Source organism: Cydia splendana, chromosome 20, assembly GCF_910591565.1.
Source record: "Cydia splendana chromosome 20, ilCydSple1.2, whole genome shotgun sequence".
NCBI classification, from domain to species: Eukaryota; Metazoa; Arthropoda; class Insecta; order Lepidoptera; family Tortricidae; genus Cydia; species Cydia splendana.
Window position 1 is genome coordinate 11,913,337 of NC_085979.1, and position 271,529 is coordinate 12,184,865.

General features: G+C 38.3%; 8 protein-coding genes and 1 non-coding gene across 12 annotated transcripts; 4 read left to right on the forward strand and 5 right to left on the reverse strand.

The window, feature by feature from the left end:
* The first annotated feature begins 10,459 nt into the window (after positions 1 to 10,459).
* LOC134800749 (uncharacterized) lies at positions 10,460 to 39,747 on the forward strand. Of its 2 annotated transcripts, none has more exons than XM_063773289.1 (9): positions 10,460 to 10,625; positions 11,021 to 11,235; positions 12,031 to 12,207; positions 13,718 to 13,816; positions 15,214 to 15,318; positions 18,215 to 18,353; positions 24,855 to 25,011; positions 37,876 to 38,009; positions 39,586 to 39,747. In XM_063773289.1, the coding sequence occupies exons 1-9, from the start codon at positions 10,490 to 10,492 to the stop codon at positions 39,723 to 39,725; spliced, it is 1,302 nt and encodes a 433-aa protein (XP_063629359.1). In that variant the 5' UTR covers positions 10,460 to 10,489; the 3' UTR covers positions 39,726 to 39,747. The 2 variants fall into 2 exon arrangements, with proteins under 2 accessions (XP_063629359.1, XP_063629358.1); XM_063773288.1 differs by lacking the exon at positions 39,586 to 39,747 and adding an exon at positions 39,427 to 39,566.
* Positions 39,748 to 41,662: 1,915 nt separating this feature from the next.
* On the reverse strand, positions 41,663 to 86,575 carry LOC134800793 (putative divalent cation/proton antiporter TMEM165). Of its 2 annotated transcripts, none has more exons than XM_063773345.1 (6): positions 72,482 to 72,717; positions 53,277 to 53,630; positions 49,024 to 49,104; positions 48,309 to 48,501; positions 45,832 to 45,917; positions 41,663 to 43,670 (listed from the first exon to the last, which is right to left on the reverse strand). In XM_063773345.1, exons 1-5 carry the CDS (start codon positions 72,593 to 72,595, stop codon positions 45,850 to 45,852), a joined length of 810 nt encoding a protein of 269 aa, XP_063629415.1. In that variant the 5' UTR covers positions 72,596 to 72,717; the 3' UTR covers positions 41,663 to 43,670; positions 45,832 to 45,849. The 2 variants fall into 2 exon arrangements, with proteins under 2 accessions (XP_063629415.1, XP_063629416.1); XM_063773346.1 differs by lacking the exons at positions 41,663 to 43,670; positions 72,482 to 72,717 and adding exons at positions 84,680 to 84,795; positions 86,399 to 86,575 and having other exon boundaries at positions 44,331 to 45,917.
* A 409-nt stretch (positions 86,576 to 86,984) lies between these two features.
* On the forward strand, positions 86,985 to 88,995 carry LOC134800494 (exosome complex component MTR3-like). Of its 2 annotated transcripts, none has more exons than XM_063772960.1 (4): positions 86,985 to 87,216; positions 87,293 to 87,410; positions 88,000 to 88,159; positions 88,507 to 88,995. In XM_063772960.1, the coding sequence occupies exons 1-4, from the start codon at positions 87,045 to 87,047 to the stop codon at positions 88,987 to 88,989; spliced, it is 933 nt and encodes a 310-aa protein (XP_063629030.1). In that variant the 5' UTR covers positions 86,985 to 87,044; the 3' UTR covers positions 88,990 to 88,995. The 2 variants fall into 2 exon arrangements, with proteins under 2 accessions (XP_063629030.1, XP_063629031.1); XM_063772961.1 differs by having other exon boundaries at positions 86,985 to 87,207.
* A 978-nt stretch (positions 88,996 to 89,973) lies between these two features.
* LOC134800936 (splicing factor 3B subunit 5) lies at positions 89,974 to 90,528 on the reverse strand. The gene has a single exon (XM_063773467.1). It carries the CDS (start codon positions 90,350 to 90,352, stop codon positions 90,095 to 90,097), a length of 258 nt encoding a protein of 85 aa, XP_063629537.1. The 5' UTR covers positions 90,353 to 90,528; the 3' UTR covers positions 89,974 to 90,094.
* A 133-nt stretch (positions 90,529 to 90,661) lies between these two features.
* LOC134800495 (uncharacterized) lies at positions 90,662 to 97,965 on the forward strand. The gene is made up of 10 exons (XM_063772962.1): positions 90,662 to 90,875; positions 91,210 to 91,515; positions 91,839 to 91,955; positions 92,098 to 92,215; positions 92,302 to 92,514; positions 92,814 to 92,903; positions 94,226 to 94,367; positions 95,863 to 96,029; positions 96,640 to 96,831; positions 97,742 to 97,965. Exons 1-10 carry the CDS (start codon positions 90,723 to 90,725, stop codon positions 97,957 to 97,959), a joined length of 1,716 nt encoding a protein of 571 aa, XP_063629032.1. The 5' UTR covers positions 90,662 to 90,722; the 3' UTR covers positions 97,960 to 97,965.
* A 1,518-nt stretch (positions 97,966 to 99,483) lies between these two features.
* Positions 99,484 to 128,296, reverse strand: LOC134800640 (disintegrin and metalloproteinase domain-containing protein 10-like). The gene is made up of 13 exons (XM_063773125.1): positions 128,078 to 128,296; positions 127,335 to 127,520; positions 118,186 to 118,298; positions 117,421 to 117,576; positions 116,231 to 116,306; positions 115,090 to 115,282; positions 114,347 to 114,510; positions 104,841 to 105,038; positions 102,645 to 102,753; positions 101,710 to 101,821; positions 100,538 to 100,687; positions 100,005 to 100,146; positions 99,484 to 99,659 (listed from the first exon to the last, which is right to left on the reverse strand). Exons 1-13 carry the CDS (start codon positions 128,235 to 128,237, stop codon positions 99,484 to 99,486), a joined length of 1,935 nt encoding a protein of 644 aa, XP_063629195.1. The 5' UTR covers positions 128,238 to 128,296.
* Positions 128,297 to 130,706: 2,410 nt separating this feature from the next.
* On the reverse strand, positions 130,707 to 135,434 carry LOC134800937 (uncharacterized). Its single transcript, XM_063773468.1, has 4 exons — positions 134,769 to 135,434; positions 134,570 to 134,650; positions 133,817 to 133,961; positions 130,707 to 131,541 (listed from the first exon to the last, which is right to left on the reverse strand). The coding sequence occupies exons 1-4, from the start codon at positions 135,399 to 135,401 to the stop codon at positions 131,375 to 131,377; spliced, it is 1,026 nt and encodes a 341-aa protein (XP_063629538.1). The 5' UTR covers positions 135,402 to 135,434; the 3' UTR covers positions 130,707 to 131,374.
* A 37,402-nt stretch (positions 135,435 to 172,836) lies between these two features.
* LOC134800792 (CCAAT/enhancer-binding protein-like) lies at positions 172,837 to 200,598 on the forward strand. Its single transcript, XM_063773344.1, has 2 exons — positions 172,837 to 173,891; positions 200,420 to 200,598. The coding sequence occupies exon 1, from the start codon at positions 173,049 to 173,051 to the stop codon at positions 173,883 to 173,885; it is 837 nt and encodes a 278-aa protein (XP_063629414.1). The 5' UTR covers positions 172,837 to 173,048; the 3' UTR covers positions 173,886 to 173,891; positions 200,420 to 200,598.
* Positions 200,599 to 260,408: 59,810 nt separating this feature from the next.
* On the reverse strand, positions 260,409 to 260,481 carry Trnav-aac (transfer RNA valine (anticodon AAC)). The gene has a single exon. It is a non-coding gene; the product is annotated as a tRNA-Val (tRNA).
* Positions 260,482 to 271,529: the final 11,048 nt, after the last annotated feature.

The window sequence follows — 271,529 nt, forward strand, 5'->3', positions numbered from 1 at the left end:
TATCTACTTCTAAAACATCATACCGTAAATGTGTCTCCTCTACTTTGCTCCAAAATAAAAATAAGTGTACCGCGAATAAAGTTTTGTGCGGTACACTAAAAATAATTTACCTAAATTCGAAAATTATTATATTAAAAAAAAGGTATCAATAGGTACCTAATATATATGTTCATGTAACCAATTCTATGTAGACCATCACTACTAGGGTGTGATATTTCGGCGATTCCCTGGGAATCTACCGAATCCTACACCACAGCAAGTGACGCCGCAACAGAAAACTGCGTCACGAAATAGTACATTTCGATGCTAGTGCGGAAGGTATGTCATTACTTCACGAGTACCGAGATATTTTGCCACGAGCCGCAGGCGAGTGGCAAGACTCGGGACGAGTGAAGAATGACATTTCCGCACGTGTATCGAACGACGTTTTTTAATACAGTTGCGAAAAAATAAGTAAAACATTGTTAATCGTACACTAAACAAAAGTGGTAACAGTGACAGCTCGCTTAGATATATCTATATCTATGGGCGTTTGGCAGCTATTCCGTTCCATTCAGACAACTTATTAAGAACGGAATTTTCAATATTCAATATTAAAAAATAAACGTGTTATAATGATGAAGAGGTAAGTATTAAATATGAAATATGTATATTTTTCACATTCTTACATTAACAGTAGGTTTTTATGCTGATTACGACGTTTAAAGGAAACGAATATTAACACTCATCAATAAGTAGTCGTGAATTGGAACAAGTATAAATTTAAAAAAATTGGAAAAGTAAAAAGCACTAGTTCGAGATAACCAACTTTCCGCACGCTAAACAGCTACGTAAAGAAGCACTTTTTGAGCAACTGTATTAAAAATGTTTTTTTAGTATTTAAGATTTTTATTATTGTATATATATGTTAGTTTGTAAGGTATGTAGGGCCTTAGTAGCCTGAAAATAAATGCTTTTCGTTTTCAATTACTACCTAGTTACTGTGATGATGTAACACTTAATTAATGGCGTTAATTGAAATATAGTTTTCATATTTTAAAAATGTTGGAGCACAAATTATTTAGGTATCCAGTGTACCAAAGTAGGCATATTTTATTATTATTCAGTCAATTTGCTTCGAAACTACCGGACCGATTGAGACAATATTTGGTACATATGTAAGTCGGTGACCTAAAGATTGACGAGTAACGTTAGTATATAAATGAATTTGATACTTTGCGGAACTTTGTCGGGAAAATTAAAAAAGAAAGTTTTGTAAACTATATCGCTCTTGACATAAAATGAAATGAAAAGGCTTGTTCTGATGATATCAAACATATTTTACCTCATAGTTATTTAGATAGGTTCGTACAATAGGCAAATAGCAAGCAAAGCAGTAAGTAAAATAACGATATTAGGTTCGGTTTTTATAATTTCTTTTTTTTGTCATTACTTGCACCTAAAGCTGCTTTGTTTTACGGTATTAAAGTATAAAAGGTAAAAGTTCACGTCGAACCTGTGGCAATAAGAAAACGACCGCCGACAAAAAACGAGACGAAATTAATGGAACGGCAAAAACTGGCGACAGATGCCGCCCACACAATCGCGCGCAAAAGTGCCTAGGTTTACATTTCTTGCGTCGAATCATGGTCCCTATCACAGTTCCTTCAAGTCAGTGAATGAAAAAACCATGAAATAGATGCCTCAACCTCACTGTCCAAGGCCCTAGATCACGCGGCCGCGGTAGGCCTAAGAAGCGCTGGCTGGACGTTCTGACAGCGGACATGGAAGAGAACAATCTCATACCTGAGCATGCCCAAGACCGGGCAAAGTGGAGAAGATTGAGCAGGAAAGCGGACCCTGGCGCTAGGCCGGGAAAACGCTAGGTTGAAGAAGAAGTAGAACCATGAAATACTATTTCGTGGCTTATATTGAAATGTGACGTGAACGTGTTGATGTTTTCTTCTTTTATTTTGCCACGAATAAACGCTCTTTATTTTCTATTTTATTCTATTCTAAAATCACTTATTGGCTCTACGTCTTAACGTGGTAATCTCACCATACACAGGCCCGAATACGTCAAATTTATTCTGAAAATCAGTATTTTCCCACAGTACGCTCAAGTTGTTGTGTTTTACACTACACTGTTGTGTTGTGAGTAATAATTGACCGAAGCGAAGCGAAGGTCTACGTTTTGACTCGGGCATTTTGCTTTCGTATGTCCGGATGTTCTCCTCTACAGGTCGCAATTCTTAACCGATTCTCGTGAAATTTTGTGACCGAATTTTATGACTAAATAAAAATTTTTTGTCAATCCGGTTTTTGGAATTTTTTAAAAATGGCGGAGTCGTGATACCTGGCGCCTAAACAAATAGTCGTATCGATATCATAAGACTTTTTTCTTATTGAAACATGTTTACAGAGTTAATAGCAAAAAATGCAGAAAAAAATTATCGCTGGTTTAGGCGGTATTTAGATATTTAATTTTAACTAATTTTAATTTGAGAAGGAGTAGCTAAATTTCGTCAACCCATCTAAGAACTATTTGGCTCAGTTTGTAAACGTTCGCTTTTTCTGTTTGCACAGAGGATCTGGGTTCGATCCCCAGTAATTGTATGCTGGGATATTATAACTTTTTGTATTTTTTTACACATAAATTTCGTATTGTTTTTCTTTAATTTACTATACACCGTGTTTTTATTGAATTCCGTTAACTTCGGGGTATAGTTAAGTACGTTTATAAGAACTAAATGGCATAGTTAATTTTCAAAAAAACATTTTTTTTCGTTTTCTTTTTTGTTTTTTTTTTTTGTTTAAAAAGTAATTAAATGTAGCATATAGCGTTGTTGTAACACGGGCATTACATTTAACTCAACCAAACAATTGAAATCTGTGACATATCAATGTCATTTCGTACATCAATCGACCGAGATTGTACTTAAGTTTAGTAGCAAATGTATGAACTCATTCTAAACACTAATCACGTATGTAAGCCGGCCCTAAGGCAAGTGTACACGCTTGTAGAGGCCTTATAGTAAAAAAATAAATTATGGATTATCTCCGAAATGGACTTAATTAGAACATCAGTGTCTTTGAGAAAGTTACTTGATTTAAGCTCAGGAATGCACCCTTGAAATTAACGGAAATCAAAAAAAACACGGTGTATTTAAAGCTCTTAGCACCATGTTATTTCAAGCTCTGCTCGCGAGGTCTACAGCTCACAGAGCCACTAGTTAAGTAGGTACGTTTCCCACCGAAAGGGCGGAGTCAGCACGCATTTGACATTTGTAATGCCGATGCCGCAAGCCGGTCGGCTGCTCGCGGACGGCTCCGGTCGGATTTCATCGCTTTTGCCATACATGATGTATAGAGTCACACCAAGAAGGTTTGCAACGATTTTGATAGCACACGCAGTGCTAGTGCTATTTATACGTCATAATTTCATAGAAGTTTGACGTTTAAAATAACACTTGCACTGCGTATGCTATCAAAATCGTTGCAGACTTTTCTTGGTCTAACTTTAGGCACATTGAAAATGCGCTCCTGCGCGGCCCGGATCCCTTTCTGTCATTTTGACATTCGTGTTGGTTGGAAAAGGACAAAATTTAACAGAGGTTTGCTAAGTTTTATGAAAAAGGGTATAAGACTAAATAGATTCAGATTCAGATTTATTTATTTCTCAATAGCGATACAAAATTTTCATTAATACAAACAAAAATATGCACACATAGTTAGATCGTCAAGGTAGGTACGCTAGGTACACATTTTAAACTAATATTTACATTATTTTACAAACAAAGAAAGATGAATAAACATTAAAAATATAATTCAATTTCAATTACACATACAATTCACCGAATACCTATAATAAAAAAAGTGTTACATACAAAATATCATAATTTGCCCTATTTTGGAAAACCACCAACTTTCAGATACCATGAATTTCAAGTTTTCCCATGCACATTTTGTAATTTTGGACCCTACCATCGTTGCACTTTGGGCCCCGAGTGTACCGGAAGGTGTCGGCACGAGCTATAGACCGGTACAACCGATTGTCTCCGCCGGCCGACGAACTGGGTGCCAACGGTGGACAGGTTTCACTAAGAATTTGTACTCGACTGTAACTTCTCTTCTGTCTCGGGATTTAATTTTAAATAAAAAAAACCGGGCAAGTGCGAGTCGGACTCGCGCACGAAGGGTTCCGTACCATAATGCAAAATAAACGAAAAAAAAAGCATAAAAAAAACGGTCACCCATCCAAGTACTGACCACTCCCGACGTTGCTTAACTTTGGTCAAAAATCACGTTTGTTGTATGGGGGAATTTTTTATTTATAAGTTTTTAGTGATTAAAAAAAAGTCCTTTCTTATTGGGGCTCTACAGCAGGGATGTTGACTGTATGTATTTAAAATTAATTATTTCACACCATCCCTGAGTTAAAACACCAGAACAGAACATTAATTAGGGAAACTTAGACAGCAGCTATTCTTAGATACAGTTTCTATTTTATAAATCCTATAGAATAGAACTATGTATAAAGAGTAGATAACTTGACCGTGACGTAATTTGCTAGATTTTCATATTTGAGGAGATTTTCAAAAGGGCTTATTTCTCTATGAACACTATACAGAAATAAGCCCTTTTGAAAATCATTTTGGCAGTTCGAAAAAAAATTGATTTGACTAGTATGTCTTCTATACGGACGAAGCCGAGGGTAGATACTAATTTTATGTAGAAGCTTGTAGAGGTAAATACTTGTGTAGTTACCTAACTAGTGGCTCTGTGAGCTGTAGACCTCGCGAGCAGAGCTTGAAATAACATGGTGCTAAGAGCTTTAAATACACCGTGTTTTTTTTGATTTCCGTTAATTTCAAGGGTGCATTCCTGAGCTTAAATCAAGTAACTTTCTCAAAGACACTGATGTTCTAATTAAGTCCATTTCGGAGATAATCCATAATTTATTTTTTTACTATAAGGCCTCTACAAGCGTGTACACTTGCCTTAGGGCCGGCTTACATACGTGATTAGTGTTTAGAATGAGTTCATACATTTGCTACTAAACTTAAGTACAATCTCGGTCGATTGATGTACGAAATGACATTGATATGTCACAGATTTCAATTGTTTGGTTGAGTTAAATGTAATGCCCGTGTTACAACAACGCTATATGCTACATTTAATTACTTTTTAAACAAAAAAAAAAAACAAAAAAGAAAACGAAAAAAAATGTTTTTTTGAAAATTAACTATGCCATTTAGTTCTTATAAACGTACTTAACTATACCCCGAAGTTAACGGAATTCAATAAAAACACGGTGTATAGTAAATTAAAGAAAAACAATACGAAATTTATGTGTAAAAAAATACAAAAAGTTATAATATCCCAGCATACAATTACTGGGGATCGAACCCAGATCCTCTGTGCAAACAGAAAAAGCGAACGTTTACAAACTGAGCCAAATAGTTCTTAGATGGGTTGACGAAATTTAGCTACTCCTTCTCAAATTAAAATTAGTTAAAATTAAATATCTAAATACCGCCTAAACCAGCGATAATTTTTTTCTGCATTTTTTGCTATTAACTCTGTAAACATGTTTCAATAAGAAAAAAGTCTTATGATATCGATACGACTATTTGTTTAGGCGCCAGGTATCACGACTCCGCCATTTTTAAAAAATTCCAAAAACCGGATTGACAAAAAAATTTTATTTAGTCATAAAATTCGGTCACAAAATTTCACGAGAATCGGTTAAGAATTGCGACCTGTAGAGGAGAACATCCGGACATACGAAAGCAAAATGCCCGAGTCAAAACGTAGACCTTCGCTTCGCTTCGGTCAATTAGTTATTATTGTTATTAACAAGGTGTTTCAATCCTCAAGGTTTAAAGCGAAAGTGGGCAGATGTGAGCTTTCTCCCCAATTAGTTAAACTTCATAAGAACGTTTTGCGCCTACGTACATTATGACGATGCACTATGTTAAAACGACATAATTACTATTTTATTGCGAATTGACTTGTGACGTTTTTGTTTAAGTACGGTGAACGGGTGTGGTTTCGACGTCATGCCAAAAATTACAAATGTTTGTAATTTGAGACATCTGTATGGTTGCGTTTTGCGTTACAATGTCATTTTACTTCCTTTACACTTTTACTTAAATATTTGACCCGAAATCGGGACGCGAATCCGGGAATTCATTCAGGAATAGGTCCTACTTCTTAATTGCTACTTTCGATGTCCGTCAAAGGACCTAATAGACGGAGACCTAGCTACCGAAATAGGTTTGCAATTTATAGAGCAACGAAATCCCTCTAGTTAGTGTGCCATACCATCATTATTAATTAATTCGAGCGCCTGGCAGCTGTTCAACGGTGGGTGTGACAGTGGTTGGGAAACAAAGGGGTTGTAAAAACAATAGAAGGTGTGCAATTTATAGAGGGAACGCGTAGCTCTTAGACCATAAATTGCAGTCACCTGCAATAAAATGTTACACAACGAAGGCCGCAAAAATATCTGACAGGATCGTATTTGTAGAGCCCACGTAGAGCGTATCACATATTTTTGCGGCCTTCGAAGAGTAAGATATTATTACAGCTGACTGTACACATGGGTATGATACAGTCACCTGCAATAATACCTGCACCTGCAAACAAAGGCCGCAAAAATATGTGACACGATCTTATTTGTAGATCCATAAGAGCGTGTCACATATTTTTGCGGCCTTCGAAGAGTAACATATTATTGCAGGTGACTGTACCTATCGTAAGAAGAGGTAATTCATACAACAACACTTCGTTTAATAGACATGCAAATTTAATGTTGACGCCATTAATTTGGTTATTGGAAAAAAACATTTATTTACATACAAGATATTAACAATAACAATAACAATATTTTTATTGACAGTAAAAGTTTAACAAGCACGTTACAGTGAACCCCGCACTAGGCATGGCCTGTATCGCGGGGGTCATGATAGTAGTTCATATATACAGTGGTACTACTAAACGAATTTAATAACTAGCTTAAATCTAAAATAAGCCCCTGAGGCTTTGTAGCAAGGATGCTGGTGGCATTTCCTCGCAGTATCGCAATGTTGATACGTTGTGCGAGGTAGCCGCCAGCTCTTCGGTCACCAGCTACGTCAACCAGACGCTTCGCGATTTCTGCGAACAACTTGTGCGCGCTGGGACCCCATGGACATAGAGTTTCAACTCCATTTTAGTTATTTATATTTCCATTAGGTATGTTCTACCCGTTTGTGTATTTCTGTAATCCCTTTCTTTCACATTAGCTTTGGTATTACCCAAGAAACAATTTCCAAGTTCTGTAAATATGTATGTGACTAATTGGCTACATTACGTAAGTACCTACTTAAATGACTAGACCCTCATAGCATCACCTAGTGGTTTAGATTAAGGTTAGGGCATAAAAACCCGGTGGATGACCTAGAATGACTCATCGAACATCCCAGAATTAAGTTAGGCTACTATTTCAATATTACGACACAAGGTATAGGTAGGCAGGTTTTAAAAGTAACCGCAAATCTTACCGACCGTTAGCGAAGGTCTCCTTTTCAGCTTGGGCAAAAATGTCGTAAATCGTATGTCCGGATATTTTCCTCTACAGGTCGCAATTCTCAATCGAAACTCATGACATTTTGTGAGCAGCTTCGATCAAATAGTTTTTTTTTTGTCAATTAATTTTATGGGATTTTTTAAGAATGGCGGTGTCATATATTATTACTACAGTGAGTAATTCTGGGATTAAATTAACATGTCAAAAAATACCCGTTCATAATAGGTACCGTAAAATGGGGTGAGTAGGGAGAAACTGACATTCAAACCTCGATAACATTTCATTTTTACATATGTAAACTGTATGGTACCTATATATACCTAATAAATGTTCCGGATGATTGTATTTTAGTTTTTTTTATGATTTTAGGTATTTCCATTTCATAACTTTACCGATAAACACAAAACCCCCCTCACCCCGTAGTACCTCGTAGTTGGGGTGAGATGGGATTTCATACAAAGGTGATTTTGGAACATAGTTGGATCGATTTTTTTTCTTATGAATATCACTATAGCTCCATTTGTAATAAGAATACATTATTTAGGTAGCAGTAGCCTTTAAAAACCATCTCACCCCCTGGCATTCCTTCTCTCCCTATTCATAACCCAACTCTCCACGCAATCCCTACTCACCCCATTTTGCGGTACTAAAATCAAAGGAAGCATGCCATATAAAACAACTAACCGATAAAAACAAGTTCAACGCGTTCCGAACTAAATTACATCTCGAAGCATACCTACCTAACTTACATAAGATTGTCCCCTACACAATCTGTCCCCATCACATTGAGATAACCATTGGAAGCTGCGCGGGACCAGGCCACGCCCCGCGCGGGAGATCAACCAATCACAGAGCGGCAGTCGTGGGGTACTTGTTTATAAAAGAAAGATTATAGCTGTGATTTTGCTCTCGAAGATACCTATTGATATAAAGTGCATATACGTGCGTCATCTGTTATTGTTGTATACCGTATACCTGCCTATCTCTTATATATTATATAAATTGCTATCTTTAAAATACTTATGTGAAAAAATAATAATAAGACTTCTAATAAGAATTTTTCCTATCCTATAGGTATGTAGGTACCTAAGTAATACTAAGTATTTAATTGTAGAGTCAGTGCGGAAGAAGAAGTGTCGAGGAATGTACTGGGCTCCATATATTCCACGCCTCTTCTCTTTCCGCACAGACTCTATGCGTAATTATAAATTATTATCGGTACTTAATATTTGTTTATTGAAATACTTATTGTAGTTCTCTAAGCTATCAGATGATCATTTTATATATGTATTTAGAAGGAGTAAGAGAAGAATATTTCCGGAAATCGGTAAACGTCTATTTAGTTAACTTGAAAAGTTCCTTATCAGATTTCCTAAGGCTATTAATTAAGCCACCTCCTAATTGTAAGACCTAAGAATTATTAGATGACTTCTCGTTACAACAATCACATTAAAATCTAGCTTATGTATACACACTGTAGGACTGTAGGTACCTAGGGTTGTCCTAGAAGTGCCAGTACATTAAAAAAAACTTAATGAGTATAAAGGGGCCCACTGATTAACAGTCCGCCGGACGGTATGGGCCAGTCAGTTAGAACAAAAATTTGACAGTTCCGAACAACTGACAGGCCGATACCGTCCGGCGGACTGTTAATCAGTGGGCCCCTTAAAACTTGAGGTAATCGTGCTGTAATCATTAGTAACTTGTCTAATACTTTAAAACATCTTAAATATAAACCCTTATTCATACCGAATTTACTTAAAAAATCATTTCAAACGCATGAAACGCAACTCTACATAAAATGCACATGAAACTCGTATGTTTTCATAGGATGCCGACAGAGGCGCTGGTGTGCACAGACAGCCAGACAGTCAACGCCAACGGGCGGGATCAATAACAATAACCTGGGGTAGCGGTGATCCTGAATTATTATCTACATCATGAACTTTAACCTATATCCTATCCTTTATTTACTACGCGAATAAGGTAGGTAAGATGAAATACGAAGCATTAGGGGAGCATGAGAAACGGATTAGAGTAGACCAAGCTTAATTGGCAGCCAGTGAACGGAAATTTCCGTTTACTGTTGGCAGCGATTTTGATTGCCAAGATTGCAAGTGTTATTTTAAACGTCACATCATCATCATCATCATCGTCATATCAGCCAGAGGACGTCCATGGCTGGACATAGGCCTCCCCCAAAGAGTGCCACAATGACCGGTCTTGCGCCACCCGCATCCAGCGGACTCCCGCGACCTTTACCAGGTCGTCACACACACACACTTTTATGAAAATAGAACGTTTATATAACACTTGCAACTTAGCTTTAGCCAGTTGAACTATTTTTGGGACTACTACTGCCATCTAGTAGGCTATAACAAAGTTTATTCGCCGGCTAGCGCTATTAGTGATTCTACTCGACACTGGATGGCGCTGTATAACAAAGAAATTACATGGCAACACTTTAATTGTTGTTGTTTGATATTGGTAGCATTGGAGACTCAGTGTATTTTAGCCAATAGCAAGCAAGAATCTCAATGTTTTCATTCTCTTTTCATTCCGTTCAAACTTTCCCGCGGTGGCCATTGTTTCCCATGCGGAATTTCCGATCCGCGATCGCTTTTTTGAAGTTTTTATTCTCATTATTTGTGAATGTGAAATAGAATAGCCTTGAAATTGTTTGAAATATAAATGATAAATAATTTAATTTATTGTGTACTAACGGAAGTAGCGGATAAGTTGTTTTTGAAATCTACGAAAGTTTATTCGGCTTTTCCTGGAATTGTCAAGTTTACAGTAGGTATCATAGAGTAACTTATATATACTGAGAGTAGGTATTGTCTTGCAGCTTTTTATTTACATTCGTAATATTTCTCTAATTGTATATTATAAAATCGGATATGTATATTGAATAAATTTTATTATAATAAAAGAGTCATGTGTGGAAATGAAACCAGTGAAACTATTTACATATGGAAAGTGGGCGACGTCGCCATAGCTTGGTTATCCAAGAAAACTTACGCAAAAGTCACAGTAGTGAAGGACAATCGTGGTCGATTTCATGGTGATAAAAGTAAGATTTCTATTTTTAAGCTATATTCATATTTAATATCACCTTTTTTTGTTTTGTTTGTAACTTTACAAGTTGTATGACTTTTGAATCTGAACTGAGAACAATTATTTTGTTGCTAGGTAGCCCGCTTAAAGTACGATTTCCACCGGACGGGCGGAGTCGGAACGCATTTCACATTTGTACGGCCACAAGCCGGCCCGGTCGGCTCTCCGCAGACGGCTCCGGAGTCTCCGGACGGACTCCGTAATGTATAGGCACAGCCCGATTCCAGCCGGTTGGTGGGAATAGTACATAAAGCTTTACCACAATAAATAAAGTATTAAAATTCCAGTTTAACGTCTTCTGCACGGACTACAGAGCCGCAGCAAGAGAGTATAGTAAGCATAATTTTATAGTTTTAGGCGTAACAGTGCAAAAGGATGCCTCTGATAAAGTTAAGTGGAAGAAAGAGTTGTGCTATCATGTTGAAACATTCTGCACAAAACAGCGACTTTGGATACCCTGGACTGCCCTGCGTCTCGCAGAGAGGTGCAGACCATTCTACGGACCTAGCAGAGTGATCAAACCGAAGGGTGTTGTTACTAAAACTAGCCCTGGGGCTGTGAAGAAGGTAAATAAAAATTACAAACTAAATTTTAATTGTTTAATCAGCCATTCGAGAAACTGCTTTAGCGTAGTACAATAGAGTAGCAATCAGTAGCATGCCATACCAACTTAAAAACTATAACACTAACTTCTGCCTGTAACTTTGTCTATGTAGAATGATGATGATAATGGATAAAAACTAGCCTACATCCTTTCCTGGGCCTTAAACTATCTCCATATCAAATTTCACCTCAATTGGATTAGCCGTTTAAGCGTGAAGTAAAGGGTAACAGACAGACAGAGTGTAGAGTTACTTTTGCTTTAATATTTGTAGGGAAGCTTGTATATTGTCTGTTAATCTTAAATGTGTTTGTTATCACAAATAAATAAAATGAAAAATCTTTGTTTTCGAGCAACTATTAGCCCAGAAGTCACCAAATGGCGGACCGTGGTCCGGATCCGGACTGCCAACCTATATTATTTTAATACGTATTAAATAAACTCAAGTAGAAACAGACCGTGATGGCCATATTATTTTAAAAAATCGGACCCCTTAAGAAACACTTGGTGACAAATTGGTGATACCTATATTAGCCCATAGATAAATATCTTAAAACTAACATACATGTTATTATAAAATATATCTTTAACCAAAAAAAAAATACATTTTGCAAACTTGCAATGCCAGGGACTAAGGGAGCCAGCCACAAACCCCTGGAATTTGACACCTTTCAGCCAAACCTCATCCTCAGTGAAGTTCGCTAGACTGTCACCACAAAATAATTAATAAAGAACTGAATACTGAATTTTTCCATTGCAGATCACAAAGGTAGATCCCCTGCTGCCCTTCAACGTGAAGCCAGACCACTACAAAACGCCAGACTTCAACGCCAAATATGACCACTCCCACCAACCGCTCAAGCAGGGCAAACATGAGAACTCTTTTAGGGAGTTTGTGCGGAGGGGAAAGGAAATGTTCTTCGATACATACTATAAGGTGAAAACAGGATTTTTTTTATTACATAGTGTACATGTCTGCCAGATGCATGATGACAGATGGGCCAAAATAGCCACTAGCTGGCATCCCCAGGGTAGTTGAGGGAGAGGCAGACCGAGAAAGAGATGGCAGGACGACTTGGAAGCATTCCAGCGGGATCGGCAGAATCTTGCTCAGCACAGGGAGGATTGGAAAGGAAGAGGAGAGGCCGTTGCCCAGCAGTGGGACACACACATAGGCTAATAAAAATATAGTGTAGGTACATGAATTGTAAGAGCACATGGGCCCTGTATCTATTGGTTCTCTTGCCGATATCAAAAGAAACCATTGATTATACCCAGAATATACTGGAGCATACATATATGATATGATTGTAAAATAAAACATTATAATCAGAGTCATGAAGTAAAATCTGCAGCTTGTGAAATTTTGCAATGAAAACATGAACCTGTCAAGAAATTTTTTAAAAACATTCATGCATATAGGATTTCATAAAAATACTGCAGTTTTTTGTAAGAAACTAGACAAAATACGGCATGTAAATGAAATCATGTTCTTATGTAATATAAAGTAATAATTTGATCCTGTTTCTAATCTGTATTTTAGTTTTATGAACTGTATATGTCAATGGTCAAGCATGTTATAAATATCTGAACCCCTGGTGTAAATTTCATTTGGTAGTGTGACTAGCGTTCGCGTTTGCGTTATGTCTCAGGGAGTCAAATGCGTAAAATGCAATGCATACATAGTAAATAAATAAATATTATAGGACATTTTTACACAAATTGACTAAGCCCCACGGTAAGCTCAAGAAGGCTTGTGTTGTGGGTACCCAGACAACGATATATGTAATATATAAATACTTAAATACATAGAAAACACGTGGAGAGTGACAAAAGGGCTGACACACAAGCTACAAGTGTTTGTCAATAAGTCCCTCCGGTCGATCCTCCGCATATTCTGGCCGAAGACTATAAGAAATGAGGATTTGTGGAGTATGTGCTGACAACCTCCGATCGTCCAAGAAGTAGCGCTGCGGAAGTGGAGACGGATCGGTCATACCCTGCGAAGAGGAGGTACGAACAACGCCAGTATCGCGTTCGAGTGGCGGCCTCAGGGCGGGAAGCAAGCCCGCAAACGCCCTGTACACACCTGGAGGCGCAGCGTAGAGAACGAGCTGACAGCCGTAGGACTGAGCTGGAACGAGGCCAAGACGGTTGCTCAAGACAGGAAGGCGTGGAAGGATCTTGTGGAGGCCCTGGGGTGCCCTAGGACAGACAATAACAACATAGAAAACAACCATGACTCAGGAACAAATATCTATATCAGTATCATCATACAAATAAATGCTCTTACCAGGATTCGAACCCGGGACCATCGGCATCATAGGTATGAGGGTCACTACCCACTAGGCCAGACCGGTCGTCAAATAGTATACCTATAACGCCATCTATGATAAGGAAAGCTACTCTACACTATTTTCTCTCTGCTAAAGCTTTGCATTTTGTAGGTGCTGATGAAGGAGCAAACTATTGAGAGTCGCGACACACTTGACTATCTCCTGCAAGTGGACGCCAGCACGGAGGATAAGTTCGACCTGGTCATCAAGGTAACCTTGAGCCTCTTTAACAATTCCTGAGATTCTTTAACAATTCCAACAAGGGCAGCCCACATAGCCCTTGTTCGCGATAAATGGAGGGACATAGTTGTTGGTCACGATCCTCAGTCATGAGGGAACGACGAAAAAAAAGAAGAACAATAAGTTTTAAGCAATAATTTCATTTTTGGTACAAGCTTTTATCGCTGACTGTACTTTTCTTTCCACATGCAACTAATACTTATCGAGACAATTCTAAAACCCCAAACACAATTAGGTTGCGTTGTTTTATCACCAGAGTTCCTATGGCCACCTCCGGTCTCCATCATCAGATCAGCTCGATGGTACCATAATATTGCATTGTCACCCGACTTACATATGTATGCAAATTTTCAGCTTCGTTGGAAGTTTAGAAGTGGGTCAAATTTAACTTGCAGGATTTGACCCCTACACACATAGTTAATAGTTACATTACCTAGATACATTGCAAGTTAATAAAAAGCTTGTGGAGTTAGACCAAGAAAAGTATGCAACGATTTTGATAGCATACGCAATGCAAGCGTTATTTATACGTCATATGTACTTTCATAATTGTTGCAGACTTTTCTTGGTCTTACTCTAATAACATTGTAGCATTTAGGTGACACTCTGCCAATGTTACGTCTTGACGTGTTTACAGCAAAAACTTGAAAATTTAATCAAGACATGTACCTACTCTTCATATTAAGAGGAAGAATCATATTAAGTGGAAAAAATCATCATCTTCCTCGCGTTGTCCCAGCTTTTGCTACTGCTCATGGGAGCCTGGGGTCCGATTGGCAACTAATCCCGAGAATTGGCGTAGGGACGAGTTTTTACGAAAGCGACTGCCATCTGACCTTCTAACCCAAATCGCCTAGGCCTTATTGGGATGAGCCCGGTTTCCTCACGACGTTTTCCTTCAGCGAAAGGCAGCTAGTAAATATCAAATGATATTTCGTACATAAGTTCCGAAAACTCATTAGAACGGCCGGGGTTCGAACCCGCGACCTCCGGATTGAAAGTTGCACGCTCTTACCGTTAGGCCACCAGCGCTCATTATGTGGAAGAATGAGGATAAATGTGCATAGCTTAACACAGATGGCGCTGGAAGTGTGTAAAAAAAAATATACCATTGCAAATGCCAAATCTAAAGTCTCGTTCTTTTGGTTTTTTTCTTTTTTATTTTATTTAATCCATTATAATTAATTTATTATTTATTAGGTTGACATTATAATTCGTAGCCCTACTAGCCAATCCCAGCGTTTTCCCGCTTTGTAGATGAAAACTACTACGAGCAGTCGAACAGAGCCCCCGCGGAGTGGGTTCCCAGCACTCGAATGTGTTATGTTTTTATGAATTTATGACAAGTTTTTTTTTTGCTATCATAGAATATAATGACGGAGCGCGAGATAGAAGATTATCTGCACCAATGCTGGAGGTACAACTACGTGCATAAACGACTGCCGGCGAACGCTGAAAATGAGACAGGAGAGGTAACATGCTGCATCGTAGACCTTAACTTAAGAGCCCATCAACGTGCACACTAGCGCCACAGCTAAATAATCGTGATTATTTAAATTTAACGAAATATATTTAAAAAAGGGGGCCGCTACGTACTGTATTGTGCGTGTAAGTACCTTTTGAATACATCAAACTGGTTTTTACGTTGCTGGATTCGTCTATCTAGGAACTCAAAACAAAAACGGCCGTTTTAACTTTGGACGCATATATTGACGAATCCAGCAACATAAAAACTAGTCTAATATATTCAAAAGGTCCTTAAATACACAATACAGTACGTAGCGGCCCCCTTTTTTCAATATCTTTCGTTAAATTTAAATAATCACGATTATTTAGCTGTGGCGCTAGTGTGCACGTTGATGGCCTCTTAACCTTCCTGCCACTGACTTCCTTCTACAATCTTCTTTTAAAAACCGGCCAATTGCGAGTCGGACTCGCACACGAAGGGTTCCGTACCATAACGCAAAAAAAGTAAAAAAAATCACGTTTGTTGTATGGGAAATGGTGTTGTCTTAACAATCACATGATTTCTGGACGACCCCTATGAACGGGTCTACCGCGATATTATTTAATACTAGCTTTTGCCCGCGACTTCGTCTGCGTGGAATTAGTGACAGCAGCTAAAGTAGGTATAGCGCCTGGATAATGCTAATAGCGATCATTCAATTCGCGCATTGCTTAGTCTATTTTTTTATTCGGTAGACTGAAATGACATTTCTCAGTATGAACATCATCTGTCATTTTATACTAAGAAATGTCATTTTAGTCTACCGAATAAAAAAATAGACTTTACTTCAATTATTAGGCAATTCATTAACTCTTTCAATTATATACCCCCCTTCGCACTCTCTTCAGGGATGATTTCCGACATAAAAACTATCCTATGTTCTTCCTCGGGACTCAAACTATCTCTATACTAAATTTTAACTAAATCGGTTCAGCGGTTTAAGCGTGAAGAGGTAATAGAAAGACCGCCTTTATAATAACTTATTATTAGTATGGAAATACACCTTAAATCCGACGTTTTGATGCGACCTAACATAGGGTGGTGGCGTTAGTGCTTCCGCGTAGTGCTTAAACTTAAACCATGACTTCGATTTTTCACAACTATGGTTTTGATACGACTTGACGAGTCTTGGCGCTAATCGTGTTCGCGTTCTACAAGGTCGTATCAAAATAAAATTAAAACCGTCGCAAGCCTTTGAACCTGAATCGAGTCCATATTTTATGAACCAGACTTTTAACATTTCATCGTTCTTACTGGAATTTGTAAGAACAACTTCAAAAATAGTCTTGTTATTGTCCTGCGTCGATTTGTATTAGATATATTATTATTGCTATTATACAATAGCCCAAGAAAGACAAACGATAGCGACATCTAATATACACCCAGAGACATCTAGCGACTAATGTTGGCACTAAAATCCAATGTTTACCCACGATTTACTATTTATTATAGAGATACCTACTTATATGTACATGGAGCGCTTACCCAGTTGCATCGACAAAGAGCTTAGGTTTCGCTCAGATACCTAATCTCAAGAATTAACTCATGTGTGTAAGCTTTCAGTGTGGGGCACAAACATTATGGTATTCTTTGTATTTTTGTACTGAGTATGCTTGTGCGACACAATCACGAATAAAACACCGGCTAATTGCGAGTCGGACTCGCGCACGAAGGGTTTCGTACCTTTATACGAAAAAAAAACACGTCAAAAAATCAGGTTTGGTGTATGGGAGCCCCACTTAATTTTTTTTTTTTTTTTTAGTGTTTGTTGTTATAGCGGCAACAGAAATACATCATCTATGAAAATTTCAACTGTGTAGCTATCACGGATCATGAGTTACAGCCTGGTGACAGACAGACAGACGGACGGACAGCTGAATCTCACCCCCTTATTCATAAACGCGCTACAAGCCGCAATTAGCTGATAATCGTTTGTCTTTATCTGTCATTTAGACTTATGTATTTGTAAGAAAGGGATAAAACATAATTTAACTAAATCAAGCCCGTAAAGTTTTATGAATAAGGGGTAAGAGTCCGCAGCGAGCTCGGTTCTCCATACAAACGTAGTTACGCTGTCATTTTAAAACGACTAGCTAGATGGCTCTGAAACTTAGTACTTACAATAGGATAAGGTATATCTATGCCCGTAATTATACTCTGTATCTTTAGGTATTTAAATAAAAGCAAAGACATATGTAACTCCGTATAAGATGAATAAAGTCTAAGAAAAAAACGTGCCTCGGAAATCAAGAAAAAGTCATTCTCGGATAGATGGCGCACACACCTTTGGCCTATGGTCGGTTAGATGGCGTTGACGACACCGTTTTATATTTAACAATTTTAACACATACGTATCAGTGAATGAACATGGGTCAAAATGATATAAAATAATAAAATCATTTATCCATATATATAAATTTTTTCGATAGTTTTATACGTTTTCATTTTGAGTTTTAGTCGTGTGTCGATAGATGGCAGTAAATTTACTGTGACTACAAAATTTACTATGACAGGACCCCTCTAATAAAAGTAAACTAATAATTTGTTTTTTTTTTTACATTTATTGATGTTAACCAACCAAATACAAAACCACCTGTATCAGTCACTGAACGACCTGACTTTAACCTACATACATTATTTGATCATGTAATGTTTTCATCTACCCTCAACTGGCTTAAAGAGCCATTTGAGGGTAGATTTTGTTTACTTTTATTTAAATACCTAAAGATACAGACTATAGTATATGTAGCTTCAGATACCAAAGTTATCTTTTTAACGCGAATTTAAGTATTTCATACTTAACTTGTTTTTGCTCTAATTCGTTTGTTTTATAAACTAAAAAACTTGATGTATTATTTCAGAATACACCAGTTCGAAAAGTGGCTCCAATATCTTGGTGCCTCGTGTGTGGGAGCAACGAGGGAAAGCGCCGCGAGTGCCCGCGCTGCCCCGCCGCGTACCATGTCGCCTGTCGGAAGGAATGGCTTGTCAAAATCATACGTAAGTTGTTTTTATACTGGCCCTAATCTACAGGCCCCGTGCATGAACTATAGGGGGCAGCATAGGACCTTCACCAAGGAGGAGTTTTGGCCGAAGGGTGTCAAGTTCCGGCGGTTCCGCGGCCGGCTCCCTGACACTGCGGGGTTGCGAACTGCATCGCAGCCATAATTGTGTTTTTAGTTTTAAGATATATTTTGTAATAATATGTATGCTAGTTTTAAGGTATTTATCTATGGGCCAATAGTTGCCTGAAAATAAATGTTTTCATTCATTTTCATTCATTCATTCATAGGAGCCGTCAGATTTTTGGCGCGACCTCCGATGTAGCCCACAAGATGGCAGAACCTATGCACAAGGAAACGTACCGACGAGAACGGTAGATGGTAGCTTGCTTTGGCAATTTACATGTGCACATATCGTCGGCTTAAGTCGTAAACCTCGTAACTCCCCCGGAGGAGTATCGTTGTTATTGTTAAGTATTGTTGTCCAAGGTAGCAATTATTAATTTCCTTGAAATGGAGTTACGAGGTTTGCGACTGAGGCCGACGATATGTTTCCGATTCAGGGCACAATATGGCAGACCCTCCCACGCGCCCGGTCCCTATAAAACCTTTGATAGCATCCTTCCCCATTCTGAAGCGCCATCTATTGGAAGTATATTATAAGTACGTTTGTCTATTGGATGTATATTAAAAGTGGCTCCAATATCTTGGTGCCTCGTGTGTGGGAGCAACGAGGGAAAGCGCCGCGAGTGCCCGCGCTGCCCTGCCGCGTACCATGTCGCCTGTCGGAAGGAATGGCTTGTCAAAATCATACGTAAGTTGTTTTGTATAAGCCAAGATAAGTAGCTATCTATAACCTTTTTGACAGTTGCTTACCCCATTATGAAGTTAACCGTCACTGCATTGGATTCTGATTGGATTGATTAAAGCGCCATCTATTGGAATTATACTATAAGTACGTCTGTAGGAAAAGTAGCTCCCATATCGTGGTGCCTTGTATGCCGCAGTAGTGAGGGCAAGCGTCGCGAGTGTCTGCGCTGTCCTGCCTCCTACCACCTCGCCTGTCGGAAGGAATGGCTAGTCAAAATCATACGTAGTAATTCGTATCCTAAAATTCCTAAATGTGACCGAATAACCGCTTCGCGAAGCAATTCTGTGTAGACGTGACGTGCTTCGTGTCTCGGGCGAGACATTGCACCATGGCCCATTGACCATGCAGCGCCATCTACTTAAGCTATCACATTAAAGGTTCCGTCACACAGGCGCGTTTTACGGGCGGAGCGTGAGCGCGGCGTGAGCGTTTTATATGTAAAAGCGGCGCGCCCTCACGCGCCGCCCGCAAAACGCGCCTGCGTGACGGAGCCTTAAGGTGCCAAGTGCTAAGTGTGACTAGAGATGGGTAACTACCCGGGTAAATACCCGAGAGCGGGTATTTACCCGGTAAATACCCGATACTTACCTACCCGCGGGTAAATACGCGGGTATTTTCGTTTTGCTTCTAAATTTGATGTGTTTAATGGTATGTGATTATAAATAAGATTCATTTATGTATTTTTTTATAATGTTACATAAAATGTATGTTCAAACTAATTACGAAAAGGTTGCTATGAGGTGAAGTTCGATTTTAACATATCAGTCCAATTATGAAAATCGTGTAAAATCATACCCTGGCTTCCGGAAATGTTTTAAAACGCTTTTAATATACATTAGAAAGATGAAAATAAATACTACTTATGAATGATAATAAAAAAAAATTGTGCAGTATCACAACTTGGGAAGCTCATAAGTCAAATACAGTTAGTTTTAGGACAAAAATGTATATAACCTTTTTTGTAGGAAATTCTGTCTACTTTAGTTTATACATACAACACTTTTTGATATTAATGACAGATTCCAAGAAATATGAAAAAGTTCACTTTAACCCCCTTCCCCCCAACCGCACCCCCCGCGACCGAAGTTCGAATGTGTATTATCAACGTATAAGTACGATAAATTACTCAAATCTTTAAATAAATACACTTATGACGGCCTTTTTTATTATTTATCAAAATTATACTAAAAATTCCTTAGTTACAACTACAGGTTTCACTAAACCATTTCATTTTAAGGGTCATTCTCGCATTTCGTGCAAATCGGTATTATTTGCAATTTACCAAAAATGTGATGGTGTTTTCGAATATCTGTTAATGCAAGGTTGTAACATAGGACCTAAAGTATATTGGCCCGCCATGAACAATTCTAAAAAGGTGGTTATTTTCTTTATATTTACAATTAACCCCCACTATTTTCATTCCTCTCTGCATGTAACGCGCGAAGTTAAACTTTGACCTCCATTTGAACCTTAAGATACTAAAAATAGAAAACTTGTTGTTAGTTCAGTAAACAAGTAATTTAGTTATGTTTTATATCCTATAATATTATACGCTAAGAAATTAACAATAAAACTATACAGCCTTATAAGTGATGGTCCAAGCAATTTCTTCATTACCGACGCGAGAAATGGATTAGCTATATTTTGCTATATAGCAAGGGTATATAGCACTTCCCGCGGATACAACACATTGTTCGTCAGTCAGTTGGCCGCGTGCTACCACAGCGGTCGTCCGTATGTTGCTTTTGACGAAAATACCTACGTTCTCTCGTGTCGGGAAGGAGTGTGGTTCAGATAAATCTTCATCGCCATCTAGTGATTTATACAGTAAGTACCAATTGTACATTATTAAAATTATACCTAATTGATTTGTTTTAGGGTTGCCTTTCGTATGGCTTATTCTGCGAAATCAAGGTCTGATATCAACCGACCTAGGCGACGAAAACTTCCAAAACTTCATTCATATCTGTTTCATTCATTTCTTTTCCTTCCAATTTTGCCAGGGAAGGTAATGAACGAATTTAGAAGGTAATGATAATGTATATCAGTACAGTTACCATCAGTTTGTCACTGACATCAACGCCGTCGAGAACGTAATTTACTTTCTATACATCTCGCTCGCACTCGCATATTAGTGCAAACGGGATGTATAGAAAGTAAATTACGTTCTCGACGGCGTTTATGTCAGTGACAAACTGATGGTAACCGTACAGGCAGTGCATTTAATGGAAAGAGGGTTAAGTTATTATAACTAGAATGTTGGTATAAGCATTTAAAACTATGTAATAATATATAGGGGAGCCCAACTGGTGATTTTTTGGAATTAATTAGAGCGCAGTAGATTAACATAATCTGCCGCTCTATATATAATACCAGAACGCACTCAAGGACTGTGCTGAGAAATTTGACACGTTACTAAGAGACTAAGTGAGTTGGAATCATCTAATACCTGTCGACGATAAGGTAGAGAACGGGGCAAATGTTTGGAATAAAGGGCAGAAACTACAGAAACATAAACACAGGCCGATAAGCAATAATAGTGCCTCCGCCGTCAAAAGCGACAATTCCCAATCCGTGCGTGATAAATCTCAGAAAACTGATACCAGCAGTAAAAAGCGGTGTAAAATCCCTCTCAGGGCGGTGGACCATCGCAAGTTCATCCATCTGTGGAATATAGCTTGAGGATCGGAGGACATACGGGCATATCTGCTGTTATTCATGGTGCACTGTCGATGAACTTAAGCTCAAAGGGGACTCCAAGACTTTCAAAATAGGAGTACCCTCGACAATGTATGAATCCTGTTTATTTCCAACTATGTAGCCCGATAATCGTGGTCATTTCGTAAATCCAACGTCAATGGGAGTCAGACAAAAACCAACCAGTAATACTTAGTTCGGAATCCTGATTTGAAACCTTCACTGGATCTAATTTACCAAAATGTAAGGGGACTTAACACCAAAGTAAGTTTTTCGGGCTTCTATACTGTTGGTCCAGACTACTTAGGTACCTGCATATATCTTAAAGGGGTGTTTAGAGCATTTGAATGGTCCAATACACTCCATGCTTAATCTGGTACCTACTCTCCACAAGTACATATCATCATCATTGGAAGATTTCACGGGTAAGACCGACCCAAAGTCAAGGTATTCTTTTCTTTCAGCTTTAGCAAAGCTGTTTGAGTCCATACTCCATGGCACGTTGTCGAAACAAGTGAAACCATTATTCCTGTGCAACACTCAGCATAGTTTCAGAGTGAAACGGTCTGTGAAAACTAACCTGACCTTGGTTGACAGTGACACCATCTCAGAGCATCTGGATATGGGTATCCTGATAGACGTCCTGTATTATGATTTCCGAAAAGCCTTCAATCGTGTGGGTAACGATGTATTCCTACACAAACTAGACGCTATTGGGTTCAATCCACATTTGCTTAACATTTTTGCCAGTTATCTGCGTGATAAACCGCAGCACGCAACGACCAGCATGGCCACTTCGTACCAGATCCGTACCATACTCGTTTTGGTGACAGCCAAGATTCAATCTTGGGGCCTTTCCTATTTGGAATAATGGTCAATGACCTGCCCTCGGTTATCCATAACGCTTGTGTCTACTCTACGCCGACGATCTTAAATTGGTATATTGAGTTGAGAAGGAGGAGGATTGTAAGTTGCTGCAGGAGGATGTTTCATCATCTCTGTTCCAATGGAGTCGGGGTAACAAACTGACTTTCAATGCGGCTAAGTGTCAAGTGTGTAGTTTTAATCAAGCCCTATTTCCTACATATGCTCAAGAGTCGTCTCAGTAAAGGATCTTGCGGTCATATTCGATACGCGGCTAACATTCACGACCATATCAAAGCACTTGGTACTGTAGCTTCAGTAGATTAGGCTTTGTCACTCGCATTGTCAGATAATTCCATGACCCTTGCCCCATAAAAGTTTTTTACAATTAGAAGCAAGTTGGAGGCGTCAGCATTAGCCTGGATCCCTTACGAGTCAACGTACATTCTACTATTGGAAAAGGTCCAAAAGAATTTCCTTAGGTTTTATTACCTAAAAATATTTATTTTAGGAACCCTGGGCTTCATTTCTTTGGAGGTGAGGCACAACTTAAGCCTACTACTTTTAGCTTGTTGGGCTTTTCGTGGAGACTCTGGCTGCCTTGAACTAGTAGAGAGGCTTGTAAGACTTTTTGTACCGGACATTAGAAATATAACCCTTAGGCTTCTCCTGGTGCATCTCCTGTTAACTCATGAGTGCTTGAGATTTTGCGAGTTTATGGAGCTACGGTGGATGGATTGGCAGTCGAGTGTATTTGGATGTTAATTTTAAATTAAAGTATGTAGTTTCTCAGTGTGTTAGTGACAAGACTGATGTAGTGCTGTGTAATCATTAAATAAATAAACAATACGAAATACGTCTTCAATCACGTAAATTGTGCTTGACAATCGCTACAAGCTAGGTGGTAAATCATAAGTCGCGATTGTCAAGCCGGAGTATTTGTTAAGTCGGCTTGATCGTCTGCACAGCGCTTAAGACACGTGATTTTAATGTTGTTCATTATATTAATGGTGTTAATTTTCATTAACTAAAGTTTTTTTATTGCGATTTCATAAGTTTGTTTCATTACCCTCCACTGATAAAATTACCATCCATGCCCATTTCATTACCAGCGCGTAGTTCATTACCACCAGTCTTATTAAATGAAAAGGAATAAGGTTACGAAGGTGCCTTTAGCATAAAAGTGTCAATAAATGAATCCACAATGCATGAAAACCCAAAAATTTACCATTTAAAAGAAAATTTACAAATCGAGAGAACATCACCGATTTGCACGAAATGAGAGAACGACCCTTAAATGACACACAATAATTACAACCATTAACTCGATTTATATCTCCACTTTAACACAAATCAACATGTGCAACAAGAAATGAATCTACCCATCCATTTGGGTAGATACGGGTAAATACCGGGTAGATGGGTATTTACCTGGGTGGGTAAATTGGGTAAATACCCGCGACCCATCTCTAAGTGTGACAATACAACGTTTTGCATTATTTTACGTGGATTACCACCCTTAATGACCATTAAGCGCTACTTGCACCACCCCACTAACCCGGGGTTAAACCGTTAACCCAGTGTCAAATTATACTGGTAATCATGGTAACTCCAGGTTTAACCGGTTAACCCCGGGTTAGTGGGATGGTACAAGTGGCGGTTAGGATGGTATTCCATCTGTCCAATATCTACGTCCAATGTGTATTTGCGTTTCACATTTTGCTTAATGAGTGAGTGAGACGCAATGCACATTGGACAAATAAATTGGGCAGGTGGAATACCACCCTTAGGGAAACAGTCGCACCAAACTGGCCCTTAAGCACAGAATAAATAATAGTACCTACCAGGTACAGAAGACTCACTCTCTAACAAAACGCGTCTCTGTTACGACCAGGACAGATATGGCCGCTAGGTGGCGACTGCGCCACGCGCGCCTTATGGCTAGCCACCAAAATTGGTGTGAAAAGGATGTAATGTTAGCTACCTGTTGCAAAGCGACGAAATCGCGGAGTGAGCCACGCCTGCCTTAAGTATTATTATGTCACTAATAAAAAACATAATTTCTAGATCGAAAGAACCCTCCCAAGAAGCAACCACAAAATGAGGCACTTACCATCTCCAAGGTGTTGTCCAGTACTCGGACCCTGACCTCCAGCACCGTGGTCCCAGCACAGCTGCGAGATGAGCTGCCCTGCCCTAGCTGCATGTGGGGACCCAAGCCGGGGTAGGTCTTCTCTTAAGCTGCCCTGCCTGTGAAGCCGATGGTCCCGGGTTCGAATCCCGGTGAGGGCATTTATTTGTGCGATGAACACAAATATTTTTACCTGAGTCATGGTTGTTTTCTATGTATTTAAGTATTTATGTATTATATATATATATATATATATATATATATCGTTGTCTGAGTACCCACAACACAAGCCTTCATGAGCTTAGCGTGGGGCTTAGTCAATTTGTGTAAGAAATGTCCTATAATATTTATTTATTTCGCTCGGTTTTCCCTAGGATAGGGGTGAATATAATATATAGCGGCCTCCATACAAAATAATACGGCTAAATAAGGATGAGTACCTAGTATTTTGTATGGAGACGGCCGCTATATGACGGCACCGCTATCCTAGGAAACCAGAGCTAAAAGATCGGTTAAGATCGGTTTTCCTAGGATAGCGGTGCCGTCATATAGCGGCCGTCTCCATACTAAATAATACGGCTAAATATGGATGTCGTAGTACTTGTATGGAGACGGCCGCTATATGACGGCACCGCTATCCTAGGAAACCAGAGCTAAAAGATCGGTTAAGATCGGTTTTCCTAGGATAGCGGTGCCGTCATATAGCGGCCGTCTCCATACTAAATAATACGGCTAAATATGGATGTCGTAGTACTTGTATGGAGACGGCCGCTATATGACGGCACCGCTATCCTAGGAAACCAGAGCTAAAAGATCGGTTAAGATCGGTTTTCCTAGGATAGCGGTGCCGTCATATAGCGGCCGTCTCCATACTAAATAATACGGCTAAATATGGATGTCGTAGTACTTGTATGGAGACGGCCGCTATATGACGGCACCGCTATCCTAGGAAACCAGAGCTAAAAGATCGGTTAAGATCGGTTTTCCTAGGATAGCGGTGCCGTCATATAGCGGCCGTCTCCATACTAAATAATACGGCTAAATATGGATGTCGTAGTACTTGTATGGAGACGGCCGCTATATGACGGCACCGCTATCCTAGGAAACCAGAGCTAAAAGATCGGTTAAGATCGGTTTTCCTAGGATAGCGGTGCCGTCATATAGCGGCCGTCTCCATACTAAATAATACGGCTAAATATGGATGTCGTAGTACTTGTATGGAGACGGCCGCTATATGACGGCACCGCTATCCTAGGAAACCAGAGCTAAAAGATCGGTTAAGATCGGTTTTCCTAGGATAGCGGTGCCGTCATATAGCGGCCGTCTCCATACTAAATAATACGGCTAAATATGGATGTCGTAGTACTTGTATGGAGACGGCCGCTATATGACGGCACCGCTATCCTAGGAAACCCGAGCTTAAGGTTGGTATTTTACCTGTCCAATTTCTTGGTCCAATGTGTATTTGCGTCTCACATTTTGCTTAATGAAATAGGGTATTTGACTACTAGTCAAATCAGTCTCTTTTTTCGAACTGTCAAACGATTTTGCTACTATGGAATTTATATGAAACACTGGCATGTGACGTCACAATCAAATTACCAACTCTTTATAGTTTTATACGGGTTTTAAAATAGAAATTGTGTCTAAAAATAACTGCTGTCTACGTTTCTCTATCAATCTTCTGATGCTTTATTTCATTGTGTAAAATAATTTAATTTAAATACAGTCAAATACTCTATTAGTGGCGTGAAATGAATTTCGTAATGCATGCATTAATTTCATGAAAGCAAATTGTTATGTTATCGTAAGTCATATTTAACTGGGTCATAGAAAATTGAATCTTATTTAGCAAGTAATAGGGTTTATTTTTGCATGAAGTACGTAGCTTAGGCCGACGAAACGTGGAGCGTATAGCAGTCAACTAATTCGCGCGATTAACTAACAGTACCGATGGCTCGGCGGCATAGCGTTAGACTTGCGATCGGATGGACGAGGGTTCCAATCCCGGTGGCGCATCATCTTTTTCTATATTTTTAAGGAAATTTACCTTACTAATATTGATGCATGACATTCGGCAAGTCATTCCAGCTCATGTCTTCGAAAGATAAATACGGTTGTTGTGCGGATAATGTACCCGCCAGAGTAATTGAAATTGCAAATGTAAAATGAGATGCAAAATGCAATCATAGCTGAGTTTATAAGGAAATGATGGACATTATTTATTGTTTTGTTTGTGAGTGATATTACAGCGAAGGGGTAAGTGCTAGAGGCTAAGCAAACACTCAGACAGAGTACATTTTTATAAAGTAATATCTATTAAAGGTGACCGGCATCGGCATAGTTAAAGTTAATCCTTTGTTTTAGCCTATGGACATGCCCTTCATGGTCGGTTTTAAACACCGTCTCGAACCTAGCAAGTTAGCATTTCACCTGTATTTACGCTAGCCGGCGTACTTTCGGATTAGCAGGAATCCCAATCCGTCGCGGGTTAAACTCCTCTTGGCGTCCAACACTTAGTTTTAACTTAGATATAAGAATTCTAGCATTTAGTGTACTTGTGTGTTTTTATTATAGTTTATATATTGGTCACCGGCGTTTTTAATTATCATTCCCCGGCTTCAACACGTAACAAATAGCGCCCAACGTTAAAATTTAAATAACAGTGTTTGAAGGGGACAAAACGGCGTAAAGAATGTATTACGGTTTTTAGTTTGATGTTATATATTTTTTTTTTTTTAGACAGTTGAATAAATTACGGTTAATTTTGGAACTGATAGGTGTTTGCTGGTGTATTATTTTTAGGGTTGTTATGATAGTTTGTTTTTTATTTCTGATTATTTTAATATTACCGTTTGTTTTTTTGTATGTTTTGATAACTACCTACCGAGTAAAATTCTGTGAAGAGTGAAAATATTATTATATTGTTTTATGTGTAATTGTGTATTACCTACGTATTAACTTGGTTTTGTTGCTTGGAATTAAAGTATAGATTCTACATTTAGTTTCAAATAGATAATCGCTTTCGGAACTTGCAATTGTAACAGCTTTTTTGTTCGTTATTGTTAAGGATTATATTTTATGTTAAGCATGGATCCTAATTATTTGCTAAAGGATGAGCTGGAATACGAACTGGGATGTCGGGGCATTAGTATTCAAAGTACGGTTCCGGTTTTGAAAAAGATTTTAAAGGAGTTGATGCAGAGGGGGGTGGTGCTCCAGTCCAGAAGGTCTTTGATGTTTCCTCTGAGTTAGATAAGTGTGCTACAAAGTTGAGTGTTTTGGGAAGTTATATTGCCGAGATAGTAGGGAAGCCAGATAAGACATTGTTTAGGCGACTAGTGTCCAGGCTGTATCATGTGCAGGGTCGGTTGATGTCGATAGGTCAGGCAGCGGAAGCTGATGGTACTCGGAAAGAGGCTCTTCAGCAACGATGTCAGGAGTTGCTTGAGAAGTTGGAAGGGCAAGATGATATAGTTGAAGAGGAGAATTTAACCGTTAAGGATATAGAGATTTTACAGCAGACATTAGGCGATTTAGGGCTCAGGATAGTAGAAAAGCTAGAAGGGGATCTAAGGGACACTGGATCAAAGGGAGCGAAGGACATGGCGGACAGGAGTGTTAATTTTTTTCCGGAACAGGAGAAGAATTTTAAAGATGGTGGCAAGTCCAGGTTATTGCGGACATCGACAGTGGAAGAAGATCTTCCAAAGCGTAAGCTGGTTCCGATATATCAGTGGGGGCTAAAGTTTTCAGGGACAAACATGAGCATCAATGCTTTTTTAGAACGAGTTGCGGAACTTAGAGAGGCGAGGAATGCAACAGACGCTGATTTATGGCGGTACGCAGTAGATTTTTTTGAGGAAGACGCTTTAATTTGGTTTAGGGCTAATAAAGAATATGCGAACGATTGGGAAGATTTAGTCATTTTATTGAGGCGTGCGTTCCAAAAGCCGTTTTATCAAGAAGAATTGTTGGCGGAGATAAGGGCAAGAACACAGGGTCAGGAAGAATCGGTATTGATTTACATGGCAGTAATGCAAAACATGTTTAATAGACTGCCAGCCAAGATTACTGAGTCTGAAAAGGTCAATATATTGTTGCGAAATATTCAGCCATACTATCAGCGAGCGGTGTGCAGGGATCATTTTAGTTCAGTTTCCGATATGGTTAATGTTTTGAGGATTGTCGAACGTACTAAAATTAGTTGTGATAATTTTGAGGAGCCTAAGACTTTAAAAAATACCCTAGAACCGGACTTAGCACATAAACTAAGCAGCAAAGTGGTGGGTGTAGTGATAAGTAATAAAGATGCCGTAGAAAAGGAGGCGGTAGCGTCACTGCAGGTCAAACCTGGAGTGATCAGTAGGCGATGTTGGAATTGTCGTGAGAGTGGGCATCTATTCCGGGAATGCAAGATGGAGAGGCAAAGACTATTTTGCTATAGGTGTGGCCGGTTTGGGGTCACAACGAAGGACTGCCACTGTAAGGGAAACGCTTCAGGGGAAAATCCGAGTCCTGTCCATTAGACTTTCCCCGGTGTCAAGAAGCTACGGAGTGGCAGGAGTGGTTGGAGGTTGTTAGGAGATATTTTTCGCAATCAGACGGTGACCTGTGCCCTATGATTGTAAAAAAAGAGAATGACAATAGAGATTACGTGAGGTTAGGCATTCTACAAAGGCAGTTTGTAGGATTGTTGGACAATGGTGCGAATCGGACTGTCATCAATCCTGCCTTTGCGGATATATTGTCATCAATAGGATTGAGAGGGTACAAAATTGCACCAACCCAAATGAGTACGGCTGATGGATCAGTGCATAATCTCAATGTAGTGTACGACATTCCAGTATCATTTGATGGACAGTTTAATGTGATTGCTGCTAAGGTCATGCCAATGTTAAGTCATCAGATGATATTGGGTAAAGATTTCTTTGAAGAGTTTGGTATTTCATTACAGTTCAGGGGAAATAAAAGCGAGGTAATGAACTTAGGTGACGTCCCTGTGAATAAACCGGTCATTGTTTCTGGTGAAGATCTAAGTTTAGAGCAAAAAGAAGAATTAGAGCAGGTAATAAGACGTATGCGATTAGAGGTTGGTAATGGGTTAGGTAGAACATCCATGTTAACTCATAGTATCGATACTGGTGATGCCAAACCGATTCATCAGAAACAATATAATTTTTCACCTACTGTTAAGGCAGACATCATAAAGGAGTTGGATAAGATGTTAGCAGATGATGTAGTGGAACCATCTCATAGTGCATGGTGCTCACCAGTTCTTATAGTTAAAAAGCCGAATGGGGATAATAGGCTGTGTCTTGACAGTAGGCAGTTAAATCGAGTAACTAAACGTGATACATATCCACTGCCACGAGTAACGAACGTTTTAGATAGTCTACGCAATGCTAGGTTTTTGAGCACTATTGACTTACGATCAGCATTTTGGCAGATTCCGTTAGATCAGGACAGTAAGGAGAAAACTGCTTTTGCTGTGGGGGGCAAGGGATTATTCCACTTTAAGGTTATGCCATTTGGTCTAGTTAATGCCTCACAGACGCAGCAAAGATTAATGGATATATTGTTTCAGTCAAACGAAGATAAGGTTTGGGCATATTTGGATGACATCGTTATTTGTTCTACAAGCTTTGAGGAGCATATACAATTAATAAATAAGGTGTTGGAAATTCTCAAAAAAGCAAATTTGACTATAAATGTAGATAAATGCAAGTTTGCCCGCTCAAGCTTGCGATATTTAGGGTACATAGTTGATAAGGATGGGCTGAGGACAGATCCTGAAATGGTGGCGGCAATCATTAACTTTCCTAGGCCACGAAATTACTCAGAGTTAATGCGATTCATCGGTTTAGCCAGTTGGTACAGGAGATTTGTCAAAGACTTTGCCATGGTAGCTGCTCCGCTCCATGACCTTACAAAAGGGAAAAAGAAGAAACAACTATGTTGGACCAAGGAGGCGGAAATGGCATTTTTGAAAATGAAAACATTACTTACCACGACGCCTGTTGTGACATGTCCGGATTATTCTAAGCCCTTTACTATACAATGTGATGCTAGTAATAGCGGAATTGGTGCGGTCTTATGTCAAAATCAGGGAGATGTAGAATTGCCCATCGCGTATTTAAGTAGAAAGCTTAATGACAGGGAAAAGAAATACTCAACGTCAGAAAGAGAACTACTGAGTATGGTTTTTGCGATCGAAAAGTTTAGGCCATATGTTGATGGAGTACACTTCACAGTGGTCACTGACCATAGTGCGTTGCAATGGTTACATAAGATGAAAGACCCGCACGGTAGGTTAGCAAGATGGGCCATGAAGCTACAGCAGTTCAGTTTTGATATAGTACACAGGCCTGGCAAAAGTCACGTTGTACCTGATGCATTGTCACGGGGTTCGATCGGCAGTACTGTTCCGGAAATAAATACTATTGACATTTTAGAACGCCACAAAGATGATTGGTACAGATCTAAGGTAATGGAAGTACAAGATAATACATCGGACGAGTGGAAAGTCATGAATGGCTTGTTGTATAAAAGGATAGAGTTAAGTTCGTTTCCGAGCCAGGAAGATGTTTGGAAATTGTACGTGCCTGAGGCATTGAGAGGTAAGGTCTTCGCAGATTGTCATGACAATGTGACGGCTGGTCACTTGGGTATTCGTAAGACGTATCTAAAAATAAAACAAACATATTTTTGGCCTAACTTGTGGGAAGAAGTGAAGCAATATGTAACGAAATGTGACACGTGTGCGAGGCATAAAGTGTCACAGCAGGGCCCATTAGGACTCATGGGTGAGCATAGGGAGGTTACACGGCCATGGCAGCTAATATCATTAGACTTGATGGGCCCATTTCCGAAAAGCAAATCAAGTAACACTATGTTACTCGTGATTACATGTCGGTTCAGCAAGTTTGTGCTTCTCTTTCCATTAAGGACCGGAAAGGCAGAAAAAATATGCGATATACTGGAAAGTCAGTTATTGCTATATGGTGCACCTAAGGCTATCATTTGTGATAATGGTCGCCAGTTCTGTTCACAGCAGTTCAAGGATTTGACAATGAAGTATAACAGTAAATTGTGGTATACACCGAACTATCACCCACAAAGTAATCCTACTGAGAGAGTTAACAGAGTGGTAGGCACTATGATCTCGACGTTTGTAAAGCCAGGAAAACACAATATGTGGGATGTCAACTTACCTCAGATCGGTAATGCTATAAGGACTGCAGTACATGAAACGACACGCCACACTCCTTCGTATTTGTTTTTGGGCAGAGAAACCCGTGTACCGAATGTAGATCGGCCAAATTCGGTGCAATTATTACAAAATAAGGACAATGATTACCCGATAAATGTTTCGCCATATATAGAGAATCTCAAGCAACGAGGGGAAGTATATGAATCTGTTCGACAAAGATTAAGGCAAGCACATGAAGACAGTCGGCAGCGTTATGACAGAAAACGTAGAACACATACTTTTAAGGTTGGTGAGATGGTATACAAAAGGACTAAATGTTTGTCAAGCGCTCCCAATAAGTTCATGGCAAAACTAGCTCCTAAGTACGATAGGGCTATAATAGTAGACAAGCTGTCAGAGACCATATTTCGTCTAAACAATGTATATGGCAAATGTATAGGTAACTGGCATGTTAAAGACCTCAAACCGGGGTACTAAAAAAAATATATATTTATATATATTTTTTTTTTATTGAGGAAGGAGGAATATGTTATGTTATCGTAAGTCATATTTAACTGGGTCATAGAAAATTGAATCTTATTTAGCAAGTAATAGGGTTTATTTTTGCATGAAGTACGTAGCTTAGGCCGACGAAACGTGGAGCGTATAGCAGTCAACTAATTCGCGCGATTAACTAACAGTACCGGTGGCTCGGCGGCATAACGTTAGACTTGCGATCGGATGGACGAGGGTTCCAATCCCGGTGGCGCATCATCTTTTTCTATATTTTTAAGGAAATTTACCTTACTAATATTGATGCATGACATTCGGCAAGTCATTCCAGCTCATGTCTTCGAAAGATAAATACGGTTGTTGTGCGGATAATGTACCCGCCAGAGTAATTGAAATTGCAAATGTAAAATGAGATGCAAAATGCAATCATAGCTGAGTTTATAAGGAAATGATGGACATTATTTATTGTTTTGTTTGTGAGTGATATTACAGCGAAGGGGTAAGTGCTAGAGGCTAAGCAAACACTCAGACAGAGTACATTTTTATAAAGTAATATCTATTAAAGGTGACCGGCATCGGCATAGTTAAAGTTAATCCTTTGTTTTAGCCTATGGACATGCCCTTCATGGTCGGTTTTAAACACCGTCTCGAACCTAGCAAGTTAGCATTTCACCAGTATTTACGCTAGCCGGCGTACTTTCGGATTAGCAGGAATCCCAATCCGTCGCGGGTTAAACTCCTCTTGGCGTCCAACACTTAGTTTTAACTTAGATATAAGAATTCTAGCATTTAGTGTACTTGTGTGTTTTTATTATAGTTTATATATTGGTCACCGGCGTTTTTAATTATCATTCCCCGGCTTCAACACGTAACAAAATCAATTTCGTGCCCTGCGCGATTTTTTGGTGAAATTAGTGTCATGCAACTGATTTCGTAGTGTAAATGCGACGACGTGGAAACTAGTGTCGCGAAAGTGCCTGCATTGTAGTATCATGTAGTATAGATTTTTCGTTTTTATGGCTCCGTACCCAAAGGGTAAAAACGGGAACCTATTACTAAGACTTTGCTGTCCGTCTGTCTGTCACTAGGCTCATGAACCGTGATAGCAGTTGAAATTTTCACAGATGATGTATTTCTGTTGCCGCTATAACAACAAATACTAAAAACAAAATAAAATAAATATTTAAGTGGGGCTCCCATACAACAAACGTGATTTATTCCGTATCCGGTACGGAACCTTTCGTGCGCGAGTCCGACTCGCACTTAGCCGGTTTTTTATTCGTGATTGTGCTGCACAAGCATACTCAGTACAAAAATACAAAGAATACCAAAATGTTTGTGCCCCACACTGAAAGCTTACACACATGAGTTAATTCTTGAGATTAGGTATCTGAGCGAAACCTAAGCCTAAGCTTTTTGTCGATGCAACTGGGTAAGCGCTCCATGTACATATAAGTAGGTATCTCTATAATAAATAGTAAATCGTGGGTTAAAACATTGGATTTTTAGTGCCAACATTAGTCGCTAGATGACTCTGGGTGTATATTAGATGTCACTATCGTTTGTCTTTATTGGTTTATACAAAAGCTATGATATCTAATACAAATTGATACACACACACTCAATATTTTATAGATAATAGTTCTAAATTTTTGAAGTTGTTCTTACAAATTCCAGTAAGAACGATGAAATGTTAAAAGTATGGACTCGATTCAGGCAGGAGGGTGTCACTACGCAGTTTAGGTAGATTTGGCCGGCGGGCCTCCGGCGTATGGCAGTGGGCTGCCGCTCGACCGCATGATAGGGGCTATTCATAAATTACGTCATTTCAAATTAGGGGGGGGGGGTCTGGACATCGGATGATGGTAGCATGACGTAGGAGGAAACGGGGTCATTCGAAGCATGATTTTTGGATGATTTTAGGGGGGAGGGTGTCAAAAAACGATGACGTAATTTATGGACAGCCCCATAGTCGTGTCACGTGACGCTCGCGCAAAGAAGATTCACGGTTCGTGCGCGGTTATAAGTTTCAATTTTGCTTGCAGGCGGCGACTATAGGTATAATTTTATACCTTAATCTGACTTATTGTGAAGGAGTGAATTTTCTGTACGGTAGTACTATTCGTTATTCTGTGATTCAGGTGTAAAGGCTTGTGACGGTTTTAATTTTATTTTGATACGACCTTGTAGAACGCGAACACGATTAGCGCCAAGACTATCGTCAGGTCGTATCAAAACTATAACGAGTTGTGATATTCAAATTAAAGTCACGGTTTATAGGTCGTTTTTTAAAGCATTACAAATAAGGTAAACAATCTTGATGTGTCTTTTTATGGAAAAACACGTCTTAAAAATAAGTCACGGCAAATATGTAACAATTATGAATCTAATACGATCATTTATATTCTTCTGCTTTCATAAGTAATAGTTACTGATTTTTAAAAAGCGTTTTTCAATTAAAAGACATGTCATGATCGCTTACCTTCTTTCTAATGCTAAAAAAAACGAACTATAAGACTTCGCTGTCCGTCTGTCTGTCACCAGCTGTAACTCATGAACCGTGATAGTAGTTGAAATTTTCACAGATGATGTATTTCTGTTGCCGCTATAACAACAAATACTAAAAACAAAATAAAATAAATATTTAAGTGGGGCTCCCATACAACAAACGTGATTCTTTTCCGTATAATGGTATGGAACCCTTCGTGCGCGAGTCCGACTCGCACTTAGCCGGTTTTTTATTCGTGATTGTGCCGCACAAGCATACTCAGTACAAAAATACAAAGAATACCAAAATGTTTGTGCCCCACACTGAAAGCTTACACACATAAGTTAATTCTTGAGATTAGGTATCTGCGAAACCTAAGCTTTGTCGATGCAACTGGGTAAGCGCTCCATATACATATAAGTAGGTATCTCTATAATAAATCGTGGGCACAGAATAAATAATAGTACTAGGTACAGAAGACTCACTCTCTAACAAAACGCGTCTGTTACGATCAGCACAGATATGGCCGCTAGGTGGCGACAGCGCCACGCGCGGCTTATGACAAACCTCAAAATTGGGGCCGAACGGATGTACTTTTAGCTACCTGTAGCAAAGCGACGAAATCGCGGAGTGAGCCACGCCTGTCGTGGGTTAAAAACATTGGATTTTAGTGCCAACATCTGTCGCTAGATGTCTCTGGGTGTATTTTAGATGTCGCTATCGTTTGTCTTTCTTGGTTTAATACAATAGCAATGATATCTAATACAAATTGATACAGGACAATAACAAATCTATCAGGTTTTTATTTTTGAAGTTGTTCTTACAAATTCCAGTAAGAAGTTAAGAACGATGAAATGTTAAAAGTCCGGTTCATAAAATATGGCTCGATTCAGGTTTAAAGGCTTGTTACGGTTTTAATTATATTTTGATATGACCTTGAAGAACGCGAACACGATTAGCGCCAAGACTCGTCAAGTCGTATCAAAACCATAACGAGTTGTGAAATTAAAATCTAAGTCATGGTTTAAGCACTATGCGGAAGCACGAACGGAATACCCTATGTTAGGTCGCATCAAAACGTCGGATTTAAGGTATATATCCATACTAATATTATAAAGGCGAAAGTGTGTCTGTTACTTCTTCACGCTTAAGCCGCTGAACCGATTTAGTTGAAAATGGTATAGAGATAGTTTGAGTCCCGGGGAAGGACATAGGATAGTTATCATGTCGGAAATCATCCCTGAAGAGAGTGCAAAGGGGGGTGGAATTAAAAGAGTTAATGAATTGCCTAATAACTAATTGAAGTAAGCAATGCGCGAATTGAATGATCGCTATTAGCATTATCCAGGCGCTATACCTACTTTAGCTGCTGTCACTAATTCCACGCAGACGAAGTCGCGGGCAAAAGCTAGTATTAAATAATATCGCGGTAGACCCGTTCATAGGGGTCGTCCAGAAATCATGTGATGGTTTAGAGGGGGGGTCGGGGGTAAGAAAAATATCACGAATGATTACGATGGGGGTGGGGGGGTCAGAGAAGATATCACGTGTAATTTTTTTTTCAAAGCGGGAAAGCCAAAGACAACAATATTACTCAAAAATTTAATCAGATCAAACAATCCGCTCTATTTTATATGCGTATTTACACAATAAAAACATTTATTGCACTAACTTTAAAACATTAATAATAAAAGCTCGCATCGGCGCCATGGCCTTGATCGCTTAGCGTTTAAGGGTACCCGCATCATAATTATCACGTGATCTTGTGGGGGGAGGGGGGTTTGCGTTAAAATCACTAAATATCACCAAGGGGGAGGGGGGGTCAAAAATTAGGCCAAATTATATGATCACACGATTTCTGGACGACCACACATGAGTAAATAGTTTCCGTATATTGTTGTGAAAGAAGCGCCTGGCCTTGGCTCGTTGGGTGGACAACATCCGGGTCACTTCTGGATGAGATTAGCTCAGGACCGGGACAAGGGGCGTACTGGAAGAGAGGCGTATGCTCAGCAGTGGGTGATAAAAGGGCTGATATGATGATGATGTATATTATCCCACTGTGCAACGAGACTTAATCGCGTAATTACGTTTTAAGATTTACCTCCGACGTTTCGAGGACGGTGGTCTCGGAGAAGACTGGCTCAAGTTGACATCAACATCTTCTAGCCGCGCGAGTTTTTCGAACTACCCGCACTTGGTCTTGTTTATCAGTTTGGGGTTGTCCATAAATTACGTCATCGATTTTTGACCCCCCCCCCCTAAAATCATCCAAAAAACATGCTTCGAATGACCCCGTTTCCTCCTACGTCATGCTACTATCATCCGATGTCCAGAACCCCCCCACCCTAATTTGAAATGACGTAATTTATGAATAGCCATTACCATCATTACCATCTTCATCACTTGGATGGTTGGCAGTCCTCAACTGTGCGTTTCTCCAGAAACTTCCTGCCTCGCACAGCCAAACTGTGGAATGAACTGTCGCCAGCGGTATTTCCGGACCGATACGACCTACAAACCTTCAAGAAAAGAGCGTACTCCCATCTTAAAGGCCGGCAACGCGCTTGCAACCCTTCTGGTGTTGCGGGTGTCCATGGGCGGTGGTAATCGCTTACTATCAGGTGATCCGTCTGCTCGTTTGCCTCCTATTTCATAAAAAAAAAAAAAAAAAAAAAAATAGCCCCTTTGAACGTTTTGCGTTTTGTTTGAATGTTTAATAATCGTGAAAGTATAAATCAGTGATGTTGATGTATATTGTCAGGTACGACGACGTGGTGTGGCACAAGCTGGGCGCGTGCGCGTGGTGGCCGGCGCGCGTGCTGGCGCCCGGCGACGCGCCCGCCTGCCTGCTGGCCCGGCCGCACCAGCCCAGCCACTACCCGCTGCGGTACTACGGTACGTGCAACAACTCTTTCCCACTCATCGCAGGCCTTTCCATTGCAGATGATTTATGCATTGCTGTTTAGACAACGGGTTCGGTGACTGTGGAGGCCGATGCGTGAGCGGCACGACCTCCCACATTTTTGGCAGAGAAAGCTCATGCCCCTGAGGTTCCAGTCCCGGTTTGCTTTAAATTTTAGGGATAGGGATTTTAGAGACGAGAGCCTCTCGCCGGCAGTCTCGGCACCGCTCCGATCCAATCGGGGAACCGCGAGACGAGACGAGGAACAGCGAGACGAGAAGGGAACAGTATGTATGCATGGAGGAAACACAGATATTACTGATTCAGATATATTTTCTCAGCTAGCATACAATTCACATAGATATCTACACTGGATGGCTGCCTCTAAACGAATGCCAATTCCGCACCGCGATCTATTTGACAGCGGGCTGATATTCTAAATTTAAATATCGTGACTAACCAGTCACTGATTAAAAAAGGCTGTAAAGGTTGCAAACCGTTACAGTACACACTCGTTCTCGACGAGTGTGTACAGCCCGCATAACTGTAGCTATAATTGAACACGACTATTCGTATATTTAGCCTAATTCTTTTTTATGTCTTTCTCTACCTACGGGTCGCATTTCTCAACAGTTTCTCGTGAAATTCTGAGTAGATTTACTTAACGTGAAAAATAAATTTATTGAGTCATGCGGGTTAGTCTACAGCCCTCAAAGCCACTAGTGTTAAGTATGAGTTAAGTTAGGTAGTTGCGCGTGCTTGTTGGCAATCATTAATACTAAAGTTTTAGCTATTATTACTAGCAAAAACTGTTTTACACCATTCAAACATTCGGGAAATCGCCTAGGTCTTACCTGGATCTGATTCTTAACTAGACTTGAATTCTTGTTGATAATACAAAGTAATTTATTATAAAAATATATTTATTATATTTATTTATTATTTATATATTTTTTTATATAAAAAATGAGTTTGTGGTGAAATGACAAAACACGTCCCCATTCTTTATTCATGTTCTCCAACATATAACGAAACCAGTAATAACTATCAATTTTTTTGAACATGTCTCTTCTCAGAAATTAGAAGGTTTGGTAAATTTTCAGTACTTTGAAGGCCATTTTCTCCTAACAGGTTGAGTTTGGGCAGCTAAAAAAAATACGTGTCCGTTATTTTAGACTACTCTATAAGTCTATAACATATATCAAAATAAATCAAATCGGAGTCGGACAGTTGGGTACCCTTCCTTGTAAGTCGTAGACGTGAACGCAACCAGGCGTGGTTCACTCCGCGACTTGACTGTGTTACCGGTACTCCCGGTGTCTCCCAAACTTTATGACCCTAAGCCACTCTTTTCGCGGGTCAAGGTAAAGGCCGTAGTTTGGAGACCCCTGACCCAACCTATGCATGCAGGTACGCTGAACCACTCGTGGGCTCGCAGCAGTCAGATGGTGTTGTTCCTGCCCTCGCACGCCTCTCGGACCGGCGACTCCATATTAACACAGGCCATCATGGACGCCGCCGACGACTATATCGCTGTCTACCTAACTTAGTGGCCACCTATGCATGCAGGTACGCTGAACCACTCCTGGGCTCGCAGCAGTCAGATGGTGTTGTTCCTGCCCTCGCACGCCTCTCGGACCGGCGACTCCATATTAACACAGGCCATCATGGACGCCGCCGACGACTATATCGCTGTCTACCTAACTTAGTGGTCATTAAGGGTGGTATTCCATCTGTCCAATATCAGTCACTCTCTCATTAAAGCAAAATATGAGACGCAATACACATTGGACAAAGAAATTGGATAGATCGAATACCACCCTAACAGCTCGAAAAAAAAGAAAATCCTCTTTTGTTTCTGAAAATATAAGATATTACCCAAAGATCTTAGGGCAGTTAATAACTGGAGTCGCCTTTAAGAGCTTACCCCTCTTTGTACGACATGGCTATTTGTACGTTACGTATAAATCATGTAGAAATAGCAATACATTTGACGTCCCCTCTCCCCGCAAAAATCGGCAGACAGTGTCGTACAGAAAATGACAGCGATGACATCTCTAGTTACTAAATGCTCTAAGCCCAAAGATACTCGTATAACCACTACGTTTTAGTATTACCTATAGCTTTTTAACTCGCTAAAAGCGACGACAGATGACAATAAAGACTAACTTTGTAAGGTTTTCATACAATAGGGAATATTACGCAAAACTCTGCGTAGGGGGCGCCACTGCCACTATCCATCACAATCTGGGGGTCTACCGCGAAACAAGAAAATCGAAATTTCGTTATCTAACCTCTCTATCACACTTGCATATTCGAGCGATAAAGAAGCAGATAATAAAATTTCGATTTTCGCGTTTCTTGGTAGACCCTTGTTAACAAACAGCCTTGATGCATCAATGTCATATTTTATTGTCTGTGAAAACTTGTCAAAAAACAGTTTAAGACACAGCTGTGTCTGTGCACAGTATGTATGAATTACTCTATGGTTTACTAGCTAGCTTAGTGTGCACTCTGGCGGCAGATTATTGCAGTAATACCCCCTAATTGACACGAGAAGAATGTATAAGCATTTTTAATATCTTTATAATTTTCTATAGCGAACACGCCCCATGCTAGCGAAGTCACTATGATAGCCGTACTTTCATAGCGTATAAAGGTAGAGTTAGACCAAGCGTTACTCTGTATCTTTACGTATTTAAATAAAAGTAAATAAAATCTACCCTCAAATGGCTCCTTAAGCCTGTTGAGGGTAGATGAAAACATTACATGATCAAATAATGTCCTAAAACAGACGCGTTTTGTTAGAGAGTGAATCTTCTGTACCTAGTACTATTATTTATTCTGTGCCTATAAACAGAATTCATTTTAGTATAAGGTTTGAATATAACTGGCCAGCATTCAATAATTAGCCACCTTATACTAAAATGAATTATGTTTATAGGTGAATAGAACTCATTTTTCAAAGGTGGCCAGTTATTGATGGCTATTTAAATAAATATTTTCATTTTAATGGCTGAATAGAATAAAATTTCTTAACAGAATATTTTATATTGTGTCGTTTATCTATCAACTAGGTATTTATTAGCAAGTCAGCACTTAATTTCATATCCTTAAAGGATTTGAGGTAATCCCTTTATCTGAAGACGTGATAAAATGACTAAGATAAAAAACCATTTAAATTGCAATCAATCATTTGACACATTTTATGTTTTTACGTTGACTACGAAATAAATGTTGATTAGATAATTTTTAGTGCGAAATTATTATTATTGTGATATTAGTTCATATATATTATTAAGGTTGTATTTTGTTTTGTTAAAAATAAATTAAACAAATAATATTACCTTGTATGTAGGATGTAGGTACTTATGTCAATCATGGACAATTTTTAAATTATGTTGAGACCAGAATAAAATTCTGTCATTTTTGTAATCGTTTTATTTATAACTAGGGACCAGTATTGGGCACTAATCTGGCTGGGCCCAATGATGGACACTCGTAACATCTTTACTTTCTTTTAAATAACAATTAATATCCATTATGGGGTCCTTGTCCATTTACTGGCGCCGTCACCTTGTTTCTATATGTCCCTTTACACTTAATATCTACGATGGGAATCTGTCTAATAATGAAACAAAATACATATATACATCTAATTTTATTTCAATTTTACATAAAAAATAATACTTTAAATAATTCAACACTTAACAAAAGCATCAAACATGATACGGCGTTCACTTTTGTACTTATAAAAAATAAACTTAATCGGTATTTAACAATAGTTTACATACATACATTAGAACTTGTAAAATATCTTCGTCGAAGATAACTTACAGTCCTTTGCAGATAACTACACGTTCACAAATTTTCTGGCGTTTGTTTTTAAATTTGTTCCTCCCGAATTTTTCAATTAATCAAGTGAGAATTTTTGAAATGAGTTAACATTAAACAAGATACATTTAAGAGAAGCAAAATTTAGACAACTGTTTTCAAAATAAGTACTACCACTAAGTCTTGACGCAAAAAAATATGTATAAAAAATTTACCTGCATTTTAAGACTGATTCCTACAGATTATTTGATTAATAAGGTAAATGTCCTAGTATTAAACAACGCAATTCCTATAGTTGACACAGTTTGTCACCTATATTGCTTGGAATTACGTTTAAATGAGGCAATTATTCGGACAGTGTCCATCACTGGTACATTTATTCATTAGGAGTTCTGGATCACCCTGTAGAACGCGATATAGATATATCACATGAGTAATTTAAACGCAAAAAAATGGATAATGGTCGAGATATCTACTCTACGTCATTAAGACATGTTATTCACAAAATAAGATTATATCACAGACCATCTATACAAAACACTCCTAGATATACCAAGTAATATAAATAGTTACGGATAGAATAACGGGCCTTTAATGGGTGAATCAACTTTTTCTTGTCACTAGTTGCCATGGTTACGGTCTCCTGGGTCACTCTTAAAATACTAGTTATTTCGTATTTAAATGAATCAAACCTGAAATTTTTGGTAGTTAAGGCCTAGCACGTTTGTAGAACATGGTACAGCAGCTCTTCTAAGAAACTATGCTACTATTGTCTCCTGGCTGATGGGACAGAATAACAACAAGAAATAGTTGATCGACCCTAATAGTAGTGTATTAAGGGCGGTAAACAAGAATTTACGAACGCATGTGAATTGGCGTGGGCTTAATTAACACGATTCCTGTACCGCTTGTGGCACACAATGTTTTTCATCACTTTTGAGGAAAATAAAATAAAACTTCTGCCTAATTTCGGACGTACATTACAGCCCTAGGTCGAAATTTAGGATTTACGGACCGCATCGCCTAGCAAGTGTGATGAAAAACAACGTTACATGTGTACTTCTGTAGCTAAAATGGCGGACTGAACATTACAATTATTTGATACTAAAGGCCGATTCCAGATGAGTAACGCAGCGAGCTGCGTACACCCCGGTTGTGTTAAACAGAATTATATGTCTCCTGTCACATTACTTGCGTTGTCTGTTTCTGTATCTTAATACAACTGGGCCCGATTTTGTAAAGCTCTTACAATTTTAAATTGGCAACACCGCCTAAAGGAGATCATCATTGGTCTCGCAAGTGTTAATCAATGTTGCCAGTGCGTGTTGCATGTTGCCAATATTGTAATTTATACCTTTATAAAACCTAACCCAAGAGATTTCTTTACAATTGTATCATACTTATAGACCCTATACTATTATGTATTCATGGCTTTCATTATGTCTAGGATTACAAATCGCATTTCACAATATATAATAATTATGTATGAACAATATAAATAAAGCATGAATTTGCACTCGTAAACAATTGACAACATGTTTTGTTCTAAATAGATCTCTATTATAACTCGTTTTATTTAAGCATTTAGAAAAAGACTACACGATCTTGACGTGTCTCTTTATTGAAAAACACTTTTGGAAAATAAACCACAGCACAGAATAAATAATAGTACTAGGTACAGAAGATTCACTCTCTAAACAAAACGCGTCTATTACGATTAGGACAGATATGACCGCTAGGTGGCTCAAGCGCCACGCGCGGCCTATGGCTAGCCACTTGTTGCGACGCGACGAAATCGCGGAGTGATCCACGCCTGGTCACTGCAAATATGTAACCATTATATAGCATATAATTATGTTCATTTACATTCTTTTGGTTTCATAAGTAATTATTACTATTTGTTAAAAGCGTTATTCAATAAAAAGATACGTCAGGATCAGGTTTTTCTAATGCGAAATAAACGAGGTACGTATAGAAGATTGAACGTTTTGATCGAGTTTCAACATGGTACACTTGTGACAATTATAATACGAATGATAGTTGAAACATATAGTATCAATAGATTTTACAAATCTCTGTACTAACAGATGGATTCTACGGCTTATTTGGATAAAATTAAGTAAACAAATATATTTTCGCGCAACATTTTTTTACTCTGAGGTATCTTTTAAAAAGTATTCAATAATAGCGTACTAATCTAAAATGCATTATTTCATAATCGTTCTCATTTCATAAAATGCCATAATGTATTGAAAAATATAGTATGATGACGAGTATATAATTTAACATGGAATTTTCATACAAATACAAAACTATTAATTTCTATATTTGAACAATGTCCAACAACGACAACATTTATCATTAAATTAAATAATTTTAACGTCAGTACTAACTGACAAAATGCTTATTTTGCTAACAAAGCGTTGTATTTTAATCATTTAACTATTATTACTAACATTCTATACGTTAGTAATACCGGCACAGAGAATCAGTATTTTGCTCCATGAGTTGATGTCGTTTTGACATCAAACCATAGAAGCAGAGCGTAAATCTCGCGACCTAAACGCGTAAGCGCCATGAATTTTACGGCGCTTACGACGTTTTGTTCGCGTGGTACAGATTGCGATTGCGAGAATTTCATTGTTTGGTATGGCGTCTCTATAGTAATTATAACTCAATGATTTTCATGTACAAATATTGTCCTAGCATTTAATCGTCAAGTGGTTATCTTTTTTAGATAATAATTTTATTTAATTGAGTGGAATCAACTTTTTTGTGTCGTTATGCTATCCCGTTTTCCAAGGGACAATCGTGGTACAGTTTGTTAGAAAAAACATAAATGTAGTATCACTTTCTACTGTGTATTATTTTTCATGTAGCTTATGTACGGTGACACCTGTCATCTCCATGCAATTTATATTATAACCTCAAAACGCAAAATATGTATGTGTACTGTCTCCGTACCCAAGCTATGTGAGAAAACTGTACCATGCTTAGTAAATGGGCCATTATGGAAATAACTACCACAAAATTAATGTTTTAGTAAATAGGATTTTAATAGTTGCCCAGACGTAACCATGACAACGAGTGACACTAAAAAGTTGATTCACCCTTATTGACAGTTACAGTAATTTTACACGTCCAAGACGAAAAAATAAGTACCTTTTTGGGCGTCCGCTAGCTGGCGCGAGTGCACGGGTTATCGTAATAGTACATTGTGGTAGAAGTGTGTTACGTTGGTCATTACACACGAGGCTATATTGTAGCCGCAATAAGATAGCCGATGTGTGTAATAACCAATGCACACGCGTTTCATACGACGTCTTTCAACAGACTATAGTTCCCTGACTTTGACAGCAAGTAAATGGTACTGTGCCACTAAACATACTTTCAAACTCTAGTCAAACGTGAACTATTGAACTTTTGTAAAACAGAGTTGTAGGGAGTCGTACAGCGCCATCTATGACAGTTGTCAAATACGAAGCAAGAATTTTTTCTTACACTACAACTCTTCGACAATCGGAAACCCTTTTTCTCACGTCTTTACACAGATATACATTAGATTCGAACTCTCAACAAAATAAGACAATTGAGATCGAACTAGTGTTGTTAGGAACTCATTTTTACGAGGCTCAGCACATTAAAAAAACTTAAGTCTTTTAAGCCCCAAGTCGAGTCCTTTATTGAGTCTTTTTTAAGAGCAACTCAAAAAGAATCGAGCCTCCGAAGTCCGAATAAAGACACAACAATCATCTGATAAAGGACTAAGTCTACAAAAGACTCCTGTCTTTTTAATAAGTTAAAAAGGACTCCAGCTTGGACTTAATTATAAGTCTGCAAAACTGAGCCGAGTATTAAAGCAGAGGACTCAAAGAACTCGAGTCTTAACCGACACTAGATCGAACAAAATCGTTTTAGGAGCGTATATTAAGTGCACAAAGGAACTATACAATACAACATACATAACATATTGTCACTTACACGTACGGATTGTCTATATTAGTCGGGGCCCATGAACAGCGCGCTCACGGCGAAGAAGAGGAACACCAGACCACCGATTATTGTCACTGCAAACGAAAACAGTAAGTTAAGTCATGTCTAATAGTATTTTATCTACACACATATCATAAACTCTCTATGATGCCTTCAAAATCCGTAAATAATGGCCCACGTTACGATAAACTGTTTTGTTACAGCAAATTTCTTATCTGTGAAAATGTGGTAATAGCTTCATTACTATATCAAAATCGATTTGGTAATGACATTCAAATTTCGAACATCTCTGAAAAAAAAAGCAATTTGATTTGACCCCTATTCTAATATCAGTCGAGATGACGTTTTATTCGAAATCAAATGACAATTGCATACAATATTGACAAATCTCGCTTGTAAGTTGGTATCGGACGATATGGTAATCGACCCCGACTCTAGTTTGTCTTTGAATTAAAAAAAACTACGGATGCGTGACATGCGTGAAAAAAGTTTTCATTTGCCGCCATTTGACGTACAGTTTATCTTTTAATTAGTTTGTTAGTAAAAAATAATTTGTTTTGTTGTTTTTAAAGTAACTATAACAAAAGTTTCGTGTAAAATGTACGATAAAGATGTTTCGGAGACGCCATATCTCATATCCGCGAGTTCCGCCAGAGAGGAAAGTGCCCCAATGTCGGCTTTAATATGAGGTTAGTGAATATATCATAGAAAGTTTATAATATGTGTGTAGATAAAGCAGTGTATGTAACTGTACATAATTAGGCATTAAAACACTCGTGTGATACTATTATGAAACTCATTTCATTCGTTTCATAAACCCACACTCGTATTTTAATGCCTTTCATTATGTAGCAGTCACATAAACTACTATTGTGCAATGGGTACATCATAAGAAGAGTTTTTAAAATTCAAGGGCTGATGTTAGAAAACGAGACTATAGTCTGTATCTTTAGGTTTTTAAATAAAAGTAAACTAAATCTACCCTCAAATGGCTCCTTATGCCAGTGAAGAATTGAAGTCAGGTCGTTCAGTGACTGATGCAGGCGGTTTAGTATTTGGTTGGTTAACCAATAAATGTTATAACTACCCGAAAATTGACAAATTGTTTGTTTACTTTTATTTAAATACCTAAAGATACAGACTACAAGTCGAGTTTTGTATAGGCAGGCCCGAGAATTTTAAGACCTAATTATGTACCCAATATTTTCTCTAAGGGTGGTATTCCACCTGTCCAATTTATTTGTCCAATGTCAGTGCGCCTCACTCTCTCATTAAAGCAAAATGTGCGACGCAATCCACATGGGACAAAGATATTGTATAGGTGGAATACCACCCTAAGACAGCAGCAAAGGCGTCGTCCATATATTTACATGACACAAATTTTCGATTTTAGGACAATGTTTGAAAGTGCGTGCGTGCGCCGACAATCATCCCTAATCTCTGTCATCACCACGTGTTGTTTCACACAAACTTATACAAGGGACAGCGACATCTAGCGGCCAATTAACTCACCAGTCCTAACGCTAATCTTCTGCGCCACCATCCGGCCGCCCGGTACAAAGTTTGTGTCCTATTAGCGAGCCGCTGACGACGACCATTCTTTACTTTAGCGTAACCTCACATTTCCATCTACATATATACTGTCCACGATAAAACTTCGTTAGCGCGATACAGCACACATAACAGCGACATCTACCTCACAATTTGAAAGACTCACCAGTCCTAACGCTAATCTGCGCCACCATCCGGCCTCCTATGACCGCCAGTCCGGTACACAGCGCGTGTCCCAGCGAGCCACCTATTACCGTCTAACGTTCTCTATAGCAAACGTTCTTCCACACAATAGTACATTGTGCAACATGGGGCGTAAGTTGAATATTGCAAACGAGAGTAAGTTAAATCGCGACGGCTTGCCGGAGCGATTTATAGACTCGAGTTTGCAATATTATTACGCCCCGAGTTACACACAATGTTTTTCATCACACTTGCGATACAAAAATTAAGTATAAAGACAAAAAACTGTTGATTATGGCACTAGAAACTTCATAACTCCCTAGGGAGAACGCTTTTTCTATAACTCCCGCTAAACTTGCGTGCAATTCCACATTTACTGAGCGAGTGTGATGAAAACCTATATATATCCCACTCCAAAACATCGTTAGCGCGACGCAGCGCAGTGGCACAGCGACATCTAGCGTACAATTGAGTAAACTAAGAAGAAACAAAAGACTCACCAGTCCTAACGCTAATCTTCTGCGCCACCATCCGGCCTCCTATGACCGCCAGTCCGGTACACAGCACGTGTCCCAACGAGCTACATATGACCGTCTACCGTTCTCTTTAGCAAACGTTCTTTCACACAAACCTATATAGATCCCACGTCGAAACTTCGTTAGCGCGATGCAGCGCAGTGGCACAGCGACATCTAGCGTGCAATTGAATAAACTAAGAAACGAAAGACTCACCAGTCCTAACGCTAATCTTCTGCGCCACCATCCGGCCTCCTATGACCGCCAGGCCGGTACACAGCGCGTGTCCCAGCGAGCCGCCGACCACGACGCCGACCGCGTTCTCGCGCGTCGCCAGCACGACGGTCGCCAGCTGCGATCGGTCGCCCCACTCGGCGAGGAACGTTAGGGTCGCGGCTTGGAGGAGCACCTTTTAGGAAATATATCGATTAGTGGGTGCAGTTATTTTTACGGTAAGTAGAAAATTAGCACTCACTCGCATAGCTCGTGCCTCTGTCTTAGTACATTCAATATGGGGAAATGGTAACACAATAGAAAAAAAACTCCCTTTTTTATCCCATTAGGATCAAAAGAGCTCCTGATTCTGAATAGAAAGAAATAACACAAAAGTGGAAAAAGAGGTCACAATATATAAAAATGGCAAAAAATAAAAGAAACGCTCAGTGTCTTAAAATACCGACATACTCGTAAGAGCTATATACATTTTTTAGATATAAGTAATACAGTTACTGTACGAACATACGAGTAAACGCTACTGCCGCCGCTGTTGGTCATCTGATTTGACTGTCGCAACAAAGCAGCAGGGACATCGTGTAAATGCTCTCCTAATGTTTACACGATGTCCCTGCTTACAGTACTTACTGCCCTGCCCAGAGGCAAAGTGTAAACAACGTAAAACTAACAGATATTTATAGAAACAACAGTAACTCACCTTAATAACGGCGTTTCGTTTCCGCCGTCGATTCTCTGCTTGACCCTGTTCTAGCATGTCTAAGGTCTCTTCTTTTTCGTCCTGCAATTTCAATAACACTTTAGGATAATAGTTATGACACTTTTTGAAAGAGTGATCTACTCGGTGGGTAGATTATCTAGAGATATCCAACAAAAATTGAAACAATTGAAGAGTAACTCAGGGAAAATGGAAAATTGATGCCTTGTTTGTCAAATAATATCTCAGTTTTCGGGTTCACCCTAATGTGAAAAAGGTAAGACAAAATTACTAATGTAAATACCTAAAACACTGAACTGTAGGCATCACTTTGCGTTACGAGTATTAACTAATGCAAATATTACATGACATGATTAAATATGTATGAATATGAATTACCTATATTATATAACAATTTACATTACAACACATGCCAAGCGCGAGATAAAATGAAAATGTATTTAAATGTATCTTTTGGTAGATGTTTTAGATACAACTTGCAAATTTTAAAGAAATACTAGGTGGCTACAGCAAACATCGAAAATATATGTGCATATCTATCGCTCTTAACTTGTTACTCTTATCTGTGAATTTTCAGTCATCTTTTTTGCTATTTTTAGAACTTTGTTTTCCTGTCCTATACCAGGGGGGTGTCACTACGCAGTTTAGGTACATTTGCCCGGCGCGCCGCACGGGCCGGCAATCGTATGGCAGTGGGCGCCGCTCGACCGCAAGATAGTCGTATCACGTGGCGCTCGCGCAATAGTACATTATTGTCGAGGCTCGGAAGCAGCTACTTGCAGGCTGAGGATTCGTTTTAAACGGACGACCTTGGGAGTCCGTTTAATTGAATCCGAAGCCAGCAAGTAGCCTTCCAGCCGAGTCATATATAGTGCTTTTCTCAAAAATGGTGCAAGAAATATAAATATCATAGAAATATTTTACAAAAGCAACGATCTTACGTATATATTTTCACGGAAAAAAGTAGAAACAATTGAAAAAATTAGCTTTGCCGCCTTTTTATTTTTTTAATAAAAAAATAGAAGTGTATTTTTCTGCCGAAAATACGCCAACCTATTTGAGACAGCTAAATAGTCGCGGTACTAATCATCTGTTTGGCTGTTTAATGGGCCTGTGCCTTCATTTGATATGGCCATTTCAACTTTTAAAAAGTTTGGAACTCGACAAATAATGGAATTTGTATGCAACATTGCAGTCCCAAAATCGAGACTGCAATGTTTTTAACTTTTTAATTTTTGACTGACCATAAACTACGCGCTTCGCGACCTATTTTTTAAACGGCAAAGTCGACTTTGCCGTCCATTTTTGAGAAAAGAAAATTCACGGTTCGTGCGCGGTTATAAGTTTCAATTTTGTTGCAGGCGGCGAGTATAGGTATAATTTTATACCTAAATCTGACTTTTGTGAAGGAGTGAATTTTCTGTACGGTAGTACTATTAGTTATTCTGTGCCTATACAGCACAATCGAGCTTTAAACCCACCATATTTGACCACCACACACATAATAAGAAAGGTTAATCAAGCGATAGAAATGTAGATAGACTAATTTCCTTCGACGTTCGCAGTATCCACCCAGTTAGAGCTGTTTCCCACTGACGTCCAGTTTTTTGCGGGTACGGTTTTCTGCAGGATCCCGTTTTAGTATATAGTAACTTTCACACGAGGATTCTGTTTGCGGAAAACGGGATCCTGCAAAAACCCGTACCCGCAAAAAACTGGACGTCAGTGGGAAACAGCTCTTAGGTAGCATCTTAAAAATGCGGTGGTACTTATTATGCTTATGTTATGAGTATAGTAAATTCATTTTTTTATCCCAGATACTAAGACAGTTTGATTGGCCAATCTGTTACTCTATCTGATTTGGTAACATGGCAGTTGGATCAGGCATATTGGATATATAGATTGCCAATTGTTTTTTTATAACTTCCCTGACAGTATCTGGGACATAAAAACACAGCAGTTGTATAAGATTCGTCTATCAAATTTTGAGATTTAGAACCACCCCACACTACCGTCTTCCGAGCGTCGGCGTCTAGTCAACTCTATGGCTGCTCGACGCAATTTCGGCGCAACTGCGCAGCGACGCCATTTTTCATAGCGCTGACTAGACACCAACGCTCATAAGACGCTAGTATGGGGTGGCCCTTAAAGTGCACGTAAAAAATTGTGCTTTATAAACGAAACCAATTATAAGAACAAAAATTGCTGTACATTTTTTCGCAAATAAACAATATTAGGTACATATCCGTCGACAGATATGTACGTCGTTTTGTATAATACATATGATACTAAACTCGTATACAGGCATCTATAAGTAAATGAGAGCAAAATGTACTATCAATGGGGTATGCTTAAATACATCTCGAGCAGAACATACAAAGCGATCCACAAATGCTGAATTCCTTTTCTCAAAAAACGCAAAGCTTATGCTTTTCAAAAAGGGGTGAATGTGCTAAACGTAAAAATGCTAGGCTAAAAAGAAAAAAACTAATGTGTCATTCGTACTGCCAGGCATAATGACGAATGTTCACCCTCGGTTCGGGGGCCGTGGAGGGACCGGGTAGGGGGTCTTCGGGAGTGGCTCTCGGACTTGAGTGCTGCTCTAAAGGTAGTCCAGGGGACGACCGTCCGGTCGTACGACTGGTATGGGAGCCGGTCGGCGATTCGCGCTCTCTTGACGGCTCCTGTTTCAAGTTGATTCCATTTTTTTTCTGTTTTAATTCTAACTACTCATTTGAAGGAATTCAACATTTGTCCTAAAATCTAAACATTTATCGAAGATCTAAGGAACGAATTACGAAGCAGATATCGTTCCTCGCTTTTCCTACAGCTGCCTAGTTTTATTTGTACGGTGTCAATCAGTCAAGAAAAGTTTATTTAAACTGTCGTGAGCCATACTAACATTAAGCTAATTTTACGGTTTTACTCACGTATTTTTAGATAAGGTAAAAGTCCCAGTGCTCGACATTCTAATACCCAATAAATGACACCCTACTGTCACCTCTATTGACAAGGACTTAAGTTTAAAGATGACATGTACTGGGACAGTGACGGACACTTCGGACATCTACCTTACTCGCACGACATAGAGAATGGAGAGCCTATAGGTATCCATTTTCACTAACAGCGGCGCGGCTTTCATGAACGCTACTCGTGCTTGTTGGTGCTTGAAAGTCTTCACCTTGGCTCACCGAAACATGTCACACGAGTGACTGTAAATAAGTGCGTGACTTACCTACGCCGTAAAATTAGCTTCAAGAAAAGTTTAGTAGGCATTAGAATGGAACTGATCAATATTTTTATCTGAGAGATGATACCTAAAGATATAATTATGTCGAAGTATTAAGTACGTCGCACGTAAACATATAATCATTTATAGTGTACCCATTTAAAATACCTAACCATAATCAATTATATTTAGGTACCTACAGAGCACATATCTCTGATATATCTAATCAGATTTTTGTGTAAGGATAAAACGCGTCATGTATAAATTATCTTAGATTTAAACAAAAGATAGATAGAAACAAATCACGATAAGCTCCTTGCTTCATACCGACTGATAAACAGATTACAATTTAATCGCTTAAACCAATCTCAAGCCTTTCAATCTAATCTATGTTTTCACCTGTCATTTTTGCTAATCATTTGCTTTAATTAAAATGCTATCCGGTAAAAATATGATAAAATCGGTACCTAACACTGATCTTCACGATTAAGTAGAATGTTATTAATAAAAATTAATCTATGATTAAAAATAACATTTAAACGCGAACAAAAAAGAGTCAATCGTATAGGTAATATTATTTCGTTTAAAACCTCTTCAGCCATAATTTAGAGATTTTTTTTTTTTACTTTTACGAAACTTACGAGTCTTTTAGGGAAAATACCTAACAGGGTTCAACTCTTAGTTATATTCTTTGCTAGGTTAGGATTGTTAGGAATAGTGGGTCCCACTGAACAACTTTCACTATGACCCAAATTCCGAGATCCCAATAGCAAAAATTTAGCGCGGCATAGGTATCCCATAGAAAAATCAATCTGATCGAAATTTATCAAACAACCATTTTTTGTAATGTTTGTCTCATAATAAAAGATGTTCAGCATAACCTATATCTTATCACCTCGCAAAGTATGGATATAAGATTAAAAACTCTCTAACTAGTTCATGAAATAGCAGAAGTAATCCTAGAAACCTCGCAAGAATTCAGTGAACATTAAAACAAAACACAAACCTGATCCTCCCTCCTTTTCAATTCACTCTGCACCTCCTCCAGCTCCTCCTGTCCCTCATTCGGATCCATCTTCCACCCATCCCTTAGCATCTTGATACCAAATATAGCGAAGAGCGCTGCGCTGATATAATACGTGTATATCCTTGGTATGTATGTCGCTATCCAGCCGAAAGCGGCAGATAGGATTGTCATGAAGACGAGGGCAGATATGGCGCCGGCGAAGACGATGATGCGAGGATGCTTCATGGCCATGATGGCGGCGATGAAGAAGGTTTTGTCGCCGAGCTCGGAGACTATGACGACGGATAGGGAGGCGAGGAAGCCCTGCCAGAAGCTCCCGGTGGTTGCCGCGCGCTGGAAAGATAAGTCTATGGTATAATTTTATTCATGTTTAAAGTTATGAAGGAATACTGTCTGTTTTTAGAAATTTTTGATATTATTAAGAGTCATATAACTAAAAACTATTATTAACAATGCTCAAAGAAGAGATAGAGAAAAAAGTTCTGGCTTGCCCGACGAACATTTTCGACGCTTCGATACTGTACGGCTACCACTAGTTTTGACATTGACATATTAGCTCGCGTCTAAGTAAATTACTTTCTATACATCCCGCTTGTACTCATATGCGAGTACGAGCGAGATGCATAGAAAGTAAGTAACTTAGACGTGAGTGAATATGTCAATGTCAAAACTGGTGGTAGTAGTACTGATCTTCATGCGATACAGACAAGGTAAAACTTTTGTCCACAGAAACTAAGGTACGGAAGAAGTTATTACACTGATATTGAGCACGTGTAACACGAGCTGGTATATCTTCTTTTTCTAGTTTACCTGTGATAAAGTTATAAATTTTATTATATAAGTTTTATTTGTCTAAGATTTTGGGTTACGATACAAGCTAAGTAGATTTAGCACACTATCGCATACAAATATTTGTCGTTATAATAAAATAATTTAAATACACATAGATTTTGATGTCTAATTAAAATGTATGTGACGTAAGGATATTATATACCTACTCTTATACTTAGGTAGAATATTTCTACCCACTTTAAGAAAATAGACCGTCGAGATGATTTACCTAAGACGGGTAGCTCCTTCATCGAGATTGTACGCAATACGCAACTACGTGAAGGCGGCGTGGCTCACTCCGCGATTTCGTCGCTTTGCTACAGGTAGCTGAAAGTACATCCGTTCGGCCCCAATTTTGGGGTTTGCCATAAGCCGCGCGTGGCGCTGTCGCCACCTAGCGGCCATATCTGTGCTGATCGTAACAGACGCGTTTTGTTAGAGAGTGAGTCCTTTGTACTATTATTTATTCTGTGGTGAAGGGTTATTATTTAAATTTTAACTATAACTAGTACTATTATTTATTCTGTGCTATAACTATAAGTATATAGGCTACATTATTTTAAAGAATACGATGTTTTATTGTACGATAATACTAGTACATTACACAGGGCCATCCCACACTAACGTCTTTTGAGCGTTGATGTCCTGTCAGCGCTATGGGGAATGGCTTCGAGCAACACGGAAGGGAGGCGGCATTCGCACTATTTCCCCTCTGCCGAGGTACAAGATTAGCGCGTCAATCTAATCTAGCGCGGGTAATAAAACTAGTTGCACTTGGATTTTTCACTAGACCGAGTCCAGACGCGCGCGTGAACACTGCTGCACAAAAATGCCTGTTTGCTCGGTTCTTTGTTATAAAAAGAGGTCGGGGACATCAAATTTGCAAAAAGAAAGTGTTACATTTCACATGTAATTTTTTTTTTTACATATCATACGTTTAATTACATTCAAACACAATTATTATATTTTAGTCTCATGTAATTGTTGGATTTATCGATTTTGCTAGCTCAGTACAAATTGCGGATCGGTCGAGCGACAAATCCGACTTCTTATCTCTCAGAATACAATAACATACTTTAACGAAAATGTGTTAGTGTGCGTGTTGTGACACTTGTCATTCGTCCGTACACAAAAAGAGATCGAGGTTTGCAAGATTTGTCTTTGACGTGTGTCATTTTCTATGTATTTGTGTCGTCATTACAGATTGGATTTTGTATGTAAGTGTGTGAGAAGTGCGACTGTGTGCACCTTTCCCCCCGCGAAAAATGGCAGAAAGATTTGTACGGTGAGATATCGCTTGGGCCCCTCCCTTCCGATGTGTCGGAAGCCGGTGTTGCTCGAAGGGGAATGGCGTTTTCCAAACATTTTACTTTGTTTTAAACATGCTACCAATCTTCTCTGAGCGAATACAAGAATTCAAGAATACAAACATATATACAATTAGTACAATTACATAAATTGGTAAAATAATTACCCTTTCATTACCTTACCTTAGTCGGGTAAAAAATAGCACACTGTACATACATTTGTACAATGTCACTTGTAATTTATTGGTAAAATTCAACACCCTTATTTTATGTACGCGCGTACGAGGTGACTTTTAATGTCTTTTAAATAACTTAATGTAATACCTTTAAAAAGACGAATAAAGTCTAAGGAAAAAACGTGCCTCGGAATTCAAGTAAAAGTCATTCTCGAATAGATGCCGCACACACCTTTAGCCTATCCTCGGCTAGATGGCGTGACGACACCGTTTCATATTTAACAATTTTAACACATAGATATCAGTGAATGAACATGGATCAAAATGATATAAAAATAATAAAATCATTTATACATATATATACATTTTTTGATAACTTTATACGTTTTCATTTTGAGTTTTAGTCGTGTGTCGATAGATGGCAGTAAATTTACTGTGACTACAAAATTTACAATGACAGGACCCCTACTATCTATTCTTTTTGCTTTAAACAAGCAATTCTTGTTTATTTATATATTTCGGGGATCTCGGAAACGGCTCTAACGATTTCGATATAATTTGCTATATGGGGGTTATCGGGGCCGATAAATCGACCTAGCTAGGTCTTATCTCTGGGAAAACGCGCATTTTTGAGTTTTTATTTTTTCCGAGCAAAGCTCGGTCTCCCAGATATTTAAGACTATTAAAATACAAGGTAATTTAGAGAAATATCTAATTATTGACACATAGGTACAAAGTAGTGCATATCTCGAAAAATATGGGTTGTTCCGAGTAATAAGATAATTTCATACAAACAAAGGAAGAGCTATAAAAGAGAACGATAGATAAAACCGGCCAAACGAGATACGGACTCAGGCACCGAGGGTCCCGTATTAGGTAATACTTCTGAAGTAAATAAACTGTGAGTGTAGGGTTAGAGCCGGTGTAGTTTTATTTGACGTTCATAAGCGCATTGTAATATGCCTACTTGAAAAATGAACTATCTTTATTTCTTTATCTTTATTATATAGTAACGAATTAAATAAAGCGGCAATAGTACCTGCCTGGAATACTGTTCGAACTAGAGATATAACTCTACTCCTACAGTTCGCAATCAAAAGTACCTGTCACAATCTAATTGTTCTACATATAGATACATAGATATCTCTTTTTGTTAAGTATTAGAGAATGGTAAGTAGATATTATGACGCATAGTCTGATCCGCAAGGCAAAAAGGCAAATCCTACGTATCTTTTGGCCTAACTGGATCACAAACGCTCACTTATGGAGAATAACTGGACAAGCAGTACAAGCACCCGTACACAAGGAGATCCAGACGCGGAAATGGCATTGGGTTGGGCATATCCTCAGGAAACCTGACACCCACCTATCCAAAGTGGCCCTGACCTGGAAGATGCCCGGCAAACGGAAACATGGTCGCCCTAAATCTACTTGGCGCCGTTCTGTGGAGCAAGAGCTGGGTGTAGTGGGGATGGGGTGGGAGGAGGCTACCCAAGCTGCCCAGGACCGGAGTCAGTGGAAGAAAAAGATTCGAGCCCTACACCCCAGCAGGGGGTAACAGGATGGAAAGAAGAAGAAGTCTGATCCGCTACTTATGATGATGAATATAAAAACTTGATTTTGCCATTTCCCAACCCAATACATCAGCAATATTAACGTAGGGTGACAACTGCAAATATAAGTTTGTCATCGAATACATTTTATCTTTGAGTTGCGGAACCCTAAAAAGAGATGCGTACTAGATACCTTATCGGCGATAGATGGTGCAATCTATGTGTCAATGGGCTTAATCTGAATTTACGTCGCATCAAAGTATTTGTCTGTTGTCAATAAGGCGTTATGAGCTTGAAGTTTGTATTAAAATTCGCTCTTGTTGACTACCGAATTAGTACATTGTGTATTAAGGGCGGGAAATAAGAAATTACGAACGAGTGTCAATTTTAAGCCCGACGCGAAGCGAGGGCTTAAAATGTTCACGAGTTCGGAATTTCTTTACCGCCCGTGGCACACACAATGTTTTTCATCACACTTGTAAGGAAAAAAAGGAGAATTAATAAAAACAAACTTCTGTATAAAACACTTTTCCGCCCTAGGGCGAAAATTTCAATTTCCCGCCCGCAAGCCCTACGTGTAAATAAGTGTTTTTCATCACACTTGCTCGGAAAAGATTTTTTCCGCCCTAGGGCGAAAAATTCAATTTCCCGCCCGCAAGCCCTACGTGTAAATACATCTTTTCCGAGCAAGTGTGATGAAAAATATATTGTGTTGTGTTATAAGTATTTGATCTAAAAATGTGACATTTTGTTTAAGTCTACGCCGAGACATTATCTGTGACATGATCTCTTCAAAAACATATTTAAAGAAAGTATCTAGATTATCTAAGTACTTCAGCTCGCCGATTCTAATGTATGAAATTATATACAAACATAAAACATATTGCTGCGTGCCAATAAAATCCATAGCCATTAGAAAATGTCACTTAATAGAGATCATATAACAATAAGAGGCATATACTTTGTATTTCAGGATTGCTGACAATTTGAAATTGTATGTCGAGCGTGATTCCAATTATAACACATTCAGGGCCAAGAACCCGACTGTCGGGTACACTGTTCGTAGCGACTACGCGCTACATACGGCAAAACCGTGGCTGCGCGCTACGAGCGAAACCCGTAGCACTTAGTGGCAATTAATGTGTTAACTCGAGAAATTACTTATTCTATACCATTTTTTATTGTGGGCTCAGCTAACACAAATAGGCTTAGCAAATATATACAGTAGGCTTCACATATATTTTTATAATAAAACCTAGTTCTTGTCGCTGACGCGTGTCTAGCCAGGGATGTGGCGGATGCAGATTTTTTGACATCCGCGGATGCGGATGCGGATATTTAAAGCCTCACATCCGCGGATGCGGATGCGGATGTCAAGATTTGGTACTTAAAAAACGTGAAATATTACATTTTGCATTTTTTATTTTAAAAAAAACGTAACGTTTAGTATTTGAGCAAGAATATAGGTGCGTTTTATTTAATAAACAGTAACTTGGCCGACTTTTCGGGATCTAGACGATTTCGTTATATATAATGACGAAATTACCTAGCACTTACGCCGGCGGCGCCGCCGCTAATACGTTCCTGTTACCGACTTGGTAGACATCCGCATCATGCGGATGCTCCGCATCGATTTTATGCGGATGCGGATGTTGAAAATAATGCGGATGTTCCGCGGATGCGGATGCGAATATTCGCAACATCCCTGGCTAGACCGTCGCACGGCACGCGTCCTCGCTAGGTCGTTGCTCATACCATTTTTCATAATTTCATAAATCCGCTTTATACCCATCGTGCAACCACGCACCGCGCCAGCTATCATAGAGGATTTAGTTTCTTACGCTAGTCTGTTATATACTTATATAAATAGTTAGTACCTACCTAAGAGGAAGTAACATAATAGTATTTTATCACAATTTGCACAGCCCATGTTTATTTAGCAAAACATTTGAATACATGGTTATGTTAACTATGAATAAACAAACATATCACTATTATAATAGATCTAATCAAATATTTATAATGCCCCTAGACATTGCAAATAAGGTCAATGAACTTCGGCACAGCATGATTGAAGATTACATATGACACTAACATAGAGTAATATAAAAAACCGGGCAAGTGCGAGTCGGACTCGCGCACGATGGGTTCCGTACCATAATGCAAAAAACGGCAAACAAAAATCGGGCAAGTGCGAGTCGGACTCGCGCACGAAGGGTTCCGTACCATATAAAAAAAAAACAAAAAAAAAAGCAAAAAAAAAACGGTCACCCATCCAAGTACTGACCACTCCCGACGTTGCTTAACTTTGGTCAAAAATCACGTTTGTTGTATGGGAGCCCCATTTAAATCTTTATTTTATTCTGTTTTTAGTATTTGTTGTTATAGCGGCAACAGAAATACATCATCTGTGAAAATTTCAACTGTCTAGCTATCACGGTTCGTGAGATACAGCCTGGTGACAGACGGACGGACGGACGGACGGACGGACGGACGGACGGACGGACGGACGGACGGACGGACGGACGGACAGCGAAGTCTTAGTAATAGGGTCCCGTTTTACCCTTTGGGTACGGAACCCTAAAAACGGTCACCCATCCAAGTACTGACCCCGCCCGACGTTGCTTAACTTCGGTCAAAAATCACGTTAATTTGTTGTATGGGAGCCCCACTTAAATCTTTATTTTATTCTGTTTTTAGTATTTGTTGTTATAGCGGCAACAGAAATACATCATCTGTGAAAATTTCAACTGTCTACTAGTGTCTAGCTATCACGGTTCGTGAGATACAGCCTGGTGACTGACAGACGGACGGACGGACGGACAGCGGAGTCTTAGTAATAAGGTCCCGTTTTACCCTTTGGGTACGGAACCTTAATAAAGAAAGAGTGGTAACTCCATACATCAGTTTTCTTACCAAAACGCGCGTTATTTCGTAGTCGACATCTAGCGTCATGTAGCGGAATATATCAGTAATCAGTACTGCTAGTTAACAATACTCGTAAATATCTCGGCGAACGAAAACTCTAATGATCAACAATTTTCAGCTAATATTATAACCGGATTAACTGGAAGTCTATTTTCAACCCCTTCTGCTTATAATATTAGTTGTAAATTGTTTTAGTAGTAAATTTTTCGTCAGTAGCTACACTTGTGACATCGTGTCAAGTAGGGGTACTGATAGTTCCACTACTTGACGCTAGATGTCGACTACGAAATAACGCGCGTTTTGGTAAGAAAACTGATGTATGGAGTTACCACTCTTTCTTTACTTATATTACTCTATGACACTACTCGTAAGTAGAACAGATACGCCAGACTTTTAGACTTTTACACGATTTCCACAGATCGACCTAGCCCCCCAGGAAGCTCAATAAGGCTTGTGTTATGGGTACATAAAAATAAATGTGTGATGGCATGTAATATTTAATGAAAGGACCACTCACATTTTTAAATTTTTGATCGAGAGGCGTATCGTGTCTACATATCGTCGCTATACTTACTCAACCTCATATCTGCAACAATCATTTGGGGGAAATGTCGCTTTTCTTTCATTCGGAATACGGGTGTTTTTGTCATCAAATGAGTGTTGCAGATACGAGGTTGAGTAAGTATAGCGGCGATATTAAATGTATATTGCAGGGGTCGGAAACCGGTATTTGCTCCATACAAAAATACCGGTATTATTACGTTCTTTTCGTTCTTTGGTATATTATTTCATTTTTAAAGGAACAACCTAATAATACAAAGTCGTTACCTAAATACATGATTCAGTCCTACGTAAAGAGCATAAAATAATTATAAATATTGTGCTATTTCGGGGTTTTTAAAAAATACCGGTTCCGATCCCTGGTATATTGTGAGTTATTCTGTGGCACATGTGACAAGTTAAGGCCATGCGATTGGGCAATACCGTAGTAACGAGAAGTCAACCAATCAGGGCTTGCCCTTTGCCGATAAAGTTACTTGGTACAGTCAGTGATATTAACTTTTAAAATGTTGTTTGAAAGGCGTATCTATTAAAAGTATTTTGTGAGTTATCTGTGGCACAGCGAAAATGTAAAGGCATGCGATTGGGCAATAGCGCAGTACTAACGAGAAGTCAACCAATCAGGGCTTGCCTTTTGGCGATAAAGTTACTTGTTTCTTGGTCAGTGTTACATATAAACTTTTAAAAGTAGTCCAATTAGTAATATATTTTATGTATTACAGGAAAACCTATAAGAAGGGTCAAGTGTGAATCGATTTTAAGGGAAACTGTTGAACTGTTGTTGTTGTTGTTGTGGTGTTGTTGTTGTTGTTGTGTGTTGCAAATACGGAACCCTTAAGATGTGAGTCAGACTCGCACTTGGCCAGTTTTGTATATAATTAGGTTAAAGAACGTTACGTTAAACGCTTTTGAAATATTGACACTTTCTAAATTTTCTATTCCTTAAAATAGAAACATTTGATCCTGACAATAAAAAGTAGGATATAAGGCTATTTCTACAATCAGGAAAAATAAACATATACAGAACATACTTAATGCAACTAATACTACATTGTGTGCAACTCTGTAGGTATTTACATATAATGAATTCAAGTATAGTACAGCAAATATTTAATGTGAGATTATTCATAAGCGCGTGTTGAGGTCGTGTAACCAAGGTCGTTGTGTTATTTATTACTTTTTTCCTTTATTTACTTTTGGTACTTTCCGACCGAATGAAGTGAGGATTTACGCGGTGTATCAGCGTGACAGAGCTATGCACGTATGCTATGTCCCGCTCGCACACCGGAGCGACGTGCGAATTTACATCCATGGGAATGGGATCAACTACTTAGGGGCACACTTCTCATGTTTGGACGTGGTTTTTAGGGTTCCGTACCCAAAGGGTAAAACGGGACCCTATTACTAAGACTCCGCTGTCCGTCCGTCCGTCCGTCCGTCTGTCACCAGGCTGTATCTCACGAACCGTGATAGCTAGACAGTTGAAATTTTCACAAATGATGTATTTCTGTTGCCGCTATAACAACAAATACTAAAAACAGAATAAAATAAAGATTTAAGTGGGGCTCCCATACAACAAACGTGATTTTTGACCGAAGTTAAGCAACGTCGGGCGGGGTCAGTACTTGGATGGGTGACCGGTTTTTTTTGCCGTTTTTTGCATTATGGTACGGAACCCTTCGTGCGCGAGTCAGACTCGCACTTGCCCGGTTTTTAGTCAATCCTAAGTAGTACCTTAAAAATGATTTATGAAATTTGACAGTGATGTATTACATATACAAATACTTTTCGAATATGACGAGGATCGGCATGAAATACCTAGAGCATAGAGAAATATAGTAAGAATAGAGTGCTCACTCCATACATCACTTTAGGTACTAAAACGACTATTATTTTCGACATCTAGCATCGAGTAGCGGAATTATCAGTACCGCTACTCGATACTAGATGTCTCTCGTGTGGCGACTCACGAAACTTGTATTAAACAACAATTTACAACTAATATTAGGAGCAGAAGGAGGTGAAAATAGAGTTCCGGTTAATCCGGTTATATTAGCTGAAAATTGTTGAGCTTTAGACTTTTCGTTCGCTTCAACATCTAGGTATTGTCAAGTAGCAGTACTGATAATTCCGCTACTCGATGCTAGATGTGGACTACGAAAATAATAGCCGTTTTGGTACCAAAACTGATATATGGAGTGAGCACTCTATGTACTTTTTTCTCTATGCCTAGCCAGAGTTACAAAGTTATTACTTTATTAGCCAAAAATATAATTTTTGACATGCTTTTATCTATTTTATAGCCGACTAATTTACTTTTAATATTAATCCCCTACACATCAAGACTCTTTACAAACTATGAGGTTGTGTTGTTTCTATCACCTTCAGTTCATCATCAGATCAGCTCGAAATCATTCAACATATGACCCCAATTGCACGTCAGGAAGTGGTTAAATAAATACAGCTCCAAATCTTGAACTTATCTTGTAAGGTAGGTCAAATCTTGACCCAAAAAAACATAAATAATAAATTTATTTAGTAAGTAACGAACATTGTTTCATATTAACCATTGCCAATATCATTTATAAAGTTATTTCATTACGAATGTGCTCTATCTTATTATTCGAATGAACCCTCAATACAAGTGTTACAAAAGGAATTGTAACAAAGTTGTCGTTATCTATATACTATATTATTTAATATTTATATGTTTAAATAACATTTCCGTTACTTAGATACTGATAGACATAAAAAACACAAATAAATGCCCTTACCAGGACTCGAACCCGGGGCCTCCTGCTTCGTAGGCTGGGACAATACCCAGGGCCGTCTTAAACTATGCTGGGGCCCTTGGGCACATAAGAATTTGGGGCCCTTTTGGAAAGCAAAGAAAACGAATTAAACTAACATTTTTCTACTATGATCTTCTATTTATTATAAGTAATCAAATATACTGATACTGTCTGTCCTTCGGGGCCCCCTGCTGAGGATGGGGGCCCTGGGCACGGGCCCGACACTGCACTGGCAATACCCACAAGTCCAGAAGGCCGTTAAAATGAAGGATTGAACGACACAATATCGATTGCACTTGTAAATTTCTTGATTACAGTAATGTAGAATTGCAAAATAGGTGCAACGAACGATAAAAAATGTCACTTGTTGTAAAGGAAAGGATTTCAACGTATTTTATTTCGTCATGTTTTGTATGTACCCACGTGGTGGTGGTGGTGTTGGGTAGGTGTCATTTTCCCTCTGTTTCCTAAGCGAGAAAATACAAAGCATCCTATAGGTAACAAAAAAGAATTATTTCCAATATTCTAATATTTCCTGGACAGTGATTTTTGTTGAAATGTGGACCCAAACGTTTAACTAAGGGCCGATACAGACGGACTGCAACCCGACTGCAATGTGTATACAAGTTGCAATCGGGTTGCAGTTCGTCTGTACCGGCCCTAACTTTTAGTAGTTAGTTGAGGTTTCTAAAAAAACCCTGACTCTCGCCAAGTCCCTCGCAATCCTGACAAAGGACCAAAAATCCTGACAAAGGACCAAAAATACTGACAAAGCACGAACCATCCTGACAAAGGACCAACCATCCTGACAAAGGACCAAAAATCCTGACATGTCAGGGGAAATCCTGAAGTATGGCGACATTGGCGACCCTAATTATACAACGTGTGTACCGTGAAAGTGCCATCTGATAACGAAAGAGTACCTTTTGAAAATGTCGATAGTAACGTCACATATATCATATACACCTAATCTCAATAGGATCTCTACAAGTGGGCGAAATTGAACTGGCTACGTGATATGATAATCAAAAGGTACATCCATGTATTCTAGATCGTGTGACAATAAAAAGTTGATTCACCCACCTGTCACACGGTGTGACACCTGTCACCTGGGTGAATCAACTTTTTATTGTGTCACTCGTTGCCATGGTTACTAAGGTGGTCCTTATTTCGTCGAAGTTATATTTTTTACGGGGCACCCATTTAATGTAAAATGTACCACTGAAAAGCCGATGTATTTTTTTCAGAATTTTTAAATACATTTTAGGCGGTTACTTTTTCTTTTTTTTTAGATTTTTCGCCATATTAGTCCCGAGCTTCACGGCTTGCCCTATGCTGCTGACACGTGGACGTAAACATGTGGTGTGTGTATCGTAGTAGCGTCAAATCTACCTGAATGAAGTGCCAATTCGATTCACTTTTATGACGCGGCTGATGTACTAGTAGGCTAGATATCTTTGAGCGGCTTTGTGGGAGGAGGTTATTACGGGAAAATCCTCAGGTAAAAGCTTTCAGTAATTATGTTTGTTAATTCCTAATAATGATTTGCAAACACTTATTTTGTTTCCTCTTATAAGTACTTGTCAATTGTGCTTTATTGGTTCTTCCATACTTTGCAACATGTTTCTTTTAAATAAATGTCTTATTGAATGGGCACCTTGGGGACATGGGCGTCACTGAAAATCAGCGTCTTGTGGCTTATTTCGTGACATCACGCTGAGTAAGAATCATTTAACTCAACTTTTATAATTTTTCGTTGTTAAACGATAAAGGGGCCCACTGATTAACAGTCCGCCGGACGGTATCGGCCTGTCAGTTAGAACAAAATTTTGACAGTTCCGAACAACTGACAGGCCGATACCGTCCGGCGGACTGTTAATCAGTGGGCCCCTTAAGGGGTTGTGCACAAATCACGCGAGGTGTTTTCGGCTACTTTTTGACCCCGCCTCCCCTTGGTGATATTTCGTATCGAACCTCGCGTGATTTGTGCACAACCCCTTATCGTGTCCCCTTAAGTGATATTTATTTTGCAAATGATAAATGATAGTTTGTTTTGACTTTATAGTTTAAGTTTTTGACCGAGCGAAGCGAAGGTCTCCGTTTCAGCAAAAGCAAAAATGTTTTCGTATGTCTGGATGCTCTCCTCTAAAGGTCGCACTTCTTAACCTTGTGGGAAATTTTGTGAATAGGTTCGATAATTACACAGAATTTTTGTCAACAAGTTTTTTGGACGTTTTCCAATGTATTTTCAAACACAATCCTGTATTGTTCCTGAATAAATACTATGACTATGTCTATGACTAATGCCAGAGCCATGGGGGTCGCGAGGTCTACAGCTTCAGAGCCACTAGTTGCAAGGAATTACATGGAAGAGCATTACACGAGCGTTTCTGTTATTTTTTGCCATTTTTATATATTGTGACCTTTTTTGCCACTTTTGTGTAATTTCTACTCAGAATCACGAGCTCTTTCGATCCTAATGGGATAAGAAAATGTCCCAGAGTTTTTTTACTATTGTGTTACCCCTTCCCCATATACTTTGTATGGCGGTAACAAAAAGGAAAGTTTGAAAAATGTATGGAAATTTTAGGACACTTTTTTTCTCCTATAATGATGAAAAGGGCTCGCGATCCTGACTATAAATAACACAAAAGTGGCAAAAAAGGTCACAACATATAAAAATGGCAAAAAATAAAAGAAACGCTCACACAATCAGTGTTGGCCGAAAGTTAATGCGAATTGAAAATGTTGGCAAACAACCATTATAAAAAAATTTAGATTTGTACTTAATTTTTATGTAATGTAACGTTTTGTAAACACGCTGACCTTTATTTTAGCCGAGTGTACGGCGGCCGCCGAATGCTAATGCGCGCGAAACGAGCACACAACCTTATGCGACTTAATTGCATCCTTGCGAACTACTACTACTTTACGCACTATACTGTTTAATCTAGTACGCGATTCATAAACAAGAAAAACGTTTAATTTATTGTAGTATTTTGAAGTGAAAACTTCTTTAGCGGCGCTGTGCACTTTTTGTGATGGGGAAAAAATGTTAAACTCGCGACAGCGTAAGACGTAAGACGCTTCGTAAGACGGACACGTGACCTGATCGAAAAACTGTTACAATGTCATTGACTTTTCACTTCTGCCGGCACTCCCGGAGTGCAACCCGTTGTTTTTTTTTAGTTTCATTTGGATAGAATTTCGGGCGTATTCTAATTTTAATAATAGGATATGAATTGGATCTGGATTAGTCTAGAACTGACATTTCTTCAACCGAAACGCGGATTTCGCGGTTATAGCCCAGATATCCTGCTAAATGTAGTCAATGACTACGAAACCCGAAACGATCAAAGCGATGGTAAGTGCCACAGGGACCAAAATAAAGACGCGTTATTTACTAACCGATCTATTTTTATTTTACATACGCCAGCGGAAGAGGTGAATGATTGCCAATTTTTATTTTAGGTAATAACGTCAATGTGCCAAAATAGTCCAAGACTCCAAGTAGTAAATAATATATTTTGTAAATATGTAGTAGTAAATAGTTCAAGTCACAAGGGTAAAATCGGAGCGGCTAAGGTGCTCAAAAATATCTGAACATGCACGTGTTCAGATATTTGTGAGCGCCTTGGCCGCTCCGATATATCTGATTATGTGGTAGGCCATTAGCCGAGCCTTAGCATCATCAAGCATCAACTTTTCTATACAGCTAGTATGACGACGTGGTACTAATTTGGGGCACTTACTGTACACCTAGCCACAAAATTGTATGGCCACTTTATGAAAAATTCATTCATAACAGTACTACTTCTATACTATATTATGTACAGTCAAAGACTTTGATTTAACTGTCACAGAAACACAGAGAAAACCGCTAGGGATCTCATGTTATTGTGACAATATAGGAAGTGCCACGGAAATTTCGACATTAAGAGACCATATACATCTCTAAGTATGTAATACGTTAGTTTGAATTGTTAGTTGTATTTTATAAAATTGTTGATGTATTGTTATTATTTTTGCTTGTATGTAAATTCAATGTTGACGTGTAAAAGTGCCCTTGTGGCCTATTTGCTGAATAAATGTTGATGTTTGATGTTTGAATCAAATTCCTTGCCTAATTTTCTGACTATTACCTTTTCAGGGCTAAACATTTGATTGATTACCCTATTTTTACGTACACTCCCTTGAACCGCCACGCCAGTAGTAAAAGTGAGCTTGTGACTAATTGCTTTTGTGATGGGTTCCATGTTCTATCCCACACTTCTGTTGGCAATAAAATTGTTAATTCTGACATTTTGATAACTGGGTTGGCACTGGTCAGAATTCCAGTAAGCAAAGCCCACCTGTGCCTTTTCTATTTAAGATCAATGTGGTGAAGATTGTCATATAAAATTTATTGCTGGGAAAAGCGTCGTAGGGCATGAACTCTCGAATTTGTATAAGTACCTAATACGTGCATTGCTCAGACATACGGCCTGATTCGAACTTTAAGATACTTCAATTAATAGATCTAGAAACGATATGGATTCAGTGTCAAATGTGACGTTTCTTTAAACAAAAACGTCACTTTTGACACTGACCCATCTAATCCATATCGTTTCTAGATCTATTAATTGACGTATCTTAAAGTTCGAATCGGGCAGATAGAAAGGAAGAGCTTCGCTCCTGCTCACGGAAGAAAGAATGAGCGCGCCGCGCTCTGACGGGAAACGGCATGTACCTGGATTAGTATGGAAACCTATGTCGCCAAAACGCTGTCACAAAAATTGGCCATATTTTTCTTATTTCGAAAAGGATTATGAGCCCTCGCCCATCTCAATAATTTGAACTTTACAGCAAAGAAAATTATGTCGAAAATGCACTAGGGATCATCCATTAATTACGTCACACGAATTTCTAAGTTTTTTACCCCTCCCCCCCTCCTTGTCACACTTGGTCACAATTTGCAAATCCCTCCCCACCTGGTGTGACGTCACATTTTAGGCAATTTTGTTTTCAACGTTATCGGTAATAGTAACTTGGCATTATTTTTTTTAATGAAAAAATATTTTGGTAAAAGAAATATTAGTAATTTTATAACACAAAACCAATTAGGAACGAAAATTACTTCCAAAAACTCATTATTTAACTGTACAGCGAATAAAAACATATAAATTAATTTTCGGTTACTGATGAAGTTAAAGTGACGTCACAATGTTTGTGACTCGCCCCTCCCCCATGTCACAACATGTCACATTTTCTTGACCCCTCCCTCCCCCTAAACGTGTGACGTAATTACTGGATGACCCCCTACGATTTTTATTTTTGTATATTGACATTTATGCTCTATTGCTTTTACACTTGCATGGCTTTTCCAAGAGTGAATGCGATAGGATAAAATATTCGATTATGAGGTTGACACATGCGATAGGGATGTGCATGATTCGGTGTGATATCGATAAACGCTTATTAAAGATTAGTGTACACGTAAACTACTCAGGTTTTTTATACATATGTATTACTATATTTTCTGGCGACGATTAGGTACCTACTTACTTTTTAATAAAAAAATGCTCGTATTGAAAGTAATCAAGCCACCAACCACGCATATAACTGTAAGCGAGTATATAATAAAAACTGTTACTCCTTAGCACACCCCGCGTGATGTCCGCGTCCTCAGTTACGTGCTACATGTCGCGCAACCATCATCTTCCTTCTTCCGGCTATTTGCCACGGCCCGTGAGCCGGCCCGCGTCAGGCACGGAGCCTGGGGTCTGCTTGGAAACTTATCACAAGAATTGGCTTATGCACTCTTTTGTACAAAAGAGACTGTCATCTGACCGTCCAACTCCGAGAGGAGGCTTTACAGCCGTATTCGAACAATGAGATACGTCAAATACTAAGGTCGAATGTGAAGACCGCTTTAAGATTTGTCCAAGAGTGTGGAGCGAGCTTTAGACTGGCCAGCAAATACCCGGCAGTAAAATTATGTGACAGCTTAAAACTGACACCTTACCTACTCGTATTTAATATACAAAATTGACAAATATGTATCCATGGATGCAATACTATAAGAAAAACTTTAAATCAAATAATCCATTGAATAGCAATAAATATGTACGAGTAAGAACATATTTTGTACATAATATAAAATGTGCATAAGCGACGACTTTAACGATATGATCATCCAGAGGCAAAACAAAAATAAATTATTAAGAACATGTATGAACATAAAAAAAATCGAACTGTGTATTTATATTACTGAATCGCGATTAGAAAGGGATTGAGATAGCTGTCAATCCATATTGATTTTGACGTAAGTGTATGGAAATCTGTTATTTCTAATCCCTTTCTGATCGCGGCATGATAATACGAACATCGACATCGATAACATTTTTGATATGGTCCTCGCACTGTGGCTGAATAGCGCACCCGTACATGACTTTGACGCTAAGTAGATATCAACCTTATCTCATTTACATAAATTTGATTTTTGCACTAAACAATCAAAAAATCCTTGCGGAAACCGAAAAAGTAAAAAATATTGTAATATTACTTGAAATAATACTTACCGATGATATGAAATGCCTCCATATCTAACATTTATTGTTCGGCTAGCGTTTTTACACTCCAAAATGGAGCAGCGCGGCATATTTGTAATTATTTCTAATTTATCCTGGAATCGTTTTCACATCTGACATCTCAAAAGCGCCATACTGAATTGACACACGACTGACAATAGTCTGTGGTGAAACTAAGTACAATAAGGCTTAATCATGCCACACGCTATAGATGTACGTTTCACTTCTATTACTTCTTTGTTTTGTGGCTCCTGCTGTACCAACCTCCTGTAAGTGGAGTCAGACGTGGCTCACTCCGCCATTGCGTCGCTTTGCTACAGGTAGCTAAAAGTACATCCGTTCCACACACCAATTTTGGTGGCTTAGCCATAAGCCGCGCGTGGCGCTGTCGCCACCTAGCGGCCATATCTGTCCTAATCGTAACAGACGCGCTTTATTAGAGAGTGAGTCTTCTGTACCTAGTACTATTATTTATTCTGTGGTGGAGTATAAATAAAACTAATACGGAACCCCAAGTAAAAACGAAGCGGAAAGCGGATCGAAGCCGCATCAAATCACGAAATCAATATTATCAACTTATTGAAAAGTTATTCAAGTGCCTATAGCTTACACCTACTGTTTCACTGACTGATTTAAAAAAAGAGGAAGATCGTGGGGATTTTTTATGTATTTTCCCCTTGAATTTATTTATTTTTTCTTTTAAAGCATCATATTTTCTCATCTTTTCATTAAGTCAGGATTGTGAAATTATACCTAGACACAACACCCTATAATTATTCTAGTATTATTTGTATATTTACTCGATAAAAACTGACATTTGGTGACATGAAAATGCTAATGAAGACCACAAACTAATGGCACTTTAAATCGCTTTGTAAAGTCGATTCTTCTTTTGTAAAAATCAATAACTAGAAGTGGGCAAAAATAGACTTCGTTTCGTTTTGGTTTATTTTAGCGCGCTACATAAACTTTGCATTTGTACCTAATAACAAAAGTTATTGCAGTTATTTCAAATTGATATTGAATAAGTGGGGCAAAACGAATTATTACTATTACGGTATACTTCCAGTGTTGTTAACAATGAGTGTTTTTAAACCCAGAAAGATAACACAAGTCTTAACCACTTCAAACACGGTGATCTCATTATAATTATACTTAATTCATGTTTAAAGTGGTTTCAGGTTATAAACTGATGATAGTTTACAAGGATAAGAAAAGGGGTTATTTCGTTTTGTCGAAGAGTTAAGTACTATAAACTTTTTTATCTACACACATATCATAAACTCTCTATGATGCCTTCAAAATCCGTAAATAATGGCCCACATTACGATAAACTGTTTTGTTACAGCAAATTTCTTATCTGTGAAAATGTGGTAATAGCTTCATTACTATATGAAAATCGATTTGGTAATGACATTCAAATTTCGAACATCTCTGAAAAAAAAAGCAATTTGATTTGACCCCTATTCTAATATCAGTCGAGATGACGTTTTATTCGAAATCAAATGACAATTGCATACAATATTGACAAATCTCGCTTGTAAGTTGGTATCGGACGATATGGTAATCGACCCCGACTCTAGTTTGTCTTTGAATTAAAAAAAAAACTACGGATGCGTGACATGTGTGAAAAAGTTTTCATTTGCCGCCATTTGACGTACAGTTTATCTTTTAATTAGTTTGTAAGTAAAAAATAATTTGTTTTATTGTTTTTGAAGTAACTATAACAAAAGTTTCGTGTAAAATGTACGATAAAGATATTTCGGAGACGCCAGCTCATATCCGCGAGTTCCGCCAGAGAGGAAAGTGCCCCAATGTCGGCTGTAATATGAGGTTAGTGAATATATCATAGAAAGTTTATAATATGTGTGTAGATAAAGCAGTGTATGTAACTGTACATAATTAGGCATTAAAACACTCGTGTGATACTATTATGAAACTCATTTCATTCGTTTCATAAACCCACACTCGTATTTTAATGCCTTTTATTATGTAGCAGTCACATAAACTACTATTTATCACGGAATTTCATTTTACCATTTTTATTACTGAAAACGAATGTTATTTATGTATTAGGTTTCAAGAGGTCAACGAATAGGCCAGAGGTTATTAATAAGTTTATATGAACAATCCAAGAAATAGGTACCTATATAAAATATCTGTAAATCTCGGTGGTTTAACTTGCTCTACAAAATGGTGAAATTCTGCGATAGCTATGAAACATATTCCATAACACTAAATGGTTATTTGGTTAAACACTAATACACAATAATCCTAATTATGATTTTTGGATAAAACTTTTGCTTTTGTATACATACAGCTAAAGTGTATTGACCAGTGTTCTTTAGAACACAAAATATCACACTAAGAACATTGAGTCTAATATAATTTCACAGTTCGCGTAAAGCTTTTGTTTAAACAAACATATAGGTTGGTACACAACCTAATCTATTGTTTTACAACACACCTGCAAAAATATATTCGTCAGCCATGTCGATATATCAGGACTCTCTGTCACCGGTACACTCTCAGGCACCACAGTTGTGCTGAACCAATCAAATTCTGTCGTATTTAGCTCCATTTTCAAATCACTTCACTATTCCAACTGTCAACCGCACTGGCCGCGAGAAAACAAAACACTGACTTATGAAAGCGTCTGCTATCATACTAACTATAACTTTATCATTATCATTTTCAAGATCAGATAGTGTTTATTATATTTTTAGGTGCACGACACGCGCGCGCCGCGTTAGTGCGTGGACTGACACTAAGAGTGTAGTTTCGTAGGAAAACTTGTGTTATTTAGCTAGGTACAGGTGGAAAACTTTAAAAAGAGCGACTGATAGCTTGGTTTGCACATGTAGGATTTAATGACTGGTCCAGTGCATATATTACCAGTGACTTTTTTCCCGGCTAAGATAGCAAAGACCAGGGTAATTTTATAAAAGGCTGTAAACTGTCCCTATGTGTGTTTTTCTAACAAATATGTTAGTTAGAAAGAGAGGTATAAAGCGATTTCAGGTTACAGAACTTTATAAAATGCTATCTAGGTTAGGTTTTTAACGCTCATCTCTTTGAGCTATAACCAGACTTCTACAGTTATTCTAAACTTCGTTTTTTAGCATTAGAAAAAAGGTAAACAATCTTGACGTGTCTTATTATTGAAAAACGCTTTAAAAAAATAGTTTTGAAAGCAAAATAATGTAAAAGATTGGTTAAGATTTATAATTCTAACATATTTACTGTGACTTATTTTTCAAAAGTGATTTTTAATATGAAGACATGTCAAGATCGCTTACCTTCTTTCTAATGCTAAAAAAAACGAACTATGGGTCGTTGTATCATACATATTGTATACTTATTAACATCGGCACTGACAGTACTGGATGTGTTTTACTAGGTTAAGGGACTTAGTTAAGTGCAAGACATACATTTCACTCTTATCTTATCAGCATGGAAGGTCAAAACGACTCGTCTCCAATGATATTTCCACACGAATAGGTGGATACAATTTGCGAAAGTAATGTAAACGTCACAATTGTCACAAACAGTTTTATTAATATTAAATAACATAATATGTATAAATTATGTATTTTTATACATATACAGGAAGAAAATGTCCCTTACTTACGTATTCTTAGTATAGATTGTTGTGCGGAAACCTGTCAAGTACGCAACTGATTTGTGCGATAAAGTTTGTTAGGTATAATTTTATGTTTTGTGCGTTTTATATTAAGTTTGATTAGGTGCATCATTTAGAAATTTAGATTTTAGCCAGACATACCTAGGTATCAATTACTTGTTAGTTTTTAATTATCAGTTAGGTTCAGGATCGTCACTTGCTTATTGTCAATAAATTTAAGAATAAACTAGAATAGCTAAGATGCCAATTGCAAACTCTACCTACTCAAAAGAGACAATTTTGCCCATAGGACAATTTATTTTAGTTTTTAGTCCATTCAACTGTTGTAATATTTGCTTTATAAATAAGAATTTAACGGGACTATTAATATAGGTACTTTGACCCACTACAGTTATAGGTACCATAACTAAAACATAGGGAAGTGAAAACGCAAGAATTTACCTAATTAATACGCACGCAACTAACAACTACCTAATTTACAAAACATTCCTAACTAACCAGTATAAATAGACCGCACAAATCGTAGTAACTGTGGGTGTTTAGAGTTCTCCTGCTGGTTCAGTATGTCACTATTTATGTGTTATTGTATAACAGTCCTGCGTAATGTTTGTAAACATGTCCTTGCTGTGTGTTATAGAAAGGTTGCACGGGAGAAAGCGAGTAACGTACTCTGACTAACCAGGGTAACGTGACATTTTGATTCAAAACTGATAATAGATGCAACTACTAAAAAATGTGACCGAACTTGCGTCTTAAACGTACGCGGCTAACGCCCTGACCACAAGGCCAGGCTTTGACGAACTCTAAAGGGCGTGCTGTGCTTGCTTGCACCAATGATTCTTAAGAAAACATCGTCTCGTTAAATAATTCAATTTATTCAATTGTTCTGAGCAACGGGCGGATCTGAGGCCGAAATCAGGCGAAGAACCGGTATGGACAGACAGGAATATTCTAAAAAAAACAAAGTCAGAATAGTTAAGGACCCTTGTCTTTCCGATATTTCTCTACGGAGCGGAAACCTGGACACTGAAAGCGGATCTCCGGAAAAAAGTCGATGCCTTTGAGATGTGGGTGTGGCGGCCTGGCGGCGCATGCTCTGAATACCCTGGATGGCACGCCGCACTAATGTACTTATCCATATTAGCGCAGCTCAAATTGGAACAGGAACCCAAACTATCCACCATCTATCTTCAACGAGTACTGAAATACTTCGGTCACATAGCACGCTGAGACCCTGACAACTTGGAGAGACTTGTGGTGATGGGAAAAGTGGACCGCAGCCGGCCTAGAGGACCAAGTCCAACGAGATGGTGTGACCAAATATCCGCCCAGATGGACATCACGCTAAGCAACGCTTTCCACACAGCAACCGACAGGAGGGAGAAGGGGAGAGCTACCATAAGGAAAATTAGTATGCGGAGTCACGATCCTCAGCAGTGAGGGACCGACTTAGAAGAAGAAATAATTCAATGTACAGCCGGATTATTTGCGGAACGAAATTCCACTGAAACAACGCAGTGTCATTCCGATTCAAGGATGTGAGGATGAAGGCCGCGAAGTCTTTAGGTTTTAAGGGTCAATATCGTTTCTCTAGCGTAGTCGTAGCAGGCGTGGCTAACTCCGCGATTTCGTCGCTTTGCTACAGGTAGCTAAAAGTACATCCGTTCCACACCAATTTTGGTGGCTAGCCATAAGCCGCGCGTGGCGCTGTCGCCACCTAGCGGCCATATCTGTCCTGATCGTAACAGACGCGTTTTGTTAGAGAGTGAATCTTCTGTACCTAGTACTATTATTTATTATGTGGTCGTAGTCTAGCATCTGGAATGGCAGTGTTTATCAACCTTCTATTTGTCTAGCGATGGTACCAACAATAAAAGCTAACCACCGATACACCTTATATCTTAACAATAAGGTTTATATCTTGTCAGTGAATAGTGACGATGGGACAGTCGCCATCAGGTATATCGGAGCGGACGAGGTGCTCACACATATCCCAACACGCCTCTACTGTCAAGGCGTTAGATACGCGCGTTCAGATATTTTTGAGCACGTCGGCCGCTCCGATATATATATATCTGTTGGCGATGGTACGCGATGCTATCTTTAGGCGTGCGGGCAAATTTCACCAAGGCCGACCTTGTGCGGTATCGATTAAGCAATCAAAAGTGCGGATTCGCGGTGAAACGGCATTAAATATATATACAGGATGATTCATGAGACGTGAGCAGGACTAATCCTGCACACTCTGTAACTGATAATTGATCGATCACCGTCGTATTTAGGTGAAACAACCACACTTTTTACTATTTTTTTACTTTTTGGTGAGGACAAATTTAATCCTCTACAATCATGGTCACCCTACAAGACCTAATTAATAAGCATAAAACCTCTTTAACTTTTTGATTACGAAGAAAATAAACTGTCAAACTTGAGTGAGATACGAGTTTTCAAAGGTAACCAGACCGCGATGACAGGGATGACATTCAATTTGACACAGAATATCGGTAGTTTAGTATTCTAATTTTAGGGTGACCACGCATGTCGTAAATAAATTAATAACTTTTTTTTTCAACACGACTAGAAAATTAACGTTAACCTCACTAATATTGATACGAAAGTGTTGCTTATAATTTACGAAATGCGCAGTATTAGTCCTGCTCACGTCTCCTGAATCATCCTGTATATATATGTCATAACTAAACTACTATATGGATTAGCAGAGGCCAAACATTTTAATTCAAAAATTGACAGGATATGTGACAGTTCTTAAAGTTACTTTCTAAATCTAAGGTTACTTCAGTTCCTTATTTAAAAGTTTGGCGAAGTCTAAGACATCGGTTACACGCTAATTCTGGCTTCACGTCCGTCCATCATTCCATTCGAGTTTTGACTGATGCCAGAATGATGGAAAATGGACACGGTTAGACGATCAGTCCAGACTGACAACAGACTGATAAAATTACGACACAGACATCGGTTACACGCTAATTCTGGCATCAGTTCCGTCCATCATTGCATTGTTGCATGGACGGTGACTGACGCGAGAATGACACAAAGACGACGATCAGTCTCCTATCAGTTTTCTGTCGTTCAAAACGGACTGACGAATATTATCAAAAAACTTTTTCATCAGTCCAGTCCAGACCATCAGTCCGCGTGTTGCACGATAATTCTCCCGTAATTCTGACCAGAACCGATGTCTAAAAGCCTGACAAGTTTTTATTATAACGTTGTCAACTTGAATTAACTATCTTCCTCTCTTATTTCGAGGCTTTACGCCTCTTAATACCAAAATCCCATGAAACTTAAGTCAAAGCAATAAAATAAGGTTTTACGAGTTGAATTAAGTATGAACAATGGTACAGGCGCCAATGGCGCCATCAAATATATCGATGCCGCCGAGGTGCTCAAAAATATCTGAACACGCACTCTAACGCCATGAAAATAGAGGCGTGTTCAGATATTTGTGAGCACCTCGGCCGCTCCGATATATCTGACGGCGACTGTACCCATGAATCCGAAATAGCTACTGCACGCTAGATAAATACTCTAGTACAGGCAGCAGCAGAAGTTGCTAAGCGTGCCAGGGTGTTCAAAATGATCTTGACGCGACTTTATTCTAAAGAGAATAAGAGCGTGTCAAGGTAATTTTGAACACCTCACCCGCCTAGCAACTTCTGCTGCTGACTGTACCTAATGATGACCTTAGACCTGTCTATTGCATTCAATCGAATGATTACATTAACTGCAATTTTTCTATCGAATCGAGGTCATTCGTTCACGAAGGTAATTACGATAGAGAGGTCGATGACCGATAACCCGAATACATCACTGTTTGTGACCAATTTGTATAGTCTAACTAATAATTATAACTTCCGTCTTTTGTTGTCAGTTGTCGCGGTTGCTCACACAATTACACATAGGTACAGTCACCTGCAATAATATGTTACTCTTCGAAGGCCGCAAAAATGTGACACGCTCTTATCGCTCTACAAATGAGATCGCGTCAGATATTTTTGCGGGCTTCGTTGTGTACCATATTATTGCAGGTGCCTGTACGATGAATAAAATGTTTTTGACCGAGCGTAAGCAAAAATGCTTTCGTAAGTCCGGAAATACTCCCCTACGGGTCGCAATTCTTAGCAGATTTTTTGTGAAATTTTGTGAGCAGATTCGATGAATAAATATATTTTTTGACGATTTAGACCGTACGTACCTACGCTTGTACGGTCAGCAAATTAAGCAATCGCATGCCCTCAAATCATTAGCCAGTAAGTTTCTCAGATTGTTATACAGAAATTGTACATAATGACACATGACGATGTTCACGTGCCTTATCACGGTGATGACAATGATGACATCATGATTGACACACAAGAAAAAATGAAAATATTTACAAGGAATATGGACTTAGCGGAACAAATCATAAGATTTAATTTGCATAAACAAGAGAAATGTCGTTGGACCTTTTGTATTCTTTGGCTGCTATAGCTCCAACGTAAATACCCGTGTTTTAAGAAAATACTAACTAACTATTTTGGCTCAGCGATCCAAAGAGAATCTTGGCCTCCGAAACGAGAGCGTGCCAGCTGTCCCGATCCTGCGCAACTTCCTGCCAGCTACTGACGCGAAGCTGAAGCAGATCGGCTGTCACGTCACACTGTCTTCCCAGCGATACCTGGGCCGACCCACCGGACGGCTACCAGTCGGTCGTCCCAAGAACGCCCTCTTGACAGCCCGATCCTCTCCCAATCTGAGTAGGTGACCGAACCAGCGAAGTCTGTGCGCTTTCATAACGTTTCATAGAAAATACTAGTAAATAGATATTTCATCGCCATTTCTTCATATTATTATTTCGAAAAACTTCGAAATCCTTCGTAGATACTATAATTTTCTATAAGAAGGAAATGACTGAGAGGAAAAAATATATCTGTAGAAAAGTCAAAGCAATCTTGGCTACTGAGATTACTGAGACAATTCTAGTGCACACAAACTCGACGGAGGCGCGTTTTTATTTAATACTCGATTCTAACTAGTCTAATTACCAGAGCACGTAACCAACGTGCCAATCGTTAACGCTCAGCGTATCGTAGTCAATGTACGAAAATCTATCTGGAAAGCGTCTCTTCTTTAGGAAATTGGTCAAACTGAACTAAGTCCTTGATGACAGACAGAGACACAGCAAATATCAAAGCTCGCAATACGGCCCGATTCTAACTTTAAGATACGTCAATTAAAAGATCTAGAAACGATGTGGAATAGATGTCAGTGTCAAAAGTGACGTTTTTGTTTGAAGATACGTCACATTTGACACTGACGTATCTAATCCATATCGTTTCTAGATCTATTAATTGACGTATCTTAAAGTTAGAATCGGACAGATAGGCGGCAAACAACATTTTACGAACGCCACGCTTGGAAGCCATAGAGTTGAGATATACGTACATACTCGTATGTTACTTATTGGCAAAAACCAATCATGGTGGCAAATTACCAGCGAAATTCTGACTCGGATTGATATTGCGGGATACTTGAGATGTTTTTACAACTGATTAACAATGGTTTGTAAAAAACCGGCAAATCAAAATGTACCTTTGTACCTTGTACCTTTTAAATTGTACCTTTTTATGGTCTACCAACATTAATTAAAAATATACATATAGATTTGAGTTGCGGTTTTCCTTGCTGGGGAAGTACCAACTTGAAATAAATGAAGGCTTATGTCAGCACAATAAAATGTACCTAAGGTACTACTGTTCTTAGTACAGTCAACTGTAAAAATATGGGTGTAGACAACTTACTCAAAAATATGTCCCATAGTTTTTAATTCACTGACATGAGTTATGGGACATATTTTTGAGATGATTTGTACACCCATATTTTTACAGTTGACTGTGCCTTATCATATGTACCATCGCCCCTGTTAACTGTTCATCGGTGGACCATAAGCCTGTTGTAATAAGGTCTTGCTCTTTGTATGCTCGTACCTATAGTATTTTAAAGACAGACATTTTATTTTCGAGTTAACTCTACTAGCAGCAACACTCGTATCTAGCCATTAAGGGATCTTATGCCTATAATTGCAATAAGAATAAGGATTGTGAATTTTCAGCTTTTAGTGAGGACAAGGACATTAATGGGGTACTTTCCTACTAGTCAAATCAGCTTCTTTTTTTAGAACTGTCAAAACGATTTGCCGGTATGAAATTTATATGAAATCGAGTATAGTGATGTCACGGTCAATTCGCCTACTTTTTGTATTTCTATCCGATTTATTAAATATAAATGGTTTTCAGAATAACTGCTGCTATCTATGTTTGTCTTATAATTATCTGGTGTTTTATTTCGTGCACGGTGTGAAATAATCTAATACCTTTAAACGAGCAATTCTTGTTTATTTACTTATATGTATATTTATTTAAATATGTATATTTCAGGGATCTCGGAAACGGCTCTAACGATTTCGATGAAATTTGCTATATGGGGGTTTTCGGGGGCGATAAATCGATCTAGCTAGGTCTTATCTTTGGGAAAATGTACATTTTTGAGTTTTTATGTTTTCCGAGCAAAGCTCGGTCTCCCAGATATTTTACTTTAAATAGATAGAGGAAAGTACCCAATTGCATGCAAAAATACGCAAGTAAGTATCGATCGGGTTAGCACTAATTCTACGTACCTAATCTTGCACGTTATTATTTCGCGGGTTAGCAAAGTAACATTTTATTTGTTGTAAGTGGGCAAATAGACAATCTCGAGTTTTTATCACATATAGACCGGGAGATAGTGACACATTTTACTGGGTCATTTGTACCAGTATGGCGGTTCGTCAGGGGTCTAAGCATGTAATGAAGGAAAGAAAATGCTATGACCATAGCACTGGTACCGGCGGCCCAATCGCGTGGGCGTTAGTCGAACGTGTCGGATAAAATACGAGTGTCGAACGATTTGTACCACAAAAATCCTCGTATTATTCGATAGTCCATAAAAAAGAAGTAGGCGGTAGCGTAATGCCATACTTCTCCGGTGTGACTTACAGCCCGCCATACTGAGGCGAACACGTTAATTAAAAAAAAACAATTCAACCATTTGTACCAAGCTAATTTTTGCACAGGTGATCATCGTCGAGCAGCCATTCATGGACATCACCATGCCATACTTTTCGGATGGTTCCAAATGCCCGCCATACCGCCGCAAGGGAGTTAATTTTTTTTTTATTGCTAAACGATTTGTACCATCTTGAATTTTTTTTTCAACACTTTCTGTGTGATCATAAATGGAAATCTCATAATGCCATACCTGTAGGAGGTGGCAAATGTGTACAATATTTTTTTTTAATTTCAAGTATGGTGCCCCTTTTTCCCCCTATTAGAAGTATGGCAAATATAATAATGGTCACATTGCATCATATAATTTCCAAAAATCCAAATGCCATACTGGTACAAATCGTCAAAACATTGTTTTTTGTTTTAAGTCTTGGCTTAAGTCTCACATTCGTCCGCCCCGTAGTTATAATCTGAAATATATTTTTTTAGGTACAATTGTATCCAAACAAACAGAATATGATGATGCCATGCTGTAAAAAATTATTTTACGTATACATAGTCGTATTTTTGAAACGTGTCGATTAAATAAGTTTTTCAAGTATGGCAGCACTTTATCCCCCTACTATAAGTATGGCAATTATAATAACGGTCACATTTTATCAAATACTCTCCAAAAATTTAAATGCAATACTGGTACAAATCGTTTAGCAAAAAAAAAAAAAATTAACTTCCTTGCGGCGGTATGGCGGGCATTTGGAACCATCCGAAAAGTATGGCATGGTGATGTCCATGAATGGCTGCTCGACGATGATCACCTGTGCAAAAATTAGCTTGGTAGAAATGGTTGAATTGTTTTTTTTTAATTAACGTGTTCGCCTCAGTATGGCGGGCTGTAAGTCACACCGGAGAAGTATGGCATTACGCTACCGCCTACTTCTTTTTTATGGACTATCGAATAATACGAGGATTTTTGTGGTACAAATCGTTCGACACTCGTATTTTATCCGACACGTTCGACTAACGCCCACGCGATTGGGCCGCCGGTACCAGCGCTATGGTCATAGCATTTTTCTTTCCTTCATTACATGCTTAGACCCCTGACGAACCGCCATACTGGTACAAATGACCCAGTAAAATGTGTCACTATCTCCCGGTCTAATAGGTATTCGTAATGGCTGATGTCATATCCTGCACATATTATTTGTTCAAGTAATGCGGGACTAAACCGTGTGGCTCATCTTTTTGTGTCCGTATGTAACTATGTAATTCGTCACACATTTAAATGCTAACACTTAACTATTTTTTGCCTGGAAAATACAGCTCTTTATCTATCATAGAGTAATATGAGTAAAGAAAGAGTGGTAACTCCATACATCAGTTTTCTTACCAAAACGGGCGTTATTTCGTAGTCGACATCTAGCGTCAAGTAGCGGAATATATCAGCTAGTCGAGAATAGATGTCGCGGCGAAGAAAAATTCTAATGCTCAACAATTTTCAGCTAATATTATAACCGGATTACTGTTAACTCTATTTTCAACTCCTTCAGCTTCTAATATTAGTTGTAAATTGTTTTGGTAGTACCTACATTTTTCGTCAGTAGCGACACTTGTGCCATCTGGTGTCAAGTAGCGGTACTGATAGTTCCACTACTTGACGTTAGATGTCGACTACGAAATAACGCGCGTTTTGGTAAGAAAACTGATGTATGTTACCACTCTTCCTTTACTTATATTACTCTATGATATCTATACACATAGGTACGTAGGTACTTTATACAACACCACTTGTCGAGTTGAATAGTTTTTTTTTTTTTATTCATAAATAACCACAGTGCGAGTTGCGGAGTTTATAAAAAGATGGCTAAGTTCTTGGGAACATGTTTGAAGATACGTCCGAAAAATATTTCTTAATCTAGTAATTTTGAAAACACCAAGAAAGGTCGGTGCCGTCAATAATAATACTCATCAATTAAGTAAACTGCGTTTGGTTTTTCATAACAGAAATAAATCATTATTATTGCTTTTAATTTGCTGCTTCAACCAGAAATTATGTGCAATAAATGTATTGAGTATTGAGTATTGAAAATTGTATTATTAGTACTTTATAAAATTCACATTTTCACAACACTGCGCTAGCGCTTTTAACAACAAGCGCCATCTATGAAAGTTGTGTGTAATTACCTCATGTAATAAGCAGCCAATCCTACATGTCTTAATAAGAGCGCTCTGACTCTGAGGGAAAACTCCTGCGCATTTAACCACGAGCGCCATCTATGGCAGGTATAATTAACTATCTCCTATAATTAGTAACTATGTAGATAATCTTCAGATTCACGTGTTCTAATTAGAACCTGTAAGTATATACAAACGTGACGCATGCAAAGATAAGATTAATTAACAGGAGTGCGCTTACACGTAATAATTATATACTAATATGAGGGTGGCATTCCACTTGTCCAATTTCTTTGCACAATGTATCATGCGTCTCGCGTTTTGCTTAGTGAGAGAGTGAGATGCACAGACATTGGACCAAAATTTTGGACAGATGGAATACCACCCTCAGATACAGTCGTAGGTTGGTAGTTTTATAACGAACCTAACGTAACTATAGTTGGTCAAACCAAATTTGTCAATAAATAAGAACAAAAAAACTATACTCATCTTTTTCTTTTGAGTGCTAGTACTAGTGTACGACAAAGATAGTATGATTCTCTCTGTCTGTTTGAAACGAGACAGTCCTTTGACAAACTATAGTAAGTCCTCCCATAATTAAAACCTCACGAATACCCATGGCTTATTTGAAAATAATCCAAGCACTAAATCGACAAAAAATCCCTACTAATGTTATACATGCGAAAGTAACTGCATGTCTGTCTGTTACCTTTTCACGCTTTGAATGCTGAACCAGGCGTGGCTCACTCCGCGATTTCGTCGCTTTGCTACAGGCAGCTAAAAGTACATCCGTTCCACACCAATTTTGGTGGCTAGCCATAACCCGCGCGTGGCGCTGTCGCCACCTAGCGGCCATATCTGTCCTGATCGTAACAGACGCGTTTTGTTAGAGAGTGAGTCTTCTGTACCTAGTACTATTATTTATTCTGTGGTTTAGTTTAGTAGGATAGTTTTTTTATGTTTTTATCAATCATCATCATGATCAGACAGTACCTGCTGCGCCAACAAAATAGCACCTTTGTCAGATAATAACACATTTATACAGCCTTTAACAATGCAATATGACTCTTGTGGATAATCTTACCATTACTCAAACCATAAAACGGTTAAAATGCATTGATAAGCAATGTCACGGCTATAAACTGCATGCATAGTCAACATTTGTGTGGTGTTTGTATAAAATTATTACTGATGCACAAGCAGTTTTATTTCTTAACTAATTTTACTCATTTAATATCTGGGAGACCGAGCTTTGCTCGGATAACATATAAAAACTCAAAAATGCGCGTTTTCCCAGGGATAAGACCTAGCTAGATCGATTTTCTGCCCCCGAAAACCCCCATATAGCAAATTTCATCGAAATCCTTAGAGCCATTCCCGAGATCCCCGAAATATATAAATATACAAGAATTGCTAGTTTAAGGGTATAAGAATATATAAAATCTTATCTAATTCATATTACAGTACCAATAAAATGGTTTATTAAATTAATAAAATTGGTTTAGACACAGTATATTGATGTATGGAATAGAACTGTCTGGTAGTGCCCAACTGAAGTTTCGGTTTTAGCAGATTTCGGCATAATAATTATGTTTCTTGAGCAAAACCAAACCTTTGGTTTAGTAAAAAGATAAGAGTTTTGGAAAATAAATCATTAATGTCTCAACATCACATTCAAAACCATTTGCTTGATTTTTCCTAATTTTTTTTAGAGGGAAGAAGAAAAATATTCCTTTAAAAATATTATTCAAATTGGATGAGTAGACCCATTAGCAACTGGTCTGAACCAGCAGGGAGAATAACTTACCTCTGTGGCAGCGGTTGATGATATTCCTTGTGTATCGCTGCCTGTGGCTATCGCCCACGTCACCGCAAATGCCATGGTGCCCAAAATGTATGACCGTCTTCGCACCATGATGATCACTGCAATTAAAGCATTTTGATATCAAAAATGGTTGCTTTTACGAAATGACATTTAGGATAAGGGATTTCCTTCTTTCATTTATATATCATATCATTTCATATCATAGCATATCATAATGTAAACCTAACCTAAATGAAGACTTATGTGTTATATTTTGTCAAAACCACTCAACTTGCTCTGAAACTACTGGACCATTGTTTTTTTGTTGCTCTGTTCTGTCCCATGAGCTATGAATTTTAGACTGAGACAGTTTTCCTCTATCTTTAATAGTTTCAAATTTCCTCATACTATCCCAACCCATTAACACATTCATTCATCCACCCAGCCAAACAAGAAGTCCGCGCCAGGCCACAACAATTTCGTCATATAAAGCAGTAGTACCACGATCACGACTGTCGGGTCGTCCGGCCTGGGAACGAAATCATAAAATACGGGCTTTCGGCATTGAATTTTTTTTTAAAGACACTGTATGATTGTTGAAACTTTGCTTTCCATGTGCATTCGATTTACAAATGAGACAGATTATCACAAGATAATCCTGTAAATCAAGTCTTTACAAGTTTACATAGTACAATAATTGTTCATTGTGCAACACAGAATGCTTGATAACATGAAGTGTTTTTTTTAGTACTAGCAATTTTTTAAATAAAGGGTAAATCAAATAATCTATGGCCGCAGTTGGCAACCTTTTAGCAGCCAAGGGCCACATAGTAGTTAACGAAGTAAGATGCGGGCCTCACTTTGTTAATATTTTTATGACTTTATCAGACATTGTCGTTTGTCAATATTACATACAAAATAGCCAGTGAGGCTCACGGGTCACAGTGAGAGGTTCGCTTGATGCCAACCGCTGATCAATAGCATCGGACGAGACAGACATCTATGATACCAGCTGACCAATACCAACAGAGCTACCAGGACTTACAACTAATGCATAGTTAAACAAAAAAATTTATGTATTAATTAAATAATTATATAAAATCTACTAGTACCTTGAAAGTTGTACCTATTCCATTTCACAGTTTAAACTAAATGAGCAGCAGTTTATAGAGAATTTTCCTCAATTGATTATTATTAAATTATGATTATGTTAAAAGTCAGTTCTGACAAAGGGTGCTTAAAATGACTTACATATCGTAAATTAACATTCAGTACACCGCATACCAGTGTACAATACATTGTTTGATAACGATTGACATACATAAAACATTTATTATGATATAACTTATGTTTTTACTTATCAATGTTGGGACTAGGGACCTATCAATATTTTATTTTATTCATATAGTTTGAAGATAATAATAGTTTTGGTAACTACATTAATGGAGATTACAAAAGGCACTGATCATAAGACAAGGCAAATGGCTAGAGAATAGTGATAGTTGACGATAATGGAGTGTTACATGTTATGATATTGTTACGAATTTACCATAGAAAAGGAGATGACTAAAATGAACAAATACTGAAGTTATAAGTTCTAGTATAATAGGAGTTATCATAGCAGCAGTTTAATACATTGCTTCCAGTAGGAAAGAACTGTTTTTTCAGTAACATCGTTGAAACGTCACCGGTATTTAGTGAATGTGGCGATTGCCTGCTTACCTTATCTTCAGTATAAACTACTCTTCAGCCCTCTAGTTAGATCAATAATACTATAAATCTAAAACGATAATACTATTGTCACATTACTTGATTATTAATATAAAAGTAATAACTGGATATCACATGAAAACACACATTTTCAGGAACACATCGCGTTTCCTAAATTAACATGACAGATAGATCAGTTTTGATGTTGGCAGTGTGGCACTTGGCAAGGTCCATTTCAAGGCAAGTCCACAGAATCGTATAATTTTCTAATATTCTAAGGGCCGGTTGTACCAAACCATCTGTCACTGTTAAAGCGTTCGCTAAATTTTATTGCATGGAAAATTTCATACTTTAGTGTTGTTTGACGTTAATCGGTTTGTTAAATGTGGTTGGTGCAACTGGGCCTAAATCATTGTCTAATTTGGTTATATTCCAGATTTTAATAGTAGTACCTACTGAAATGAATATAATCGGAATAAAAGTATTAATTTTGTTGGTACTGTTTATAGCGTTAAACATGCCGGAAAAAAAGTCAAGTAATCTAAGCGTTTAGGTTGTGCTAGTAGCAATAACAAAACGCTTTAAAGTGACGGACGGACCTCGGTGACGGACGGTCACAAGTCAACAACTTGTATTATAACCCCTAAAATAAATCAAAATGCCTCTTGACTATCGTAGATTTAACGGCCCAGAAGACAGTGTATCCTACAAACGTTTCACAAAAGACTATTTCAAAACCTACAACCAGCTGCACAAGGATTTAATAAACGAAAAAGGGTCACGGAAAGATGGGCGCGCTCTATCCGAAGCCCGAAGCATGTGTATGTTTTGTACGTGTTTACTATTGTGAATGATTAAAAATATTGAATGAAAAAGTGTTAAGCTAATTGCGAAGTTTTCTTTCAGTTGCGAGGACAGACATGGTATCACAAGCAAAGGGGTCGGCATATGTAGAATTAAAGAAAACTAAAGTTGTATGTTCTGTTTTTGATCCAAGAGAAATACCCCACCAGAACGAGTTCAGGTATGTTGTTCCTTATCGCACATAGTTCTCCTATTTATTATTAATAATATTAATATATATGTGGTATGGAGAGTCCTACAAAACTGATGTGACCCCCAGATGGTATTTCTTACTTTTTTAGGGTTCCGTACCCAAAGGGTAAAACGGGACCCTATTACTAAGACTTCGCTGTCCGTCCGTCCGTCCGTCTGTCACCAGGCTGTATCTCACGAACCGTGATAGCTAGACAGTTGAAATTTTCACAGATGATGTATTTCTGTTGCCGCTATAACAACAAATACTAAAAACAGAATAAAATAAAGATTTAAATGGGGCTCCCATACAACAAACGTGATTTTTGACCAAAGTTAAGCAACGTCGGGAGTGGTCAGTACTTGGGTGGGTGACCGTTTTTTTTTGCTTTTTTTTCGTTTTTTTTTTTGCATTATGGTACGGAACCCTTCGTGCGCGAGTCCGACTCGCACTTGCCCGGTTTTTTTTAACTTTTTAATTTTACTTTGGAACTTATGCTTAATTTCAATATTGTTTATCACCAAATTAGATGTGTATTCCTTAATTTTGGCTTTAAATTGCCTTTTGTGTTTAACAGCCAACTGGGACAATTGTACTGTGAAGTCAAGTTTGCTCCATTTTCGTGTCCCCGTGAACGCCGACCACACGCGCCAGACACTGAAGAGAAGGCATTATCCGTAGCTCTGAGACAGGCATTGGAGCCAGCGGTCTGCAGGCATTTGTTTCCTAATTACCAGGTAATGAGTATAGTCTTGTATGCATTTAAGAGCTGTTTACATTTTGCAAGGACATAAAAATATAATTTCTTGCCATAAAATCCATTTATTTATTTGGTATCATTATCCTATTTTACATCTCATATTCTTGACTATTGTATGAGTCACCTATGACACTTTCATATACATATTGTAAATAGACCGGTCCACATAGGAGGCATTGCAGCCGTGCATTCATTTTGTTTGTGCAATGTCTATACAGATCAATTTGACAGACTCTTTTCGAAGCAGCCCTTTGTGTGAATCAGCCTAATAGTTTGTGATATTTTTAACCATGACTAAATGACAAATTCTTGGGTTTCTTTCAGATTGATGTCTTTGTCTACATTTTGGAACATGATGGAGCTTGCCTAGCTGCAGCTATCAATGCAGCAGGCCTAGCTTTAGGAGACGCTGCAGTCCCCATGTACGATATAATCACTGCTTGCTCCTTAGCTGTCATCGGCGACAAGACATTCATAGATCCCACCGAGGCTGAAGAGCATGTAGCTATAATGAGCCCAGGAAACAACACTAACCATGGAACGGTGACCATGTCTATGTTATCGGGATTGAAACAAATATCGGACTTTAGATTGACAGGCTCAATGGATGTTGAATGTACAACAAATGCTATGGAGATTTTAGAAAAAGAGTGTGATCGAATTGTTCCAAATATACAGAAGGTTCTTGTTGTAAATGTTGTGAACCGTTTGAAACAACAGGCAGTTTTAAAAGAGGAAGCTAAGAAGAGGGAAGAATCATTGAATGTGAAGATGGAGGAATGGAAATCATTATTAAATGCTGGATGAAGTTTAGATTGTGTTTTATTAAAAATATCCTTATGAATACTTATGATAGATTTAACACTTTCGCAACCAGGCGAAATTTCAAACAATGCCGCACGCCGCGAACCCGCTAGTCGGGCAAGCGGCGGACGCTCAGGGCTGTGCCAAGTAACTTTCGTATAAGTACGTGGATAAAATTAAATCTGCTGTCTCATCTGTTTAGGCTCCCCGTTTTGTTCTTCTCCTAATTCTAACTCCTATTGATACATACCTGTGTATGCAATTTCACGTAACCAACTAATAAGAATTTTTATTTTGTAATCGCATTAGGTAAAGTAAATAAAAATACAAAGTGAAGTAATAAAATATAATAATCAACTGTACCAACTTTTCGACCACATAATAATCAGAAGACTTACAATTTTTTCTGTTAGTGGCAGTGGCAGCCCTGAGGTAGTGAAGATGCAATGCTTGCTCGCCTGTCGGGCACATCGGCGTCGCGTGTAGGTTTATAGCTCTTGCCCGACTAGCGGGTATGCCGGCATCTGAGTAAAGTTTACGAGTGCCCGAGAGTCAGGTACGCGGTGTCGAATGTGTTAATTAAGAGCTGTTTTATCAGAACTGCTCTTTTATACATATAAGCTGGCAGTATCAGTTAAATATTTTGCAAAATGTTATGTAATTACCATATCCCATGGTATTGGGTGCGGGAATGTTTAACACTAGCCAAAAATTACGTAAAAGCTGTAAAACGGAAACTTTTATCATTTCTAGCCACATTTAGAGCTTAGGGTGGTATTCCACCTGTTCAATATTTGATCAGATTTGTAGTAGCATCTCACATTTTGCTTAACGAGAGAGTGAGACACTTTTAATCAAATATTGGACAGGTAGAATACCATCCTTTCTTATTTCTCATTCATAGTTAGTCATTCCTCACATGACCATGACAATTACACAGAAAAATTCAAGACATTTGTATATCAATTAAACCTAATGATCGGCACTGAAAAGTACCAGTCCTCTCATTTCTATTTGCTACACATTTTCACTAATTAAATATAAAGTAATTCCAATCTAAGAGAATATCTGAGCAGATTTAAAAGAACAGCTTAGTGCACACTTAGAATTAATCTTCAGGCTTCTCCGGCGGCGGGCCGCACGGCTGTAGCATTTTCTCCATTAAGTTGAACTTCACTCGAGCTTTAGATTCATTTTCTACAATAGCGAAGTAGCTCAGCAAATCTGGATGGCCCATGTAACTGCAGCACGAATCCCTGTGCTGGTTCGTTAACCATTCGTACTTCGTGGTGTCGGCGTGCCCGGTGCCGATGTATTTGCTCTGAAGATGCTCTAGTTGACTGTGGATATTGTATCTCTCACCCATTTTAACACGGCTTGGGTATTTTTAGGTTATATTGGTTGATAATATAACAATTCTATTCGAGATAATTCCAACGTTAATTTTACTTTATTACGTGTATGTATTTAGTGTCGGTAATGATTAAATGACGAAAAAAGATAGCGTGTTAAATTATATTTTATAACAAACTAGCTACACACACACAGAAAATCAAACAACTGGTACTTTTTTTTAATGTCTTGACAGCGTTGTCAAATTCGGATTCCAGTATGATAATAGAAATACTTTTCTGAGAGCTGGCAATGCCAAAATTACCATGGAAACGGCGCTATTTTCAAACTCAATCGATTGATAGGATTCTCTTATTTATATTTACATTTTTAAGGCATTTATAATGTTAAAAGGAAGTCGGAAATCCAAATTAACAGAAATAAAGCTAAATGAAGAAGAACTTCGAAAACAAGCGAGAAATATTCTTCGTAAAAAGCAAGCCAATCAAAAAAGGGTGACACATCTATTTTTGCATGAGAAAGGCCTGACGGAAATAGTAAGTTATTATTATCATTTAAATTCTAGATGCATTCGTGAATACACAAGCAAAGGGCGGATTCCTGGGCCCTGAGCTGGGTGTAGCTGCTAGACCTAGCACAACAGTTTCAATGTTTTATTTGCAAAAAAATCGTAGAATTTTACCATGCGACCTCTTCTCTTCACTCCGCACTTGTATACAAAGTAATGTAAGTCTAAGTATTGACCCCGGTAACCCATACTGTCTCATTTACAAAAGCATTTCTGTATAAGACAAAGTCTATCAGGCTTTTGACATTTATTTTCTTTATTTAGGGTAGATACTTAAATTAACATGATTTACTTGTATGCAGCCCAAGCCAAAAAATCCAACGCATATTGTATATGCTTACTATCACAGCAACCAGATAACGTTGATTGAAAACCTAGATCTTCTATACAACTTAACTCATTTACATCTTCAATGGAACCAAATAAACAAGATCCAAGGTCTGGAAAAACTTCACAAGTTGAAGAAGCTATATTTGAGCCATAACAGGATTAGTGTGGTGGAGAATTTAGAAACTCTGAAGTATTTGGAGGAACTTCACATAGAGAAGCAAGATACCAACAACCCGGACGGGTTGTGCTTTGATCCCAGAACTATGATAGCAATTGGGGTAGGTATGCATGTAAATTCTTATGAGAGTGTTGTTTTATAAAGCCGTAACAAACTACGGCACCGCACCGTGACTTTGGTGCGGCGCGGTAGTCTGTATTAAGGGTGATGCTGACGCTCTCTTCTACTACCCGGCCAACCAAATCATTTTTTATTCTGATCAAGATGTAGTTCTTCATAATTATGTACCTAAGTCCTAAGTTTATTCATAACTAGGGAGTTCGTTTTTGTCTAATGAGCGATAATAGTTTCTGGTATAATTTAGCAACCTACTTTACATAAAGTTTTTTTGATAAGTTATATATAATTTTCTTTTCTTTTCAGTCATCGCTGCGAATTTTGAATGTATCAGAGAACAAGCTCACAGATGTTGCATGGGCTAAACCACTCCGCCGATTGGAAGTGTTAATAGCTAAAAAGAATAACCTAAATGATTTTTCCGTGAGGGCTGTTGTTTTATAATATTTCCATGCTTTAAAGTTTTGTCCACGTGAAAGTTGGATCAAAAGAAAAGAAAATCAAAACCAAACAGATTGTTAATAAAGGTTAAACTACATTTAATGAAATTAACGATTACTTTCAGGACGTCGCGGATGGCCTTTGCACATTGATATCACTAGTGGATGTGAATTTCTTAGGCAACCCAATGACCAAAAAACATCGATACAAGGAAACAATTATAGCAAGATGTTCGCAATTGCGTAAGCCTTTGAGTCCTTTGACCCATAACAATGCAGCTCAGTCATAATCTTTCTTTAGTTTCCCAATAACTTGATCTTATTTTTAGGAGTCTTAGATACTGTGGTTTTGCATACTGCATCCAAAACTTTCCTCCGAAGTTTTGATAAAGCCTTGCGACTACGCCAAATGCACGAAAAGAATAAAATCAGTATGACACAACAAGGCGCAGATGAATTCCTCGAACTAAATATGTTGCCGGGACCACGAGCTCATAGCGCCATCACTATTGCCGAGACGGAGACGAACCGAAAATCGAATGGTTAGTTTTTATATTTTTATTTTCCCCTAATGATATAAGTAGACTATTATTATAGATACGTACTGTACCAAACTAAAAGCTGTAGCAGACGAGCGTACCGGATCGTGACCTAGGTCCGGTCAGGCGGTCAGCATATTTCTTTCTTGGTCTCGCTTATAGTTACGTCCTTAACGGACACAGTGTTAGACGGACACAGTTTTAAGTTAGAGCGAGTAACAGATATTTTAACCACAACAAGGTTGCAGTGCGGTGCGATAGTCTGGTTAGGCTATAAAATATTAATATAAAAATGTTTTTAGTGACCGTTGTCGACGCTACCAACAACTTCATGCCACGCAATTTTTGGAACAGAACATTACCATCTCCCAACGAAATTATAGCTCCTCCGAGTGAAGCACAGAAAGGAAAAGAAGCTTTTACTGATTCCTATGAACAACCAATAAAGGGAATCTTGAAGAAACCCATGCCTATGAAATATATTTAATAATTTATATCATAATTAGAAATTCAAAATTATATAAAATAAATAAGTTGCTTTGAATTTTTAGTGTGGTCATTTTAACTTATTTTTAAAGAATCCGAACTAGTTCCGTTTAAAAAAAAATTATTGCTGTTAATGTCAATAGTGTCAATGCAGTTTTTAGGTTATGTTTACATTATAAATTGATAATAAAATAAATGTATGTAAAAATTGTAAAATTCAATGTATTTTTATGTTATTATGTTTTAAAATCGATTTAAGGAAAGTCATGACTAGTAGTATTATTACTGATGCTTTTAACGTCCTCCATGAGGAGTCGTCAGGTAATGTTGATATATTTAAAAAGTAAATAACGTTATAGCGGTAGGTTTTTTTGTTAAGATTTTTTTCATATTTTAGATCTATATTTGAGCGAGAGTCTGCCTGAAACACGGGCATTAGAACCACTAGAGTTCTTCAGAGAATATGTATCAAAAAACATACCAGTTATCATCAGAGGAGGCTGTGCTTCCTGGCCGGCTACTAACAAATGGAATGCTGACTATTTTAGGTAAGCGAATTAAAAACCTTATTTCAAAGTGGTTAAAAACCAGTGGGGTTGAATGAAAGGAAGAATTTAGGGTATTTTGAGCTCAAATGGAATGATTCTTATAGCCTGCTTTGAGAATAAGTGGAAGTTAGAAAATAACAACGCATAGTGTCTTTTTTAGGACTGTGTGATTTTATTCATAACTTTTTTGATCTCCCAAACTGCTAATAGGCAGGTTTACACAGAACGAGTCGCCTCGCGAGGTAATTGCCGCGTGCGGCAGCTCGGTCTGTATAGACATACCGCGGCCGCGTTGCCTTGGGCGAGGCACGTTTCTGCTGACCATTCTACTTCGAGCAAGTAATTTCCTCGCGAGGCAGCTCCGTTCTGTGTGGACCTGCCTATTAGCACAGAATAAGTAATAGTACTACCGTACAGAAAGGACACTTCCTACAAAACCTAATCCTAAAGTTTGACAGCGATTCAGGGTCAAGCATGATAGCCCTTTCTAACTTATGGCACTATCCCTTTCGACTATTTAGGATTGTCAAAATTCAAGTCATTATGTGGTTGTGCACGCAAAGGGACGTCAAGTTGTGTCAACCCTAATAATTGCTCCAAGCAATGCTATGCCGAACGGAGCCGAGTTTGCCCAAGTTTGCTTAATTCTTTAAATTTATATTCCAGGAAAATAATACCAGATAAAAAGGTGACAGTAGCCGTCACCCCCAATGGTCTCGCTGACGGCATCACCACCAATGATGAGGGGAAGGAATATTTTGTCATGCCATTTGAAGTGGAGATGACAATGACAGGGTTCTTAGATTGCTTAGAACAGAAAAGGTGGGTGAAGAAGAAATACAAACAAATGGATATAAATATTAGAGATGCACAGGATAGTAACATTGCTTGATTTCGGAGTAAACAAATTGGATCTAAGAAACAGTCACGGTCATGAGACTCATGAGCATACTAGTTTATTATTAAAAAAAAATTTAAACATTCCATTGACTTGCACGCGCACTCATTTTGAACCTAGAAATGAGTCCGCGCGAACAACAATAGGAAACAGCTCAAAACCTGCACAATGCGCACCTGAAAAGCCAAAATGTAGGTATAGTTGCGCCGGCCGAATATTCGGCGGCCGGATACCGAATATTCGGCCGATGGTCAGGCCGAATATCCGGTATCCGGTATCCGGCCAAACAACTATCCGTTGCATCTCTTCATCTCTAATAAATATCCTCCTGCCCTGCCCAGCTATACAAATTGAAAATCCAAAATTTGCCACTGAAATTTGAACCTACACTGTTGGAAACAGAGTTCATTTTGCGTTGTTTGGAAATTGAACGAAACAATGCAAAAACGACTCTGTTACAATTGAATATGATTGAAATTTCATTGAACTGAAGAAGTACTATAGGTTGGACCTTGAGCCTTAGGAGGATATATGCACAAATATATTGCCCTACAATCTTTATCCGTAGGGCAGCGGTCGGCAACCTTTTAGTAACCAAGGGCCACATAGCAGTTAACGAAGTGGGCGCGGGCCGCACTTTGTTAATATTTATGACTTTATCAGACATTATCATTTGTCAACATTACATACAAAATAGCCAGGGAGGCTCGCGGGCTGCTGGTTGCCGACCGCTGCCGTAGGGTAACGAATTAATTCTATTTAACTAGACTTTGTTGTTACACCTAGCTTCTGCCTGAATCAAAGTTATACTCTCATTTTAACCTTTTGGACGCCAGTGACCGATATATCCGCACCGCAGGTTCAACGCCAAAGGCCGATTAATCGGTCACAGACCACAAAGCAACATAGACCTACGTGCATATGCATAAAGTTTAATTTCAGTTTTGACACTTCGGTGACGTGGCGTCCGAGTGACAGCTTTTGTGTTTGACACTGCGTCGAAAAGGTTAAAACAACAAAACATGAAATTTGACACGAACATTCAATAGGGGGTATTACTGCAATATTCTGCCGCCAGAGTGCAGCACTAAGCTAGCTAGTAAACCATAGAGTAACTTATACATACTGTTTTTTGATAAGTTTTCACAGACAATAAAATATGACATTGATACATCAAGGCGGTTTGTTAACAAGGGCCTACCGGGAAACGCGAAAATCGAAATTTAGTTATCTGCCTCTTTATCGCTCGAATCCTCAAGAGTGATAGAGAGGTTGAATAACGAAATTTCGATTTTCTTGTTTCGCGGTAGACCCCCAGATTGTGATGGATTGTGGTAGTAGCGCCCCCTACGCAGAGTTTCGCGTAATATTCCCTATTTAGTACCTATAAATGACTTGATATCACATATTTTTCCGCAGAGAAAACTATATACCATACATACAGAAACAAAATTCCAATCTAACGGAAGATTTCAAAGAACTATTATGTGACATACAATCAGAAATACCCTTTGCCAGCGAGGCATTCAACAAGTCACCGGACGCTGTCAACTTTTGGATGGGAGATGACAGGGCTGTGACATCAAGTAAGAAATGAAAATTATATGCTCATTGTTAAGAGACCTAGGGTTACACAGGTATACAATTCACGAGTGCAAAAGGGATAGGCAACAAATTAAAAAACGTGACCACTTTTGAGGCTATATATTGGATGCTAAATGCCGCTTGAATGAACCAAAACGTAAGGTCAGTAGGCTGTGACATCAAGTAAGAAATGAAAATTATATGCTCATTGTTAAGAGACCTAGGGTTACACAGGTATACAATTCACGAGTGCAAAAGGGATAGGCAACAAATTAAAAAACGTGACCACTTGTGGCTATATATTGGATGCTAACTGCCGCTTGAATGAACCAAAACGTAAGGTCAGTAGGCTGGAAACTACATTTGTTAGTATATCTTGGAATTTACTACTAGAAAAGCAAATAATTTATGAATATATTATTTCCGAATTCAATACTTCCAACACTTCCACTAGACATCATTCTGATTTTCGTCGCACTTTTGATATTAGGCAGACAATCTTCTACATTTTTGACGTCTGAACCTGACGGCTTTAAATTATATCACTAAATTTGTATCGGTTCACAATACATAAGTTTCAATGATGTTGTAACTATGGATTTTCACTCACAGTGCACAAAGACCCGTACGAGAACATATACTGCGTGATAGACGGTTTCAAGGAGTTCATCCTCATACCCCCCACGGATCTGCCCCTAGTGCCCTACCACCGCTACCCTAGGGCCGAGTTCCAGTACAGTGAGGGTTGGGAGATTGTGCCGGTCAAAGATGAAGATGAAACTGGGTTGCCGTGGATTTGTGTAGGTATGTACCATCGCCCACATCGTACATCGTTGTACCTTATGCATTTTATAATAAGGTCCACCAATGTACAATTAGGAGCGTTGTTTGTATGTTTCACTACTTGTTAACTGACCAATGGTAAATCTTAATGGTCATTTCTCATTTAAATGTTCTCTGATCTCAACAACATAAGACTTTCCGGTCGGTGCTACATCTATTGTCACTTGACAGTGCTTCTACTACTACTTAAAGTACTCATAATTCCGCTACTCGATGCTAGATGTCGACTATGAAAATACTAATATTTTTGGTACCAAAACTGATGTATGGAGTGAGCACTCTTATCTTACTATATTTCTCTATGGTTGCGGTCATTAGATTTTCAAACTTTAACTTTTGCCAAGTTAAGCCGCGTTTTCACTTACTGTACTAAACATTTCTGAGCGTGCGTTGGTTCGGTTAATAGAAACACTTGTTTCAATACTAAAAGGGATGAGCAAACATTTGCTCAAAACAAAAAGAGAACACGAAGTGAAAACGCGACTGCACAGACAACATCTGTTAGATTCGAAGCACGATGTCAGGCTTTACCCGTCTTATTAATCTTTTAGTTTTGTACGAAATTATTTGCGTTTTTGGAGTTTACCCCGGCTAGTTACTCGTACGCCTACTTAGTTACTAAAAAAGTAAAGCGTCTTGTGCGTCGGCGTCTAGTCAGCGCTATGGAAAATGGCGTCGCTGCGCAGTTGCGCCAACGTTGCGTCGAGAAGCAGCCATATAGTTGTCTAGACGCCGACGCTCGGCAGACGTTAAAGTGGTAACATACTATCGCACCGCACCGCGATCTTAGCGCGTCGCACCAAGGTCGCGGTGCGGTGCGATAGTGTGTTACGGCCTTTAGTGTGGGGTCTCTCTAAAGCATTTATTTCAGATCCCAAGCAGCCGGATTACACGAAATACCCTCAATTCAAGAAGGCCCACAAATACAGCGTGAGTCTAGAGAAAGGCGACTGCCTCTACCTACCCAGCCTTTGGTTCCACCACGTCACGCAGAGTCACGGGTGCATAGCTGTCAACTATTGGTACGATATGGACTTCGATATCAAGTATTGTTATTTTAAGATGCTGGAGAAGATGTGTAAGTTTTAATTTGTTACGTTTTGTTAATAAATGATTAAAAATATTATTTCTGCGAGGTGTACCTCTTCCTAGTTAGATGTAGTAAGCGCCTATTATTATATATATACTTACATATAATCACGCCTATTTCCCGGAGGGCAGAGACCACGGATTTCCACTTGCTACGATCCTGACATACCTCTTTCGCTTCCTTCACTTTCATAACATTCCTCATACACGCTCGCCGGTTTAGGGTGCTCTTGACCTGGCCTTTCTTCAGGATTTCCCCGATCTGATCGGAGAAAGTCCGCCGAGGTCTACCCCTTCCAACTCCCCCTTCCACTTCTCCCTTATACACTCTTTGTTAGCCTTCTTTCACTCATTCTTTCCACGTGTCCAAACCATCTCAACATACCTTTCTCAATTTTTGTCACTACATCTACATTCAGTCCACACTAATGCGCCAGTTACCGTTGCTCATACCTGTTTTTCGGCTGAGCAGCTTAACGAAATTTTTTTTCGATAAGCCGCTTAGCCGCTCCTTGCAACCGCGCCAGCTAGCGGACGCCCTATTAGGGATTCAGGGCGTTTCCTCCAGAATCAGTTTCTGATCAAAGTAAGAGTAGATGAGGTAAGCGTCTCAGTAATGCTAATGCACAATAGATGAGATGACACTCTTCTTTTACCTCTACTAAAGTCGTAACAAAACTTGTCTCGCTGAAAATTAGGTAGCGCGATCCCGCATGGTTTCACATTCAGGGTTATTAATAAAACGTCTGTTTTAAAGTTTTTTCTTATTATTTCACCATAATGAATACTGATAGGCAGAACACAAGTGAGGGCGTTATTTGTAGCTGTGTATGTTTATTCTTGGAGTCTCTTTGCCTCATCATTGCGACCTGAAAAAAAAAGCCAAATTATTAATTCAAATCAATACAATTGGCAGTACGTTCGATTAAGACTGCATCAACCGACCAGTGGCGCCCCCTCATTGGGGGAATTGTGTCTAGGGCAGGGGTCTACAAACTGGTGGACCTGAGGGCCACGTCCACGCCATTGGTTTTTCCACTGTCCGGGTACAGGTTAGACCGCGGCCGGTCCCTCGCTATACACACGTTGTTCGTCGTGACACACCAACTGCCCACGGGTCAAGCGCGTATGATCGTCGGTTGGCAGGCTTCGCAGTCTTATCGTTAGGTATAAGAGGTTACCACCGTGTCCGGGTACAGGTGGGACCGCGGCCGGTCCCTCGCTATACACACGCCGTTGGTCTCGCACACACCGACGGTGTTCTGCGTGACACACCAACTGCCCACGGGCCACGCGCGTATGATCGTCGGTTGGCTCTTTCTCTTTCCCACTGACGTAAGTACAGTTTTTTGCGGGTACGGTTTTCTGCAGGATCCCGTTTTCTGTAGTACCTATGCGTGCAGTATCCCACAAACAGAATGCTCGTGTGAACGTTAATATATTAGCTCGTACTCGTATACTACTAAAACGGGATCCTGCAGAAAACCGTACCCGCAAAAAACTGGACGTCAGTGGGAAAGTGCTCTAAGAGGTTACCACTGTGTCCGGGTACAGGTTGGACCGCGGCCGGTCCCTCGCTATGCACACGCCGTTGGTCTCGCACACACCGACGGTGTTCTGCGTGACACACCAACTGCCCACGGGCCACGCGCGTATGATCGTCGGTTGGCAGGCTTCGCACAGTCTTATTGTTAGGTTCGCTGAAATTATGACGTTTATCAGACAAGCACACAAAACAAATTGGCCCGGAGTTCCCAACAATTTCGGAATTAAACAGGACACCCTAAGTACTTAAGTAGCCAACTTTAGTTGAACACTTCACGTCATAAATCAAAGCGTTAAATTAGCATTGCGGCATGAAGCGGTTGGTAATTACTAATTACGGACGGTATTCAAAAGGTACTTAGATACACAATACAGTACGTAGCGGCCCCCTTTTTTCAATATCTTTCGTTAAATTTAAATAATTACGATTATTTAGCTGTGGCGCTAGTGTGAACGTTGATGGGCTCTTAATGGTTTGATTACAATAATAACAAACTCACGGCCCGAATATTCGTTAGGAAGCCACTCCAGAGGACTGGTCTTGCGGGCTCGAGCTGCGGCCTCGGCCGTGACGCAGCGCTGCATAGCGCCCGGTAGCTGGCAGCAGACGCCACACATGCCGGCTTTATGAAGCCTGCCTCCCTAAGCAATAGTGATCCATTAACAACCACATCAGGAAGATTCCAACGCAGGATCGCTTACGATCGCTAATCTTTTTATTTTTCTGATAAACTAAACAAAAAGTTTGGATTTGAGACAGGTAACATTTTAAGACATTGGATCATCGGACTAAAAAGCGGCTTCTTTATCAATGCCCACCAAAGCCAAAGGTAAGGCCCACTGTTAGAGGGTCTCTCTTAGGACCACCTCACACTAGCGTCTCCCGAGCGTCGGCGTCTAGTCAACTCTAATGGCTGCTGTTCGACGCAACGTTGGGGCAACAGCGCAGCGACACCATTTTACATAGCACTGACTAAACGCCGATGGTCAAAGACGATAGGGCGGGGTTTCTCTAAGGAGTTTAAGAGGATACCATTGTCTGTGGCGTGCATTGGCACTCCCGTAGCCCCTGCGCCGCGCACTCCGCGGCGTGACAGCTGCCGTCGCTGAGACAGCGCCCGTCCAGACCGCAACTGCAGGACGGATTCGTACAGGAACACTCTTGGCCTAATCTCGAACAATCCTGTTGATCGTGAACGTCTATCAGAATTTCATAGTTATTGGGCCAGAGCTCGCCGAGGCCACAGATGCAGAACAGCGCCCACCAAACCCACATCCGTGACGGATCTATAATAGTACATTATTGTCGAGGCTCGGAAGTAGCTACTTGCAGGCTGAGGATTCGTTTTAAACGGACGACCTTGGGAGTCCGTTTAATTGAATCCGAAGCCAGCAAGTAGCCTTCCCGCCGAGTCATATATAGTGCTTTTCTCAAAAATGGTGCAAGAAATATAAATATCATAGAAATATTTTACAAAAGCAACTTTCTTACGTATATATTTTCACAGAAAAAAGTAGAAACAATTGAAAAAATTAGCTTTGCCGCCTTTTTATTTTTTTAATAAAAAAATAGAAGTGTATTTTTCTGCCGAAAATACGCCAACCTATTTGAGACAGCTAAATAGTCGCGGTACTAATCATCTGTTTGGCTGTTTAATGGGCCTGTGCCTTCATTTGATATGGCCATTTCAACTTTTAAAAAGTTTGGAACTCGACAAATAATGGAATTTGTATGCAACATTGCAGTCCCAAAATCGAGACTGCAATGTTTTTAACTTTTTAATTTTTGACTGACCATAAACTACGCGCTTCGCAACCTATTTTTTAAACGGCAAAGTCGACTTTGCCGTCCATTTTTGAGAAAACACTCTTGGCCTATAGGTACCAACGAACAGGGCGATCGCGAAGCGTCTCCATTTCTGCTTGCACAGTATCGCGCTTTCGTATGTTTGTCTGGTTGTCTCATTTAACTCTTTTGAAATTTTGTCAGCAGTGTCGGTAATTATGTACTTATATGCATTATTTAATTGTAGATTTGGTTTATGGAAATTTTTTAAAGGAGTTACGGGGTTACGCGGAGTCTATATTTGACTAATACCAAAGATATATATAACTCATACTTAGTCTAAAGTTGTTGAGATTCCCGCCTAGTCGTGTTATATTAGTTATATTTCACTGATTCTTCTACAGAAGACGAGGACTTACAATGCCGAATTCTGTAAGATTAGCGTGCTGACACTTGGTCGTGCAGCACGGACCTTGCGAAGGATGACAGGCCGCCGTCGGTGCCACAGCGCAACCGCCTTTGTGCAGTGTTCTGCAAGAAGATCAATAAATAGCAACTATTAGTATCGTAGAAACCCTAATGAAACTTTATAGATACCTAAATCTCGTTTTTGGGTGCTTCATTAATTCAGCGACACATAAGACGACCATCAGATTTTACCTTACTTTTCTGGCTTACTTCCTCTCCACATGACCAAGCAGGAGCAAGCCGCATTGGCTTCGATGTTGCTCTTCTACTTTACCTATACAGTCATCATCAATAATTATCAACATTACTATTAGCCAAAAACGTCAACTGTTGGATATAGGGCCCAAAGCATCGCTACACCCACCGATCATGCGCTGCCTGGTTCCCTGCGACATTGACTATTTTATCGGGCCATCTTGTAGAATTGTGGATAGACTGGACTTTACGGTTGAAAGCTGAAAGCGGCTCGAAATACTTGTGGCGCTCCACTACAAGGCGGGGCCGGCTTTCTTTGGTGGTTTAAGGGCCCTTGCACCATCCGAATAACCCGGGGCTAACCATTTAAACCTGGAGTTAGCTTAGATCCTTATTTTTTCACTGATGTGTTTTTATTGTTAAATGTCAAAAGTCAAAAAGTATCGCCATCTATTCGAGAGTAGGCCAAAGGTATGGCGCCGTCGCTCAAAAAGATTGCACCAGACCTTTACCTACAATATTCCTCTAGTCTAAATTCTCTTTGGTAGGTACGTGGGCCATATACTGAAAGTTTCTGGATTCTGATATATATGAACGATTTATTTTTTCTAAGTGGCCAGTTCCAGGAATTTTCAGTATGCCCTAAAGTAAGGCTATAAAATTTTCAATATAATTTTCAAGTATGTAATACCCCTCTTCAAAATGCTCCGCGAGGCCGGTGCGAGGGGTACAGCACGGGTCTCTGAACACGCAGCGCACAGGGAGGCCGCAGTCGCAGGCCTCACCCTCTTCTACTATACCTGGAAATTGGGATACAATAGGCCTGTTGCAAGTAACAAAGAATCATGGAAATAATGGTTTCAAAGAAACATATATGTTAATATGATTCTAAAAAATGGCCTAATCTCAGTATAAACTGAAGGATTATTAAGATATTCAATAAAATAAAAGTGCAAAATTCTCCAATCGGCCATTATTACTGAAACGCCAATCAGAAGCGTTCCAAACAGTGACGTCATCAATCCATAACATATTTCTTAGAGCAACATAGACAACCTCATTGACCGAAATCTATACGTCCTCACCAAAGAGTTCGAAAGGTGCAAAAAAAATATTATTTCGCCACTAAACATTTATTACGTACAATAAATATTATTACACGATATAAAATAGATATCTATTTGTTATTATTTAAATAAAATGCTAAATAATACGATATTTCAACAACAAACTTTTTTAATTATTTGGCTGAATGGAACTATCATTGCCTTGTTGGCTGTCGTAATTAGAAAAAATGAAAAATTAAAAAGTAAAACCGGCGCTCGGTGATTTTCACTCAAAATTTACATGTATCTAAATAATTCATCTTAAACTGCAACCGTGTGAGAGTTTTTGTGTAAAATGAGTTATTGCGATAAATTGTTGTAATGTATTTATCATCCCTAATCGTAATATATGGTGCTGAATTAACAATATCATTCGGATTCAAGGGAAATTCGTAACTGTAAGTATGTAAACAATGTCTACCACCCTACCACCAACTAAATAATGACGTCACAAATGGCATGCGAGGCGTTTTCGCGCGAAGTTTAAACTAGCTATAATAAAATGCAATTATCTATGTTAAATCTTATGAGTATAGCTGAAATATAGTGTTTTTCGGAACCAATACAAGTGTACCGACAATAATAAAAGGGATTTCAAAATTTGTCATCAGGCCTATTAAGGGGGAATTAAACGAGTGTAAGGCTTCGCTGACAGGTGGGTTAGTGATGTGATATGTGAAGTTAGGTTAGTATACGAATACGAAATACGTAGGTTAGGTAAGTATACGAAAAAAAACAACGGGTTGCACTCCGGGAGTGCCGGCAGAAGTGAAAACTCAATGACATTGTAACAGTTTTTCGATCAGGTCACGTGTCCATCTTACGTCTTGCGAAACTTACGGTCGCGTGACCTGTTGCGAGTTGAACAACTTTCCCCATCACAAAAAGTGCACAGCGCCGCTAAAGAAGTTTTCACTTCAATAAAGTATATATCTAACATCAATAAGGCGCTGTACGTATCGCGCTTGTATTACACCGCCACGGCTGCTGAAGTGGTGGAGTATGTACACCAGAAGACCGGCTACACGCTGAGGGTGTTCCAGCTTCGATCGCGCCACTACGTGCACTTCAACTCTTTTGTGGTGCACGTGCCGCGACCGCTGCAGGGGACCATCGAGTGCGCCGACTTCTGGCCGAAAGGTGTCGTGTTTCGGAGGTTCCGGGGCAAACTGCCGAATCCGACACAAGAGCAGCCGATGTAACGGAGCCACGCCGTTTTGTCGAATAAATAGTGTTTAGTTTTAAGTTTATAAAATACATATGTATGTTAGTCTGTAAGGTATTTGTAATATGGGCCTTGTTGCCTGAATAAAATTTCAAAAAAAAAAAATGATGCACTTTTGCCGCTCGCTGTACTCTACTCAAACGCGAGAGACCGTTCATAATGAAAGAGTTTGAGCGCCCGGACTGAATACTACCGCAGTAATCGTACCTCCTTGTACACTCAGCGCAATGAGAGGCGCACAGCATCGATTCTGTGGGCGATAAGCCACAAATTACTAAAACTAGGACCCAAAGAGAAAGTGATGACTGTCAGCAGCAAAGGACAGAACCTAGTTTTAGTGACGCGCTGACTGTCAGAGACAGACAAATATGTACCTATAATGTCCAGGCGGTGTTAGAATAACGGCCACAGATGAGCTGACGAATGTCAGCGCTGACGATGACGATGACGTATGACGTACGCAACGCGCGTCGTCGCGCTGTCGCTCTGCCTTCAGAGAGCGTCTTAGTATCAAGTTTTGAGCTACTCAGTCTGGAGTCCATGAGATCGAACTGACCGTTCCCGCAGTAAGGTCGCCACTCCTCGTACAAACAGTGGCTGACAGCATCTAGCGTGTCAGCAATAAGTCGTTTGCTGCACAATGAAAACTCGAAGTGCGTTAAACTATCAGCAGCAGTGGACTGAGCGCCCATGAGGTAGCCCCGGCATTCTCTGTTCGGGAAGTTGTCGTCGTGATGGGCGCCGAAACTGTGACCTGGGAAAGATAAGATAATATTTTATTGTAAAACAAGAATTAATTACTTAAATAAAAAACAACGGGTTGCCCTCCGGGAGTGCCGGCAGAAGTGAAAACTCAATGACATTGTAACAGTTTTTCGATCAGTACGGTTACCATCAGTTTGTCACTGACATAAACGCCGTCGAGAACGTAATTTACTTTCTATACATCCCGTTTGCACTAATATGCGAGTGCGAGCGAGATGTATAGAAAGTAAATTACGTTCTCGACGGCGTTTATGTCAGTGACAAACTGACGGTAACCGTACTGGTCACGAGTCCGTCTTATGTCTTACGAATCTTACGGTCACGTGACCTGTCGCGAGTTTAACATTTTTTCCCCATCACACAAAGTGCACAGCGCCGCTAAAGAAGTTTTCACTTCAATAACAGCTTAAGTAAATAAAGTTTAGTACAAGTTTGTTGATTGATTGATGTGGCATGAAAAAGTATACAAACTGAAAGAGCGGGACGCCAAAGGGTCGTACGGGCAGCGTCAATAATAAACAAATAAATAGAAACGTATGCGAGTGGCCTGTTCACGCTGCCCCGCTGCATCTGCTCTTAATCTAATGCACCTGGTCTACTGATGTGCAACTTCATGGCTCCTCTACACGATGGGCCAGCGCTGGCCACTCCAAGGGACGCAGCCATGCGGTAGAATGAGATAGCAATATCACTTGCTCCCTCTAACGCATAAATGTGTCCCTTGGAGTGGCCGGCGCTGGCCCATCGTGTAGAGGAGCCATAAGAATATTAAATTGTAATACTTCTAATAGTATTAAATACTATGCAATTATTTTTTCATATCTCATGCTCTGAAAGTGGGTCGTTGTTGTTCTAAAAGGTGCGCAGAAAGTGATACGTTTATGCTCTAGCGCAGAAAAGTGGTGTACTCCTCTGCGTCCCCGTCCCACGAACAACTGGGTGGAAACAAAATGGAAAAATAGTGTCTTTATTTCCTCGCCTGGAACAATTGGTAATTGTTTAATTTTACTAATCCCACGTGATCTGTTTTTTATAAAAAAATATGTAAGTAAATTGTTAAAAACAAATTATTCTTGATTTCTTTCGTTGAATTCTATTTATTCGATTTCATAAGGCGGGAACCAAAAGGAATACACCAAGAATATTTTTTTAAACCTTACACTTGCGTAAATGAGCAAAGGCAGAATCTTATACAGCCACAGGTAAACATTTGTACGATATTAAATTGCTTTTTAAAGTTATTTAGCACTATATTCATGAAAATAAAATAAAATACAAGATAAAAATGTCTTATACATATTATTAATTAAATTGTTATTTAATATTTAAAATACTTTTATTATGTTATTACGTGGTGCGGCGCACCAAGGTCTCGGTGCGGTCCGGTAGTCTGTTGCGGCTTTTAGAACGAAAAAGTATAAAATTAAAAATAAAAACTTTTTACAAAAAAAAGCAAACCGACTTCAAAAAGGATGAAATAAAATATTATCCTTTTTGAAGTCTATGCGTTACCAACTGATATGTTTGAAGTCGGTGCCAAGCCAAATTTTGAAGCATACCATGATTTTGGTGCGATTCGATAAGGATGTACCTACGTTGGATTGCCTTACACGACGACAATGAACGTACTTTCTGTAGGTACAGTCGACGTTAAAAATATGTTTACACTTTTCGCCTGTAATAACAAAGGAGTAAGGTGCAAAAGTGTAAATATATCTTTGACGTCGATTGTATCTAAAGCCCCCTCCAGACTATGCGCGTGAATCGCGGGCGAAGCCGCGAACGCGAGTGTGGAGTCGATTTCGCAGGTCTGCGTTCAGGACTCCACACTCGCGTTCGCGGCTTTGCGCCGCGATTCGCGCACGAGTGTGGAGGAGGCTTAAGAACACACCTCAGAACACACGATCAAACCTTCTTGGCGCAGTCTGTACCATGTTTGTCGGCACATTAGTGGAAATCCAATGCATTTTTTTTCGTCGTATTTTTTAAAGAGCATTTCTTACTAATGCTCGAACAGTCTATAGCACGCAAGTGTGAGATTGGGACTGAGTAATTTCCCGTCCCTTATCCAGAGGACTACATTTCAAAATATAAAACAATTTAAGAAATTTACCTTCTTGCCAAATTTCACCTAAAGCGGTTCAGTTGTTTAGCCTTGAAAAGGCGACAAAGAGGCAGACAAAATTACTTACACATTTGTAATAGTTATTAGTGCAGTTCTAATGGGATTTATAGCCATAAAGCTGATTATTTTGACTGCTATTGTTACTACTTGGCTTGACACCGACTTCAAACATATCAGTTGGTAACGCATAGACTTCAAAAAGGATAATATTTTATTTCATCCTTTTTGAAGTCGGTTTGCTTTTTTTTGTAAAAAGTTTTTATTTTTCCATTTTTAGTTTTAACGCATTGTTAAGAGCGCGACGCATGAATGAAAAACAAGATCATATTTAACACTAAATTCGTGTACCTATTACTTTAATAAATATGTATGTAATCAGGAATTTTCTCGAGTCCGTCTGGGAAATTATAATTCCTGTCACTACTACACTAAATCCATCCTCCGCCCCGCCACTGGCCCAATCCCTCAACGCCCCGATCACTCAACCTCACAGCGCATCAACCCCTGATCCAGGAACCCCTCGACCCTGAACCAGGAATTTTCTCGAGTCCGTCTGGGAAATTATAATTCCTGTCAACTAAATCCATCCGCCCGCCCCGCCACTGACCCAATCCCTCAGCCCCCCGATCACTCAACCTCACAGCACATCAACCCCTGATCCAGGAACCCCTCGATCCTGAACCAGCAACCCTTCAACCGCCATTCCCCGACCCGTTAATCTCTGACCCCTTAACTCCTAACCCTAACCCCCGATCAGTAGCCTTACCAGCTTTCCACGAGTTTGACATTGATATATTCGCTAGCATGTGTGTAACTTACTTCCTATGCATCTCGCTCGTACTAACCTTAGTGTGAGCGAGATGCATAAAAAGTTACATTTAGATGCATAAGACGTTAGCGAATATGTCAATGTCAAACTCGTGGTAAGGCTACAGTTGCAGTACATCAAATTGGTGGTTTTCGGAAGCAAATGCTCGAGTTACTTTAGAAAACCCCGAAATCACTTAACACGTGCCTTTAAAAATTGAGGAGTTCCCTCAATTCCTCATGGATTCCATCATCAGACCAGAACCAAAAATAATACGGAAACACCTTGGAGGTAACTTCTTCCAAACAAAAAAAGAATTACTCAAATCGGATCACAGGTGCCGGAGTAATCGGTGAACATACTTACATTTAAAGAAATCATCATCATTATCATCAAAATAATCATCATCATCAGGTCTACTTCATCAAATTAGTGGTTTTCGGGAGAAAATGCTCGAGTTGCTTAAGAAAACGCCCAAAACACCATGCATGTGCCTTTAAAAATTGAGGAGTTCCCTCAATTCCTCATGGATCCCATCATCAGAACAGAACCAAATTAAAATGGGACCAACTCGGAGGTAGCTCCTTTCAAACAAAAAAAGAATTACTCAAATCGGACTACGGATGTCGGAGTAATCGGTGAACGTACATAGAAAAAAAAAAAAAATAGCCACAACCGAATACAGAACCTCCTCCTTCTATGAAATTGAAGTCGGTTAAAAAGTAAGAGGCAATCCCGCTGATTTTCATACTATAATGAACAAATAATTATAAAATTACTGCAGCTTGTTAAAAAATGTGTGTTTTCGTAAATATTGCAATCTAAATGATTTTCGCTAGGGGTTATTAATCTTCACACATGTAAAGTCTCCGATTGCAAGTAAGTGCTAAGGAAAAAAATCATGGCCGTATGTCTATTAGGTACTTCAATTACTGATTTTGCCTTGTCTTGTTTGGTTTCCTCGCATTCGATATGAAAAGTAGAGTGTTTAACTCGGGTGAAAGGCACCATTTCCGTCTCGGACTATTGGCGCTCTCACTGCGTTCGAGCGCCAAACTACCTCGACAGAAATGGGTGCCTTTCAACCCTTGGTTAACAATCTACTATTTGTGTAGGTAAAATTTGCCTGCATAGCCAAAATCAGAAATAACGCACCAGTGTACAGGGTATACCTAAATAACTTAGCTGAAAAATTTTAAGTGGGTAAATTCAGGGAGTAAAATTAATTCATCAGTAAATTTCTATACATATTGCATTTCAAAGGTAAAGTCTCATTTTTACATGAATAAAATAAAATAAGCGCATATTTAGGTACTTATTCACTCAAATAACGTTAGTAGGAGGCACTAGTAGCTAATAACGGCCCGGTTATCACGTTATCAGTGTCCCACCGGATAATTCTGTAATTTTTTAATGTCATACTTTAACGATTGAATTTTATTACTATTGATATGGCAACACAAGTGTTTAATCTGTCAACTGGGGGAAACCCGGCGGCGCGCGCAACTGCGCAGTTACTCGATAACCCGAGGGCGTGATCTCGGTGACTCAGCGGTCACGTGGTGCTTAGAAACGGAGCTATGTAGCGCTTAAAGCGCTTGAAGTGTCTCCAGCTTTTGAAGTGGATACTTTGTCATAATTAAATCCACTCACGTAGGTAAGTAGATACCGTTACGTTTTATTTCACCAATTTGGACATTCGGCAACAACCGACAAGCCATTAATTAAGGTTTATAAATTTTATAATTTTAACTTGTTTAGTAAAAGATACAGGATTTTACCAATTCTACATACTTAGGTACATCTTCTCTGATTTTCTGAAAAATAGGGTAATAAATTTAAGTATTACTAAGTGCCCAGACTTTTTATTTGTTTTTGGTTTGGTTTTTGATTCGCAGCTTTCAAGATGGAGTCACCAGAAAATATGGATGGTACATTTAAAATATGACTGGCACTGCCATGTCGCATTTTATAAGTACCTATTGTGATCTGAGGGTTTAGATTGGTACCTACCAGATTTGCGTTACGAGTGGCAAAACAGTAAAAAATGGTTTAAAGGTTTATCCTGTTTTTTTGAGCTGGTAAGAAGAAAAAAACAACGGGTTGCACTCCGGGAGTGCCGGCAGAACTGAAAACTCAATGACATTGTAACAGTTTTTCGATCAGGTCACGTGTCCGCCTTACGAATCTTACGTCTTACGGTCACGTGACCTGTCGCGTGTTTAACATTTTTTCCCCATCACAAAAAGTGCACAGCGCCGCTAAAGAAGTTTTCACTTCAAAAAAAAAATCTATAAATAAAATTATAATATTTCTTAGTTTTCAAGCGCTAAAAGCGCTTGGAGATTAAACTATCCTTTATCTGCCATTTTATATTTCAGACAAAATCGTGTTAAATAAGTCTGCATGATTTTCTTATAGATTGATGTTTTTGTTCTGTCAATTTCAATGGGATATCGTCCTATTCATTTCGTCACTTCGCGTAACAGTGTAGTGAAGGAACCTAGTTCGTAGTTCCATTATTTGTTACTTATATTTTATAGTGTACTGTAGAGTAACCGCGCTTTGTTTTCTTGTTGTTACGCGCAAAGGGGCAAAACATAATTATTTGATATTTACGTGAGTATTTAATTTAATTTTTTGTTTTCTTTTTCGTGGCAACTTTGTTGCAAAGCTGATATGGTAAACTTTTAGATTTGATTAGATGTAGTTGCATTGCATTCCCTAGTAAATAAATATTTATATGTATATCGTTGCTGTAAGTAGGTAAGGTGTATTCGGGTAATACCGAAAGTCGGATAATTCCGAAATTCAGATGAAAATCACCCTAAATTCCATCATAATAAGAGTCTCTTTTCGGAATTATCCGACAGTTTTCGACATTCGGAATTACCCGAGTATACCTTACCTAATAGTTTGGTTTTTGGTTTGCAGCTTCCGCCATGGAGTCACCAGAAAATATGGACACCACACCAGCACTAAGCAAAATTGGAATACTTGGAGTTGATCTACCAACCGATGAGGAGATAGAAGAAACGTTTCAACAAAGAAACGAGAGAAATAAAAACACAGACCAAGATGAGTTAGAGAGAGATAGTGAGACAGACGGAGATGAAATATCTGATTGTGATTCCGATTTCAACGGTATGGAGAACCTATGGGATACTTTAATCAATTCAAGTGAACCTTACGGTAACACTGTAGAACACTTGAATAGGATATTAAAAGCCCTTCCAAAAAGAGTAAGCACGCGATCTCATAAGGAAGTTGATAGATTTGATCAAAGAGTTCACGATAAGAAACAATTAGAAAAGATAGACAAAGTATTAAACTCGCATTTGGTAGACCCTGATATCGATGAAGAGATTCTAATGGAGAATTTGGAAAGAATGAGAGCTCATATCCGAAATATAATTAAAAAGAAAGAGAGTGCGGCTAAAAATTAGAGATGGTGCAATAAACGATACTACATATAAGTTTAACCAAAGGAGGAAAAGAAACATCTTAAAGTAATTACTTGCTAACTTGATACAAGTTTTATATACTTAAGCTAAAAAAGCCAAATATTATGAAAGATTATATTTCTTTACAGGATATTTTAATGTATGATAATATTAATGTTTGTTGTTTTGGTTATATGAGTTTACATGACATGAAAATTATAAGGTACCTAATCAATGTGTTATACCTACCTACTTAACAAAATTAGGGATTGCAAACCGGATTGATTTTCAATCCGGCCGGATCCGGCCGGATTTTGGCCTCAATCCGGCCGGATCCGGCCGGACCGGATCCGGTTAGGTATAAGGATATTAAAGTTAATTAAATGACATACTTTTCAAGTTTTATGCGTTATATGAGAATCAAAGGGTATTTTTACAAATGTATTCATAAAACAACAATTTGAAGTTAATAAGAAATAACTTTTTAACAATAAAATAAAACTAAGTATTAAAAAGTGTCACATAGTCAATCTCAATTTAAAAATAAAATTTGAAGTCTAAGTCATTTATTAATTTTATTATATTTAATCATTCACATTCTGCTCAAATTTATACGTTTACAATAAAAATATAAATTTGATTAGATTCCAAAGCCTGTTAATGGGATAATTATGGGATGGGAAATGGAACTCCTTGAAAGGACAAGTTTTCGTAACTGTTCTTTGATGGAATTATTTGTAACGCTGACATCCATTCTAGTAACAAGATATTTTACTTTTAACCAGAATTGTATGAAAAGCGCCCCAATATTATCTTGCTTTAATTTTTTATCCGTGAAAATAGTTTTATAGCCTAAATCACAAATAAATAAATAACTCAAGAATAAATATTTGGGGACAATTTTATACAGATCGACCTACTCGTAGCCCCAAACCAAGCAAAGCTTGTAATATGGGTACTAGCTAGCTCTAGGTAGTACTACTGCGCGACGATATATATACGTATAGTATATTGATAAATTCATGCTTATATACGTAGAAAACACCCATAACTCAGGAACAAATATCTGTGTTCATCACACAAATAAATGCCCTTACCGGTATTCAAACCCAGGACCATCGGCTTCATAGGCAGGGTCACTGAATGGTCACTCACTAGGCCAGACCGGTCGTTACAAATGCCTTCCATGGCATCTCCATCCTTTAATTTTTACTTCTAATTATCGTGCCGATTCGTGCCACCAACATGAAAGAAGAGGAAATCCTCTTCTGTTCTCAATCATCGTCATATTAAATATCTTCTTATCTTACTAAATTTGGATTTTTTCATTCGTTCTTTAACTCTGTTTAACTTCTTTCTTCTATCCGTCGCCTTTATCTCACCTAAAACGCGCAGTGGGTGCTGCGTGCGGTCTTTTTTCTATTTTCCCGGATCCGGTCCGGATCCGGTGATTTCAACCGGATCCGGTAAGCTCCTAAAAAGTGCCGGTTCCGGCCGCATTACCGGATCCGCCGGACCGGATTGCAATCCCTAAACAAAATGTATAAAAATCGTTAATTATATTTTTTCTAAACCAATTTTCTTTTATTCCGGTTTTGATTTAACTAAAACGACCCCTATAAAAACTACCCCAAGTTTTACCGTAAAGGGACAAGGGGTCATCAAACACACTATAAAAGAAAACTAAACCCAATTGAGTATTAAAACTGGACACTTAATCTCAATACAAAGTGTTCCATTATTAATTGCATTTTATAGGAGACTACGTTATTGTTTTGCTTCGGAACAAAGAGTTATCAATGCTCCTAGAGTTGTAAAGTGTAATACTTAATAATATATGCCATAAGTATATAGTACATTGTAGGAGAGGATGGAACACCGCTAAAAGATGGACGAGTCGTTTGAGGGCCGACACGTTAGTGGAGGCCCTCAAATAATACGAGCCCATCTTTAGCGTTTCCGGCCGAGGCATTACATAGTGCTTTTCACGACTACTGCGAGGAAATAAGAAAACATTTGCATAACTATAAGTACTTGCCCGCGATTTCTCAGGTAGCAAATTACTAGCCACTGCCTGTGCTGTCTCTTGAATTTCGGTAGGCGTCAGTGTAAGAATATCATTTTCTTCACTAGATGAACTCATTTTTATAGCGAGCGTAGATATACGCGTTTCTTGTATTTTTTAGTCTTATATTATATATTTTATTATGTATTTTTCTAGTCTTTAACACAATTTACACTATCCAATTCAGTAAGTATTTTCAAATCCCGCCTTTTTTACTTTTTTTATCACTTTTAAGAGGCGTTTTTCTGTTATTTGCTTCAAACCGACTCTAAACTTAGAAGCGTTTTTGCTAAAAAAAAACCACAAACAGCTACAAAAGTACAAAACGCCTTAAGCGTGAACTGAATGGATAATTGTTAAAAAAAATGAACTGAATGGTTTTGACATTCCTTTTTTTTTTAAACAAGAAATTGGTCCTATAAATAACCTTATTTTATTTTTGAAGGAAAAAGTTGCGCCTAAAAAGACCTTTTATTGATTTTTATGTTTTAAATGATACTCATTGCTGTAGCGAACCGTCACCAATGACAGATGATGATAACAATGAAACATTGTAGTAGTGGTGGTTCAGGTGCTACAGCTATTGCCTACTTTCCAGCTTGGTTTTAGACCATCTATTGCCACATTTCCGAACAGTGGCGTGAAAAATACTGTCATTGAACATAACGTAACATAATTTACGTGACTGTACAGTGCCCTGCTACCACATCCAACGGCTCCACCAAATTTGCAGAAAGTCCCCCGATCTATCAAAAATGTTTAGCTCAGGTGGAACTTCCCAATTTAATCACGATGGTTAGCGTGTTGAAGGAGCGCCCAAACACGCTAACGCACATCTGTCTTATTAGGGACTAACCAATCTCATGAGCGAGCGTGAGCGCGGCAATGCGCTCGGGCACGCGTTCGTCGCCGTTCCCTGTGGCGTGCGCGATGGCTAACGTGTTGAATGAACGCCCGAAATGCCGCCGGTCGCAGAGCCCGCCCGCTGAGCCGCCCACTCCGCCACCCAGCGACGTGAAGCTGATGACAAGTCAAAGATGTTTCTTAAGGTATAAAAGAAAAGCTTAAAGTCACAGTGAGTGACCATTTAAAAGCAAATATGGCGTCGAAACTCGGTAGCACATGCACGAGGGTGCAAATGGTGCAATGCTCTCCTTCTGTAAAGCTGCAATAGAATCTGTAGAGTCAGGAACGCCTGACTGTGTCACATCACAGGCTGTGACTGCTCTTTTTGGGTTCTGGTCACGTTGTTACGCTCCCTAGCCAACGAAGTGAAACTGGTGAATGGGGTGAGGACCCACAGATTATACAAGGTCTAAACTGACTTTTTTGGAACCTAGCAAAAGTCTGTAGTCCGCAGCAACGGCCGCCGATCTTGTCTAGCTGATGCATCTAACTGAAAAAATACCTTACCTCATCTTACCTTACCTCAGTTAGTCCTCAAGTCAGCGTCGACACAAATTACGTCGATATACCTTGCTCCGGCCATACACCAAGAGCTTCAGAGCGTCATCGAATACACACAATTGTTTCTTCTAACACTAGGACCACGTCCTTCACTGATAAACCTGCGAGATTTCAGGGGTGTATGTAACTTACCTCAGCCCAAGCGTCCTGTTATGGAACGAGTGTCCCGAGAACGCGATACCGAGACAGACCTCGTTCAATCGGCGTAAGCGCGAGAATCGCTTGAGATAGTCGCGGCCGTCTATCGAGTGCTTCTCAGCGTCGCCGAATACTCGCGCGTTCGTCTCTTCAGACGCCAGAACTAGGATGTACTTCACTGAGAAACCTGCGAGGAGTCATTAGAGTAACTTGGTATTTTTACACATTTTATAGTTCATCTAAGTTAACTTTGCACTGACTTGAAAAGAAGAACGTGAGCTGAATAGAAGAGAGGGAGGGTCATTATAAACTTCATATTTAAGTATATATAAATTTGACGTGAATGTTGACATGCTTGCATAGAGTAATATAAGTAAAGAAAGATTGGTGGCAAACGTCAAGTAGTGGAACTATCAGTACCCCTACTTGACACCAGATGTCACAAGTAGGTACTGACGAAAAATGTACTACTAAAACAATTTACAACTAATATTATAAGCAGAAGGGGTTGAAAATAGACTTCCAGTTAATCCGGTTATAATATTAGCTAAAAATGGTTGAGCATTAGTGTTTTCGTTCGCCGAGACATCTATTGTCAACTAGCAGTACTGATAAATACCGCTACATGACGCTAGATGTCGACTACGAAATAGCGCGCGTTTTAGTAAGAAAACTGATGTTTGGAGTTACCACTCTTTCACTCCAGGATCACTCCATATATTAAATTAAATTTAAACCATTTCCTGGTCTGATTCAGTTAAAATTTGGAGTATCTACCTACTTCCGTGATTCAGATGACAATGCAAAAAAATGTTAACATGGAGCTGATGATGAACGTAGTCAAAGCATCTATGATGGAAAAACTCAAACACATTGAGTTTAGGCTCATTAGAAAGGTTTCGAGTTCTTGATAGACATGAGAAATAGAAAAAGGAGAAGAAGTACCTACAGTCAAAAATAAAGGATTGTGTTACAAAAATTGTTTTTAACGGTTGTTTTAAATTGACAAACTGCTCATTAGTGTAGTGGAGACGACCCTCTGATATTGGCCAATTTGGACCTACAGGTGACATTGCATATGTAGGTACAAAATAAATAAACGGAACCAATTTTTTCTAATAATTAAAATGCTCACCAATGTTATCCGGCATACCGTCCTCGTCGAAGTCTGCGTTTCTGATGATGATGTCTGCTTGGGCCACCGCATGCACCTGTAGCATGCACAAATACAATAAGAAAACAATTGTACCTAGTCAATTTACTTATTTATGTAGTGATGAAAGTGCAGGTCGCAGCGGAGCGGTTGCACTGCTGGATGGGTTGCACTGCCATGTCAATAGAAGAATCCAGGTCTGTTCCGATCGATAAAAGTATAGGAACGGCGTAAAATCTACAGGATTGGCCACTTGCTCAGTAAACTCCAGGCTTCTTTGAGAAGCAGTTAGAAATGTACTTAAAGCAAAGACGATGATTATATTAAATCACTCATTGACAGCTAGCAGACATTCCCAGCCCTAGGTCCCCCGTTTTATACCCACGTGCCATACGGCTCTCGGCCTGATTCAGGCTGTCGTGAGTGTACTTATCGTAGAACTCTTTTGGTGGTCTGCAGGAGCAACTTAAAGACCCGTAAGTCGCGGATCTGCTAGTCATCTTACAGCGACTCAAAACATGGCCCACGGAAGCGTTTTAAAAACAATTCTTGTTGGCTGGCTGAACGTAGTTGTTGTCGGTTTTCCGTCGGGTATCACGTACCCTGTGGCTCACAGTGTGGTTAAGGCTGCCGTAAGTGTCCTTGTCTGCCAGCACCCAGCAAGAGCAACTCAAAGGCCCTTACCCTGTTGCGGATCTGCCATCTCATCATATTAGCGCGCACCATTACATGGTCCACGCAGGTGTGAGATTTTTCATATTCTAAACCTTGTAGTTGTCCCTATAATAAATACATTACTTTGAGCAATAACTAACTGGTCTTAATTAAATACTGCCTTACATCCTTATTTCCTATTTTATTAATGATTATATACTAAAGTAAATCTGACACAGGCGTTGTCAATAAGCTCCTTGTTGGCTGGCAGACTCTAGCCTTGTTACGGGTTTTCCGTCTTCTAACGCGTACCATGCGGCTCGCAGCGTGGTTCAAGCTGCTGTGGTCTTATGGAACATCTCCTTTCTCGGCCAGCAGCGAACAACTTACATACCCTTACCTTGTTGCGGGTCTGCCATCTTATAGCGGCTCACAACATGGCCCACGCAAGCGTTGTCAAAAAACTCCTTGTTGGCTGGCAAACCTCACTCTTACGGGTTTCACGTTCTAGCACTTACCATGCGGCTCACGGCATGGTTCAGGCTGCCGTGCGCGTCCTTATCGAAGAATTCCTTGTCAGCCAACAACAGCAAGTCGCAGATCCGCGCCCGCGCCGTGCCTGGCGGGGGATCCTCTGTCTCTAGCATCGATTTCGCGTCGACGCGGCCAACCTTCTACAAAGTATTATGTACCTAAAGTTAACATTGCTGATTTCTCTCGGGATAAGAGTCACGCATTTCAGCCATGACCGTTGTCACAACACCTATCCACTATATTTTATGTCGTCAGAAGACTTGCGAAAATCGACCAATCACCGCGTAATAAACACGCGACGATTGATTGTCAGTATCAAACATTGTTTTTTTTACAAGCTTTAATTTAATTTCACCTGTCCCATTATGTCGGGTGACAATGCAATGCAATATTATGGTATCATTCGAACTGATCTGATGATGGAGACAGAACGTGGCTATAGGAAAACAACGCAACCTAATTATGTTTGGGGTTTTTTTAGAATTTTCTCGATGTGTATTAATTGTATGTGGAAAGAAAAGTACAGTCAGCGATAAAAGCTTGTAGGTACCTAAAATGTTTTTTTTGCCAAAAACTTACGTTTTTATCTCTTTCTTTTTGTTCCTTATTTCGTGGGTAATACGGACTGTATCCTAGTACTGTGCGCAAGAGCATTTGCCAGATCAGGCCAGACGGTTAATCAGTGGATTTATTTACGGATTAACTACTATTTCTGTGGCCCTAGTACGAAATGTCAGTCACCTGTTCACCTGTACAAATTCGCGGCGCGGGCGTGTGCTGACGAAACTGCCTCCTTCGAACGGCCCGAACATCTTGCGGGGATCGTCCCGGTTGTATGGGTCTGCGTAGAGGGTGCGGTTACCTGAAAAGTATGGTGACCTAAGACCTTGGTCTCTGGTTAACGCTTTAAGCCGACCACTGACTAACAGTCCGCCGGACGATAACAGCCTGTCAGTTAGAACAAAAATTTGACAGTTCCGAACAACTGACCGGCCGATATCGTCCGGCGGACTGTTAGTCAGTGGCAATGACCTTATTAATTAATATAGACGCGTGACGTTCATAGTTGCCAAAACTAAAATGTGATCCAGCACCCATACACTTGCAAAAACTTACACACTGTTATACTGTATATGTGCACAACGAGTAATAGAGATAACCGAATACAGTTAACACAGCTGTGCAAGCGAGACCCCTATATTTTTCGCATTGCACGAGGTGCGACAGAGATAAACTTATAACATTATGCATATGTGTAGGCGAGACTTACATAGTTCTTACAATGTCGTCTTGAAGTTATGTCATTTAGATTTAGATTTTTTATTAATATCTCGATTTGATATTACCTAAACGTAGTTCGTCTCTCTCACGCAAATATATGAGCGAGCGAGTTGCACTGAGATTAATATCGAATCATTGAGTATCATATTTTAAAACACGAAATTGACCCTCGTTTTATACTTCTGAAACCCTGGTCGAGTATTCGCCATGTTAAACTAAAGATCGCGTCAAAAAAACCAGTATAAAGATATGGTCTCTGTTTACGCATGGCAGTAGGGATCTCGAGGTCTCAATTAAAATGGTTCGTCCAAAAAGACACGCTTGGCAAGAGCGAATAACCAGTACTAGGTACTCCTAGTATGTATTTATATTCCAATCGTTTACCGAGCGCACGATTCAAAAGAACCAATGTAAAAGTGTGAACCCTGTTTATTCATCATAGTTACAACAGATACACGGATTCACTTATATTGGCCAAGTTGTAAGTCATGGGAATACCTACGCGGCTTCAACGTTGGTCTTTAGGTAGCGTCAGGAAATAAATAAATATGAAATTGAAATAAATAGGCACTTCGTTTATTCATTTATATGTTTACAAAAATGAAAATATATCTGTATAACAATATTAACATGCTTTAACATATTAAAATTTGAAAATGGTGTTTAGTTTCGTTTTTGAGAAAAAAAAGTGTGAGTAATTTCCTCCAAACATTATTACTTTAATTTTTTACCGCTTACTTATAACCATTTTTATTAGAAAAATTGCAATACGTGGTATTTTTTTAAATCAAATTCCCTATCGTATGCGATTTTTTTAAAGCGAAATCAACAATGTCCCACTTTTTTCGATTTAAGACCACAAGTGTGTCCATATATTAGAATTTTCAATTTAAAGTATTCATTCAGATTTTCATCAACTGCTTAGAACCTTGATGCTCAACAAATAGGACAAGTTAAGGAATTCCGTTCTGTTTATCATCAGCAGTTCCACTACACTAATTGCCACTTTTTGAATGAAAATGCTTAATTTGCAGACAAAAACTACAAAAATTATTATTATATTAAGCCGCAATCCGATGATTGATTGACATAATTGTTCTTCCAGAAGGAGGTTCGTGGGGTACGTATTTGACTTTTGTACGGTCGTATAGAGGGTGGGCTCATGACCCCCAGAAAATTCCGACTTGGTCTACCGTCTTTGGTCACAAAAATGTTGGACGGCCCGGCTAAGCGGTGGGAGTTAGAGGGAGGGTGCTCGACCAAATGTCATAGAAGGACCCTGGCAGTTTTTGAAACCACAATTTATTTTTCAAAACGGCGGATTCAAAATGGCGTTCGGTTTCCAAGTTTGTCGGTGGTGGAGGGCCGAAGGCCCGGAGCCTCCACCCTGACTCCCGAAACGCGAGGCCGAAGGCCGAGCTGCGTGAATGCGGTGCTTCCAAGCGTTCTACTAACAACAACACGACAACAACAACTACACAACACGCGCACAGGGCAAAATCTAGTAACTATATGTATAGGTACCTATAAGATTTTAAGTGTTTCCTCAATTCCTTTTGAATTCCATCATCAGAACTGAACTTCTAAAAAATGTGATAAAGTTGTAAGTAGGTACCTATACGAAAACTTTTAATTTAAAAAACATAATAAATCGGTTCCTAAATAACGGAGTTCTTAGGTAACAAACATAAAAAAACATACCCGACTAGAGAAACTCATCCCTTTAAATAGTCGATTAAAAAGGTGAGGTAAAAATTCAGCTGAAACAATTATGTACCCTCAAACAAAGAAAGTTTGTTTCGCTGTTGACGTTTTGTTACTTTTTTCAAGTTTGGATCAATTTTATGAAGGTAATGTATCCTGACGTCACAATATTTGTCAACTATTGCTTTTAAAAGTAACAATCTGTGATTTAATGTAGCTGGTTGATCGAATGCATGGTCACTTAAGTTTAATAAAATATTTGAATTTACAAAAGATTTCAAAATATTTATTTTTAATTTCATTGTGTCACTTTCTCGTGCAAAATAGACCGATTTATTATCAGCATTAAACTTTTTTATTGTAGTTTCCGCTTTTGCGCATATTTTAAATAAATCGCAGGATGGGTAGCACAAACCTCCCATATCTTTTATTGAGATAAGTTTGTGAAAGTCGAGTTTCATGTTTGTTAAAAGGGCGCTGCAACATGTCTCACATTTAACAGTTTTGATGAGGGCTCGTGCTACCCATCCGGCTATGTACCCTACGATTTGCTCCGCAGAGACCGACAATTTGGACGGGTTATCGAGGAGTTCATTTAACACATAGACATTGTCCTCTGCAGTGGAATCACTTTTTTCAATTTTGTTTTTAATTTTTTTTACGCGCAGATATGTGCTTGCTTGAGTGACTTTGTGTTTTTCTAAGTTCCCACAGACCATTTGTTCCTCATCATCAAAATCAAATAAATTTCTTTCTGTCGTTTGATTAATGCTATCCGTGGCCGAAGAACAGGTAAGGAGGGGAAAGTTGTCTAGTGGAATACAATTCCCAGAAAAAGAAGAGCGCAGTTCTAAGTGACCTAACACCTTGCGATAACTTCCCCGAAATTGTGTCACGTTTGGATTGTTATTATAACCACCTTGTCTGCGGAGTACACCGAATAGCAATTCCAAATGGTCTTGACTCAATTTATATGTCGCTATATATTTCAATTTGTTATTATTATCAATCAATGTTGAATATAAATGTTTTAAGCTCTCAATGCAAATAATGAAGCCAATGAATCCGGTTTTACATGTCGCGTCAATAATTTTTTGTTTTGTAATTTTCATAACGATTTTTTTTTTGATGGTCCGCCTTGTTTTTGAAAATATTTGCAAAGAACATATGTACTTTTTAATTTTGTCGAATAAATCATAGAAGTCATTTTTATTATCGGGACAAATAGGTTTTTTAAATCCAAAGCGACCACGTTTTCGTGAGTTCATAATATCAAAAATATTATTAAAATTTTCAATAAAGTCTACCGTAGCTTTACTATTTTCAAAACTTGAAGAAGATAGCAGTTCAGTACACAGTGTCAATGCACTGGCAACACTTTGACTTAAAAGTTGTGTAGCGAGTTTCACCTTCATGATTTGATTTCTAAATTCAATGTGCCTCGGACTTAATTTATTGGCAAAATTTAGAGTTTCGCTTGTCTGAAGTTTCAGTAAGTTTACTAAAAACTGCCACTTTATTTCACCACCTGTACCATCTAGAATTAGCCGTTTTGACTCAAAAGTGTTCCGAACAAGTTTGATCATGTGACAAGGATCTAAGAATACTGCTACGTCCAAGTCACATGCTGGTGATGGATGTTTAAAAGTGGTTTTTAAGTTTTGCATGTTGTCTAGTTGACAACCTAATAGGTTCGCAGCATTTATATTACAGCGACAACCATCAAAAGTCAAAGCCACGACATCGACTCCAACATCCCAGCACTTAACTAAGCACGTCGTTATGAGGTTTGCTCGACATTCCGCCGTGAGGCCGTGTACAAAATAATATCCTACCGGTAATTTCCAGTTTTCGTTAAGGCTCACCAACATCATTACATAAGCTTGAGATGCAATTTTGTCGTTATCTAAGCATCCGATCCCTTGGTCGACTAACCCCAATGACTTTCGGCCATTCCACAAAGGTTGTTGACGTATGGCCATTTCATCTACCATAAGCGTGCATAGCATTCTCTCTCCAGAACCTGTGTATTTTTTTTTAAGACGTCAAAAGCTTCCGCTGTAAAGCCCGGCGAAGCATCCGTTTTTTCATACCACTTACTAAGTGTTCGTGGATGAGGAAGGGCATTATTAAATATCTTTCTTACATATTTATAACCCATCGGGGAGTAAAAGTTTAATGTTAGAGCAAATTTTCTTAAATTCTGGCTAAATGGCATTCGTCGATTTTTATTTTTATTTTTCACCATTTGTTTGTACAAATCAGCAGCTTCAGCTTTTAACCACACTTCTCTAAAATGGTCTTCGGGAATCTTCATTTTCGCCTTTAACTTTAATAATGCATCTCGTAGACTGTCACATTTTTGTTTTAGTCTTTTGTTTATGTTTTTTAAGTTTTTGTTTTGTTTCGCCAATTTAGTTTTAGCTGCTTCGGTCTTGCGAAGTCGTTTTTTCAAATAGGCTTTGCGGGGGCTATCAAAAATGGATTCCATGTCTGATATATCGACGTTAATTAAGGAATTCGGCGTCACGCATCTCATAGCGGCCTAAAATAAAAGATTTAATAAAATACATTGTAAACAAATTTTATAAGCCAAGTAAATATCTATCTACTTTTATACTTACACCGTGGGCTGGAATAACCCGAAAGATTTTAACAGTGTATTCCTGATTATATTTAAGAGACCATCAACGTGCACACTAGTCACAGTTACAGCTATATAATCGTGATTATTTAAATTTAACGAACGATATTGAAAAAAGGGGGCCGCTACGTAATGTGTATTTAAGTATCTTTTGAATACATCAGGCTAGTTTTTATGTAGCTGGATTCGTCAATCTACGCGTCCAAAGTTAAAACGGCCGTTTTTGTTTTGAGTTCCAAGATCGACGAAACTAGTTTGATGTATTCTAAAGGTACTTAAATAGCGGCCCCCTTTTTTCAATATCTTTCGTTAAATTTAAATAATCACGATTATTTAGCTGTAAATGTTACGAAAAAACAAATAAAAATACGTTTTAAGTAGTAGTTTTATGAATAAAATTTATTTTTTGCGAAAAAATAGATTAAAAGGAAAATAAAAAACAAAAAAAAAAAAATTATTTGGCGAAATTGACAAAATGTTATATGACATATTTCCCCTTCTTTTGGCCTCAGAAATATGTAGTTAAAATCTTTCGGGTTATTCGAGCCCACGGTATATAATAGACTTCCTTCGTTATTATTCGAAAAAAAAAAAGATTTTTGCTGGCAGAAACTCACGGCCTACGGTATTTTCCTCTCAGCTCTTGTAATTTCATTTTAGACCACAGAGAGGTTTTCATTTGCTCAACTTACAATATACATAATTATAGTAATTAAATATAAAATAATGAAAGTCAAATAAAAATAACGCGGTACCCGAAAAAAAGGAACAGCGCCTTTTGTAATTCTTCTTCTTCCTTTGTTGGTGGTGTACATATGTTCCGGTTTGAAATGTATTGAACATATTCTGCTATTTTTGGTACATGTCCACTCTGGATCCCTTCTTTGATTACGGACGACAGTGAGCCACTTATTTCTCCATAATTCATCAGCAGGAAATCTGTACATGGAGTTTATACTACTACTACATACTTGCAACATCCGGTTTTAGGTATGTAAATGCAAGATATCGTTATTAAAACACACATTCTATAAGTACTTAGAGCATTTAATAACTGGAGTGGCCTTTAAGACCTTTACCCCTTTGCCGAAAAACTTTCACAATAGGGTATTATACTGTATTTAAAATAAATTATTTTACACCATGCATGAAATAAAGCACCAGATAATTATTAGAAAAACACAGACAGGAGTTATTTTTAAACACAAGTTCTATTTAATAAATCGGATAGAAATATAAAAAGTAGGTGAGTTGACCGTGACGTCACGATGTAATGTTTCATACAAATTCCATATTAGCAAATCGTTTTGACAGTTCTAAAAAAGTAACTGATTTGACTAATAGGAAAATACCCTATTATTGTGCAAACTGGCTATTTGTACGTTACGTACAAATCATGTAGTTGACGTCCCCTCCCCCGCAAATATCAAATCAAATCAAATCAAAAATGTCTTTATTGCAAGATTATGGTACATTTACAATAGTAAAGTAAAGATGTTACAATGTTTATCAGAACACATAATCTACCCGTCAGAGCATGCAATAGGTTCATCTCCTTCATCTCTTCAGTACTGAATAATAGAGTCTGGCTACTGAAATATTACACAAATGTTTGGCGGGAAATTCAAAAAATCTTGGGCTGGTCACACTTTGTGTAGTAGGAATTATAGTTTTGATACTAGAAAATATTTTTTATTTCTGTGCACATGTAAGGTACCTAAGGATATAAGTTAAATATACGTTGACGTGCACTCAAAGTCAGCTCACATAATTTCTACCACTATGTAAAGTACAGTCAACGATAAACACATATGTTAACACTTTCTCACCATATACCATTGTAACAAGGCGAAAAATGAAATGTAGTGTAAATAAGATCTAGCTCGATAATACCGTAATATTAATCCATCACCAAAAAAATACATAAGTACTATGCCAAATATGCTAAAAGCTAAGTATCAAAATATTTATAGAGCACCAACCTCCGAATTTGTTTACATTTCTTTAGGAGTTGTAAACATTGCAGTTTTTCGTTATACAACGCTACACGTCGACTTCGCACATTGTCGTAATTATTTACGAGCTTAAATAATACTTTGCGAACCTCACTCAGTATAGACATTATTAATATTATTTAAAATAAACCCCTTATAAACCGCAAACAATTTGAATGAATGACATAAATTGACAACTGACTTTTAGCTTTTTTTTTTAATCATAGACAATTGGTGATACAACAACGAAATATCTGTCAACAATTTTTGGCTAGCCAGACTCTACCTATAATAATATCTAGCATTTTTACATTTAGATTAGAGGAACATTAATTATTACATGAGATCATTAAAATTATAATCAAAATATTCATTTAGATTATAAAAACTTGTTTTTATGAGTATGTTCTTTAATGTAGTTTTAAATGTTGTTCCTGACATCATTTTAATGTAGTTTGGCAAATGATTGTATATTTTAATACTAGTGTAATACATCCCTTTACGTACCATTGTCAACTTTGAGTCAGGAACTTGTAAGTTGAGTAAATACTTATTTCTAACAGGCCTGTTTGTTTGTTTAACATGAAATTCAGAGGCGTTGTTTTTGATAAAAATACAGCATTGCCAAATGTAAATACTAGTTAGGGTTAGTAAACCTTGGGTCTTGAATATATTCCGACATGAATCGTCGTCTCTCAATCCAAAAATAATTCTAACACATCTCTTTTGTAGGATGAAAGTTGATGAGGCATTTACAGAGTTTCCCCAGTAAATGATACCATAGTTTAGAATGCAATAGATATAACCATAGTATGCTAAAGTCGCAGTTTTTGTGGTTGATACATTTACAAGTACTTGCAGTCCATAACAGAATTTTCTTATTTTACTATTAACCATCTCAATGTGTTGTTTCCAATTCAGATGACTATCAATTACGACGCCCAGAAATTTGTATGATGAAACTTCTTCAATTTGGGTACCTTCGTAATTAATATTCAGCTGAATTGGTTTAGCTTGTTGAGGTCTGAATTGGATATATTTAGTTTTAGAGAGATTTATTTTAAGATTAAGAGTTGAAAGCCAATGTATAATTATTTCTAGGGTCTTATTTATCGTTGCCTCGTGTTCAGATCTGCTTAGTCCCTTTCCCAATATCAATACAGAAGCGTCATCTGCATAAAGTGTGCTGAGATGCGGATTTATTCTAGAGAATTGATTAATATAAATGAGAAAAAACAGTATCCGCAGACTGTTTCGTAAAGAAAATGACAGCGATGACATCTCTGTTACTAAATATGCTCTAAGATTCTATAGTTTCAAGGACTAGGAGCACATGATTTTAAAAGTTGCATATTTATAATTTTTTTGCTGACTCTACAATGCATGAAGCACACATGCATACTTGACAGCGACGCTCGGATAAACGTGTTTCTCACATGGGTAATGCATTATTTAGCTATCCCTCTCACTCACTCACTCTTTAACAACAAAGATAATATTAAATTTTATTTACAAATAATATTGTTTTCAAATGTTATAACAGTACTTACGAATGGAAAGTGATTCCGTGAGCTTTGTTTTTATGTTTCGAGCTATTGAAACATTCGTAAAAGGCGCAACACGGCATTGTTTCGCAATATTTAATAGACGGTTAAGGACGATTATGACAATGTTGACACGTTGGCGTCACCCGTACGACTGACTCAAGATAGGTTCCGGAACCTATATTTAATGGCTCACGATCGTGCGCCTGGTACCATATCTACCTCTTTTTACTTACATCCATGGTCAGTGGTCGGCTTTAGCTGCGTTCAGCGTCACCTTTTAAGGGAAGACAGCCACATTTCTATAAAATGTGACGCTCACGAGTCACGTCACAAATTAAGGTAAAATTGTTTGTGTGACTTCCATATTCGAATGGAAGTTCCTTTCGTTTAACTGGTATAATATGTTAAATTGAGTGACTAGGTCACACGTTACGACCGGGAAAGTGCTAAAATGAACGAGCAAAACAAAGTACAAACATTACCCAAGTTAGGTCAACTCCTACGAGAGAAAAGCGGCGACCCCAGGTCCAGCGCATTTTTAATCCAGCGTATTTCGCTAGCCGTGCAAAGAGGAAACGCCAGCAGCGTGCTAGGTACATTTAGCCGGGTACCTAAGCTATGGCCTAATAGCATATAATACCCTTAATTTTTATATTTACCTAGTTATAAGTTTGTAAATTTCTGTACCTATTTAATTACCATTAAAGACATATAGAGTATGTAGTTACCCAAATGTAAGACCCCGTAAAAATGTCCATCCTGTCCAATATATCCCTCAGCGGCGCCAGCAGACGGCGCCATCAAGGGGAACCCTGAAGCCAGTGCCACGTCACCAGGTGCGAACGCCTTGATCACTCTTTCGTCTAGGTCAGGGTCTAGGTAGATACGCGAGACTTTGGTGAGCTCGGATGACACTGAAAATAGTTTTTGTGCAATGACACGAAGGTGACACCCGTAAAGGTTTCGACTTAAAGATCATTTACACGGCGCGAGCGATTGCATGTGCAATATAAACATTGCTAACTAAAGAGAACAAGGAATTCAGTCGTTCGACTAAACACCGCAGTGTAACGAAAATCGCAAGCAAGTACTCGATCGGTCTAAATGGGACCTTAAGGTAAGAAGTCATGGCAAAGGTAATCTAGTAAGCATATATATAGTTGCAGGCATCAGACTAGTCAATAAGTAGTACACATGCAGGTCATTTCATGAAGACAGCAAAACTTATAAATCCTAATTGATATTGGGCGACACCCCAGAAAATAATTCATTCTAACCAAATTTAGCAGTAATTAATTATTCTCGCGACTGTATGTTCTTTTGCAAGATTGCTTGTTAACAACTCACGTGCATTTTACAGCGAGGTGCGCAGTGCTTGATGTGCAGTGCACGAATATTGAGGTAGCGGCACATTCGCATCAGATCAAATGACGCATCATCAGACCTGATCAACTGAAATTTGAAAACATACCTATTGGCACCATTTTCAGACATAGCAAGTGTTGCTCGGCACCGAACTTAGCCACGATCACAGAGTACCCCGGCAAATTGCACCAATAACTGTAACTACTGAGATCTATCTCCTCTCCCATGACACAGATAACGAGCAACAGCGTCAGCGATACGCACATGGCAAAATTTTGAATTTTTGTATTGTTTACACTCTCTGAAGCTTCATTGTCAGTTGACAGTTGGTGGACAGAAGAATTGCCTTTTTAAATTGTTTGTGATCATGGTGTCATGATTTGAAAGGTAGAGTATTTAAGTAGTTAAAATGGCTCTGTGAGCCAAATTTGAGGTCTTGGCTCCCCCATTTTGAAAAAATATCTAAAATTGAATCAACAAGACCTGGTCACCATATTTCACAAGAAATGGTTCAGAAATGCGACCTGGAGCAGGATTCAGATTTTAACGGGACCTGGACAGTAGACCCGAAAATTATATCAGTAATCATCATCATGATATTCATCGCATCGTATCACATTTGCAACCATACTGCATCTCATAATAATTAAAATGATCCCTAGACATAAAATATAATATTTGTCGTGAAAGGGGTTTCAGACAGGTCTTCATTAGCAGTTCCATTTCACCAAATAGCATTGTTTAAATGGAAATGTTTGATCTTCGCATAAAAAATCGCTATAAGAGTTGATAAGTTCCCTCAATTCCTCATGAGATGTTGCTTAAAAACCTAACTTGCTGAACAAACTTAAGATGACATATATTGCCAAACATAAAATTCGTGTCGTTGAGGTATTCCGTTCTGGTCTACAACTCTATATTAGCAGTTACACTTCATTAGAAGTCACTTTTTTTTAATGTAGGTACTTAAATGCTTGATTTGTTGATAAAAATACCAAAATCACTAACATATATGCCTATAGACTTGAGGAGTTCCCTCGATTCCTCATGAATTCCATCATCAAAACTGGATTTTGACAGAAATGGGACAAAATTGTAAATATAAGTACCTATGTACTTTCAATCAAATACATAATTTTCAACATCGGCTGAGAAATCACGGAGTTCTGACAAATGTTAAATCAAAAATTAATTAGAGAAAAAAAAATGAAATGTAGACCTACTTTCGACCACCAGCTCACTGAATAGTATACAAAGATATGAGTTACAGCTATGAGAATTACGGCGTTTGATGATGATGAGATATCCTTTAGCATAGTGAGTCCTTAGAACCCTTAGATCATTTTAGGAACGGGAGCCACCTTGATTTTTGGTGCGGTGTGGTTGAAAGGTTGAGGATGATTTGTCCCATACAATCATAAATTTATGAAAGCATCTGTTTAGGTTTCTGCATTAAGTTTGGTGTCATTATCGAGTAAATAAATATGCTTGATTTGTTGATAAAAATACCAAAATCACTAACATATATGCCTATAGACTTGAGGAGTTCCCTCGATTCCTCATGAATTCCATCATCAAAACTGGATTTTGACAGAAATGGGACAAAATTGTAAATATAAGTACCTATGTACTTTCAATCAAATACATAATTTTCAACATCGGCTGAGAAATCACGGAGTTCTGACAAATGTTAAATCAAAAATTAATTAGAGAAAAAAAAATGAAATGTAGACCTACTTTCGACCACCAGCTCACTGAATAGTATACAAAGATATGAGTTACAGCTATGAGAATTACGGCGTTTGATGATGATGAGATATCCTTTAGCATAGTGAGTCCTTAGAACCCTTAGATCATTTTAGGAACGGGAGCCACCTTGATTTTTGGTGCGGTGTGGTTGAAAGGTTGAGGATGATTTGTCCCATACAATCATAAATTTATGAAAGCATCTGTTTAGGTTTCTGCATTAAGTTTGGTGTCATTATCGAGTAAATAAATAGAAAAAAAAGAGAAATGGACTAATAATTACATTATTTCGTATTTTAAAGATTTTGCTGCCTATATATTTGTAAACACTCTTTAACATTGCTTATGCTCGGTGCACAACGTAATCCGATTTAAGGGACGTGTCTACGGGAAAAGGAGGAAAATAATTTAAATATTAGTCAATATTTACATTATTAATTTGTATTTTGAATATTTAATTACCTAAATGATTTCTGTCTTTTGATTTACTCGAAAATGTCACCAAACTTATTGCAGAAACCTAAACAGGTGCTTGTATAAATTTATGATTGTATGGGACAAATCACCCCACTTTTCATCCCAACCATATCAAAAATCAAGGTGGATCTCCTTCCTAAAATGATCTAAGTGTTCTAAGGACTCACTATGTATACTTAAAAGGGATCTCATCATCATCAAAGCCGTAAATTGCTTAGCTGTAGGCGCTGTAGCTCACATCGTTGTATCTTGTTCAATGAGTAGTCGAAAGTAGGTCTACATTTAATTTTTTTTTGTTCACATTAATGTAAAATAAATATGCCATATGTATACTTTTTATAACGAGGAATAATAGGGCTTTTTCATGAAATTTTTATTTTTTGTGTGCATATTAAAATAAGAAAAATATAGGCTTTTATTCGGAAAAAAATTAAATAGAAAATTTTAATTATTCATTTATTTCAAATTATTTATATGAAACCGTATAAATTAAATATCAGAAACGAATTTAGCATCCTTGAGTTACACGAAAATGATTCCAAACTTGACCACATAGCAAAACTTTATTTTTTACAAATTTCGGGGGGCACCCCCCCCTTAAGTCAAAATTTTGCATCAAAAATTCAATTGGCTCCCCTTCCTAAATCAATCTGTGAGTCAAAAGGAGCAACTCTGCAAAAGGAAATTCCATCATCATCATTTGCCGTATAATTAAGTGAACACCATCAGGGACTATACACAGTTCTGTTTCTCAATATTAATATCAACAAATCGTTAGAGACGAAGGAATTGATTGATTGACAATTTTTTTACAGCACATATGGTGCTACATTACCGCCCTAGGGCGGGATAAAGGACATTACGTGCCTATGACAAAAAATTAAAGGGCCATATGTACTGTAATACGCTGTACAATAAAAGCGCGAAAAGGTAATTCGCAAGTTGCAACTCGTGTCGATTTAAAACACTCCCTTCGGTCGAGTTTCAATTTATCGCCACTCGATGCGAATTCCCTACTTTTCGCGCTTGTATCGTAATGTACTATTATGATATAGCAGGCAAACGAGCAGACGAATCGCCTGATGGCAAGCGATTGTCGTCGCCCATGGACACCAGAGGGGTTAGATCGTTGTCGACCTGTGGGACAACGCTCTTTTATTGAAGGTTTTTATCTACGGCACTAGTCGTAAAGGTGTGTGAACTGTATGATAACGATGAGGTACGTAGCACACATGGAGAGCATGATGGTGGGCAGGCGCAGATCCAGAGGCAGGAGCCGCCACGCCTTGCGCAGGAGTGGCCGCGCTTCGATGTAGCGCAGGGTGCGAGCGGGTGATGATGTGTCTTCTGAAATCATACATAGTGTGACGTATTGTTAAGAGTTTTGGTTAGGTTTTATATTTGAATTTAATTTTTTTTCTATTAGAATCTTGTCACTGCAAATAATTGAATACGTTGCCATAACCTCGCCATAACAGTCTGAAAAACATCCTCATCATACCAACACCTATTATTGTAATTTTATCTGTAAATATATATAGTAATTCGTTTAATAATCGTTTCTGTGATTAGCGTGACCATCATACATAGTTACAACAGTGGGGAGGCAGTCCTGACTTCACGCAAACTCTGCTCAGCATTGCTCCGAGCAATTATTAGGGTTGAGACAACTTGACGTCCCTGTGCGTGCACGACCACAGAGATGATAATGACTTGAATTTTGACAACCCTAAATATCCGAAAGGGGTAGTGCCATAAGTAAGAAAGGGATATCATGATTCGACCCTGAATCGCTGTCAAACTTCAGTTTTGTAGGAAGTGTCCTTTCTGTACGGTAGTATTATTACATATTCTGTGGTTACAATAATAAATACTTCGTGTTATGGTTCCTCTACACGATGGCCCAACATATTGGCCCAGGTTCCACTACACGATGGCCCAACATATTGGCCCAATATGATGGGCCAACGTGTAGAGAGGGTAGTGGTGTCGGTTGGCTTATGGCGCGGCGAATGGCGATGGGTTGGCCGCGGTGTCGGTTTTTCGTCCGCACATAATTATGGTCCGTGGCGTATAGATAAATTGCTGCAACGGCTAATGCTTCCACAAGGTCATCTCGTTGGCCCAGCGCTGGGCTATCATGTAGAGGAGCCATAAAACGAAAGTGGTCTAACTACGCAAAATCGCCTTTCCATACGAATGTAGTCCTCATTTTCCTCTCTGGATATTAATAATACCTGTCTATACTGAAAATACTTTGACACAGTTTGACTTACAGTGAGTAAGCCCATTCATAATAAAAAAAAAACGGTACCGGCCAAAAATATATCAGCTTCAGGTTTTAACGGCAAACCTTTTTAATTAAGGCTCCTAGTTGACTACGGAACACTACAGAACCCTTAAAACGTTTGCCGTTTAAACCTGAAGGTACGTACCGTTATTTTTTTTTATTTTAATTTATATGAAGTAGGTACCTAAGTACCTAATTATTCATCGATTAGCAATTGGTAAATATGAACACGGGGTTCGAACTGATGACCTTCGGTTTCAAGTCTTATTCTTTGGTTTGACCGCACCTGACCCCTAGGCCACTTGCAGTCAAAAGTTAAAATAAATTAAAACCTCAAAACTAGTTACAGTTCAATACTGTGACTATGGTTCCACACGTTCAAAAGGAAATTAAATGTCAATACCAATGTTCCTTTTGGTTTACTCCGAGTTTTTTCTTCCATTTATAAACATGCCTTAGAACTACAAAAAAAAAACCGGCCAAGTGCGAGTCGGACTCGCACACGAAGGGTTCCGTACCATTATCTATAAAAACGGTCACCCATCCAAGTATACTGACCCCGCCCGACGTTGCTTAACTTCGGTCAAAGATCACGTTTGTTGTATGGGAGCCCCACTTAAATCTTTATTTTATTCTGTGGTTAGTATTTGTTGTTATAGCGGCAACAGAAATACATCATCTGTGAAAATTTCAACTGTCTAGCTATCACGGTTCGTGAGATACAGCCTGGTGACAGACGGACGGACGGACGGACAGCGGAGTCTTAGTAATAGGGTCCCGTTTTACCCTTTGGGTACGGAACCCTAAAAATACAGTACAAGACACATCTGAACGAAAAGAAATGTTAATTTTGAACCATAGTTAGAAGGTTTTACGGTACTAAAAAATCAAATGACCATTTGATTGATTTTTTAGTACCGTAAATGTTTATGCCTTGTCATAGTTAGGTACCTACTAATGATTCATTAAGTCATATCAAAGGGATTTTACACTAAGTAGGCGTTATGTCGGGCCACCGGAGTGTTCTTTCTTTTCTTTCTGTCTCCTGATTAAGTATAGGTAGCTATTAACTTACTGAAATACATAAATATTTGCGGCAGTATTGTGTATACACGGTGGCCAAAAAATAAGTGCATTCCCGTTGCCATGGAGGTTTTGGGATTATACTCAGCAACTTTTACTATGGGACCAACCCCGAAATCGCGAAAAAATAAATTTACCATCCCATAGCCCTATTGTCCCATAGTAAAAGTTGCTCAGTATCCCAAAACCTCCCTGGCAACGGAAATGCACTTATTTTTAGGCCACCCTGTATTTATCAACTTTACCTACCTTTTTCAGTCACAAGCCACTCATGCAGAATCATTTGAATCCCGTCAGTCTGAGCGGTTATCATCTCGGCGAATACCGCCGGAATGCAGATCTGCAGCGTAGCGTGCATCGCGTACACGTATGTTGATGATTTCATCAGCCATGACTGAAACAATATATTCATATTAAGAATTTAGGACCAAAGATAATAGATAGTTTCATATTTTTTACAGGTTTCAGATGGGCCTACTAACGCCATCTCTGTGCACATAGGTGAATTGTATATATATATATATATATGAGTTTTCAAGGTTACATTAATCTGTATCTCTGTATATTCTTTTTGTCTGTATCTATACATTTGCTACGGTTTAGTACAAATACGAGCGTTACTTGGCGTTACGAAATGCGTGATTTCATAATTAAGATCAAAAAATTGGGTACTACTAGCGCCATCTTGTGAAGGCACAATAAACTATAGGTTGCATAGGAACTTTGGGCTATTTAGTTTACATTAATCTTGATTTGCACATTCGTTATGTTGACATAAAAAAATTAGTCAACACATAACACAAGTTACACAAAGTTTCGGAATTTTAAAGCTACGGGAAAGGTAAAATATCGCCAAAGATTACATGGATATCAAGGACTACTAGCGCCACCTAGTAGGCTCCATATGAACTAAACATAGCATATTGATGTATTTGGAAAAGTTAAAAATGATTAATAATGTAAGCCATATGGAGTTGAATTCATAATACAATAAAAACTTACTTTAAATGTCTTCAATGAATGGAGATAGTTCCACATCACAAGCATAAATTTAGGAGAGTCGGTTAAAAACCCCCAAATGAACTGCAAAACAAAATTATCAATATTGATAACAAACTTAAAATATTACCAATATTACTAAGAAATTTTTATTTTAATGTTTATGAATTGTTGTCCAATTTCAATACAAATTAACACTTACCATAGCATCGTAACCTCCCCGAAATTTATCAAAAGAATCTGCAACAGCTTTATATTCAGTTTCTAATTGTTTCAAAGTAATTTCACGCTGCGATAGTTTAATTTTCAAATTCCTCATTCGAGTGTAAATGTGGTAGAACATAAGACTATTAACCACGGGTATAACGTCCAAGGCCAGCATAGGGACATGAACGAAAAACTGTAGGACCATTTTGCTACTGTCCGTGCATGTCGTCAACGAACAATACAACATTGCTCCATTTATTTTTAATGAGAACATCAATAATGTGTAAACCCAAGCCACCAACCCTATTCTATTAGAATCTGGTGCCACAATTAAGTCTGCCAAGAACTCACAAACGGTGTACTTCATCGAGATCAATATGCAAAAAGTCGGTATGTACTGCACGAATGTTATAAGTCTCCAATAATGGCCATTCCCTGTATCTGATGGCACCGCCGTGAATGTCAAAAATAAGGCCGACATCATGAAACAACCCATGATGATAGAAAACCAATGAGCTGCCGTTTTGAATCTTATATTTCTCACTTTTGTGCATCCGAATTTAAAACCGAAAACCGTTTGGTAAAGCGTCAGAAATGATAGCAGCGAATTTGGTACCCGTTGTTTCATCGCTTCTTGCACAAATATTCTTCTTACTCTCGGTTGAACTTGATACATGATGCAGGTGACAGTGAAGTGTAATATTGCAATTCAATTATATTTCAATTATTAGTAATGTGCTAAGTTATTACAATTTGTAAGATTGTACATTTTATTAGCCTACTGTTTATTTTTATTACAGGCTAGTACAGAAGATTACTTTTCATGCAAATACCTTATTAACTTAGCGCGTGTTTGTGTTTGTTCTTGTTGATGATATTGAGCATTAAGTAGATAGATACTGTTTTAATAAATTACATAATTTAATTTAGATATGTACCTACATTATTGATTGTAGTGCCATCTGTTGTGAATTACACGAACAAAAAAAATATAAGTAATTCATGCTTGACAAATGGTTTTGCTACTCGCAGCTAGATGGCGCTGTTATCAAAATTTTTAACAAATCATTTCTTCGTGCTTATTCCTAAATTCGAATTCAGTACACATTTTATTATACATGTAGATCAAAGACGTATGTAACTTCGTACTATCTATTCTTTTTGATGTAGATTAAACAATATATCAGTATTGCAACCAATCTTATCATAAGTGTTTTGATTGGTCAATCAACTAGCTAGATGAAGTGAATTCATTTTAGTATAGCTACTCATTAATAGATGACGCAATTAAGTAAACCTGCATTCCGGTGGCCGAAGTGAGACCTTCTTGTGAGTTTATTTAGAACTATAACTAGTGGCTCTGTGAGCTGTAGACCTCGCGAGCATATCCTATTGGGCACGATGAAAATATAGTAAATAAAAAGAAACAATACGAAGTGTAAAAAAAATACAAAAAGTTATATCCCAGCATATAATTACTGGGGATCGAACCCAGACCTTCTGTGCGAACAAAAAAAGCGAACGTTTGCAAAACACGCCATAATGGCTCTTACTTAAGGTGACGAAATTTAGCTACTCATTCTCAAGTAAAAACTAAACATATTAATACCTCCAAAACCAGCGAAATAAAATTTCTGAATTTTAGGCCATTTAATCTGTAAACATGTCTCAAAAAGAATACACTCTTATGATACCGATACGACTATTTGCTCAAGCGCGAGCTATCACAACTCCACCATTTTGAAAAAATTCCAAAAAATTGGCTCGACAATTTTTTTTATCGAATCATAGAATTCGGTTACAAAATTTCACGAGAATCGGTTAATAATTGCGACCTGTAGAGGAGAACATCCGGACATACAAATTAAAATATCTTAATACCTACAAAACCAGCGAAATAATTTTTCTGAATTTTTGGCCATTAATCTGTAAACATGTATCAAAAAGAATACACTCTTATGATACCGATACGACTATTTGTTTAAGCGCGAGCTGTCACAACCTTTCCATTTAATAAAATTTCCAAAAACCGTCTCGACAATTTTTTTTTATCGAATCATAGAATTCGGTTACAAAATTTCACGAGAATCGGTTAAGAATTGCGACCCGTAGAGGAGAACATCCGGACATACAAAAGCAAAATCATCATCATCATCATCATCTCAGCCATAAGACGTCCACTGCTGAACATAGGCCTCCCCCTTGGACCTCCATACGTGCCGGTTGGAAGCGACCCGCATCCAGCGTCTTCCGGCGACCTTAACAAGATCGTCTGTCCATCTTGTGGGTGGACGTCCTAGTCCGTGGTCTCCACTCGAGCACTTTTCAAAAGCAAAATGCCCGAGTCAAAACGTAGACCTTCGCTACGCTTCGGTCAATAATACCACCATTTCATGTAAAATTGGCGGCGAAGACTAGCTTATGTAAAAAAGTTTTCAGATCTCAGCAACAGCCAAGCCCCTAAGCCCTGACACTCCTAAGCCTCTTGGTAAAAAACTATGTCTTGGCCGTTTTCGTTGGTATAAAAATAAGGTATGTATCAGAACGAAAGGCAAAGAAAGAGACCCATTAATATATAGGTCATCGCGAAAAAAAATTAGACTCTCCCATAGGGGCTATTCATAAATTACGTCATTTCAAATTAGGGGGGGGGGGGTCTGGACATCGGATGACGGTAGCATGAAGTAGGAGGAAATGGGGTCATTTGATGCATGATTTTTGGATGATCTATAATGGGGGGCGTCCAAAATCGTCAAAAATCGATGACGTAATTTATGGACAGCCCCATAGGAAATTTCAACATCAGACAAATGTATGAAACATCCAATTTTTTTTCCGCGTTTTCGGAGTTGGTCCCATAGTAAAAGTTGCTCAGTATGGAAACCTAAACACCCGCAAAAAGTACAAGTCAAGTCTTTGTAAACCTAAATTTCACTTTTTCCATACTTTACTAGAGTCAGCCAAAGGATACACACACTGATAATTCCGCTACTCGATGCTAGATGTCGGCTACGAAAATAATAGTCGTTTTGGTACTAAAACTGATGTATGGAGTGAGCACAACGCTCTTCCAACCCCTCTGATGTTGTAGGTGTCCGTGATCGACGGTAATTTCTTACCATCACGCGATTCGTCTGCTCGTTTGCCTCCTGAATGTGGATTCAAAAGCTTTTAACACAAGACAAATCATTAAGTAGAATATCAGATCATCACCGTCTCGATATCAGCACGTGACCAGGCGTGGCTCACTCCGCGATTTCGTCGCTTTGCTACAGGTAGCTACAAGTAGGTACATCCGTTCCACACCAATTTTGGTGGCTAGCCACAAGCCGCGCGTTGCGCTGTCGCCACCTAGCGGTCATATCTGTGCTGATCGTAACATACGCGTTTTGATAGAGTGAGTCTTCTGTACCTAGTACTGTTATTTATTCTGTCACGTGACATAGGTAGGTAATGATACGACTAAAAGTACATAAAATAACCCTTACACAAGAAAAATATTAGAGACTAGCTGTGCCCGCGGTTCCGCCCGCGTGGAATTCTGTCTGTGTCAGTAAGCGGCTAATTTCTAATCCTAATTTCTCTCCCTCTCCCCTGAAGGCGGAATTTGAAGTAAAGTTGACAGATGCTAGAGGACAGTAGACCAGATAAAATATTTTAGGAACCACTAAATAAAACTACACTCCAAAAGCAATAGTTTTTTTCGCCCTTATTATAATTTTACACGTGATTTTAACGACAGAGTAGGTGTATATCGGACGATACAGTAAGGTATACGCACGCGAGCGAAAGCGAAGCGGCCTGCCTGGCTAGAGCGCCACTCACCGTGGTCTTCTTCAGACTCCTGAGGAAGAGCGCGTGCCGTTTGTAACCTCAATGCGTTGCGAGACTTTCGCGAATGATTCGATTTTTTTCGGGAAGGCATGGAAATGTGTATAAAATGCGAGTCCCAAATCGTTTGACTCCGCAAACGACCAGTGCCGGATTAAGATATTTTGATGCCCTAAGCATTTCTAGACCATGGTGCCCCCTCTCCCTAGGGTCATCAAGATTACATTGAATTTTTTTGGTAAATTGAGTGACGTTCATTGCCGCATTATAGCTGAGAATGGAAATCAGTCATATCATTTTATCACGAAAATTGACAGTGCCGTAGCAGTAACTTTGCAACAGAGTACCTAATGCTGCTGTAGTCGCCATATGTTAGAATGTAATTGAAAACGCGAGCGGAGCGGCCGCGAAAATTTTTCGATATAAAAACGCAATTTGATAGACAGTTGTACATTTTTACTTTTTAGTATGGAAATCAGTCACATAATTTTATCACGAAAATTGACAGTGCTGCAGCAGTAACGTAGCAATAGAGTAATGCTGCTGCAGTCGCCACCCGAAAGTTACGTTTGTCATATCTTAGAAAGTAATTGAAAACGCGAGCGAAGCGAGCGCGAAAATTTTTCGATATAAAAAACGCAATTTAATAGACAGTTGTACATTTTTACTTTTAGTATGGAAATCAGTCACATCATTTTATCACGAAAATTGACAGTGCTGCAGCAGTAACGTAGCAACAGAGTAATGCTGCTGCAGTCGCCACCCGAATGTCACCTTTGTCATATCTTAGAAAGTAATTGAAAACGCGAGCGAAGCGAGCGCGAAAATATATCGATATAAAAAACGCAATTTGATAGACAGTTTTACATTTTTACTTTTAGTATGGAAATCAGACACATCATTAGTATGGAAATCAGACACATCATTTTATCACGAAAATTGACAGTGCTGCAGCAGTAACATTGCAACAGAATAATGCTGCTGCAGTCGCCACCCGAATGTCACCTTTATCATATCTTAGAAAGTAATTGATGCGATCCGATAATCGACGATGGCGGAGAAATCCAAAATCCAAACCACCGTATACTATAGGTAATAGTTAGTAATCAATGAAATATGCCGCACGCCTGTTCTTATTTTAATTCTATGAATGTTAATATTCTGAACTTTTCGGGGGGGGTTTGAGCCCCCAAACCCCCCCCCCCTGGCTACGCCCGTGTTAGCCGGTAAATAGTACAGATGCCACGAATATTCGGCAACTATTCGGTATTCGGCCTATTCGACTACTTTGCCGGATATTCAGTATTCGGCCGAATGTTGCCTACTATTCGGCCGAATACCGAATATCTATTGCACCTACCTAAAAAGAAAAAATATTTCCACTTTCAATGAATGCCGAACCCCTCGACCCTGGCTCCCGCAGGCCGGATATTGCCCGCGGCCCGGGGTTTGGAGACCCCTTTTTTATGCGATTAACGCAACGATAAGTGCATTGTCATTTTTAGGGTTCCGTACCCAAAGGGTAAAAAGGGACCCTATTACTAAGACTTCGCTGTCCGTCCGTCCGTCCGTCCGTCCGTCCGTCCGTCCGTCCGTCTGTCACCAGGCTGTATCTCACGAACCGTGATAGCTAGACAGTTGAAATTTTCACAGATGATATATTTCTGTTGCCGCTATAACAACAAATACTAAAAACAGAATAAAATAAAGATTTAAATGGGGCTCCTATACAACAAACGTGATTTTTGACCAAAGTTAAGCAACGTCGGGAGTGGTCAGTATTTGGATGGGTGACCGTTTTTTTTTTGCTTTTTTTTGTTTTTGTTTTTTTGCATTATGGTACGGAACCCTTCGTGCGCGAGTCCGACTCGCACTTGCCCGGTTTTCCTACAGTTAAGTAGGTAGGTTCGCTACTCGTACTGAATTTTAGTTCCAACATTAGTCGCTAGATGTCTCTGGGTGTATATTACATGTCGCTATTGTTTGTCTTTCTTGGTTTATACAAAAGCAATGGTATAAAACATTTTTTTAAAGATTGCTCTTGTGATTACGTCATTATTTTTGAATTTGTTCTTGCAAATACCAGCAAGAACGATAACGATAAAACGTTGAAAGCATACCGTCCCGGTAAAAAAATATTGAGCCCGGTTCAAATGTAACGACTTGATACTGTTTTGATATCATTTAGATACGACCTTGAACAACGCGCACGCTGATTGGTGCATGCAACATGGAGTGAGACGCGCATGCGCACCCATCACCAAGATGATCGTCAAGGCAGTGGGGAGACACTCCTTCCTTCGGGCAACCTCGGCTCCGCTCGGCTCAGCATTGCTCCGAGCAATTATTAGCGTTGACACAACTTGACGTCCCTTTGCGTGCACGACCACAGATAAGATAATGGCTTGAATTTTGACAACCTTAAATAGCCGAAAGGGATAGTGTCATATATTAGAAAGGGACAGCATGATTCGACCCTGAACCGCCGCTAAACTTCGGTTTTGTAGGAAGTTTCCATCGCATAGACCAGCGGTCGGCAACCTGCGGCCCGCGGGCCGCATGCGGCTCGCGAAACTGTCACTTGCGGCCCGAGAGGCGCCTTGGCTATTTTGTATGTATTAGTGACAAACGACAATGTCTCATAAAGTCATAAATATTAACAAAGTACGGCCCGCGTCACCTCCGTTAACTAGTATTGGCCCTTGGCTGCTAAAAGGTTGCCGACCGCTGGCATAGATCATAGAAAATCTACTCTTATTGAAAATTGCTTACTAAAAAAAACTTCGCTACTCGTACTACAAATTAGTTCCAACATTAGTCGTTAGATGTCTCTGGGTGTATTTTAGATGTCGCTATCATTTGTCTTTCTTGGTTTATACAAAACCTTATAAAACATTAACATAAAACCAAAGACATATGTAACTTCGTATAAGACGAATAAAGTCAAAGGAAAAAACGTGCCTCGGAATTCAAGTAAAAGTGATTCTCGAATAGATGCCGCACACACCTTTAGCCTATCCTCGGCTAGATGGCGTGACGACACCGTTTCATATTTAACAATTTTAACACATAGATATCAGTGAATGAACATGGATCAAAATGATATAAAAATAATAAAATCATTTATCCATATATATAATTTTTTTCGATAGTTTTATACGTTTTCATTTTGAGTTTTAGTCGTTTGTCGATAGATGGCAGTAAATTTACTGTGACTACAAAATTTACTATGACAGGACCGCTCTATACTGTATTGTGTATTTCAGTACCTTTTGAATACATCAAACTAGTTTTTATGTTGCTGGATTCGTCAATCTATGCGTCCAAAGTTAAAACGGCTGTTTTTGTTTTGAGGTCCTAGTTCGACGAATCCAGCAACATAAAAACTAGTTCGATGTATTCAAAAGGTACTGAAATACACAATACAGTACATAGCGGCCCCCTTTTTTCAATATCTTTCATTAAATTTAAATAATTACGATTATATTTAGCTGTGCTAGTTGCACGTTGATGGGCTCTTAAACAAAAAGCTTGATGTACCAAAATACATTTTTTGCCAAAAACTTACTGTTATTATGTAAATGATCTCGCTTATATTTTCGAATACAAAAAAAAATATTCTAATCTAAGACAAATCACAGGAACTGCAAAACCAAGTAGTCACGATTCTCAGTAATGATGGACCGGCAAAGAAGAAGATTTTTATTCTATTCTATATTATTTATATTTGCAGCTGTAGGCACATAATATAACTTACATAATTATTATCACGCATGACGTGCGGATATCCTTTTGTGGACATAGTAACGACACCACATTCTTCATAATTATGATGGCTACGCATTGCTGGCATAGAGACGTCTCTAGACTAGGGTTGCCATACGACAGGATTTCCCCTCACATAAACCTAAATAAATATCATAGGTATACTAAGAAAAAGTGGCCAAGGCCTCCAGTGCCCAGGCTGGAATCGAACCAGCGTCCTCTGCTATCGCGTTGCCTAAGCCCCTCGGCCACCCAGGGCACAGTGGCATAGGGCAATTTTTTCCAAGTAAATATATGCAATTTTAGTGAGGGCTTGTGGCGCCCCCTAATTTATATAGCAGTGTTTCTACTTGAAATAACACATATTAAAATAAGTATGTATTTTCAAAAATTCTAATATTATTATTTGTTTGATTCTTGTCTGTAGCGAGTTATGGGGCTTGGCCCGCGATAGGTTTTGGAACTTTATGTTTCCAAAATTTGGTATAAGAGGGATTTAATAAGCGCTTTTATATTTTATCGTTTTTTTGACAAATTTAAAATATTAAAAAAAAAGCTTGTTGCACTCCGGGAGTGCCGACAGAAGTGAAAACTCAATGACTAGTCCAAAATGTCTGCAGCACTATGTATAATTGACCCATCCTCCTTTCTATTGAAAAACTTAGTTCCGAAATTGCTGGTCAGTGAGCTTGTATTGTTTAAAATTCGAAATTCAAATTTGGGGCGTTAATTGTTTAAAATTCGAATAGAAATTGTAAAGTTACCTTGCAGACCTCGCATCTAAATATATTTGGTCATGATATTTTGAGTTTTATTCACCAGTACTAGAGTTCACTTTTATTAGCGATTTCGTAAAGATTACAATTTTATTGAATTATATTTGAGTGATATAAAGTTAGAATGTAACTGTGAGATCCTCGTATTTCAACCCGTACAAGATTAGAACCTTTTTCATGTAATGTCATTGAGTTTTTCTGTATTGATTTAAATGCCATCTAAATGAGTGGCCATCTAAACCTTACGGTCACGTGATCGCGTTACGCTGTCTCGAGTTTATCATTTTTTCCCCACCTCAAAAAGTGCATAGCGCCGCTAAAGGAGTTTTCACTTCAAAAAACTTTTAATTTAATGAAAGGGACTAATCATTCGGAGCTATTTTTGGGACAAACAACCGCCCAGGAAAGGTGAATATTTGTAGTTGGGATTTTTGTCAGGATATTAATTATTTTTTTTTATTTATTTATTTGGGGCATCAACAGCAATACAAAAAGTACATAATACATAACATAGCACAATGAAGAAAAAACAAAGCCAATAACAGATGTCCACAATAATACAGTTAATATGCAATAACTAAGTGGAAACAATACAAAAATGTTAAGAAAAAAGAAGGGTGGAAAAATACATACAGGAAATAGTTATTTGTACAACAAGAGATAAAAGTTTGATATTTCTTCGAGTGCTTATTTTGAGTCCCGTGCAAGCGAAAGATTCTATAATCGCTACGCTCGTGAATCTAATTTAGAATCTTGAGCGTAGTAAGGGACTCAAAAGCGCACGAGATGTAAATAACTTTGATCTCGTGTAGTACACAAATTTTTTCACCTGAGCAGCGAGAACATACCTATTAGACAACTTGAAAAATGTAATCCTTCTTCGTCACTTAATACGTATGCACTCATGTTTTCTTAAGATATACAAACAGTTAAGTTTAATTACCGCAATCGAACACAAAAACAAAACGTAATAATAAATTTCAGTAAAATAATATGGAAATAACGAACATCAACTGACACTTCAATCGACAACTTTTTTTTTGTAAAAAAAAAAACTTTGTAAGATACGGTCCGAATTGCGGATACGTACTATTTGTCAACTATAGTAGAAATTCTTAAAAGTAAAATAATTAATTTTGCGTGATAATCTGTGTATTTTTTGAGTTCATTATTCTAATTGTACTATAAAATACCTAAAATATAATGTTTTTATCAGTTTTTATCAAAACTAAAATTTTATTTTAATTAATTCATTATTAAGAATTCATACTCGTACGTGGTTTGGAACGATGCGTTCTGAAGTTTTTCGGGGGTCTATTATAAACAGTCAATATACCGTTGAATGTCGTTTGAACTTTTTTTTGTCTGTTTCTTTTTGCTAACAGTGTGAAAGGGATAGAGATAATAGAACCCAAGTATTTCGAACTTGTATTAGACCCCACATGTTGAAATGACTTTTGACTATAAAGGTCACTTGAATGTCATTTTGTCTCGCTCAGTGAGCAAAATCGCATTTTGCTCACTGTTTTTAAGAAGCAAAGTACCCTTGTTCGAGCTGCTGAGGTGAAAAATACATTATATATAGCAACCCTATATAAAATACTCTAGGCTCACATGTCTCATTTTATACGCATGCTTTTATTACTACCCTTCTTACGAAGAAGGGAGGGTGATGCTGGCAATTAAATTTGCTTTATTTGGATAGATAATTGATAAATACGGACTATTTTTATGAATCACACTAGCTTAGCCGCTGCCATTCTTGGTTTTGCAGTTTTTAGCAACGGAAACTAGTACAGTCAGCAGCAGAAGTTGCTAAGCGAGCGAGGTATTCAAAATGATCTTGACGCGACGTTATTGTTAAGAGTATAAGAGCGTGTCAAGGTAAATTTGAGCACCTCGCCCGCTTAGCAACTTCTGCTGCTGACCGTACCAGGCATACCTAGATAATGTATGTTACTTGAATGTTCATGTTAAATTTCATATTATTACAAGAGGTCGAATAAAAATGAAAGCGTATCTTCAATTGTATGGGAGCGGCCTTTTGGCAACGGGTTCGTGTTTGTTCTTGTTCTTGTCCGTGTTTTAGATTTCTGTTTGTTTTCAAGGGTGTGGAAACTTTCATGAGAATTCTCACAAGGAAGTGGTCTGATATTTTCGGGAAATTTTGAAAAGTGCAACTTGCACATTCCTATACTCTGTATCTTTAGGTATTTAAATAAAAGTAAACAAATAATTTGTAAATTTTCGGGTAGTTATAGAATTTATTGGTTAATCAACCATCTCTCAGATCAGTCACTGAACGACCTGACTTTAACCTACATTATTTGATCATGTAATGTTTTCATCTACCCGCAACTGTCTTGAAGGAGCCATTTGAGGGTAGATTTTGTTTACTTTTATTTAAATACCTAAATAAATACTATAGTCTCAATTCAGAGTTTAAAATAAAGAGAATATTTAAGCAAAAGTGTGAGAAAACTTGAATTTAAATACCCGGAGGCAATGTTATGTTTGTTGTCAATACAAGCACGTTCATCAAACAAGCACTGTCTATTGACTATATGATGTAACGTTCGCTAACTTATTGATTTAACATTGACATATATATGTCGCAGCCAACTGGTTAAATTAGCCAGCTAATTAATCGCCTAGCCCGTACATTAAACCTAGCCAGTTTTAAATATTATAACACTTTAAACTCTCGCGTTTTGTACTTTAACGGGTAGCTGCAATTTCTTTGTCTACCCCGAACATTTTTATAAACTAATTTCGGGTAATTTAGTGTTGTTTTATTTATATCTCCGTTGACATTCCGTGACCACAGCTGGTGCAATTCAGCTGAAACGTCGGAATTTAAGGTAGGAATTATATCGTGGTAGACCCGTTTGTGTAGTTTTAATATTTTCTTGAATTTTCTACAAAACTTTAGTAAAATATACCTAGTATTCGCAACTCTGCCCAAATGGTATTTTCCGACGCACCTCAAAAGTACGTCCCAAGGTCTGGCACAATAGGGGCCGGGGGTCAGTGTGCTACATGATTGACCAACTAATTTCTATTTACAATATAATCGTATGCTAATCGGATGCAGTCTGCTGCCTGTATGTCGACGACTAATTAACAATTAGGTGTTGCGACGTAGAGATGATTAATTGGTTACCTTTCGAGTTCAATCCTCTTTTTTTTTCCTAGCCTATTTGAGTGTCCCACTGCTGGGCCTCTCCCCTTAATTTCCACGACTCCCGATTTGGTGCTTCCTCCGGCCAGTTATTCAGGAAGCTGTCCAGGTCATCCCGCCATCTCCGATTGGGCCTGCCGCGTCCACGTCCCTCTACCGGCATCCACTTGGTGGCTAAGCTAGCCCACCTCTCCGGATGCATGCGGTAGACGTGACCGACCTTATTTATATCTTATCTTCTTTATCTTAGCTTTTATAAGAAATGCATAACATCTGTGCGTTGTTCATATACAAATGGAATTCGCCGACGTAGTTACCTACATAATTAACCCTTAAGTCCATGCGGCAACATATTTGCCACAATACTTAAAACAAAAACGCATCTCTACATTAAGAATTACGGTTCGAAATCGAATGACTAGAAAGGAATATCAAGGGTTAACTGAATTAAATCTCTTCTTCTGCTCTATTTTTAAGGTTCCGTACCCAATGGGTAAAAATGGGACCCTATTACTAAGACTCCGACCCGTCTGTCCGTCTGTCTGTTACCAGGCTGTATCTCATGAACCGTGATAGCTAGACAGTTGAAATTTTCACAGATGATGTATTTCTGTTGCCGCTATAACAACAAATACTAAAAACAAAATATAATAAATATTTAAGTGGGGATCCCATACAACAAACGTGATTTTATTTGCCGTTTTTTGCGTAGGTGGTACGGAACCCTTCGTGCGCGAGTCAGACTCGCACTTGGCCGGTTTTTCCTCTTAGATTTAATGGGAAATACACACTGACTGTGCGTAAGAGCGTTTTTTAAAACTAAGTAGTACCTGGCAGGTTTCAGTAACTATGTAACTATGTTAGTACCTATATTTTTGGGCTACTTCAATAGATACAACACAGATGTCCTGACCCAACGTGTTTTTAAATAGGTACTTAAGACGAAACAGGAGCTGATTTTTAAATATTTTACGTAAATATACCCGTCTCGCTAACAGAAGCGGCACTTAAAAGTAGTGCGATAAGGACAAGGCGAAAAATCCTGCGTAAAAATCTCAAAAATCGAGGTTTCGTACTCCTCTGTTTCCTCCTCCAAAACTTAACCAATCGTAACCAAATTTGGAAATCTAAATGATTATGAAATTATCTGTGTCGGACCGTTTTGCTTTTTTGGCTAATTGATATCAGTTTTGAATGCCACGCCTCTCATTGCGGCATAGTCAATTACGCCATTTTGGCCATTTTTGAAGGGCTCTAGCGCCTTAAAAAACAAAAATATCAAAAAAAGCAAAACGGTCCGACACAGATATTGACAATATTAATTTGTGTTGAAAAAATCATTGCTCTAACTTCAAAAACCACGGAGGAAAAAGAGGAGTACGTTTGTATGGAGTAATGACCACTTCCGTTGGCTCTTAATTTCTTCTCTTCTAATATTTAAATTTCGAACGACGACTACAGATCATATAAATCTGAGAATCATTAAGTAGTTTGATATTTCCTTAGTGTAATTTCCAACCACAAGCAAGTGCGATCTCAATATAAGATGCCCTACAAACGAAATAGAATTTGAATGCAGCGACACTGGATGATCCACAGACACACACACACACACACATCACACGCACGCACACACAGAGCGTGTGACCTAAAAATTGTAACTAAAAGATGCAAACAATCTTTTTAAGTTTTTATACCAGGTCCGGATTGGGTGGAGTCGCTACTGTCGCTAGCCCTTTGTGTACCTTGAGCGCGTACGCGACAACCACCAGTTGAAATATAAAGTGAAACGTGATGCGACCTAAAAGTACGTTTATATAAAAAAAAACGGGTTGCACTCCGGGAGTGCCGACAGAAGTGGAAACTCAATGACTAGTCTAAAATGTCTGCAGCACTATGTATAATTGTACCATCCTCCTTTCTATTGAAAAACTTTAGATCAAAAATTGCTGGTCAGTGAGCTTGTTTAAAATTCGAAATTCAAATTAGTAGCGTTAATTGTTTAAAATTTGAATATAAATTGTAAAGTTACATTGCAGACCTCGCATCTAAATATATTTGGTCATGATATTTTGAGTTTTATTCACCAAGATGTAGTTAGCTTTATTGAATTATATTTGAGTGATATAAAGTTAGAATGTAACTGTGAGATCCTCGTATTTCAACCCGTACAAGATTAGAACCTTTTTCATGTAATGTCATTGAGTTTTTCTTTATTGGTTTAAAAGCCATCTAAATAAGTGGCCATCTAAACCACGTAATCACGTGATCGCGTTACGCTGTCTCGAGTTTATCATTTTTTCCCCACCTCAAAAAGTGCCCAGCGCCGCTAAAGAAGTTTTCACTTCAAAAACTGATATATTTACGTGTCCTAAAATGACCGCCGACAGGTTCAAAAATAATTGTGCATTTACTGTCCCTTGTGTACGGAAAAGTATGACCTACATATCCAAAGTAGTAACGTTCTTTCCCTATTCGCCTACGTCGTAACTCCCACGTTTTGTCACTTCTGTATTCCATTCTTTTTAACCCCGCAACTCCCCGCTATCTTAAAAACCGTTTCAGCTATCTCCGTTCGGTTAGGTCCTCCCAGAATTTGCTTCTTTCTGTCCCGTCATCCTCGTCTAAATTCTATACAAATTCTTTCACTTTTCAATCTGTACGACTATGGAATTCTCTGCCTGCAGACTTAAGGTGCGCCCAGTCTCCTTATTCTTTCAAGAGACTCGTTAAAGTTCACTTTTTATCTGCTCCGTAATACTTTTACCTGCTTCCTTTTCCCTATAGCTGGCATTTTTACGTATATATATGTATATATATGTGTATATGTATATAATTTTATGTATGTATGATATGTGTATTTATGTAAATCTTATTTTATTTTATTTTTATTTGTATGTCTTTTATACTGTTTTGTATTGTGTTTTTTTCTGTGCTAAAATTCTTATATTGAATTTGAAACACCTACTGACATGACATAAATTTATTAATTTCCGCTACCTAAAGGTTGTCTGGAAGAGATCGCTTTTTAGCGATAAGACCGCCTGTTGTTTAACCTCTTCTTCCTGTATTATTTGTATTGTTTTCTGTAATGAGGTGTGCAATAAAGAGTATTTGTATTGTATTGTATTGTTCTTTTGTGACCTATGTGTATGACTTATCCAAAGTAGTAACGATCTTTTGTGACATAAACCTACATATATTTGACATAAAATAGTCACAGTGCATCTCATATGATGCATGTGTGTTTTGTAAAACAAGTATAACAAGCGGCTGCTGGCGGCCGCTGTGAGGCTCAAAAGCGGTGACGTTTTTTCATTCATAGTCTGCCTCTCTCGCACCATCTCGCACTCATGAAATATATTGGCGATGCCTTCTCTATTGCACACCTCAATTTTTTACATCTGTGGTCTTCTCTTCCTTGTCGTATCCTTATGGCTGAGGGACGTGACGAATGTGGACACTTTTCACCAGTGCTCTCCAAGCCGCTCTGTCTTGGGCCCTGTGCATGCTAGCCTGCAATGTGGCGTTTGTATCTGTGGTAGGCCCTTTGAACGCGTAGCATTTACACGCGCCCTAATCCGGCCCTGCGTCTTTCTATTAGAGTCTCGCTCGACCTATTTAAGGGATTGCAACACACGCAGGGCCACTCGCCTTCCGCGTGCGCCGGCGCTGTTATATAATTTAATTACGGCGAGGTCGAGGTTTGGACCCTTTTTCAACCTTTCTGCTAATAGGTTATGGCTTGACAGGAAGAACAGAATAAGGCAGGAGCTTTGTCACTTGTTCGGTAATGTTCGGCCGAGTTCGGTTTACGACTGCTGCTCTTAAAGCTATACGGTCTGATTGGAACTTTGAAGAAACGTCACTTTTGACACTGACATGTACAATCCATGTCGTTTCAGCTAATTTTCGACGTATATTAAAGTACGAATCAGGTCGTTAGTCAAAGAGAATACATGAGTCATAACGCGCTAGGAAGGGACGACAGTTTAGCACATTCATTGACCAAGCGTTAGCGAAGGTCTCCGTTTCAGCTTGGACAAAAATGCTTTCGTATGTCCGGATGTTCTCCTGATTCTCCTCTGAAGGTCGCATTACTCAATTGATTCTCGTGGAATTTTGAGAGCAGGCTTGATTGTTACATAATGTTTTTTTTGACGTTTGGTTTTATTTTGTAAAAAATTCAAAATTACGAAAAGGCTGCTATTTAACTGATCACCAGATTTAGTAAAATTTAATAGGTACCAAAAAAATCTATTTTATCACCCTAAAATCATGAATGATCACCAAAATTATAACACCATTTTAATGTGAAATGATTACCAATTTTATTACATTTTACTATCCTTTTAAAGGAAATGACACCAAACTAATCATTATTAACCCAAAAATAGTCAATGATTACCAAATTTCAAACCCCATTTTAATGTGAAATGATAACCAAATTTTTACATCTTGCTATCCTATTAAAAAAAATGACACCAATATAATCATTGTAAACCCAAAAATAGTAAATGACCACCAAAATTAGAACTCCATTTTAATGTAAAATGATAATTCAATAATGTATTATAACGACATGTAAGATGGAAGTCTATTTTGTATTAACTCTCTTCCTGTTTCATATTTTTTTGACTATATAACATTATACCTAATTATTTTTATTACTTATTTAAATCAGTAATAATATGCATGCATTAGATTAAGTAGTTAACTAGGTTAAACATACTCTAATTTTCACATGCCTAACGGCCGAATGTATTAAGGTTCAGTATCATTATTGTAACATCTCATGTACCATATGTTCTTGTGAATAAATGACAATTCAATTCAATTCAATTCAATTCAACCAAATTTTTAAATCTTGCTATCCTATTAAAGCAAATGGCTCCAAAATAATCATTGTAAACGCAAAAATAGTAAATGATCACAAAAATTGTAACCACATTTTAATTAAAAATGTGCAAACATTTAATATATCGTTATCCTATTAAATTAATTAATCCACTTCGTCACCTTTTTTTAGTAGCATTTTGTTTCTGTAAGGGTCGCAGTTCAAACCTAACCTAACCCACTTTTCTAGTAGCATTTCGTTCCTGTATGGGTCGCAGTTCAAACCTAACCTAACCCACTTTTCTAGTAGTATTTCTTTTCTGTAAGGGTCGCAGTTCAAACCTAACCTAACCCACTTTTCTAGTAGTATTTCTTTTCTGTAAGGGTCGCAGTTCAAACCTAACCTAACCCACTTTTCTAGTAGCGTTTCGTATCTGTATGGGTAGCAGTTGAAACTTAACCTAACCTACTTTTCTAGTACCATTTCGTTTCTGTAAGGGTCGCAGTGCTAACCTAACCTAACCCACTTAACTGATAGCATAACGAACTTACTTTTCTAGTAGCATAATGAAATGCTACTAGAAAAGTAGATTAGGTTAGGTAGGTATGCGGTGCGGGCTACGGGGGGTTGAGCGGGAGGGGCTAGTAATTTTGGCATCAGTTTACTTTATTTGGTAATATCGTAATATGTATACATTTTTTGGTAATCATAGTGGTTTATTTAGGTGAAAATATCGCATTAATTTGGTCTTCAAGATTTGGTGATCATTAATGATTTTTGGTGATCATTCAATATAGTTGGTATTTGAATACAATTTGAAGTGCAGTCGTAATTAAAGTGGTGGTAGGTACTTTTGTATTTTTAGGCCTTATTTTTTTGGCGTTCAGTAATTTTTTTTGGTAAGCATGATTTTTTTATTTAGGGTACCAAAGTATTTTTTGGTGGTCATTATATTTGTAGCCTTACGAAAATAGGCATAAAATACATTAAGCGCCTGTAGAGTCTATGTAACTTATTTAAAACCATTGTGAGTTCGCTGTGATAATTTTCAATTATCATTTATTTTTTGTTAGTATTGTATTAAATGAAAATAAATAATAGAGCATTAAATTACAAATTAAAGTTAATAATGTTAATTAATAAAAATGTCCAAATCTAATGACTCGGGATGTACCAACTAGTCGGGAAAGCCGACTATCCGGCCTCATTGGTAGTCGCCGATTAATCGGGGACTAGTCAGCAAAAATGGCTGATTAGTCGGCACTTTATTAGTGAAAGAACGGTGATCACTGCATTATACCCGGTAACCCGATTGATAAATCCATTGGTGAGATAAATCGGCCAAGTGCATATCGGACTACGCATAATGAAGGGCTCCGTAGAGCTGTAGAATTTAGCGTTGTGAATAACGCTCATTTCGAGGCTAAAAGACTCGAACCTTTAAGACTCTCGAAGCTTAACGCCTCAAAGGCGGCAAAGACGATTTCTTACTTCCATACGCGTAAAATAAATAAATACAATTCTCAAATATAGTAGAGACTTCAAGACTTACGAGTCTTGAGGGTTCGAGTCTTTAAGCCTAAAAATAAGCGTTATTCACAACACTGTTGTTGTATCTACATACATTAACTAATAAATAGTAGTAGTACCTATACATTAACTAATAGGTAGGTACGGTAATGGTCCTGGGTTCGAATTCTGGAAGGCGAATTTGTGCGTAATGAGTACGAACACTTTCCCAAGTAATAGTGCTTTCTGTTTTTGGATATTTAAGTATAAGTACCTAAATATTGTTTTTGGATACTATAGTATAGTTATTAAGCTTACTTAATATGAATATCTTCGCAATAGTACAAGCTTTGCTTAGTAAGCACATAGTTCGATCTGTGTTGGTTGCTCCAAAGGTAAAGGTAAAGGTAAAGGTAAAGGTATTTATATAAGTTGTAAAGGTTTAGGTTAACGTTGGACACAAGTGAACTGGATATTAGTATAAGTAAGTATCGATAAATGCGGAAACAAAACGAATAAGTACTGAATCCCCGACTTCAAGTAATTGTGTAAGCTGACGTACATTTCTGACAGGGTAATACCGCAGTTTCGTATTAAAATATCGATTTTCATCCAGATCGTATCAAAAAAAAATGAAAAAAAGGCGACTATTTTGGCTAACTTTTGGTAAAAAAAAACTTTGACATTAAATTCGTATTGAGGGTAGGATCTTGAATCCTAAGATATCGATTTTATCAAGATCAAGTCGAAACTAAAGAAACTCAAAATGGCGACCGTTTTATTCAATTACGAGGGCATTTCGCAGGAGGGCCATTTTTACGTGTCCGGGGCAATAAATGATTGAATTTACTGTTCAATAAATCTGAATTAATTTAGGCATGATCTTCAGCCTATATTCTGTCTGGGGCACTATCAAATTATTTATTTATTATTTATATAATACAAGAAAAAAAAATTCAAATGCCCAAAATGATGTTCGGTGGGAGTGTCCCGCACCCAGATTTTATGAAACAAAAAATTATTACTCAAGATGGGGCATTAGATCGGAGTTATTATGGGTATTCACGCACAGGGTATTAGTTAACTTATCATATTCTTTATATCACAATAATGTGTTTGCTCAACTCATTGAATAAAACCAAATTTACGATGTGTCCCGGGCTAGTGCCTGATTTCGGTGTAATTTGCAAAACATGTCGGTACTCCTTCAAAGTTGTAAACCAGGAACTCAGTGTCTCAAACATAGTATGCTTTAGTTGTGCCTTAACCGTTGAATAGAGCAGAGGTACAGTCACAGTATAATAAAGTGATTTTTTAAAGGTTTCACCGTCCTTCGGTGGGTTTGGTTCTATGTTTTTTTGAGATCGGTGGTGCAATTTACTCCGAAAGTTTTAGTGCATTTATCGTTATGCAAGTGATTAAGAAATCCTCGAAAGTACGTAAATCCATCATTATTACATCTCCTCTGTATCACTCATGCTATTTCTGTAATTGCTAAAAAGCGATTAATTTTGACATCGCTGGTGTTGATTTCCTTGGATTCGGTGGATTTTTTGACCACCGATATCAAAAAAGTGATCACTGAATTCAAATCCTGCTTTGTAACCTAGTTTGTTGTACTAATTTATCACACTTAAAAAGTGCAAGATACATGGTATAAACGTAAAATTATGTTTGTAAATAAATTAAGTCATAATAGGTACAAAAGATCACTAGTTTACTATGAGTAGTTTTTTAAACCAGACGTGTGTTGAAACTTGAAGACCCAATGTTTCTTTCTCTGTCTTGATATTCTCTTCAAACCAATGAAGTAAATTATGTTAATTGTCCTCTGTATCACCTGAGGCCCTACACCTCGATACCTTTAAACGTGTCAGGCATGTTAAATGAATGCAGTCAATTAGATCCCACTTCTTTTACAATAACTTGTGTATGTAAGTACTATGCACACCCAAGGGACAGGATGATCAGAACAAGGGATTAAAAATAAAGTGGCCTTCTAATGTCGAGATCGCTTCAAAGGCAATGAGACCTAGACATAGACCCAAATTGAACATAGCAAATGTTTTAACAATCCTCAATGTCTTGTGTCTTTATGTCTAAATATAGGAGTTACAAATTAGCTCAAGTGTTCGAGGGTGCTGGAGATCTCCAGCACCCTCAAATAATTAACGGGTAATTAGATCTTCAGGCATTAGTCGACCACTTCAAATAGTTTTAAATTGATGGAGTTCACGCTTTAAAACTCTGTTATTCAAAAATACTTGTTTTCCGTATTGCATCACATTGCTTTATATATTTTTTGAGCATTGATCAAAAGTTTCTTGTTTATCGGGTGTAGGTAACATAAGTTTCTTTTTGATGCGTGTGCGGTCGGATTGTGTGAAACAAACACCTTCTCCTTTATGGCACTAATGTGCGAATTTGTGGTCGTCATGTCTGAAACTCGTTCCAGGACCATACATCGCCCATCACCCTATTATAAATAAATAAATAAATAAAAATAAAAATTTTATTTATTAAGGTATAAACCCATTACATTTCATTTCATTATATGAGGACAGTCAAATAGTGTGGGATATCTTCTAGAGATGTTGTTTTACAAGCCGTAATTAGATTACTTTAAAATCTTGGGTCTATATCTATTACATTTATGTAAGCTTTCGACATCATTAGCCTTGTTACATCGCTTATAATCAAATAAGAATGAAAAATATGATTAAAATGTAATATGGTTGAGATATAAAATTGAAATGTGATTTTTGTGTATGCATTATTGAATTCGGTGACGCCAATGCCTGCAATTTCAGTGCCTGCACATGATTTCGGTGTTTTTTAAATCTCAAATATCTTAAAAACTATAAGGTTCTAATGGAGGCCTCCACTACCAATATTTTTTATATTAAGGCTAGATTTTAGGAAATAAAGTCGCATATCAAATAAGTTAAAAAAAAAAATTTGGCACCGAAGTCAGGCACCGAAGGTCATCTCTGAGAAACGCCCACGACTTCAGATTCATGTCAAGGGGCCTCTCGTATCCTCATATCGATTTTCATCAAGATCGGGAGAAAAATAAAGAAATTCAAGATGGCGACCGTTTCGTTCAATTTTGACTTCGAATTCGAGTTGAAGGGCCTCTCGGATCCTCAGATATTGATTTTCATCAAGATCGGATCATAAATAAAGAAATTCAAGATGGCGACCGTTTTGTTCAATTACGACTTCAGATTCATGTTAAGGGGCCTCTCGGATCCTCAGATATCGATTTTCATCAAGATCGGATCATAAATAAAGAAATTCAATATGGTGACCGTTTCGTTCAATTTCGATTTGATTCGAGTTAAGGGCCCTCTCGGCTCCTCAGATATCCATTTTCATCAAGATCGGACCTAAAATAAAAAAAATCAAGATGGCTACCGGTTTCAATTTCGACTTCAGATTCGTGTTAAGGGGCCTCTCGGATCCTCAGATATCGATTTACATCAAGATCGAGCTAAAAGAATGAAATTCAAGATGGCGACTGTTCTGTTCAATTTTCACTTGAGATCCGCGTTAAGGGGGCTCTCGGGACCTCAGAGGCATCGCCTTAAAAAAAAAAAGTAATGCCAGTTTTTAAATTTTTATTTATCAAATACAAACCCATCGGGTAAGCACAAGTGTCATATAATATAAAAATTGCCGTCTGTAAATTTTCGAAATTGGAATGTTCTACATCGCGCTATCGAAATTTTTCCTGACGCGTATATATACCTCTGAGTCACTTATAGGGAGGTCGGTCGGGGAGGTGGGTTTTGGACTCCGGCCGAGTAGCAGCTGGCATATAAACATGATTATTCACACTAAAAGGATATTCAGCGCGCTACGCGCGCTGTTACATACTGGAGGCCCTTCACACTATAAGGTTTCGCCCGACATTAAGCGCGCTCTTACATACAGGGCGCCTGCGGCGCCCTTCACACTCTAAGGTCGGGCGAACCCCGACATTCAGCGCGCTTCGCGCGCTCCTTCATATAGGGCGCCTGCGGCGCCCTTCACACTAAAAGGTCGGGCAAAACCCGACATTCACGCGCTTCGCGCGCTCTTACATACAGGGCGTCTGCAGCGCCCTTCATACTATAAGGTCGGGCAAAGCCCGACATTCAGCGCGCTTCGCGCGCTCTTTCACATAGGGCGCTTGCGGCACCCTTCACACTATAAGGTCGGGCGAAGCCCGACATTCAGCGCGCTTCGCGCGCTGTTTCATATAGGGCGCCTGCGGCGCCCTTCACACTATGAGGTCGGGCGAACCCCGACATTCACGCGCTTCGCGCGCTCTTTCATACAGGGCGCCTGCGGCGCCCGTCACACTATAAGGTCGGGCGAAGCCCGACATTCACGCGCTTCGCGCGCTCTTACATACAGGGCGCCTGCGGCGCCCTTCATATTTTAAGGTCGGGCGGACTTCGGCCGAGTAGCAGCTGGCATATAAACATGATTATTCACACTAATAGGATATTCAGCGCGCTACGCGCGCTGTTACATACTGGGGGCCCTTCACACTATAAAGTCACATTCACGCGCTTCGCGCGCTCTTACATTAAGCGCGCCCTTACATACAGGGCGTCTGCGGCGCCCTTCACACTATAAGTTCGGGCGAAGCCCGACATTCACGCGCTTCGCGCGCTCTTACATACAGGCCGCCTGCGGCGCCCTTCACACTATAAGGTCGGGCGAAACCCGATATTCAACGCGCTTCGCGCGCTCTTACATACAGGGCGCCTGCGCCGCCCTTCACACTATAAGGTCGGGCGAAACCCGACATTCAACGCGCTTCGCGCGCTCTTACATACAGGGCTCCTATAATCAACAATTTTGCGTTTGCGTAACATTTTTGATATCTAAGTTATAGGTGAGGTTATATTTTAATTATAAAGTTTAAGCTTGCATCGACTCTCGCGCAGGCATGAGCGGCGTGGGCGCTGACACACTTTCGCAGCGACTACTCTTTATTTTCCACTTAGCTGAGGTTTTGTTGTTTTCGTTTTTAGCAGTTTTGCGAGCCTTAGACAAAGAGAAAAATGTCTAAAAGAGTTATTTAGAGGCGAAGTGTTTTTTCATTATATTTAGGGTCATGGTTGGAGCTTCCGGTGAGAGGAGCGAGGAATGCAATGGCGGAAAGTTATAATTATAATGGTATAATCGGCAAATAAACCGAAACATGACGTTCTCTTATTATAACATTTTAAGTAGTTTAGCCGGTAGGAATCGAGTTCTATGGTCTTTCGTCTTTGTCCAGCAATGAAAATGATTACTAACCATAAAGGATAATTGGCATGGGATATGGGATTATATATAATATTATATTATTATATATATATAAGGAACCCAACGTACAACGTACAATTTGAACATCAGATTTCGACCGATTCAGTTCAGTCGGTGCACAAATGCATTCAACTCGCACTTGACCGCACGGTTACAAAACAGCGAAGTTATGCACTATCTAGCACCTAAAGGTACCAGGCTGGCATAAATGCAAGAAGATAGAGCGCACGTCGCCCAGCCGCGAAAGTGAGAGTGGCGGTGAGTGTTGCGTAACCACGCCGGCTTCGTGAGGCCCTGGTAGTCGGCGGTGCCGAGATTCGTTGTTTTCGATTTCCACAACGTTTGAATCGATTTTAATATTAGTGCGGCGGAGTATTATGAAATGATGACAATAAAGCTCTCGGAAGTTAAAGTATTGTCAGCTTATCAAAATGAATTCGCGATATTTAGGCAAGTTTTTGGGCGTCAATACAGGAAGCACCTAGGCACATACTTTACAACCAGAATCATATAGATAGTGACGGCCGAAGAGGCCAAATATAATTATGGAGCCTAAAGTTTTGGTAAAAAAGATTAGGAAAACTAAAGTAAATAAATCGAAAACCGAAAAGACCGCACCTAAATTAGTGTATGACCTATAGACCGATTTTAGTATGATATACTGACGTTTGTTTTGTTGTTTGACGATGTTTACTATCGCTGTATATTTTCGATACAATTTTTATTTTCAAATGCCAAGGAAAATCACGAATCAAATGGAATATTTCACGTTCGTTAGGGAAAAGAGCACAAAAACTCACATCTTACGCAACCCAATGCCAGTCGGTCAGCTACTAGTCGGAACTTGACTCATGACATGATAGTCATGATTCGAATCGGTAGGATGTAAAGAAAGTAGCACATCCTTGGTTTGACGTGATGACCCTCGCGGATATAGACCGGTCTGATTGTGTGGGGTTTTTTATGCAGTGCGATAACCGGATACAAGATCGTGAAGATCGCCATGCTTTAGTGTTTACAGGTTTATGAGTTTTTACTTTGAATAATTTTACGGTTTAGTTAGTCTCTTGTTTTTAGTCACTCGCGCGACATGTTAGTATGTCTCACAATAGTTTAAATTCGAGTTTTTACTTTTTTACTCCTAGCTCTGTGAGCTGTAGACCTCGTGAGAATGTCGCTGTTGAATGTAAGGCTCCGACATTTTGAAAAAAAAAAAACAAGTGCGAGTCGGACTTGCGCACGAAGGGTTCCGTACCATAATGCAAAAAACGGCAAAAAAAACGGTCACCCATCCAAGTACTGACCCCGCCCGACGTTGCTTAACTTCGGTCAAAAATCACGTTTGTTGTATGGGAGCCCCACTTAAATCTTTATTTTATTCTGTTTTTAGTATTTGTTGTTATAGCGGCAACAGAAATAGATCGTCTGTGAAAATTTCAACAACTATCACAGTTCGTGAGATACAGCCTGGTGACAGACGGACGGACGGACGGACAGACGGACGGACGGACGGACGGACAGCGGAGGATAAAATCAACAATGAACCTGCACACAAAATTTCATGAGAATCGGTTGAGAATTGCGTCCTGTAGAGGAGAAGCGAAAGCAATTTTTAACCAAATTGAAAGGGAGACCTTCGCTAGCGCTCGGTCAATCAGGGCCTTTTCTTTCCCGACTGTGTACAGTCGTGTGTGTGTACGGTCGGTCAGTGGTCCCACACCTCTTAATAGATGACCGAAGCTGCGAAGTTAATGTGTGGGTAGAACTGTCAGTTTCATACTAATAATCAGTTAGAAAAATTTCACGTCTATCATGAGTATGTCATCTGCCTTACAATCCCAGCAGTGGGACTGGCGGGTAAGGGTGGGCAGGTCAGCTAGCGCAGTGGGTTAGCGGCGCGGTTGCGTCACTGAGACTTTCTGCTGTCGCTAGCCCATTTACCCACTCACTGAGACGACGGGCCGCCGTGGATTGGCTCCTTCGCAGAAAGTTTGCGAAATCTGTGAGCTGTAGTCCCCGCGAACAACTATAGCTCCGCGATTTTTAAATATTCCAAATGTCTGAAAACTAGTGCTAACTTCTTGGTTTACCATTATCATTATCACAGTACATAATTTTAATTGGCCTGAAGTAAACCACGATAACCGTCTACTTTAGGTGCAAATCTTTTTAATTTTCTATTTTATTTATACAGTAAGAAGCTTACTTATTACTTAGTAGGTATGCATTACGAGTATTTTCACGTGTGAAATATTTTTAATTGTGTGTGTCATATTATTTGTGAATATTTAGTAGCTATGTATTTAACAGATGTATTTTTATGGTTCCGTACCCAACGGGTAAAAACGAGACCCTATTACTAAGACTCCGCTGTCTGCCTGTCTGTCCGTCCGCCTGTTTGTCTGTCTGTCTGTCACAGTTGAAATTTTCACAGATGATGTATTTCTGTTGCCTCTATAACAAAAAACACTAAAACAGAATAAAATAAATATTTAAGAGGGGCTCCCATACAACAAACGTGATTTTGTGGCCGTTTTTTGCGTAATGGTACGGAACCCTTCGTGCGCGAGTCAGACTCCCACTTGGCCGGTTTTATAATATAATATAATAATATAGCCTTTTATTCAGATCCACTTAACCTAATAACATTAAACTGATTCAAACAAAAGATAAACATAAAAACTTATTCTAGTATTTGCTTCTTGCTTATTTTTTGTAGATCTGTTTGCCAATCGGTCGGCCGGTTTTATAACTTATCTTATTAATTATCTTTTCATAGAGTCGGACCAAGTTAATTCTGAATGGCGTGCAATAACATAATCATCATTAATGTCAATATTCTTCACTTTGTTATATTCATGTTTGTGCAACGATAGCTAATACGGGCTCTTTTAAATTTCTTGAAACGCGCATCAACCAAACCTCAATACTCGCACTATGCGCCTGGGCCGATTGCGTCACTCGCCGCTCACTACCCCCCACTCGAGTAGAGGGGGCTACCAGGGCGGCATTACTGGCTCCTAGTAACTTGAATGCAAGTTGCTCGGCACTGGCTCGCATACGACGGACTCGACGGAGGACCAAAGTTAGAGTTTGTGCGGAAAGAGAAGAGTCGAATCGTAAAATATATTGGTCCCCATATATTCCACGACTCTTCTCTTTCCGCACAGACTCTTCAAATACCCGTAGTAAAACATTCAAGCCGTTATTCAAAAAACTAAACCACTGTTATTTTTTTCTCGACACAACAACGGGAGTTGTGGAAATCAAGGAGGCCTTTGTCCAGCAGTGGCAAAACTGGCAAAGTAAATTATGTCCATTTGACTTTGATCCCTATTCTTTCACTGACATGTGTTAGATTTGTTAAATATCAAAAAGTATCGCCATCTACCTACTCGAGAGTAGGCCAAAGGTATGCACATCGCTCGAAAAGTTTACTTTGACAATAATCCTCTGATCTAAATTCTCTTTGCTTTTTGTTTCAAAAATAGTTTCATTGTTTCAAAAATAGAATTTCCTATTTTATGAATAAAATATACGAACACGTGCTAACCCAATATCGTTCGGAACGTTCGATCGAATGATGAGTCGCATAATTTGACACCGCCCTGGTTACATACAGGCCGATTCGAACGTACACTGACATCAGAATGGTATTTGAATCATGTTATTTAGTTATCGTGCGTTTCGCTCGTACTTGTCCGTACATGTATAGGCGCGAGCGAGACGCACGATGCCTAGATAACATGATTCAAATATAATTCTGCTGTAAGTGTACGTCCAAATTGGCCTAACTAAGAGGCTCATATTGACTTAAATCGACATAGTAACAGTGGATTAATTGTTTGAAATTGTACACATTGTAGGTAAAATGTACGTGAACGTGCGTATTGTCGATGGAAAAGATATGAGTGATTGTGGGCAACTTTATTGAAAGTTGTATGTACCTTCACTACACTTTTTAGGGTTCCGTACCCAAAGGATAAAAACGGGAGGGGCCCACTGATTAACGGTCCGCCGGACGGTATCGGCCTGTCAGTTGTTCGGAACTGTCAAAATTTTGTTCTAACTGACAGGCCGATACCGTCCGGCGGACTGTTAATCAGTGGGCCCCTAGACTCCGCTGTCCGTCTGTCTGTCTGTCTGTCCGTCTGTCTGTCACTAGGCTGTATCTCATGAACCGTGATAGCTAGGCTGTTGAAATTTTACAGATGATGTATTTCTTTTGCCGCTATAACAACAAATACTAAAAATAAAATAAAATAAATATTTAAGTGGGGCTCCCATACAACAAACGTGATTTTTTTTGCCGTTTTTTGCGTAATGCCACGGAACCCTTCGTGCGCGAGTCCGACTCGCACTTGGCCGGTTTTATAATTTGAATTTTTTTATGTTAATTTTAATATTTTACAAGCTTTTATTTCTTAGTCGAGTGATTATGAGTAGAAATAGCATAAAAAATTTGCTTGTTATGTAATATACTTACTTAATAGCCTTCATCCTATTGTGACGGAGGCGTAACTACGGAACCCTGCACAGTACGGTTACCATCAGCAACTGACATAAACGCCGTCGAGAACGTAATTTACTTTCTATACATCCCGTTTGCACTAATATGCGAGTGCGAGCGAGATGTATAGAAAGTAAATTACGTTCTCGACGGCGTTTATGTCAGTGACAAACTGATGGTAAGTAACCGTACTGAGCATCCCGAGTATCCCGATGCTCTTGGCCGGTTTTTTTTAATCAAGTGTCAGTCGAGATGGTTCTTAGTCAGATGTTAAGGGTGCAGGCGATTTGGACTGTCCAAGTCTCCTATCTAAAATATACTTTCGAGCTCCTCCTAAACTAACGCGGTCCACACACCTCTTCAGTCTTCCGAAGACAAAGACTAAATCCGGAAAACGTGCACCTATATACAGACTGTGCGACCACTACAATAAGTCTCTTCTCGAGATTGATCTCTTCTCAAAATCCCGCGCCCAGTTTAAGACAGCAGTCACGAATTTATATATAGAAATAAATAATACCTAGGTAACTTTTTCCTTCCTATTACATTAGTCTAAGTACATACATAGTATATTATTATATAGGTACAGTGTCTACACTTGAAATATTGTGAACCGCATGTTAGTTAAGTATTAGTATTAGGTAAGTGGTATAATATTCATATGTTCTCTGTGAGATACGTTTATGGAAGCATCTATATTTAAGGCCATTTATTTTATTTTAAGTTTTATGTTCATCCCATGTATGTTTTTCTGTGTTATCTCCTCAATAAATAAATAAATTAACTCACTAGGTTTTTTTTAATTATACACGAATAAAGTAAGCAAAAATTGTATACCTAAAACACAACCTTATTTATGGTCCACACATTAAGGTAGTGTAGTGTGAGACCTTTTTTTTGGCACTTTGTCCGTATTTATACCTTGACTGTATCTAGGGTATAAACGGAAAACCACAGCTCACACACCTCTCATACTCATGTAATGCGTATTTAGGCCACGCGTAGTACAAGTACACGTTATGGTAACGCAACAATGCATGCGCATGGGCAAGTAGTGTTTTGTTTACGCGTGACGTCTCGGATGACGTTGAGACCCGCCTAGTGACGTAGTGGAACTAGATTTCAGGTAAGGAGGAAAATGGAGAAGTTTCAGGTTGTTTACCTGGAATGTAGAATTTTCTAGTTATTTACTTATAGAATAAAGAAGTCGTTTTATTTTTTTAAACCGCCAACGCTTTAAGGGTTTCGTACGACGGATATATGGCTGGTAGAACCATTTTACTAAGCCTCAAACGCCGCAAATATGTCACACTAGGTAGTAGCTACATATGTATTTGCGGCGGCGTTTGGTGTGGAGACCTTGGGGCCGTGGGGACCTAGCGCGCGTCGCCTCTATGAGGAGCTGTCAAAGCGCCTCATAGAGGCCTCTGGTGACCAGAGGGCTGGCCAATATTTGCCCAACGGATCAGCATTGCCATCCAGCGGAGCAATGCGGCCAGCCTTCTGGGCACCCTACCGAGCGACTACGACTTAGGTCAAATTATTTATTTATAAGTTTTTAGTGTTTTTATTATGTTAAAAATCAAATAAAATTTTACTAAGCCACTTCTATCCGTCCGACTATCGCTATATTTCAGGAACCACCTAAGCCTGAGAATGATAGCAGAGAGGTGGGATTCGGATATTCTCCGCCGAAATACCGACCTTCATGTCTTACGACCTAGAAAATAAGTATTTTTATGTTTTAAGTTTACTAATGTAGTTTTATAAGTGTCTTGTAACTAATAATCTATGGATCTGAGGAATCTGAAAATAATATTTTTTTTTAAGCGACAAATTTTCCGTTTCCTCTCAACTGTAGGTAAGTTTTTCGAGAAATTAACTTAATGCCTCGCTCAACTAAACTATGCATTATGCAGTCGCCCGCCGTATTTTCGAACCGATCCCACCTTCAAACTATCAAGAAAAAAGCCTAATCCCATCCTAACCTCGTAAGTCCCTGTGTACTTGGACAAGTACAAACTAATTCGAGTTTTGAACTCATATAGAAATAAAAGAAAGTTCCAAATTCAAAAGCGCCAAAATTGCCCTGGGTCTTACGAGGTTAACGCACTTACAACCCCTGGGGTGCTGCAAGTGTCCGTGCATGGGCGAAGGAATTACTTACTTACTACTAGGCATTTCGCCAGTGGGCCGATTTTTGAATTTAAACCTCTCGTTTTCTTGTATTTCGTTCAATAATACTCCACTACTAGGCATTTAAATTCTACAAATAGAATTGAAAATGAGTGGTCAATACCACTAGATTCCAAATTTCTATCGATCGTATTTTAAAAATTAGCATTTCGCCATTTTCCACTGTGACGTGACGAAATACGAACAATTTCTCGGAATACTGCCCGTTTTAGGTACATGCGATAGAAAATGCATCGCTGGCTACAAAAATAAAGCGGTTATAAAAAAAACTATTACATAGCGGAATTATTTGTTATGCTATGATGATAGGCAGTTAGGTAAAGATGGGGAACAATTTTATGTGCTTATGACTATAAAAATAATTCCTTTTTCAATTTCTCACAAAGCACTATAAATTTATTGAACTTTAACAAAAAAACTAACAATATATTATTAACTAATAAGTACAAGAAAACCATTAAAACTAACTATGAACTAAACATTTAAAAACTAAACTAAAATTAAAACTACTTAAAAATTAAACTACTCTCTGTATTGCCAGCAATATGCGCTGCGAGAGGTAAGCGCCAGCCCTATGGTCTCCCGAGGCGTCGACCAGCCGTGTCGATAAGTCCCCCATGAAAGTTAAATACTTATAGAGCTAGACCAAGAAAAGTCTGCAACGATTTTGATACCTCACGCGGTGCAAGTGTTATTTATACGTCATAATTTCATAAAAGTTTAACGTTTAAAATAACACTTGCACTGCGTATGCTATCAAAATCTTTGCAGACTTTTCTTGGTCTAACTCTAGTTACCTATCTGTAACTGTATAAACTGAACAATATGCCAGATCATGCCAATAACGACGAATAGGTAAATAATAAATAGTTTTTGTCCATGATACATTAATAACTACTTAATTAATATAATTACATAAGTTTTTACCTGGCGCCGATTGGCCACGTTCGTGCCGTGTCTGATCTTGGCTCGATATCACGTGCTATCACTATCAGTGCGTGATGATAGAGAGGTGATAGCGATCACGTGTGGTGATGATGATGACATTCCTGGTTGGGTCATGCTTGGGGATGGCGGGGTGTGGTCACGGGAAGTTTAACCGGTTGAGGTGGGTGGGACTGTTAAGTAAAAAGAAAAAATAAATAACTTATGAACAAAATATATCTATGAATAATACTAAATTAAACCTGGTTTGCGACTCGGGGTTTCGGTGTGTACGCCACACATATGCTCTTGTGGCACGGACGTGGACCGACTGGGACACCACGGATTATCTTGTCAAAAAAGTGCAGGCCGTTTTTCGAGACATGCGTCGCTTAATGACATAGTCCGTCGGTCTCTTGCCACCATCAATGTGCCTGCTCTTCTTGAGCCGACTGGCATTATCAGAGATGATGGCAAGAGGCCCGATGGAGTGTCCTTAGTTCCTTGGAGCTTGGGACGGATGTTGGTGTGGGATGCTACCTGCGTAGACACACTGGCACCGTCCCACCTCCAACGGACTACTGTAAAAGCGGGCGGAGCGGCGGAAAGCGCCGAAATTCTAAAACGTAACAAATATAAGAGCCTCGGTAGAGAGTACCATTTTGTACCATTTGGTGTTGAAACTCTAGGTCCATGGGGTCCCAGCGCGCATAAGTTGTTCGCAGAAATCGCGAAGCGTCTGGTTGACGTAACTGGTGACCGAAGAGCTGGCGGCTACCTCGCACAACGTATCAGCATTGCGATACAGCGAGGAAATGCCGCCAGCATCCTTGGTACAATGCCTCAAGGGCCTATTTTAGATTTAAGCTAGTTATTAATTTCGTTTAGTAGTACCACTGTATATATATTGTATGTAAATAAATGTATTAAATTAAAACTATCAACCCTAAATATATCTAAAATAAAACAAGGAATATAATAAAAACTGAAAGAGGCCTCCCCGCGCTACCCCCGGCTCAAAGGTGCCCATCACACGCTGCGTTACCGCGTTGAATTGCGATGGACAGCCTTTGCACCAGGAAAAACCCGGAGCGCGGGTCAAGGCCCCTTTCTTGCGACTTTCCCCTTTGGGTGGGTAATAGTGTTGCTAGAAACTCGAGTCTTTTGAGCAGTAGCGTGGCTAGGCGTGGGCGAATGGGGCCTTCGCCCACGGCCTCGCACTTAGGGGGGCCTCGCAAAGCCAACCTTTTTATTACCTTGTTCACGCCACGCCACTGCTTTTGAGTCTTTTGAAGATGTCGACTCATGTTTACGAGACTCTGCGCTTGAAAAACTCGAGTCGAAACCCAAGTCGAGTCAGCTCACCGTAAAAGGATTCTAGCCTCCGAATAAAGACACGTTAAAAATAGGCATTATTGTATGATTAAGTGTGCCTAACTTGTGAATTTTATTAGAAAATTTTACTTCCGTATCGGGACGACAGATGCTGTGAAAAGTCACGTGACGTGACTATTTCCATACATATATTTATTTTAGTTTATATTGGCGTTTTCTATCAACGATTGTCTTCTTAGCTAGGCCCCCAGGTCGGAAATTCATGTTTCACTGAGTATTCTAAGGTTTTCCATTTAGTTGTTTCTTGTAATCTTACTCTTAGAACGTCGTGAGCTTTTCTAATTTTTCTTGGACCTATACTATAGTTTTTTATATCAATCAAGATCATTAAATTCAATTAACATCCCACAAAGGTTTGGTACTGTAGGCTAATTAGTAGTGGACTAAGGGGTCTCTATTGTTTCCCATTTATAGTTTTAAGTCATAATGTATTGTATGTCCGCATTTTCGTTAGTCATAATTAGTTTTTTCTCAGAAACGCTTAACTTTTCAGGATTGCCATAAAACAAACCTAACCTAACCTATCTATAGGATAATCTTGGGAAAATCCTGAAAAGTTAACGGTTTCAGAATTATGACTAATGATAATCTGACAATCATTACATTATGACTTTCAGTAATTATGTCAAACAAAGGGATCCGGAACTAATTAACGATTTAGAGACTTTTTATAGTTTTTAATGGTCTGCAACACTAACATTTCTAGACTGCAAGCGTTTTAGCGGTAACTTCCTACTACCAAATCCACACGCTTGTTTGCCACCGAAGGAGTATAAATCAAATTACTTATAAATATGATTCAGTATTTCGAGTAAAGGTTTCAATTAGCAAGAAACGCGCATACCACGGTCATTACGTGCTTCGCGATACAAACAAAAACGATTCACAAAACGAGACAATTCATTAACACTAACGGCTGTATTCGAAAAATGCTTCTAAAGCGGTATCCAGACGGGACTGATCAAATCGGTCGATTTGATCAGAAATGAAATTGGCGTCAATCTCCAATTTTATTAGATTTAGAGCCCTCTAAATTGAACAAATGCCCTAGAACGAAAATACTGGCCTCACAAATTGGTATTCTTGCGTCCGCGCCTCATTTTATCGGTAATATCGGTCATTATCGGCGGTTGAATCCGGCGAGCCAAATTGGCTTTTGCGTCCGCACGTCCTGATCGGGCAATTTAAACAGATTGGCGAAAAATTTACTAGTCTGGATACGCCTTGAGATCACTGCGGTACGATAACGGTCTGTCAGTGTCAAAAGTGACGTTTTTGGTTGAAGAAATGTCACTTTACTGACAGATCGTTATCGTACCGCAGTGATCTCTTGAAGCACTGTTCGAATACGGCTCTAACTTAAGAGTCACACGAACCAGCCGCCAAAAAGCCGTTTACATTCAATCGAAATTACCTACTGGCTTCACTCTCATTTCTAAAACAACAGGCTTAAATTACGAAACTAGAAGCTATTAAGAAAGAGTGACAAAAAGTTTTGTATGGTAAACTTCTCATCATCATATATTTAAGAGTATGACTCTTGTTGGTGCAGGCGCGGATCCAGCCCTCAAAAAAGGTTGTGGTCACAGCCACCCAAAAATCAGCAAGTACGAGTCAGAGTATATCATATCATATCATACTCGCTCATGAAAAATTATGACTACCTATTCATGACTCTTGAACGATCATCCCGATCTCAATAGACCGTGAAGGTGTGACGTCACAAAGTCTTTTAGAGGGGTACCTAATGATTCCCCGACCAATTTTTCGCAGTTTATTGATTCACAGATAACGTTTGGTCGAACATCTACTTTTAGACGACATTTTCTAGTTTTGGTTCACATACCAGAACAATTATTGTCAGAATTTCATTTGGCAGAGTACCTAATCTTCTCATTTAAGGACTTTTAGTCGAGTAACGTTTTTTTAGATTTTATGCATTTTTTAAAGATTTCGTTAGGTAGTCTAGTCGACAAGTTCAAAATGGTGGAAAATAGAGATACTTACTGCTCCTAAAATACGTGTGAATACCCAATTACAAAAGTTATAAACATGAAAAAATACATACGGTATTTTGTTTTTGGCCAATATCTCATAAAATTAACATTTTAGATATGAAGACAAAATGTGACGTTCCACGGGAAAAGGTACCTTATGAGGGTTTCTAGTTTCGGAGATATTAAATGTTTTGTAAAGAGGTGAAAAAATGCTCAATTTTTTTTTATTGTGTGATCTGAAACCTTAATGCGTAACGTTTGTTTACCTGTTTTTATTTTTGTTATAAGTTAGTTATAAGCCTAGTAATGTCGTCTCAGAGTTTAGTAGAAAAGGTACCTTATGGAAAAAAGATTGAAAATTCCCAAAAAAACTAGTCAATACGGGAAAAGAAGTTTGGTAGAGAACTGTATTAGCATTCTGCAAAACTAATTTGATAATTTCAGTTCTGGTTGGGGCGCCTCGCAAATATTATAACCGTACATAGACCGACATCACAAATCCAAGTAGACTGCTATTATACCAAAGTTACTCTCGTCAAGTCTTTCTTAACTAGAATAATCTTCATTTGGTTTGGTCGCATGCAGTAAATCAGCCATTGGTTTGCTGAAAAATGCCAATACCCGACGCATTACCTTATGGAATATCTGAGGTCATTGAACCTCAATGCCGCTTATCTTCAATAGCAACCGAAATATATTATTGATAAGAAATAGACGATTTATACCATCTTAACCCCAAAATATTATTAGTTTATCCTAACTGTTCCATCATCATCATGCCTCATCATGTAACTTGACCACAAGGTACCTTTTCATTACATACAAATTATTGGTCTTTTTTAAGATTATTATGACGAAGAACTAATTAAATTGGGGGCAGTTTAATGTAAATTAATATTTTCTATTCATAAAAGATAAACTATAATATGATTGATATTTTGTAGTGATGTATTATTAGATTTATTTCCATAAGGTACCTTTTCGTAAATGTATGGAGCAAATACTGTTATTGTTATGTAAGTTTAAAGTGGCATAAGGGGTTAAATATAGTATTTAGTTGGGGTTTTAGGATTTATTTCATTTGAATGACAGAATTTCTTTCATATGTGCTCAGAAAAATTGATTGTGTGTCACATTAAAAGTAAAAATATTCAATTTTGTGATTTTATATGAAAAAGTCAGAAAATACATTTTCACCTCTAAATCGGTATTGTTTTTTGCTTAAACTGTCTGTCAGTGTCGTTTTCTAATAGATAAAATTTAAATCTTGAGAGCTCATTGCAATCAATCGTGAAAATGAAATAAAACTTTATTTTCAAGAGATTGGTTAGTATACACATAAATCAGTCGATATCAAAAGTTTCTATTTGCATTACAGAACAAGTCGCAATATTTTTTTAATCTCAGATATATAAGGCATTATTATTTGTAGTCAACTATGTAACTTACTTCAGGAACATAGTTTTTTAGGCGGCTAAACTTAAAACTTCTCTATCGTAAAGTTGCTCATTTCACAACATTATTTTCAAAAAATCATATCTCTGTAACTACGCAACCTAGAAGGTTGATCTTTTGTGTTATCGATAGCTTATTTATTGTAGATTACTGGGGTATGCATAACTCCATACCCGCCATAAGGTACCTTTGACCGTGGGACGTCACAAATATTCCCAGATGAAATTTCCATTAAAAAAATTCTAACTCTAGGTACCTTGGTAGTACCTACCGTCGTTGTCGGCTAGAGCGAGACTAAAGTTATATTCGAATTGTGTTACGCAACATTGATTCATTGATGCATAGAATATAGCACTTTTTATACATAAATAAATATGAAAATAAACGCTACTCTAACTACACTAAAAAAACTCCTACAGCCGTAAATTAAAAGCTGGCATTATTTTAGGAAATTCAACTAATATTTGTGAATGTTTAACATTTCTAAGACCATATAATAAGCTAAAAATAATTGCCCCTGTTAGTAAATGATCTTTATTCTTGCATAATAAGTGTTATAAAATGAATATAAAACTAAAATTAAGTACAACTAAAAACTAAAGCTAAAAAATTAAAAACACCTATCAAAATTTTGCGCCCTTGGTAAGGTGCCCATCACGCAGGCAGCGTTCCCGCGCTGGATTGCTATGGCCAATCTTTGCGCGAGAAAGCTGCCTGCGCGAGGGTCACTTGTGGCCTGCCTTAGGCGTTTGCTGAGCTCCTTGTGGAGTCCCCGAGCCCCCCTACTGGAGCCCCCGAGCCCCCCTACCCTATTTTATATTTATTCTTGCATATATTTAGGGGTCTGTGGTCAGCTGACATTCTAAATTCTAATTAATACCAAATGATCACTCTACCTACTGTGTTTCGACCAATGGTTACTCGGGTAAGCGTGACAGTTACCAAACGATCATTCTACGAAAAGTAAATCCGCGTATTAATATTATGCCAACTACTCTGCCTAGTGAAATTCTGCCAAAGGTTCCTCTGCCAAAGCGTCTGCGAAAAATCGGTGTAATTTTTACTCGGGGAATCGATAGGGCACCCTATTAGGGTTGTGGGCATGCCCATCGTGCCCACAACGGTGGATCCGCGCCTGTGTTGGTGGAGCAACTTCCATGTTTGGCGGTCCTTTGAGGTCCTCTGCCTTCTCTTTGACAGCCTGATACGACACGACATTGATCTTTTTTCCTTTATTTGATTCATGTACGCTCTCCTTGGTCTTCCTTCCCTACTTCCTCTTTGCTAAAACTTCTACCCGCTCTAATTTCTATATATTTCATTCTAGCATCGAAAACTTACAGTCGACGTCACAGATATGTTTACATCTTTCACCTTATTACATATGAGTAATTTTAGTATACCTTAAGTACACTAAAATATACTTCATCGACATTTTTTTACACGTTTCCTAAAAATACTTAGAAATCATATAGCATGCACACACACAATTAAAAATAACAATCGAGTCGCGACCTCCTAATTTTATTAGAAGTAGGTTAAAAAACATTACAATCTAAGTATAGCTCGAGAAAATGATTTAACAGTAGGTAAATATTTACATATTGAAGTAACTTGTTTCCTATAGCCGGTTTTGACAATTTTTATAGAAAGAGAAGGTTTATTTAAAATATCTTTAGTTTTTAGGGTAGCGTAGTCAAATACTACTATATTAAGTAGATAAAATGCAAAAAACGTTTGCATTTGTGTAAATAGGTACTTAGGTACCTTAGCTTTTTGCTAAGGGAAAATATTTTTAAGTTTATAAGTTTTGTTTTATGACTGTAGTATTAATTTTTCTAACATTTTGTAAAAGACATGTAAGTAAGGAAAATGTGTCAAAAATATCTTTGTCAACGTATTTTAGGTCTAATCTATAATTCAATTTCAAATAATTTAATTTGCATATAATCAAGATTTTTTGGAAAGTATTATTTTCTTCTAGACATCCACAAAAATAGTGTTTGATGGGATAAAAGGTATTACAGTAAAGGGCCATAAAGTTTGCACATCGGTATTTAGAAAGAGAATATTGGAGGCAACGAGAATGAAAGAGACAACGCTCTACGAAGCCGAAATTCCGATGTGCAAACTTTATGGCCCTTTACTGTACTTAAGTTTTTCAAAGTATTACTTAAAAAAAAAAAACATTTCATGTTAAATAACATTTTTGACCCTGAACGTAGCGAAAGAATGTACAAATAAACCGAAAAAACTATCGGAAACAAAACTTTGTAAACAAGCTTTCATGAAATCATGAAACAATCACGAAGTTCGTAGCGCCGAAGTCCGTAATTGCAGTAAAAGTACAGTGGAACTCGAGTGCTTCCTTCCGGGGCGGCCGGCCGGCGCGCGCGCTGCGCCAGTCCGCGCCTCGCCGCCGTCGCGTCCGCACGCGCCCTCTCTGTCCGCTCCGCACAAATACACGCGATCAGTGCCAGCGAAGACTCGGATACCAACCACGGTGAATGTGATTAAGTGACGGCTTCCCAGTGCTTTGAAGTGGAGGCTCGGGCCGCCGGTGCCGCTGGGCCCGCTTGCGGCCCGGGCGGTGGGATGGACTCCCCACAGATGTATGATGCGACCGGCGCGCCGCCGCCGCCACCGCAACCCGATCTCAAGAAGGTCGGCGATGACAAGCGCGCGCCCTTCCCGCCCCCGGACCTGGACGAGCTCAATGGCCAGGAGATCAGTCTGGACCTGCAGCACCTCATCGAGGACCAGTTCCGGGGAGAGGAGACTATGGCGCTCTTCCAGGAGATCCTGCCGGGCGGCCGCTCTCCTCAGCCGCGACACTTCACACGGACCACTCTGGCTTACATGCCGCAGCCGGTACACTCAGGAGCATCATACGCGCCCGTGCCGGCTACCGCGGCACACGAACAACAGCCACCCATAAAAGAGGAACCGCCTGAACCACATGATTTTAGGCGAAACGTCAGTTGCGCTCAATATACAGGCCAGTACAACCCCCAACCGCCCGTAGGCGTCAGCGGTCCATATGGTGGAGGATTTACCTCCTTACCACCGCTAGGAGCACCGCTCCTGCCTCCCCTACTCAAACACAAACAGACCCCATCGAGACGCACATCCGGAAAGTCCGTAGACAAGGGCACAGATGAATACAGAAGGAGACGTGAGCGAAACAACATAGCTGTCAGAAAATCTCGCGAGAAAGCTAAAGTGCGCTCTAGAGAGGTAGAAGAGAAGGTGAAGACCCTGTTGAGAGAGAAAGACGCGCTGCTGAAGCGGTTGGAGGCGGTGTCTGGTGAACTGAGTTTACATAAACAAATGTACGTGCATCTGATCAACTTGAATCACCCGGAGATCACGGAGCTGTGCCGCAGCATGCTGCAGCTCGGGGCGCCGCACGCGCCCGACCACACGCTCTGACCATAGGTGAGTGTGTGTTGCGTTGTCAACTTGTTACAGAAAGTTGTGTTTGTGTGGGTGCCCTCGTTTCAGTGTGAGCGCGGAAAGTCGTAAATCACATGGTGAATAGAAAAAAGGGTTTTTTATGGATGAGTTTACGTAATATACTTATTGCATTTGAATGTGTGCAGTGTTTGTATCGATTGGATCTGTTTTGCTGTGTTTGGAGTGATTAAGAGGTTCCAAATTAGTGAGAATTCTAATGGCCCTAATGAGGTGTTTTTCGGAAATCGCCATCAGCGCAATGATTAAGTCTGTGTTATTAGGAAGCGTAATGGAAACATTACATTAATGATTTAGCTTTCTTTTTAGTCATCGGCTCACGTGTGAGATTTGTTGTAATAGTTGGCGCGAGAAAATAGTTATTCAACGATTATGAATCGAAGCACGTGCTTTTCAATAATAAAGTCACGTGTTAGTTAACTAAAACATTAAGTACTTGCTGCAATCAGAGAAACTAAATCGAACCCACTCAGAACAAATAACTCTGTTTGATGATTGAACTGAAATTAGAGTAAAAGTAAACTGAAAACCGCTCTTAAACTCAAACTATAGCTTAAGTTGTATGAAAATCATTTGCCAAAGGTCAATGTCTAATTTAGGCTTTGCAATTTTGTAAATAAAAATCAAAAACTTTGGAAAAATAGATTTCAAAAAAGTTATTCTTCGTAACTTTATTATATCCATGGTTCTGCCCGCTTTTGGCTGTGAAATGTGAAAACCTCAATAATAAGTGAAAACTCACATCAAAGACTACAATAAACTTTAAGGAAATCTTGTACTCCAATCGCAATGCTCCCAAGATACCATCGAATTTCCCAAACACCGCCAACGTGACCAGAGACACGTTTTATCCGAACCGCAAATGTACACCATAAATGTACTACTGTAGAGTCCAAAATTGAATACAGCATGAACAAGGATTATGGTAACCAAATGTACTGTCGCTTTCTAAATACAAAAATGGTAGGACCTGATGTGATTCGGGTTTTAAAGAGACATTCATATGCAAAATTTGGAAGAAAACACGTGTCGAACTGTTGAAACAGGATTTAAACATTGGTTTAAGGATGTGATGCAAGAGTGGTTCCTTGGGGGAGGTTCAGTATCTAAAGAAGTTCCGTTGATTAAGATTTAGCGTAGGTAGTTACTCTTACACTTTCATCTTCCTCGACTTGCTTTCAGTGAGGTTTTCTTTTTTTTATTATGGCTTTCCCCTCTTGTAGGATTTGGCAGGAGGGATTTCACTAATGACGACGTTTGACGACATACCACGCACGATAAGAATGTTCGGTGTAAATGTAAGAATTTGATTTTAGCTAGCTTTCGACAGTATTTACATGTCAACTTGTGCTCATAAAATATGGATATTAAAATTTCTAAGATTGGCATGTGAATGGTATAAACGATTGATTACCAAAAATTACCGATATAAAAATTTTCACTTAAATAAAAAGATTTGGTTCACAAACTGCGAAAATCCAAAGTAATAAACGTAGAGAAGTGTAGATGTAAAATCACGAATTGCAATTGGGTCAATTAGTACATCCTGCAACGTATGCAGTTCGCAAGTGTAATGAAATGCTAACTAATTATCGCAAATTCTGCCGCGCTAAACATATTGACCGTATCTGCTTTCCAAAACTCATTCAATTTAGCATCTTGTTCCCATTGTTCAAGTTAGGTATTTGATTGGATTTTCAAAAGAAAATACGGGAAATTTGCTGCAGCATACAATTTTTTTATCAATTTAGTTTTTGTTTGCCATTATTCAGTCACTTTCTAATCGGTTAAGTGCATTTTGACGATATTGGGATGCGATTTTTGATAGTGTTGGAAATAAATTAAATATGAGACGATGAAAGTAAATTAATGCAATAGTTATGAGTAATATTCTTAAAAGTACCTAACAAACAAATGCACATAAAGATGTATGATCTTGTAAGTTCATAAATTTTTACTGTTTAACTACATACGTTTAACTAACGAGTTCACAATATTTATTAAATTAAAATGAATAATTATTATGCAGTAGATTACAGCTATCATAATAAAGAGTCACCAATCTTTATTATCGTAGCTACATTATTTTCTCTTGTTCTAAAATTTCGTCTGTAATCACACTTTAAGCAAGTTCTTTCATCCGTTTTAATCTTATCTTTATAGGTATCCAATGGGGTTGGCCGGTGGAAGTTTTTAACAGATGGCGCCATCATAGCTTGCCCTGTCAATCCCTAGAATTGTGTCAAATTTTAGTTTTTTTAAAACCTTGGATGCCAGCCCTTTAAGCCAAATCTCATAGAAAAAGGGGCAATCTATGATGGCGCCATCTATGCAAACCTTTGACAGTTGCCAACCCCATTTACTAACGTGATTTACAACTTTACAAGGAGTAACATTTTTATTTGTTTGTGTGTACAATTTGAGTCTATATATATTATATATTTTTTTAAGTCTATTTACAATGACCGGTATTTTGGAATATCACAGAAAACAAATCAATCAAGAACTTCTTATATAAACACTAGACGTTCATATTTTTCAAAATTTCTGCGTTCTTTGTACACTGGTTGAGTGACTCAGAGATAATTTGGGGCTCGGACAAAAATAACGCTACCCCATTTTGCACCCACTTCTAGGGGTGGTTAGATCATATCTGGCAACTTTCTCCTCAGTCCATGGTCCAATGTACGATTTTAAATTCTTATCTGATTATAAAATATGCCTACCTACTTTATTTTCCCCGGACCTATCTCAACAAAAAAATGACCAGTGACATGCAATATTCAACAAGTCATATGAAATTCGGTCAACGGTTACATTCGCGATTATAACTCTTCCGAAACGAGAATTCAGTATTCAAATTCGTTTGTGCAAAACGTTGTCTGCTTGCAACTTTCGTTTTCACTGGCCACCTTTGCTCTTTGATACTCGACTCTATGTGGCCTGCTCTAGGTACCCTTTTGCATGCAATTGCCAAAATTTTCGCTTGCCGCGTCCTACTTTTATGGCTTCCGACATTGTAGCTTGTTGGTTTTAATTTTAACTAGGTATTTTACCTATGAACGGAACAATAGTGGTAGTACAACGGTATTATCGTGTCGAACTTGTAGTTTTGTTTTTAACCGTTAAAACTATATTGTGTACAAGTTACAGAATCAGTTTCGTTTCACTACGATAGGCAGCAGCAAAAGGAATAAATGGATCTGAGTTGAAATCGTATCTCGTTATTTTATTACAATTCCATGATCTCTGCTTTTTTAGTTTCACTTCTATTTAGATTTACTTATTTCCTATCTTCTTCAAGTAGTAGCACCTTTTCTTTATCATTTAGTAAATAATATATTAGGTAGGGTAGGGTAGGTTAGGCGAAAGTGGGAATACCTAACTTACTTCTGACGTCACAATCGTCATATCCGTGTGCTACATCGAGTGCCAATTTTGAGCTAGACAAGTTACGACCAGTTCGGTTTTTACTTTGATTTCTACTCTCACTTTTGAGATGACTAATAATTGTTTAGAGCGTGAAGTGATCCGATTTAATGTTTGGTTCACTTTGTACCTTATTGGCACAACGATCATAAATATTAGAGTCCTCAGGGATTTGTATGATTGTCATTATGATGTGATTGAAATCCAAGCGGTCCATAGTTCAAATTGTTTTACTGTATTAAAGCTGAAAGAAATACTGCGTAAATATTATGAAGTACTTAGGTACTTAACTATTTTCTGACAAGGTGTAGGCTAGAAATGACAATCATTGACTGAATGACTTCCAATGATTACACGCAAAGAATATAATGATCACCAAAATCGGCCTACTTAAACACTTCAAATAAAATTATCATAATGCGAAAGAACGGAAACAGATAGGCATATACCTACTAAACCGATGTGATGACGCCAGTGAAAACCAAGAACAAACTGACGCAGCATTTTATATAATAATACAAATTAAACACATGAATGGGCGAAGTGAATTCACTAATGCAAATGTAATCATTATCATAATCAAACAAGGACATAAATACTCCTACAATCATGAATCACCTTAAGATTACATCCACCGCCAGTATGCTAAGACCTTTTTGATCATAAACTGTGCTTCTTGAAATGGATTTCGTTAAAATGGTGAGCTAATGAAAATAAATCAACATTGCCCAAAATAACTTGACTCCCATAATGTATTACGTACAGTCTAGATAAGAGATCTTGATATTCTGGTAGTATACGCCCAAAATAGCCTGACCTCTGAGCTCTATGCAGCGACATTAATACGGGTTTCTTAATGTGCTGGTGGTTGATGTGGTTTGTACGCCCCCACCTAGCTTTCACTTTTTTCGTTAACATGCCTTTTGTGTTTTGGACGACTTTATGCCATACTGTTTTGGGTTTTAAGAAAAAAGAGTTTATTATTTTGAATGTTCACCGTTTTTAAGACTATATTTACACATTTTTTATTATTATTCTAGACATTGACATAAAGAACAACAGCGCGTATATATGTTCGCACCGATTTGTTGACCATAAATCATAAAATAAATTAATGGTTTTGGACAAAACCGCTATACAAATAAGTAAGGTCTAGATTGTCATTCTGATTTTAAAAATCGAGTCAAATAAATCTCCTTTTGATTGACTTGTTTTAACGATCGGAAGTGCGATGCGCAAGTGCACACACCGTGACATAAGGCGACACACATAGCGATTGCACCACTCGTTCTGCTCGCTGGAACGGCTAATTGTAACACGCTTTAGCCAATCAATCGATTACTTAAGAATTCTCGAACGAATGAAGCTTTGGCGGCTGTATAAGTTGGTTTGTAGGCCACGAAATTGTCAAATTTTTGTATTTCATGGTATTCATCAATTTTTTTTCCCTGTCCCCGAGCGACAATTGAGTGATATGTGGGCACAATGAAATGATAGTAATCAGCCAGGCACAAGCTTTGGCCAGGCACTGAGTTTTCCGTAACAACACACAAATACATTCCTTTTGCAAAACTCGTAACTTAAACTGCAATAAAATATACAGGGTCATTTTTGGACCGTTAGGTGATTAGATAGGTCATACTGAACAACTTTTTCTATGGGACCAACCCCGAAATCCCAAAAAACAAATTTGGCCTTCCCATAGAAAACGTCGACATCCACTCGACCAAAATGTATGAAACGACAAAAAATTTATTGTGATTTCGGAGTTGGTCCCATAGGAAAAGTTGTTCAGTATGGCCTACCTAATCACCTCGCGCAATATGGCTAACGGTCCAAAAATGACCCTGTATTACTGTAATTAAAACGCAATAGGAACAACAAACACTTGGCTCATTAATAATTTGCAAATTTTGGCGACTTATTGCATGAACATTCCCTGGAGTTTTGGAAAGTGGGGAAATCGGTGTCGCCAGAACTTTTGTCGTTTTAAACGTTTGTAACTATTTCGGGTTCATAGGTTCATGGACAATAGTTAGTTACCTATAAGTACCTTTTTTAACGACATTAAAACTTTATACATACATTTTTAACTTGTTTAAAATATGAGACTGTCAGAAATTTTATCTGACATGTTGGTCATTACACTTTTGATTTACACAATAAAGGATACAAATTAACTTACAAAAAAAAAATCAAAATATAAATTTAACGATTGTCAAAACAGGGTGGGCTAATTGGCCCATTTGACCAATAAGGGCAAGCGGTATATCACCGGATGGGTTATTCTAAGTTGTAAAACTTTTACTTGGCTGGTAGTCCTAAACTATTGCGTGAAAAAAGTTATCGCCGCAAAAAATAGTGTGAGTTGAAGCGTGACGATATACCTAGTTTTTTTTCGATACTTAGTTCCTGTGCCGCAGATCATGAAGGTTTTGTTATTGTCGATGATTTTGTGTCACGATATTTTAGTTTTGTTAGGTTTTTTTGTGTCAAAATTTTTTTTTTAGACAGCGATTTGACAAGTCTTGTGCCATACAAAAAATAAAGTACATAAAACACCTTCCCGATGGTATGTCACTTATTCTTATTGGTTCATGGGCCAGTGTCCATACAAATCTGCCCATCCTCCATAACGCAAAGGCATTATGACATTATAAAACGTTACGATGAAATAGGGACACAGTCGTTTTGTGAATTTGATAAACTGGCGGAAGAACTGATATAACGGAACCGTAGCCTTGTGATATACAAATTGTAATTTAATTAGTCGTTTTAATTGTTAAAAGATAGGCCGTTAAAATCAAAGTAGCACATGTAACTTGATTTAAAAAATCCGACGTAAAATAAAACAGTACGTAAATCTTCGACTTTAAAATACGAGATGGACCCGTTTTAATATATAAATATATATACATAAATAGGTATACGCAGTGTTGCCAGGGCTCTGGAGTCATAAGTTACGTTTCGTTTCCCTAAAAGTCACGTTTTTGCTGCTCAAGTCACATTTTTATATTATTGTATTGTATGGGTAGGTAAATCGATTTTGTTAGAAGAAATTCAGAAAATAATATATTTCACAAAAAATCTACTAACCTTATACGATTTTTCCTCAAAAGGAAAAAACGGAACCCTTATAGGATCACTTGTGCGTCTGTCTGTCTGTCAGTCCGTCTGTCACAGCCTATTTTCACGGAAACTACTGGACCAATTAAGTTGAAATTTGGTACACATATGTAAATTAGTGACCCAAAGACGGACATGTAAGTCATGTAACGTAAAGAAATGAATTTTAAGCATTGGGGCTACTTTTTGGGGGTCAGTGAGAAAGTCACAAAATGAAGATTTTCAATAATCCAAGCAAATTAGAACAGTCATATTTTTGCTCATATCTCGAATATATGTACAAATAGCATTATAATTACTTCGGACAAAAGTTTTATCATACAATTTCCTACAAATTTGGTTATGTTTATTTTTACTCTACGATCAATACTTTAGGAGCTTCAGGCTGTTAAAGTTAAATTAGAGATAAAAAATAGACGATTTAAGAAAACGTCGTTTTTTTCGTAATTGTTCATCATAAATAAAAAATTTAGTTTGGAGTAAGCAAGCTAAGTGACCTGCTGATAAAATATAAAAAAAAACCGGCCACGAGCATGTCGGGCCATGCTCAGTGTAGGGTTCCGTAGTTACCCGTCTGTCAAAATAGACTATTCGAGAAAACTCAAAAACAGCTATACCGAAATACCGATTAGGTTCGCTATATTTTTCCTTGAAAGTCTTTACTAAGCTATGTTTTTATGATTTTTTTCATATTTTTTGGACTCATGGTTCAAAAGTTAGGGGAACTAAAGGGGAAAACACAACTTTTTTTCTTTCAGATCGATTATTTCCGAAAATATTAAGTTGATCAAAAAATGGTTCTTGAAGACCCGTATTCGTTTTAAAAGACCTATCTAACGACATCCCACACTATAGGGTGGAAGCGAAATAAAATTCATCCCCACTTTATTGTAGGGCAGCCACCATAAAAAAAATATTCTAGTTTCTATTATTAAATTTGGCATGAATATATAAATTTGTTACACTGACAAAGTCGTAAAATATAAACTAGAAAAAATAGGGTGACTCCCCTACTTTTAAGTGGGGATGAATTTTTTTTTTTCGCTTTAACCCGCTTTATAGTGTGGGGTGTCTTGGATAGGTCTTTTAAAATGAATAAGGGTCTTTAAGGACCAGTTTTGATCAACTTAATATTTTCGGAAATAATTGAACTGAAAGAAAAAAAGTTGTGTTTTCAACTTTAGTTCCCCTAGCATTTTAGCCAAGGGTCCGAAAAATATTAAAAAATCGTGAAACTAAAACTTAGTAAAGACTTTCAAGGAAAAATATAGCGAACCTAATCGGTTTAGCAGTTTTTGAGTTTATGCAAATAGTCTATTTTGACAGACGGGTAACTACGGACCCCTACACTGAGCATTGCCCGACATGCTCTTGGCCGGTTTTTTTATATTATATCAGCAGGTCGCTTAGCTTGCTCATCCTAAACTATTTTTTTTTAATTTATGATGAACAATTACGAAAAAACCGGCCAAGTGCGAGTCGGACTCGTAAACGAAGGGTTCCATACCATTATCTATAAAAACGGTCACCCGTCCAAGTACTGACCCCGCCGGACGTTGCTTAACTTCGGTCAAAATCACGTTTGTTGTATGGGAGCCCCACTTAAATCTTTATTTTATTCTGTTTTTAGTATTTGTAGTTATAGCGGCAACAAAAATACATCATCTGTGAAAATTTCAGCTGTCTACCTATCACAGATCACGAGATACAGCCTGGTGACAGACGGACGGATGGACAGCGGAGTCTTAGTAATAGGGTCCCGTTTTACCCTTTGGGTACGGAACCCTAAAAACGACGTTTTCTTAAACCGTCTATTTTTTATCTCTTATTTAACTTTAACAGCCTGTAGCTCCGAAAGTATTGATCGCAGAGTAAAAATGAACATAACCAAATTTGTAGAAAATTTTATGATAAAACTTTTGTCCGAAGTAATTATAATGCTATTCGTACAGATATTCGAGATATGAGGCTAAAAGAAATGAATCATAGACTAAAAAAAAACTACTACTATGAAACTAAATGACACCGTCATGTCAAGGTAACAAGTCTCATCTTCACACGACTATTATAATAAACATGATGGTGGATGTAACGTCAAGGTGTCAGTGCAAGTGTCAACTTGGGTGCGTTCACCGCTTTCCTAAATAATACAAATTGCAGAACTAAACTTGTCCAAAATTCGACTAGCTTAAAAAGTCACAAAAATTGCCTCAAGATCGTAAGTCACACACATGTCACACGAGAAGGCGAAAAGTCACGAAAAATGTGACTTTTGTGACCATCTGGCAACACTGGGTATACGTGTGTGTCTCACAGAAGTTTTGTTCTTAAAATGTCATCATCATCATTCAGCCTATATACGTCCCACTGCTGGGCATAGGCCTCCTCTCACTCGCAAGAGACTCTGACTCTTAAAATGTATATACATTTTATTTGTTCCATAGTTAAGTTAGACAGTACCCTCTTACTGACAAAAAATTGTAAAAAAATATTGAGGGCGCCACTTCCTACGTAACTGTCACATTGACGTAAAATGCTTAATCATGGCAACAATTTAGTATGGAATTTCTATAGTTCCATTTTATTTAATTTCTACTATTTTATGTCGCACTATAGTTAAACCTCGTGTTCTATGGAATAGGCCAGGGGTCTCCAAACTTTTTTACCTGATGGCTATATTTCGCCTCAGAATTTTCGCGCGGGCCACTGTCGGCGCCGAGGAGGGCGGGGGGTGTATCTGGTTGCTGCTGTGTTAGGGCTGAACACCTGGAGCCTGGTTCCCGCGGGCCGGATTGGACCGCTGTCGGGGGGCCGGATTGGAACGCTTCGCGGGCCGGATTTGGCCCGCGGGCCGGGGTTTGGAGAGCCCTGGAATAGGCAATACTTTTGGCGACTTGGGTTTGACCCATACAAAGTAAACGAGAAATTATGTAAGTATTACTTATACAGCTCCTATACTTTCATTCCAGATAACATTTATAGACTCTAAAACATTACAGATTCGGAGATTCTAAACCTTTTATGTGAAGTTGTAAATAACCTCAAATTCGATACATAGTAATACAAAAGCAAATTGTGGAAAATGACACCTGTACCCGTACCATGAGTCCCTACGTAAAGGTTACGTTTCCGGGCGGGGCATGAGCGGGGCGCGCCGCTTTTACATATAAAACGCTCACGGCCCGCCCGGAAAACGCGCCTGTGTGATGGAACCTTAACGTCTACGTAATTTACTAATATGTCCGTACGTGCGTGATGCATAGACAGTAAGTTACGTTTGCGTTTATGTCAGTGCCAAACGTGGTAGAGTTTGACCAAGAAAAGTCTCCTGCAATTTTGATAGCATCGCAGTGCAAGTGTTATTTATTTATACTTAAAAATTTCATAGAAGTTTGACGTTTAAAATAGAATATTGTATTATTTACAAATTATGAAATGAAAGACGTTAAAATTATTGGTGGATAAATTGGATGGATTAATATTTGCTTCTTCGATATTTTATTTAGGGGTGCGCCAAAGCAAAGTCCACATTAAATATCGACTACCGTAAAGTATAAAACTTTGCCCTTTTTACAAAACTTTGCCCCCCGCGTCACAGTTCAACTTAAAAGTAGTTACAGATACACTTTCTTTACTTTCTTCAGAAAGTGTATCTGTAACTACTTATAAGTTATTTCGCTTTTACTGAACTGTGACGCGGTGGGCAAAGTTATGTTAAAGGGCAAAGTTTTATACTTTTCCGATAATCCTAAAAATGCATTATAAAGCACCATTTTGCCTTCTGTAATCCTTAATCTTTTCTTGTAATCCTATCTGGAAGGGAGTATACAGTGTGGATAGATATGTCGGGCCCTGGAGGGAAACTACCTTAAATCCTTAAGTTGGCTCATTTTACTTAAAGGAGACATACCTTTATTTTTAAAAAGAAACAAAACTGCATTCAAAGATTTTTCTTTTTTTCTTCAATTTCGCTTATCTAAAAATATTCTTGAGTAAATATTCGATTATATGGATATTTTGTACGACAGACGAGTGTAAGACCTAATGTTTCTTGGAGAAATATGATCATTAACGTTAACTGGATCGACTAGTAGAAAAAAATAGCGAGTGTACATTTTTTGGAAGTTTTACTCGGTTCGATTCCCGGTCGAGACAAGCGAATTTTTAAAAATCTTTGAATGCAGTTTTGTTTCTTTAAAAAAATAAAGGAATGTCTCCTTTAAGTAAAATGAGCCAACTTAAGGATTTAAGGTAGTTTCCCTCCAGGGCCCGACATATCTTTCCACACTGCATATTCAGTTCACAGATCAAAAGATGTTGAATCAAACTTTTGTTACGTCGAGCCTTTTGGTAAAAAAACCGCCCCTCTTACGTTATCTTATTTTAAAAATAGAATATTTCCAATGGAACTGTTACTGTAGCAGCGAAAGGAGGATGTTATTTTGGTTTCCCAAACTCTAGTCACGTTGGAGGGCGGTTTTTGTTTGCGAAAGGTTGAAAAGAATTTTCGAGAGTTTGTTCACTTCATTCATTTCAACTTTTCCACGTGGTCGGGTCACATGCCAAATAATACCTGAAATTGTTCGTAATTGTAATAAAGTGATGGAAATGAAAGTTTGCGTTCTATTTTTAGCTTGGAACATACATACTTACAAGAATAGCAGGCGTATTATGGATGATTTATCCACGTAATAAAATAACTGTCACTTTTTAACACCGCGGGATAGAAAGTGACGTAAATCATTTTATCACGTTGTCACATATACAAAAACGAGCATCATAGACATAGACATTTATTCATAATATTTTAAATATTACATGTCAGACGTTATTCAGTTCTTATATAACATTAAAATGTATTAAAATATTAGTATTAATCCTATTAGTATATATATACTTGCTGGAATAGCCTTAAGTCGTATTTGTGTATAAAAATGTCTGTCGAATTTTGCGGGAGGTGAAAAAGTAACACATGCAAAAGATTACTCATACATGAGAAAAATATGTGTTCGAAACACGAAGACACACGCACATTTAATTAAAAATTAACACAGTCTCATTTTGACGCACACAAACACATGACAGATAGATTGGCCATAGCAATCCAGCGCGGGAACGCTGCCTGCGTGATGGGCACCCTACCAAGGGCGCAAAATTTTGATAGGTATTTTTAATTATAGTTTTTTTAATTGTAATTAATTTTAGTTTATATTCATATTAAAACACTTATTTTATAGTAACTGAGTTTGTACACATGGAAATCGCGTTTTGCAAGGTTTTTGACAGAGCGGTAAGTTACTGAAAGGCTTGTCCAGTTATCTTTGGTCTAAGATTTTTAGCAACGAAAAGTAGTACTGCACATAAATCACGTGAATGTTAATGCCAAGTTTCATGTAGTTTTATTTAAATTAAGAGCGTTACTTCGATTGTATGGAAGCCGCTTTTTGGCAGTGGGTTCGTGTGACCCTATAAATTTACTTATTCTTGTAGTGCCAGTATTACTAGCTTCTAAGTGGATGATAATAATTAATATTTAATAATAACAACCCTATATCCTTCTCCAGGCCTTAAACTATCTCCATACCAAACGTCATTTAAATCGGTTCAGCGGTTTAAGCGTGAAGAGGTAACAAACAGACAGACAGACAGTTACTTTCGATATAATATTAGTAGGGGTAGGAATTAGTAGGGATTGGACATCATTTGCACTACTTGCAGTAATCTTACTTGTACAGATTTACAATGTTAATATTTGTTTGATTATTTTTAATTAGGTAAGGACCGTAAAATGGGGTGAGTAGGTGCAAAACTGACATTCAAACCTCGATAATATTTTATTTTTACATATGCAAACTGAATGGTGTATATAATAAGTGTTTGTATTTTAGTTTTTATTTTATTTTGGGTAGTTCCATTTCATAACTTTGACCATAAACAGGAAATCTCACCTCACCCCGTAGTCCCTCGTATTTGGGGTGAGTTGGGTTTTTATACAAAGGTGATTTTGGAAGTTTGTTGGATCGATTTTTCTTTATTATGAATATTACTATAGCTCCATTTTAAATTGGAATACATTATTTTTGTAGCAGTAGCCTTAAAAACCCACCTCACCCCCCTCTCAATCCTTCTCTCCCCATTCATAACCCATAGCTCCCCGCGAAACCTACTCACCCCGTTTTACGGTAAGTGCTTAGTTTTGTTTGTCACATGGCACATGACACGGCGACTTACGAGCGATGTAATCCTAAAGTTCGCATGCCACTTATGAGATAATGGTCCACCTCAGAATCGCGTAGAATTCGCGCCTCAAGGCCGCGTAGCGTGTAGATCGCTACGCCGTAGCGCCTACGACAGGTTCTCGATGATTCGCGACTTTGCGTGTTCTACGAATCTTGAGATCTTTCTCGAAGACTATCAGGAAAAGTATCAAGTAGTTTTCAGTGAACTTAAATTATTTTAAAATACTTTCGCTTTTTGTAGTGACATTAGAGTGAAAGAAACTTTACAAATTTATCTCAATTTCATTTCATTTTGACATAGTACGTACACCTTTAAGCGCTGGTGGCCTAGCGGTAAGAGCGTCCGACTTGCAATCTGGAGGTCGCGGGTTCAAACACCGGCTCGTACCTATGAGTTTTTCGAAACTTGTCTACGAAATATCATTTGATATTTACCAGTCGCTTTTCGGTCAAGGAAAACATCGTGAGGAAACCGGAGTAATCCTGATAAGGCCTAGTTTACTCTCTGGGTTCGAAGGTCAGATGTCAGTCGCTTTCGTAAAAACTAGTGCCTACGCCAATTTTTGGGATTAGTTGTTAAGCGGATTCCAGGCTCTCATGAGCCAAGGTAAAAATGCCGAGACAACGCGAGAATGAAGAAGAAGTGGTCATACATTTTTAACAATCTGTGACAATCGTTATAATTTTATCAAAAATAATTACAATCAATAATAACAAATGTTCTTACACGCTACGTTAAAACGTCGTGTCTGATTCTAAAAGTTAATGACCCTATTTTAATACATACTTTAATACATACCAAATGTATTATTTTGTTGCTACTCAATGCTAAGAAGAGTGAATGAAAAGAGAGCTATCCTGAACACCATCGCAAATAGACGCGGAAAAATGATTGGACACTTAATACGACACGACCACTTCTTTAAAACTATCCTGGAGGGGCGGATAGGACACAAGCGGGGAAGAGGAAAACCCAGACGCAGCTTTTTGGAGCAAGTGAAAGAAAAAGTGGGGGTCGTGTCGTATCAAAAAGTCAAAGAGCTGGCGCAGGATAGGGAAAGCTGGAAGATACTCCACCGACAAGAGAATAACTCTTAAGTTAATGATGATGATGAACAAAAAACATGTGCTTGTCCATGTTTCGACATTGGCCACGACGCAACCGTGAAATAAGGTAAACAATTCCAACGTTCCTCAAAGTCGGAGTTTGCGAGGCTTCGCCACGGACTGTCGTGCACTTCACGTTGGCGCGTTGACCGCGCCGCGTCACGTTGGCTTGGCGTGCACGTTTTTTGTTAACTTTTGGTTTTGAAATTTTTTAACCATCGTACGTATACGTCCTACCTACTTACTTACTACATATTTGCCGATTCCGAGTGAATAGGACAAGAACAAGGTAATGATGATCGGCAAAAGGATTTTTGTTATGCATAGTTTCAATGCTTGTCCTTTAGGCTGCCGTTCCACTGAAGCGGAGACGAGCGGAGATAGGAGGAATCAACTAAGCATTGGTTGTAATCCATCGGCGGACTTTATTGAGTAATAAACTTCTTACTAGCTTATTACCTACTAGGTTTTTTTAATATAGCATATGAGCAGACGTATACAAGCATGCCTGATGATAAGCAATTGCCGTCGCCTATGGACACCAGGGTTGCAAGTGCGCTGCCGAACTTTAAGATGGTAGTACGATCTTTTCTTGAGGGTCTGAAGATCATGTCGGTCTGGTAATATCGCGGGCGTTCATTATACAGTTTCATTCTCAGGTATTTCAACTCAAAGCAAAGTAAACTTGTTAATAAACGCTCATGTTCAAGTTATTCATATAGAAATAGCTAAGTAAGTAAACTCGGGTTACTTTGACCCAATGGAGGGTAACTTTGACCCACATGAACACCTCATTTAAAAGGGTCTAATAAAAAACATAAACACGTCAAAGGTTAGCTATAACCAACCTCATGTCATATTTCCATAATTATAGTACAATAATATAACCAGGACCGAGTAAATCTCCATGGCCAAAGTTACTCTCCAGGGCTAAAGTAACCCGACTTTACGGTATTATGTGTTATTTGGTATAAAACACAAATAACTCATTTTAGTTACATACATTAAAAAAATACGATAAAAGAAACACCAAAATGGGTGCCACGACGCTGGAATCAGGGCAACCGTAAAATGAAAACTTACAACTAAACTCACGGCGCGATTCGGGAAATGAATTAGAGATTCACTAGATATGAAATAGTAAAGATATGTGACGTTCCACGGCAAAAGGTACCATTGCCCCGGCTGAATATTGGAGCGGCGTTAATAATAGCGTAAGCGCCAGCCGCCATAAGGTACCTTTTGCCGTGGAATGTCACATATCTTTACTATTTCATATCTAGTGAATCTTTAATTCATTTCCCGAATCGCGCCGTCAGACTAATTATAAAACATTTTTAAAAATTCCATGACTGAAAGTCCGATTCAACACATTGCTTCACGTTAAAAAAGATAAAGAAATAGCGAACACTCCATACTTATTTAGGGCAACAGATAACAGTGACACACATGCGCTATCGATGGGTAGACAAATAAACAAACATATATCTGATTAGTATCGAGACGAATTTTAGGCTACCGTTGCATAATCCGTGGCAAGGACGGTACACTAACCCTTCGAGCAACACCGGCTCCGACACGCCGGAAGGGAGAAGCCCTAGCGATATCTTACCGTATAAATCGTACTACCATTTTTTGCGGGGGGAAATGTGCACACAGTCGCACTCACTCACTACATATAAAATCCAATCTCTAATGACGACACACATACATAGAAAATGACACACGTCAAAGACAAATCTTGCACACCTCGATCTCTTTTTGTCACAACATGCACCGCGCTGATTGTGTGCATGCCCAGTTGGGCATGTGATTCGGCAGAGGTGAAAAAGTGCGAATGTCGACTCCCTTCCGGGTGTTGCTCGAAGCTCTAGATTTATTAGCAAACATCGGATTCTAGGGGGCAAATTGTATGACGGATAGGGATCCCGTCATACAATTTGCCCCCTAGAATCCGATGTTTGTATTATTAGTCATACAGGCCAATTCAAAATTCAAACTTAGATTGTGACAATGACAACAAAACAATATAAATAACAAGTATCTAAATTTGGCTTTCCATCAGAGAAGAGCTCTTTGCTCCATGTGCATAAGGACTCTTCTCTGAGGAAAAGCCACAAATGATGTCAGGCGCGCATGTATTTTGCTCGTACTTATTCGTACATGTATTGCATGGTGACTGACATAATTTAGATCTCGTTATTTCATTAAGGTGCACGGGGCTAATTTCGACTGCGGGGAAATTTCAACTAATCGAAATATCTTCCATGTTTTACATTATTATATATATATCCCCTAAAATTACAGTACAGTTCTATCGTTTTCAACCGTTTTTGGTAACATATGCTTACTGGTAGCTCTCTAAATCCACTTTTTGGTAAAAATACACGCCGTATTGTTACGGTAAGTTACCAGTTATCTCAGTGGGAGCGCGTGAGAGTATGTTCCCTGTTTCCGACGCACTCAAGATAAAATTCTTTAGATAAGTGGCGACTTGTTTTTCATGTTGCTGAAGTTTTTATAAGTTTTTCAGCGGTGTTTTCTGCTTAGATTTAACCACGAGTTTTTGTTATCTTTGAATAAACCTATTAGATAATATTTAGTAGTTATTATTTAACTAGTTTGTGCTGACTTTGTCTGCGTGGAATGACTATGACGATTGATAAAAACTGTCCTACGCCCTTCCTCGAAGCTAAAACTTGGTATAGAGATCCATACCAAATATCATTTTAACCGGTTCAGGGGTTTAAGCGTGAAGAGGTAACAGAAAGACTGGCAGACAAACGGACAGACAGAGTTATTATCGCATTTATAATATTCGTTTAACATTTTTATTTTTCATATATAGATTCTTATTTTACAACGGTGTTTTGTTCGTTGATTTTACTACTTAATGGCACAGCGACCCAAAATGAGTCTTGGACTCCGAGACGAGTAACCGCCAGTTGTCTCGATCCAGCGCAATCTCCCGCCAGTTATCGGCTTGAAGATCGCGCAAGTCCTCATCGCCCCAGCGATACCTGGGACGTCCGATCTTCGCACCGAGCGTCCCAGCGTACCTTTTTAGCGCCGCTTACGACGTGAATTTTAATATTTATTAAGCATGGAAATCTAATTCATTTTCAGCAGGTCGTTTTTGTTGGGATATGAGTATCCAATTCGTAAAACTCGTCAATTCCTTTGTTCAAAGAACTTTTATTGAAGTTGTCAATTAATAATAACTTTTGGAAAAAGTATAGTTACCTGTACGCAAACTTGACAAAATGTTTGAAGAAAGAATGATCTCACGCGAAAGAGCATACATTAGGATTAGGCCTCGTTTGTGCTGTATAGAGCTGAAAATATCTTTCTCGAAAAGAGATGACTAAAAATTCGGTCAGGATCCTTGTCATACAGACAAGAGTTTAAGTTTAAGAATTTCATAGATAGTGGTTGTAGGTACTAAGGATGACTCACGCTAGACGGGGCCTAACCCGGGCCGAGGCATCCGACATGTAATTTTCTATGAAGGCTGTACGGTGATCACGTGGTGCTTTTCATTGAAAACGAAACGCCGGAAGCTCGGGCCCGGCCCCGGCCCGGTCTAGCGTGAGTCATCCTTACTGTAGCAGTGATAGGTATTGCGTGTGAGTGCGCGTTGTTTATTTACTCGTTCAATTTATCTAATTCTATTTTTATGGACATGATTCAGCCTGGCGATGAAGGGACTCTTTTGTTTATCATTGTTATGATGAGAATCAATACTTTGTATATATACAAAATAAATTATATTGTAAGTAAAATATTATTTACAATATAATTTATTTTCTAGGGTTCCATTCGTCAACAAGGCTTTTTGAGTGTCTATGTATGTATGTAAACACTTTAATGTACAGTCAGCAGCAGAAGTTGCTAAGCGGGCGAGGTGTACAAAATTACATTGACACGCTCTTATTCTCTTAACAATAAAGTCGCGTCAAGGTCATTTTAAGGATCATCCCTATAAATAAGGGATCTCTTCCAGCCAACCTTTGAGCAATTGAAAGTGGACAAATAAATAAATCAAGATAGACAAACGAACACTATGAACACAAATTAAATTATGGTTCAATTATTATAAACGTAAATAATTAAATTTAATTGTGTGATTTGATGACTAAAGAATAATATTTAAAAGGATCGACAACGCGTACGTGATACACTTGGAGTTGCGAGCGTCCATAGGCTACGGTGATCGCTTACCATCCGGTGGACTTTTAGCTTATTGCCTGTACCTTCACCATGAGTTTTACGTGGAGCACGCTATCTTTGATAGCTATGCGTTAACTTAAACGCAGTGCATCTTGCTTGCCCCAATGTCAGTACGAGGGAGATGCATCGGAAGTTAGTTTACGCAGTCGCTAGCAAATGTGTCATTGCCAAACTCGTGGTAGGGATCTTTAATTTGGTTTGATATTTTAACTCCTAACCTTTTCCTAGGTAAACAGTGGAATGTTTGACAAAATTGTCAACCATATGATATGACGAAACTGCAAACACCGTAGTACCATGATTCCCTAGTACTCAACAAGTAGGAGCGCATTTTCTGTGCTCTTAGTATCTTTACATAAACTCCTCAAGACACACCATACAACATATACGAACTATAAACATACAAAGACATAATGCTGGCATACCTACATATACATATGTATGTATATGTGTAGTGTAGTTATCTTCCATGTTTTCATGCCCGCATATATTCATGTACAGGTACCAGGATATCAGAACAAGATAGCGTTGTGATTAAGCACAGAGACTTACTGCTGGTGCCTACGTAGTTTTATACTAGGTGTGCATGAAATTGAAGGAAAATTGAATTTTAGAGGACTATTGTATTATCTATATCTCACCAACGTAGGAGGATAGAAGATACTACTGTTAGGCCAGTTACGTGTAGTTTTCGATGCGTAAACGTAAAACTTGCTTTGCGCAATATATTTATTTTTAAATACCAGGAGTTCAGAACATACAAGTGTGACATGCGAAACTGTAGGCCAGAGGACGTTACATACATCATATTGGTACAGTCATCATCAGATATATCGGAGCAGCCAAGGCGCTCACAAATATCCGCTCCTCTCCTCCTCTATTGTCAAGGCGATGTATCTATCTGATGCCGACTGAACTATATCATTAAAATCTGAAGCAAACTTTGCTTGGCTTAGAACTGTCATAGATTAATTTTATATTCATAGTTAAGCCTAAGAGAAATGGCTGTATCTCAGGTGCAACTTATATCAAAACTATCAGAAGTATTGGAACTAAATGCCCATATGTACATAATTATTAATTATGTTATTGCATATATTAATTATACGAAGCATATTGTGTCTCACTGGCAAAAGTCTCACCACTCTTCCATTCGTCCCGGATTTATGCTACATCTGGCCTTTCAAAATACAGTGAACCCACCATCAATAAGATCTGCCGGATCCCTGGTTTGACTCCCGGTTTCTCAGTCCTGGTTTGGTTTGGTCTTTGAATTTTGATTATACGAACAAAAATAACTTTAGTCAGTAGAAAAAGGTGGTATATTTGAAAAAGTTTGTGTCCCATACAATTTTTGAATTTTTGGCCTCTTTCTACTGACACATTGGGTTGCCAGACTACAATAATAAGGAAAGGTTCCAAATTCAAAAACAAAAGCTACTATCCATATGTTAGCTTCGTATAAAGCAGGGAAGATACGCATTACGTTTATCTCACACAGCGCAGCGCGGCGCACTTTCACTCAGTGAACTACCGGGGGCGTGGCCGCGCGCCCTACATTCGTTACGTCACGATGTACGAAGCAATGTCACGATGCGATGCGTTTTTACGCCGCGACTTACGCGCGATTATTTTTGTACGCAGACAATTGTTGATGTTTTTAAGCGTTGTTATTTTAACTGAGATTGTGTGTATTTTTGAATGTGTATAGGTTCGTTTATTTGGTGACTTCTTAACTTCATGGTTTGAGTTTATGATGAGATTCTGTTAAACCTACCAGTTGTTACGTGTGTAATTTTTAATTATTTTTACTTAGAAATATTAATAAATTGGTTTATTACTTACTTCATATTGTTATAATAATACTGTAATTTATAGGAGTAATTGAATAATTCTGTATTTAACAATTATCTATTCAATTTCAATTTGTTATGACGGGAAAGTACATAATCCTGTCCTACTACTGTCGGATAATAGTACGCACAAAATAAAATAATATCTTATCTCCCTATGAATGTACAAAAGGTGAAAGATAAAAAGGACCAATAGAATTTCAGCAAATACAACTACACCGATAAGGATAATATCGTTTTTGGACCGAGTTCATATCGCTCTCTATATATAGCTTAGTGTTTATTTTTAGCGTGCCTAAAATACATTTGCTTTTATATCTATTACATCACGATAACAACCTAGGTGCTATTTATAGATTGTTGCGAAATAATTAGTGAGTATGAGCAGTTATTCTTTTTATTTTACCTTAAAACAGTAGGTACCTGATCACTACACCTTATAAAACAATCCCCCCGCCTCGTCTGTCTGTTTGTGTGTTTGTATGTTCGCGATAAACTTAAAAACTACTGAACGGATTTTCATGCGGTTTTTTACGTAAATTTATAAAAATACATTTATTATTTATTAACATATAAAATATACAGCTTATACAAGTACAGTGTCCCACAAAACAGTTTACACGGTTTGACTGTGGGATCGTAACTAGGGCTTGCAATTCGAATATTCGGCCGTTCAGGTTTCGAATATTCGAATATTTTTTATTACTAGGTAAAATCTATTTTCATCCGCTATAGTTACAGTTTCTGTGTGTTTTGCCGGGTATTAACAGTGAATGAGGAACCGTAGGTACCCAAATGCGAAGGAAATTATGTTTTTACTGTATTTCTCTCAATAGGCTTCGTGAATACAGTTAAACCTAACTCAATTTCAAAGAAAACGAAATCTAAAAGTATGTTTTATTACGGTGCGGCTAATGCTTTTTCTAGGTACAAGTAACGTTACGTAAGTTTTAAGATAAAGGGTCATTCTGTTTATTGAGTACAAGCGTACCTTAAGCGAATATTCGAAGTCTAAACCTTGCCCTTTATCACAATTCACAAATTTGATCATACCAAACCTACCGAACTAGGTAATCTAACCATGCACCTTTAGCTAACGAATAATCCAGCCCGTAGTCAGCCAACTTTTTCCCATAAATATTCCAATACCAATTATATAACTTATATAATAGCCGACCATTAGGAATCAAAACTAAACTTGCCAAGACAAATAAAGTCAATAAAGATTTAAAATACAATTGAATTAAAGGCCATTTTACAGGCCCCTTAATGACTAGAAGTTAATTTAAATCAGAAAATGATTAGTGATTATCTACTAAAATCTTTTCTCTCTTACATACGTGTTTGGATGGTTAAAGTTATATTAATTTAATTCACGCAACGGCGCATTTATAATAAAAAGATTTATCTAGAAATATTGAAAACGTCTAATTTTTGCGTTTTACTTGCTTTTATAAACGTGGGCATCTCAGAGTAGGATGATAAAATCTAGTCGATTAAGTGGAAGTTTCTGCAAAATATTATTAATTTTAGCTATATGTGAAAAAAACTTTTGAATAAAACGATAATAAACCGATTTTCGTTCCTTTTCTTATTTTTTTTAAATATTCGAATAATTATTCGAATATTCGAATATCCCGTCAGAAAAAGTCGAATATTGGAATACTTGAAAGTTTCGAATATTTGCAAGCCCTAATCGTAACGCACGCATAACGCACATTATAGATAAGTAGTGATATAAAAAATCATATGCCCTCGACCCTTCTTATACTTAGTTAAAAGTAAAGCTTTCATCATTTATCATTACCTTTATATTTATATATTAGATAACAAACAATATCTTCCTGTTAACAGTAATCATTATAAACGAACCCAAACTTCAACCAATACAACAGTATCTTTCTTTTGACATACTTACATTCTCATTCATGAAAACAACTTATCCGCATTTCTTCATAATCGTTACGTCATACCGCCTCCGATCATGCATGGCTCGAGGATGCATTGACATTACGGTGCGCGTACGCACTTCGACATTATGTTCAACTTTTGTTCGGAACGAGTTATGTCGAATCGACAAGCCGTCCTGTACATTTTACTTTAGTTTGACTACCATTTCATATGTATCTCTCAGTTACTTAAAGGTTAGCTGGAAGAGATCCCTTAACGGGATAAGTTCGCCTTTGTACACATTTACTGTATTCTCTCTGTGTTATGTACATGTTTTGTGCAATAAAGTGTTTACTACTACTACAAACCTATAGAGTCAGCCAAGACAACTCTGCATAACATTTGCAAATACAAAGTGTGGCGATGTCATCGTTAAATTTTCTATGAAAATATTTATGTTTATAATGACACCCTCACTTTGTTCAATTCAAGTTAGCTCAGGCGGACAATAAGTAATAGTACTTAAAACAAATCCAAAATAGATAAAAATATGTATGAAGAAAATCTGCATTGATCCCTACTTTTACGAACGCCTGTGCATTAGGGGGTTGGGGGAGGGGGGTTATATAACTTACTGACAAAAAACAATGGAGGTTATGCGCTATGATGCAGATGAATTAACTTATTTCAATTAATTAAGTAGTTTCCAGTAGTTTATATGTTTCAATTACCAACCTAATTGTCAGTTTTAGGAAGTTAATATCCGGTGTGTATTACGAATCAATTTCGGATTTTGTTTTATCTTTTTCATATTTACATAATTGTTTAATCGTTCATGTATTATCCAGAGATATTAAATCATTCGTGCATTAATCATTACACATTATAATAATTAATGTGTTATATGAAGCAGGTAACTAATTGAGTACCTATATCAATTAGTCTACCTTGCATTAATCCACATCTACTTAAGAAACAACAACATTCATAAAAACTTTTTTTTATCAAGTATTATATAAAAAAAAATATATTAACCCTTTACCAGGCTGACATTTCAAAAATGACAATCGATTGTCAGTCTTACTCATCGAAAATAGAACACATGTTTTGAAGTGCCGTATGTGGGAAATATATATCCCTTAGCTTGGTAAAGGGTTAAAGGAAAAATTCATCACTTCAGGCAAATTCGAACTTGAGACCTTTCGGATCACCAGTCCGATCGCTCTTAACCTACTGAGCTTCCGAAGTTTACCAGAAGCGTGCGAATCTTTCCATTATTTTTGGTTTACACGCTTTAGGGTAACATTCCATTTCTGACCGCAGCTGCATTACTGATACTGAACGCGTCGCTGTTACTGTCAATTTCCATAGTAAAATTGACAGTAGTGCAGGTGCGGTTGGAAATGGACTGTCACCTTTAGAGAGGCGTATAGCGACATCTACCGTAAAAATTCTCTATTTTAACGGCACCATTTCATTTTTTTTCCTAATATATTATTATTATTCTTTAAAATTAACAATCATGCAAAACAAAACTAAAGGAATACACAATAATATGACAAACTAACTTATAACAAACAACCATGTTCTAATTTCTATAAAAAACTAATTATTCTCACGCAATCCAAGGTCATAGAACTCGCGCACTCTGTACGCGCATCGAAAAAAAAATCACACAACTGGTTCATCGACCCCCGAAACCGGCCGTTGCACTCGCATCTGATGCACTTTGATAGCGCCGGGCGATAAGCTTAGTTAGAGGATGAAAGAAAGCATGCGACAGAATGGGCGAGTTGAAAGAAAGAATGGAACGGGATGAAATAGTTATTTGTTTTACAAGGAAGCAAAATTGTTGTTTAACCTCTCGTGCTAATATTGTTACCCGAGCAAGCGAAATGTTCCAAAATTGAATTCGAAAAATGGAATTTTGAAGCACGAGGGTTAAACAAAATTTGCTACCTGTACATTACTACAAATATCATTTTTTAAGCCTATTAACTAAAGTAACAAATTCTTACAAACCTTAAAGTCTCTCGCTACTTCCAAATAATTATGTTATTTTAACGTCATCTGCAATTCGGGGTGAATGAACTCTAGCGTTAGATACATGCTCTCAGCTTCCGGGACTACCTGATATGACAAGAGGAATATACTGTCGAATGTATCCATTTTTACAAACTTTTATTGAACTTGCATGGTTGTGCGTGTTTGTTAGTAATATCGCAAGCAAGATTTGAGTCAGATGATTGAGATACTATTTTAAATATCTATCTGAATTTAAGCAATTTACACAAGAACAGTCCAAGAATTTGATACTGTAGCTACGTTGTCAAAATGACAATCAATATGAGAGCCTCACCAAGCCCTCGCATCAATCTCATCAAGCTCTCGGTATCACCTGAGATGATCCAGTTAGAAGGTCAAACCATACTGTTCTACCTTAGGGATGGCCAGGGGGCGCCATAAGCTTTCAGTAAGAAGTGCATATACTTGAAGAAATTCGACCTATGCCGCTGTGGCCCGGTGGCCGAATGGCACAGGCACCTGCCGCGATAGCAGAGGACGCTGGTTCGATTACAGCATGGGGCACTGGAGGCCTTGGTCACTTTTTCTTAGTACATATTATGACATTTATTTCAGTTTATAATATAAAAGTCGCTAGGGATCTCATTTATTGTCACTGTGACTAGATAATTTAGGTATGAAGTGGCACATAAATCATATTCCCTGACCGTACAATCAGGGTGGTCTGCTTATGGAGACCGAAGGTGATTATGGGGAAATTTGTACCTCAAACTATCTCCATACCAACTTTTATCAATATGGCTACAGACAGACATACATAGTTACAATCGCCTTTATAATATTAGTACAGTAGGCATTAGTACGAGTATAGTAGGATATTGCAAATAATATGTCGTGAATGGTTTACGATTTAAAACCTTTTCTAAAGACACTTGCAAAAAACGCCCGCTTGCAAAGAATAATCCATCTTGCGCCTGACCTTCGGAAGATTTTTTACTATTTCTGCAACAGCATCAAAATCCAAGTCATCATCAAAATGTGTGTCAGTGGTCATTATTGACATTTCCCGCGCGCCACTTTCTATCAGTCAAGTTTAGCATTATGTAACTCAGTGGGACATTGGGTCTGTGGGTCTTGCATAAGTTTTGGAGTTGCATAAGTGTGAAAGTCGGTCGCCGCGCTTCCGCGGTTATGCAAGCGGCACAGTTCTTGCTGAGATTTTGGTGAGCGGATTTTATAGAATGGCCTGATTGGGAACTGGTGGAGAACGAGTGACTATGGCCTGATGATCGCTTACGGCATCGTCTTTAGTGAACCAGTTTAGATGTCTAAAGTTCAGTAAATAGGAATATGGTCATCAAAGTGTGTTAGACTATCCAGTCAGAGAAATAAGTGCTCACTTCATAAATAGATAAATCTCATTTATAATAAACTTTGGATTGGCTTAGTAGATTTAGATTTCTTTATTTCAAGATAAAAAATACATTATAGATTTGCTACATTCGTCAAAATTATGTTTATCTTGTCATCATGATCATCAAAAATTACATTATAAAATTAAAATAATAAGACTAAAGCTTAGGATGTAAGCTTAATAAATGTTCTAAGCCAGTTTAAAAATTGTTAATCCTTTTACCTTTGACCGTTAGCTAGTTTCTAAATTTTTGAGGAGAGATGTTAAGTTTATGATGTGTATCTCTCGTCTCTTGTTTCCTTATTCTACTGCAGGCCTTACATACCGCGGCCTAATTGATAATTAACTGCGGCGCAGTAACTATTCAACTTCAAACACAAACCGACAGGACCTTTAGAGTTGCAACCGGATGTCAAGAGTCGGACCAATCTGACATTTTCAATGAACAAAGTGTGTAAATGTCACCATGCATATCAAATGTATATGAAAATATGACGTTTATAATGATACCGCCACACTTTGTTCTGTTATTGTCGGTGCAGATAGCTTTTGCGGGCTCTAGCAGCTTTTCTGACATCAGGATTTGATTCACGATTCACCTGATGTCAGAAAAGTTTGGCAATAACACTACTTGAAAAGCTTTTCTGTCCTGCGTATCCGATGTAGAAGGTATTACTTATTTAAAACTCGTACTCGATCAATTGTGTAACGTCTTGTATGGGATTTCAAATGCAAGTGCCAGAAATGTGCCCCTCACATTTTATGTGTCACGGTTTCTAAAGTACGAGTAGAAGTCAAAATATAAAAACGAAGAAAGTTAATAACGAAAAAAGAAGGTTATATCTTTGCATCTTGTGATATCATAGCCTTGTACGGAATTACAAATATTATGGTCGTTCTTGTCTACGTGACATAAAATTGTGTATGTCATTTTCAATCCCGCGGTGTTAAAATGTGACGGTTATTTTATCACGTGGATAAAGTTATCTATATGAGAAGCCTACTGAAATCATTGATGTATTGATTCGATTTAGTTTAACATTTGTGTGAAAGGTGTCCTTTTGAAAGTGTTTTGTTTTAGCCCTCTGTGTGATATTTGAGAAGTTATTTAGCCTTTCGAAGATTCCTTTTTTTTCTTAATTTTAGTTTTATTTTAATTTTCTTTTTCTTTTGTTTCAGATCGAGGTGCCGGGAGCTCTGTGTGATATCGTGCATTAACTCTTGAAAGTGACCTACGTTAAGGGTAGTTAGCGAAATTATCATGTGATTTATATTGTTTACTGTACACGGATAGTTTAGTAGTAAGTCCATCCGCAGTCGATGCTGTGAAGGCTTAGGGGCGACAGACTACGTAGATAACCTACATTAAAAATGTGTTCAAACACTTGTTAAATACTACGATGTATTATTTGCGAAAATCGGAAAAAAATGCTTGATGGAGTAGTTGCAGGACGAGGCTTGCTGAATTCTAGCAAAAGTCGAGTCAGACACTACCATAAATTAAATGTAAGATGTCGCGTAGTCTGTTCAGCCTTTTTTATTGGTGCTTTTATTCTCAATCGAAGGGTGAGCCTTGGTCAGGGGTGTGACTAAGACTAAGACTGACTTTTTTGAGGCTTTTGCCATTTAAAAAGCACCGATTATGTTTAAAATGTAATTGTCGTGAAGATAGTACTCATGTGAGCGTGAGGTGTTATATGTAGGTGAGTTTATACGCATTATTAATTTGCTTAGCAGAATGAACCACATATAGAGCGTCGCATAAGAGTTAAACTATCGGTAGTTTTTACACAATGTATTGGTGGCCTAAGGCCTAACAGTGCAAACTACTTTTTATTCGTTAAGCTATGTCCACGCCACTATGTTTTTAGCTTCATTTTACTTCACCTTTCATCATGTTCAAAACTCATGTTAGCTATGTGATTGTCATTAGCGACGCAAAATAACTTTAGTGTATGAGCTATGGTGTTAGTCACACTTAAAAAAGATGTAAGTAATTTGAGCATAGAAGCATTGAGGTGGACATAGCTTTAGCTTTTTTACATAAAGCCTTTCATAAGCGAGTTCTGGCCGCAAAGAAGTGATCTCAAAAATGGCGGCTGCACCCGCTGGCTCACACAATCACTGCCATGTGTCTCGAAAATGTACTCTACGGACATAACAATACGTACTGATTTACGATGTAAAGGCTGCTGTAGATGATACATTTGCAAAGATAAGACATTGGGATTCAAATTCAGATTTGAAATACATTAATTATAAATCCCATATCTAGATGTCGCTAGACTCATCCAAGATTTTAAAATTAGGAATCGTAAAAACCACAAAAACATGGAAATATGTGACTGATTTTTACCTTTTTATGGTCGGAATGAATATTTTTTAACTGTACCTATTGATACATTGAGATGCAATGTAGTTTGTAATATACTAAAGTAGGGTAGACCGAGGCGAATCGCATCACAGGGCGAATGGGATCCAACTAAAAAGGCGACATACGGTGCAACGGAATTTATTATTTTGATCCGATTCGCCCTGTGATCTATTTCGTCTCGGTCTACCCTAGCTGCGTAACCTGTATATTTGGTTGTAAATAATCTTGAAATATATAGATGTAAAATTCTTGTTTCTGAATTGTTTCTCAGCTTCTCCAAAATTCTGACTAACCTGTTACTCTTGATACGCCTAGGATTGTTCTTATTGAAGTTTACTATATTTCTTATTGTAAAACAAAACTTTATTTTTGTTCAATAATACCTTAATTAATCGATATATGTAAATAATAGGAATTTTATGGTTAACGCTAAGCGTAGGGTTAGCAAAGGGCTATTTTAACTATTTTGTTGAGTTCTAAAATTTTTATTCCTAAAAAGTACCTTCTATTAATTCTTATTTTTGTTAGATTTTATGTATGTTTAAGTTTAAAATAAGATTTTAATTAATTATGATTAAATCATTGTTCTACATAATGCCGTGGGAAGTACAAGGTGTATTTATATGAAAAATCGATGTAAATTTTCTAAGCTACTTAATTGAGTATAACGTTACTCTAGTAACATGTTATAAACTGCTTAAAAGAATATTATAATTGTAAAAAATATACTTTGACTGCCAACCTCAGTGACGATATGAAATTCCAAGTGTTATAGTTCGGTTAAAAACGCACTGCACCCGAAGCAATTAAAAAAGAGACAGGAAGCCGCCCGTAGCAGGTAAGTGTGACAGAGAGCACACTACGTATTCGTGTGCAGCAAGTGTTTGGCCCAACTATAAAAGCTAGGGTTGGCACTCATTGTAAAAACGGGTCTCGAAACACATAGTTACCATAACAAATCCTACGATTAAAATAAATTGGAGATGGCTACACACCTGTCACTAAATAGAAATAGAAAATATTTATTCGTTAAGCACAAATACAGAATACAAAAATTAGAAAAAACATAGGAAGAAGAAATCTATTTATTTACTCTATTTTGGAAATAATCGAATTTTACTACGTTCTACTTATGATATTTTCAGTATAGAAGTTACCTAGAAATAATACCTCGTATATCTATAGCATAATGTTTATCAATATTTTTTTGGTGTGTAGCTGTCATTATGTAGTCGTTATGCTCCGTCCTGCTTTTACCTACATACATGTACGTACATTCAAGACAAATATATTTTAACTACTTACTATTACATATCTTTGTGACAAGTATTCTTGTACGGATTTTATATCAATGTTTAAAATATTGGAATGGATTCATATACAACATAAAACTGTTTTGGTGGTGTGATTTGAAAGCTTTAGAGGTCTTGAAAATGTGTTCTAAAAATATCTTCTATGCCTAAAGGCTCGTTAAAACTGAGGCTTCATAATGTTTTCTTTATAAAAATATTTATAAACAACAACAAAACCTACTAAAAACTCTATTTGAAGTTAGCATTCTGATGCTTCAGTTTTAATACTTTTGTTTATTTTATTAAATATTGTTGATTTATTTTTAAATAATTTATGAATCATTATGTTTTTATCTACGTCGTCCAGATGGTGCTAAGAAATGCGAGATCAAACCTTCTTTCTTATTCTGAGCCAAAGACTCTTTTTTTTCTACACGGGTGTCAAACTATGTACTTAAGAATACACAGAAAAAACATTAATCATTGAATTTTTCGTAATGTTGTATGTAAATAGATTGTTGCAAAATGACTGTAATTACAATTTAACTTCTGACATTTAATAATTGGTGAAATTACCTTTGGTTGAGTGACAACCCTAGCAATTCATCAGGAATTATTTGGGAAATATCATGTTTGTATGAAGTTACTCTTCTAGTACATGTTCGTAAAAAAACTAAGTCAGTTTATACACATTTTTATTGCATAATTATGTAAAAATTTACTTTTTTGTTATAACAAAAGTATAAATACGTATTTATTGGACGACTGTTTTATGTTACATTGCTCATTCATGTTATTGTTGCTATGTACAATTTTACGTTTGTATCAGCGGGGTTAGCAACTGTCAAAGGATTTAATAGATGGCGCCAGCATAGATTTACCTGTTAGAATTTTGTTCTATAAGATTTGGTTTAAATGGCTCTAGGCCATAAAAAAAAAATTCGTAGTTTTGATAGGTAAAACCTACGCTTGCGTAATATGTAAAATACTTCGACAGGCCAAACATAATTATCAATAATTTTACAGTTTGATACTCTTGTAGACTGACACTTGCTTTACAAATTCCTGTCAAAATGAATGTAAGAGGCCTTGAATATGTCTGACAATAATGTTAGTGTAAGTGGGTGATGCCCCTCGATGTTATAGGTGCAATTAAATTTAATATATACCTATTTAATATAAATTGTTGTATTTATTTTCATCCCTTTACGGAGTAAGCCCGACAATCGAATCAAAGAATTTCACACATATGTACAGATGTAATGCATAATTGTTTTCCTTCGTATTTTCTCGGAAACGTTCGTATATGTCATGCTACTTCAGTCAACCTCAGTACATTTTGTACCGAGACTGACTGAAATAGCAAGACACGTCCGTACGTTTCCGTGAAAATACGAAGGAAAATAATTATGCACTACATCTGTACCTACCATACAGCGAGGAAATGCCGCCAGCATCCTTGGTACAATGCCTCAAGGGCCTATTTTAGATTTAAGCTAGTTATTAATTTCGTTTAGTAGTACCACTGTATATATATTGCATCTGTACCTATATTTTACATAAGTATTTTCGAACGCGTGTTTGTCTCTAATTATATAAAAAAGATTTAATGAAACAAAAAAAAAATGCAAGACAATATAATGAGCAGCGCTTCTAAGGGATCATATTTATGTTGGTGGGTGGTCGCCTCGTATTTTTATTTTGTTTATACACCTGTTATTATATTTGACTTAATGTTAATATCAACTGAAGCACGCGCAATAATTTAGAAGCGATGTTTAATTTATCATAGAAATGGGCCAAATATTCGGTAATTACTTATTCAGTATTCGGCATATAAGTTCCTGCAATGTTCATATTCTGCAATAAAAAAAAAATATATATTCGGCCGAATTATTCAGTTAAAGTGCCGAGTAATCGGCAAATATGTTTTATTGTGTTTGTCTAGTTGCAACACTGTAAAAGCTACTCCAGAACTTTTCAAGTAGGTACTTTCTTAGGTAAGGTGATGGTACTAGTGCTCGACATGCTAATGCCCAATAGATGATACCCTGCTGACAATGACTTAAGTTTCAAGATGACATGTACTGGGACCGCGTCGAGCACCTGTACCACCACCTTACATCAGGTTACGTTTTCTCATTGTCATTAAAATATATCATGGTGGGACGGTGGGACATTTCTAAGGAATTAGTTGCCTAGGAAATGATTCATCTTTCCCTCTTAATTTAATTGAAGCGTTTTAAAATGGTTTACTAGGTGCATTGCACCGAACAGATAGGTACAGATGAACCGAATAATGCGGCCGAAGATTAACTCAAACTCCATTTTAGGGGCGAAAGCGACATAAGGGGTCATCCATTAATTACATCACACGTTTAGGGGGAGGGAGGGGGTCAAGAAAATGTGACATGTTGTGACAAGGGGGAGGGGGGAGTCATACATTTTGTGACGTCACTTTAACTTCATCAGTAACCGAAAATGTATTTAAATTATTTTATACGCTAATTATCATTTAAATAACAAGTTTTTGAAACGATAATCGTTTTTATTCGTTTAATGTTATTTCTTAATCAGTTTGGGTTATAAAATTACTAATATTTCTTTTGTCAAAATTATTTTGATAAAATATTAAATAAATATTTGCCGATTTCGTTGAAGAAATGTGAAGTCACACCAGGGGGGTAGGGGTTTGCCAAATGTGACCAAGTGTGACAAGGAGGGGGGAGGGGTAAAAAAACCTAGAAATTCGTGTGACGTAATTAATGGATGACCCCTAAGAATATTAGACTTATCATCACTATTAAATCAATGTTCCTAAGTTTTACAACTAGTTATAATTATACATCGGTAACTCGTGGCATTTAGGTAGCACTTAAAAGATTACTTTAATTAATTTCCGTTTTTTAGTGGTTTTTTTTTCTCGACTCGTATAGGAAGAACATTGTCACATCACTAGTCTGTGCCTGCTACCTAAATGCCACGAGTTACCGATGTGTGCTCATCACTAATCTTTTAAGTGCTACCTAAATGCCACGAGTTACCGATGTGTAGTTATAATAAATACTACTATTATACTAATTCACTAAGTTCCACAGTAAGCTCAATAAGGCTCGTGTTGCGAGTAGGTATCTACTTACAGTGCGACATAAAATCGTAGAAATAAAATAAAATGGAACTAAAAAATGTCCATACTAATTTGTTGCCATATTTAAGCATTTTACGTCAAAAATGTGACGGTTACGTAGGAAGTGGCGCCCTCAATAATTTTCTACAATTTCTTGTCGGACTATAGACAACGGTAATATTAACATATTTATGAATACTTAAATATGTATCTACATACTTAGAAAACACCCATGACTCAGGAACAAATATCTATGCACATCGCAAAAAAATGCACTTACCAGGATTTGAACCCAGGACCATCGCCTTCATAGGCAGGGTCACGACCCACTAGGCCAGACAGGTCGTCGTTTCGTCGTATGATGCTCTTAATCCGATAATTACATTACTGATGCAAATCCAAAGCTACATTGCATTGTCTTTATGCCGTCGAAGACTGTTAGATAATACAGAAAGCTTACAATCAATCCATAAATAAATGTCAGTCAAGGTAGTCAGGGAGACAATGTGGCTATTCCTGGCCGTCGGCGCTGCCAGCAACGGCGTTGGGCCCAATGTTGGGCTGACACGTTGTCTGGTGAGAGCCGGAATGTGGTGAGACGGGTCACTCACATCTCATGCAGTAAATGGGTCTCATTGTATCTTAAATGAAAAACCATATACAGGGCGGAACATTTCTAAAGACCGAGCTGAAAGGATAGAGTTATCTGAGTGATCTACAATCGAGTTATTATAATCGTAAGAGCTGGATTAAAAAGTAAAACAAAATCATTAAAATTAAATATTTTTTTCAGTGACAACCATACTAATACAAAGTTATTTACATTTTAAATTGACACAATGTCATTAACTTGACTTTACATTCGATGCTCGGATGTACTAGCTAGGGTTGAAATTGAAACATGCAAATTTTTGCACTAATGTTTAACAAACTATATCTCACAAACGGCTAGAAATATTAACGTGGTTAATAAGTGAAAAATAAAGTAAGTAGCCTAAACAATTCCCCGTTTGCATAAAAGTCCCTCATTCTGTTCCACCCGATATTATACGAGGTTGAAGTTATGAGGAGTGCAGTCGTATTATAGACCCGTTAAGGATGACTCACGTTAGACCGGGCCGTGTCCGGGCCGGAGCTTCCGGTGCATCGTTTTCAATGGAAAGCATAAAGCATCACGTGATCTCCTATCATGTCATAGAAAAGTAAGCTCCTGAAGCTCCGGCCCGGACACTGCCCGGTCTAAGGTGAGTCGTCCTTTACTCGCGTTAGGCTACCTTTCTGCTGAAGCCACAGAATAAATCATAGGACTAGGTACAGAAGATTCACTCTCTAACAAAACGCGTCTGTTACGATTAGGACAGATATGACCGCTAGGTGGCGACAGCGCCACGCGCGGCTTATGGCTAGCCACCAAAATTGGTGTGGGACGGATGTACTTGTAGCTACCTGTTGCAAAGCTACGAAATCGCGGAGTGAGCCACGCCTGCTGAAGCGGAGACGAGCGAAGACTAGCATTGGTTGTAATCCAGCGGAGTGGAGAAAATAACCAATGCTATTGGATGATTCTCGCACAGCATAACAATGACAGAATAAAACGTCTCTTTATATTAAGCGTTACCATCATTTACTTATGCAAGTTCTCCCAAACATTGGCCCCAACATTGGCACCGGATATGCGTCTGCGGTCACCAGATCAAGTCTACTCATCGCGCAGAAATGTGCAGCGGGTATATTTAGACGCAATATACTAGTATCAGCGAGTATACTTTGTATCTAACTTTCATATACCTGTTACGAAGATAGAGGGCTAGTTAGGTCATACACAGACATACAGGCCAATTCAAACGTACACTGATATCAGGACATCTAACTGAAGTCATTCTATGAACTTATGAACTTATCATGCATTTACATGCACGAATAACTCAGTCTCATGTCAATAGGCTATTTGACTGTAGGATTTATTTAAAATTAATTATTTTACACCATGCAAGAAATAAAGCGCCATAAGATTAATATGAGAAACGTAGACAGCAGTTATTTTTAATCACAATTTATATTTTAAGACCCGTATAAAACTATAAAGAGCAGGTAATTTGATTGTGACGTCACATGCTAGTGCTATTTATTTACATTAATGCTATTTGACTACTAGTCAAAAAAAGTATTTTTTCGAACTGTCAAAACGATTTTGCTACTATGGAATTTATAAGAAACACTAGCATGTGACGTCACAATCAAAATACCTACTATTAAGTTTTATACGGGTTATAAAATAGAAATTGTGTCTAAAAATAACTGCTGTCTGTTTCTCTATTAATCCTTTGGTGTTTTATTTCATGCATGGTGTAAAATAATTTATTTTAAATACAGTCAAATACCCTATTGACAGCTTGATAAAACAGGTCCCAGGGAATCTTTATGGACTCCACAGCTCTCCTATTGTAAGATTTTCCTCTGTTCAATAGGGAATATTACGCAAAACTCTGCATAGGGGGTTAACAGTTTGTGCTAGTGCTGCACTCTAGCGGCAGAACATTGCCGTAATTCTATCTATTATAAATGGGTGTTACGGTCGCCTGGGTCACTCTTTAAATCCTGGTTTCATGGCATTTAATTTAACCAAACATATTTTTTTGTGATATTTAATAAGGACACTATCAAAAAAAAATATGTTTGGTTTATATGTGTTTCCACAATGGGACATTAACCAAGCACGATAACCTAACGCGGTACAAGAGTTCTTCTAACAAACGGTGCTATTGTCACCTGGCTGACGGAACAGAATAACAACAAGAAATAGTTGATTCACTCGACAATATTCGAACAGGTATTTACCCAGGAATGCATTATAAAAACTGCTTACACGAACTTCCATCAAACACCTTGCATATGCAAACCTGGACAAAGTTACATTTTCAACCGTTTTCCATGTCTTTGAACTCTATTAACTTTACATAGGTTAGCAGCATGATACGTTTTAGATTTCGTCGACCGCAAATGTAGCTTGGTCGACAACTTACGAGTTGAAGTGTTGACTAAACCGAAATTATTAAAATGTAATTTGTTGTATTGTTTGATATCTTTGGCTACCTCGTGTTTGGCTCAATTTAATGGTAACGAAAACAACTGGAATATGTTACTTTTTAAAGCCACGGTGCGAATTATTTATTTATTTATTATTATTTATTTATCGTATGGCTTCGTTGCATGTCATTGGATACAAAAATTTATAGAATATTATGCTAACAACTTAATATTAAAATTTCGCCCTACTCAGGTAAATCAGCCGCTTCTTCAGCCAGGATATTGAAGTCATTCACATGGCCCATATATTTTGTGAGGGGACATTCCAGCACTATGTGACTGTGTTCATTGTGTTCAATGGTCTGGTCTGGGTGTCCACACTCGCAGGCAGGAGAGGCACTTTATCCCCATTGATTGTCATATTTGACATGGCGCAATTGACATGTGGTGTTACGGCGAGCCCCGAGAACTTGGGAACCAACAGTAAAGTTAGGGTTTCTTACGGAAGATAGTTTTGATGAGCCTGATTTACAATGAATTGCAATATTTGTAAGGTTTGCAAATATCCATCAATTAACGGCAACCTAGCCTAGTCGGTAGTGGCCGTGCCTACAAAGCAGGAGGTCCCGGGTTTGAATCAAGGTAAGGGCATTTATTTGTGTGTTCCTGAGTTATGGAATAATGTATTTTTTTTATTCACTTTCATCTTGCTTAGTTCGATTGTCCCCTAATTATTTATTGATTAGTTCAGGAATGTGACTTTCAAATTCAAACAATCGTCTGGTGGTTTTCGTCTTCAGGTCTCTTGACAGTGGACCACCAGTGGCCTATTTTATAAAGCTACAAGTTACAATTTACAAGCGGAAGTCTCTTTCTAACCCTATCTATTAGAACGAGACTTCCGCTTGTAAATTGTAACTTGTAGCTTTATAAAATAGGCCACAGGAAGGCGGAGGTCTGCCCCCTGCCTTGATAGTGATACTGAGCACAATTTTCATGGAATAGTGTTGTCGTCCCGTCTCACCACGGTCTTTCTGGAGATGAGAAGGTATATCTCTAGCTTATCAATGCCCTTTACACCTCTACAGTGCCCTGGCATAACAACAATATCCCAAGGATGTAACAGAATCGATGGAACCATAACAATTGTTGTCTATTATCAGCGGCTGATCGTCGTCACATCGCGTGCTTCAGCCGCGGAAAAAACTCATCCCATTGTCTTTGCCTATTTATCACCTGCTTCAATTATATCGATATTCCTAGATGCTTTTCGCTTCATGTAAACCAGTTAAATCATAGACCCTTGTATAGATATTCTACAAGGTCTTCTAAATACCTAAAATCTCTTCTCTCTCTGTTCTTGACTTTCAACTGTTCTGGTTTGAATGATTTTATCAAGACTATCACAAATGTAACTAAAGTTGGTCAAGCAAATCTTGTCAGTAGAAAAAGGCGGCAAATTTGAAAAATGTAGGCGCGAAGGGATATCGTCTTAGAAAATTTTAATTTCGCGCCTTTTTCTACTGACAAGATATACTTGACCATCTATACAGGGTTACTTTTTTACCAGTACAATAAATCAACATACGTAATTGTTGCCAATAATAAAAAATACCAGCATTCTTTGTTACTACTATTTGGGAACAAAAAAACAAAAATACCAATGCCCGAACTTATCCGCTAAAGTACTAGAAAATGTGGATGCCTTACGCATCAATTAGCAAACGCACGAACTGGCAACTGTTTGTTTACGTCATCGCGCGCGATTTAGCGAGCGGCGGCGGCACACGTATTGACATAAAAAAATACTACTTGATCCCAATTCTTCCTTGGGTGGATTTCAAAATCCTGCGAAAACTTATGGTTCGGTCTTTATAAAAAAAACTAGTAGGTTGTGCGAGTTGCAACTTTTTTATATGTTTTTAAGAACTATTATCTTCATGTTCCTTCAATTACCATCTCCAATAACTTAATATTTTTTTTTATATAAAATGTTTTATGTGTCTAAAATCATCACCGTCTACCGGAAAAATCGGAACCTTATTGTTTGCAGGGAAAATTATAGCATACCTATCGTACGATTGCGATTTTTCTTTTACTTATATCTTTTCCATGTTGTTGTTTAACACATGGGAAAATATGCAATAATTCCTTCACCGAGAAAGTACATTTAAAAATATTTAAAATTTTGTCACGAATATTTGTCAACACCGTCATGGTAATGTCAATGTGAGCTTATCTCCGTGTATAAACAACGAAATACCGCTAAAGGTCCTTGCCCTATTTTTCACTTTAATATAGAATGCCAAAAATGATTTCACTATAAAGTCACATCATTGAATCGTGAGAAATATTACGAACAAATTTGTAAAACGTAGTTTGTCACAACAGAGCATCATCACCGTTATGCTTTGGTTTAAAAAAAGTTACTAATGATATATTAGAAATAATTATTGAAATGAATGGCAAACTACATGAAGTTTATTGTGTAGCATAGACATTAACTACTATTATTCGTATTCTAGAAATAAAAACAAGAAACTCTCAAATCGTCAACACCATACCCATCATCACCGGGAAAAAATGACGACCGGTGATGATTTCATGTGTATGGTGATGACGGTTCTCAGAAACTTTTCTAGTTATTTTGCTATAATTCATTATGAAATTAAGCTGTATGTTTGAAAAACGTTCTCTATGTCTTCTAACACTATATAATGTCTACCTTATAAATGTAGAATAAATGTAGAAGAAGATATGACTATTTTTTTCACACTAGAGGATGGTTAGTTTTAAATAACATTTTGACTGAAGTAGGCAAAATTTAGGTCACTTAGAACTTAGAACATACAAATATTTATTTTTTAATATCTAATAATGTAAATCGTGCAACTTAGAGTCTGTAATTGCATGTTAGTCGTGTTAAAACAAAGTATTTAAACAAGCAACATATATTAAGTTTTAAGCGACCATAGGCTACGGTACTGGCTCACTATCGTAATGGCCTTATGTTTTTTGATAATATTATATTAATTGATGTATATAATTACAGCAATTAATAATTATACCATTGGGTAGTCACCGGACCCAATACCTAACATTTTGTAACTTATGACATGCATTACAAGAAGGGGTCTTGCAACTTATAAAACACTGATTATATATTAATGTTTAGCTATTAAACAATATATATATGGATTTAAATCATTATAGCTATTTTAAAGTTAATTTATAAAACAACAAAAATACAAACTTATGCAATGAATCAAATTATCAAAAAAAAGTAATATATCATAAAAATTAAGCTCACTGGTAAGCCAGCAATTTTATAATATGATATAAATACCAAGTTATGCAGTAGATAAAAGAAGATGCGGGTTTAAACTGATAATAAGAGTACAATATTGTTAATATGATTTAACATTGAAAAAACCCAAAAAAATAAATGAATACATAAATTGCCTATTTCGGAATATAAATTATTTAAAATTATACAATAAAAATACTTGTTATATATTTATTTATATGAATAAAATGTATTTTTTATAATTTTCTAAAAATAATTTATGTAGCTAGTCTTATGTTCAAAAACATGTTATTTGTAATGTTTATTAAAGTTCTAAAGCCTTACAATTAAAAAAAGTTTTTGTTTTTTTAATACGTTTTTAATACATATATAAATTCGTTCCCAAATCGTCATTACCGTACATGCAGTGTCATTACCGTCTATAAAAGAGTCATTACCATACCATGATTGTCATCACCATCTTGCGTTTTTATTTTCCGAAAGCGATAACTTCAAATATAAGCCACAAATGATTGTATAAATACCATAAATATCCTCAATATACAGCCCCCTATTACTTTACCCAGCTAGAATCGTGTTAAACTAAACATTTAAAAAAAAAATTTTTTTGTATGGTGAAATTTTTGGTGATGAAATCCACCCCCTTCATACTTGCACGGGCTTAGGACCGTCAAAATGAAGATGTTGCTTTGTGTGAAGTATGACAAAAGGTCTCGAAATCTGATAAAATTACGAAGTAAGTCTGCAACATTTTTCATTGAGGCGTATTAAAAAAATTGGAATCAACTATGTACAATGATTGAAATCTACCCTACATACCTAATTAATGGAGTCCATTTCTCGTACTAATTCACATACTTAAGTAAATGTTCAAGATGCTGTCCGTGGTTTTGTAAACAAAGCCGTGCCCGTTTTTGTACGTTTGCTTCGATTCTTTCCAAGTAATTTTCACGTTTAATTTCGTCATACGCACTGTCTTATCGGTCAAAGGGTTGCACTTTGCATTCGCAGTTTCCCGGATGCTTTGTTGTTGATGGTTATTTGTAAGATAAGTGAGAGTTAAATAAAACGGGAACAAATAACACAAACGTATTTTTGAAGGAAATCAAGAAGTGACGTGACAACACATGTCAATAAGAACAGAAAAATAAAACCTATCTAATGAGGTTGCGTTCTTAGTCTCCAACAGTTGTCAAATCGTGCTCCGCCGGCCGCTCGCCCCGCCCCGCCCCTTTTACCTCATACCGTTGACACCTTGTAATTAGTGCAACCAGAAGTTACTAAATTGGTGAAGGATAAATTAATTGATGCGAAATAAAAAAAAAATTTTTTTTATTTGTGCAATGTGATCTATTATCGATACCAATGATGTGGTAAAATTTATTGTACCGGTAAAAAAGTAACCCTGTATAATACCGAATGGGTTCTACACAACACTATTACCAATATTTAAAAAAATAATGGTACCAGTAAAAAAATAATTTACGCCTGGTCTTTCTTAATTTAGATTCTGCCCAAAAATCATATACCTAAAAATCTTCCTGCGACTCACGCAAAATTTGTCCAGACGGTCTTATCTTTTCAAAGAGCTTTCTTTTTTTCAATTACGAAATGCAATCATGATTAAAAAACTACACCAAGTTTGAAATCAAAAATCTCCAGAGAAAAGCCGAAGTAAAAAATATGGTTGTCTGTAAAGTCGGACGGTAATTTTGCGTGATAACGCCATAAGAAAACATTGATGAAAAACGTTACCATGGAGATTTGTCCACAACGTTACCATGGAGATCTGTCCACAACGTGACACTTTTTCGTGCATGCTACCGGTGTTCATCGATTTATAAGACGTTAAAAACTTATGAGCATTTGTCGGTTCTGACGTAGCGTGTTAAATCTTCGAGCTGCATTGATAGCTTTTGTTACAATAGCGTATTTTACACTGGCTTGTTTAGAGACGATTATTAATCGAATACAGGGTAGGTAAATAATACAGGGCCAGGGACAAGGCTACAACGATATCCGGGGTGCGTGTGGTGTACTTTTCTCTGTATAATCGATTTGTCCTTTTCTTTTCCGGTGCATGGCGCAACAAAGAGTATGTTGATGTTATTTTATAGTTTTAGTTTTCTATTATTGTCGTGATTCATAGAAACTATAATCTACTAAGTAACCAAGGCTTATTTCCAGGATGGGCGAAAATAACAAATATTAGTGTCAAAGTCGAAAAAACTAAAATACCGTCGTCTTGATACGTGAAATTTAATGAGACGAAGAGATTGAGAAGCATTGTGATGTATTTTATTAAAGTTGGCGCTGGTGCAGCCGCATCCTCGGCCGAAAGCCTCAAGTGCCGCAAATATGACCACACAAACATGTAAGTAGTAGCTACATATTTGCGGCGTTTGGTGTGGGAACCTTGGGGCCGTGGGGACCTAGCACACGACGCCTCTATGAGGAGATGTCAAAGCGCCTCATAGAAGCTTCTGGTGACCAGAGGTCTTGCCAATATTTTTCCCAACGGACCAGCATTGCCATCCAGCGGGGCAATGCGCTCACAGCCTTCTGGGCACCCTACCAAGCGACTACGACATAGTCACAAGGTCAAATTTTTTATTTATATTTTTTTTATTTATTCCTACTACAATTTTTGGGAGAGATTTAAAAGGGATTTAGGATCGTAGAAAGGTTATGCATTAGGTTCTTCGTCTCCAAGCGGGTATTATGTCTTAGGACTTCAATGAGAATTGATTAGGAGTTGTATAATATTGCAACTGACATTCGGAACTCCATAAGCGCGATGTAAGGAATGTATGGCGGTGTATCTAGAAGGTGACCCTTTTGTAAGAAAGTAGCTCTACTAACGCCATCTTTTAGATCCTGTGGCAAGGTGTACAAATATAAGACTAAATATTTGTACACCTATATGGTAGATCACAGAGTACTATATCAACTCACTGTCATCTGTATTATAACCTGTGTTTCACAAATAAAATATTACTTACTTACTTACAACGTTGACTGTGACAGAGCAATTTTGGACATGTACATACATTAAAACGTTTCAGCTTGCTTATATCTAGCAGGGCACCAGGGAAGCAAGCAGGGCTGCCCCAGAATCGCATCCCATTTAGAATCCAGAGCGGTATAAATACTCGCCTGCACTTGCACTGCCGGTCAGGGTTGTGCAAGTCAAAATATATCGATGTACAAATAAAGAAAAAAGATTTGCCGATGATCCAAGAAAAGCAGTCCTAACACACCACAGGGACTTGCGCGAAAATCGAAATTTCGTTATCATTCTATCGCTCGAATATGCAAGAGTGATAGAGAGTCTATAACGGAATTTCGTTTTTCACGGTAGACGTTACCCTCAAGATGACTGTCTTTCCGTTTACAGATTAGATTAGTGACTATTACTTTATACTTACTTAAAAGTTGGAATTTAGTCAAGGTAATCCCTTACAGGAAAAGTGGGTTCGTTCATACTTTAATGCCCTTCATTACGTAACTCTCACATAAACTACTGTATTGATAATTTCTCCTCTCCGCAACCCTACTGGATAGTGCATAAACCGGGTCAGTCATAATATCTTCCAACGCGAGCCGTATATTCACCAGATCTGAAATAGATGCAGGCCTCTAGACAACATTCACTACAAAATTAACGTACCTTAATTACGAATATATCTATGTCTCTTACTAGTTTACAACGCAACGAAACCTACGAAAACTAGTCCCAGGTACCTATAATTATGTTAGTAGAATCTTCATGTACCTAAAATTTGATGTTAATTCAAAGTATATTTGAAAATGACAGAGTAAAGGATGACTCACGTTAGACAGGGCCGTGTCCGGACCGGAGCTTCCGGCGCTTACTTTTCTATGACATGACAGGTGATCACGTGATGCTTTCCATAGAAGACGATACGCCGGAAGCTCCGGCCCGGACACGGCCCGTTCTAACGTGAGTCATCCTTAACTTCGATTGTGTATGTGATCGAGTGACACTTAAATCATGCTGTGTAGACTTCTTCAGCGTACGTATTGTACATGTTACAGAAATGCTTTAAAATGATTAAAATGAAGTATTCGAAAGTATCAGGAGACTTTCTTGAGAACCACCTCAAAGAACAAGTTTAAATTATCTAAATATACTTATCCCGAACACCTATATATAAAATGATCCAACTTTGGAAATGACGCCAATGCATCGCTATTTCAGTTAAAATCATTAGTTAACGTAGCACCGTCGCTAAACCCATTAATCTCCAATAAATCTGTATATTAATGTCTTAAAAGTAGGGCGGATAAAAATTATATAACTGATGGTTAAAGATTATAAAATGGCGCCTGATTCCGCCATTCCTGTAACCGCGGTTAACTGTGCCAGTTAAAAATAACCGGCCGTTTCTGCCAAGACGGGCGCCAATAATCTAACCCTGCTCGCGTTAGGGACAACCGACTGTATATTTTATTTTATACAATGATGGTGAACTTTATGTACCGTAAAATGGGGTGAGTAGGGTCAAAACTGAAATTCAAACCTCGGTAACATTTTATTTTTACATATGAAAACTGAATAGTGTATATAATAAGTGTTCCGGACGTTTGTATTTTAGTTATAATTTTATTTTGGGTAGTTCCATTTCATAACTTTGACGATAAAGAGGAAAACCCACCTCACCCCGTAGTGCCTCGTGTTTGGGGTGAGAGCGGTTTTCATACAAAGGTGATTTTGGAAGATTGTTGGATCGATTTTTTTTATTATGCGTATTACTATAGCTCCATTTTAAATTGGAATACATTATTTTTGTAGCAGTAGCCTTAAAATCCCTTCTCACCCCCCTCTCAAACCTTCTCTCCCCATTCATAACCCACCTCTCCCCGCGAAACCTACTCACCCCGTTTTACGGTACCGATCGGATTCAGACTGCATTACTGACGTTAAGAGCGCTATTACATTTCGGCGTTGAGCGAGTTTAGGTATTTTACGCGCTGCGGCAGGCCGTGCGAGCTCAGTATGCCGATCCCTTCTACCACACTCGCACTACAATGATGGATTAAACATTCTTGATTCTTCGCGAAGCATATTGAAATCAACCATAACAACACTAACTGTGCTTAACTTTTAAAGTCCTAAAACTGTTATTTAGTAAGTACGAAAATACTAAATGCAGTGCAAATGTACATAGGGGCTGTTCATAAATTACGTCATCTATTTTTGGCGATTTTTGACCACCCCACCCCTCAAATCATCCAAAAATCATGCTTCGGATGACTCTGTTTCCTCCTACGTCATACTACCATCATCCGATGTCCAGACCCCCCCCCCCACCCCTCCTTCGATTTGAAACGACGTAATTTATGAATAGCCCCATACTCGTACTTATGAAGGTATAAGTATTACTCGAAAGAAATTATAGGTACTCGCTTATTTACATGTTTCGTCATAGCATTTGGTACCTATAGGTTGTAAAGTTTGTATCAACGAGGGTTTAAAAATCGGGCAAGTGCGAGTCGGACTCGCGCACGAAGGGTTCCGTACCATATAAAAAAAAAACAAAAAAAAAGCAAAAAAAAAAAACGGTCACCCATCCAAGTACTGACCACTCCCGACGTTGCTTAACTTTGGTCAAAAATCACGTTTGTTGTATGGGAGCCCCATTTAAATCTTTATTTTATTCTGTTTTTAGTATTTGTTGTTATAGCGGCAACAGAAATACATCATCTGTGAAAATTTCAACTGTCTAGCTATCACGGTTTGTGAGATACAGCCTGGTGACAGACGGACGGACGGACGGACGGACGGACGGACGGACGGACGGACGGACAGCGAAGTCTTAGTAATAGGGTCCCGTTTTACCCTTTGGGTACGGAACCCTAAAAACGAACTAGTATTGAGGATCTGATGATAATGATAATGATTAAGGTGGTCACGGATACCAATCAACCATGTAGTAACATGATTAGGCTCGTTTGATTCGTCTCAACAAGATCTTTGACACTGAAGATACACAGGGTCTGATGATGGAGCTGGAAGGTGGCCACGGGTACCAGTCTATCATGTAACTAAACCACTTCGTGTTTGGGCTCGTTTGATTCGTCTCAACAAGATCTTTGACACTGAAGATACACAGGGTCTGATGATGGAGCTGGAAGGTGGCCACGGGTACCAGTCTATCGTGTAACTAAACAACTTCGTGTTTGGGCTCGTTTGATTCGTCTCAATAAGATCTTTGACACAAGACAGTACTCAGGGTCTGATGATGGAGCTGGAAGGTGGTCACCATTACCAATCAACCATGCAACTAAACCACATCGTGTTTAGGCTCGTTTGATTCGTCTCAACAAGATCTTTGACACTAGGTGATACTCAGAGTCTGATGATGGAGCTGGAAGGTGGTCACCGGTACCAATCAACCATGCAACTAAACCACTTCGTGTTTAGGCTCGTTTGATTCGTCTCAACAAGATCTTTGACACTAGGTGATAGTGATACACCAGACACGAAGCCCAAACACGATGCCCAAACACGAAGCCGAAACACGTAGCCCAAACACGAAGTGGTTCAGTTACGTGATAGACTGGTACCCGTCGCCACCTTCGAGCTCCATCATCAGACCCTGAGTACTAACTTTTGTCAAAGATCTTCTTGCGACGAATCGAACGAGCCCAAGCACGAAGTGGTTTAGTTGCATGGTTGATTGGTACCGGTGACCACCTTCCGGCTCCATCATCAGACCCTGAGTACTACCTTGTGTCAAAGATCTTGTTGCGACAAATCAAACGAGCCCAAACACGAAGTGGTTCAGTTACATGGTAGACTGGTACCCGTGGCCACCTTCGAGCTCCATCATCAGACCCTGAGTACTACCTTGTGTCAAAGATCTTGTTGAGATGAATAAACCGTGCCTAAACACGAAGTGATTTAGTTGCATGGTTGATTGGTACCGGTACTACCGGTGACCACATTCCGGCTCCATCATCAGACCTTGAGTACTATCTTGTGTCAAAGATCTTGTTGAGACGAATCAAACGAGCCCAAACACGAAGTGGTTTAGTTGCATGGTTGTTTGGTACTGGTGACCACCTTCCGGCTCCGTCATCAGACCCTGAGTACTATCTTGTGTCAAAGATCTTGTTGAGACGAATAAAACGAGCCCAAACACGAAGTGGTTTAGTTGCATGGTTGATTGGTACCGGTGACCACATTCCGGCTCCATCATCAGACCTTAAGTACTATCTTGTGTCAAAGATCTTGTTGAGACGAATCAAACGAGCCCAAACACGAAGTGGTTTAGTTGCATGGTTGATTGGTACCGGTGACCACCTTCCGGCTCCATCATCAGACCCTGAGTACTATCTTGTGTCAAAGATCTTGTTGAGACGAATAAAACGAGCCTAAACACGAAGTGGTTTAGTTGCATGGTTGATTGGTACCGGTGACCACCTTCCGGCTCCATCTTCAGACCCTGAGTACTATCTTGTGTCAAAGATCTTGTTGAGACGAATCAAACGAGCCCAAACACGAAGTGGTTTAGTTGCATGGTTGATTGGTACCGGTGACCACCTTCCGGCTCCATCATCAGACCATGAGTACTATCTTGTGTCAAAGATCTTGTTGAGACGAATAAAACGAGCCTAAACACGAAGTGGTTTAGTTGCATGGTTGATTGGTACTGGTGACCACCTTCCGGCTCCATCATCAGACCCTGAGTACTATCTTAAGTCAAAGATCTCGTTGAGCCGAATCAAACGAGCCCAAACACGAAGTGGTTCAGTTGCATGGTTGATTGGTACCGGTGACCACCTTCCGGCTCCATCATCAGACCCTGAGTACTATATTGAGTCAAAATTAATACATATAGAATGTCAGGTCGTTTCAAATATTTTTAATCCTGTCCGGTAGTTTATTAAACTGTACCATTATAAATTATAATACTATAAAAACAGTGCTAGGATCAAAGTCTCTCGTTGCGGTTTACACGCACACAGTATAGCGTTTTACACGACGCCCGCCGCACACAACGATAAAAAATCTCGTTGTCGCCATTGAAAATGTGCGGAGCCGACCGACACACGTCCTGCCTCTACAAGCTCTGCCGCGGCACTGAGCTGGCGCAGCGCGCGTCATCGGTAATATAGAGTAGTTTTCAAAAAATTGCCAAAAAATTATAGTAGAATTTCATAAACACTATTGTATACCAACAGTATAAGCAAACGTTGCAGATTGCTTGAGTATGAAAATGACTTCGATATTAAGTAGATTTTCGTAGGAATTGACACTTGTTTCGGAGAGAAAATTGAGTTCGTTTTACTTTGATTTTCTCTTTCTCAAAGGTGTGTAGGAAAAATATCGTTTGATATGCCTAAAGTACAGGGTATTAGTAATACAAAATAGCCAGGTTTAGCAGAGTAAACTTCTCAACATTTCCAAATAAGAGCTTGCCATTCAGTGCTTCACGGGGTTTTTCGGAAACGACCATCAGAAAAAAAATCATTACTAATTTAATAAGTCCTTTTTCTAATATTTACAACGATATTTAAAAAGATAAGAAGACGCTTTTACTGGAACAAGTACTCATTGTTTCTAATAATGAGCACAAAGTCCTAAATTTCGTCGACTAGTATCATCAATTTTGCGTTATTTCGACTTTTCTTGTAAGAGCGCTCTTAATTGTGTTGGTTAACTTTAAACTCGGGTTAACTTTTAACTTTAAAATCCATTCTACCCTTTCAGCAAATATCTACCCTATTACCTTTTCTTAATACCAACATCGCAATTCTGACACATGGATTTACCCGAGTTTGAAGTTAAAATACAAAAAATACAAATACAAATGCGTTTATTTCATTACTTTTTACATAAGTTCTTAGGTATAGTATAAGGGTTAGGTAGGTAATTAGTCCATCTTAGGTATAAGGAGTAAGTAGGTAAGTATTAATCTAAACATTGTGTAACAAATTGTGTAAGTAATGAAAAAGGTGCGGGTACAGCTTGCTGAATTTAAACCCGCCCTCGGTCAGCTAATTGGAATGGTATTAAGATTACATAATATTTAAATTATGAAATTCACATAAAAAACAAAACATTAGTATTTGACAATAGTTTCCTTACGGGGTACTTAATACAGAAACAGCTACTGAATTTACCCTTAGGTACCTTTACCAAGATAAAGTATAAAAGCGTTCATTAATATTTTTTTTCCAAAACCTTTCGTGGCCCACTAATCCCTTTACTCGCTACCATCTTATACAAATATACAGCATAATCTCCATAATGAATTATTAATTTGCATTATAATCGAGTGCACCGACTTCTGGCCGAAGGGTGTTGTGTTTCGGAGGTTCCGGGGCAAACTGCCGAATCCGACACAAGAGCAGACGATTCAACGGAGCCACGCCGTTTTGTCGCCTAAATAGTGTTTAGTTTTTTTAAGTTTATAAAAATGCATATTTATGTTAGTCTGTAAGGTATTTGTCAAACGAAAGGGTTCTAGAAATTGCACAGCTGCCTAGCTTAACAGCGTTTCTCAAGCAGAGACGTTTGCGTTGGCTAGGGCATGTGCACAGGATGGAACCCTCTCGACTACCTCGTCGTGTTCTTCTTGGTGTGGTTGCGAATGCAAAACGTAACGTTGGGAGGCCATTGCTTCGATTTAAAGATTGCGCAAAGAGGGACATGATTGCCTTCCATATCGACCACCGAGACTGGGAGAGGCTCGCAGAGCAGCGGACGGAATGGCGCAAACGTGTTGTGGAGGGTCGCAAGTTTTGTGATGAGACCTGGTTCGCCACACTCGCTGACAAGAGGCAAAGACGACGACAAGGTGTCTCAGTACCGGTTTCCGCAAACTTCTCTTGTCAGACCTGTGGTAGACCATGTCGGTCTCGCATCGGTCTATTCAGCCACCAAAAACGGCGTTTCTCCGGTGTTACACCATAAATCGTCTGCTATAGACGAAAAGGCCTATGATGATGAAGATATTTGTAATATGGGCCTTGTTGCCTGGTTTAAAATGTTAAACAAATAATTAACATAATCTTCCCTTTCCAGGCGGCTTAGCACGGTCGCGTTTTTATCCCTTGTCACCATGCCTGTCACGTTCTAACAAGTATGTAAGTGCGAAAGGGACGCGCATAGTGATAGTCGATAAAAATGGAACCGTGCTGAGCCCGCTGGTATTAGTTTTAATTGATAGCTAAGGTTTCTAAAAAACTTTAGTGGTTAGGCGAGGTTTCTAAAAAACCTTGAGACTCGCCAGCTCCCCCGCAATCCTGACGAATCCTGACTGAAGAAGTCCTGTGTTCTGCAGTGGCATATTTTGTCTGATATGATGATGATGATAACAAAGTCTCATGTAATGAAGTGAAATAAATTCGAATCAGTGTGAACCATAAAAGTTGCAATAACAATATCACAGGTTTTATAGCCTGTGATACGAGAACCAATCTGTACATGCGATAATACACTTTTGTGTTTTTTATAGGAAATACATGTCTAATTCAAATTCGAGAAATATAGGCATGGAAGGGCATCGCCCCCTCCCCTTGGCCATCGGAAATTAATTGTTATTATGTATAGGTACTTTAGTTATTAGCTCAAGTGTATTGCAATACCCTCACAGGGTTTTGTTGAAACATGTAATGATTTACACATAAGACCTTTTGTACACACACTAAGCAAGGAATAAATGAAATGAAGGAAATATCAACTGCCGCCTCCCCCTAGCCAGGTGACGACGCCCACGGGCTGGATAAGTAAATGGTAAGGCTTGCGGCTTCCAAACCGGAGGCCAGTGGGTATCACCTATGGTCATAATTTTGACTAACAGGCGTATCCGAATTTTACTAACAGATCTGGACCGGTTAGGGATTTGATCTAATTCATGACCTTTTATTAAAATCCGCTTGTACGACTTTTTGGCGAAGGAAAATATCGTTAGGAAACCTGTATAATTAACTTAAAGTTGTATGTGTGTGTGTGATATGTATTTAATTACACAAACGGGTCTACCGCGATATAATTTCATTGTTTTCGCCTTAAATTGCGACGTTTCAGCTGAGTTGCACCAGCTGTCGTCCACCCGAGTTGTGGTCTTTCCATGTCCACAGCTGGTGCAACTCAGCTGAAAAGTCGGTTAGTCATTCTTTATTGCACCGATAATTATACATACCGCCAAATAATTATGCATAATTATTAAGGTAAAAAGAATGAAATTATATTGCGTTAAACCCGTTTGTGTAATTAAATATGTGTACACAACGCGAGAGTTTAAAGTGTTATAGTTGTATGTGAGGTTGTGTAACGGGATAACATGGGAACTGTAGCTCAAACTAAAACAATTTAGCAGGCCTGCCTGTGCCCTGCTGTGGGATATGATGATGATACCTAGTCCAAAAAATATTGATGATAAAGTAAAATATTAAATATTGATGATAAAGTGACATATTAAAATGAGCATATTCATTAAAAGGAACTTTATGTCATCTGTTTTTATACAGCGTGTATTTTTAATATTACCTCAAACCGTAACCAAACGTTGGATTTAGTACTATGAACCGATATTGCAAGGTAATTTTAAGTAAGTCTTAACCACTAAAGCTAATGAATTTTTGAAATTTTTTCGAACAGCAATGTATTGCGTACACTTATTTGACACATGGAAGAAAAGGGTCTAGTATTGTTTAGTTATTATTGTTACGTATTTCCTACATGAGACTACTTGGCAGCCAAAACCGAATCCTTATTGCGTTTAAAAAAAATATATGTTAATAATAACTAGCCAAATTAAAGGCAAAGAATTCTTATTAAAAACAATACATGACAATACTTACAATTTTATTACTTGCAACCATCTTGCAACGAACAATTCATATAAAGTTTCATCTCATACTACAATTTTTTTTTAATTCTTGTTCAATTGCTATGAAACCAATGATTCTACTATTAAATTACTAAGCACTGTAAGGAAAGTCAATGACATACCTACCACAGAAATAGCTACCTACTTGAATAAAAAGTTTGTTCAAGGAGTATTCACTTCATTCAAAATAAATTTTAAGGTATTAATACAAACTGCCAACCTAATGATAACTAATTTCAGCAAACTCAAGCAGACTCCGCATTACTGTTTATTGTCTCGTAAATCGGTGTCGATAACTTCCACACACAATGCCAAGACCATCAATATTAGTTCTCAGGAACTAGCCGAAATGATTTTAATTAGTGAAACTGGACGAAGTGGGCGGCGAGCCATAGCTTTACAGGAAGCGATTTCCAGATCATAGGGTACGTTTACTAACTTATACCAGGGGTGCGAAACTCCTGACTTCGGCCAAACTCGGCTCCGCTCGGCTCAGCATTGCTCCGAGCAATTATTAGGGTTGGCACCACTTGACTTCCTTTTGCGTGCACGACCACAGATAAGATAATCACTTGAATTTTGACAACCCTAAATAGCCGAAAGGGATAGTGCCATATATTAGAAAAGAAAAGCATGATTCGACCCTGAACCGCTGTCAAACTTCGGTTTTGTAGGAAGTTTCCTTTCTGTACGGTAGTACTATTGTTTATTCTGTGCTTATACCAAACTCAATGTCGGCTATTATTGACAGCAGTTAAAAGTTCTGTTAGGTATCACTTGTGACAGTTGTGACGTCACGCCAGTAAGGCAAAGTAGCGATATATTGCGTGCTGAATTATTTTGTATGGGAAAAAAAAATAGTTAACGAGTTTTTTTCTTACAATATCGGTTCATAGCACTAACGCCTACGTCTGGTTAAAATTTGAGGTAATATTAAAAATACACACTGTATATTATATTAATATCATTATGTGAAGTGTATGTTCATTGTTCAATTACATATAATAACATCAAATTCTTGGTTGCTTGTCTAACCAATTAAGCACAATAGCCTATCTCCCCATCTCTTAATACTCTCCACTCACTGCCATTCGTGACCACATCATTTAGATATAAAGTCGTGAAGATATTATATTAAGTTATTGTATTCAAAATAAACTCGAATATCGCCCACACTCGCCATAAAATTGGAATCATACGCATGACAACCCACACATTGAAACCTTATCAAAGAAAAGTCCCAAAAATGCGCACACAAACCACATCCGTATGCGTTTACGCACACACTTGTCAATGTTTACTCCAAAATTTACACACACTGTCGCCTCCTTCAGGCCCTTAAAGACGTAGTGTATTTGAAAGAGATAGCGCCTCGCTATGTGCATAAATGCATCTCTTTTCAATGGCTGTAACTGAACTTTTATTAGTGATCTCACTAAAGAGCTATTCACAAGTTTCACAGCGCGCTTATCGCAACGCCACCAATTTAAACGTAACAACTTCTACATAGATGTATGACAGATCGAGAGGTCAAGTTATATTAGTAGTTTGGTTGTAGTCGAGGCGGGATGTTTTGTGAATGAGGTAGGGCTGAGCGTGCGCATGTTGCGCGTGTGTGGGTGCTGCGTTGGTGTGAGTGTAAGTAGGTCACAGAGATAGGAGGGACACGTGGAGGACTGGCCCTTTGTCGCGTTTGAGAATTTGTTAAAATAGTTCTTTCATAGAAAAATGTAGGGAAAACAGTTTGAAATTACTGATGAGAGTAGGAGATACACTGATAGGTCATCAGTGTATCTCCTGGATGGAATGGATAAAATATAAAGTCATACAAACGAATTCCCTTGAGAGTTCAATTGTCCAGGTTTCAATGACTCTATCTTACTAGATCTTACTTAGACTTCTTATCTGGCATCAGTCAATCTTTTTTATGATATATGGCAAACGAACAGACGAATCACCTGATGGTAAACGAATCTGAACTATTTTGCACAGTCTTTCTAAGAACTAAGACTAAAGAACTAGCTATTTTAACAAATTCTGAGTCATTCTCGGCGTAGCCGCAACTAACAGGCCTATTCGGATTTCGAGATATTCACAAGATACATTACATTAGATATCTACTAGATGTGACTTGGATATCTAAGTCATAACTTGTCGAAATCGTTCAAGAGGACCTCCAGAATCGCGGAAACGTCAAATTTGACATATCTATCTTACAAATATCTTTAAATTATCCGTATCGTAACTTGTTGAAGTCTAGTAGAAATCTAATTCATTTTCCGAATCGAGCCGTGTATCTTACTAATGGCATCAGTCAATCTTTTTTTAAGATATATGGCAAATGAGCCGACGAATTGTCTGATGGTAAGCGAATCTAAACTATTTTTTCCTTTTTCACAGTTTTTCTATGAAAGAAATTTTAATTTAACAAATTCTAAGTCATTCTCGGCGTAGTCGCAACTAAGTTTCATCAGATACAATTTTGACCGAATAATTGTTCTGAAACGGATATACATATAGGTTGGCTAAAATTATAAACATAGTAATAGCTAAGTAGTACATTTTAAAGGTTCCGTGGCCAAAATGGCTAAAATAAAGGTACTTAAGGATAAAGGTCGTATCAAAATAAGATGAAGTCCCTAACAAATTGTTAAATAAGAATTGGACACCTGATCGACTCTGGGGAAAATGAAAATGAAAACGAAATGAAAAATGATTTATTTCGTTTTTATCATTTACAAAATAAGAATCAAGGTTGGAGTTTCCTAGTAAGCATATGAAATACTTGTGTCAGGAAATCCCGCTCCTCTAAAATTTGCATTGTCACTATATTACTATAATACAGGAAACATGAAAATTCAATAAAATTAAATAATATTACATTCAAATTCAAATAAATGCATCCAAATTAATGTAGCACAAAAAATAGAATCAGATCAAATTAAATAAATAAATAAAAATAAATTAAATTAAATTTAGACTAAAATCAATTACATTTAAATAGACCCCTAAAAAGTTCTTCTGATACTTACCCGGATATTGTCTTATTAAAAAAAGTACATAATTATATATTATGCCTGTGTTACCTGTAATAATTAATTATACGAGTATGATATTATCTCGGAAAAAATGCTTCAATTAAGAAATAATTTCATTTCAGGAAAGTTCGTTTAATCCGATCATTATATGATTTACTTATATAAATATGATAGATATATCTACTTAATATTTTTTATGTTGTAATAAAGTCTCTTTAATTGTTATTTTATTATGTACATAAGTATGTACTCGTATGTAGGTATTGCAATAACACTACAATGTGGCCCAAAAATACGTTAGCATATTTTTTGGGGATATTTTCTTACATGTCTATTACAAAAGAATTAAAAACTAAACTATGTACTTACAACCATTTATGTAAAAACAAAACGTGAAATCTTCTAAAAGTGCACAACAATAAAATAAAACTTATTTTTGGGTCAATCTGTATAATATCCACATTTGATAGTCATAAATCATAAATAAATAAATATTATATTATAGCACATCCTTACACAAATTGACTAAGCCCCACAGTAAGCTCAAGAAGGCTTGTGTTGTGTGTACTCAGACAACGATATATAATAAACAAATACAAATATATAGAAAACATCCATGACAATCAACATCACCATCAAATACTCAACAAGTCGTCACTTGTCAAAAATGATGAAAAAAATACCAAAACACCAGGCCGACAGAAACCGAAGGTGTTCAATGATAAGCGAAGCGAAGGCTGCCGAATTTCACCGCGCCGTAGATCACTTGCCCAATAGACGGAGCATGTAAGACGACTCCCGCCTAAAACACACTGACGCTCATGTACCCTATTCTAACCAGTACCTAATGACATATATACATATATTTTGATCCCTCTAAACTACTCTGAAGCCATCAGCCGAGTAATTTACAAAAGCACTTGCCTATGTAAAATGACCATGAATCTTCTTTATCCATAATTTATAGAAAGATAATAGCGTGTCCAGCCAAGTTCAAAGAAAAAGGAACTGGCGACGCAGCAACCGTGTGTAATATTACACGAACCATTTCGAGCTACTTTTGACCCCTTCACAACTTGAAACCTACTTAACCTACACTAATGAAATCTGGCACATGTATTTAAGCCCCTTAGCTTGTCCAAAATACAAAATTTCATAAACGTAGCTCAAACAGTTACTGATAAATTAACGTTTAAAAACCGGCATTTTTGTGACTGACTGACATATAGATCATAAACCTAACCCACTTCCAGATGACCTAGAAACTTGAAATTTGGCATCAAGGTAGACTGTTAGGTGTATATAGAGAGAAAAATCTGAAAAGTGGAAATTATTGATATTTCGATGGAAAAAAAATAATTAATACTTATAGACCAAAAACCTAACCCACTTCTAGATCACTTAGAAACTTGATATTTGGCACCAAGGTAGACTATTAGGTGTATATAGAGGAAAAAATCTGAAAACTGGAAATTATTGATATTTCGAGGGAAAAAAAATAATTAATAGTTTTAGACCAAAAACCTAACCCACTTCTAGATCACTTAGAAACTTGATATTTGGCATCAAGGTAGACTATTAGGTGTATATAGAGGGAAAAATCCGAAAACTGGAAATTATTGAGATTTAGATGGAAAAAATAATAATTAATACTTATAGACCAAAAATCTAACCCACTTCTAGATCACTTAGAAACTGGATATTTGGCATCAAGGTAGACTATTAGGTGTATATAGAGGGAAAAATCTGAAAAATGGAAATTATTGATATTTCGATGGAAAAAAAAGAATTAATACTTATAGACCAAAAACCTAACCCACTTCTAGATGACTTATAAACTTGATATTTGGCATCAAGGTAGACTATTAGGTGTATATAGAGGGAAAAATCTGAAAACTGGAAATTATTGATATTTCGATGGAAAAAAAATTAATACTTATAGACCAAAAACCTAACCCCTCTTCAAGATCACTTAGAAACTTGATATTTGGCATCAAAGTAGACTATTAGGTGTATATATAGGGAAAAATCTGAAAACTGGAAATTATTGATAATTCGATGGAAAAAACATAATTAATACTTATAGATCAAAAACCTAACCCACTTCTAGATGACTTAGAAACTTGATATTTGGCATCAAGGTAGACTATTAGGTTTATATAGAGGGAAAAATCTGAAAACTGGAAATTATTGATATTTACATGTAAAAAAATTAATTAGGTAATACTTATAAACCAAAAACCTAACCCACTTCTAGATCACTTAGAAACTTGATATTTGGCATGAAGCTAGACTATTAGGCGTATAAAAAAGAAAAAAATCTGAAAACTGAAACTTTTTAACAATTGACCGCGCGTTAGCTAGGGTCTCCTTTTCAGCTTAGGCAAACTGCTTTTATGATGAATACCTACTATAGTAATTTCTGTACAAAAAGTAATGATATCCCAACAAAAACATAAATGTGAAATGAGAGCCAAGTTCAATATTAAGAATATGTGTCGTTGTTGACTCGCTGACAAAAGAATTGAGATCTATATGGGTGCCAAGTTCTGTGTTGTGTAGAAAATCCTGAAATTATAAAGGAGTTGTCTTGGCTAGTTTTTACGTATAGGCTACTTTTCTAAAATTTGGTTTGTTGGTAAAAACTAGCCAAGTCAAATCCTTTATAATTTCAGGATTTTCTACACAACACAGAACTTGGCACCCATATAGATCTCAATTCTTTTGTCAGCGAGTCAACAACGACACATATTCTTAATATTGAACTTGGCTCTCATTTCACATTTATGTTTTTGTTGGGTATTTATTACACGTATATCCAGTGTTGGCCGAAAGTTAATGCGGATTGAAAATGTTGGCCATTAACCATTATAAATTGAACCTTAAACCGTAAGGGACGATTACAGATTACAGTTCAATTTATAATGGTTAATGGCCAGCATTTTCAATTTGGATTAACTTTCGGCCAACACTGCGTATATCAGTAGGTAATATACATTAAGTACATAATAAATATACAGTTAAAAATTGACCAAGAATCTTTTTTAAAACAAGTAAACGTTTTTGTTTTAATTAGTTTATTTTATTGTCCTGCTGCTGGGCAAAGGCCTCCACTCGTTTTCTCCACTCGACTCTGTAATTAGCATTTTCCCACCATTTTGGGTAAAATGCGTCCACCTCCTTTTCAGTCTGCTTGGACCCCGGCCTGCACCATCTATGGTGTTCCATGGGTCCCACTTCGTAACCATTTTGGCCCACCTTTCAGGATGTAAATAATAAAAAGTAAAAATAATGCGGAGTTTATGATTGATAAGTCTATGACTGCGGCCAACGCCCCGCGATGTCTTCTAACTTCTGTACCCCTGGTACTTCTGACCCGTGCGGTTTCATAACGCACGGTAAAAAAAAAACAAAGTCTCCGATGTACACTTTAATGAAAACTACACATTACACTACATTGCGATAAGGTCTAAAATAAGATAATAATTTAATTTAATTTTGAGTGAGCATTAGGTTTTATTGTAAAGAAAGAAGCCTATTTTAACAAGCCACAATAATCTAAAATAAAACTATATTAAATCTAAAAAAAGCCCCTGCGGCATAGTGCCGAAAACGCTGGCAGCATTTCCTCGATGGATTGTTAAACTAATACGCTGAGCGAGGAAGCTGCCAGCTCTTCGGTCTTCTGTGGCTGAGTCTCTTCGACAGGTCTTTGAAGAGACTCAGAGAGCGCCAGGGCCCCACGGACCAAGGGTCTCAACGCCGAATGGAATACAACTAGTGGCTCTGTGAGCTGTAGACCTCGCGAGCAGAGCTTGAAATAACATGGTGCTAAGAGCTTTAAATACACCGTGTTTTTTTTGATTTCCGTTAATTTCAAGGGTGCATTCCTGAGCTTAAATCAAGTAACTTTCTTAAAGACACCGATGTTCTAATTAAGTCCATTTCGGAGATAATCCATAATTTATTTTTTTACTATAAGGCCTCTACAAGCGTGTACACTTGCCTTAGGGCCGGCTTACATATTGATTAGTGTTTAGAATGAGTTCATACATTTGCTACTAAACTTAAGTACAATCTCGGTCGATTGATGTACGAAATGACACAGATTTCAATTGTTTGGTTGAGTTAAATGTAATGCCCGTGTTACAACAACGCTATATGCTACATTTAATTACTTTTTAAACAAAAAAGAAAACAAAAAAAATTTTTTTTTTGAAAATTAACTATGCCATTTAGTTCTTATAAACGTACTTAACTATACCCCGAAGTTAACGGAATTCAATAAAAACACGGTGTATAGTAAATTAAAGAAAAACAATACGAAATTTATGTGTAAAAAAATACAAAAAGTTATAATATCCCAGCATACAATTACTGGGGATCGAACCCAGACCCTCTGTGCAAACAGAAAAAGCGAACGTTTACAAACTGAGCCAAATAGTTCTTAGATGAGTTGACGAAATTTAGCTACTCCTTCTCAAATTAAAATTAGTTAAAATTAAATATCTAAATACCGCCTAAACCAGCGATAATTTTTTTCTGCATTTTTTGCTATTAACTCTGTAAACATGTTTCAAAAAGAAAAAAGTCTTATGATATCGATACGACTATTTGTTTAGGCGCCAGGTATCACGACTCCGCCATTTTTAAAAATTTCCAAAAACCGGATTGACAAAAAAAATTTATTTAGTCATAAAATTCGGTCACAAAATTTCACGAGAATCGGTTAAGAATTGCGACCTGTAGAGGAGAACATCCGGACATACGAAAGCAAAATGCCCGAGTCAAAACGTAGACCTTCGCTTCGCTTCGGTCAATTATACCCGGCGCCAATACCGCTGTATTTCCCTACCTTGCTGTTCTCTGCCGCCGCTGCCGTCACGGAGGTTCGGTGGAGATCTTATTTAAGTAATTTCATTCAAAAAGGTTGAATCTTAATTGGACAAAAAGCGCTCTACAAAACGATGTCAAACATTATATAATGCAAATTATAACAATAAGAAACTTATTTTAATTAAAATTATGTAAGACACCCACTGACATAGAAAATTGTATCACTTCCACGCTTGTGCGACCTTAAAATCCATTAAGATAAACTTGTGTAACCGAATCTGATTTACAAATTATCTCAGTTATGTAAGTTTGCCGCGAGCGAGCGTGTTCTGGAAAAAATGAAATGCGTTTACACGGTTTGTTTTTGGTGAAGATCATGGATATATATTAAATGGACCTCACATACAGTCGTATTCGTACAATGAGATACGTCAAATACTAGATATTGAAACGATATGGATCGGCTTTGTCAGTGTCAAAAAAGTGTCAAAAGTGACGTTTCTGTCGTTTCTTCAAACAAAAACGTCACTTTTGACACTAGTATTTGACGTATCTCATTGTTCGAATACGGCTGATAGTGCGCAGTTTAGTCCACGTATGTAATTGCGATATATTATATTTAAGATAGGTAAGTATTTTATTTAGTTTAAGTGCGATGTAGAACTAGGAAAGGCAAAGTAATATCGTTCAACAAGTTCAACAAGTTCAGGGAAAAATCTGACAACTATAAAAAATAAAAAGTTAGTAGGTACTAAACCCTCGGTGGGCAAGTCCGACTCGCACTTGACTGGTTTTTTCATTTCACTTGGCGTTTGGGGATGTGACATCGTCATATTGGCTAGGATCCGTGATCTATTTAAATATACATCTGCAGGTTTTAAGCATACATCAGAGGATTTGTTAGTCAAAATAACGTAAAACGGACAGGGAAAGTGATACATACATATACATACAATAACAGAGTTTTCGGCGAAGGTGAACTGAATGTAGGCAATAAACTTAAATCTGACATATTTAAATGTTCTATGTTGCTTACAATTCGAAAGCATGAATTCAATACAATGCATACAATTGTTTTAAACATTCAATTGTTTTCAATACTTCTTCTCCCTCGCGTTATCCCGGCATTTTGCTACGGCTCATTGGAGCCTGGGGTCCGCTTGACAACTAATCCGTAGTCGTAGTGACGTAGGCACTAGTTTTTACGAAAGCTACTGCCATCTGACCTTCCAACCCAGAGGGAAAACTAGGCCTTATTGGGATTATTCCGGCTTCCTCACCATGTTTTCCTTCACCGAAAAGCAACTGGTAAATATCAAATGATATTTCGTACATAAGTTCCGAAAAACTCATTGGTACGAGCCGCGGGGTTTGAACTCGCGACCTCCGGATTGAAAGTCGCACGCTCTTACCGCTAGGCCATCAGCGCTTGTATTCAATTGTTTTCAATACTTAAGTATTTTTGTAACCTATTCAAGTTATTTAGAAACGGGCCACTCATGTTGTTACGTCGTGAGCGACCTGTTTTAAAATTAATTTTAAATAATATTCCCATTCAGTTATACCTAATTAAGTAATTGAATAATGATAATATTGATAATATAATCTCTTAATTGTACGTTAAGTAAATATTGCTGAAATTAATTTTCATTAGATGATTTTATAATTCGCCTTATCCTCCACGACTATACCTATAATTATTAAAATTAAACTAATAAATATTTTATTAGTTTATTTTTAACTAGCGACCGGCCCCGGCTTCGCACGTATACCAAACATCATAATATTTCAACCAATTTATACAAAACTTTAACAAATTATACAACTAAATCTTTCTCTAGATAACACACTATTGATAGGTGAATACTGCATGAAAATCCGTTCAGTAGTTTTTGAGTTTTTCGCGAACATACTGACATACAGACAGACGAGGCGGGGGACTTCGTTCTATAATGTGTAGTGATGGTGATCACTTAATTATACTATTAAACATTATGCAATTTATTTATATCACGTAAAAATATAATTATCTTCCGTTGCGTGGGTTACTCTAATACTTACGGCCCGATTCGAACATTAAGATACGTCAATTAATAGATCTATGTCAGACTGACATATCTAATCCATATCGTTTCTAGATCTATTAATTGACGTATCTTAAAGTTCGAAGCGGGCAGTTACTCTCAGCTCCTAAGGCTATCAATTGTACATTTCCGCCAAAATCAGGTGCTACCCATTAATGGAACAGTCGCCGTACCGCCGCAAACCAGTTCGCGAGTGGTGGGAAATGGGCAAAAGGGGGGAACAAAGGCTGGCAACCTACATACCTCCCCCCTTTTGATCTTTGGCAAAGAGTTTAGTTCGTAGACGCGGCTGTAGGTACAATATGAAGTGGGCTAGATTCGGACCAAGCTAGCTGTGCCTGGCATTTGCAATGACAAAGAGTGGTAATGCCGTAATGATATTAGAATATGATGTATAATGACACTCTCTCACTTTGTTCTGTTCAAACGGGGCAATAGCGTAGAAAACTAGTTTTCGGAAGTGTGAAATTAGTGCGGTTTCTTAGCCTTGACTTTGGGCCCATCCGGCAGAAAGCACGAAATTTGGCATGCATATATTGCATATAGCTTTTACGTTTATAAGAATAAATAGAAGTAGAAACACGCCTAGAAGTTACTGTTTCCCCACTTTGATATCCCCATTTTTAGTTTTTATAAATTTTCAGACAAACTGTGATAGCTACAATAAAAATGTCTAGGAGGAGTACATTCTCCATAAAATTCTCTGCAATATTGTTTTTGTTAAGACTTATAGTGTTCAAGTTATGCTTAATTTCTCCTTATAATATTTGCGATTTTGACCGAACCGCAATCCAAATATGTGGGTTCGAGTCCCACGTTAGCCAGAGTTGACCATCGTTGATTTTTCCATTGTGATTGACATCTGTATCATACAATTTATAAATGTACTTATTACAAATTTAAGCGAAAACATTTAGAATTATCTAAAAATTACATAATAAACGCTTGCATAATGTACATGCTTTATCATAGTTATCATGCAACTTGCAGCTAAATAATGTTTCTTTCGAAATTCCGATAGGACACGATGAGATGATAATGGTCTTGCGAAAAAGATTTTCATATGAAATAATACTAGTATCCGCATGTGACTTCACTCGGAATTTGTAAGTTTTCAGTAATTTCAGTGATTAGGTATACAAAATGTTATGTCTAATATGGTACCTATCATACCATACAACAATATAGAGTCTGTGCGGAAAGGGAATAGAGTCGTGGAATGTATGGTGCCCAATACATTCCACGACTCTTCTCTTTCCGAACAGACTTTATATATAGTTAAATGAATAAGAGTATCGTCTTCGTTGGTTCACGGCCACCTCTTGCAAAAATCGACAAGCTAACATTGGTATCTGGATATGCCGCCTCCGCCTGGGCCTAGAAAAAGGGGAAAGCCCTGGAGATGCTGGCTGGACGTTGCAAGGGAACTTAGACAGGGACAACACTATCAACACTATCATGTTGTCCCTTGTCAGTCGACGTTATAGGGGGCGTGCATGAACTATAGGGGGCAGTATAAGAGACGTCAGATTATTGGCGCGAGGTGTAAATGTGACGTTTATGCTTTCGATGTAGCAAGATGGCAGAACCTACTATTATGCCCAAGGAAACGTACCTACGAGAACGGTAGATGGGTAGCACTTGTTTTGGCAATGTACATGTGCACATAAGTTTCCGATTCAGGCCACAAGATGGCAGACCCTCCAACGCGCACGGTCCCTATATAACGTTATATAGCAGCCAGTTACATTGACAACTAAACTGCTCCTTCTACCCCAACCATAATCTTTGCAATGTCGCAAGATCTGCCTCATCTCGTCCCGCTCTAAGACTTATGTAACCTTTCTCTCTTGCGCAACTCATGACCGACATTCGCCGATTTGCGTTACATAACAGCAATTATCGTTTTTGTACCCCCCGATCTGTGGGACATGGTCTGGTTAGACGGACGTGACACAGAGTAATTAACTTCATTACGCAATTTAGGCTTTGTTAACAAAATTAAGTTCCGATTTGCAGTTACAATAAGTTTTTGTGAAGTACCGGAAGATGCGAATTTCGCATAAGATGGACGCATAAGATTAAGGATTGGACATATGAAGCACATTGCCCGTAGAACCCCCCACAAGGTGGACTGACGTACTGGTAAAGGTCGCGGGAGTCCGCTGGATGCGGGTGGCGCAAGACCAAGACCGATCATAAGAAGGATCTCAATAGTGAAAGTGGAGGGCGGCAAGGGACCGAGCGTTGTGTAGAACATTGAGGATGCCTCATGCCCTTTCCTGTCTTGTCGCCGTGGAATCGATTCCTTTCTGATAACCAGTTAGTAGGTACTGCAAAGTCAGGGAACAGCCTTTGTCTAGCAATGGACGTAACGGCCTATACTTACTCTGTATCTTTAGGTATTTAATAAATAAAAGTAAACAAAATCTATCCCCAAATGGCTCGTTAAGCCAGTTGAGGGTAGATGAAAACTTTACACGATCAAATATAATAGGTTAAAGTCAGGTCGTTCAGTGACTGATCTAGGCGGTTTTGTAATTGGTCGGTTAACCAATAAATGTTATAACTATCTGATAATGCACAATTTTTTTTTAATTTTATTTAAATACCTAAATATAGTGACTATAGGTCTACATCACTAGGTACGACATCAGTATTAGTGGCAACTTGAATTTTAGAATGATCCTTATATTTACAGAGCAACAAAATATGTTTTTCTATATAAAATATATATGTAGGTAACTACCTACTACTAAAATAGCGGCGCGATTCGGGAAATGAATTAGAGACTCACTAGATATGTAATAGTAAAGATATGTGACGTTCCACGGCAAAACGTACCATTGCCCCGGCTGAATGTTGGAGCGGCGTTATTAATAGCGTAAGCGCCAACCGCCATAAGGTACCTTTTGTCGTGGAACGTCACATATCTTTACTATTTCATATCTAGTGAATCTCTAATTCATTTCCCGAATCACGCCGTAGTTTGTTATGATGTATTAAGTTTAAACGTGTGGTTGCATAATAAATAATCGATGTATGTTGGTCACAGTTGAGCCGGACAGGCTAAAGATGGCGGAAAGTGCCCCACTTCAGTTCGGGGGGTGACTCAGATAAGAACCCGTTATGATGCGGCTGCCTCTCACACCGAATGCTGAAAATCTCAAAGCTGGATATATAATTTCCCCTAGAATGTTCCTGTAAGAAGTAAGAATTACATTGACATTACGGTCCGTTTTAACGAAAATATCAAAGTTAAAAATCCTCATCTTGAAGTTACAAGGTAGAAAAATATAATTAAAGAAAAACATTCGTAAAACTTTTACCCGACTTAGGGATTTTTTCTTAAAAGCTCCTCTCCTTCTCTTACCTCCTCCTTCCTTCCCTCCCTTTCTATTCACAGCTCAATTCCCACCGGCTTACCTAATTATTGACAAGCTTTAAGTTAAGGTGCTTTATTGTCTAAAATGTACACGAAATTAGCCCCAGCAAGTCCAAGCATTTGATCGAAGCACATCAGGGGACTAGCCAAGATGATTCGTTGATAGAAAACGCAAATTAAAAACTTAAATAATAGGTATATAGAAATTCACGGGACTTTTCGTAGCATCTGTCACCCCGTTATTTCTTTCGTTCGGCGCATTTGTCACCCATGGACCCTGTTCTTCAAAAGTACAGACATTGAATTCGGTGTGAGGCGCGTCCTCGCGGATGTCTGCCGGATCCGGGATGCGTTCCTTTTGCTTTCGTTCGTGCACTTTCTTTCATTTCTCTTAATAACTGACCGTGACACACTTTGCCAATCACGCAGTGCTTTTAGGATGTCCTGGTTGTGTGAATATGAATAATCTTATTTTTAAGAAATGAAATGTTCCCGAAAACTAGAGTCAGGCCGTGAATAGTCTGCAGCGATTTTGATAGCCCACGCAGTGCAAGTTTCATTTTAAACGTCAAACTTCTATGAAATTAAGACGTATAAATAACACTTACACTGCGTGGGCTATCAAATCCGCTGCAGACTTTTCTTGGTGCGACTCTAAGTATTTTTACTATATAATAATGTAACTTTAAGCTAACCTCTACACTGACTTTGAGTTAAGTTTGAACTCACTATAGGCCCCGTGCATGAACTATAGGGGGCAGCATAGGAGCCGTCAGGTTTTTGGCGCGAGGCGTAAATGTGTCGTTTATACTTCCGGTGTAGCCCACAAAATGGCAGAACCTACTTTGCACAAGGAAACGTACCAACGAGAACGGTAGATAGTAGCACTTGCTTTGGCAATGTACATGCACATCAGTGGCGGCGCGTCAAACATATCCATAGGCAAGTCGGGGCTAATTTGGCTTACATATTTCCTTTACAACTCTGCTCAAACGTCCAAAAACAGGCAAGCCGGTGGGAATCGGCTTTTATGGACGCGCCGCCACTGGTAGGTTCCGTCTACTACGGCTCATATGCGCCTGCCGGACAAAGGGCTAGCGATCCATTTGCATAGGTAGTCTCTTGGACAGTCCATAAGATGGTAACTTCCCGACAGGAGACCCCTGACGGAAAAGACGCGCTAACACGGGACACAACTCTGAAGCACTCGGCCCGCACGCCTTATAAAACGAAAGCATAGCAACTCCCACCGAATATCCCTCTGCTTGAGTTTCTGGCATAGAGTAGGTGCACATATATCCAATTCAGGCAACAAGATGGCGACCCTCCAATGCGCACGGTCTCTATTACATAAGTCTCTGGTCGTATGGCAAGGGAGCGCAGTGCTGGACGTATAGCAACGCTTTGGGCGGAAACTAAAGACATTACATGGCTTGGAGAGCACTGGTGAAGAGTGTCCTCAGTCGTAACGTCAGTCATGGTCATGAGGATACGACAAAGAAGAAGAAGAGATTAGACGAGTTGGCTGTAGGGGTCAAACATACGCGTTCAAGGACCAAACAATGTGTAAGCCTGTAAGCAACTAAAAGCAATAATGTACAAAATCAATATAATATTAACTTAACTCCAACAACCTGAAAAAAAAAAACATATGTAAGTTAATAATTAATAATTATTTACTAGTTTAGTTAGTCAATAACCAATAATTTACTAGGTATATTTTTACGTCTTCCTTTCGTGCCAGATCTATGATAATGGCATTAAATATTATCTAGACGCAAGGCAGTGCATCCAACCAAGTTAATAGGAAGTTGGGTGAGTTTGTAGTTTTTGTTATCTGATTGTAGGTGTACAGGATACTTTTAAACCACCCATTTCAATGGGCCCAACCCGAATATCACTATAAAATGGTAAAAAATTCCGGCCAAAATATTTATGATTTTCTGAATTGGCCACGTAACAAAAGCTTAGTAGCATGACCTATCTGGGGGCACGGCAGTGTAACTTTGCTTTTAAAAGTGCTATCCCATCATACATATTTTGGTAGCATACAGGAACTTTGAAATGTTTTAACTTATTTTCATGGTAAGTATGGTAAAAGAGGAAGAAGAAGACCCCGCCAAACATGGATAGCTAGAAGCTAGCTACCATAAACAAAGACATGAAAGATGCAAATGTCACATCTCAGACAACCCGGGACAGAGCGTCCTGGCGAAGAAGGACTAGGAGAGCCGACCCCAAATGATGGGATCTAGGCGGAGAGAGAGAGATATATATTTCCATGGTATGACATACTATATTTCGCTCAATTAAAATAGATCTAAAATTTAATCACTGTTCGCCGCTGGTCAGCTGAATTCCGTTTTAATATTTCATGAGGCCTATCAATAGGCTGAAACAAAAAGGGATCAATATAACTTCCTGAAGACAAAAACTAGTGAGAACTAGTTTGTTCTACTTTGAACTTTGTATTTAAGTATTGTTAGGTGCGAGTTGGGGGCGAGAATAATGTTAACATGTTTATAATGTAAAGTTACTTACCGTCGTTACTTGGCGGAGAATAATTCTCCAATGAATAGGTACTTCACGGTCTTCACGCGTGATTCCTTTTGTGACAGTTCCTCCAATTACCTTTTGGATAAGCTTAATTTAAAAAATAATTGAATATAATAATATAGCTTTTTACAAAAAAAATATTAGGTTACATTTCTAAAGAATTTCCTTGTACCTAGGTATATCACCCGATTGTGATTTGAGGTTTTTGATTGGGTCTCGTTTGCATTTAGACTGGCGAAGACGGGATTCTAATGGTTTTATATAATGTCTGTCAGTGCGTTTATCTTTTTCTTTGCTCTACAGACTGACGAATATAATGTAGGTTTGTTGTGTTAGTGGAAATTGCTAATAGCATCATTTATTCAGCCGGGAATTATAAATACGTAATATTTAATTAAATACAACAACGAGCGGTTATCAACTCCAAACCTGGGCCTTGCCTAAACTGATAAAAGTGATGAAATCATTGCCAGAAGATATCTACATTATAGTTATTTAAATCTAGTCAAATACGATAGTATGAGAAAAACCCATCATGCCCATTCTCGATAAGTCCATACAAAGGCTCGTGTCAATCGATTTCATAACGTTAAACGTGGATCCGTCATAAGGCTCTGAATCTCTCTTAGCGGAACAACTTAGAATCCATCTACCAGCCGAATAAGACCTAACACAACATCAAACTCAATAGAATCTAACCCTTAACACGATGTAGAAAGGATACCATTTGGTATCACACGCGCATCATCACTTTCGACTTTTGTCACGTACTTGACTTACTTTGACAAAGTTGCTCAGGAAGCAACAGCGCTAATCAAATCTCAACCAACAGAGTTAAAAAATAAGGTTGGTTTTTGGTTGTGGTGGTTGTATAACTTGACGTTAGTGTGTAGTGAGTGGTTTGCCCTACTGAACGGAAAGTGAAAGTGTGCCCGCGCTGCGAGGTAGGGGGGAGGGGAGGGGCTGCGCGCGAGTCGAACAGAATGCAAATGCCGATTTTGGCGTTTGATGACCCGCGGCACGTTCGGGCATTCATCATAAAGTTTATTTGGGTTTGAACGAAAGTTTTACAGGATTATTACTATATATACCTACCTACTTCTACATTGAACTATGTGGGCGGATTGTGTTTGTTTCCTAAGAGTCAGCCACTATACCAGGCGTGGCTCACTCCGCGATTTCGTCGCTTTGCAACAGGTAGCTACAAGTACATCCGTTCCACACCAATTTTGGTGGCTAGCCATGAGCCGCGCGCGGCGCTGTCGCCACCTAACGGCCATATCTGTCCTGATCGATAACAGACGCGTTTTGTGGGGGAGTGAGTTCAGTGAGTCTTCTGTCTAGTACTATTATTTATTATGTGCCACTACTCTCGATTCTGCCTGCGTCTCATGACTGTAAAATAATGATTTCGAGACAAAAACTATCCTTGTTTCCTTCTTTTTTTATGGGAGGGAAACGAGCAGATATATCGCCAGATGGTAATTACCGTCGCCATGACACCAGTGGGGTTGCAAACGTGTTGCCGGCCTTTAAGATGGGGCTGTAAGCTCTTTTATTGAAGATTTGAAGGTCGTAACGGTAGGGAAATACCGCGGGCGACAGGTCATTCCACAGTGAACTGACCTTTTTGCCTATACCCGAATTTTCCTTCGATTATTCCCGAATCTTATATTTCTAAAACTAAAATCAGCTGGAAGACTCAATAAAATTCTCGTTCCATTTAAAACTCAACTTCAACATTCTAAAAATACGGTTTAAAATCAAATAAACTGATTGAAATCGGTCACTGCATAAATGTAAAAGAGCTAGTTCGATCTAATTCGCTGTCTGGGGGTATTTCTAATTACCTAGACTGTCTGCACTTAGTCATTTCCCTAAAGGCTAAACACAGGCATACGCAGGCTAGCAATGGTTGAAGTATCTAGGTACAGTAATACCTTCTAGGTAACTAACTATAGTTCAAAAGATAATTTACCTTTACTCTAACTAAAAGTAAAAGTGAGTCTCTGCAAATGAATTAAGCGGTGGTGGTCAAGTGAATCTGACGTCCGACTTTCAATCCGGAGGTCGAGAGTTCAAATCCTAGCTTGTACCATTAAGTTTTTCGGAACTTTTCTTCGGAAATTCATATGATTTTCGGTGAGTGTCCACTAGCTTCACGGTGAAGGAAAAAAACATGAAGAAACCGGCATACATCTGCGAATACATCTGCGAATACAGGTGTATGTGTAGACCGCAACTCACATTGGGCCAGCGTGCGGACTATAGCCCTCTCGCGCATGAGAGGAGGCCTGTGCCCAGCAATGGGGCGTATATAGGGAGAATTATTATAATTTTTATGAAGGTAACCCTGTGATCTGTCTGATTCTTTGGCACACTCATAAAGATAAATAAAAAACGAATTAAATAATATAAATACAACTAAGCGAATTGTAATTTTGGACGATAGCACATTTAAGTGGGTGTTATAAATCATAAATCATATATTTATTTGTAAACATAGGTTTTTACAGATATAATTGTACACTTAAAAGAGTATCACTATGTTTAGCCATTAGGCATACAAATATTTTCCAGATGGTGCATGCATATTTACAAACTTAATCTATAAAAATAAAATTTAGTAATTTACATTCCTACATATACCTATATAATTAATATTCTGTATCAGACAAATATTCTCCGATCGAGTAGTATGCTTTCCTAACTAAAAATTTAAACAGACTCTTTTTGAAAATACTTATGTCATCTAATTTAGTGATATCATCTAGCAGTTTGTTACAGAGTTTAGGTGCCATGCCGAAAATACTTTTGGCCATAAAAGCCGTTTTTATTGATTTTATATAAATTTTGTTGCAACGACGTGCACTATTGGTAACAGAAAATTGGCTAATATTATTTTTAACATATACCGCTACTTCGTAAATATACAGGCAAGGTAATGTGAGTATGTTGAGCCTAATGAAATTTGGTTTGCTGGTTTCGGTTTGTGGAACCCGACACACTGATCGTAGACATTTCATCTGTGCCTTGAAGGCCATATCTCGGTCTGTGGAGTTTCCCCAGAATATTAAGCCGTATCTCAAAGTTGAGGTAACATAGACTTGATAGGCGGTTAATACTGCTGTTTCATTGACAGTTTTAGCCAGATTATATAGAGCAAAGGAAAATTTATTAAGTTTTTTACATATAATGTCAATCTGATCTTTCCAAGTCAATTTATTATCTAAACTTAATCCTAAAAATTTTGTCAAATCTGTCTCCTCAATAAGATGCTCTTTATATTTTACAGTGAGTTTTGGTAATTTATCAACTCTTTGTTTGAAGCTCATAATTTTGGTTTTGTTTAAGTTTATGCGCAAATTATTCTTATTCAGCCAGTCAATTACGTTCTCTAAAGTTTTATTTATGGTAACTTCTAAAGCTAGCGAGTCATTTCCAGTAAATATAATCGCGCTATCGTCAGCGAAAAGAATCATAGAATGTTGCGTTATCTGTGGTAAATCATTTATGTATATTAGAAAAAGCAATGGGCCTAGTACGCTGCCTTGAGGCACTCCGTATTTAATTTCTTTATGCTTCGACGAGACACATATTTCAGTTTTCGATTTAGTACAGATTTTGTTGATTCTGACTATTTGCTTTCGTCCAGTTAAATAAGATTTTATGAGATCGTGAACATGTTACCTACCTACTTAATTTATATTTGTAAATATTTGATGTTGCAGCTCCCATTAATGGTAATAATCTAATAATCAATAAATGCCATTGATGAGCCTCATTTGCGTGGAAATAATGCACAATAGAATTACTGGCAATTAAAGGTTAGATTTAAATTCCTAATGATTTTATGAATAATGAGGAAGTATTTACTAAGTCGATCAGACCACTAATCTGAGGGCTATTCTTAATTGCATTGCCTCATTGGTTCCTGTCATGTGCACTGGTAAGCATAATTTTAGCATATTCAAATATAAAGGGGCCCACTGATTAACAGTCCCGTATCGGCCTGTCAGTTGTTCGGAACTGTCAAAATTTTGTTCTAACTGACAGGCCGATACCGTCCGGCGGACTGTTAACGGAAGATCAGTGGCATGAGGTATGATACCCGAAAGGTAAGGGTATATCTTTTCAGTGACGTTTATGTTTTATATTAAAAAAGACATTAGTGTTAGAATAGTTTTAAGCAAAAATGTATACGTAAATTAATTTTTTTCTTCTGCTTAACATATTTAAAAGTAACATGTTAGGACGCCTATACGAGTATAACTTGCTTACCTAATTTTAGACAATTAAGCACTTTGGCAAGGGCCAAATAATGTTTTTACGCGTCTCCGTTTTTAAACGAATACTGGACCAATTAAGTTACCTACCTACCCTAATATCCATCGATGATAATGGATCTCAGGTGACATTAAATGCTATCATGACAAATGGCAATGTCACAAAATCGGAAAGCTCCAGTGCTGAGCTAAAACTATGAAACTGAGGAGACTCCATTGGGACTTGGGAGAAGCCTGTTTCCTAGGGCCCTTATACGAAATCCGAGTTACAAAATTCGCCGACCTCTGATTTGGAACCCGATTATTGCAAGAGCCATAGAAGAGGTTTTACCTGTCTCTAGTTTTGTTCTAGGAGATTTGGCTACATCTAGGCCATAAAATTAATAAAAAAACAAGATTTGTGACACTTCGCAGGACTGACGGAAGTAAACTCTATGCTGGCGTCATTCGAAATACGCAAAGGATGACTCACGCGGTAGGTCTTAATATAAGAAATACATCTTATACTAAAGTGTATTCATCCTTGTCCTATCATGTAAACAAATACATATTATCTCAAAGACATTATCACACTTTTCTCTGGAATTACTCAATATTCATCACTTAAAATGTTATTGTATACTTAAAGAAACTCACAAAGTATTGAAATCAAACAAATAACCACAGAAAAATATACTAATAAGATTTTCATCAATAATCGCAGTAACGAACGGGTCACCTCAAAAACATCTGACATTACGATGTCTAGATTTTCTATGGATTTGACGTTTGTTTGTTTACATGATAAGACTCGTAAGGATGAATACACTTTACCACTTCACGGTCCCAGTTGAAGAACCTCTTACGTTTTCCATCCAATCTACTCTTGACGAGATATGAGCCGAAGCACCAGAGTCAATAACGAATTTATCATCCTGAAAGCCGTCACTAACATTCAGCGCACATAGATAATTCTTATGATTAACGGGTTTTCTCCTCTTATCCTTCTTGTGGGGACAATTTCTACGTTTGACACCATAACCAACTTTGTTCTATCGCCACCAGTATAAGGTAAACGTACTAGTGCTCGACATGTTAATGCCCAATAAATGACACCTTGCGGTCACCTCTATTGAAAATGACTTAAGTTTCAAGATGACATGTACTGGGACCGCGTCGACCACCAGTACGTTTACTTGCTTGCTTGCATTGCTTCGTCAGTCATCAGGTGCTTCAAACCATCTATAACAGTTACGAAGACAAGCAGACACGCAAAAACCACGTAAACAGAGTTACGTGAACATACGCGTAACAGCCGCGCCGGCGCATCCACTCGCGCGCACGACCTTGATCGTGAGCGAATAGATCAATTATATTGTGCAATCACTCTTACTTCAGGCGGTTGAAAGTGATGGGACCTGGAGGCCAGACACCAAACCGATATAACAATAACAATAACAATATTTTTATTGACAGTAAAAGTTTAACAAGCACGTTACAGTGAACCCCGCACTAGGCATGGCCTGTATCGCGGGGGTCATGATCATCACGAGTTACCAGTGATAAAAAAATATAAATATATTAAACATAAGAATAGGAATTAGGAAAGAAAGAGGAGTGTGAACTAGTGTGTTTGTAAGCTTGTTGTGAGAAGGGAGTGGAAAGTGTGTGAATGAAAATCTAAGAATGTAATGAATGTAAAAGTTTGTTAGATTATTAGACTGATATTGGAATCATATCAGTCAGCTGTCATTCGGGCGTACATTTCGCTCAGACTTTATAACAGGGTAAGTTAAATTAAAACATTGTAGAAATGCGTGCTGTACCTACCTACAGTTAAGTCGCACACAACTCTCGTTCTATTCTGTTCTATTCTAGTTCGATAGTTAATCTAGTTCGCTGGATAAATCACGTAATAAATGCCCTTATAACATCATAAAACAATGATACCTCGTCATGCGATCATCATCAATCATTCAATTATTAGTAATTAAATCGATACCTTGTGTTCAGGGTAAGTTCCAAATGCCCTTATAAGGTAAAACCTTAGTCATTATATTGTCAAGGAATTCAACGAGGACCACTTTCCACCAACCTACCAATCCAGCGGAGCAGAGATGTGGATTCAACCAATGTTATTGGTTAAAGATGTTTAGTCCTCTCAGTGACAAGGTGTGGCTCCACAGCGAGTGGCGCAGGCTGGTGCACAAGAAAACTAGTACCTACGCGATTTGAGGAGCAACGTAAAGTTGAGCTCGACGCTACACGCGACGAGGTGAAAACACGCCAGCCTGCTCCCATCCACTACCACTACGTGGCTGGTATCCTCACATGCCCACAATGTGCGCGGGGGTTCTCCTCGAAGATAGGCTACGTCAGCCATTTTTAAGCGCGCGAGCGCTGAATTAACTAGGAGTCAAAGTGGTCGCCATGGCCGAAATCGGCCGGAAGGATCATCATCATCATCATTATTGGGTAATATCACTTAATATCCACTCGTCTTTCTGAGAAGAAATGCACGATGTAAACAACATAGTTAACTGAGATTAAAGCATCTTTTTCATTACATATACAGGGTGGCCAAAAAATAAGTGCATTCCCAAGGTTTCGGGATCACACTGAGAAAAAACTATGATACACGAAAAAAAATTTGGCTATATTTTGGGTGGTCCATTTTCTATGGGAGGATAATTTTTTTTTCGTGATTTCGAGGTTGGTCCGTTGGTCCCATAGTAAAAGTTGCTCAGTATAATCCCAAAACCTTCCTGGCAACGGGAATGCACTCTTTTTTTGCCACCGTCACCGTGTATGTAGTAACAAGAGATACCTACACTAAATTTGTGGGTTAACTTTAATAGTCTATGTTTGCACTTCAAGTCAATAAAACAAACAAATAGACGTAATTATGAAGATTCTTAACGAAGACAATACCCTATTTATATTAAAAGGAAATCCACAGGAAAAAGCGATTAGGTACTTAATCGTCATTTAACCTTCGTGATCCTGTGACCGTCACGGTTCAATAAAAAAAAGGAATAATTATTCTTCCGTGAGTATAATTAAGTAGTCATTTTCAAACGGACATTTCCTGAATTAAGTACTTGAAAAACTCTTCAGGATAATGTTTTGTTTACCTTATAGCTCAGTGGTGATATTGCCACAGGCATTATATTAATCATAATCATAATTAAATGAACCGCGTTAGCGTTATGCTAATATTATGGTACAAGAGACAACATTTTGATTTCAAATCTTCTTTTCAGCGATACTCAACAATGCCCGATTTCTTCTATAGAATGTATAGATAAGTATGTACCTACGGTCATAATTTTTAAGATTTTGCGAATACGAATTTGCGAAATTTATACCTATTGATATTTAATTATTTATAAAATTAAAAATAGGTGACTGTGAAGGTTAGAGAAAATAAAGAATCCTTATCCATAATAACATTATAAATGCGAAAGTAAAGTGTCTGTCTGTTTGTTACCTCTTCACATACATAGCAACGATTTGGTATTGAGACAGCTTGGGGAAGGAAATAAGATATATAAGAGAAAATCTAAATATTGCTGTTGAGTGCTCAAAAAAGCTTTCTACTAAATAACACTAATTTAACAAACTATTGGTAGACCACAAAAGGTTCAAACTTTAAAGGTGTTAACGGCTAAACACAAATCGGATCTGGAAAGGGCACGGCACGAGAAAGAATGACGCTAAGCAGTTCCTTGACCGAACACTTCGTTCGTTCTCTGTCTCTATCGCTCTTGCTTCGAGCGATAGAGAGGCAGGACCCGAAATTTCGATTTTCGATGTTCGCGGTTGAAGTCAGTTCCTTGACCGCGGAGAAAGTTTTCTGGATGATGGATCGGTGGGATCACTTTCGTGGCGAACCCGTTCGGGACTCATGGGTGCCTGGTACGTGCCGATATCACTTGTGCTTAATGTTTTCTTAATTAGGGTTCCGTACCTCAAAAGGAAAAAACGGAACCCTTATAGGATCACTCGTGCGTCTGTCTGTCCAACCATTCCCCCCCCCCCCCCACTTATCTCCGAAACTACTGGGTCTAATTTTTTTAAAAAGATACACAAAATAAGTAGTTCTTTACCTATAGATGACAGGAAAACCTATTAGAAATGTGACTTAATTAGACTTAATTACTTAATTTTTGATCCGACCCCTACGGGTTTTTAAGACATTTCATTCACATTCCACATAAAGAAATACATTGTCAAAAATTGGGTAATGTACGGAACGCTTGGAACGCGAGTCCGACTCGCACTTGACCGGTTTTTTTTTACTGATTGGCAAACCAACTTCATCAGCAGGAAAAGGCGCGAAATTCAAAATTGTATGGGAGATCGATACTTCGCGCTTTAATTTTTCAAATTAGCCACCTCTAGTGGTTGCCAGAGTAGGTACCTATTTTTTTATGTTTTTAATATTTCATAAAAAAAATAGGAAAGGAGTAGGTTCTTCGATTGAATATGTTTGCTCAGAGCTTTCAAACTTTCGGAAGCTATTATAGAAAATAAGGAATTTAATTTGGAATTTTACGCTCGTGTTTATTTTTCGAGTAGGTACTCGCATTTTGGTTAAGATGCAGTGTTGAAGATCAACCCATAAGGAAATAAGAAAAGTCCACCCCCACTCCAAATAAAGGGTGCTCAAATGCTATAAATATTTTAAACTTTTCAATAACTACTAAGCAGAGAGAGATGCATACATTTAGGTATTCTTGTATTCATAAACCTTGCTTTAATTAGTAAATTTAAGTCTCCCAGATATTAAATTAAAATGACAGATAAAGACAAATGACCAATAGTTAATTGAGTCTTGCAATGCGTTTATTAATAACGCCCTCTAAATTTGCCTTCCAAGCCTCTTCTAATTTTTACAAATGGCATGATGAAGGCCTTAGTAAATATGTCCCCAAATCGTCAAGTTTTATAATGTCCATAGTCACAGAAAAGACGCCCGTTTTCCCGAACATTTCTGACCCATCTACGAGTACACTAGTGTTCTAAGTTATACTATTTCATAGTGTGCTTAGTTACAGTCACCTGCAATAATATGTTACTCTTCGAAGGCCGCAAAAATATGTGACACGCTCTTATGGCTCTACAAATAAGATCTTGTCAGATATTTTCGCGGTCTTCGTTGTGTACCATATTATTGCATGTGACTGTACTATTCCTCTATAAACTGATAAACTGTACAGCCAGTTTCCATTACTCTAGAACAATATTATATTTATCCTAATAAAACAAGGTTGTAACACTTAACAAGATATCATTGTCCCCAAAAACCTGATTCCAAAACAAGAAACTCCAAATGTCGACTCCACAATCCTTTGTATGCTCTTCCCACCATTTCCAACCATAAAAGAGAAATGGTCTAACCCCGAGGCGTTGCACCCCCCTTTCCCGACTAGAGAGGGGGGGGGGGGAGTTACACGCGCAGCGCCGGGGCATTCCACTATCGCTTTCTGAGCTTTCTTCTGCGCAGCCTTGGTTTTTTGGGACAGGAGTGGCGTGGAGACGTGAAAGAAAATTAAGTGCGGTCAACCCCGACTGAATGAGAAGTGTATGACAGTATGGCATAATTTTGGAGGGTATTTAATGTCCTATAACTTTATAATATTTACGTAAGTAAGTAGTAGTTTAAGTAACAAAATCATTTTGGCTATAGTTTACTGATATACGAGTATTGCAGGCGAACATGTCAATCTGTTGTATGTCAAAATTCCATTAACATCTAGAAAAATTAGCTTACCTACATTTATTAGGAACTGTTTTCTTCTTTCTATAAATTTAAAAGATACTTTGAATTTCCTAAAAAACTTATTTTTGGCAGCCGTGTAAAAATGATTGTACGTTATGAATATTCCTACTTAAATAATATAGCAAAAAATATATGATCAAGATATATCAAAATAAACATGACATACAAATAAAGCATATTAATGAATCTATAAAGTAAATAAATCTTACGCGCTAACTTTTGTAATTCCAATAAACAGGTGGCGACTCCAACCTCTGTCCCGGAGTGAACGAACTAAATAGGCAAGATGCTCCCGGCTCCTACTTTCTCCGGGGTTAAAGCCCTCGGCCGATGACCCACGCGGGTAGTACGCGAAAATCCGGCTAAGAGGACCATCATGGTCCTTCGAACCGTATACTAGAGAGGATTTGATTGATGGTATATTAAAATAAATAGGATGCTCCCGGCTCCTACTTTCTCCGGGGTTAAGGCCCGGAGCGGCTGATGACCCACGCGGGTAATACGCGAAAATCCGGCTCAGAGGACCATCATGGTCCTACGAACCGGATTGTGGATATAGAAACGGTTTGATTGATGGTATATTCAAATAAATAGGCACGATCCCGAATCCTAAGTTAAGGGCCTCGGCAAATGGAAGATCAGCGGAATGCCAGCCAATGGCAGATTCTTCGGCTGATCAGCGCTGGAAGTCACCAGCGGCAAGAGGTGAAACCATTTCGTGAGATTCCTTTTTACGTTTTTCTGTTTTGTATAATTTTTGTCTTCTGTGTTTGTTACATATAAATTATTTCTATTTAATTGTGGACCTAGGGAAACTATAATTGATGGTAATGACGTAAAATAGCGAGATGCTACGTCCTTACATTCTTCTGAGCTATCCTCCACGTGGGTAGTATGCAAAAATCTGGCCAGAAGGACCAAGGACCTTTGTTTCTTTACATAACAGACTGCGATGTAAATAGTGTGACAAACGGGCAAAGATTTAGTGCAATAGTTTAATACTAGTCTATTATGCTTTGAAGAGACCTATTATCTACGGAATCAAGAACATATTTTAGCAATTCTAGAATAGCATATTTTAGAATGGGTAATTAGCATGTGTTTACAATTAGATACCTAACAATTTATTGAAGATAGAATAGGTAAACAAGTATTTTTACAGCTTTGTTACCTTTTAATTTTAAACTGCTGTAATAATAATTTTCGGTCATTCTAAATATATTTAAAGGCTGTAAAACACGAATATAATTTGTTATAGTGTGTCAAAGGACTGTCTAATTTCAAACATAGATAGAGAGAATCATACTAGCTTTGTCTTACACTAGTACTAGCACCAAAAAGAAAAGGATGGGTATAGTTTTGTTTGTTCCTATTTACTGACAAATTGGTTTGACCAGCTATACAATTTGTTGATAAAATGACCCATTTGCATTGTTCTCGAGCGTAGAGCATTTTCCATCGCGGTGTGCATCAAAAGCTCGGCCGCCGAAAACTGCATAGAGCGGTGTCAACGCACCACGCACACCCGCTGCGGGGCTTGGTCATTTTAATTAAGACTCAAAAGACGCTTTTATTAAAATGATAAAAGATAGGAGATGAAGTTAAATATGTACTTCTAAATTACTTACGATGAAATGTATATAACCTAGGCTTATGTGGGTGAACCAGGAGTTGTACGGGAGCACTGTACCTATGTACTGAAGTCATCGTCGCAAAGTCGATATAATATCTTAGACTGAGAAATTAAATACTAAAATCCCTGTAACCGATGATTTGCCTAACATTCAAACATGTAATATACGACTTAATTGAATCACAATATATTAATATCTGGGTGACCGAACTTTGCTCGGAAAACATACAAAAACTCAAAAATGCGCGTTTTCCCAGAGATAGGACCTAGCCAGATCGATTTATCGCCCCCGAAAACCCCCATATAGCAAATTTCATCGAAATCGTTAGAGCCGTTTCCGAGATCGCCGAAATGTATATATAAATAAATAAACAATAATTGCTCCTTTAAAGGTAACCTAACTAAACCTATTAGATTAGATAGGTTATTTGTTGTGGTGGTTCTACTTTTAAATACTATAATTTAAAATATATTACAATTTATAATTTTTGCATAACATCAAAGATACGATCGACTTCTTCGTGAAAAATAAATATGTCTGAAAATAATGACATTTAATAACTCCCCACTTTTTAAGTCGGAAAATAAAGAGCGCTTTAACCAGTGGTCGGTGCGGCGTGCTTGCACGTGGAAGGCCGCTCGCGCAGGTCGCCGACCGATTCTCGCGCAGCCTGCGCGCGCGCAGGGATCTATGGAAAAACGAGCCTCCACGCATTCTGATAATAATCTGATAAGTATAATGTTACAGGCCCGGTCCGGTATGTTTTCAGGAAGCAATTATATATACATTGTGTATAATATGATATGTGTTAATTAGGTACACTAAGGCCCACTTGCACCATCCCACTAACCCGAGATTAAGCGATTAAACCGTTAACCTAGTGTCAAATTGTATGGGTGACCATGGCAACTCCAGGTTTAACCGTTTAACCCCGGGTTAGAGAATGGTGCAAGTGGGCCTAAAACATTTATGGCGTTTTTCATAAATGATTGTAGGTAGGTACGTACCTACTCATATCAATGAAGAGTTGCTCGTACGAACGTATATAGCGAAGTTGTAATAATACAACTGGTGGCAATGTATAGTTCGTTTTTTTAGCATTAGAAAGAACTTCAAAGAAGGTAAGCGATCTTGACATGTCTTTTAATTGAAAAATGCTTTTTCAAAATCAGTAACTAATACTTATGAAAGCAGAAGAATATAAATGATCGTATTAGATTCATAATTGTTACATATTTGCCGTAACTTATTTTTAAAATGTGTTTTTCAATTAAAATACACATCAAGATTGTTTACCTTATTTCTAATGCTAAAAAAACGAACTATAGTTCAAAAGGAAATATAACATAAATAACATATCTAATACTTACCTACCGTGTTACCGAAAATACTCAATAACGTATGGGAATATTCGCGCTTATACCATCTCATTGAAACAGGAGTGCCTCCAATCAAACTCCTCACAAACGTCTTATAACAACTGAAAATAAAACGTTTATACGACATTTTGATTTTGATTAATATGACAGGTGTATGAATGGATGCAAAGTCAGCGCATAAAACAATGGGCGGGATTAACGTCCGAGTGAACCTTCTGCGGAATGTGTTCTGTGGAAATTAGTCATTTGGGTTGACCACCCGGCGGTTATGCTGCCTTGGTACTTTTGGGTGGAAACTTCGTAGTTTCAAGTAAAAGTTATTTGAGATTTATTCGATTTATTTATTTATTCAATCTTTATTGCACAAATCCAGTACAAAAGGCGTACTAAATGCCATAAGACTCTACAAGTAGATTGATTTTAATTTTGCTCTCGAATTCAATTTTGTCGGGTTTCGATAAAATTTGGTAGATAAGAGCTTCCTATTCTGTGACGTACAATATAGGCGCAAGTTCACCCTATGTCCTAAGAAAAACTTCCTCTGTGTTATGACAATATTGTCAACAAGGTTATTTCAAATAAATATTATTCTTATTCTTATTCTTATAAAATGTATGGTATTTTCGTAACTCAACGGAAAACCGCCGGAAAACATTTTTTTTCGGGACTAGTTGTGTGATTTCGTATTTTTTCAGCCCAGAATGAGCTAGGAGTTATCCAAACCAGTCAAATTTTATAAACAGCTATATGTAATAAAAATCGGCTCAGATATTAACCTATAGGTAGCTGCGTGTCAAAAATACTTAACTGTTAAAAAACAATAGGAAAGCCGATGGGAACCGATGTAGACGCTTGGACGAGTTTATATGCCTTAGGTAAATCGGTATAATATATTGTAAATCATAGTGCCCTTTCTAGGAGCGTGCTCAGCGAAGGATTGCCGCGACAGCACGGCGCGGTATCTAGCACGCTTACATAACGCGCGCCGGCCCGGAACGGAACACTTTCGATGCCGAACGGACAACATCCGAAAACTTTGCGTTACCGATTTTAAATAAAGGCTAAAATTGCGCTGAGATAGCACGATCTGTAGAATAGATTTAGGTTTATGAGCCCTTGGTATTTCCAGACAGGTACGACCTTAAAAACTTCAAAAAAAGAGCGTACTCCCATCTTAAAGGTCGCACTTATTCCTACCCCTATGTTACAGTTCCATGGGCGGCGGTAATTACGGCTATTAGTTTGCCTCATGAAGATACCATTAAAAAACCAGCCAAGTACGAATCAGACTCGCGCTCGAAGGGTTCCGTACCATTACGCAAAAAACGGCAAAAAAATCACGTTTGTTGTATGGGACCCCCACTTAAATATTTATTTTATTCTGTTTTTAGTATTTGTTGTTATAGCGGCAACAGAAATACATCATCTGTGAAAATTACATATGTCTAGTTATCACGGTTCATGGGATAGAGCCTGGTGACAGAAAGACAGACGGACAGACATACGGACAGAGGAGTCTTAGTAATAGGGTCCCGTTTTTACCCTTCGGGTATGGAACCCTAAAAAACTGTGGTAGATCCCACCCCGAACAAGTTTGCCATCCATTCGTCCTAAAATTATGTATTTGTCAGCCACATGCGTTGGAAACCGCATAATACCTATGTCTGAAGAATCTAAGAATCGTTCATGTCATTGTGGAGAGTCGAGTGGCAATGTTAGCTCTTAAAATAGAGAGGTTTGTTCTTCCAGCTATCGAAGGTATTGTTTCTACTAAACCTTGTCTAATAGCGGCACGGATAGAGTTCGTTTCATCTTTCGATACGAATGTCGCACTCGTGGGTATCGAAAGTGTCCGTTCCGGCCTAGTTGCAATAAAGTTATATAAGCAAGGTGACGCAGTGACAAGCAAAATTAGTGCACAATCGACTGTGATTTTTTAAAGATATCTTTTCTAGCAGACCGAAAAGGAGATGGCGGGACGACTTGGACGTATTTTGTCTGGATTGGCGGAAAAATACAAAAGACAGGGTTGAGTGGAGGGAGCGAGGGGAGGCCTTTGCCCAGCAGTGGGACACTTAACCAGGCTAACAAAAAAAAAAATCTTTTCTATAGCTAACATGCAAGAAAGCGCAGTTAATGGGTCAAAAACGTTCGGACAATATGAATGTTAACTTTTTGGGTACATTTTACTGAGGTTTTAAGCATGCAGCTTTTAAGAAGTAGAAGGTTGCAACATAATATGCCTGTAAGGGTCAGGCAAGAAAATTAGCCTTTAAACTCCATTTTAATTTTTATACATTTAGTTATTTATTACACAAGAAGTTACAAATTTTTTGTTAAGGACAAAGCTCCACAAAACTACATTTTGTTTGACTGTGGAGTCTCTTATTTATTTTATGATTTACATAAAAAAGGCGCAGTACCTATTAACTGATACTAAAAAGTTTTGAACCTAAATGAGGATATTTTCCTTTCAAAATGGCCGTCATTTGAATCTATGTAGTGTCAAGTGATGACAGGGTTCTATCTTATTGGTTTTATATTAATCTCGTAATTATTTCCCTAAATATTTAATTTCTCAGGTAATACAGACGTAGGAGCGAAATTGACAGTTTAGTTGTTTGCATTAACAAGTAGGTCGAGGAAGACATAATGCTTGTACTAACCAAAGTAGCGTCAATTAACCAAATAAGTAAGTACCTCTATGTTTCTGTCAAAAATCAAATTTCGCCATTTATACATTTTGATCGTACACTTAGTAACAGCAAAGACATATGTAACTTCGTATAAGACGAATAAAGTCTAAGGAAAAAACGTGGCTCGGAAATCAAGTAAAAGTCATTCTCGAATAGATGCCGCACACACCTTTAGCCTATCCTCGGCTAGATGGCGTGACGACACCGTTTCATATTTAACAATTTTAACACATAGATATCAGTGAATGAACATGGATCAAACTGATATAAAAATAATAAAATGATTTATCCATATATATACATTTTTTGATAACTTTATACGTTTTCATTTTGAGTTTTAGTCGTGTGTCGATAGATGGCAGTAAATTTACAGTGACTACAAAATTTAAAATGACAGGACCCCTCTATACTATCTATTCTTTTTGGTAACAGGTTAAGTTATCATTTCATAATAACGGAAAATGGAACAAAATCACCACCGCGCGCAATATTCAAATACTAGTGGGCTTCGTGGAATACCATCTCAACTATTCTACATCGGACCTATACGGACGGACGGAAATCTGTGGAGATTCTAGATTGAAATTATGGAAATTATTTTTCTTATTTCACAACAAAATAGATTGTAGATCAGCGTTGTTACCTCACGGCTAGGAAGCGATCACCGTTCTTTACTTGCGCAACTGTGTCAGAGTCCGCGTCGTGTCAGATGCAAAACTTTTGTTTGAGGTCAGAACTGTGCGAATTTCGAGCGAATAAGTATATTTACTGCATCTTATTTATCTTACCTTCTTCAGACCATTTTTTTCCAAGTCAGGGACCCGTTTCTCAAAAGCTTGTAATACAAGTGGAAGTCCCTTTTTGACAGCTTTTGTTAGCTTGTAACTTTTAATACAAGTGGAAGTCCCTTTCTAAAAGGCTGTCAAAAAGGGACTTTCATTTGTATTACAAGTTACAAGCTTTTGTTAAAGGGCACTGGTCTTTGGTTCCGTAAAAACTATACACAACACCCAACAGTCTAGTATAGAACTAAGGCCCACACGCAACGCAAGTTCAACGCGTAATTAAGGATTCCCAATCTTCTGTATGGTGTTACTTAAGTTTTTACTTCCTTTTGTGAAAATATTTTGCCTCAGAAATGCGACATTCAAATAATACACACCTGACCCAAGATCTTCGAGTAAGTTTTGGATCATAGTTGGGAGCTTTTGGACTAAAGTTGGGTACTTTTACGGTACCATTTGGTTTTTTACGCCGAGCGAAATGTGTGGATTTTTGATCTCCTGCTTACTCGTACTTTCCGGGGGAGTATAAATAAGGGCTCGTGGGCCGGGGGTGGATCGACCACAGCTTGAAGATTAAATAGTTTCAATTAATGTATCTCTGGCTTAGTCATTCCTACCTATACGAGTATAACTACCCGAGTCTATAGCGCAAAAATAAAAAGCTAACGTTTTGGGTACATTTTACAGAGGCATTAAAGAAGTTAGGAGGTTAGAACATGCCTGTAAGGGCCCAGCAAGAAAATGTGCCTTTAAACTCTATTAATTTTATGATGTGTGCAGGAAAGTCGCATGCTGACTTTTAATTTTTGAAGTGAAAACTTCTTTAGCGGCGCTGTGCACTTTGCTGTGCACCTGTGATGGGGAAAAAATGTTAAACTCGCGACAGGTCACGTGACCGACAGATTCGACAGATTGAAAATTCGTAAGACGGACACGTGACCTGATCGAAAAACTGTTACAATGTCATTGAGTTTTCACTTCTGCCGGCACTCCCGGAGTGCAACCCGTTGTTTTTTTATACTTCACTAGTTTGATGAGTAAAAGACGTCACTGTATTTTTATCGTGTGTTGACTCGAGTTGAAGTTGTAACCGATAGGTGCAGGTTCAGTGCTCGGCTAATAAACTCTACCCAGTCATCATCATCAATACCAGTCTGTCTATATACATACAATAGGTATTAGCGTGCAATATACCAGTTTATTTATAGTCGCGTACATTGATCACTTTGTTGTCCGTCCGTCCCTCCGTCCGTCTGTCTGTCTGTCAAGACCCTTTATCTCGGGAACGGGTCGAGTTAAAATTAAAATTATATGCTTAGGTCTACAGTCGGTTGAAGCTCTGACAAAATCAAACTTCTAAGTTAACGTAAAAGAAAAGTTACGGCGGTTCATGCCACAAAAAACGTATATTTCGACACTCTCAAGGGAATCAAAAAATAAAAGGGTTGGTACTTCTCGTTGACCTAAAACTATAAAATTTGGCAAATAATCTCGTCTTATACTATAAGTACAGGGAAACATTAAACTATAAAGTAAAAAAATATAAGTTTAATTTTTACGGAACCCTCAGTGGGCGAGTCCGACTCGCACTTGTCCGATTTTTTTCTTAATCCAGAGGAAGCTTTTTGGACATAACTGTATAGGTATGTACCTATCTATCCACCAAATTGTATCAAAAATCAAAAACATAAAAATCCCTTCTATGAAAAATGCCACCCCCGACTTTATTGAAGTCCAGTTTTTTTACTACCTATTTACTTATATCTGAAAGAAGCCACTGTATTTTTTTATCTCTTGTTGACTCGGGCTGAAACTGTAACCGATAGGTGCAGGTTCAATGCCTGGGCAACGCACTTTGGCCAAATGGTCGATGAAACTGCATAGATATGCAATATTTTAGAGCAGTGTTTTCAAACTTTTTTATGACGCGATCCCCTTAGAGTACGAACAAAATGTTTCGCTTATGTATTGTTTTAAGGCTGATACCAGAGGCTTCGCGGACCACAGGGGGTCGCAACCCACAATTTGAAAACCACTGTTTTAGTGTTCTTACCTTATAAAATAATACCTAAGTTTTTAAAATATTTTTTCTTATTACGAATAGGCTGTGGCACGAGAGGAGGCCTGTGCCCAGAGTGGGACGTATATTAGGCTGAATTATTTATTTATTCATATAAGAATAGGCTGTTTTGTTGAATAATCACCAATTCAGCAGCCGATGATAAATTTTAGTCTGATTGTATCATGTTGTGCGCAAACTACCATCAGTGAAAATATAATTTTCTAAAGAACTATACGGAAATGAGGCATGTGGGCTACTATTTATATAGTTAGTACTACCTCATTACATATAATACATAGGTATATGTATCAGCTGATGTATTTACCTATAGGCGGTAGAGATTATTGTTACGTTTGGTTTTGAAAAGTGAATACGAACCCATTTTACAGACTATCACATAAAAATATGGTAAGATAATATACATAACTAAATATGAATAAGTGTATATTAATAAAACTCTCCAATAATTCAGTTTTTCTTCATTATTGGAACCTTTTGACTAAAAATCTCGTGCATACAATATTTTCTTCATTTTAAAAAGTACATCCAACCCTGGAGTGCATCGTCCTGCATTTCAATGCGGTTATCATTTTTTATCGTGCATTAATCTTCAGCATTTTTCCTGCGAACTGCAAATGCATTGATAAGGATAAGCTATATTTGCACACTTTATAAGTTAAAATATTGGCTTATTTTTTCCGCGTTTTACTACATAATTCACAAAAAAGACAAATTCTAAAACTGATTTAGGAATACTTGGGTCTGATTTAGACGGCGCGCGAACTCGTATGCGATTTTAGTTACATTGCGGCCTGTGCACTTGGGTGACGTTCAATTCAACCAACCGATCAAAACCCGCAATGTAAAGGAACTCGCATGCGAGTTCTCGCATCGTCTAAATAAGCCCTTACTTAGAGAGTAGGCAGGTACATATAAGTATATTTTGATATTACTTAATTCATAGATAAGTAGTGTACTCGAGTCAGCAATTTTCTGTGAAAATGATAACTAAAATAATCTATAATTTATGATAACAATTAAATGTTGTAATGTTGTCTCAGTTGATTATCTTGGAACCCAAGTAAAAAAAAACTTAGATGGATGTGATATGACACACTTGTAAGAAATTCTGCATCTACTTTGTTACAAATAAATACCTACTCTAAGTTACGAGTAACTATGTGCGTAATTTTATATGCATTTTATAGACATACTTCTAGGATAACAATGTTACCTAACTAATAAAGTTATTCCAAGTATTTAAATTCAAAGTGGTTTCTATAGTGACATCTAGCGGCGAGTAGCAGCATTACTTGAACATTGCATTAACTAATGGTTCGCTGTTCGCTTAGTGCTTCGTCTGCGTAGTGGTCACGATAGGTCGGTAGATGGCTTAAAAGACAATTAAGTTGGTTGAACCATTTTTATTATTGTAATGTTGTAAATTGCTACAGTAGAGTTAAATGTCATATTATTATGGATTTAAAAGTTATACTCATAAAATTTAATGTTATATATATTGCTTGTAACGCATTCGCTACTAGAAAATATCATCATAATAAATGCTGGTTTAAATAATATATTAAGAGAGTAATGAGGATTGTATGATATATAAGAAAATAAGAATATAAAAAATAATATAATGCATAAAAAAAAACATAAAAAACTATGTTTCCGCCCGGGATCGAACCGGGGGCCTTCTGCGTGTTAGGCAGATGTGATAACCGCTACACCACGGAAACGGATGGTTAACATTTCTAAATTACCGATCGCATACTCTCTAGTTTACATAACGTCATTACAAACTACGCATGCGATTTACTTACTGTGATTATAAATTATAAATTAATCATTGTAAACAAATTGTAAATGATTATTTCGTAGCATAAATCTGTGATTAAGATTATTTTAATAATTAATGAAGACGTTTTACAACGTGAATTAATATGTAACCGTCAAATTAAGAAATTGCGTACGAATAATTGTCAGATTAAGTATTGGCCCAATTATAGCATCAACGTGGACCAAACTAACCAAATCCAACATCTATTTAACGACTTTTTTTAACTACCCACCAACTCCCCACAACCAACCCACCAACATAGACGCCTAAAAGTGATTGAGGTACGCACGCAGGTAATCTGACACGCTCAAGTAACTACAATAATCCCTTCTTGGGCCCCCCTGCCATATATCCGTCAAATAAATGTATTCTATTCAGGACACTTGCGTTTGTAGTGTCAGCTGTCACCTGCGTCACGATGACGTCACACTGACGCCCGTGAAACCTAAGATTCAGTCTGATAATAGATACTAACTCCGCACCGTACTGATTACTTGTTACATATTCATACATCATGTAAAATGGGTGACAATGCAATATTATTGTACCTACTATCGAGCTGATCTGATGATGGAGACAGGAGGTGGCCATATGAACTCTGCGACAAAACAACGCAACCTAATTCTATTTGGGTTTGTTAGAATTGTCTCGATGGATATTAGTTTCCTGTTGAAAGAAAAGTAGGTAGTCAGCGACAAAATCAAAAATGAAATTATTGACAAAAACCTATTTTCTGTTTTTGCTTACCTACAATGATCAATGATCGACTATCGTGCTATCTACATTATTTCATGGTTCAGAATTAACATCTTATCGATCCTAAAGAAGGTAAATAAGTACATAAATAAATATGCCCAATTTGCGTGGTGGGGAAAACGAGAAAAACGGTTAAATGCGTTTTGACGTGATAACGTATGCATTTGCATCCACTAAAAAGTGTCACGTTGTGGACAGATCTCCATGGTAACGTTGTGGACAGATATCCAATAAAATTGTCCATGGTAACGTTACCTACAGACAACCATATTTTTTTCTTTGCAAGATCGAAGTGATCTCATATTTAAGTGCTCCATGAACAGTTTTGTACGGAACACTAAAAAAGTCAGATAACAGTAGTTGGCCGGTTAACAAATGTTTATAGTTAAATACAAAGCTAAATGTATTTAGGATTTTCGTAAAAAAGTACATAAATGTTAAAATAGGTATCTGATAATATTATATGAATATGACCCATGACCGGGTTGGTCCTTAAGTATTTATATCGTTTTTAAATCAAGTACAACATAGGTATATATATGGGGCTGTCCATAAATTACGTCATCGTTTTTTGACGATTTTTGACCCCCCCCCCTTAAAATCATCCAAAAATCATGCTTCGAATGACCCCGTTTCCTCCTACGTCATGCTACCATCATCCGATGTCCAGACCCCCCCCCCCCCCTAATTTGAAATGACGTAATTTATGAATAGCCCCTATGTCGTATGTACAGTACCGTCTTTACCATAAGGGCACACGGGGCCCGTGCCCAGGGCCCCCATCCTCAGGGGGCCCCGAAGGACAGACAGTAACAGTATATTTGCTTACTCATAATAAATAGAAGATCATAGTAGAACAATGTTAGTTTAATTCGCTTTCTTTACTTTCCAAAAGGGCACCAAATTCTTATGTGCCCAGGGTCCCGGCATAAGTTTAAGACGGCCCTGCGTATCTATGAACTTGGCTTAAATAAGACGCAGTTATATGCATGCATTAAGGATTCTAGATGAAGGGGCTCAGTTTTGCAAAGCGACGTTTTAAAGGTTGGCATTTATTTGCCCTCGCATTGCGTATCCAAGGTCACGCCACATTAAAGTCGCACACGAAGGTCCCCTGGTCCAGGAAACCAGAGGGCCTACCGCAAACCACGTTCGACGAGTTGCCTCCCTGTCACACTTACGTACGAATTTACAAGTGCGTCCGAGAGGCAACACGTCGAACGTGGTTTACGTGGTTCACGGTAGGCCACCAGGAATCGTAGATTGACCGACGTCACGGAACAAACTGCAATCAAACTGCAATTAAACAATTGAGCGGCCAATCGATGCGCATGGCGGAACAGCCGGCAAAGGTCACTGCATTGTGTCAATAAACATGCACATAAATATGTAAACCGGCCAAGTGCGAGTCGGGCTCGCGCACGAAGGGTTCCGTACCATTACGCAAAAAAACAGCAATAAATCACGGTTGTTGTATGGGCTCACACTTAAATGTTTATTTTATTCTGTTTTTAGTATTTGTTGTTATAGCGGCAACATCTGTGTAAAATTTCAACTGTATACTATCACAGTTCATGAGATACAGCCTGGTGACAGACAGACAGACGGATAGACAGACGGACAGACGGACAGCGGACTCTTAGTAATAGGGTCCCGTTATTACCCTTTGGGTATGGAACCATAAAAAACCGACTGGTCTGGCCTAGTTGGTAGTGACCCTTCCTATGAAGCCGATGGTCCTGGGTTCTAATCGCGGGAAGGGCATTATTTGTGTGATTGAGCACAGATATTTGTCCCTTAGTCATAGGTGTTTTCTTTGTAGGTATATCTGAGTCTGTTGTCTGAGTAATTGAGTATCCACAATACAAAGCCTTCTTGAGCTTACAGTGGGGCTTAGTGAATTTGTCCAAGGATGGCCTATAATATTTATTATTATTATTTCGTATTCATAAAACGATTGGTCATGCGTTCTTGCCGTTGGACAAGCCGGATCTGTGAACTGTTGAGCTCAAGAATCCAAAGCCACAATTTTGAAAGATATAATAAAAAAATTATCAAACAAACGCCCAAGCTGAGGCTTTTTGGCGGCGGGTACGGTGAAGGAATTTAACTTCAGTAGCATTTCGTACCTTGTCGCAGTGGCAATAGTATGAGGTCCCTAGCGACATTCATATTGCTTGTCACTTTGACAAGGTACCAAATGATACTGAAATTAAGTTCTTTGACTGTACGTGTGAGTCTGCGATCATGCTAAGTTATATATCGATATTATGATAATTATACTCGTACCTAATAGTATTGTCGAAGGCGGCGGACCGTGCAGGCCTTTGGTCGGCGCGATCAAGCGTAGGTACCTACATATATGCTTCCTGGACACCTGATTTACCTATCCCTAGGTACCTACCTACTCACACAATAGTTTAAGATTTGTAAATGGACCGATTTTTAGTTTGTTTAGTTTCTCTTTCCTTAGATTTCGATAAAATTTCGTAGATTGGAGTTCCGTATTCTGTGCCATATAAGCGCAAATTCACGATAATTATGTACTTACTACAAAATCTGCCTCTGATACGAGTTTTTAAAAGCTCTGCTGGCTGGACTCACTGCACCAATAAGAGAATATTTATAACAATGTATAGGATTACGTTTACAATCATGTTTACGACTATTTAACTAAGTAGGTTGTTGTTATTTTTATAACAAGCTCAAATAAATAAAATACGGTACATTGTTTATCGACAAGTATTTATTTAGGTTAGGTTATCTCTGTCAATGTTGATCTGTTGTTGTTATAAATACATATGTTGTCCTACAAGTATTGTTTTCCTATTACCGACTAAAAATAGTCAAAGCACGAGCCCGTGCACTTCAAAAAATGCAGTTGTTCAGTTTGTTTTTTCATTTCGATTGGTTTATGCTTCATACTCATTTCTACACTATAATAAAAAAATATAATAATATGTAAGTACTTTCAATATGATCTAATTATCAGTGCGTGGCGTTCGCGCAGATTGATACGAACGATATATAGATACTAAATACGAAGTAATGTTTCGCGGTTCAACTAAGAGTAGGTACCTATACGGCTTAGTTACATTACCTCGCCCCTAAAACTCCCTGTACAATTACTCCATACATTTTCCTTAAGAGCGCTATTACATTTCGGCGTTGAGCGAGTTTAGGTATTTTACGCGCTGCGGCAGGCCGTGCGAGCTCAGTATGCCGATCCCTTCTACCACACTCGCACTACAATGATGGATTAAACATTCTTGATCCTTCGCGAAGCATATTGAAATCAACCATAACAACACTAACTGTACTTAACTTTTAAAGTTCTAAAACTGTTATTTGGTAAGTACGAAAATACTAAATGCAGTGCAAATGTACATAGGGGCTGTTCATAAATTACGTCATCTATTTTTGACGATTTTTGACCTTCCCCACCCCTCAAATCATCCAAAAATCAAGCTTCGGATGAATCTGTTTCCTCCTACGTCATGTTACCATCATCCGATGTCCAGACCCCCCCCCCCCCCCACTCCTCCCATTTGAAACGACGTAATTTATGAATAGCCCCATACTCGTACTTATGAAGGTATATTACTCGAAAGAAATTATAGGTACCTACTCGCTTATTTACATGTTTCGTCATTGCATTTGGTACCTATAGGTTGTAAAGTTTGTATCAACGAGGGTTTAAAAACGAACTGGTACTGAGGATCTGATGATGATTAAGGTGGTCACGGATACCAATCAACCATGTAGTAACATGATTAGGCTCGTTTGATTCGTCTCAACAAGATCTTTGACACTGAAGATACACAGGGTCTGATGATGGAGCTGGAAGGTGGCCACGGGTACCAGTCTATCATGTAACTAAACAACTTCGTGTTTGGGCTCGTTTGATTCGTCTCAACAAGATCTTTGACACTAGGTGATACTCAGAGTCTGATGATGGAGCTGGAAGGTGGTCACCGGTACCAATCAACCATGCAACTAAACCACTTCGTGTTTAGGCTCGTTTTATTCGTTTCAACAAGATCTTTGACACAAGATAGTACTCAGGGTCTGATGTTGGAGCCGGAAGGTGGTCACCGGTACCAATCAACCATGCAACTAAACCACTTCGTGTTTAGGCACGTTTTATTCATCTCAACAAGATCTTTGACACAAGGTAGTACTCAGGGTCTGATGATGGAGCGCGAAGGTGGCGACGGGTACCTGTCTATCATCATCAGCTCCATCATCAGACCCTGAGTAGTATCTTGTGTCAAACATCTTATTGCGACGAATCAAACGAGCCCAAACACGAAGTAGTTCAGTTACATGGTAGACTGGTACCCGTGGCCACAGTCCAGCTCCATCATCAGACTCTGAGTACTAACTTGTGTCAAAGATCTTGTTGCGACGAATCGAACGAAGCCAAACACGAAGTGGTTTAGTTGCATGGTTGATTGGTACCGGTGACCACCTTCCGGATCCATCATCAGACCCTCAGTACTACCTTGTGTCAAACATCTTGTTGCGACAAATCGAACGAAGCCAAACACGAAGTGGTTTAGTTGCATGGTTGATTGGTACCGGTCACCACCTTCCGGATCCATCATCAGACCCTCAGTACTACCTTGTGTCAAAGATCTTGTTGCGACAAATCAAACGAGCCTAAACACGAAGTGGTTTAGTTGCATGGTTGATTGGTACCGGTGACCACCTTCCGGCTCCATCATCAGACCCTGAGTATTATCTTGTGCCAAAGATCTTGTTGAGACGAATCAAACGAGCCCAAACACGAAGTGGTTTAGTTGCATGGTTGATTGGTACCGGTGACCACCTTCCGGCTCCATCATCAGACCCTGAGTACTATCTTAAGTCAAAGATCTTGTTGAGACGAATAAAACGAGCCTAAACACGAAGTGGTTTAGTTGCATTGTTGATTGGTACTGGTGACCACCTTCCGGCTCCATCATCAGACCCTGAGTACTATCTTAAGTCAAAGATCTTGTTGAGCCGAATCAAACGAGCCCAAACACGAAGTGGTTTAGTTGCATGGTTGATTGGTACCGGTGACCATCTTCCGGCTCCATCATCAGACCCTGAGTACTATCTTGTGTCAAAGATCTTGTTGAGATGAATAAAACGAGCCTAAACACGAAGTGGTTTAGTTGCATGGTTGATTGGTACCGGTGACCACCTTCCGGCTCCATCATCAGACCCTGAGTACTATCTTGAGTCAAATAAATACATATAGAATGTCAGGTCGTTTCAAATATTTTTAATCCTGTCCGGTAGTTTATTAAACTGTACCATTATAAATTATAATACTATAAAAACAGTGCTAGGATCAAAGTCTCTCGTTGCGGTTTACACGCACACAGTATAGCGTTTTACACGGCGCCCGCCGCACACAATGATAAAAAACCTCGTCGTCGCCGTTGAAAATGTGCGGAGCCGACCGACACACGTCCTGCCTCTACAAGCTCTGCCGCGGCACTGAGCTGGCGCAGCGCGCGTCATCGGTAATATAGAGTAGTTTTCAAAAAATTGCCAAAAAATTATAGTAGAATTTCATAAACACTAATGTATACCAACGGTATAAGCAAACGTTGCAGATTGCTTGAGTATGAAAATGACTTCGATATTAAGTAGATTTTCGTAGGAATTGACACTTGTTTCGGAGAGAAAATCGAGTTCGTTTTACTTTGATTTTCTCTTTCTCAAAGGTATGTAGGAAAAATATAGTTTTATATGCCTAAAGTACAGGGTATTAGTAATACAAAATAGCCAGGTTTAGCAGAGTAAAATTCTCAACATTTCCAAATAAGAGCTCGCCATTCAGTGCTTCACGGGGTTTTTCGGAAACGACCATCAGAAAAAAAATCATTACTAATTTAATAAGTCCTTTTTCTAATATTTACAACGATATTTATAAAGATAAGAAGACGCTTTTTCTGGAACAAGTACTCATTGTTTCTAATAATGAGCGCAAAGTCCTGAATTTCGTCGACTAGTATCATCAATTTTGCATTATTTCGACTTTTCTTGTAAGAGCGCTCTTAACTTTCTCACTATCGACTGTCATTCACGGAACTCATGGTAGAGCTTCTGGTATCTAACAGCGTCCGAATCCCTTAAGTGAATAAATCTTAAAAACGTTTATTATACGTTATCACCTTGGCCCTAAAACCAAATAAAAGGCCGGCTATCTACTCTTTACTATTGTATCCGGATCCGACAAGAGTAGAGGATTCCGAGACACTAAGGAATTTATTTTATTGGGTTACGGGCCCCTTACTCTTACGAAATTCGATAGATTTGTAAGGCAGGGACAGGAAGGTGTCACTTAAACGATCGGGCAAGTTCATCTTTCGGGATGCTTAAAGCATTCCAGCGACACTCGTTATTATATGTACCCAGAGTGGCGCTGCTGAATATGACAAAGCGAATATGATATTCACCAGGGAAGAACGGTATGATTCTTGGTCTTCCGCCAACAATCTATAGCTGTCAAGCGTCGTTCTTGCAAGACATACATACCTACATCAGAGAGAAGACAGACCTGCTAGCATGAGTTGCGTTCTCGCGCGCGACTCCATACTAGCAGGAGATCTAAGGTCCACCACCTTGCATTTTGGAGACAAAGCAAACCGCTTGGAACAGGTGTTCCTGGGGGTGATCTGAGCTGATTAAGCCCGGTTGCCAAGAGGTTCCCCCCAGCAGGTGGGCTGGGGAGGGGGGGAAAAAGTGCCTCCGGCGCGCCTCACTCTAAGCTTTATATCTGCATACATCTCGCAACTATATCAAGTTTGGTGTCTTTTTCGTGTAATTCGAGGATGAAGAATTCATTTCTGTGACTAAATTTTCACTCACCCATACAAGAAATTCGAGAAATTCAAAATTCAAAAAAATCTTTTAAATTTTTTTTTCGTAAATTGTCTAAAAAATTTAAACTATGAGGATTTGCTCTAGAAAAAAAATACCTGTGAATAGCCCAGTTATCCTACTATACAGAATAGTAAACTTGTCCAACACTTTTTTTCATAACTCTGTTAAAAAAAAATGTTTTGTGTCGCGCGGCGTACCTGCATTGTATGAACGGTATGCAGCGTTTAGGATGTTTAAGTATGTTTAGATGATTTCTGATAAGTTGTTATTCTTCTGGTTGTAGATTGCATTAATAAATTACTTCTGGACGTGATATATATATACAAATATAAATTAAATATATAAATATAGATGTTGGGAAAACCTTCGCCAACAGAGTTAAGTATTATAAATGTGATAAAATTAACATTATTATTTGTATGTCTTTTCCATATCTCGGGACCATGGGGTCCCGGACCTTTGGGAGGCGTACGTGGGGCCGAAGCCAACAGCGCAGAGGCCCTTTAAGGCACTTTAATCTAAAAGCAAGGGATGCATGTGGTGGATACTATCCCCGAACGCACAATGTGATACATCCGGAGATGGTCCCCGCCAGGTGCAAAGACTATTGCGGTGCAGCACTTTGCTGCTGCGATGGGAACTAAGGTCATGGGCTATAGATTTGAAAGTTGGATGGACTGGATAATGGGCTATGGGAGAGACTAGCGGACACCTGCCGTGACAATCAGTCTCATAATTGTAAATGACAGGTGGCGACTCGCCAACTCCTTGAGTGGGCCCCGCAATGGCCGCACGCACAATGCGACAACAGAGCAACACTTTGGAGTGGCTGTGAGGTTGTCGAGATGTGAGTCTGCGGTAGCCAGATCCCGGTAATCCGTTCAGCAGGCCGCTGGCGTTATGACATTTTACACTTCCAACCTGGAGCATAGGTCCCGCTCTTGCGACTCCATTCTGGCCGGCCAATCAAGGCAAGCACAGAGGCGAGGGCCAGATGACAGGGCCCTCTGGAATAGGGGTCCGCGGTGTCGCCACTCACCGTCAGCTCGCCACAAGCTGCCCCCGCGGGACATTATTATTATTATTGTGGTGTTGTGGGCCTTTGAGTGATGCATTGACCAGCATTGATCTATTGTGACGGCCCTTTAAGTTCATTACTAATGCCCGTTGCATCCAGAAAGTTCCAGATTCTTTGGGCCGTAATGTTTTGTACCTCATAGGGTTGCACTACGTGTCGCCCTATGTAGGTACTTCTTTTTGACATTAGTGGTCCACAAGAACAGAGAATGTGCATTGCAGTCTCCTCTGACTCCTGACAGAACCTGCATGTCGCATCATGTTTCTTGCCAATTTGAAACATATGTTTGTTCAACTTGCAGTGTCCAGTCAGTATTCTGGTCACCGCGCAGGTTTTGTGCCTTTTGAGTCCTAAAAGCTCCTTAGCAGTTTTGCTGTTGAACCCTTTGATCAGAGCTTTCGAGTGTTCTTGTCCTTTAACGAACTTCCACCAATCGATTGCTCTCGTTTTTTCTAAGTTGCTAAGCAGAGAATATGCATCTCGTTTTGTGCTTCCACAGAACGGTTCTGGGCCGACCAGGGGTGTGTCTGCGCCCTTTCTAGCAAGTTCGTCCGCTTCTTCGTTTCCGTTAATGTCGGAGTGCCCTGGTACCCATCTAAGTGTAACTTTGTTGGAGTAAGCCAGTGCATTTAGGTTTGTTTTACAGTTCTGGACTAGTTTTGAGTTTGACTCAAGGGATTCTAGTGCCAGTGGAGCAGCCTGGCTGTCTGAGTTGACGTAGAAATGCTGGTGTCTTAGGTTTCTATCCAGATTGATCTCCGCACATTTGTTGATGGCGAAGACTTCTGCCTGGAAGATTGAGGCCAGTGTGCCCATGCTAGCTAGCGCTCTGAGCTTAGATATCTCACCATAGATCCCACATCCTACATCATTGCCTTTCTTGGAACCATCTGTATACCAGATGTGGCTTCCCTTTTAGACGTACATTTGGTTGTTGATCTATTTGTCTCTAGGAGGTATTTCTACTGTGTACAGTTTGGTGAGATGACATTCGGTGTGCGTGTCATCAGTGGGTATGCTAAGGGTTCTATTCGCAAAAAAACCCAGGACTTTAGATCGGTTAATGCCTGAGAGCGCCATTTTGGCCTGTTTAGCGTGCATATTCTGTAGACGCACTGCTTGGCCTCCTTTTGCACCTGCAAGTGGAGTGGTATGATGTCCAGCAGTGCATCTAGGGCAACTCCCGGTGTCGATGAGTAGGCGCCTGTTACTGTTAAACAAGCCGTGCGTTGCACGCTGTTTAGAGTGTCTATTGCTGTCTTTTGGCTGGTTTTGTTACACCAGACTGCGGAGCCGTAGGTGACAATTGGCCTCACTACCGCTGTGTATAACCACATAGCAATTTGGGTCTTAAGCCCCATCTTGCTCCTGCCATTCGACAGCATGACCACATGGCCATTTTCGCTTTTTGTATAATGTTTCTCAGGTGAGGGTTCCAAGTAAACTTTTGGTCGAAGGTGACCCTTAGATACTTGACCTCTGCCGAGAACGGTATTATTTGTCCATTAAGTCTTGGTTTTGTGAGTTTATCGAGCTTCCGTTTCCTTGTGAATGGTTAAATGGCTATTACAGTCTTGCTCGGATTAATGGACAAGTCATTTTCTCTACACCATTTGAATATTGTGCTTAGAGCTCCTTGCATTAGGTTGGATATTGTGTTGAGGCAAGGGCCTTTGACGATGACTACAAGGTCGTCGGCATATCCTTGTGTATCAAAGTCTTGGCCTGACATGATTGTAAGAAGTTGGTCCACCGCTAGGGTCCATAATAGTGGGGATAAAACGCCTCCTTGTAGGCACCCTTTAGTGGTATAAAATTCATGCTCTATATATAGTATTGATGGTCAGAGTGGCTACTCTGTTTGAGAGCATGCTATGTACCCATCTGGTGGTTTCGTCTACTCCCTTTGATTTCATACCATTGAGTATGGTCTCTGTGGGTGTATTGTCGAAAGCACCTTCAACATCAAGGAACGCACATAGAGCGGTTTGCTTTTCGTCTAGGGTTTTCTGCACCTTGTCAACCAGGTTGACATTTCGGCGACACGGCGGTTTTCAGTTGTGTCGCATGTTCCGGTGTAGGATTTGGTTTATGTTTGGGGACAGATTATAGCCCCTCAGCAACAGCCACCATGCCCTGCTGACTGGGGCTGGTCCAAACAACATGGTTATTCGGAGCCCATATGGACAAGCCTACCTGCGGCGGCTGCTGCTTGTTTAGAGCTTATTCGT

What these genes read in the sequence shown, in the direction of transcription:
- LOC134800749 (XM_063773289.1), top strand. Translation starts at nt 10,490, where the DNA reads ATGTGTGGAAATGAAACCAGTGAAACTATTTACATATGGAAAGTGGGC. An exon ending in AGTTCGACCTGGTCATCAAG is followed by an intron (nt 13,817 to 15,213) that starts GTAACCTTGAGC and finishes TTGCTATCATAG; the next exon opens with AATATAATGACGGAGCGCGA. An exon ending in CTACCCGCTGCGGTACTACG is followed by an intron (nt 38,010 to 39,585) that starts GTACGTGCAACA and finishes CTATGCATGCAG; the next exon opens with GTACGCTGAACCACTCCTGG.
- LOC134800793 (XM_063773345.1), bottom strand. Translation starts at nt 72,595, where the DNA reads ATGGAGCTAAATACGACAGAATTTGATTGGTTCAGCACAACTGTGGTG. An exon ending in TGACGAATATATTTTTGCAG is followed by an intron (nt 53,631 to 72,481) that starts GTGTGTTGTAAA and finishes TTATCTTTCCAG; the next exon opens with CGCGCGGCAACCACCGGGAG. An exon ending in TGAAAAGGAGGGAGGATCAG is followed by an intron (nt 49,105 to 53,276) that starts GTTTGTGTTTTG and finishes TTGAAATTGCAG; the next exon opens with GACGAAAAAGAAGAGACCTT.
- LOC134800494 (XM_063772960.1), top strand. Translation starts at nt 87,045, where the DNA reads ATGCCTCTTGACTATCGTAGATTTAACGGCCCAGAAGACAGTGTATCC. An exon ending in CCGAAGCATGTGTATGTTTT is followed by an intron (nt 87,217 to 87,292) that starts GTACGTGTTTAC and finishes GTTTTCTTTCAG; the next exon opens with TTGCGAGGACAGACATGGTA. An exon ending in ATTTGTTTCCTAATTACCAG is followed by an intron (nt 88,160 to 88,506) that starts GTAATGAGTATA and finishes GGTTTCTTTCAG; the next exon opens with ATTGATGTCTTTGTCTACAT.
- LOC134800936 (XM_063773467.1), bottom strand. Translation starts at nt 90,352, where the DNA reads ATGGGTGAGAGATACAATATCCACAGTCAACTAGAGCATCTTCAGAGC.
- LOC134800495 (XM_063772962.1), top strand. Translation starts at nt 90,723, where the DNA reads ATGTTAAAAGGAAGTCGGAAATCCAAATTAACAGAAATAAAGCTAAAT. An exon ending in AGAAAGGCCTGACGGAAATA is followed by an intron (nt 90,876 to 91,209) that starts GTAAGTTATTAT and finishes ACTTGTATGCAG; the next exon opens with CCCAAGCCAAAAAATCCAAC. An exon ending in GAACTATGATAGCAATTGGG is followed by an intron (nt 91,516 to 91,838) that starts GTAGGTATGCAT and finishes TTTTCTTTTCAG; the next exon opens with TCATCGCTGCGAATTTTGAA.
- LOC134800640 (XM_063773125.1), bottom strand. Translation starts at nt 128,237, where the DNA reads ATGTGCGTATCGCTGACGCTGTTGCTCGTTATCTGTGTCATGGGAGAG. An exon ending in CACGCTCGCTCATGAGATTG is followed by an intron (nt 105,039 to 114,346) that starts GTTAGTCCCTAA and finishes TATCTTTCCCAG; the next exon opens with GTCACAGTTTCGGCGCCCAT. An exon ending in GCGGAGCATTTTGAAGAGGG is followed by an intron (nt 101,822 to 102,644) that starts GTATTACATACT and finishes ATCTTCTTGCAG; the next exon opens with AACACTGCACAAAGGCGGTT.
- LOC134800937 (XM_063773468.1), bottom strand. Translation starts at nt 135,401, where the DNA reads ATGAAACAACGGGTACCAAATTCGCTGCTATCATTTCTGACGCTTTAC. An exon ending in GGGGAGGTTACGATGCTATG is followed by an intron (nt 134,651 to 134,768) that starts GTAAGTGTTAAT and finishes TTTGTTTTGCAG; the next exon opens with TTCATTTGGGGGTTTTTAAC. An exon ending in GTGGCTTGTGACTGAAAAAG is followed by an intron (nt 131,542 to 133,816) that starts GTAGGTAAAGTT and finishes GTATGATTTCAG; the next exon opens with AAGACACATCATCACCCGCT.
- LOC134800792 (XM_063773344.1), top strand. Translation starts at nt 173,049, where the DNA reads ATGGACTCCCCACAGATGTATGATGCGACCGGCGCGCCGCCGCCGCCA.